At 41.5% G+C, this 288,358-nt stretch overlaps 2 protein-coding genes across 27 annotated transcripts; one reads left to right on the top strand and one right to left on the bottom strand.

The window, feature by feature from the left end:
- Positions 1-14,947: 14,947 nt before the first annotated feature.
- CD47 (CD47 molecule) lies at positions 14,948-35,637 on the top strand. 7 transcript variants are annotated; one of them, XM_056503832.1, is made up of 12 exons: positions 14,979-15,100; positions 18,166-18,516; positions 19,864-19,902; positions 22,029-22,118; positions 23,818-23,919; positions 24,299-24,391; positions 24,904-24,999; positions 26,523-26,615; positions 28,317-28,348; positions 30,618-30,642; positions 31,293-31,320; positions 33,264-33,327. In XM_056503832.1, exons 1-11 carry the CDS (start codon positions 15,055-15,057, stop codon positions 31,316-31,318), a joined length of 993 nt encoding a protein of 330 aa, XP_056359807.1. In that variant the 5' UTR covers positions 14,979-15,054; the 3' UTR covers positions 31,319-31,320; positions 33,264-33,327. The 7 variants fall into 7 exon arrangements, with proteins under 7 accessions (XP_056359837.1, XP_056359807.1, XP_056359796.1 ...); XM_056503821.1 differs by lacking the exon at positions 31,293-31,320 and having other exon boundaries at positions 33,264-35,637; XM_056503850.1 differs by lacking the exon at positions 30,618-30,642 and having other exon boundaries at positions 14,980-15,100; positions 33,264-33,334.
- Positions 35,638-62,355: 26,718 nt separating this feature from the next.
- On the bottom strand, positions 62,356-198,868 carry BBX (BBX high mobility group box domain containing). 20 transcript variants are annotated; one of them, XM_056503911.1, is made up of 17 exons: positions 198,733-198,868; positions 195,452-195,524; positions 123,897-124,067; positions 122,149-122,391; positions 115,650-115,848; positions 110,197-110,264; positions 104,163-104,243; positions 101,888-101,968; positions 96,703-96,783; positions 93,413-93,493; positions 90,275-91,190; positions 89,257-89,395; positions 85,961-86,109; positions 78,836-78,922; positions 71,666-71,863; positions 70,795-70,987; positions 62,356-68,563 (listed from the first exon to the last, which is right to left on the bottom strand). In XM_056503911.1, exons 3-17 carry the CDS (start codon positions 124,056-124,058, stop codon positions 68,476-68,478), a joined length of 2,766 nt encoding a protein of 921 aa, XP_056359886.1. In that variant the 5' UTR covers positions 124,059-124,067; positions 195,452-195,524; positions 198,733-198,868; the 3' UTR covers positions 62,356-68,475. The 20 variants fall into 20 exon arrangements, with proteins under 20 accessions (XP_056359886.1, XP_056359915.1, XP_056359904.1 ...); XM_056503940.1 differs by having other exon boundaries at positions 85,961-86,034; positions 198,733-198,849; XM_056503929.1 differs by lacking the exon at positions 198,733-198,868 and adding an exon at positions 198,457-198,526.
- Positions 198,869-288,358: the final 89,490 nt, after the last annotated feature.

Genomic DNA, 288,358 nt, shown 5'->3' on the forward strand with positions numbered 1-288,358 from the left:
ACGAAGATGTCCCTAAGTTAGTAGGGTGCACATAAAGCTGTTCTAAAAAAGAGTCTCTTCATCTGGAGAGAATTTAGGAAAGAAGGACTATTCACAAGAGTTAACTTTTGTATCCAGCTGTCCTCTTTCAGTTCTCTGGAACGTCAGCATGGAGGCAAAGTATCACTGTCAGATTTTACCTAGAAGCCAAGTAGAAGCCACTGTAGACAGACCTGGAAATCATGCAGAGAGAAAGAAGGAGCTTCCTTTGCTCACCTGGGTTAGAGAAGCCATGGGTTTTGTCCTTGCCGTGAGAACTGCAATAGTCCAGTGTTGTATGTGGCCCTTGTATGAGCTGACCCTTGGCTCTTGGAAACATTGTTGAGGAAGGCTCATCAGTAGCCAGCTCACTCTCTTGTGTGGACTCCTCAAAGTTCCAGGAAAGGAACACTTGCAGCATATTACTTCTTAGGGTTTCTTCAGCTCTGAAGTACCTCTGAGCCTCATAACATGACCCAATGTCTTATTTGCCTGTCTTTGTCAAGGCTAGGATGTAAGTGCCTGCTGGGAACTGGAAGTAGCCTTTAGTGCTAGGTATTCTAGTAGAGGTGCTGTTTATAGGTCATTTAGGATATTTGAGACTGATTACATGCATTACCCTTTAATAAATATAATACCCCGCTCCCCATTCTCTTCTAATGTCAGCAGAGGGCATGAATTGTGCTGATAAAATGTGCAAAGGACTGCTTTTTTTGCCTTTTAATCCATTTCTCTCACAGACTACCTCCTTTAGACTTGGTGACTTAACATTGAAATCTCAAGAGTTTAAATGTGGCTTTCAATCATAGGCCGAGAATTTATTGTTTCAGCACTGAGACACATTAATCATTTCAACTTGCATTGCTGAGTGCTGTGCAGGAAGCTGAGTTCACTTGAGTTTGAGAAATGACTGTTATAAACAACTCACAGATCTGGTCAAACTATTCTCACTCCTGTCTGCTGATGGCGTTAAAGACCTTCCCCTCTTCACCTACCCAAAAGAGGAACTTCAGGGAAAATTTTTTTCTTGAAAAAGGAAATTTTTTATTGAAAAACTTCGCCTTTTTTTTTTATTTTTTTATTTTGCAGTACAGCTCTACTGTGCACTACAGCATAAAAAAAAATCACTGTATTGCTAATTGTAAGTTACAATAAGAGCAAGTAAGTCATCTGTGCATGACCTATAAAAAAAACTACGCACAAATGAAGAGCCTGTGTGTGAACATTTCCAGCTTCTGCGCTCTTTGAATTTTGCATCCAAATTTTGCATGCTGGGCTCCTGTCCAAGTTTGACAAATGTTAATTGGAAAAAGAAGGAGTTGGTTGGTGCTGTGCTGGCTCGCTGCCCGCGCGGGGCTGTCAATGCTGCAGTGTACCCCACGGGGCAGCTGCACGTGCATGCGCGCAGGCCGGCCTCTCCCGGGGCTGGAACCAGCAGCACAACAACATGCCTGTGAAAACCCTGCCCTACTTCCTGCAGCTCCACTGCCTTCCATTGGCTTGTGGCTGGATTTGTGTTCTAGGAAGTAGTTGGGTGATACCTGGCATCAAATAAAGCTCAGGAAAGGTTAATCAGTACCTGTGACGTTAAAGTAAACAGAGAGTATGAGTACTGGCTTTTCTGCATGAATACTGCTCACAGGTAGGGACTTTCCACAGAAGGCATGGAGATAGCAAAGGTTCTTTTCATCTGCCATTTCCTCCTTTCAATATGTTTTTCATTCAGCAAATGCCATTACCAGGGCTTTCTCGTGTATTAGCTAATACTTAGCTGTTGCTCCAGGGCTTGGTGTTGCTGGAAATGTCTGTCTTTCAGCCTCCTAGTAACAGCCCTACCATTTCACAATTATTCCCACGCAACACTGGAATGAGCAGGGTTGAGAGCTTTTTATTGAGAGTCAGTAACGATTTGAATAATGCTAGTCTTTCACTTACTGCCTAGTTTTACTCCGTTCTTTTTTCACTCCTGGGCTTAGTAGTTAGGATTGCCTGTATTTCAGTACTCCATCCCAGAAGCAGCTGAGATGCTCACATGCATCTTGTTGTAAAAATCAACAAAGGTGAATATTCTAAGGTCAGAAGGACAGAATAATTATTTCTAATAATATTACTCTTGGTAACACACTAATTGAAATTGTTAATTCAAAAATTTTTTCCTGTTTCTGTGGTTTTCAAAGGATGACAATATTTCAAATGACACCTTAGTGTTATTCAGTAGTAACACAAAGAATTCAACTGTGTAGTGTAGACATACCCTGGACAAAAAGTTTCCCATTCCTTCTTTAGTTTTAGGTCAGAAGTTTCTTGTTGTATCTTGGCACAGGAGCCCTTGTAAGGTTTTAGAGTTCTCCCTATCCTTCAGTGAGGCATTTTGCCTCCATTTCCCTACATTTGGGAAAGGATACAAGTCAATAGTCAGACCAAAAGGGAGAGGCTGTTTGTAAAATTTTCCTGGAAACTAGTGTCAAAAAAATGGTGCAGAAGGTTTCAAAAGGTTTGACAGCATCTGTTGAATGTTATTTCCTTTGTTACAAGAGGTGCACAAGTTCCTGGTATGATGGCAGGAAGAATTTCTGCCAAGTTCATCACATGCTGTCTTGCAACAGTAATAACAATGAAAACTGATCTTAAAAGTGTCACTCATTAATTTTGTACTAATTTGTCCAGCAGCCATTTCATTACAGCCTTCTGTAGAGTGCCTGTAAACTCAAGTAAAACATTCCTGAAGATTTTCATCATCTTCAGTTGTATAATATTGACAACGAAGAATACAAAATACTTTTCTTAGATTTTCCTGGGACAGAAGAGTATCCTCTAGGTGTGGCAAGGTGTGGCAGGTATGGTTTCTTCTGTAAGTAGTCCAGAATGCTGACTTTTGTTTGAATAAGGACATACCTGTTAGTGTGTGGGGGTAATGAGAACTCTTATCGAAAAAAGGAATTGCAGGTAACTCTGTTAAAGAAGATAAACAACTAAAAGCCAGTTCAGTTTTCTCTCACTTGTGAACAGGATTGAAATACAGGTAACAAATTCATATGGGTAGAATGAAAGAGCTTCCTTTAAAAAGCTCTTCCATACTATCTTAGCTTCAATGTACAAAACATGCCTTCGCTTAGGTATATTCCATTTGTTGCTTCTAGTTAATCTGTATCTCTCTGAAGTGCGCAGAAGTTTGACAACATGACCTGAATATAACGGATGTGGTCAGTCCAACTGAGATCTGCTAAGCTGGGTGTAACTGATTTGGTTTGTCTCTGTATAGTGCCACCTCTGAGCAGCCACTGCTGACACCAATGCAGTGTGGGTGCCAGGAGATGAGAAGCAGGAAGCTGGTCCCATTTCCTGTCAGAGAAACCACAGTTTCTACGGTGCTTCTCTCCTGTAGGAGACTGTAGAAGGCTAGACACACTGAATTTGCTAGTACAGCTACATACAGAGGGAAGGTGAACACCATGGTGTTTGTCACCCTTCTAAAAGCAGCTAATCAAAACTCAGCATCCCATTGATTGTTCTAATCGGGGGGAGGAGGAAGTGGTGAAGAAGCCAAGTGGTAATTTTTGGCCTAGAATGAATCAAACAAACAGCAGAAAATAAAACACAGAACCTGCTCACAAATTCAAGTATTCTTCTTGAATTGATCTCTTGACTAGTTTTTGGGGTCAGGCTAAACATTCTGAGTAAGGATGGGTTTTCCTATCTCACCTGTGTTTTTCCAGATCTTCACCACCTCTCTCTTTTTGATATGCAATAACCTTTATGCCTGAAGCCACAGAATTAAGGCTGGATCATTTATCTTTGTCTGGTGGACAGACATTTTTATGTTGCACCTTTCAAAACCACCTGCTTCTGCAAAAAAACTTTCTTTTTATCTGCACCACAAAGAGTTGTATTGATACCCAGAGTTTCAAAGCAGTTTAACTTGACCTTTACCATCATAAGGTTTGGCTAGGAGGAGCAAAGCTTTCATTTGTGAAGAACAGTTGTTCTCTTCAGTGGTGGAAGAAAAGAAGAAACAGAAGATATGGCCAGACAATGTATGTTCTAGAAGGCTGTAATATTCACTGCAGGACCCAGATTTTTATCCTGTGCCAACATATTGTGTCCCTAAACACCCGAATTTGCCATTCCTGATTTTAGCAGAGTGACCCCAGCATAAATCTTGAAGAATATAGCAGTGAATAAGACACATGGCATACAGAAAGATCTTTCAGTGCTCAACAGTAACTAAGTCTGCATTTGCGATGAAACATGTCATTTATTTTTTAGAGACTCAGAATACAAAATACCAGTTTATCAGTGTGAGAGACCTCCTGACAAGCAGTGAATAAAGCTTGACTGTGATGCAGAAAACGCAATAGCAGTAAAGCATTATTAAGTTTTCTTATGACAATCCATCCTACATTTCATTCCAGAAAATGCTGATAGCTCCTTTTCACCGTGTCTTAAGTGTGCCAGCTCTATTATACAGATCCCAATCTTTAAACCATGCTTTGGCAAATGTATCCTTTGTGGCACTTGTGTGATCCATTATGCTTTACTCAGTGCCATGATTGTTTACAACACACCACAGTCTTCCACTTCGTGAAGACACATTTATTACAGACAATGGTGCCAGTGCTGATCTGTTCTTATTGGCCATTTCAAAACAAAAGCCAGACAAAAAGGCATCTGTTTTCAGTGGCTGGTCAGGTTAGTACTGGAAGTCTCTTCTTGGTGCTTTTCACCCTATGTTGGAATACAGCTGCCAGTGCTCAGGGGCTCCTTTCACTGAGGGCCACCTCCCTAGAAGAGCTGCTGTGGACTCAGGTTAATTCTAGTGCTGTCCTGCCTTTCACAAGCTGTTCGGGCAAATCTTCACACTGAGTCATTAGAGCCCTACAAATGGTATACAGTTAAAACATCCAAGAGTGTCAAAATGAGTCATATTTTCAAGTGACAATTGCTATTTTGAGTGACTGTTTTGCATTACACTTACCAGGACATGCAGGAAACAACAGTGTTTAAGTTTTCCTGTTGCTCGTGGTTCCTAGCACGTGACTAGCCAGGGCAGTTATATCACTGAGCCACACCTTGCTCTTATCCAGAAGTCATATTCCCAGGCATATATGTCACCTTATCAGAAGGAAGTGACTCTGGACTTCTACAAAAAGTTGTTTCAGGCAAAGCAGGGTGTTGCTTTCAGTGGCCAGCCTGACTTGCAGACTTTGTACCCTCTGCCTTGGAGAGAGCTGAAAATGGAACTGAGACCCTACAGGTATCTGCAACAGTACCAGCATGCAGAGGGAAGAAAGGCAAAATTCAGAACATGGTAGTACTCACCTTTCCCATGTACTACAGACTTGGAAGACAAAAGCTGGGGAACACAGAGAAACAATTGGACCTGCCCATGCAGAGAAACAATTCCAAAAAGGAAATGGTAAGGCTGAAACATCAGTAGGTGGAGGAGCATGTTTCTGTCATGCAGAGGGGCAGAAGGGATTTCTGCACTTGCAGAGAAAAGTCAGCAAGGAAGAAAATAGCACTGGAATGAGCATATTTGTTATGAGAGTGAAAAGTGAGAGAAAAGCACAAAATAAGAATAAGGTGCAGCTCATTTAAAGAGGTAAAAAAGAAGTATTGAGGGTGAGGAGAACAGACTGATAAGAAATGGAATTTCTCTACAGCTTTAATGTAATACAAGTCACTGGACATTCCCACCAGCTATGCACACACACAAACACCCCAAACAAACAAACCAACAAACAAACCCGTTTGCCACTGCTAACTTTGGTGTCCAAAAGCCACAAGAAGAAATTAAATAAGGAGAGGAAAAAAACCAGGAGGGAGTTAAAAGGTTAGGTGAGGACAAGAGCCTAAGCCACTTCAGAAACAGATACACAAGCAAAGGAAATTCTAAACGGAAGAAGATGAAGGGGGGAGGAGGAGGAAGACAGAAACCAGTGAGCTGAGTATGTGAGAATAGTGCTGGTTTCCACATAAACCTCCTTTGTTAGCAGCTCTTCCAGTTCTGGTCTCTGAATAGCTGGAGCAGTTCCCACTGTTCTGCAGGGAGATACTGCATTATTTGCTGCAGCCACAATGAAACAGTTAAGCATGGTGTAAACTCTTGCAGTAGTATAAGCAAGGCCCTACCCGTAACAGCTACAAGCCTTGTTTGGCTACAGCCTCAAGGAGAAGGGGGAAAATTTTTAAAGTAACCCTTTCCAGGGCACTGTTTTTGCTTTTGCTTTTTTGATTTTTTTTTCCCTTTCTCTATGGAGATAAGCTGCATTTAAGTGCTGCTAATTGGTAGATAAACAGGATTAATTATTTAATGTTTTATGCTTGGTATAATTTTCACAATTAATAGGGAAACTTGAAACAAAACTGAAGCTGTTTTACGGTTTTTGTCAGTTGACCAGTGGTACCTCCAGTGGAGTTCCTGTTGAACACTTCCCTTTTTTTCCTGTTTGCAAGTTCAAATTTGGTCAAAGGGCTGAACTCACAATTATCACTTCAGGCAGGTTTAAAGACAGTTACAGCTAAATAAAACCTAGCTCAAAGCATCTGTTGGAGGCCAGCTCCTTGAGGAAAGCTGTAAGCTAAATTTAAAGTTGCTTCATGTAACTCAGAAAATTAGTTTAATCCTTGTTTCTTCTTTGTCCCTACTCCAAACTCAAGAATTGTGATGACAAGTTGGTTGAAAATAGTCAAGCATACCTAAATTCAGGTGGAAAAATGTCCACATGAGGAGGTCAGAATGCTGTAGAAACCAGTAGCAGAGTTCCAGCTAGGGTTTCGCTGGAGCGCTGCCTGTCCCTGGCATCCTGCCCCAGAGCCACAGACCAACCATATGTCTGTGTGCCCTGGGCTTGGGCCAGTCTGCCTGGGAAGACTCCTGGCCCCACAGGGTCCACCAAACTGGAGATGGCAGTGCCTTGTGGTCTGCCTACACTGGCTCTGAAAGGCTTGGCAGCCCGGCTGTACAGGGATGTTGGGATGAAGCCTGTCCAGAGATGGAGCACTCTGCCGGACAGCTGCAGTGGGAAAAACCAAACATGGCCCTGGGACTCCAGCTTCCATGCTGGGAGAAGCTGAGCTAATGAGAAGCTGCTGTGGGTGTGTTGAGCTGCCCTTTTGTTTCCTCATCTGCACGTTTCTGTCACTTCCCTGCAGGAGTTGCCAATGCACAGCGGTGTGGTGAGCAGGAACAGCTCACAGATCAGGCTGAAAACTAATCTGGTAGGAGCTCCCTCTGCCCACCCACCCCATGCAGTCAGCTCAGCAGCCCCTTGAGAAGACAAAGAATGGAAACAGGAGAAAGGAAGGCATTGGGGAATTTTCTGTTGGCAATGCACAATCAGCTTGCACTGATGGTCTAGCTGCCACCTGCAGTGCCAGTCTGTGATTCTCTATTAGCTATTACTGGGTCCCACCAGTACTAAGAGTTTCACCCTGCAGACAGGCAAACATTACATAATAACTAAAAGTAAAATACTCTGCTAATTATTCCAGTACTTAATTTTTCTTACATTTGACCTCATTCTTGAGAGGTTCTGTCAGAGAAATGATTAAATGATCCTACTTCCACCTTTCAAAAGCTTTTACTTTCAAGGCAGAATAGATTCCTTGCTGGTCACTCCCCTCTGGACTCTCATGAATATAGTTTTGAAAGACCTTCATGGCTAAATTAAATATTGGGGAAAAGAATGGCAGAATGCCAGCCACTTATCTCATACTATTATAATAATAAAGATCTTGTATAATATTATTACCCTTTTATACTCATTTTGGCCTTTTTCCTGTTGTCTTGGAGTATCTCCTTTGTCATGCATTTATTTTACTCTTAATAATAGCATCACTGAAGCACAGGGTAGGCTGAGGCTCATAACCATACAAGAAGTCAGAGCAATCACATTCAGCCACAGTACTTTTTGGTGTAATATCTGTTGTCTTCAGTGGAAGATGCATCTCTTATCTTTCTCCATTGTGGGCTCTAATATATGCAGAAAATGGGAGCTCAGGGAGTCTGAGCTAAAATAGACTGGAGGCTGGGGACCCAAGAAAGTAAGGACTATTGCATTGTCCCCAGGTACCCACATCTGGGTGCTGTCATTACAAAACATGGGGCCAAACTGCTTTTAGGGGACATCCAGCACAGACGTTCATATATTGTACAGCACCTGAATTTGGCCCAAATCTCAGGGTGTTCTTGCCATCAGCTGAAACTTTGTGGAAAACTACACATTGTCACAAATCATGTTGCACACTCACTGGGGAAACATTCCTCAATCAGTTCAGTCTCCTTTTTCAAACAGCTTCATGTGCTACTCAAAATGCTCTATAGGAGTAGCATACGTGACATTACATGCACAAAAAAGTCTCTAAAAAAATTAAACACTTGTTAATCTTGTGGCGACATTGTGCTGAAAGGGGTGTATCCATCAAAAGAAAACCAATTCCATTTCATGCAAGCTTATCAAGAAAACATACACAGTATGCAACCATTTCACAGCTGCCAAAAGAAATCAGTCTAATTTCTTTTTTTAGCTGGAAGGGGAAATTTAACCAGCAAAGCTGTTGGAAGCCAAGAAGACTATTTAAAAAAAAAAAAAAAAAAAAAAAAAGGTAGAAACCATCCACAATTTCATCCAAAAACAGAAGTTTGTGAAATCAAGCACTTGGCCAAGTGACATAGTTGTGGCATTAATGTGGCTGAATGTGAGGCCTGTCAATTTGTGAATTTGTTGGTGGACTGTCTGTAATCCTGAGAACTAAACCTAGAGAAAACATTTTATGCAGTTTCATTTCTGATATTTCTCTGTCCTTATCTCTCCCATCCTCCCTCGTCTCTATTCCTGTCTCATCCCTCTCCAATACAACAACTGGTTGCATGCTAACAATATTTTTCTTTGTGTTTCTGCAAATGCCATTAGATCCAAGCATGTCTCATGGAATCTGAGGCTATCATCTGTTCACATGTACTGGGTAGTCAGCAACTTCCACAAGACAACCATTCTCCTCACTCAGATTTCATTTGCTTAAAAACATCTCAGGAATTCTTATGAATTGTTTAATTGTTTTAAATTAGCAACGAGAGAAGCCCTCCCACTTGCCTCCTCAGTTGCACCCAATCTAAATTTGGATGCATTAAGAAGAAAATCAGTGAATGCCAACCTGCATGCTCTTAGAAACCATCCAGGCCAAAGAGGGGCCAGATGTTAAAATAATTTGCAAAAAAATGACTACTGAATAAAAAGAGACTATGTATAGGGTGGCTGGATTATTCTGCCCAGTTGGAGACTGAGAGCTGATAGATAGAGGGAGGACACGGCTGAGAGTGTTGAGGCTGTCCAGCCTAGATGAAAGAAGGCTCCAGGGAGCCTTTAAAGCAGCCTCCCTGTACCTAAAGGGACCTGCAAGAGAGCTGGAGAGGGGCTACTGACAAGGGCAGGTAGTGATAGGACTAGGAGCAATGGCTTTAAACTGAAAGAGAGATTTACATTAGAGGTTAGGAAGAAATTATTAACTGTGAGGGTGGTGAGACACTGGAACAGGCTGCCCAGAGAAGCTGTGGATGTGCCATTCCTGTTGAAGGCCAGGTCGGATGGGATTTTGAGCAACATGGTTTAGTGGAAGCTGTCCCTGTGTGTGGCAGGGGTGTGGTGGGAATTGGAACTAGATGATCTCTAAGGCCCCTTCCAAACCAAATCATTCTATGATTCTAAAGGCTGCACAGTCCTTGTTTGGGTTCCACTAGGAAGCTGAGAAGATGGCATGGACTCCTCCTGGGGATGGCATGTGAGCCATCCAGGAGATTGTGCTGTGGAGATATACCTAGGAATCAAAATGTTTCTGTTCTCTGGGAGAGGGCAGTTAATGACTTACTCCAGGGATAAGTGATCCATGTCCAGCAGTGGATCCCCATGCAATAGCCCTTACAGATGCTATGTGAATATGCTTACATTTTTCTGTTTGTGGTGCAGTCACTCTTCAGGTCCTTGTAGCTTAATTATCCTCTTGGGACCTCAGTTACTGCCTCTGAGAGGGGTGATATGTCCCCATCTAGGTATTCCACAGATGAAAGCAGTGACATTATAATTACTACAGTACCATCATGCTGCAAATGGACTGCTTGTGCTTGGTTACCTACCACAGACTTAATTCATGGGCATAACAGTCTTCTCTTTGTGTTTTCACAGCCTGGCTCTTCAAAGGAAGACCTTTTGTTTCCATCCAGGATGATAAATGGGTTTTAGCTTTATTTTCTCAGAGGGAAGCTTATGTGATTGTACTGCCTGTCATCTGTCTACACCGATAAGTTTTTAACTGCCACAGCCAATTATAATTATTTCCAAAGGAAAAAAACTGCCAGAGGCAGACATCTCTATGATAATTATATTTCTATGGATTTTGTGAAAGACAGCAGCAGACTGGTTGAGGCTAGGGAGGAGGAGGAGGGAGAGGACAAAGCACAAGACCACACTGAGAGTGTGCCATGTCAAGGAGTCTGGGAGGCCTCAGCTGATCCTCAGCCCATCCTGGCTGAAGGCAGGCAGGCAGCCAGTCTGCAGCCCTGGAGAGTCAGTGGGCATGGCTGTCTCTGCAGACACCTCACAAAACATACTGTTCTTGTCCATGGGTGTGATTTCAGAGGGGACATCACTGTGTCTGTGGCTGCTGCAGTGGAGAGGGAGCAGGCACAGCCCTTCTTTCTGCTGGCTAGGATCTCACTGTGTTGATGCAAGCAGTGGCACTGTGTTGCCCTGGGCCTGTATTTGCAGGCTCAGAACCTGGGTGGTGGCTGGGCTGGGCTGGGCTGGGCTGGTAGGTGCCCCCAGGCTGGACAGACAGGCAAAGTGCAAGGCACGGTCAGCATACGCTCCATGCTGAGACTAATTGAACATAATGGGTGCACTGCTAACAAAGACTCCTAGTGTGGGGGACAGTGTGTTCTCTGTTCTCAGAGACCTGCCAGCCACTAATGAAAGCTGCTAATGCCAGCTTTGTAAATGCATTTAGGTGACTGAGCCAGATATTTGAAGACAGGTAGAGCCTAATTCTCTGTGACATCAAAAAGGACTCTGACTTGCACTGCATGGGAAGTCATGTCTTTAAACAGCTTCAAAGCTATGACCATTTCTCCTTAAATATTTTAGAAGAATTGACCCTCTCTCTGAGTGAATCTTGCCTGAAATGAGAGGTTTCTAGAACCCTTGAGAACAAAGTAACTTAGCTGAACCTTTCCCTGGAATGATGCATACAGCTTCAGCATTACAGGATGTTCTTGGAAGGAGCAAAATACCTAAGGTGAATGCAGATCACCATCTTCCATGACATGTAATTCCCCTTGGCTTGTCAATAACCTGATCCAGGTTTTCTGTAAGTGGAGGGCAGCTGTAGGTAACCCCCAGGTTGCTCTACCCGGCTGTCTCAGCTGTGGCCTGCAGCAGGGGTTCAGTGACCTGGAACACAAATCTGCATTCAGAAGCTCTCATGGCAGGAGAGTTTCACAGGCTGGAGTTTCACCCCTCCCCCTTATCTGGCTGTTAGCTGAACCTTCCCCAGAGTGCTTTCTGTTGAGCAAGAGTGAACAGGATTTCTTGTCTCCCATATGCCCTCACTAAGTCACTAATGCCACTAACTTGCCTGATGAATCCAGCTACTATAGCAGCTGCTGAAAAAAGGAAAATGCAAAAAAATGCATTCAAGTACACAAGAGTAGAAAGAGAGTAAGCGAAGAAGGGGAGAGTTGGGAACATGAAAGAAGCACTAAAACTATTTTCCTTATAAATAGTTTAGAAATGGAGGACAAATGACTGCATTTTTGCCCTACCAAACATCTGTGAAAGGTTAACATTTCTTCACAACATTGCTTTATTTTTGCCTAGGTCTTCAGCAACTATTACTCAAAGTTAATTCAGGCTTTGGCCCTTGGGAACTTATTTAATGTGCTAGTGCTTAGAATTCCATTAATATTTATAAATGTCACTTGAATTCCATTTTTACCTTCTTACCCAGGCAGGAACACTCTTAAAAAGAAAATACTGTTGCTTTTCATTTTTAATTTTTTTTCCCGTGTTTTTGTTGGGTTTCATTTTGTTTTCTTTTTTTTTTTTTTTTTTAACTGTAGTAAGTTCAGGGTTGAGCCTGTTCTAAAAATGTCATATTCTATACAGTTGTGATTTACAGTTTTGCTAGCCTTGCCTATGCCCCCAAGAAGGGCCTGAGAGTTGGATGTTAGGCCTGGAAAAACAGAGTTGGTGTCTATTCTCAGCTCTGCCACTGGCTAATTATGCAACCTTAGTCAGTTCATTTAACCTCAGCACGCTTAGGTTTCCAGATCAGAAGTGAGAGGGATAAAAGGCTCCTCTGTGAATCCTTTGTGGTGCCTGAGGGAGAACAAGGTATTACCCATCACTGCTTTGTTGCTGCCTTGTGAGCTCTGGGTGTGGGTGGTTTCTGTGTTAGGGTAGGGTACCTGTGGTGAGTGAGTCCAGGAACACAGATGGAGGCCTGGCCACTCCATTTCTTGCCAAGGGAGACAGCCCTCACAGTCGGTTTGAGAAATCACAGCTACTGACACCCTTTGCTTTAGGCATTCAGGCTTTTATGTCACTCTGCAGCAGTTTCCTGCCAGCCACAGCAGTTGCTGCCTCCTGTTCATTGGCTTTTGTATGTGACTCGTGCCTGTCACAGCTTGCTGACCCCAGAGAGAGATCAATGGCACTCTAAAGAGCTGTAAACCAGTATAAAATGGCAGATCTATGCCTAGTAGTGATAATAAAATAAGTTGCCTAATTTAAAGACCAGAAGTGTGCCTTGGAAGTCATAGATGAGAGACTCAGGCAGTTTCCAAAATATATGACCTCTCACTTTTGGAGCATTTGGACTTAAAGACAATTCAGCATTGGGGATGTGCTTTTCACAGCTGCTGAGATGTGTTTCTCTGTGAGCTTCTACAGCACACACTGCTGGGCAAGACAAGAATGATGTTAAAAAGTGCTTAAAAACATGCAGCTCTTGTATTATAGTAGTGTTCCTGGTTCAGAACTGAAAGCAGAGCTGCCCACCCTTTGTTTCAGTGGGCATCTAATTGCCTTGTGCTGCACAGTCCTGCTGCCTGAAACCATCAGCAAGCAGAGGCATTACAGACATTGCTCAGCAGCAGGAGGCAGAGCATTACAAGACAAAGTGTTTCAGGTGCACACCTAGCTGGATGGCACAGCAACCTCCAACACCATCAGGGAAACTGCATGTGAAGAGTTAGAGCGAGGGATTTGTGAGACCCAGCCCAGTAGTACAGGAGGCAGCAGCACCTGGAGAGCAGTGCTCTCCCACGCGAGGCTCCTGGCCCTCCGAAATTTCCCATGCGCGCTGTTTTGCTTCTAGGCCAGCGTGGGTGTGATATGTGTTACCTTAGCAACAGAGAAAAGTGCGTGCTGCAGCTGTAGCCTTCTCCTCTCTGCAGCAGGAGAGCATCCCTGGTTTTCTCACAGAAAATGCTGCTCCCCACAAAGGGGACCCCAGAGCCCATGGCTACCCACGTGCTGGCACGCAGGGCACAGACACAGATACGAGCTATGGCTGACGCAGACATGTCTCCCCGCTACCCTCTGCTCCAGCTCATCTCTTCTGGCCTCCAGAGAACATCATCTGAGTCAGTCTGGCAGCAGCAGGATCAGCAGCTTTGTGCCAGCCCCCTCCATCGTTTCTCGAGTCAGATGGTTCCCACAGCTCAAGGCTTTTTACTAAACTTGAATGCCGGAGGATGTCTGAGTGCTTTATGAATATCTGGAGGAAACAAACGCAGCAGTCAAGGCCTCAGTGCTCATTAATCACTTAGGGAGGGCTGGGGAAAATTTAAGAGAATAGAGACTCAGGCAGCAGGGAGATGTTTGTGGAGTAGACCCACCCAATATAAGCCAATATACATGTTGCAAACCCTCAAAAATGCAGTAAATTCATAGGGAACATAAAACCTGTGGAAATTCAGTTTCTCACAGATTTTGATTCTGCCCTGGCTTTCGTCCTCTGTTGAACTTTGGGACTCGTAACAACATTGTAAATATATTCATGTCTATAAACATACATAGAGGTGTGTTCCCCAAATATATTTAAGAGATATTTTTCTTTAATGTCTCACCAACACATATGTTTGAGAAAGAAGTATGCAGATTCAAAATTTTAAGACGACTCTACGTTAAAAGTTCTAATAAGAGCTAGTCCTGGAAAAAAAACAAACAAAACAAGTAATTGAAACACATGCTGAAATAGCCAAATATATGTATTACTGCAAACACAGGAAAAAGGAGCATTTATCCTCGCTTTCAAATGAAGTGCAACAACTGATCATCTACAAGTTCTCCCGTGTTTTTGAACCCCTTGTGTTTCCCTTGCACTTAGTGCGTATGACTGCGGCCAGGAGCAAACATCCCCGTGGCAAGGCCGGTCCCGCACAGGCTTTTAGCGACACGGAGGATGCCCTGAGGCCCCGGTCAGCTGACGGCGGGGCAGGGACGGGGCAAACCAAAGCGCTCCCTCCGTCCCCTCCCGCCCCCGCCGGACCGCGGCCCTGCCCACCCCAGCGGGGTCTCTACCCTTTAAAAAAATCAAGCTCTTTCGTAATCAATAAAGCGCTGGAGGAGTAACCCCGTGAACGCTTCCCCTTTTATTGGAGCCGGCGCTTTCCCATGGCAGCCATTTTACCCGGCCCCGACCGCGACCCTCCGCGCTGTGCGCGCGGGGAAACGCGAACCACAGCACCGCGGCCTCGGAGCTGGGGCAGGCGTGGGATACACGTCCCGCTAATCACTTTAAAAAGACACAAAACGCCACCAAAAACAAGCCTTATCGCAGCTCATCCCGCGGGCTGAGGAGTCCCGCGGAGGAGGGGGGCAGCGGGGCCGTCCGTGAGGGCGAGCCCGCCCCGCGCCGCTGCCCCCGCGCCAGCGCCGCAGCCAATCAGCGGCGGGAGCGGCCCCGCCTCCGCCGCCCGCCCGCTGCGGCGCCGCGAGCTGTCGTTGCGCCGGGCCGCGCCGCCGCCGCCGCTCCGCCATGTGGCTGCTGGCCGCCTCCGTGCTGCTCGGCGCCCTGCGCGCAGGTGAGTGCCCGCCGCGCCCGCCCTGCCGCCTTCTCTCCTTCTCTCCCTTTCCCTAGTCGCGCTGACTCCTCCGGCTGCGGCCGCAGCGATCGCCCCCCGGCGCATCCCGTGCGATGCCGGCGCGGGTACCCCGGCGGTGTCTCCGGCGGGGCCCCCGCGGTGCGCGGGAAGCGCTGAGCCGCCCCCCGAGCCGCGGGAAGGGGAGGTGGGGTGGCGGCGGGCGGGGGCCGGTCCCGGGGCCAGCGGGGCGGAGCGGCCGCCGCCCGTTCTGCCGCCTCTCCCGGCGCCTCTCCCGGCGCTCGGTGAGGGGACCCGCGGCGCTCCTCCCGGCTCTTGTGGTGGCAGCCACCGTGTGTGGGACTGCGTAGCGGTAGATCGCCATCCTTGGGGAAGGAGCGGGGACATGCACACACACACACAAACAACACACGCTCTCGTCCAGCCCCCGCCGCCGCTGCCCGCATGCTCCCCGGGGCCGGCGGTGCGCTGCTCCCCACAGAAGTCGCGGGGAGAGGGGACAGCGTGCCCGGAGCTTTGCTCCTCACCTCCGTGTGCTTTAGGGCGGCTCAGCTCCGTGTGCCTTCCCGGAACAGGCACGCTGCTCTAGGGCTGACGGCGTTTCTTCATCTTTAATATTAGGTTTGTGTGCCATCGAAATGCAGTTGACATCACCCAGTTTTAAATTCTTATTACTCTGCCTTGAGAAGAAACGCGGTGGGGGTTTCAATTTCAGCGAGGTGCAGGTGCTGTAGTGTTGTTCTGTCAGTAAGCGGCACATCGAAACTGGAGTGTTTAAACCTCGTGCCGAAATTGCAGTCTGGGTTCCGGGCTTAGCAGTAGACTGGCTTAAATGTCAAGTGCCCAGTGTGGTTTGCGTGAGAGGATGAGAAGGGCCGGCTCCCCTCGGATGCAGTGACCAACTTTAACAGTTCTGCCGGCTGTGTGCGGCAATTTTGAATTTGCAGTGTATGTACAGCGACCTTTCTGTGGCTGTTTCGCAATTGCAAGTTCTTCGGAAGCCCCCACGCTGCTTAGTGTAAGGCTGTAAAATTGTCACCTTCATGTGACACCTCTAACATGATAATCTACGAGAAAGTTGGAGGCTGAGAGCCCACCCAGTAATCTGTTGCCTGCAGGATTTGGTAGCTATTGGAAGAGGGTTTTCTTGGCTTTCTCTTACCATCAGAATTGTTGGGAAGTTGGTAGTAGAAGTACTATCTGTAGGGCTCCCTTCAGTGGGAGAGCAGCCACACAACCTCTTCCGTAAAATGTAAATGTGCTGGCTCTGAAAAAGAAGAAAAATCCCCACAGTTATTATCATGATTTAGTGAGGAAACAGATGTGAAATTTATTTCACAAAGAACCATTGAAGCTTCTAATAGCGTGCGTTTGTTTTTTATTAGGGCATAGGTTGAGGTTTGTGTATAGTTTCCTTTTGCTGTGTTTATTAGTTAAAAAATGCAACACAATGAGTAAACCAGAGAATGCTTCTTCCTTCATTGTGAAGTGCCATCATGCATATTATATACAGAGACAGTTTATTTTAAGCTTTTGATATTCAGTAGTAATCCAGGAAACGGTGTTAGACTGTTAAGGCGATATTTAAAGCAGGAGTGTTTTTTAAATGTGATGTGAGACTCTTGATTTGAGGAAGAAAATAAAAGAGCTACTGCAAATAGTGACAGAAGTTTTTGGGTTTTTTTCCCTTTCCTTTTTTTCTTTCCTTCTTCCCTTGTCCTCATTAAATTTAGTCATTAAATACATATCATCACTCTGAACTGCTTTTATGCATGTGAGTATCAGCAGTTTCCAAGAAGTCCCTGGAGCTATTCCAGTTAGTGTCAGTGCTTACACTATTAGGGGAGTGTCACATCCTTTCCCATATTTGGTTTTATCAGATGGGTGTAGTAAAACATTTTGAATTATTAATGTCTTTGGGACTTTGGGGGAGCAATTACTATGGAGAAAGCTATTAAACTTTATTATGATTTCATACAAGCAAGGAAAAATAGAGAAAATAAAATATTTAAAGCCTCATGGCTTACAGACAAGCTAGTTTAATTAACCTCTTTTTTTTTCTGGTTCCTGATGTAATTTATATACTGCTTTTACAATTTTTTATATTCTTAAGAACTGATGAATGGATCTTTATTTCTGAGAAAATCTTGGTATAAGGTTTAGGTCTTTCTTCAAACAGTGGTCAGTCAGTGCTACTATTTTAGAACTGTGATGCAGTGTGGGAGAGAGATGGGAAAACCCAGCAGTGGTAACACAATCCTGTGGGGTGTTTATTTTTCCTTACCTGTATTGAATGTGATTGTTGGAGACATTAGTCACAGTGATTTGTAATACAGGTTGGTCATTTTTACAAATTCTCCATTTTCGATTCTAATGTGTATGCAGTTAAATACTAAATAGTAATCTCATTTAATATATAGTTTTGTGTGTGCATCTTCTCCACTGGAAAGGAGAAAGAATTTGCAAGAAATGATCTAAACCTATGGGCATTTGGCTCCACCTTCAGAGATAAGAAGGAACAATTGACAAGCTTTCTTAACTAAGCTGCCCTGCCTGCCTTCTCTCACAAGTGTAATAGTAAGACTTTATTCCCTGTGTCCTTAACGAACTAAAAAGGAAGCTTGTGTGGAGCTGATGCCTGGACCTCAGTTTCTAGATGTGATCAGCAGGAAAAAAACTGAACATCAATTCAGTGGCTAATGTTACCTGTATGCTTTGCAGAAGCCAGGCAGTATTTCCACATGTGAAATAGGAGAAGTGTCCAAGTAAATAAATGGCAACCCAAAATTTTTTAAAAAATAAATTATAGGTTATGGTATCTATACACTAGATGAGTGAGAATGGCCGAGTCTGTGTAGAGGAGTAAGTAGAATTAAAATTATACCTTTTTTTTATGTTCTGTTGATCCCTTAAAGCATGATTCCCTTTTGTGGTTTCATGGAAGAGTTTGTTTTGTTTTCCCAATTTGCTTGTTGTAATTATTTATTCTTTGTTCTCGAGTATTAAGAAGTAATTCTGAATGTGTCAATTCTCATTTTTCTTTATAGGTTCTGCTCAGTTGATACTTACTGGGACAAGTGTTATAGAAAAAACTGGCTGTAATAAAACTGTAGTTTTCCCTTGTCACGTGACTAATCTAAGGCAGAAAAATGAAAATGCCATGTTTGTTATATGGAAAAAGGAAGGAGTTACATTTTTTTCTTATCGTGGAGGAAACAAGAAGTATAATATTGATCGCTCGTTTTCATCTGCAACATTTTTACACCCCGAGAATTTAACCGATGGTGATGCCTCACTGGTGCTCAACAGTAAACAAGCAGTTGTTGGAAATTACAGCTGTGAAGTAACAGAATCAAACAGAGAAGGAGAATTCAGAATGGAACTTAAAAACGGCTCAGGTGAGTTGTCTGCTATTGTTTCAGAGCCTGTTGGGAGGGAAAGCAAGCAAAATCTTAAGGGAAGGAGAAAAATAATGAACTTGGCAATGTATTCCTTTAAAGTGAAATACAGGAAATGTAGTACCCAGATCTTCTAACCTGTAAGCTAATATGGCTTATTTTGGTTTAAGTTAGAGGGGAGTGCTTCCATGGGAGAGATCTGAACATATTTTTTTATTCTGTAATAATGTCTGAGTGTGATTTAGGACAATCTATGCTTTCCCACATCTTTTTGATTATATAGATGCTGATATATTCAGCAGTCTCATGTTATTGCATGACATATTTCTGATCATCTTCATAATACTGAAATGTATACATCCATCACAGTGGCTGCAGAGATGTTTTCTTGGAAGAATTGCTTCTTGCAACCTTTAACTCTACTGGAAAACTACAGGTAGAACTAATAGAAATTCTGGTTTAAGAGCTCTAGAACTCAATCTGAAGGTAGGCAGTTTTCTAGTGAGGTTGAAAATGCTACTGCTAGATGGTGACTTGTAGTTTCCTAGCATTAAGCATCATCTTCAAAAGGTGGTGTTTAAAGTGATGTTAAAATGAATGAGATTCACTAAATGAATTTTTCATCTAGAGAGCTATTTCACTTTATCTTGTCAGTCCCAGCCCACGCTCTCCAGCACCTCAGCTGTTGAATAATGATTTCTGCTGTACAGGGGTTATCTCTTAAGTGCTAAGCAGGTGTGACAATTTCACTGGACATAGGTGTGCCCTGTTCATCTGTTTTGCGTGGGAGACTTGCCTCTGGAGAGCTGCTCAGAAGCACTGAATGTGTTGCATATGTGTAGCACACAGAACCTTACCCACGCACTCTAGAATTTTGTTTGCTTTTGTCATTAATTTTCTCATTTCACAGTAAAATATTTGTGAAGCTCAAGCAAAAGTTGCCTGTGTCCTGCTGTGGACATTTGTGTAATTCTCAGTTAGGTCTAGTTTGTTGGGTTAACCATATACCCTGCAAAGCAAACTGATCCTGAAATTGAGAAGGGCACAGCCATTAGAAGTGAAAATACTAGAAAAACATTAATTTCGTAGAAAATCATTCATTTCTTCATTTCTGCAAAAACAGGGGAAATGCACAGTCTCTGTTTCCTTCATTCTCTTACAGCTTACTCACACTTTTGTGACTGTTCATGCAATTCAGCATTACGCTCCAGAATAGGAAGCAAGGCTTGAGAGTGCAGGAGAATCAAGTACCATTTGCAAGTTTTTTCTCTGTGTTTATAGTTATGAAATCACTGTAAAGACAACAGAGCAGGAAACTGATACAATTTTTCTAATTTCATTTTCTAGTTGCCAGTTGCGGCGACGAAACACCAGAGGAAAAATGTGGTTGGTGAAAAATTCATAGTTTTGAGGTTGCATTAGGCTTGAGATGATGTGCTAGAAAATGTAAAACCTAGGTTTAAGGGTGAAGGAAACACGGTTGCTTGCTCTCTCTCTCAGTTCTTCTGCACAACTTTTTGTTGCTTGCTTCTCCTCGGTGCTCTAGAGAAACTCTTGGGACAATAAGCTAATAGAAGAAAGTGTAGTGAGTTTTGGAAAGGGTTAGTGAATAATGGAAATCCTGTACCAGTCTTCACTCAGTCATTTCTGAGGTAAGAATTCTTGCTGTCACTGCTAGCATGTTCCAAATGATGCTTTTACAAAGATAGTCATACAAAGAGTCAGCTATCCTGCATCTCTCTTTAGAGAATTCCTGGATTCACCTAGGCAGTGGGTACCAGTGTGAGCAAGATTGCTGTGCCTAGTGCCTTCATCTCTGTGCACAGAACACTCTTTCCTGATCAGGAGAGTGACAGTCAAGTTTCCCTGTTTTCTTTATCATTCTTTTCTTGCTGCTTTTTCTCTTCTTTTTTCATCCTTTTAGTTTCTTCTTGATTTCTTCCCCTTTTACGTCTTCTCTTCACTCATCCTTCCCCCCAGTCTGGAAGTCTCTCTTCTTAGCTTGGAACTATCTGCCCTACATTGGCTCTCAAAACACTACTTTATGCCAGGAGTTTAGTTGATTACTATGAAGCATGAGAGTAAGGGAAGTGTATTTCCAGGAAAATGCATTCAGCACTTTCTCTTCCTTGCATGTTGCATGTGTCTGCAGTATTGCAGCTTCTGTACAGAAAGTTCTTTGACTCCAGGACCGGACCACACGTGGTCCATGTTGCATGCTGAAGCCCCAGCATACCAAGCTTCTTGGCTGCTTTCTTTTTTGTGATAGTGTCAGCTGGAAATGCTAAAGAGGGAGTGAAGTGGTTCTCAGAGTCTCTGCTTGCAGTTACTTTCTTTGATTATTCTCAGTTGCATTGAACAGCGTTGCTGGGATGTGGCCTGTTAGGGAGTGGCTGCTGTGCACTGAAGTTACTGTTCAATATTAGTTGCTTTTTCCTTATTGTGGATGAAGCAAAAAGTCTTGCTTTAAACAAATCAATAAATTAACCTTGTTTTGGTGAGTTGGAAATTAGCAGCTATTTCTCCATTTTCTTCAGCCTTCAGCTTAGTGCCTTGTATTTCAGTTGTATGCACTGTATCTACTTCTGTCACTTCTCATGGGAGGAGGGGAGGGAGGGGAAAGAGAGAAACTTCTGAACTTAAAAGCTGCCCTCAGGGTATTTAATTGTCATTGAAAATTGTGAGGCATTGCTGCTTAATTACATGTTTCTGGAGCAACAGATGCAACTTTTATGTATGGAGAAAAATGCAACAAATATGCATCTTAATGGAGATTAGAAATTTCTATGGAAGCAAATATGCAGGCAGAGGAATGGTGGCAAGTATACTGTAAGAAATTGAGACTTTGTATTCCACTGAGTGAGCCTAAATGAATATATGAGCAGAGATGCAAGAATTAACTGCATTTTCTAGTTCAGTGGAGATATTTTCAGAATTTTATGTTGGAAGGTGGCTTACAGTCTTAAAGCATGACTGACTGAACAGCCTAAGGCATCTAAAATGCAGGGGAAAAATGTCTAGATGGATGATGTTGGGAAGACCTACAATTAACTAGGCTATGTTTCCCTCTCACTTAGGCTGGGATTTCTTCCAGAGTTACCACCATTGAAAGTAGAAGAGAATGGCTGAGAAGGCATCAAATTGGACTTCTCATATCTTCTCTGCTTAGCCTAAATACTGTTTTTCTGATTTACAGAGATTTTCATAGTTCCACAAGTTCAGTAGCTTGTAGTGTCCCAAGTTAGCACTAGCATATTCTCTGCTCCAGTGGAAGTTAATATTTCCAGTTTGGAAAATACTGGGATAACCAGAAGTACTGAAAAAGTAGGTTGTCACCCAGAAGATCAGGGAGAAAAATACATAGGTAGAGGACATAGGTTTCTTAGCCAATTATAGTTCTTAATGCTAAATTGCAGATAGTATTGGGCATAGCCTAAGAGGAATGATAAATATAAAGCAAATAGCCTCAGTTTCTGTTCTCTTCCTATTATTTATCTTCGTTTATTCTCTAGGATCATGGTTCCTTCTAGTGGAAAGGGCTGTCATCGTATCATTGGTGATCTTACTTGTTATTTTGTGTGCAGCTCAGTTAACTTTTATTGGTAAGTATTTATTCTTTAATTCTTTGCAGTTACTGATTTATCCTGAAATCACTTCCATGCATAAAGACATCCATGTAAAATGAAGGGTGGTGCTCACATCTAAAAGATGTGTGGGAATTGATCCAGATAATACACAGAGACGTGGCGTGTGTGAAGCTTTTCTTCACTTGATTCACCATGACAATATTGAATAATTCAAAAATGTTTCATTATATGGCCATAAAATCAATATGAGAGAAGGATGGTGTTCTCTCTTAATGTGAAACTTTTCATTAGTCTTTTAGCACTGGCTTAGTTATAATTTAACACTGACATTGGTGATTTTCTTAAATGTTTTTAGAAGCAATACATTAATTCACCAGTGTCAGACATCCTTAGATGTTCTTTATACACTGTTTTCCAACATCAGTGCAATGCAGAGCATGCTTTATGTCCTGGTCTTTCAGATGGTGCAATTTGTTACATCAGTCTTTGAGGTTTCTCAGCCTTTTTCAATTTATAGACTTCTGAAAAATAGATTAAAAAAGAGAAACATTTCAGTTAAGAATCAAGTCCATAAGAAATGGAAAGTAATTGCACTCAGAGAGATTTTTAATAATAACATATGTATTCAGCCATCTATATATAGCTTCCTTTATTATTGTTTTATGAATCTCTGGAAGTGTTATGTGACTTTTCAAAGGTCCATCCATGGTCCAAGGTTGAAAACTAATACATTCTTTTAAAAATTATTTTATCTCTGTATTGTTGTATTCCTGATTTTCGTATCTTATAATGATACAGGAAGCTCTGATCTATTCAGGACTTCCCATTGCCCTGCATTCATAGCAGAACTTCAACATTTTTAGGAAAGTAATAATTTCATGGAGAAGCATTGCCAGTTTATAAGAATAATTTTAGCTTGCTTGGATGTTTTTGCACCTGGGCAATTAATTGAAAGGTCTTGGCCTCTGGGGAAATGAGGTGTTCTATCTCTAACTTAATAAATTATAAGTGTACTTGCTGTTTGTTGGGATTTTTTTGTGTTGATGCTTGCTTTTTTTTTTTTTTTTTCTTTAATTTGTACTCTTTTAGATAACCTGGGAATTCACCAGTGATACTTTATGCCTTTAAATAGGTTGTTATATTGGGGTATGATTTTTCTGTGTAATATTTGGGAATGTATGTTTTCTTGGTTTTGTGCACTGGGGGGTATTGTATTAATTTGTTTGAAATAAGGGTTTTGGGACTTTTGTTTACAGGATTGGCTTTTAGGATTTAAGTTCCTTTGGGAACAGAGGTGATGTGACGTGTCCAAACTCACCCAGTGTCATGAGGAAGAGAATGAAACCTGAAATTTCTGAATCCTTCTCTGACACTCACCTGAGTAACAAATTCCCCATAACATTTAAATGCCAGCAGTGCATCTACCCAAATTAACCTGTACCATGTCTCAAAGTTATTCTGATAACTTATCAGCTGAATTGTATGGAAGAAGAAAGTAAGAATTTGACCAGAGCACTGATGCCAGCTGTCATTTTTCTGAATAAGCCATATTAACCATATCAAACAATGAAAACAAATTAAATCTTGGGAGTGTATATAGTTTTAATTTTTAGAAGATTGAGTTTCTTTATTTAGGAACAGTCCAAATCATAAATCGGTGTATTTTAGTAAGATAATCTGTATGTCTGATTGTTTCCCTCTCTGTCTCTTTAAGGATTAAAATACGAAATTGAGTCTCAGAGGAAAGTGTGCATTATTGTAGCACTTGTCATCTTTGCAGTTGTAGCTGCTGTAGGTGCTGCTCTTTTTATCCAAGGTAAGTGATTAAAATTGTTCTTTTAATTTAAGGGAATAAGAGCAGACAACAATCTATTCCATTCTGTAGTATGGAAGTTAGTACTGCCTATTAATTGCCATCTACTAACTTTTAAATAAAAATATACAAACTACAGCAGAAACAGCATTGGAGTTGTCAGGCCCTCAAGTGATCATAGGAAGATGCAGACTCCAAATCATGTTTATTTTCTATCCTACTGCCTTGGGTGAATATTAGAGACCAGAGAGTGACTTCTGGTCCTTCAGTGGGATTTCTTTCTGGACTCAGGAAATTTGGTGATTTGATTTATGTTTGTTGCTTTGTGCTGTACTCCAGTTAACAATTTTGGTTTTATTGATTCCCACATAAATGTTTGCAGATGGCTATACTGTACAGAATCAGGCTGGCCTTGGCCTAATGGTAATCCCTGCTGTGATTTTGGTACCACTTCAGTATGTCATGTTTGGAATTGGTGAGTATTTCTTTACACACTCACATGTGGATAGAAAAAACTGAGCTCCTCCCATGATCTACAAAATATTCTCATTTTTATAAACAGGTGCTACAGTAGCATCCTGGGTTCATCACATCTATAATGTCGTGAAACAAAATGTTTAGCCTGTGTTTGTTGGGCTGAGTTGCTTCATGGAAGTAGGACTTAGCTGCTTGAACAGTGAGATTTAGGGTAGCACATCTGAGTGATTTCTGCTCTCCCTTCCTGGGTTTAGGGACTGGGTTCAATAACTAGCTCTGAGAATGTTCCATTTTTTTCTAATTGTGGTTTGTTTATAATGTTATTTTTATATACATAACTTTATGTATGTATACATACAAGAGCCTTGGCTTGCAGTGACTTGTGAGTTTGTTATCATGCTGACTGGCTGAGTTTAGAATTTAGGAGAATCTGTTTTCTAGCTTTATGCAATTATTTGTCTTTTATGTCTCTGTAGTTAAATTTTACAATTTTGTTTCTTTTTTTGCCAGTTTTTGACAGTCAACTTCAGGCAACCTTGGCTCTGATAGGTTTGAAACTTCTTGGTTTTATAATTGCTGTGGTTGGTTTTGCACTGTGTGTCCCAGGTAAGCAGTTAAGTCTTCTGGGAAAGTGTGCTTTTTACTCCTGTCTACACCTGATAACTGTTTCTTTCTAACACTATAACTTTGTGAAAATGGCTTCACTACATGGAATGTTAGCTAGTAACTTCTGGAAATGTAGTTTAGGACTACTGAGCTAATGTTATTTTATCTGGTGAAAGAAGAATAGCCTAAAGGAAGTATTGCATACATCAGTTTCATGACTGCATTCTGTGAGCAGCTGCTTTTAAAAAAAGAGTTAATTGTTTTAATTTTGCATGTTAGTGTTGATTTTGGGTGACTATTATTGTTATTCTTGCTGAGGCCTAGGGTAATTAGAAATTAAATAATAATAATTTTCTCATGTTCAGTGATTAAATCAGAAATTCCTTGCTAATCTCCGCTTGTATGCAATAATACATGTGAGCATAAATAAAACAATTAAAAACACATTAAGAAGGTAAATGTAGAAACAGTAAACTTGGAAGTCTTCTCAGGCTGCTGTCAGTGTGGTTGTGGCTGACACTCTGTTTCATTGCTGAGAAGCTGTCAGGGTAAAGGAACACCAGCAAACCACCACACACAGTGATGTCCCTTATCCCTACCCCTGGCCTCCCTTTGTCCCCTCCCTGCCCTCCCCTGTGCCAGCAGAGAACCCTGCAGCAGAGAAAAGGGTCAGTTTAGGACTACTTGGCAATATATTTAGTAGGAGAATACATATTTGTGTTCCTTGTAGGCACTTTATGCTCCTGATTTATTGTTTTGTACAGATACACTTCATTTTAGGAATTGATTAGATTGGAGATTTAAGACCTATTTCTCCTTGAAGTGGTTTTTAAAGATTTGTCTAATCTGGGTGAAATTATAGCCCTTTCAGTGGAGCTGTGATTTGACTTTTATGCTTATTGTTCAGTATTTACAGAAGTATTTGTGAGTTCTGTAAGTTATAATAGTAAAATAAACTGATGAGAGATTTCTGGTAAAGCATTAATACAGGGATTTTTTGGAGGATGTTTTTACAAAGCTTGTAAATGAAAAATGTCCCTAGTTTTTTCAGGGTGTTCTCCTCCCAGGTACTCCATGGTAGTGTTAGCTGTATCTCTGGGAGTTCAGCTCAGTGGCCTTGAACTGTCAGAAGAAACAGCTCATCCTGGGTTGAGCTGACAGATAGCTGTAATAACAGTAGCAGTATTGTATTCTGTCACCTACAGTCCAAAACAGTTGGGATTGAGGATGTAAATTTAAACTGAAAATACTGTTAATGAAAGAACATTATCAATTGCAGTGAATGACAGTGGAGTACCTAAACTAGTAGAATAGTTGAGGTAAGCAGGATAATGCCTCTGTATCACTAAAGGATGTATACAAAAAAAGAGGCAGGGGTATTTGTAGGATAGCTTTGAAAGTGAAATTACTCATGCCTGTCTTTATCAGGTTTATTTATTTTACTGAGTAGTCATATCTCAAAATAAGAGTTTGTACTTTTTTGTATCAGTTGATACAGTTTTCTTTTATTGTGTTTTTCCCAGCCTGTCCTCCATTACATGGGTCTGTTCTGATTGCTGGCATAGCTATTATGGCTATTGCAAGTTTGCTCAGTCTGGCTTACGTGTTTATTATGGGTAAGTAGCACCTAATATTCTGCATTATTTTCCTTTCAAGTAGACATAATTTATTTGAGCACAAGGTGTGATTTCACAGTTACATAGTTTTAAAAATTACTGAAAAGTTGTCTGTATGTGTTGGCTTTGTTTGGTAGAGCATGTGGGAAATCTTGAGTTAAGAAACCCACAGTCTATCATCATAAACTGTTTTGAGATCAACATAGCCAGGTTTCTTAAGTAAGAGTTTCAGTTGTAGGAGGGATGTTGCTGTTCAAGTTCTGCATTTACACAGTTGGCCAGCTGAATCTTAGAATGAAGAGAGCAAAAAGGTCTCAAGGATTCTGTAGAGTGGATTGTGGGATAGTGGTGCCAAAAGCTTATCAAAACATGAATTTAAAGAAGCAGAAATCTGCCTACTGATTTGCACTGGTTAGAGGTAGGTTAAAAGAAGAGCAATTTGAATGCACACCTTTCATTTTAGTGAACCCTGATTTTCTTCCTGCTTAATTTTGAGGCCCAGGAGAAAAGAAACTGTTTCAGAAACTGATCTGTTCATCAGACATCAAAAATATGAGAGATTTAAAAATGTGCTAATTAAGCAAAATCCAGCAATGCTGTGTGACTGGAATGCTGGCACACCACAGCATAACATTGTTTGGGCTCTACAGCTTGAGTCAGAGTGACACTTGTTCAAGCTGTGCACAAAGGCTCTTCAAACACCTTGTTGTCCACCTTCTGTGGACACAGAATTGTGCAGCTGAGGATGTGTTGTTTCCAGACTCAAGCTGAAGTGTTCACAGTGAGTGCAGTCACAAGTCTGCTCTGAACCATGCAGTCTCCCAGGTTTAATGTGTGCACACCGTGTGTGGGCATGGCCAGAAATAATAGACCCTGAGACAGGGAGAATTTCCAGTAGAGAAGAAATTAAGGCAGAATGCATAATATTTGATATCCAAGATAAATGAAAGTGAATCAAAAATATGGCAGATGTGAATCAAGCCTTTTAATAACAACAATAGATTTATATTTTTATTGACTTTGGTTTACTTGTATATACTTGTATTGACTTCAATGCTATGTCCTCATGGTCTGCATAAATGTTGCATTTCTGGTTTGGTTGTGCTGGCTGAAGAATATGACTGTTGGGGCAGATTCTAGCATGCCAAAATCAGCATATGAATAATGAGCAGCCTAACTCACCTTTAGAGCTGAGTGCATGAGTGACACACTGTACGTGATAAGATCATTTGGTTCCTAAACAGAAGAGTGCTTAGAAGTTCTAAGAATTTCCAGATCATAGAATTAAGTAGCTTTGGATAGGGAAAGCTTCAATTATGAGTATTACAACTCTGTTGCAAGTTTTATCAGTAGACAATACCTTTTGCAAGGTTGCAAGTGACAAGGTAAGAGGAAATGGCCTCAAGTTGTGACAAGGGAGGTTTAGATTGGATATTAGGAAAAATTTCTTCTCAGAAAAGGAGGTCAGGCATTGAAACAGGCTGCCCAGGACATGGTGAAATCATGATCACTGGAAGTGATATTTAGGTGTGGCTCTTGGGGACATGATTTAGTGGTGAAAGGTGGTGATGCTGCTGTGGTTGGGCTTGATGTTCTGGGAGGTCTTCTCCAACCTTAACAATTCTGTGGTTCTGTGTTTTTATTTGGTTGATTGTGTGGCATTTATTCATCTGCTTGGTCACTTTTTTGTAATTATTTTAGGTTCCAGAATGAAAGATCATCCTCGTCCGGGGGTAAGCTTAAAATTAATAAATTTGGGGTGACTAGATGGCTCAGGGGATTGTAGTGAGATACTGAACCTTTCTTCACTAGTTCGAATTCAGACCAGGTTGGTAGCAAGCAACAGTTCTGGCTGTGTAACAGATGTCTAATGTTGAGTGAGTTGGTGGTCTCCATTGTCCCTACTGAGTGTGTCTGTGGTACTGTAATTGCCACCCTGACATAGGGCTGCTCTGACTGTTGTGCCCAAATGGAGTTTCCATTGCTGTCACTGAAAGGTGGTGGAGGCTTGGCATTTTTTTACTCTTCCACCTGAATATTTAAAAGCCATTTTGCTCACCTTATTAGAAAGCTTTTTCATTAACGTGAGTGTAAAATGTCCAGGTGGCCTGTAACAAAGAACTAAAAGGTTTTTCCCTATGGTTTTGTACACCAGAACCCTTTGGTATCCTCTTCAGTTCCTGGCTATACAGATGGCATAGCCTTGACCTTTTTTCTGATTTTTCTATAATGCCCCCTAATTTGATGAGACCTTCTGAAAAGAAAGTGCCTGTCTTTAGGTAACACAGAACAAATTGAAAAATACCTTGCTTTTTTAAATAAGGTTTTCCAGTTGGTAGTTTTGAATTGTAGAATAATAGTTCCCAAAACAGTAATTTTCAGACTTACACAGTGCTTTTGAGTGATCCATGAATGTGAACTGCCTAATTTCTGGTGTTTTCCAGAAGCAAGGAAAGAGGCACAGCTGTCGAATATCAGTAAAATTTCCTTGTAGCAGGGGAATCTGGCAAATAGTAACTCATCCCACGTCTTGGATGCCAGCCATCATTTGAGACACATTTTCAGGTCTCCAGTCTAGAGCCTGAGACCCAGCTGTTGAAGGAAGATGGTTTCTAACAGAGTTGACTGCAGTTAGGACAGGAGATTTTTAGGTTTTTTTACTTCCTTTGCTTTTACTCATCCATTTTCATTGTAAGGAAGAGTATATCAGAGGATTAGTCCTTCTTTATGGAAGGAATACAAGTGTACAGAGATAAAAAAACGGGAAGGAAAAGAGGTTGAGAGCTAATTATGTATTAAAAATGAGCTGAGAAATGAATTGAAGCTATGCTTTATTCAAAATGAAATCTTGCCTTTATCTAACATCCTTGTGCTTAGTTGTAGAATGGAAGTAATCAGGGCAAGAGGAGGGTGGGTTTTTTTCCCTTAACTTAGTTTTGGTTGTAAATAAGCTTTGAACTAGAAACCAGCATGCAAAACAGCATCCTTTGATGAGAAATCTGTTCTCTTTATGAGCTGCTCTCCTCACAAGATGGTCTTCCATGGCAGCAAGGAATTGAGAAATAAATAACCACAGCAACACAGGAGTGAATGTGATGTTCTCTGAATTGGGAACAGGAATGAAAGCAAAAGAAGTTTTTAAAACTTCGAGGTCATTGGAAACCTCAGCAAGTACAAATATGTTCTTTGTAGCTGCAGGGCTGCTATCTAGCTGAGGGATAGATACAGAGGAACTCAAGTGATACAGTTTGTGACCTGGTGGAAATTGGAGTGTGTTAATATGCTGCTTGATTCCATCAAGGGCTGTTCAGCCTATATTGCTGTGCTTTGAGGCATTAAATAGGTGTGAAGCAATTTTAAGAATACAGTTTGACTCTGTGTCATCTAAAGACTATGGAAAACTTAATATTGGTGAAGGGCATCATTTTGACACTGGGGCACACTTAAAAAATTATTCTTGAGATTTTCCTGAGTCGGAGGGCAAAAAGATGTGTTTTTGAAATTTGCCATCTTATCCAAGTACTGATATGTTTTTTTAAGCATTTCTGTAGGTTGCATGTGTTGTTTCTGATGATTGTCTACCAGACTAAATGCACAACTGTCATGTTTCTCTTTGAGGAGATTCCACTTGATTTGCTTGGCTACTAATTTTCTTTTATTTTTTAGTCCTGCTGCTTTGTTACTAACCATTGATCAAATAACAGAAATAATCAGTTAGGTTTTAGAGCTTAAAAGTAATATCTGCATGGCTTCCGCTGCCACCTAGGGGTATTTCATCTGGGTAAAGATCACAGTTAAGGCAAAACACCTGGAGAATGCAGCTGTTGATTGATACATTTTTTTTTCAGACCTTTAGTCATTAATTTGATTAACATTAAGCTTTCTTCATTTTTGTAGAATCACTACTTACTGTATATGTCAATTAGAGTAATTTAACTGTGGCCAGCCAGAAGTAAACATGAAGGCTTTTTATACATATATATATTTTTAAATGTTTTGCAGAAAGCTGTAGAAGAACCACTAAATGGTAGGTGATATTCAAGGTTTATCTTCTCATTAAGGGATTAATTATGGATAAAGATGGTTCTGATTCCCAATACCACAGCACTAAGATGACAGATCAGTGTGGCAACTTATGTGGCTCTGTGAATCAGTAAGAGTTTGATTTCTCATTGAAATGTTGCCTGCAGCTCCAGACTCCCTGTTTTATGCCACTGTGCTTGCTAGCCAGAGGCACTGTTTGACTGTTTTAGGACAAATCTAGTATCTCACAATATTGTCTCCACCCTCTTTGCTTTGCAAAATGTCCAGTTTTTAATGGAAAAAGAGGGAGTAGTATTGAAAATTGATGTTAATTCTTCAGAAAGATTTATTTAGGTGAAATACTTAATGATCACAACAAAATCTATTCTTCCCACTCTATTCTTTTCATATTTCCTTGGGTTGGGGAAACTCATAGTGTTGGGAGATTCTGATAGCTCTTAAATGAAAAAGGGATGATTTTGTTTCGGTTTTTCTTGGTTTTTTTTTTTTTTTTTTTTTATTTGCTATTATGTTCACTAATTGGCATGCTGAGTAGTAGCATTCTAACCTAACTTTAGAATTAACCTGAGTATTAACTATGAAGCATTAATTTCTGTTTAACACATTACTAATCCTTTCTTTTGACTTTTAAAGATGCAAAAGGAGTGATGTTAGAATGATGGTAAGTCTAGCAGATATTTGATTTAATGGCTAAGCATTTGAGGGTTTTGATGTTTAAAGTTACCCAGTGCTAATTCAATGAAACTTGGAGGACTGGTTTCAGGACAGGTCCTGTTCTTATTCAAATTATATTTACTTGAAAAGGAAGAATACATGTATCCTATATCAAACATAGGGGAAGAATGTGTATTCCTAAACAGTGAAGAGGATGAGTCAGTGGGAGAACTTCAATAGTATGTTTCTGATCAAATGAGGAAAGTCAAATAGCTTTGTTTCCTTTATGCTCATATAGTATTTAAGATGCATGATATGTTTCCTTGGTGGTGTGGGTTGTTTTGTTTGGGTTGGTTTTTTTGTTTTGTTTTATTGCTGTTAATATAACTAAGCTTTCTCTCTGCATTAAATTGGTGATCTCCAATGGAAATTCACAGGAAAGTGGTTTAAAATTAACTTTCTCTCCCTCTCTTTAGTTGTTACTTGAATTCTCTAGGTTTTGTTGGATTGTATTCCAGTCAGATTTCATGCCATTTATTATTTTTCAGATTGCTCTCATTGAAGAGCTTAAATTTTAGGCTAGATGATAAGGTTTGAAAATAAAAACAGTATTATTGAGTCTTTTCTATTCAGCAGCTGTACTTTTCATGGGAATAGGATAAAAAAAGCACTTGTTGATGCTATTGGTACTTATGTTTCTCCCTGAATACTGAGCAAGCTTGTCATGAGGCATCACTAGACTTTTAGCTTAGTACTCCTGCATTCAATTACAATTACAACGTTTTTCTGCTTGGGATAAAGAGTAAACTACTCCAAATCTGTTAGCTCACTTGAAATACTTTTATATCATGCCATTTCTAGGAGGCATTAATTGACAGTGAGCAAATGAATGAGGTACTAGTTAGCTCTAATTGGGAAAAGGTATATGAGTTTTTAAAACAGGCTTCCTTACAAATGCCATGTGCTGTTCAGTGTGTGTTACTTATGACTACTACATTTGGTTCATCCAAATATCCCACAGAGTTATTTTCTAAACCAATAGGAATACAAGCACTCCTACAGTACAAAGGACAAGTGCATTGGTGTCTCATGAACACATTGATAAATGTGTACCAGTTAGTGTAATCTGAGCTGGATGGAGTGGAAGGCAGGGCCTGCTCCAGAATTGGCTTCTGCTTGTTCTTGGGAGAGTTGAGACCAGGAAATAAATTTGCCAGTCCATTGCATTCAAGCAGACCAGAAGGGAGATCAGGATGGGCTCTCTGCAGTTACCTCATACTGCTGAAGAATGAGGCAGAGTTCTGCTTGGAGATCCATTTTTAAATAAGTTGCCTGTTTTTTCTTGGGTCTTATTTAGGTTATGAAAACCTACCTTCTAGTGCTGAGGTGGGGCTTGCAAAAGCACAGAAATTGTCAATTACCCGTTTAATTTTAGGGTAGAGCTAGAAGTCTGTCTGCTTTTTCTGCTCTGAAAGATGGCTTCTAACCAGTGACAGAAGGTTTTACAGATGGAAGGCAAATGCTCTGACTCACATGCTGGAGGCAGTAACCTCTTGAGCTCTACCTGCTTCTCTGTTAACCTTCCCTGGAAAATTCACACACACTGAAGCAGGGATGAATCAGATGCTGAAGCTGACTAGCTTACAAAATAGTATGTGAAAGTAAACTAGCATCAGAGATATGGACTGGGTGGGTCAGACAGCTGAGCCTGAGCCACTTCAGCTTATTCAAATTCATGAGTGAAAGCTCCAAGACAGTGTCCACCTTTCTTTTGTGGAGAGGCTGAAACATCACTTGCCGTTAGTAACGCATTTTTCTACTATTTGAATGTGCCTGCAATTTTGAAATGAAAAAAAAAAGAAATCTGTAATCTGTGACTTGCATAGACAACTCAAAACATTGCTGTACTTCCCAAACAATATTTCTTTTTCTTTCTTTTTAAATTCCCAGAACTGCAGAGTTATGTGATGCGTATATAAAAAGTACACCGTTGTTGATACACCGTGGCCTTGAAGATGCACTACTCAACGAGAAGAAATTCAGGAATCTAGTTGTTTTGCATGTGTGGCAAAAGTGCTTTTGATATAAATGACATAATTTTATAGTCACAGCAGCTGTAGCAAGGAACACGTGTGTTTGCCCACATGTGATCTTTATTTTCTTTTGTTATGGTGTATATGGGATGGTTGAGGGTGAGGATATAAAAAGCACTATTTGCCCAGTACAGAGTCTCCCTGCAGTAATCCTTAGTGGTATTATTTTCAAAAACTATCATTAATCACTGCTTTGGTAATGGGCCTGCTGAGCCCAGAGATTGCAATACCATTTAGACTATTGTTTTCTTTATTTGTGTGCATGGACAAAGTATGGTTTATGTGTATGATACAAGCAGGAGGTAGAGATTGTACAAATACATCTTTTCTGACATTCAGCAAATTTTTATTTAAAAAAAAAAAAGAAATAAAAAATTACACACAAAGTTGCATAAGTACAAAGTATAATCCCAGCTCTCCTGAAATTATTAACAGAGTTCTAATTCCATGAGACTTTAGTATTCCTCTCTGTGGACAGTAGTCACATGTGCTCTGGTGGCTGATATTTTTGTCCAGTGAGAGGGCTCTCCGTGCCTCTTCTGTATCCTTTGATGAGAAACTGCTCAGCTGTTGGAGCCTAATTCAGCACTGGAATTACAGAGCACAGGAGCTGGTAATCTTAATGCTGAATGTGGTTCTTGTGTGTGTTCATGTTGTGCAGTGTGTGGAACTGGAAGCAATTTCAGGCTTTCTTAACTCAGTGAATTTGTGAAAGTCGTGGATGCTTCATAAAAATAGGAGTTGTCCTATTTAGTATATTTTTGACAGAGTTTAAAACCTTGTTTTGTGGAATGGAAAAGAGCTATATAATTTCTGGCCCAGGTTTGTGTTGCTGCCATTACATCACAATTACATAAAATAAAAAGTACAAGGAGCTGATGAGTGAGGAATCTCAGTTTCTGTATATATCTAATGGTATGGTTAAAAATAAGTTTACTAGAACTTGCACATTCCATGAGATTCTGCTATGTTTTACAGTTGTTTTGAGAGTTGTTCCAATATAGTTGGCTGCTCTTGGACTTTGTGTATGCTTTGTAGAAATCTTGACACTGTTTCCTGTTTGTACTAAGGTACTGTATTTCAAAGGCACACACGGTTTTCTCCTAACAATTTAAAACTTGGTTTGGAAAGCTGTTGCCAAGCAGTCATGTAATAAAATCCATGTTTTTAAAGATACTGAGTAATTTGGCACTTCTCAGAGTTGAATGTTACAAACCAAGGTTCATATCCATGTTGTGGGTGCATGTTGCAGGGATTTGGGTCTCTGCACGTTGAGCTCCGAGTTGCATTAAGAATTCAACAAAGCAAAATTAGGTGTCTGCTTTTACAGTAGGTGCTGTTGTAATCATCCCTCTTGCCAAGGCTGCAGGATTGAGCCATTTAAAGCAAGACATGGGCCAGCCCTCACTGGGATCAATGGAACTGGACACAGGGAAGAGGGTTACCCATACAATAAAATACGGGAGAAGCACGCATGGCTCACACTTACTGTCCTGCTTTACCAGTGGGAGTATTCATGTAAGGTTTGAGCTCTTACGTATGAATCTTCTGGTGCAGGTTTTTCCATAATCTCAGTGATATCTAACTAATGATGGGAGATGGTTCTCCATTACAATTCAAAATAAATTTTTTTCTGATTTAGTACTGTGCAGTGCTCCCTGTTTATAACTAGTGATTCCCTCTGGCAAGTTGAAAGTCTTAGCAGCCGAGGAATAAAAAACCAAATCAACTGGAATTCTGTTGATGTATTCTGCCTTATAAAAACAATTATGTATAATAGCTTTATGTTAATTTTTGTAAAGCAAACTGCAGCAGAACCCCGCTGTGTCACCGTGGGATCAGGCCAAGCCGTTCCTAGGAATTGTCAAAACATAAGAAGCTCAGTGGCTGTCTATGGGCTGCAGAATTGTGGCCCCAGAAATGGGAGAACCCCACCATGCTATTGTGTTAAGGGCTGGATTTCTTCTAGGTGGGCATTTAAAAGTGAGAGTTTAAAAAGTCATTGGTACACCCAGCCAGCCCTTTCCCACCAGTAGTTTAAACCAAAGTTGTTCATAACTGTATGCTTTCATTTGTGTGTGTACATATGTGGGTATATATAAATATATAGACATTTTAAATATCTATAGATCTATAGTCTTTACCCAAGAAACTTTTTATTTATGAAACATGAAATGATTTTGTAAATACTGTGCTAATATACTTAAAAAATAAAGTCATTTTAAGTTGTTTTTGCGGGAGATTTTCTTGTTACTAGTACATTGAATGTCTGAATTCATAGTCATAGCTGCTCTTCTCCCTGTCTTTATGTATTGCTGGATCTGCAGGAATGCTCTCAGTGCTACATTGGCTGCTGCAGATGATTTTGGGTGGGTTTATCCTTAAAAAGGTCATCCAGATGGTGAAACGAGTCTGTAGGCTGCCTTGTGATAACTTCAATTGAGCTCTCCAACATCAGCCATCAGATGTTGTCACCCGAGTGTGCTGTGGGAGGAAATGAGGAGTAACAAGCTGCTGCTGCCCCTGTAACTTCAGAAACAGCAGAGCAGCACCTCTGTCCAGTCTGTCTTTGCAACTTTGGAATGGTATTTCTGTGAGAAGAGGATCCCTTGTGGTACTGCTAAAGCACTGCTGGATAAGTTCTGGATTTCCTGAAGGTGATTTTAATGATCATTTGACTGTGGAGAGAGGAGCTGCAAGTCCTGCCTGGTGGGCTTTCCACTCACACATCCTCTTCAGTGGAGCTGAGCTGATGGGAGCAGTGGAAATCATTGGCAATTCCTTTGCTTGTTCAAGATGACTTTAACTGTGATTGCTAAACTTCAATGTCTCTTCAGAACTGTTTTGTGACTTCACCTAGACACACGCTTTCCTCTCTAAAGGAGCCATGAACCACAGTTTGAGCTATTTAAACAGAATTTTAACACTTTTAGAATTTTCTATCCAGGGACCCAACTGCAGAGAGAACTGCAAGCTCAGGAAGACTGCATGCTTGAACTTTGGAGAGACATGGTGCTAATCTAAATGCTTGTGACTGGTGAATATCTCATCACAGTACCATCAGTGATGCCCAGTACCTGTGATCCAGACTGCTCCAGTCAGTTTGACCAGGAAAACCCACCCAAGCCTGAACTTGCAGACCAGAAGCCTTCTGAAAGGACTTGATCAGAGCTCTGTAACTCAGCAGTTGTTACCAAGTTACCTGCCTAAGACTAGAAGCAGACAGCATCTGGTTCATCTCCACTTTGCAGAAGAATTTATATTTCTTTCCTATGGGAACTAATTCTTTTTTCCTCTACCACTGTGGTTTTGTCAGAGATGCAGCCAGTACTGTCTTGGACTTCAGTACCTCTTGCTTCCTGTATCCTTGAGGATTCTTGCAAAGCTTTCACAATGAAAAAGTGTGAGCTGGACTTTATCTAGTTTCCTTGTTGGTTCCCTACTGTGCCTGTGGCAGAAATGCAGCAGGGGTAGGGCATGGGCTGGGAGCTGCACCCCAAACCCTTCACACTGCAGCTGGGCTGTGGGAAAAGGGCAGGGAGTACTCATAAAGTACAAGAAAAGGGCAGAACAAGACTATTTTTCAATGAAATAATGAATTCCCAAGAAACTTAAATACACAAATGTAAATAGCACAGAGACAAGGATCATCTGCTTTGGGGGAGGAAAGCTGCAGTGTTGAAACAAATTTTGCCTTCCTTCTGTTATTTTGCTTGCTTGTTTTTAAAGACTACAGAATGGGGGCTTTTGAAATTATTGGGCTGGAGAGTGGGTGCTGTGAAGGGAAGAGAAGTCTGCCATGAATACAAGTTTGGTGGGAGAGCTAAAGAGCATAGGAACTGCAAGTTTGCTGGAGGAGTGTGAAAAGTTTCTCCTAACATCACTATAATTGGTACTTTTGGACCCTCCACATTTATGGGACTATTTCGGTTTCTTCACTGAAAGGGTTGTCAAGCATTGGAGCAGGCTCCCCAGGGAAGTGGTGGAGTCAGTGGATTTGATGGTGATAAGAGTTTTGTTGACAGCATGGTGTTCAGTTAAAAGTTGGCATTAATGATCTTGGAGGTCTTTTCTGACCTTAATAATTCCATGATTCTATAAAGTGCTGCTGTCTGCATGTGACCAAGCAGCTGAGCACGTGGAGGTCCTTGGGGATGTGCAGTTGTCACATCAAGTCAGACTCTACCTCCACACCTCAGTGATGTCCCCTGGGCACAGCACGGTGAAGAGTAAGGTCTGGCACACCTTCAGCTTGAATTAAAGTACTGAATTTTAGTGTCATTCACAGTTTATGTACCTGAAGACAGTGAAAGATTTTGAAACTGCTCTAGTAATTAATCTTCCCCCTTTCTTACCCCATCCCACACCCCCTCTGCCTTTTAAGGCTGCACAATAGATGGGTGCAGGTTAAACTTGGAATGGTTACCAGATCTGTGGAAAAACAGAGACAGCATTTTTCAGAAATTGGTTTGAGGGTACTTGTATTTGGTTGCATTCATTTAACTTTCCTTTTTGTCTTTCAGAAGTGCTGCAGGATAGAGCAAGAGCATTTGGTTGTATTTTTAGGCAGTTGGGTTTTTTGTTGGTTTTTTTTTGTTTGTTTGTTTGTTTTGTCCTTTTGTTGGTTTTTTTTTTTTTTTTTTCCTGTGTAAGAAAGAAGTATGCTTTAATAAACTAGATACATGGGAAAGAGGGAAAAAAAAACAAAACAGGTCAGTTGAAATCCACAGTGCTGTTAGCCAGCAGGTTCATCCAAAGACAAAGAGAAGTTCAGACAGCAGTAAGGAGAAAAGGGGTCTTTAAGATCTATTCATTGCAATTAATTTCATCTAAGTTTAAGCACAGCCAGTTAAGATAGTTTCACTGAAGAAAAAGTTGATCAGGGTTCTCTGACATTTCTTACTAGTTCAAATCAGTGAAAAAGCAAATTCAGCTATTGAAGTAGAAGTAAAGGGACTGTGTCATGTGCACAGCTCTGCAGGTATGGGAGTTAGCCTAGGTAGAACTTGGAAGCTTTGATTTGTCCTGCTTCAAGAAACGCTGAGAATTTAAGGATTGTAATAAAGTGTTAAAAATTGTAATTTAAGGAGCCCAGCATGGCAATGGATTTCTTTGTATTCTGCACTGTAATTATAAAACAGGTTTCCAGAAACAATCCCTCTGTAACTAGAGTCACAGTTAAGAATGAAAATGCTGCTGCACCAGGCTTTGATGGGGCCAGGCACTTACTGTTCTAGGAAGTTTGTGAGGTTTTGGCTGGCACAGACAAACAGGTACCACTGTAAGAACCTAAAACATCCTCCCTTACCTGGTCTGTAGGTAGGAAAAAACTTCCTTTTTGATAGACTGAGCAATTCAGCTTTCAGCTACTGTGATGTTATTTAATGTGACAGTGTAAAGATATATGGGTTTAAAAGGTGGTTACAGAGAGGAGGGCAATTGTTTTTTCTTTGCAGTACCCCTTACCTGCCCTGTCCTCTGATGCTGTGGCCACTGGAGGAACTCATCCCAGCAGAAGGTTGGGCAGGGGGCACTGGGGCCTTTGCCTCCTGTTGGACCCTGGGTGCCTCCTCCACTGCTCCCACAGGATGCAGGGAGAGAGGGACTCAGCTCCTCCCCTGCCTGCAGCATAGAGGGGAGAGGCTTCCACAGAGAGGATGAGTGGGGATGATGCTCAGTAGAGCCTTGGAGCAGGGTATTAAATGTGGCACCCTACCACCCTTACAGCTCTGTTTATTTAACAAAGGTGATGCCTTGATACTACCTTAGCCCTGTTAGGTTGTCCTTTGTCCTTTTTTCCTCATACCAGTTCTCTGGGAATGATATAAACCAGATAGGAATGGGCAATTGGCCAATAAAATCACCATACCCTGAACCATGAGATGGGTGTTGGTGTTTGCAGTGGTGGTACACCAGAACACCAAAGCAGAAACAGCTTTAAATATCTTACTGAACAGGAAATGAAGCTGATCACAGCAGCAATGAGGAAGTGCAATTAACCTGGGATAAAACACGTCATGACTCTGGCAGCCACAGGGAAGGTGACAGAGGAGAAGGTGGCTCCTGTCCCCAAAGACCAGCTAAAGGAGCTACATCTATTTCATTGGTGACACTGTGAGCTCTTGACATGCTCTGAGGGTGAATTAATAGCACAGTGCATGTCAAAGGCAAGGAGGGAAAAGGTGCTAAAACAAAACAAATGGCACAAGAGGAAAGCCTGTGCTGAAAGGTGCAAGTCACTACTTGTTTATTTACCCACCACAGAAAACAGCCTGTTTACCACGGGCACTTGGTGACAGACTGAGCCTGTGACATGCCCTGAGCCTGCTCTTAATCCAGATTACAGCCTCGAGCTGGGAAACCTGAACAAAACCTCAGTGCACAGCAGGAGCTGCCAGGCCAAGGGCTGGGGAGCAGCCAAGGGGAAGGACTGGGAGCTCACAGGCTGCAGAGAAGAGCAGGGACTGGCAGAAGGGATGAGGAGGGAGAGGCTCCAGCAGTATTTCCTCCATGCTGAACTGGTTGTGGAGGGGTCACAGCAGCAGCTGTAGCTGGTGCAGTTCACCAAACTATGGCAAGACCTTCATTCTGCTCCTTTAACTTCCTCAGCGACACGCCCTTGGCAGGTGAGAGAAACCTGTCTTACTTTGATGCTTAACCCTGTTGTGTGCCATCACCAGTTCAGCTCAGGTTGGTTTCAGCCTCCCTGAAGAGAAGTGAGACCAGGATTTTTGTTGAGTTGCTTCTTAGCATAAATAGCTTCCTTTGGAAAGTGTCCCCCTGTTCCCAAGGAGTGGCAGCCCAAGGGAGGCAGGGCCCATTGCAAGGCTTGTGCTTCACTTGGATCCCATGGAACTGGAGAGATGTTAAACCCACAGGACAAAAGGGGAATGTCCAAACTGCAAGCTCTGAAAGCATTGCCCTACAATGGACATACAAGTGTGAAGACCTGGAATAGTTCCTTAAGGGAGCTACTTTCTGGATTTATAGGTAACTTTGCCAGCCCTGTCAATCTGTGGGTAAATTTTATTTTTTATTAAAGCAAATGTACATGAATTTGCTGTTGTAAGCATGTCTTTAGCATAACATTCCTCAACATGGTGATCCCACAGGTCTGAAAATAAACCAAATGAAAGAGCTTTGCCAAGGGAAGTATTTTTAAAACCATACACATAGGTGACAGTCACATCTCAATGGACTCCAAGCATCTCTAGGTGCCAAAGTTCCCTGAGTGCCAAAGAGGAGCTGATGACATCTGAGGTCTGCATCACCTGGTATCTGCATGTCTGGAGAGAACATCAGCACCCTGAGACCACCAGTTACTGTCTGGATTCCTGAAGGTGTCCTGGTGACCCCAAAAGAAGCAAAACCCAATTTTGCCAGCGAGGGACTAAAGATGAGAAGAGGGCTGAGTGTTGTCATTGCAGAGGCACAAGGGGGATGGCAGGGAGCAGAGCTCCACATCCTTCACCTTATTCACAGCTCAGCCACAATAGGGGTCTTAACAAAGTGTAATAATGGCCTACCTGACACAGTAAAAAGCAGCTTTCTGGTGCATGGTCAGGTCACCCAAAATAAACAAGAGCAGTGGGAGGGGTGGGGGAAACTGCTGCTTTGAAGGTACTGCCTACTGGGTGGTTCAAGGCCAGTGCTCATTCCAGGCTTCTCAGTCCAAGAGAGCACCTGGCAAAAAGAGGCAGTGCCTCTTGCTGGTTCTGCAGGGTTAATCATTAGTATTTCTCTGTATTCTAGCCTAAAATAGCTAGAGTGGGGGAGTGCTCTCCCCACTTCCCTTGGGTGCCCCTGCACACAGTCATGGGACTCAGAGGGTGGCTGGTGGATCAGGTTCTTGGTTTAGGTTTTGTCCATCACTTCTAACCCTCACCCATGGCAGCTCAGCCTGGATTCTGCCAGGTGCAGCCTCTGAGACAGCCCTTAAGCACCCAGGCTCCCTCAGGACAGCACAAATGCAAGGTTTCATTTGGGCTGGATTTAATAGCACCACAGGAGTGAACTGAAACTGCTCACACAGCCTGTGCCAATAGAAGCAAAAGGTTATTTGACCTTTGGTGTAAAAGCAAATAAAAGTAAAAACCCAAAACTGCTTTTAATGAAAGATGTTTGACAGCTTTAACAAATATAGGTAAGAAATGTTGAATCTGTAGTCCCTTCCAGTGGTATAGTCCCACACATGTTGTGATTTTGAGACCAGTTAGTGCTTTTGAGTCTGAAATTAATCTCTCTGAGGCATGGGAAGAGAAAGTCACAAGTCACTTGTAGGAAAAGAAGAAAAAAGGGGCAGTGGAGGCTCCAGGCCACAGCTGGGTTTTTGGAGCTATGGCTTTGTTTCAGGGCATCCAGGGAGCCCAGGATAAAAATGACCCCAAGTCCAGGGAAACATGGCCTTGGCAGAAGGACTGGAACTAACAGAGTAATATAAAAAAACAAAAGTCCGTGGCAGGGCATGACAACACAAGGAATGTAAGGTGCAAGAATCACTTCTCCAGGCCTGCAGGAGCAGACAAAAATCTGATTCTGCACAGGGATGGAGAGACAGACCAGTTTTAAAACTCCTTTTGCTGATGCTCATGTTAATGTTTTAACAATGCAAAAAGAACTGCCAAGGAAAAATTTTCCACCTTCACATTCTGCACAGGGAGCTACTGCCATGAGCAGTGCTGGGAACACACAGAAATGGACCAAAGCAGAAGGTTGGGATGGACTGAACTCCTCAAACAAAGATCAGTGCAGCAGAAGGGCCCCACACAGGCACAGCTCTGGTGACAGCACTTGGGGCTGCACGGATGCACCTCTCCATTTTGCAGTGCCATGTGTGAGATTGCCATGGGTCCAGGTCTTCTAGACACCCACGGGTTTATCTCAGCCCACAGGAGGTCAGAGACTGCCAGGATGGATGTTGCTGTTCTGGGAGCTAGACTACAGGAACAAGCTCCTGTCAAGGTGGGACAGACATGACTACAGGTGGGGAGGTGTGTGAGAAGGGATACAGTGATGGTCTGAAATGAAGTCTCATGCAAAGGGAAAAAAACCCAACCCCTTGTGATTGCTGGGATGGGCAAGGTGTGCTTTTGGCTGGAAGAAGACTGGGGACTTGAGGAGCCATGCATGAGGCCAGATAGGGTTCTGGGCCATGAGAGATCATGGTGACAGTGGTTTGTGGCTCCTTTTCGTGGGTACAGCCCTCAGTTCACAAAAGCACTGTTGTTTCCTGGGAAGCACTGAAATTGTGTATGTCCTGTGCCAAAAAGGCTGACAGCCTCCCTGTGAGGGGATGGTCAGCATTATATTTTAATGAACAGTCCATGCATTTGGGAGAGCAGAGCCCATCTTGCCTCCAGAGGCTGTTTGTCTTGAATGCTCTTCCAACTGGCATGAATTCTCTTATGCAGAGGATTGTGTCTACTAAAAGAGAGCAACTGGGGGAAAATGTCATGATTATTCATAAAGACCCGTTAAAAACTGTCTTTAGTGGTTTAATTCTTCCTTAGTGAGTATGGTTGTTGGGTTCATGCTTTGTTTTGATTCAGATGGTATCTGCATCAAAGTGAATAATTTGAACAGGTGCCCTGAGCTTTTGAAATACTACCACTTCTTTAGGGATGGAGAAAAATAGAGCCAAATTTTAAACTCAGATGATTAAAATAAACAGTTTAAAAGCACGTGTTTAAAAGTTCTCATTTATTTTAACTTATTAAAGCAAAAAATGCTGAGTAACAAACCAATCCCTGATCTGTCCCACACCCATCCTGGCTCATAGGCAACTACCAAGCTGGTGCTAGACTGGAGAAGTGATCCAGATAAACCTTTTTAATTTTTAAATGGGACATGTGAGTGTTTTTTTCCCCTCCACATTTCCTAGATAGGCTCTGCCCCACGCTGTGTCATTTTTCCTAAATGGCATACCATGGTTCTTTTACAGCTGCCTTGCAGCAGGAGGAGTGTTTTGTCTGAGTCACCAGAGCCATCTGGTCTAGGCAAATATTTTAGTGAATGATATCTCTTTCTTACTTAGACTGCTTTTATTCTTCTGTTTATGTGAAGACAAAGGCAGGGTGGTCTCTCACTGACTTGCTCACTCTCCCTCCACAAGCTGGCATTAAACCATGGCCTCACCCAGCTTCAGCACCACCCATTACAATGTGTGTGGGCAGATTGTCAAGCTGTGTTTGAACTATGAATTAAAGTTTTAAAAGAAGTAGTTTTTTGCTTCCTGGTCAGTTGCAAACATTTCTCTTCAGTTCCCTGCAGATTGCTCATGGTGTAATTACATCATGTGGATTCCTCAAAACATTGGCCTGTGTGTGCTTCCTGAGCACTTGGGTATCACCCCAGCATCACAACTAGTGTTTCCTTGAAACAGCAAGTTCCTTCTCTCCCTGCAAGGGGGTTTGGGTGGCTTCAGCTTTATCTCCCTCCTTTGGCTCTCAAATGACATTTGCTGGGTTCTGGTGGTGTTAGACACGGAGTCTTCACCACCAGCCCTGCCACTATCCCACAACAAATACTTGATGTGATATAAATATTTGTTCTGATAAAAACCTTCCACAGAGGCAGCATAAGAAAAGCATAGAGCTGTTAGTTAGGAAGAACATTTCTGCTGGACAGGGATAGACTGGCTGCTGGAAAAGCAGCTGTTGCAGAGGCTGCTGCATTTATTGAGTTAGCAGTGCTGGAGACCCCACGTGTGCCAATGCTGTGTGATGCAGCAGGACAGGACTTGCAGCTCAAGACCCCACAGTGCCATGGTCCCAGTGGAGACACCACTGCTGTGGGATTTTGGGTTTTGCTCAGCTGTTGTGACCTGAGCACACAGACCCAGCCAGGAGCTCTCTCCCTGCCTGCACACCAGACCCCAGCACATGGAGATGGGAGGGCCCTGGGAAGGGGCCAGAGAAAATGCTGCTTTGATTCTCATGGATTGGGGTCTGCCCCCAGCTTTAGCCCTGCTCAAAGCCAGCTCTGCACACAGGGCTTTGGCTTCCCCTTTCTGCAGCACAGTCTGCACTTAAGCTGAGATGTGTGCATGTGTGCACCTGCTGAGGTGGGGGAAGGCTGGACTTTCACCTGCTCTTGTGCTCCTTTGCACCCATGGATGACACTGCCCTGGTGGCCCTCCTGGACAGGCTCTGAGCCCAGGGTGGCTCTCCCTAAGCTCCCTCTTCCTCCCCTTCAGCCAGCAAGGCAAAGCAGTGTGACAAGGGCAGTCATGGGTGATTTTTCAAATGACTCATTAGCAAGTAATTTCCTGCAATGGACTAAAACAAGACAGCTGAGTCACTGGCTCTGTATCAAGGTTTCAAGGGTTTTACACAGCACTGGGTGTAGTCTGTCTGTCTGTCTGCCCCATGCATGGAAGGTCCTTGGCAGATGCAAGGCTGGAACCTTCCCAAAGGAGGATCCTGTACATCCTCCTTGGAGCTGGCTTGTGTTTGCTGCATGGAGCTGCCAGCTCATTACATGCCAGGAAAAAAATTAATGCACATGCATCACCATCCCTCTGCCAGCATGAGCCAAAGCATTACTGAGTGCACCAGTTTTGCAGCAAATCTGGCACAATTTGGTGGTTGCAAGGGGTGCCTTGGGTTTGAAAGGGATTTGCCCCCCTGACTGGGTATTTTGGGCCAGATCCACTGTGCTCGCCTATCATACAACCTGAATAATATCTGGGGTGAACATCAGGATAGAGCTTGTTGTGGCTTAGCTTGCAACAGTGCCCAGTCAGTGTAAACTGTGGATACAGGCAGCTCTGACACCATGAAGGGAGTGTACTCACACAAGGATGTTCTGTGCTACAAGAAAAGCATCACTGGCTTGCCTGGGTCTGCAGGAGACTGATAACCTATGGGCACACAGCTTGAGAACCACTGAATTTCCCAAATAACTAAAAATGAAGAGAAAGCTTTGGATTGTGCTGCATTATTTTTCATGATTCTGCACTGATTTTAGTCCTTCTGGACTCGATAGAAACGCCAGGGTGTCTCCAGGAGTGTCACACCTGATGTTTGATGCTGCTCTCAGAAGCATAACCCCTACATCTGTGTGTCAAAAAGTGATGAAACGACAGGTGAGCCTCAGAGCTTGGGTTTTTTATGCTGCATGTGCACTTGAAGCTTTTCACTGGGGAGAAGCTGCCCTTGCACCTCCACTTCCTCCACAGGGCTTAAATATTTGCACTGCCACCAAATGCTGTAGCTGAACTTTGCCCATACCAGCCAGCCAAAATATTTTCATGTTCAGGCAGGGGCTCAGCCTGGATCACCCCACTGTCTGAAACAAGTCTGAGGACCAGGGATGAGGGTGAAGTAAACTGGTTTACAGGAATACGAGTGGTGCCAGTTTAACAACTCTTGAGAGCTGGAGCAACACCAGTGAGATATATCCAGCATCTCCCCAGGCTTATGGCAATTTAAACTGACTCTGATAAAAGTTTGATGAGCCAGGTGGGAAGGGGGTGTCATTGTCCCTCTCCCTCCAGTGCTCTGAGTAATGGAAGGTGGTTTACCTTTGGTGACTAGTTATAAAAAGGAAAAATATAAGAAAAATCTGCCTCAAAATTAGATATATTTTGGGAAATGCTTTGCTTGGCAAAGGTAGCCAAATGGAGGCACTTCTTAAGTCAGACATTTTGGGGACTGAGAGTCCTCTGCAGGAACTGGGTTAAACCTCTGCAATAAGATATATCACCAGGCAGGCAGTAGCAAAGCATGGAAAGGGTAAAATAATAAAAAGTTAGCCATAATTAGTTAATTTGGATTATGCCTTTCAGTACAGTTACTGAATTAATAGAACCTGTTGGGTTTCATGTTGCTAGACCATGAATATAGTCCCTGCTCCAGGCAGAGGATGTTGTTCCTCAGCTGACATCAATGGAACTAAACTTGCACAGCACAGAAAAGCAGGAGAGCTTTCCAGAAAAGTACTCACAGACCCTTTTTGGATCTGACCTGGGAGAAAACTGTGGGGCCAGAGCATGAGCCAGGGAGCAGGGAAAAGCAAGCAGCTCCTCCATCCTAAGTGGCTCAGTCAGGAGATCAGTCCTGCTCTACAGGATGCCAAACCTTGCCAGTGCTCACACAGACACTGGAAAACAGGGAGAAGGCTTGGAGCAGGGGTGGGGAACACCCACTGCAGCTCTGCAGTCCCAGCCTTTGAAGGTATAAACCTTCATCAGGATTACTGAACTCCCACCAGGGATTTTTGCCCCTTTCCCCTTCCCTATTCCTGTTTTTTCCTCTCAGGCAGACACCTCCACTGTGCTGCAGGGGATCTCCCCTCCCTTCAGGTTTCATCTTCTTCACTGGTGTTTTCCCAGAGCTGCTGTACCCAGCCCTGGTGCTCTGGGAAGAAGAAAGCAAAGCACATTGGCAATGGGTGGCAGCCCAGGCTGTGAGCCCTGGGGAACAGTGGGATGGCTGCTGGCTTCAGCCTTTACATCCCTGTGCTCTTCATGCTTCCCTAAGGAAAACTCTGAGATTTTTCAAACTTTCAGAGGAATTAGCAGGTCCAACTCCTATGAAAATCAACAGGAACTAGACACGAAGACAGCTGGGGGAAGAAGAAAAGGAAAAGGAGATTAAACACCCAGCTAAAGCTGTAGTGATGAATCAGCCATACTCCAGCCCCCAAAGGATGAATCAAGTAAATCACTAATCCACACTTTTCAGACAACTAAAATTTGCCTTAAAAGTCTGTGAGTTATGAATACACTGGGGTTTTTTTCAGTAACATGTAAAGTAAGGGAATCATTCTATTACACATAAATACATAGGAATATTTTCCACTGGCCTTTAAAGGACCTCCTTGTCCTTTTCTGACTGTTATTTACTTACACCAATGATCTGGGGATTAAGAAAGCAGGGGCCAGGCCAGCCCAATTTCTCACCTGCTGAAACTCATTTCACATTTAGGGTAGGGCAGTGAAAGCATCCCTCCCAGGAAGAGCAGGAGTAAGAAATGCCTGGTAGAATTAAATCCCTCTGAGGGCTGCCTGGCTTGCTGCCTTCTGCCCTGTGGCTGGGGCTTTTCCATCAACCCTCCCATCTCCTTTATGGTGCCTGTTGAAAAGACCCCACAGCCAATGAAGGACCAGCAGCTGGTCCAGCACAGTAAGACACTGCAAACTCCCCATCCCTCCTGCTGCACACAACTGCTGCAGATCCTGGGACAAAAACCTTCCTCCCAGGCTTCTTCTAGATTTCCCTTCCAAGGGAAGGCTAGCACTGAAAATACTTGCATTTGGTTTTCCTTTCCCCAACTCTATTTGAATAAAAAAGAATTGCTGAAAGTTTGCAGGCAAATGTCCTCTCACATGGTATTTTAAATCTCATGGTGTGCCATCAGAACAGGCTTTGTATCAGTCATTTATAGCATAGAAAGCTCAAGAAAGTACAATGAGTGAGACATATCTGTGACAAAACCCCTTCTAGTTAGCTAGGGAGAAATTAGGACTAGAAAAGGTGGAGCACTTTGGTTAAGGTTTTACATCTATGAGCATCACTGACACTGAGGATTCCTCTCTGTGCCTTGCAGTATCAGGCTTCTAATTAATTTGTCCTCATGATGAGCAGTCAGTGCCAGCCCAAGTGTGTCCTCAAATCTATCTAAATGAAGAGGAAGCTGATGATACACAGTAAGGGGGAGTAGGAGGATGATGATTCCTGCCCCCAGTGGGCCATGGTGCCCAGCTCTATTTATGGCTGGTCAGGAAGGAGCCCCTGCCCCTGTGCAGCAGATGGGAACCCAGAAGCTGTGAGGATGCTCACACAGCTGAGCCCCAGGACTTGCAGGCTGAAACAGAGCCCATTCTTTGCCCTAAACCAGCTGGTTTAACTGAAGGACCTCTCCATAACCTGCCAGTCACATGCCTGAGGCTGCTGAGCTGATAACCAAGGCTGTTTCCTGAATCCACTGGGGCATCCTGACTCTCTCTGCTTTCACCCAAACCAAGAAGCTCCTCACACCATTTGCCAGACTTCACTCAGCCTGAAAGCATTTCTTAGCTCAGACTTTGAGTTTGGGAGGCTGGCTCAAACCATTCACCAAATAGTGCAAGCAATGACAGAAAAGCTCTGGTCTGTGGCTGGAGCTGTGGGGTTTACCAAAGCACAGCTCTGGAGGAGCCTGGAGCACACCTGAGCCTTCCCTCCACAAACCTGGGAGCACCCAGGGCTTCCTCTGGGGACCCAGCACAAACACAGGGCTCATTCTGTTTGCACAAACAATCCCTGGGATTACCAGCAGGACTGATGTGGAGAGGAAGGCATTTACCTCCCCAGGTACCTGCAGCAACCCTTCTTTTTACACATCTCATTTGTGCTGGCATAAAAAGCCTCTGAGGATTCAATTTGCCCTGTGGGAAAAAAAAAATAAAACAACACCCAAACTGTCAATCATAAATATGCCATAATAAGCAATTTTAAAAAGGAAAAAATATACAATATAGACACACATGCATATAAAATATGCTTCATAATTGAGACTTCTCCAGTTCTCATTAGTTGCTGAATATAGATGTTGTGGGCTGCTGTACCCACTCAGAGCCACCAGCTTTGCTGCTGCCTACTTCACCAACTGATTTCTCCAGGTGGGATGTGCAAATAAGGCCAATTCCTGGCACAGGCATCTGAGGACACAAGATTATTTGAGGGGTCAAGGTCCAAGGGAGGAGTCCCACTGCTTAGAAATGGGAGTGATCTTTTTCCCTCATCATGCAGCAATCACAAGAAGATGGAGCCAGGCATTTCCTGGATACAAGTCTCTGGTTCATCTTCTCTGTTGATTAAAAAAAAAAAATTAAAAAACCCCTAGATACTTACATTAACACAAAATTTAAAACACTTTTTTTTTTTTTTTCCCCAGCAGGAGAGATGCAGATGGTCAGGGACCAAACTGGAGGTTTGTACTTTCCAAGGAGTCATGTGCAGCAGCCTGTGCCTGTCCACTCTCTCCAAGAAACCCAGCTTGTGGTGCAGGGACCAGAGAGGCAGAGGCAGGAGCTTGAGCAGGGCTGCACAAATGCAAAACTGTAAAAATAATGTCATGTGCACAACTGCCACCATCTAGAGCATCAGCACCCAGGGAACAATTCCATTATTTTGAATTACTAGTAAGGATGGACACTAAGGTGTTCTTACATGTAGAATGCACACACAGAGCCATGCAAAAAGCAGTAAATTATGTGAAGATCAGAACTAAAACAAAAATTCTGTTTTCACTTACAAATGAGAGGGCTTTATTTTTTTGGGAAGCTTTTCTGCACAGGCAGTGCCACTGTTTTGACTTCAGAGTGGAATAGGGCAAAACAAACACCAGAAAATGCTGCTGGCTGATAGAGGCTGAGTTTTTAAGCAGGTTCATTTCCCAGATGCCAAAGCTGTTTGTTTCTCAGGATCTTTAGTGGGAGGTGGGTCTCCCCCCTGTCCCCTGAGCCACTGCACAGGAGCAGGGCTGTGCACCCACATCCTGGCCCCTGGAGAAGAGCTGGCTTTGGGAGCTATTGAGGGGAGGGCAAAGCACAGGGCAATGCTCTGTGTCCCCTTGGGAGGGCACAGGTGGCCTCTGAGCAGCCCCAGCTGAAGAAGGGAATGCAGTAGAGGAGGATATGCTCCTCCTGCAAACACAGCCAAGGGTGCACTCCCACAGTGACACCTGACTGAAATCTCTGAACCACAGAAAAAAATCTGCCAGATGTCAGGAGGGAGGAACTGCTGTGCAGAACTTGGCATCCTGTTCAAAGCAAAGCAAAGCAAAGCAAAGCAAAGCAAAGCAAAGCAAAGCAGAGCAGAGCAAAGCAGAGCAAAGCAGTGCAGCCCCAAAGAAGCAGGCCAGTGTGTGTGAGTGTTTGCCTGGCTGTGTGGCTGCTGGGCATGGAGGATGCTTTGTCCTGAGTGTAGGCAAGCACAGAGTGCCCCTGCTGGTACAGGACCTGAGCCTGGCAGGAGCACTGAGCTCTGCCCATGTCCATTCCCCAGGGTGAAAAACCAGCAGCACCAGGCTGTCAGGAGAGCCAGAAGCTGCCAGTGCCAGTGCCAGTGCCAGTGCCAGTGCCAGTGCCAGTGCCAGTGCCAGTGCCAGTGCTGTCCATGCCAGAGAAGTAAAAGGGTGCTCATGAGTTCAGAAGAGATGCAGTGACTCCTCTGTGCCCTCATGTCCTTAGGGAGGGCCAAGGAAGCAAGGCTCTGAAGGCTGCTGGCTGCAGCTCCCACTCTGGAGCAGAACTGCCAGGCTGCTGTCCTGGTGCCCACCTGGGCTTCTCCACCAGGAGAGGTGCCAGCTGTGGCTGGGAGGCACCTCCTGCCCACGGTGCACGAGTAAGGAGCACACCACTTGGCTTCAAAACATACAATATACTTTATTGCCTGCTAGATAATCAAAGTGAGGAGTAAACACCATAGCTGGAAAAAGCAGAAAAGGACCAGGAGAAGGAAAAGAATATCCAGTCACCAAACAAGTTATCAGGCAATAAACCATACACAATATAAATAATCTGTTTCCCAAACAACTAAATCTTTATTTTGCTAATGGCCATTATATGGTTAATTATCAGTAGTAAAATCTCTGGATTTCCTTTTCTACACAGCATTAGTAGTAAGAAATATATAAGGGACTCTGCAGAAAGCAATACAAAGGAGTTATATACACAGGCACCTTCTGTGGAGCAAGAACAGAACCTCATCTAATAAGGAAGGGCTATCTACAAACCAGAAGACCATGGTAATACAATATTAGCTCAGACTTAGTTTAGCTGCAGCCTTTCCACAAGGTAGGCTAGCCAACTTATGTATACATATATATTTTAATATAGATATATATAGAGATTTATTATTTTAAAAATAATGTGAACTACCTGTAGTTCCTAGACTAATTTTAAAGAGGCAGTGTACCTTTCTGAAGCTTCATTTCAGGAAGTATATTAAAAATGGTATATAAAAGACTAGCAGACCCAAGCTCACATATCGAGTCCTGATATCTTCCCTCCAACTTTTTCTAATGCTATAGCTGCCACCTGCATTGACAGCAATGCCTTTAGTCATCTGGATTGCTATTTATGTTGCTGTAATTGCTACCACTAAGTTTACTGGATTATAGTGTTAGTAATTGTTGATTATAAATAGCAATAATGCTGCAGTACACTGTCAAAGCCTGCTGTGTTATGAAGATCTAGTCTGTATGTGCATGCAGAATTTTGTTGTTTAATCTAAAAGAACATTTCTCAGTCAAAGTGCTTCCCTTGGCAACCCCACCACATTTTTCAACCACATGGCAAGGGCTCCTCTCTCTTAAAGGAAGATGTGATGCCTCTCACCCCACACCAAACTCTCAGCAGCCCTTCACACAGCACCCATTCATTCAACTTTGTTTTCAGGACATGACCCTTTCCTCTCACACAGCCAGTGTCCTTAAGGCTACTAAATATGACTTACCAAAATTAAAACTGACTATTTGAGAAAATGCTTTTGACACATTTTGGTCAAATCTCCAACTGGGCCATTTGAGCCTCGTGCTCCCCCCAGCAGGCAGGGAGCAAAGCCTGCTGCTGCTGCTGCCCAAGAGCCAAGCCCAAGCTGCCAGCAGGGGATGAGGAAGGGAGAGACACTTGCAGGGAGCACCATAAAGGCCTAGCAGGCCCAGGGTGCCTTTTGTGCCACCCTTTTCCAGTCTGCTCCCTGTTTGTCACTCCCAAAGGCAAAGTGGGAGCACGCCCACGCAGACAGGCAGCACCCCTTCCAATGGATTTCCTCCTAAAAACAGGGATGGAGGGATGAGGCCACTCCTGTCAGCAGTGTCCCTCTGCTCTCAGCCCAGCCCTTGCTGCTCATAAGAGATGTCACATCACTTTTATTCATGACACAGATGTCACTCAGCACATTCCCTGCCTGGGGGTTTCTAGAAGCCTCTTCCCAGATCAGTGGTCACACCCTGATCTGCAGCTGCTCTGCCTCAGGTACCACAGCAGTGTTGAGGGCATCTCCCACAGCCTGCCACATTTCCTGCCAATCCAGGGTCCATGTGGCTCAGCATGGTCCCACCTGCACGAGTGACCACGCTGCTCCCCTGCACTCCCAGCCAGAAACAACCAGTGCAAGCTCCAACATCTGGCCACGAGCACACAGCACACACTCCAGAAAACCATCCTTGATAGACATGTATCAAGAAAAGTGAGGCAATAAACAGTTTCCCCCAATAATTCTGACATTGTGATATATGGGAGCTTAAAAATAGATATTTGAAAGGATGCCCTGATGGGACAGGATGTATTTGCAGTGCTAGAGAAGGAAAGATGGGCTGTACCCAAGAGCATCCTACATATCCTTGCTGAATTGTGCCCTCTGCATCTTTGATTACAAAACAGTAAAGACAGAAAGGTCCTGACTGGTATGTCAAGTGAAATCAGAAGCAATCTTAGCTATCCAAGCAGCAGGTCTCCTTCTTTGTCTCATCCAGGTACCACTGGGAGCAGGCAGCAAAGTACCACAAGAAGAGAGGTGCACACAAAAGCTGGAAGCTGAGCTTTATGGTGCATGATGCAAATACTTCTGCCCATATCAGGAAAGCCAACGTGTAGGAACACTGCTTAAAACTCAGTCACTTCAGTCCCTGTATCACCACAGAGCATCACTTCACCTAATTTATGCCCTTAGACTTTGCTTTGCCATTGACATAGACTGTGCAAGCACAACACAGGAGAAATGTCCTTTTCTTTTTGTATTTTGCTAAGAATTTTGTGCATGCAAGGGTAAGGGGATCAGAGCTATTTTTCAGTTCTGTTAGTAACTCCTCTCCAGCTCTACAGGACTCAAAGCACATGCTGATACTCAAGAGCAGGGAAAAGGCAGGAAACACCTTGCTATGCTGGGAGGAAGGGAAAAAAAAAGGCAAATTTTAAGTGAGAAGCAATTACACTGTAAAATCAGCTAAATATTCATCCACACTGGCTGCTCTTGTGGTTTTATTGACTACTGAGTAACAGGGTTTGTAATTTGGAAGTAATACTCTGACTGAACTCCTGGTAAAGTGCAACTTTTTTTGTCACTTTTGTCTCCACTTTAACTTGTTTTTGCTTATTCCAGGTAGCGTTCCCAGGGTCTAGCAGCACTGAGAAAATCAGGGGGTGCATGAAGGATTAAGAGTCTAGGAGAGCAGGGGAAAAACTGTGAAACATTGGGGAAAACACTCTTCCTTCCCCAGGCATCACTAAAGTCTACACTGATGGTGAAAGCCAAGGACTACTGAACATACTGGTTAGTTTGCAACTGAAGTGCAGCCTGATAGGCATGCACCATAATTCACAGGCTGTGTGTGGCAACAGGAGGAAAAACTCCTAACACTAAGCCAGGGTGATTATTGGGCTTGGAGAAAATAATGCCATCCCTCCCACAAGCTTGGTTTCCCCTTTTATAGTGCCAGTTCTTCCAATCACAAAGTTGCTGAGGAAACTGCATTTTCTAAACTGCTCTGTTGCCCCCTTTTCCTTTTTAAGCCAATAAATATTTTCTCTCTCCATGCTTGGAGAATGGCAGCTTCTGCAGGGGGGTGTCTGTGGAGATACTGCCCTTCAAAGTCAGTCTTTGGTCAGTACAGGGATTTCATCAAAGGCTCATACTGGAACTAAACACCTGGGTTCCCCATGAATCCAAACTCCTTGCCATATCCATGCTCATAACTGGGGCCACATGTCACCTGGAGCAAGCATCTTTAGGAAGCCTCTGCTGTGCCCTGCCAGTGCTACCACCTGTCTCAGCTCAAACACAGCACACACCCCTGTGCTGCTTTGCTGGGACTCCCTGGGTGCCAGTGCCCAGCTCTGTGCCACCCCACGGAGCAGCTGCCCCATGGCAAACCAGGGGCACTGAACACCTCTGGCAGGGCCACCTCTGCCACTGCCTGCAGCTGCTCCCACGGAGCCATGGCTGTGCAGGGCTGCTGCTCAGGGCCTTAGCAGCCCTGGGAAGAGTTTCTGGCCAGGACCCTGGCAGTGTGGGGCTACAAGGGGCTGCCATGTACTGCAGGAGGCACTAGTGCTGCCTGCCTCCCGTGCCATGGGGCTTTGCCATTGCCTTCCCCACCTGGAGCTCTGTGTGCCATGCCAAAGAGCAGGGCTGCTGGGTCTGGGGCAGGGTCCCAGCACGTGCCAGAGTGCCTGGGGCAATCTCTGTCTGGGCCAGCAGAGTGTAAGAGATTTGCTGACCCACTTCTGGTGAGGGTGGCAAAGCCCTGCCCTACCCAGGGCACCAGGCACAGCGACCAGGAGTCCAGGCTGAGAGCCTCCTGCTGAACCACAACAGGCAGAAAGTGAAGGCACCTGCCCAGCTTGAGGGATGTGCTCTCCCCTTTGCTCCCCCACTGGATGCCTGTTCCCAGCAATGGCTCTCTGTCCCCCAGAGACTCCTCAATAACCTGTGTCACTGCCCCAGGTAAACTGGTGCAAGGGCAACAGGGGAGTGCACAGCTCTTGGAACACACTGGCCCTGCTCCATAGTCTCCTAAGTGTTTCAAAATCATTCCACTAGTCCTGGATTGGAGCTGGAGAGAGTATTGCAGGCACAACCACGGGTCCCTGTCTCAAAGCAGAGGCTCAGGGATGTCCTGGTCCCTGCACTGCCAACACCATTGCATGCAGCTTTTCCCACATCTCACAGGGAGAGGATGCAGGGACTGCTGCAAGTACAGGTTATGCCTTGCCAGCAGCATCCCACCAGAGGATGGTCAGGAAGAAGGCTATTTCCAAGGCAGGAGGCAGCAGAGAGAGAAAAGCTGTAGCCAAGGGCTGGCTCTGGCCCCCTTGGCTCTCCAGCCTCTTACTGTGGCTGGCACAAGCACTGCCAGCCATGGATGCTGTTCTCCTTTGGTTTCCTCCTCATAATATGGCTTTACTGATGGCCTTGTAGTATCTGAAAAGGGTACCAAGGAAAAAGGCTGGCAAGCTGGGTTGGTTTGGGGCTGGGGATATTTTTTGGTTTGGCTTTTGGTTTTTTCACTGTCTGAACTCTGTAAAAAAAATAAAAATTGAAGGCAACTACTGGATTGAAAACACAGCATGAGGAGAAAGGTCTCTTTGAACCTCTCTGATATGGCTATAAACCAACAACCTGACACACTATTCAAAGAAAGAGGTTTTCCAAGGCATGGAGGAGTCCTGTGGTGAGCAAAGTTGGGCTGCTGCTCCTTGAAAATCTCATCTCAGATTTTATCTGACCATTAGTTCTAAGGTTAAATTTATAAAAACAGCTAAAATGTTTCTCCATTTAAGGTCATTTGAGGACACTGTCTTTTTTTCTTATATCCTAAAATTTTGTACTTAGGCACTGGGAGAATAAACCACCCTCAAATAGACAGTCAAACACTGGAAAAAACAGCATAGGAAGTGGCTGATTCTCCACTATTAAGAGGCTTTTAAGGACAAGTTCAACACCCATCAGGTCTGTGCTAAGTATAGCTTAACCTGCCTTGGAAATTCTCTAGCTGATGTCTCCAAGTCCCTTTGGCCCTGTGACTCTGCACCAAGTAAATACTGGCAAGATCTCATCCTGCCACAACCCAGGATGTGTTTAATATCCTGTCTGGCTGATTTGTTTTCTGCCTTAGCTTGCTGTTTGTCGAGAAATACACACAAACACTTCAGACATCCTATTAAATCAGCTTAACTTTCCTCATGCACCACCAAGACCCTGTCTACTTATACAGCCACCATAATAAAAGATGAAAATAGGGATCAGCAAATCAAAAAGAACACACAGAAATGTCCACCCTGGCATTCAAAAGCTGTCACAGAAAGCTTTCCTTCAGCCTTTTTCCATCTTGAAAAATGTTGATGGATCTTCTGACAAGTTGATAACAAACAAGAAAACCCCACACTGACAAGAACCACTGCCAACACTGCTGTGACAATGATGTGATGCTGCATTTCACATGATTGTCCAAAGCTGACCTCCCACCCCCAGCCCCTCTCTGCAGGCTTATGGTGCTCAATTAATGCAGCAACATAAGAACAGTCAACCTGCAAGGAATGGAAGGAAGTGAACAAACAGCAGCAGCCACACTGGTCTGCCACACTCACCTATGGATGGCAGTGGGAATCCATCTGCTCACCATTTCTGCAGTAAGAATTACTTTAGCAACTCAGAAACACAAACAGAAAATGCAGAATTTGATTTATGCAGGTGCTGGTCTTTCCTTACAGGCTTGTCTGCACCCTGAGTTAATCCCCTTACCCCTATTTATAAATTTCACATGGGTGAAAAAAGACCATCTAGGGACAGATTTAATTGTAAAAGTCTGTGGCATCCTGCCCCAATTCCTGTTTCTTGATGAAAGCAGTGCTCAGTAACAATAGCAAGAAGATAAAAAATATTTTTACATCAGCAATTACGCCAAGTGCACAGAGCCTTGAGACAAGCACCATCACAACAGGATTTCAAGGAGACAGATGAAGATAACAACAGCAAGTATCTGGTGCTTCCACCAGCAATCTCTGACTGCAACAACTCAAACCTGCAGGGAACTGCTCTCCCAACACAATCTCTGTCATGCAAAGTGCCTACAACAGCCTTCAAACACAAGCAGGTGAAAGACACAGAAATTAAAAGTGACATTTTACAAACTGACAGGACATGCAGGGCACGAGCCCTTGGCTATGTGAATCCTGCAGGTGCAACTGGAACTGCAGCACTGCCAGCTGCCATCCCTGTCCCATCCCTCTGGATGCTGTGGGGCTGCTGCACAGCTTCCCAACAGCCAGGGTTCCTTCTCTGCTGGGAATACCATAATCCTGCATGTCTGATCCCACAGGCTGCCCCATGTGTGCCTGCTGCCTTATGGGCAAGGTAACTGGAAAAGCCAATGTTATGTTTATTTGAAGATTTCTTCTGTAATTATGGAGAAAAAAAGTGTAATTGTCTGGGGATTGTCTTTCCCTCCTTTAATAAAGAAATTTAGAAATGTGTGGAGTTTTATTTTGCAAGTTAAGGCTTAGCATGAGTTCATGTGAATGTTATAGATCTAACATGCAGTCCTGAAGGGGGTTTGGTTTGGCTTTAAAAAAATAAAATAATTTAAGCCGTGAACTAAAAAATTAACCAGGCCAAATTCCCATAAACTGTGAATCTATTCTCACAATGAAGTGTTAGGAAGAGGAAATAATTTATCAGATTTCAAAAAATGGTTTGCCTGGCTCTGGTGCTGGTGGGCTTTGCTGCTCTCTCCACTTGCCAGCAGGATCCCACCCCCTGTGCCTATCTTTTTGCAGAAGCTGTGTTTGACATACAGCCATAGCTCAGGAAAACTGTTGTTAAAACACTAATTAAAAACACTGCAGGTTTTTCAAACTTATGCAGTAGCTTGGGAAGGTGTGGGATACTGTCCATCCTACTTAAAATCTGTGGTATATTTTGCTCCTGATGTCTGCCAAGTGTTCAGCCTCTCAAAGAGAGAGGAGAGAAAAGCAAGATGACTGGAAAGCAAGGTGAAAGATTTGCAAGTGAAGCTTGATGTTCCCAACTTCCTGCAACATAAACAAAACCATCCAAGGAAGAGACCTGTCTCTACCAAATATAGAGCATTTTCAGAGGGACAAAAACACCCAATCAGCTCTTTTAAAACAGCTTTTATGATGTTCATGTCCCTTGCATCTTGCTGGAAATGGATTTCCAGCAGCTGAGATTTGTGGAATGGTGGTTTGATGCTGTATGGTGGAAAATGCAGAATACAGATGCATATTCCAGGAATGCCATCACATTCTCCCACAAGCACTGTCAGGTGTGACAGGCCAGCACTGCTAAGGGACTGTCATCTACATCTGAGGCAACTCACAGCATCTAAAAAATTCCATTTGTCCCCTTCTATTTAGACTGCTTTTCTGTAATTTCTATTATAAGACAGTTGAAATAGCTGTATTTGTGGTTTTATTTATCAAAAGTACTAAAAAATTTCTCATCTTGCAAAGCACACCGAGTATTTTCTGAGTGGTCTAAAAGCACAGAAATTTATATTTAAGAACACATTTTTATATCATCATGAAAGATGCTTTTAAATCCGGGCTGGCAACCTTTGGCCTTTAACTAGAGAACCATTGTGTCAAGGTGGAATAGAAAAGAGATATTTTTTTGTCTAGGTTCTTTAAACTAGTTAGAGATTAACAGAGTCCATGAAAATGAAGCTACTGCTTTTATATTGACTCCTGTATATTATGGTGTTTTCAAGTTTCTCACCCATGAAACACATCATGAATAAAATCCTCATAAATTAGTTACTTCAAAATGCAACTCTTCATCCCTAAGATATTTCCTTGCTGGCATGGATTTCTGCATGAGAAGTAAGTATTTACCTTCACTTTGAAAGATGCCAGAGCTCAATTAACTATGTCTTAAATGTGGTGCACTACAGACAGTTACTAGAAAATATGTTTGGAAAAAATTACGTACCAAGAATTAACAGTCACACAGCAATTGCTTCCCTCCATTACTTTCCAGTGTAAAACTATGCCTTGTGCCAGGCAAGCATGGTATATTTTCTTAAGACAGCAAGAAGAATTTTCTTAAATACTGATTCAAATAACCATGAGCACTTGATATTATTTATGATGTTCTTGCAGGGAAGCACTCATTAGCAACACTTACACCACGTGCCAAATACATCTGTCATCTGGGAGTGAATGGGATAGCTTAGAACTGCATCACCCCTCAAGCAGCTCACACTTTACTCCTAAGTGAAAAGTTATTACTACAGTCACCGAAGCAAAACACAGCATCCATTCCAACCCACAGACTTGAACTGCAATTTCTGCTCTTTTTTTAGACCGCTTGGCAAACCTTGCTCTTGAAATTGGAACCTCTTGAAGACAATGAATTGTCCATCTGCTGTGATGGTAATTTCCCTGCCACCTTACTTCCCTTGGAAAACATTGCTCTTCAAAACAAAAGCAAACACAGCCTTGTTGCCACAACCTGTCAATCCCTCTACCGCCTACTGACATCTGGAAGCTCATGAAGGTCCAACTTCACCATCGTGTTCCCAGCTGGGTTAGTCTCACTTTGTGTTACAAAAATCTATCTAAGCAGCTGCAGGCAAGCACACAAAGATCCCACACAAAGTTGTCGAGGCATTGACAAACTTTTTGTCATCCTGAAGTGGAGAGGCTTGTAGCTGACAGCACAGCTGGGAGTCCCAAACCAGATGAATCATCTCAGAATGTAACAGGGACTGTAACAGGGAATGTCTGTGTGTCAAGAGAGAGATGTGCAGTGAATTTCCTTCAAATGACATCGTTCTGACCAATGCCAATGGTGTGCTGCAGGCTGCCTGAATCAGTGACATTGGTTTTGCAAGACTGAACACATGAACTTCAAAGCCATTACAAAAGCCATTATTATTGGATATCGAAACCAAAACTAAGCATCCTAAACTACTGACAGATTGGGACTATCTGATTTCCAAACTCTCCTTAACTCCTAAAAACAGTAGAGTGTTTTAATAACCCAGCAGTTATTAAAGGAAACCGGTTGGAAAGGGTTCATCCTTTCCTTGGAAGGAAGGGAATTGATGCTCAGATTTGCTTGACTGAAGCCTGATGGTCTGCTCTAATTGGGAAGTGTTTGGCAGGCCATATACAGAACTTGTACTCCGAAGATGTGTTCCCAAAAACTTCTTTTGGATTGCAAGGATGCCTCCCAGGACCTCAGGTTTTCTCTTTCCCATCCTTTTTGTTTTCTTAAATTGGATGCTGTTTGATGGTGACACTTGCCTTGTCTTATTGTGCTGCAATGCTAAGCCTGTAATTTTGACTCAACTGGCTTATCTTTGAGTCTATTTCAATTAGCTACTCTTGTTTCACAGGCTGACAAATAAGCTGAAGTGCTGCTCTATAGGGAATACATGCTTTGTATTTTGTACTTCATATAGGCTGGATTTTAAACTGCAGCTTCAGTTGGGCTAGCAGCAGTGACACTGTGGGCCAGTGCACTTCTGCTGAACATCTAATGATTCTCCAATCAGAAAACAACCAATAAAGCCTTGATGAAATTTCAAGTACATTTTAAATAAAACTGTATCAGAGCTCAAATTCTTACTGTTGCTGTGCCAAGAACAGTCCACAAAAAAGAATTTGACACCAGATAGAAAGCAGATGTTGTATCTTACAGGTTTTATTTCAGAAAACAAAACAAAACAGAACTTTGCAGCAGAGATAGGAACGCATCTCGAATTTTGTTACAAAGTGCTAGTGTCCTACTGGAGAATGGACAGCCCCATGAGCTGGTGTACAGCATGGCTACTGTATGCCCAGGTATACTGTGTGTCTCACTCCATGTTGTCACACTGTAGGAAAAAAAAGTCTCTCTGAAAGCAGGATTAGTTTGTACATTAAAAAAACTCTGGGATGAACAATGAAAGGAACCCAACCAATGGTATCAAGGGGAGAACAGCAGTGTCTATCAAAGCGTGGTGCTGGAGTCGGATGATGCCTTTGCACCCTGTGTTCTTCCAGAAGTATTAGTGGAAATTTACCTTACCTGACAGTTAAGAGTTAGTGTAATGCCATGCAGCTGCAAAAAGCAACCTGAGTGAGAGCTGGGTAACAAACCAGCAATCTAGATGCACTGAGAATTAGCTGAATTCAGCGGGTCTTTAGTTGGAAGTACCAAATGAGAGCAGAGGAGAAAAGATGGGACTTCAAGGAATGAAGATAACTGTTTTAAGGAAATTTAGTAATAAAAAAAAGTGAACAGTGACTTCAAGGTCCCTGACTGGGCATCCAATACTGACAGAACATGCATTTCTTAAAATTTCTTCCAGTTTTTTGCTCACTGAATCAGAACTTTCCTTCCCCTTCCCCATGACCTTTACATGGCCTTTAAGGCTGAAGCTTTTCCATTCCTGGTGTTTCTTTGCAGAGATACTGACGCATACCCAGTAAAGGCAGTGCAAGATTGCATACATTTCTTCTTTCCTGAGTAAATAGCACATGGATAAAAAAAGCCACAAACCTAAAGGTTTCCCTTCTGCTGCTTTTGACTCAGAGACAGGAGATCTGCTCCCATGTGAACACCCAGTGTCTACTGGCTTCATGAAGTCTGTTCTGGAGTCTTCTGTGATCAAAAATACATTGCAATCAAGGAAGTTTCAGGCATCCAAGGAGAGAAAAAGAGAAGATCCAAACAGTCTAATTTTCAAGCCTCAAGAGGGTAAAATATATGAGCAGAGCAGAATCCTGGTTTTAACAAGTTTCCAAAGTAGTGGGAACCTACAATCCTTAAGTTTAAGCATTGATGTCACTTGCTATTATTTCTAAAAGAGAAACTGTTTCTGAATAAATTCTCTCATGTGCAAAGGCTGAAATCATAGCAAAGGCTTCTTCTGTGGGATGACTTTTATCTCTGTTGACTGTCAACAAGCTTCCCAACTGTGCAAAGAAGACAAAATCCACCAACAAGAACTAGAAAGCTCAGAAGAAAAGGCAAACTTTTCTTCCAAAGCCGAACTACACAGAGTCCTGGCTCCCTTTGTCCCACAATCTCCAGCTTCATGTGATGCAAGTCCACAGAATTCTGGGGCAGCTGAATGGATCTGTGGATCATCTAAACAATATCAACAGTGCTGAGCCAGGCTCAGAAGTTTTAAAAAATAAAGTGGAAGCTCCCAGTATAGACACATGTAAGGAAGAACAACTGGGCAGAAGTTCTATGCAAAGTAAATGACATCTTCACAATCACTGTGTAGAAGCTGAGTGGATGATCTGACAGGAAACTACAGCTTACAGTTCTGAGGATTTATCTCTGGGTTTTGGCATCTTCCAATGAAAATAAGCTTGTTTAAATATAAATAACCCAACAAGTTCACACGGCAGCTAAAAACAAATTCTGCAAATACTGCTAACTCAACCATATGTTAAAGTAAACAACCATTTGATGGTAAAGCAGTTGAAGTATCAAAGAAGCTCCATTTGAATAGTATTTATTTGCAATCATTAGTTTTAAACGGGAAACTGTTTACAGGCACACGCTAGATAACCAAAATAGAATGAACATAAAGAAATCTATTTAAAGGTCCTTATCAAATATTTCAAATATTTTATTAAATATTTTATTCAGTTTCATTATCACAGTTTAATGTACTTTAGCATGTTATACACATGACTTAACATGTGCACTTAAAAGTATCAAATTAGAGGTTTTTGAATAAAGTATGACATTCTATAAATGTGCTTATTGACTTAACTACACACGACTGAGAAGGCAGTAGCTCTGTTATACTATTGATGGAGACGAACTATTGTAAGGCATGTTTACACCAAACTTTGGAGAGAATAAAACCATATACTAGGTCCAAATTCAGTGAAGATACATGTGAGAATAGAAGTTGAAGGATTGGGCTCCAAGAAGAAAGACCATAGCAAATCAGTTGTGTTGAAACTGTCAACAGATACTGGTTATTAAAAGCAAGCACTGCTGAGAAAGAAGGTTTTTGTAGCATCCAGGTCAGCAGGATCTGTGGTTTTTTCAGGTGTGATTTTTGAACCTCACACCTTATGGTGTGTAATGTGAAGAAAAGATATCAAAATGTAGTGAGGAAGTTGAAAAACTACCATCTGAGAAAGTTCAAGTTGTTTCATGAGCACTTCAGTACAGAGTACGTGCTGGAAGTCACTGCACTCCCATGTGTGTATGTGTACACATGTGCAGACACATACACATATGTGCCTCTCCTGCTTTTGTCACCCTCAAAGACCCAACCACTGACTGGAGCAGAGCAGAACTGAGGGGCAAACAAGGTTTCAGCTGTGGAGCTGAGAAGAGCAGACTAGACCATCACACTCGGGAGCCCAGTCAGTTTTCCTGAATAGGTGTGGTTTTTCCAGTGGAGTATAGTGAGGGCCTGCTGGTATATGCTAACAGTCAAGACCCAGAAATTACAATGCAATTCTTTGGAAGAACTCCACAAATGTTAAGCTACTTGCAGTCCTTTTTAAAATTCCACCTCAATGAAGACCCTAAGTCGTGACGATGTGCTTCCCCCAGGAACATCACACAAGCCCAAGCTAAAATCCAAGAGCATAGTGGTCCGTGATTGGGGCTCCCACACTGTCACAATGCCAACAACAATGCTGCCCCTTAAGGAAGGAGGGTTTCCAGCCTAAGCTTGGGTGTGTTGCTGAGTGGAGATCTCATGTCAAGTCTTCCTAGATTTCTGCCATCAAAGAATTAGTGGGGGGACATAACATAGACATCAATCTCATAAGCTTCTTAAAGTTGTCAGTTCAGTACAGAATACTGAGTATATAAATGACTATGGTAGTACTTCGGTGAGAGCATAAACCTCACTGTGCCTTTTTCTTGGAGAGTTCAGGGGAGGAGGCATGTAACCCTTTCACAGCCTAAACATGTACTTGTTCATGGCACTCAGTGTCCTGAAGTGCCTCAGCATCCTGGCAGCTGTAGTTGACAATTCAAAAATATGTACAAGGTAAGGAGAATGCCATGAGTATTGCAAAACATGGCAAAGGAGCTCTACAACCTATTAAACAAGCACAGCAAACAAACAGCATCTAATGGATAATGTAGGGTATACAACACACAAGTTGCACAGTTATGTTTCCTTGCAAAGTCAAGACTGTGAACATAAACTCCAGAAGTTTCAAGAGCAGCACGTGGCCTACTCCACACCTCTGGAAATATCACAAGTGCACCACCCCACGAGCACTGCATCTTCTGCTGTTACAGCAACTGATCTCACTGAACCAAGCAGAGCTAGTGGGCCCAGGTCCTGCAAACTATATGACTGTGGCAGAGGTTAAACAAAAATGCTCCAGCAACACAGTTTGGCTACCACTGTATATTCAGCCTCTATGGTGTCTGCACTATATAAACATCACTCTTGGAAAATAAAGCACACAGCGATATACATATGTTATCAATGGCCAAAAAGATTACATGATCAAGCCTGAAAGCAAATGGAAGTTAACAAAAGTAGTCTTTTAGGAGAGGTAGCCATATTAGACTCAGCATTCAAAAAAAAGGGAGTGCACTCAAAAGGCTGACATACATTATAGTGTCTCGTAGACCCATCATGTTTCTGGTTTCCTACATCATTTTTTGCAGAATGTACACACCCAGGCACACACACGTGCACACACACACACACACACCACCCCCTATATATACATCTAAATTATTCTCTAATTCCCCTTTGTTGCCATAATGTTGCCATATTTAGAATAAAGGACAGCTTTCCTTACATGCTCTTAGCTGTCCCATGTCTATAACTTGCTTTCAGTTGGTTCAGTATCTGTACAGTAGCTAAACAGGCAGTGGAAATTAAAACTGGTTCAATTAATATCCTGTTGCAAAAGACAGCATCCAAACTATAAGGCATTCCCTTGTACTGACATGACTTACAACTCTCTACTTGATCCAAACTGCAGAATGCTCTTCTGCCTTGTGCTACAAAGGCAGCTTTCACCCAAATAATAAAGACAAAAGCTGGAATTTAAACACCACAAATTCACACACTTCTACCAGTCCCTTGTTCTTGTGCCCCTTTCCAACAACGCTTATCACTTTAATTTCAAAAGTCATGCACCAATGCTATAAAATAGAAACCCAAACTACCAAGTCTCTTGCTCCTGACTTTGGAATACTGTATTAGTATAAAAAAGCATTCAGAGAGCTTAAATAAATATATTCTTTTCTGAAATCCCAGCACATTCAAGGGGTAATTACTGCCAAAAGCAGAGCATTAAGTAATCTCCATAGATGTTTTCAGAATAATTTAGTCAGAAAAGACCTGTAAGATATGGAGTTTTGATTAATTTGGTCTAATACCTGGAAAATAGCCTACTGTGGGGATAAGAATCTGCATCTCAAATGTTCTGCAGAACATATTTCCCATATTTGTATACAGTACTAGAACAATTAAGAAGACATTACAGTAATTTTCTCCCAGCTACTTAGATCTGTAGCTTTGGCTAAGACAATGCATTTTGTATGCCTCAGAACTGCAAAATATCGAAGGTGACTAAATAAATAAAAGTCAAGGAAAACTGGGACAGTACTGCATTTTACACTTGAGACAAGATTCCCCCCCTCCCATGGATAAGTCACAGAGGACAACTACAGTAAATGGTTGTCTTTTTTTTTTTCAAAGAAAGATTTATACACAGGTTCAGATCCAGAAAATAATGTGAAATGCATAAATATTGATAGCTTTAGCTAAGCTAAGATGGGTTCAGTAAAGTATGATACAACATATTCAGAATAAACAAAGCAGAAAAGCATCATATTTTGGTTTGCTTGAGATATACATAAGGTGCAACAATTTTTTCTCTAGAGGCATTTGTGGACAACGTGTTAACAGGTAACAGTGTTTGCTGGTATACTGAAGTACACACAATAGCAGTAAGATTTTCCAAAATGAAAGCAGCTGAAATTAATAAAAATTAAAACAAAACAAACAAGAAAAAAAACCCAACCCCAATACAGTAAGATATTGGTCTGAAGTTTTTGTTGTGCTAACAGACTTTGTTACCTGAAAATACTGATACCCCTTCTAGTAGATTCAGGGAAAATTCTAGCTACTCAAATCAAGACATCACTCAGAGAACCAACAAAGGCAAATGCCTAGTGAACTATAAAGCTTTGCAGGATTTCTGCTACTCTCAGTGCCTAATCGCTTAAAAATTAAGCATATCTACAAAAAGGTTTATAAGTATCTGAAAACAGTCATATCCAGTAAACTGACCCAACCCTACCCCCTCTCTAAGGGAAAGTCAAGGAAAAGCAGATCAAGTAAGATATTAATTCATATAGAAAAAAGTAATTTTCTGTTTCTTTTAAAAAAGGTACCATTAATATACAGAAATATCTCCAGGAACAATATTGAAATTTAAATCGAGGAAGGATGGGGTGCTTTGACAAAAATATATCTACTCTAAAGGTTTCTAGAGAAATAAGTTAGTACCATTGTCAACGTGAACGGCCTGCACTGTAACATATTTGGATTTCAGCTAATTATAAAGTGGTCCAAAACTCCAACAGCCACCCTGCTGTGACCCACAAGTTTTAAGTCTTTTAAGTTTCTTCTTTCTTGTTAAAATAACTTATAAAAATTTAATAAAATCTTATTTAAAATACCACCATAGGCTGCAATGGCATTCTAGGGGCTCTTAGACATTTATTCACCTGAATTTTTAAAAAAGCCTTTTCACTGACTCATTGGTTTGTAAATTTTGTTGTTCTTCTGTTGTTCCCTTCTTTCAACACATGCATCCTCGATGTTGCTGTTTCAGTGACACTTCCCCAGCTATGTGCCTTTTGTCAGACCTTTAATCCTTTCTTAAAACTCTTGTGGTACATTGTATATTATTTCCTGACACTGAACCAGAGACTTTCACTTAACTACAACAATGAAAGGCTAAACCTAGCAAGCATTAATAGTTACTGTCCATATGGCTATTACATCAAATTAGTTACAAAATAACCTTAAAACACATTATCAATTCAGTCAAGTATAAATAAGAATGCCTGATAGAATGATGTAAACTCGCATCATTTAAAGACTTAATTCAAAGAACTTCAAACTCAATCTAATACTATCAAAAGTTCAGCCGGTATGACGAAGACTAATAGAAAATTATTGCTGGAGTCCAATTTGGTAAATTGTTGTGCTACAATGCAAAAAGTAGGGAAACATCTTGTGCTATATAAGAAGTACCCTGTTGAATTTGTAGCTTTAGATCAATTACTAGTGATCATTTTGCATCTACTGGTAGGAATCAATGCTTGGTTATACAATAGTGTAAGCCAGAATAGTGAAGGTAACAGGTCAAGTGATACACTTGGCCTGCTTTTGGGATGTATTTATGAGAGCAAAACACAAAAATTCAACAAAAGCAGAGACAGAAACTGGCAGATGGATCTGTTTGGTAGTCTGAATTGAGTCAAACACTACTTTTCAGTTGTAGTTTAACTGTATACAGCTTTCCACTTTACCAACAGAAACTGTAATTGGCCCTTTATGCAAACTCTGAAGCTGATTTGGACTGTGCATAGTAACTACAACAATGCCAGTGTCTGTAAAATGTAAAAGGTATGTGTATTGGTATACACCATATTGGAAAGTCATGGTTTTAAGTTATTCAGAACTGTGAAATAATACTAAGGTCACTTTTGAAAAACGCATTTGCAGTACTTTTTGTTTGCAGGAAAGTTTCACCAAGTCGCTCAGGTATCTATGCAAAAATAAAGGAACCCTCCAAGGCATGAAACACAAGTCAATTATCTGCAGTATTTTCTTTTCCATACACCACTCCTTTTTCTAATGCACATCATCCTGGTTATTCAAAGCTAAATTAAAAAGAAACAAACCCAAACATAGCCTGTCAGAACTTTTCCCAGTAAACTCTACCACTCTGGTGGCAAATATAAAAGTGCAGAACATCTGGACCACGTGGCTGCCCAAACACCGCTAACAATGGTACATCTGTCCAGGCTGCCTTGAGTTCTCTGGAACAGGTTTTAAATTCATTCTACAATATAAACGTAGGCATAACCTATTAATATAAACCATCTTAGAACTTAAATCTTCATGTACAAAAATGACTAAGAATATCTAATAGTAACTAGTGCAGTGCGTCAGTGTTTTTGTTTGTTTTTTTTTTTTTTTTTCTTTTTCATTTAGAATAACTAGGTATTATATGAAACTAGTTGTCGTACTCTCTGGTTGGTAAAAGAGATGCTGTGTGAGCTAACAGTAAAGGCAGCCTTTTTCACACCAACCATCTGTTTACTGTTTAAAAGCCTTCAATAGAAAGCAAGCTCTGGGATCATTCCACTCCATTTCAGTTCATTACTAGACAATATCACCCTCCTACATACTGGGTTCCAATTTGAGGACCTGGCCCAAGTTGCTAACGTCTGGCTTCCAGTGAATTCTGGGCCACTCAGAGCAATAAGCACTTTATTGCAGTCTCTAGTTCCATCATATGGACTGACTAGCTTCCCTTGGTAAAGACAAGGCTAGGATATTAGGTAAAGCACAATGTTTTACAATAAAGTGGAGCTTCACTGGTCAGCGCAGGAAATAAGCACTGGAGCCTGAGACATTTCATTTGGCTGTCCATCATGTGGGAGAGGTGTGGCCCTCTGACTTCTGCAAAAGAAGAAAAGAAAAGCCACCCATCAATACTTGGAGCACAGGAGGTGCTGTTACCAGACCAGAAAGGACGGGAAGCAGCAGTTGTTCGGTTTTAGCACCCGGCACCACAGCACTGTAACTCCTCACTGCTGCAGGTGCTCACATGCTCTGGTTACTTGTGCTTCCAGAGGTGCCCCTGCAACAGTAACACAATATCCTGAGGACAACCTACATCACTAGGCAAAGGCAGGAAAAAACAAGATGTGATGGTATGTGACTACACAACGCAAAATCCACAGTGTAAGAGTAAGCTAAGAGCGCACAAGTGCTGTGGCTCCTTTTGCAAAGGAGCTGCTGCAGCCCTCTGAAGCAGAGCATAACACCACATGTGACAAAAGAAGAAAATGCACAGAGGCACAGATTGTGTTAGTGCAGGTCAGCAGACAGCTTTTAAGCAATATGGAAATACACTCATCAGCAGAGTTGCACTGGGATTCCTCCACATTACGTGACTACAGTCTAGCATATCTCTTTCATTACTACAGCAGTGTTAATTTACAAATGATCCCTTGGCACAAGGTATCATTAAAAGTAAACTGTGCCAGAATTATGTGCTGGAAATCAACATCAGTCATGGTATAAAATGGACTTGGGAGAACTCCTTTGTAGCTTGCCTTTTAAAATACATACACCATGCACATCACTGCCTGATATTTATTCTCACAGGTGAGGTCCTATTTTTGTTACAGTATTTGCCACTGGTAGAAATGAAAAACTGGGGCCTGCTTCTTATTTACACCCGGGCCACTTTACCTCACTCTTCACCTCACTACCAGCTAAGACCTCCAGCAGAAACCTGCACACAACCAGAGTGCAATGAAGTGGCCTTGGCACAAAATGCAGCTCAGACTCAGTGCTTAACCAGGGCATGCACAAGGTGAATAAAGCTAAGCAGAAGACTTCAAATGAAAACCACGCTGCCAGAAGGATTCCATGTCCCAAGGCTCTATGAAACTATTTAATAAATTAAATTCAGACACTGAAGAAGCACATCAAGCAAACCTTCAATTCTTTTCTTCACATTTCTGGCCATTTGCAAATAAAGTGAGTTACAAAAGGTAACAACAGTTGACAGAGCAGAAAACAGAGAAGCATCTAGCCAGTAAGGTTTACATTTCAGTTTTGGCTACCATTTGCCAAGTCTGTGAGAGATATGGCTAACTTTCTACTGGAAGAGTCCTCCCCTGTTATCATTTCACCTCCCTTAGGGTGATTACAAACTGGCATTTCCAAGAGCTGCAGGACATTTGCCTATTTCGTGTTTTCAGGTCTTATGAAAGGTGTTGCATTGCTTGAGCTACATGACATCATGGCAGATGGGATTCAAAGAGCAAGACCCAAGCACAAAGCTCTGCAAAACATTGGCTTGCTTCAACAAGGACAAGAGGAGGACAAGAACTCTTAAGAGGCACAAGGAAATAAAAAACCAGCAGAGCAAACCCTGTTGCTTTTGTGCATTTCTGGTCAGTGTTAATAGCAGTCAATGAAACCACAATGGTGTGAATGAGAGCAGAGCTTAGCACAGCACCTCCACAAGTCCCATTTTATAGTTTATGATGACAGACAGGCTGACTGCAGTATGAAATCACTTCTCACCCAAAACAATACTGCTTAAGCAAGACAACAGCAGAGAGGAACCACCAAATCTGTTTCTTGTAGGGTCCCTGAGCTTCTAAAAAGCCTTTTGATGTGCAGCCCAAACACAAAGGACTGGGTTCATCAATGGGGCCCATAAGAGAACAGTTGAGGCTGTGAATGGTTTCATGAACTGCTGCCTTGAGGAGGTGTTTAGGCAGCCAGCAATCTGTCAAATGGCATCTGCAGAGGCTGTGATGGCTTCAAACTACCCCAATGCTCCCTCAATGAGTTTCCATATCTTCTATTGTCTGACAAATAGCATCTGATAATTCCCAATCATTAGGATCTCAAGGAGCATAGGAACCTGTTCATATACAAGAATTGGTAGGTAAGCTTACTGGGAAGGATAATTTTACTGCTCAACAGATTATACTGTCATTTAGGTAAAGACTTAACACTACTAAGCACGTGGGATGAAGCAGACAATCATAGAAAGCTGTGGAAGAGGAAATGCAGGCCAAATTAAACAGTCTGCTATTCTCATGCTTTCTGAACAAGCTATCAGTCACATACTATTTACTTAAGACAAGAAGAAAAGAAAACCATACCTGTGTACATTTTCCATGGCTGCTACTTCTGCCAGAGCAGCTAAGCTAAAAAATGCAGACACCGCTGGCATATCTGACGTAATACTATGATTTTCTTCTGTCTCTGTGTTTCTGGAGCATTCATTGCTGCAATCTGTTTCTGCACTTGATGATTTTTGAAGAGTACTTTGTGGCAGCTCTTTTGGCTTGTCCTCTGCAAAGAAAGTAAGTTAAGCCTGCAGATGTGGTCCATAAATTCACTGCAGCCTATGGATATACTGACTAGCCTGGCATTAACAGAACCTTTACCTTCAGGATTTAGATTCTGCCACTGTCATCTGATTCATGCTGTAATCTCTTCTGACCCAAGCTACTGGGTCAGAAGAACAGTACTAAGGTTTAAGAAGCAGTTTACTGATTTTGCATTCAACTGATTTGATCTTTTAGGTCAGGCAAGAGAGCTTTTTTGTATGTTTTAGATACAGTAGTCCTGAAAGATTATCTTACTGGAGAACTCCCAACAAGAATTCTGGCATTAACTGTCACACTATGAAATTCAGTTTTACAGCCTATAACCAGGAGCAGTATAATTTCTTTGCTGGACTGAAACAAACTGTGAAAGGTTACCTTTCACCGTTTTCCATTTCTCTCTCTATCAGTTCTTAAGAGTGAAATATTCAGGGAGAAAAGACAAATTTGGTCATTCAAACAAAACAAGTTGGCCATTATGGACTCAGTGATTTCCCAGTTGGTTGATACCTGTATTTTAAATAATGACCATTCTAAGCAGGTATGAAAACAAGCTAATTAAAAAACACTGCCCTGATTGCTTGTACCTCAAATTTTCTTGAACCATTCAGTTTTAATAAAATCTTAACTCCAATTTCCTTACCCAGTGTCCCTGCTGCTGGTGACACTCGCCCATCTGCTGTTCGGACAAGATGTGTGATCTTAGTTTTTCTTGCTTTCCTTTTCTGGCTGCCAACTAAAGGCTCATGCATCATTGCTGGCTCTGGAGTGTTTAGGGCAGATATTGAAATTTTATTCTTCCAGGCAGACTCACTGGAATTTCTGTCTTCTAATAGTATGGCTGGAAGAGAATAAAAATGCAACTTTAGATGCAGTATAATTCAGCCACTAGCTATGCTCATTTACTATTGGCATAAAACCATTCCTCACAGGTACTCAGAGCATAACCCATGACAAGATATGATCTGAATGCCACAGATGCTTGCAGGGAATTAACAGAATCCACCTTAAAGATATATTGAAGGTTTAAGTTTCTAATATTTGCAAAGAAAACTGTGAGATCAGCAGTGACACTTGAGTGGGAGCAGGGCACCAGTCTGTATAAAACATTCTGTAACAGAAGATGTCAGCAAGTGGCTAAGAGACAAAATGTATTTAAGGAACAACAAGGGTCCTCATGTAAGCTTATCTTAGTTCACAGATGGACTGACAAGAAGAATTAAACAATTCCTAACTAAAACCCAGTCTTACCTCTTGAGTCACTCTACATCAACTCCTTTAAGAAAAGGAAATACTGCCTTTTCCAAAATAACAAACCTTACAAAACACCCCAAAGGCTGCACATACAAAACCAAAACTGGATCAGAGCTGAAGACAAGCATGCTAAAAAAAAGGAATTAAGCATGGGATAGAATACCACGACAGAAATAATGCCCACATAAAGTCAGAGAATGAGAAAGGAACAGTTTAATCTTCCTCAGCAGCTCCAGTGTTGGTGTTCTGAAGTATCCTTTTACCCCCAACTAGAACATGATCCCAAATTTTCACTTAAGAGTTTACTTTAATCTCATTCACAAAGAAACTGGCCAGAGAGCAATTACAAATCATATTCAAACTTCCAAAGTCTGAGCTCAGTGCCTAGTAGTCAATTGTTTGCAATTTGCATTGATTCAATAAACCATTCTGCTGCTCCCACTGGGTATCACTAGTCCATAAAGGCAATCTGTGACACCTTTTTCCCTCCTCTGATAAAACTGTTAAGAAGCCTGCCCCATCTGTGATCACTGTCAGCTAGGGTTAGAAAGAGGCAACAGGTAGCAAATGGAATGCCCAAGTAATTTTTTACAAATGCCTGTCTAACCTGTTTTGAAATTGGGAACACTCATGATACTTGCACCAAATTCCTGAGGTATTTTTCCCAGTACACTGCCATCCTGAATGATTACACATTTTTTCCAAATGCCTGCACCTCATCTTCCAGCTGCATTTTCAACACATTACTTTCTTTACTACCTATCAGGTTATATACCCCATCCCTTTGCAACAGTCCTTGATGTATTTTCCACAGCTGTTACTATGTCTACAGTTAGCTTACTCTTCTCTCCAGTTTCTTTTAACCTTTCTCCCCATTTTAATGACTTAAGACACTTTTTGGTTGGTTTGACCAGCAAAAATAACACACACGTAACTGAAGCTGGAGTGCAAACAACTGCTCTTTCAGAAGGGCTAAGAGCTGAACAATTCCAATCTCCTGCCACTGAGACTGGTGGTATCACACAGGAGCACCCAGCTCCACAAATGTGCACAACAGCCAAACAGCCTGCATGGCCTTTGCCTTTTTCATGTTAGTGGCATTTCTGTTTATTGTTATTTTCACAGATTTAATGAATTTTCTATTCAAAGATACAGCAAATAAAACCTTTAGCTTTTGCTGGCTGCCTTAACTGTTCATTCTGTGAGGATGTGGACTAGATGAAGAGAACAGCAGTAACACATTTCATCTTGTTAGCAGTTGCCCTTTGCTCTTCTGTCTAAATGGGAAGGACCTTTTAATATTTTATTGTCTAAGAAATCAGATCTAATACATACATGCAAAAACATATGAAACATTCCAAACTTTAATTTGTCTATGATCTTAATTCACCGATGTTCCCTTGCAAAACATTTTTGAACTTGTGCATGTTCTTTATTCAGAAAAAAAGCACACAGCTTCAATTAACATTTTGAAGTGCTTAGCTCTAGCTCTAGTTGCCAATCTTTCCAGAGCAGAGCTTTGCTGTAAAACTGATTTTTTTGTAAAGAGCACTCCAGAGAAAGCACAGGAAAAGATCCACTCTGTAACAGTCCAATTAAGTAGAAGCACCAATCACTGCAAATGTGTCTTTCAAGTAACTCAACTGGGCCAACAGTGAGATGTTCAGATAAGCTTTGTGCATCAAGACCAGGATCTTAATTGGAATGTATAATTAAATAGGCAGCTTTCTCTCCAGATTTCTTATTTGGGAATTCATAAGCAGTGATTGTATTTTAATGTAATGGTCTGGTTGCAGTCCAACACTATCTGTTAAATCTGATTTGCTGTAATTAGCACTTTGACACTGCTGTCTACTTCTATCTTGATTGAGTTTGTAATGCTTTTAATCTCAGTACAACTCACTTTTTTTTTTTTTTTTACATTTAATAAAAAATTAAGACATGATTTCAAACAATGAACAGCATACGATTAAAAGAGACTTGATTTGATATGCATTTAATTAGATGTGTTGTATGCCAGGTCGCTAGAAATTAACTTGATTGATCACTACAGCTGGGGGTTCCCTTTTATATTTTTCCTTCTCATATTGTATGTGTCAAAAAAATAAAGAGAAAAAAAGCCTTGAAAGGTAAAACAGGCAACAGTGGAAGACATAAGGAGTATATAATGTTGGCATGTTTGACTAAGAAACAGCAGAAGGTGGCTGTAAAAAGTCAGATGCAGTAAGTATATTCCCCCCATGTTTTTATATTGTTTTATATTCCCTCTCCAAGTTATTTTTTTAATCCTTGAAACGAGCCTTGAAAGTTGTCTACTTTCCTTTTCTCCTCTGGCTCTAAAAGAAGCTCTTATCACTTCAATATAAGATTGCTGCCATACAGTCTTGAAGAAGGATTGAAGGTGAACAATGACTACTTTGTGTGTGTGGGTGCAGGGTGAATGTTAAAGGGAAGAGCATCTTTTTCTCTTCTCTAACAGTCTTACTGGACACTGGGTTTAGAAATTATTTCACTGACTTCTTCACAGAGTATTATTCAAGTAGACATAAAAGTTGGAAATCACACAAAGGCTTCACTCACAAGACCCTCTGCACTGACTGCTAGAGGATAAAGGAGTCCATGTTTCAACAACTCTACATCTAAACTGTGCTCCTGCATCTCCTCCAAGGGAACAGCATCCCACTGCTTCAAGTGACAAAGGTATATCCATGAAGATGCTCCAAATCAGGACCTGATTTTGTTCTGCAGGAAGGCTAGGGCTAGCCAGGTTTCATTTCCTTTATTCCATCTCATGTCCATTCTGATTCCACGTCACCCTGCATTCAAGAGCTGTCCCATGAGGAGCTCAGCTAATTTCCAGGGGAATCTTGTCTAGACATGAAATGAGGTTCTGCAGTTACAGGCAGCATGCTCAGGTCTCCATGACAGTGCCATGGGCAGAACTACTGGGCTATTTTTGCAAACAGAGTTGAGAATATGGCCACCAGAGTGGCAGAAATTACTTTGAGAAAAACATTTCCAGAGGTCTATGCCAGATGGTTTCCTCAGCTAGGTTTGTTAAAGGTTTGCAGCTTATCCTGTTCTGCACCATGCAGAGTGCACACAATCTTATGTCCCCCCAATCTTTGTGAGCAAGAAAAAATGAAGTCAATTGAACTGACTTAGCACATCATAGCTTTTCAGGCAAGCTTTTCAGACCAAACCCCAACAAAACACAGACTTCAAAGAATTTCTTTAGTGATGCCTTTTATGAGAAACAGCTGCAGTCTAACCACACCTAGTGGAGAATAAATGCTCTGTGGGTCTAAGCATGCTGGTATCAAGGAAGAAAGTTGGGCTGTAATGATTTTATTGTCTTTATGAAGTTAAACAGTGAAAATCTAGCCAGATAGAGCACAGCTTCAAGTCACCAGTGTCTACAGAACTACTTCACCAAGGAAGTGATGCCAAACAGACTGACCTGGCAGAAATTCCAGCTCCTGCTACAACAGGACACTGCTACAGTACAGCTTTGGGGCCAGGCAGCACACAGGTGCAGCAAGGACTGGGGACTAAGAGAGCTGTTCTCTGCTCTGAGGAGATCCAAAGCAGCAGCTGGTCAAACCAGATGTAGGAGACAGCTGCCTAGGGGGGAATCTCTGCTGCAGGAGCCTGTGCTGATCCTCCTCCAGCCAGGATGGTTGCCAAAGGCACAGAGCTAGTGGCTCCCTCTGGGCTGCAAGCCCCACAAAACAGGGCTGTGATGTGCGTGGGAGAGTGTGAGCTGGTGCTGAGACCAGTGCATGTGCTCATCCTCTCTTCTCCCCTCCCCATGCAAAGACCAGGGTTACAGCTGGCTGCTACACAGACCGTGCAAGAGCCTCAGCACAGCTCACCAAGTGTACCTGCAAAGAGGCAATCACTGGCACTTGCAATTTTAAGCACTGCTTCCCACTGGAAAGCCTTGTTATTGTGGCAGAAAAATAAAACTCCCAGATGAGTGTTAACTTCCCCAAACATGCATGGGTGCAGCTGTGCTTCTGTCAGCCTTCCCTCCTGACATACTCAACTGCATTACTGTGTGCTCTCTGTAGCATTTCACTGGTGTTTGATTGGGCTGCACCCTGCCCTATGAATAGCTGCAAACTCTTATTATGGTGACGTGCACTGGTGCTGCCATGTATGATGTGGCCAAAATTCATTCACATTTTCATACTAGAGACACACAGACAATGTAATACAATCACACTAAATCTGCCTTTACTGCACTTACTTTCCTTCACTTCTAACAGATGCACACAGACACACACATTTTTCAAGATGAAAAAACATGAAGCCAGTATGACCTCTGCTGACAGCAATCCTTCCAAGTGTCTCCTCTGCAGCTAAACAAACATTCAAGCTCCTTCTTTCTGCAAAATTAACTTCATAAAAACCAAAACCGCATATTACATAGACTTGTGACTCCTCACAAGTATAGACTAACCACAAAAAGGAGTTGAAATTTTCATTTATTGTTTGACTCACAAGATGCTCCAATAAATATTATCTGAATTGAAATGAAGATTCTGGGATTCCCATCTTGAATGCTGCAGAATATGGGACAGCTCAGCCACATGGTTTAGGGCCTGTTGCCTAGGAACTCCTGGATGGAGGATGAAGATCTGTAGGCAGCAGATGAGGGAGAGGCTGTCCAGCACCTGCTGAGGCCATGCCCACACTGCACTTTGCTGATCAACACTTTGCTTTCAGTCACTAAGAGTACACTTCAGAGAAGGAACGACTTCAAATTTTCTCCCCTCTGTAATTCAGGGGAAAATGCAGTTCCCCATCTATATGCAGACACCCATTGCCTTTCCTCTGATGATTATATGTGAGCTGTGTAAGGCTCCTAAGTTCCTCATGTCTTTGCTTTAGTCTTGGGAGGAACTTAGCAAGCTGGCTCTGCCCCAACAAATGCACAGACACATCTTTAATGTTTACATACTATGACATTATTCACATGCTTAACTTCCAAGGACATGCCTCGGTGTTGTGCTGGAATGAGGCCAGGATACTCAACACTTGCCAGGGTTGAATCTTTGATCATAGTGCATACTTCACTTTGTATCAAAACAGGCTGGCTTCTTTTAAACAAATGCAGGGTTTGACATTTTGCTTACCCACATTTTTATCTGCAGATTTTAGGGTATTTATATTTTTCACTCTTTACTTAATCATCTATTAAACACTTTCTGTTTCTTTTCCCCAGAATTTGAACATCCATTTTTCTTAATAATTTGTCTACACGGTCTATTAATAATTCAGGAACAAAATCTCAATGACACCAAATAAAAACTATCCTAATCTGTGATGCCTTTTTTACACCAACATAGGAGCAAGATAGTTGCTTCTCATAAGCAACTCCCACAACATATTCATTGTACAAATACAAAAAGACAGAGCATGTAATTTCAAATTATTTGCACCACAGAATGCAGAAGAGCAGGCAAAGCCTATGTGGGAAAATAGTGCATGTGCAACACAGATGAGAGAAAACACAGCACCAAGAAAGGAGAGGACATTATATGGCCAAATCTTAGGAAAATATATGAACCATAAAGCTAGCTGGGGAAACTGGAGATGGGAACAACAATTTTATCATCTTAGAGATGAACATGGGTGGCAAAGAAACCAGACAAAATTAATGGAGTTAAGAAGGCAGAACCAGAGAGGCTTTTCTACAGTACAGGAACAGTGCAGGAGAGAACACTGTGGAACAGCTAAGGAACAGTCTGGGCATGACCTGAATAGTGTGGGCAACATGATGACAAAACAAAAAGGGCCCAGGGAAGCAGGCCAGGCTATAATCCTGTACATACTGTACACTTGAAAATGCCCCTCAGAGTCATGAGTTCCGAGGGGTGCAGGATTATGCTACTGGAACACGAAAAAGACTTCAGAGAGCTAACAGCAGATAGTGGGCAGACAAGGTCCAGAACATAACTTAAAAAACTGCAGAAGGTATTTTCAATATGAAGCAAACAGAAAGTTGGTTTAAGATTCCTACAGAGGCAAGGTTGGAGGTTGGTACTTCTGAGATCTGATGCAGAAACAAGTTCTTACATCCTGACCAGGCTCTTACACCTTGACCAGCTGCAGTCTGCAAAGTTCCAGACAGCAAGAAGTCACAGGAATGGAGGATAGGGACATCATAAATGCTCTGGCAAAATATGGTCACTGATACAGAAAGATGCAGGTAAGAGCAATCTAAGGACTACAGAGCTGTGAGCTACAGAAGTTAAAGTTTTCAGGGGCAAAATGCAGAACTGCCTTTGCTATGTCAGCTCTGCTGCATGGCATCTGGAGCAGGGAAACTGTAATTCAAGAGAGATGCCAAATGAAAACAAAACAGCATCATACTGGAGTAAGGTAGCATCAGCTGGAGCCAGGAGGCAATGGAATCATAGCAGACAGGGAAAATAAGGAACCAAAGAGATCAAAGACTAGAGAGCTGAGGGTCTCTGCCTAGAAGCATTTGCCCAAGACTGAATTGAGAAAGAAGGCAGCTGAAAACCTTAATTAAGCAATGCACCAGTACCTGTGTCCGGAACATTAAGCTTCTTTCTGTGCTTAAATTTGCTGACAATTTTGTGGAATAAGTTCTTTTTCTGAGACTGGAATGAACCTACAGACAACATCAATAACACATACTTTTAATTAGAATCTTGAAAAAGAGTACAACAGTCACAGTATGTACTGTACAACCTCCCCTTCCTATAATCCAAGTTGCCATTTGATGGGGAAGCACAAAACCTGACCTTCTGCCTGAAGGGACTCTGGAAGCTTTCAGCAAACTGCAGCCAACCCATCACCTCCCAGTGTTTAAGTGCATAGAATGCATTTTGGGGAATGAAGCCCTTAGGAAAGCTTAGCCATACAATAAAACAGGGGGTTTTCTTGCTTGTTTAAAATATGCTCTCTTTTGCAAGTATACTGGGCTTGGCTGGCAGGGAGTAAACTTAACATTGCTGGAAACACACCAGTGGTTTAATTCCTGCTGAGAAGTGTTCACAGAACATCAAGATCTCTCTCACTCTGGCACTCCAGCAAGTAGGCTGAGGGTGTTCAAGAGGTTGGGAGGGGACATAGCTGGGACAGCTGACCCAACACTGGCCAAGAGGCATTTGACACCATACTCAGCACAAAACTGTAGGGAATGTTTGTTTGAAGTTGTCCATTGCCCAGGTACTGGTTGAGCATCAGTTTGTTAGTGGTAAGTGCTGGCTTTTGCATTACTTTTTTCCTCTCTCCAACTTATGAAACTGTTTTCTTGACCCAGCAAGTATTTTTCCTTGTTTTTGCCCTTCGCATTCTCTTCCACATCCCACTGGGGAGCAAGCAACATGGTGACCACCCAGGGCCAGTCCACCACAGGATGCAAGAGCTGTCACTGCCTCTCTGGTGACCAGAAATGATATATACTAAATGAAAAGTAAAAGCTCCCAGAGGAGGAAGGTGAGGTTGTGTCCAGCTCATGGTATCATTCTTACTTTGCCAGTAGAGTATTTACTAGGAGCAGTCAGAAGACACCTTGTGTGACACTGGACCACCAAATATGCCACTATCAGAGGGCATCAGGAAGTTAGCCTTTGTCTCATTAGGGGAGTAATCAGTGATATAATAGCAACATAGGCATAAGAGATTCATAATGTCCACAATGCAAAGCCATTTTTAGGGAGTTTCTATAAACTCAACTCTAAACTTATTTCCAATGACAAAGTGGATAAGCAAGGCTTCAGGCTAGGTCAGAACAGACCAGCCCTAACAGAAATGAGATGCTGTGCACATGACAAGATGATTTACAGCCTAACAAGCAGGTGTCCCTCCCACCTCTAGCCCACCTGGAACAGGATTGTACCCACCAGAAATACCTTTTCCTGGAAAGTGAAAAGTGGCCTTTTCCACTCATCCTTAAAAGGAACCAGATACACACATTGGCTACTGGGACACACCTCCAACCATACAGGAATGTGCAATCAGGGTAATCTACATTATATATCTGCAATTTGCCATCTCAGACTCCATATGCAAGGAAAGAAAGAGTAAAAAGTGTGCAGCACATGGAGGAAGTATTTAGTCTTATGAAGTGAAAGCCATTCACAGACACTAGGCTGTCTGATAAACACCAAAATTACTGAGAGAAAGCTGAAATCCAGCCAGAGTCAGGCATAGAAACTTTTAACATTTTGCATATGTTGGCTTTGTGGCTGCTACTTCTTTTTTAATAAGGAAGAAATCAAAACCTTGGAGAAAGATTAACACATTTCCAAAAATCTAGAAATCAAACAACAGATCAAATAAAGTCCAAGCAAGAGATCATCTTAGGTAACATCATCTTGAATTTGAACAGCTGCACTAGAACCTGTACAGAAAATAGCAGAAAGTACAATAGAAGAGGCCATATTCACTCAAACTTACTGAAGTGCTGTTCTGCAAATTTTACAACAGCTTCCTGAGTAGAACAGAGGACTAGTCTAATGTCAGTGCAACAAAAATGTAAAACTAGGAATGAAAAAACTCAAAGCTTGAGCAAAAGCCTAAGTGAAAGAACTAAGCTTTTCTTGATACCAAGCTCAAATACTTCATCTACATCTAAAGAAAAAAAGTCTTCCCACCAGTTCCACAAGACAGAGGTACATAACTACATGATTCTTGTGACATTTTTACAATTATTTTTTTAGTTAGCTGATTAGTGATTTTTGCAGATGCTTGGAAAAAGCAACATGTTACATATCACCTGTGTCTCAATTTCTACAGCTCAACCTGCACCATTACAAACCATTTCAATCATCACAGACAGCCAGCATCAACAACTCTAAGCAGAATAACTGAGATGAAAAACTCAGAAAAAGATGACAAGCATCGCACAAAGGGGGAAACCTGTGTTTTTCATCTCTCTCTTCCCCACTGAAGGCACCTTTGTTATCAGCCTGTATCTACAAAATGCCACTTTCTCCTGTGGAAAATCCAAGGACTTTAGCAGGACTGAAAGAAAAGCTGCCTTTCAAGTAAGGCAATTCTCTATTTCCTTCTCTTTTAGCTGTTACTCCTGTGAGACAGTGCCCAGTGACACTCAGAATACCCTTTGGCCATAAATGCATTGAAAGTGAAGATTGGCTAATAACTAAGTCAACAGTTCATACTTGGACCTGACAATGTAACTCCTGACTCCATGACAAACCTCATCCACGCTCTCTGCCTTAACAGTGTAGGCACAGTCACCATGCAGGAGCTGACAGGATGCCTGCCTGGGCTGCACCTGTTTCACGGGGACAACAGGCAAGTATTCCACGACTTTGAATAAATACCACTTGTGAACATTCAATCCAGAGAAAATCCTTGACTGAAAAAACTAACCTAAAACTCTTGCTGTTAGGCAATGGACCCTAGCTGTGATTTCCTACAGAAAGCTGAAAAACAAAAAGTCTTTTAATGTTAGTTTATTGACATTGCTATACAGCCATCTACTCATCTTGCTCTGCTGGAAATATTCTACACAGCTATTCCTCTCCCTAGCACTTCAGCAATTGCCACAGGACTTATTTAATCCTTGGCTTGTCCATTGTGCTCACTGAGGACAGTAGGGATTCCTCCTGGGAATACTTGCTACAACCAGTAGCAGCTGCTCAAGGAAGCAGCAGGCAAGAAAATGAACCGTAACTGCATTTCCTCCAAATTTCTGGGCACAGGCCTCCTTTGCTGTCAAAAAGTTCCCTGTTTTAAAGGATCTGATCAAATAGAGGATGTTTCAACAAGATCTTAACAAGATCAGGACAAACAGTCTGCACATTTGTGCATCTCTTGGAGGAAGGCGTTATATTTTTAGGTCATGATCCTTGGAATGTTACAGCATGAAATCTCCAAGCATCTGAATGCTCTGAACCCAGCTAAAAAAACCCCACAGCTAAGACCAAGAGGAATGCCACAAACCAGCATCCATTTTAAGCTGATGCTTTATTTCTAGTCCTAGAGGCTACAGACAAAAAAAAAAAAAAAAAAAAAAAAAAAAAAAAAAAAAAAAAAGAGTAGACAATCTTTTCCCCAAATAAAAGCACATTGTGCATTTCCCTCTTCGCCTTCCCAAAACGAAAGCTTTAGTGCAGTGCTTGGTGTATAAGTGAGCATTTCTTCCTAGCAGAAAGCAGGAATAATGACTCTGCCTGTTGCTCACTTCTGCATACAAGCAGATTAGTGACTCACTGCAGACAGCTGACTTCTGCCTGGTGGGATGTTTTGGCACATATGCCATTGGAAAGAAGGAAAAAAAAAGGAAACAGTCACAGCTCCAGTAAATGTCGGAGCAGGCCATCTGCACAGATTCAGCATAGCTGTATTCTTCAGCCATTTTGTGGCATTATTATTGTATATGCACATTCCCAGCTCAAAACAGTTGATGTGGATTTTGACAAAGCTTTATGGCTTATTCAGTCCTGCTCCCATTGAAGAAAGACCCTCAATTGTTTGAGTGGGAGCAGAATTTAGACAATTTGGAAGTTGGGGGAAAAATGCCTGTCATTTAAGAAAATGTTCAAATTTTCCTTCATACATGTGGATGTGAAACAAGTTTCATGTTAAGGGGTTCTTCAGGTGTTTTTATGTGAAAGAGCTGGCTGAAGTGTGGCCTGGACATGACAAGAACAACAGAAGTGCCAGTGGGCAGTGCCCGACTGATTTTCCACTTCAGAGCAGGAAAACATCCTGACAAACAAGTGTGGTCAGGTAGCAGATCAAGCCCATTGTAGGTAGAGGCTAATGACATCTGACAGAAAATCAATCCAGCACTGTTTACTCCAAAATAAAACTTATTAAAGCATACAGTTACAGTTGGGGGTGGGGTGCAGAAAAACACCTCAAACCCCAAGAAATAAAAACATTTCTCCATTTTTATTCACCCAACATCCTGGGGAAGGTTTAGAGTGCAGCACTCCAACATATTTTCTGAATTTTATATGTTTAGTAGACATTGTAGACTTCAAAAATTAAGTAGTTATCTGTGCTGAGTGAAAATGAATTGTTAAAAAAAAAAAAAAAAGCAGCACACTATTTCAAGGAGTGTTTACTTAAACATATCCCTACTGATTTTTATCTGTTATTTGGAAACACCCAGAGCCCCAAACACTTGTAGACACTACTTGTGCTGGGCAACTCTTGTAATTACCTGACAGAGACCCATCCAAGTAAAAGCCACACAGCAGAAACAACTCCACAAAACACAGTAATGCAGAGCAGTGTAAAGTTAAGATCTCCCACATCCCAACACAGTCACATTCATTATATTGACCCTTCATGGCTCATGGTCATTGCATAAAAATAAGATGCTACTTTTGTTTAATTCTAATGGTGCAAAAAAGCAGGACAATTCAAAAAACCCATAACCACACCACACCAAGCTCTATTATTTTGCATGATATACCAGTTTCATTTACTGCAGTATTTGCAGTAGCCTAGCACACAGAACTGCTTGTACTACACTTTTGGGGCCCAAGGTTCTCTAAGAATCAGAACTTTATATTCATCACACTTCACCAGACAGCAGCACAATGAGGCTCAACAGCCTGTCAGTACATCACAAATTAAATTGAGGATTCAGCTTAATAAATGTTTGACTCAACTGGAACAAACCTTACTAAGCTAGTAAGCTTGCTTGTATGCAGTTTGGGTCAGGTCATTTCAAATCCACAACTCACATCCTAGTTTTACACATCCTAAGAAAATAAAACACATTTAAAATTCACCTACTGCCATGAAATATTTACTTTTTAGCAGTCCTTCTTTTCCAGAAGAAAAATGGGTTTGTTGGAAAGTTTTTCAACTCCTTTTTGAGAACTGACTGAACCCTGCTCTTCAGAGAGTTGGAATGACTGCCACAAAACTGTCAGCTTGCCCAGCTAGAGTGTGTGAGTTCAACAATCTCTGGAATTAGGAGCAGGTATCACTAGCTCTGTCTGGATTAGTTTGGGGCTGTGGTTAGATGTTCACTACAGAAAGCAGTGTTACTATCCAATATTCCTGCCCTGGGGCTGCTTGTTGCAACCCCACAGCTCAGTTGGTGGAAAAGTTCATGTGACTGTTTACCATCTGTTCAGTGCAAAGTCAGCTGGCTTAGTTTAAAGAACCCTTACTGTCAGCCAGAGGCAAATGCTCCATGACTGTCTCAGCAGGGCTGTGACAAAGCTACTCATATCAGGCTTGTAACCAGCCTGCAGTTATGTTTCTGACCTTCCCTTGAGACAAGGCCAAATATATTCCAAAGCTCTTTAAGTGATGCTAAAGAAGATAAAAACTAAACTCTCCTATATGATCCTGCCCAAAAGCAGCATGTTCTGGGCTACCTGACTTAAGGCAGAATTCTAGCCCACCATTCCCCCAAACACCACAGGGCCTGGAGAATTTTTAAACATACAAACACTTGAACAGGCAAATACTGTAGCAAGAAATCCAATGAGCTGCCACTACAACTTCAACTGCTAGATCACTGTAGTTGAGGAGATTTTCTTCCCAACAGATGTTGCTTAATTACCAGTGTGTTATCATACTGTAAAGCAATTCATTCATGCTCATTTAAGAAGTTCTGTCTAATACATACCATCAAACAAAATAAAAGGAAGCTGAATGCAGAACTAGCTTGGTATTAGCACAAGACTAATTTTGCAAAGTGGCTGTTCCACATCTAATTACAAAAATCAATACCAAAATTGGTGTGCACTAGAAAAGAACAGCTGCTCACTGTAATATGATTATTTGTGGAGCATTCAAAAGGCATAGATCTAATCCAGGGTCACCTGGCTAAAAAAGCCAGTATTAGATCTTAAAACCTGTCAGTCAGTGAAACTACCATTGTTGGAGAAAAGGAAACCAACTTCACATTGCAAAGTCTGCCTGATGAGGATCCTTTTGAGCATCCTTTTGAGCATCCTTTTGTCTTGTGGAATTACTGGCTAGAATTCCTTCATTTTGTGATGCTTCTACACTGTATATATGCCACAGTATAAAAGTAGTTCTACCTTACCACATTCTCTACTAGCTCTGGGTTACAGGTTGTCTGTATAAAAAACCAGACAAGTGTGTCAGACGTTTCTCCCTCCATGAGCCTCAGCAATGGAGCTGCCTATGTAATTTGTTTTCATGTCCTCTAACTTTTTTTTAATCACATCAGGACATTTTTGCTCAAAGCTTATGACTGAATTATAATCTTGATAGAAGAAAAATTCCAGACATTTCATTCAGACATCTCTGGTATCTTATGTTTTAATTTACAGACCCTAAAATTACAGTGAAATTAGAACTGGCACAAAACTAAGCTTAGAATAATGTTTAAATGTAACCTTTTATCATATACCCTTTTTTCCCCAGTTTCTCCTGGGAAAACTTGTCAAATTCACTTACCTCACAAATACCCATGTTTTTGAAAAACTTTCTCGTTACAAAAAATACATTTAGTGCATAAACTCTACCCAGTAGTACTTATAATGAAAATGAGGAATCAAGAGTGAAAACAATCAGCCAGAAAACTAAACCAAATAAGAACCAATTAACAACTTCAGTGCTAGGAAATTTCTCCTTTGACTTCAGACTTTCCATAGGTAACAGTAAAGTAAGGGTGTAAAAATTCCTTGTCACAGCACAGCTGTTGTTTAAAAACAACCCACAGTTGGAAATTTACCTTTGTTGGATTTTGGTAGTTCACATGAGCTGCTTCCAATCTTTCGCTTTTTCCTCGAAACAGCTGAATTTTTCCTGTCAAAGGTAATAGGACTGTATTGAGGGAGGCTGTTGAATTTCTTTGCAAATTCTTCTTCCAATTTTGCTATGCTAAATGGGAAACAAAACCATTCAAATTAAATGTAACTCTTTCTGGAGGAAAAAATATATTGTTTAAGAGCATGTGTGTGCATACACACACCCTTCTACACAGAGAGAGGGGAAAAACAGTAAGTGCACACACTGTAAACACCAAACCAGTACATATTAATCCAACTTTAGAATGAGAATGGACATTTCTGCTTCTGCATTTGTAACAGCGCAAATTGATTACTTTAGTAGCATATGTTAAAATTAGAAAAAAAAAAAAAAAATCAATGTCATACTGGTGACATTTAGCTCTGTTTGCTGCACAGATTTGTACAAGAGATTTGTCTGTTCTGTGAGGGGAATGAACAAAGACTGTAAAACCAATAAATAAACCAATAAAACTACTTCACATAAAAGTTCTTACACTAGAATGGAAACAGCATTTCAAACCAGAAGAAGAATGTCAAACTAATCAATCTTCTGTGGATATTCTGAAACATGAAGCTTTGGGGTGGGAATTAATTTTGTATTTGTTCTGGGTGATTAGATTTTCTTCCCTCGTATTTTATTTGCTGTGAGATGAAAAATGCAACTAGCTTATGCTTTCATGAAACCCAACATGCCTCATACTGCAGCCTAACCTGAATGACTGTTACCAGATTAACTACAACTCAAAAAATCCACAGACCAGGTATGATTGCTCCAAATAGCCAGAAGAAAACAAAGCACTCAAAAGAGAATGGCACAGCATTTCCAGCTATAATGACTACACTGGCTTGCATAAGCACTCTGTTCCTGCAAATTTTTGCAGTCAGGCAGAAGTAGAAATTGTGTTTTACTAAAAGGCAGTTTATAAATAGCACTGTCAATAATAAGGGAACAATGACATTTTCCACTTGTTTTTAATTCTCCTTGCTATGAAAAACCTCAACTTGACAGAAGTTGGCAAGAGTGCTGGAAGGAAGGCCCTTATACACTTGGAAATATCACAAGAAACATGGTACTTCTCTCTGCTTTCTGAAGCAGCACTTCAAACAAATTGCATTCTGAAAGCTTTGGTACACAGAATGATTCCTCGTTTTTTCTCTCTAATTATGATGTCTCTCAGTAAGCAATTTTCCATCTAAAAATACATCCTTGGCTGTTTGGAGACCAGGTGTGTGGTGGGGTTTGTTTGTTTGTGTATAGATGTTTTATTTTGGTTTTCAATCACAAAGGTATCTGACATCAGTACTGCTACCTTTTTCTCCTCTGTACGGATGCTCCCTGACAACCACAAAACCGTGGGATTTTCTGCTCTGACAGCTGTCATGCAGTGTCATCCTCCAACTCAGCTCCTCTCCCACTGTCTATTCCCACCTGCAGCTCCTGCCCCAGGGGCATGTGAGGGGCTGCAGCTCTAATTGGGAAGGCCAAACCTCATTTAACAGTGGATGAGCTGCCATCCTGGCTAGCAAATTGTAACTTATGTGACGTGCAGGCAATGGGGAGTGCTGCTATCTCTATGTCAGAGATTAATTATTTAAAGAAATAAAAATCACCCACACTGTTATGAATTTTAAGAGCCTCTCAGAAGCCTGATTAGACATGTGTAGCTGAGCTGAGGTGTTCATTCTGCACACTCTAGTCCTGCCAGGAGATATATGCAGGTAGAGCCCTGCTAGGCAAAGGAATGGGCTGTACATGGGGGAAGCACATCTGACCCAGACCATCAGGAAAATGAGGGAAGCTACTGATGGGAAAGGCAAGAGGACATGGAAAATGATGTAATTCTGAAGGGGTGAGGACCCTTTCACCAACACATGTAAAAGATGAGGCTGAAATGTGATGCTGAAGGAAGCAGAGTGAGTTAAGTGCAGCAGGTAGAGGTAAAACCAGCTCTTCAAGCAGCCAGAAGATCAGGTAATGCAATAAAAAGGGATATGGGATACCTTCTCCAGCACTTATGCTTCACAAATTCTTAATCCTGTCTTTACAGAATTCACTAAATACTATTGATCCATGATGAAACTGAATAAAGATGAGAGACTGGAAAATATGTATTTCCTCATCCAGCCAGCTAACGAGGATAGAACAGCATTGAATGAATGATTTAGATAATTTTCCTAGCTACTTTGAATAAATAATTTACAACTACTTTTTTTTATGCTACAAGATGTGATCAGTTTTCTCACCATTATCTGTGGAAAGTTCTCAATCTTTCAACTTAAACTTAAAAATATTTCCAAAACTTATACAAAGCTCTAAAAATACAAAGTGTTCCATTTGTTCTTGACTAATTTTTCTTGACTATTCCAATAAACAAGATTTGGGGATTCCCACTGATTTAACATCTTTGCTAAAAGTGAGCTGCAACTAGATGTCACATAGACTAGCTGGTAAAAAGGGTACTACAAACTTGCAAAACCAAACATATTATAATTTTAAGCATGAAATATGGAAAAACTCCCCCTTTTAAATTCATTTTCCCATCTGCAAGAATTTGCAAGTATGAATGGCTACCCAGATTTAACTACTGCACCTGCAGCTAATTAAATCTGTACTACTCTGAAAGAAATCATTACTTGTATACTAGAAACGTAATTCTCTGCACCCTTGGCAAATTTTAATGCATCTATACTCATTGTTTTTAAGATATATTTAATTTCATCATGGTGGACATAAACAGTTTAAATATTTTTTCTCTGCAATAGAAAAATGACATGTTTATGATAATCATTTGCCAATATAAGAACATTGCTTACTATTCCTCTGTCAGCAATCTCTCCAACTGGGCAGAGATCTATTCTTTCTAGTCTAATCTGGTTTATGATTGAACACATACACAGAACTTTAAATAGTGCTTGCAAAGTACTCTGAAAATATAAGTAACCCTCTTCACCACTTTTTGAGCAGGTAAGTACTGTGTGATTTGTTTAGAACTGAGCAAATAACATCATTCAAGTTCACTTATAGTGGTGTACACCAGGAAAGATCTCAAAGGAATTACTTTGCTATATAAATGACAGGTATTTAGAGCTTGACTCAGTCCAACAGGGTTTTTCAGTTTAGGAATAGTGATTATTTGTGTGTTAGATGCAGTTCACTTAGCTGCAGTGAGGAGGACTCACTCTTAAATTATTAGTTTGACCTAACTAAAACATCAAACAGTGTTAAACCACAACTTACCCAAAAACAAACTCTTCCTTTGGCTTAGTCTTTTTCAGTTTTTTGTTCCCACTTGTCCCACTTGGGGAAAAGGCCCAGATTTCTTCATTCCAGCATCCTTCATGATCTGAGGAGTTACCTTTTCCTGAGCTTCTTTTTCCTGTGATGAATGCAGAAAATCATTTCTTTAGAAAAATGTTCCAAAATAAAGTAGACTCAGAAGAAACTCGTGTACCAAGTCAGTACTGCAACTTATGAAGCCTGACCTTCTTGAAGGCAGTTATAAAACATTTTTCATTTTAAACTGGGCAATGTTGATATTGGCAACTATTCTACATCCCTTGTCCAGTCTTTTCCTGGACTACCTCAAAATCCTCCTCAGGATTCTTAAGGTATAAAGAAGAAAGAAATTAAGAGATATATAGTAATAAGCTTCCCTGAATTACAAACATCTTTTTTCTTTTCTGACTGTTCTAATTACACATATAAATCTACCAGTCGGAAAACACATTTCCAGACTGAAAGCTTCCAGAAACGATCTAAAATTTGTCCTTCCACAAGATAAAGGGTTCTCATTTACTGCCTACAGCAAAACTAACAACCAAAGCAAAACCAGAACACATTTGCTTCTTGCAGGATTGAGAATTATGCTCACAACCATAGGAGTTGTTTATATAGAAACAAGATAATTGTTCGGGGTAACATACATCACAAGTCCTGCACACATCTATCAGCAGGCTGACAAATTAAACAACAAAGCCTTCAGTGAAGCACCTAAAAATCAGATAACGAAAGATGAAGACAGAGCAGTTAGGAGTTTGTGAGGTAAGCAGGAACACAGATTGCAAGACTTCAAAAGACCTGCCCTGGAACATGGAGTCCAGCCACTCCACCTGTCCCTAGCATCTCAGGTGGTGAGACACAACATTCCCACTGCACACTGCTCAAACTCCAGCTTAAACACGGGCTTTTGCTTTTCCTCCCACTCCAGGCAGGTTTTGCAGTTCATGCTGTAAACAAAGCACTCAAAGCCACCCACCTCTGTCCACGTTAGCGCGCAGAGATGTGAGCATGCCCTCTGACACCAGAGTTTTATAAAGAGCACCTTTGCAAGATCTCTCTGATTTCCTGGAGCCACAGGTTTCTATCTTTTTAACACAGTCACTGTCCTCAGTTTTGACCTGTTCTGGTAAGCTTTGGGGTACCACCTCCTCCGTTGGGGTCAGTGGTTCCACTTTAATGTTATCAGAAGCCTCACACGGTACTTCCTTGCTGGCTTCAATACTAAGGAAATCGGGAGGCTTTGATTCTTTGGTGGTCTCCATCGGTTTCTCCTTTGATGTTTTCTTCTCTTTCGATTTCACTTTTTTCTTTGGTGATTTTGTATCCAACATGCTTCCCTTCACATTTGAGACAGGGCGGTTTTTTTTGCGGGGAGTGTCCGCGAGTCTCTCGGCACCCCAGTCCCCCTTGGCCACAGCTTCAATCGTGTACATTACACTTTCAATGTCCGACTCCGAGGACTGCCTCTTTTTACAAGATTTCTTGGGGGTGGATTTTTCATTTGTGTGCCGGTCCAGCTTATTTTTTTTCTTTTTCTTCTTTATCTTTTCCGGCTTTAGCCCAAGGATAGTCATGTCACTCATGAAAAGCTCTGGAGAACGGCACATGTGATCCTTTGTGCTATCCTTTCTCTCAAAAGGACTGTTTTCCATTGCAAGACTTGTGAAATCTCTGCATTTTGCAGTTTCTGATTCCTCAGCTTTTGTTTCATCTGGGTTTTGCATTTTCTCCATCCCCAAGTGTTCTACTTTTCCTTTACTGGAGTCTTTTACTGTTGTTTTCTCCAGTTCTACTTCCATGTCCTCTGAAACTTCCCCTTCCTCATCTTCCAGTGTTTCCACTTTTGTTTTCCCAGGTTCTTTCACTTTTACTCCTTCTGAAGCAAGGCACATCTAAAATAAGTTTAAAAACAGTCCCATGAAACAAACATCAACTGTTAATATTACTTACTTATACTAAGAGAGGCATTAAACAGGGAATCTTTCTTGCATTTTAGTTTAGGAAAGCAAACTGTACTTTTTATTAAATTTAATAACTTCTAAAAATTTAATTCATATTTTCATTACTACAGGACAGTACTGAAAACCAGGCTGAAGCCCTGCTGAAACTGATGCAATGGGATGAGAGCTAAGTGCTAGAATAAGGCTGGTGGGTTGTATTGCTCTAATAGAAAGAGACTCAAACTGGTCTCAGTGGTGCTTCCTTTAAGGCTCTTTATATAATCTGGAAACCCACTGGTAGACTGATTTTCAGAATATATGAAATGCAACAGAACAGAGTTGTCTCTTACTCTTGCCACAGACAAGCTACTTGAAATCTCACATCCATTCCCCCTTCAACTTTCAAATGTCCCTAATACAATTCCTTTTTCCATTTTCCAAATGGCCTTGAAGGAGGGAGGGAAACAATGTCTACTGAATCTCACTAACTGGGATTATTTTTTTTTACTTGAATGTAAGAAATAATTTGGAAGATAGTACAAAAGCCTTCCAAATCCTTCTTCTCACGTCACAGACTTATTTTGCAAAGAACTGCAAAGCAGCGTGGTTGCCATGGTTATCTCCTGGAGATAACACTAATGGAAACCAAAATCCTTATACTATCTGAGGAACATTGATATTCAAAAAAAGCTGTCAGAAGGTCCTCAAACTGCCATGTTCCTGCAGCACTGACTTGGGAGATCCTCTCTGTTTTGCATCACCTGTAAGCTATGTGGACACCTCTACAGAAGGTAGTCCTTCATGGCACCAACCAACTGCCCTTGAAAAGACATGGTTTGCTCTCACTGTCCCCTCTCAAAGCCCCCAGGCTGAATTCCCAGTGCACTTTTGTTTTTAGAATAAATGCCAACCAGTCACCTGGAGCCAAACCAGATGGAAGAGACTTGCTTTGAATCAGACATCAGAAGTTTCCCACAGCTCAGCCCAAGCCCTTGTGGTCAGTATGGATGTACGTCCCCCAGACCACTGGGTTCTCTTTAGGTCCATTTTAGGTTTCTCAAATTGGCAAGGCTTTTTTTCCATACAAACTAAAAAAAGTATCTCATACCAATTTATAACATAACACCAATGACTGGGATGTTTTTGTTTTCCAAAATTCTTGCTGCACAGGGTAGAAAGTACTGATCTGGTTCAGGACAAGCCAGGCTGAGCACTGCAAAGCACCAGAGCTCAGGCAACACACAGCATCTATTGGGAAGGTTGGACTATGCTAACAGGAACCCCACAACTACGCTGACATGGGTTCTTGGTACAAAGGTACTTCTGTGACTTTTTTACTACACTGCAATGTTAAGCACTGCCTGTGATTTTCAAAAGCTAAAGATCAATCTTTAATATGGAGCTCATTGGACTAAAAATATTTTGTCAATTCAACATGCATCCCCTAGTGAATCGATTTTTTTCCTTTTATACATTTGCTTCTTCTGCAGTAGCCAGTAGTACAGAGCTATACATGTGGCTACAAAAAAAGTGACTTCTGTCTTGGTAGCACTAGATAAATTTGGAATTAAACAATCTTCAAGACTGAGAAAGCTTAAAAAAAGTATTTAGAAACAAAATAAAGGCAAAATTTCAACAAAGTGACATTGGTTTTAACTGCTCCCAGAAGAAAGATCTGCTGAGAATATCGTAGCAGAACTTCTATAGGAAGTTACTGACCTGTTAGCTCACCTGAAAAATAAAATGGACGTGAAAAGCAAAATCAAATGAAAGCAGCTCATGACCATTAACATGAATTTGTAATGGCAATGTCCGAATTTGATAACACAGTCATCCAGTCCTCTCTCTCAACTACTTGTGTCCCTCAGCCAAATGCTGAAACCTCAAAGCCTAAACCAAGAAACTGAATCAAGTTCAATTGCAAAGTCCCTTTGCCACCAAAAACTGGTCGTACTTCTCAGCTGCACCACACTCTTAGAAATCTCTAAACTGATGGCTAATCTGGGGAAATCTAGACTTGTGGCATCTGAGCCATGATAATTTATGGTTTCCATAAGCAGTGGTGCAATTATAACTGTATCACTGTTCTGCCTTGCAGACTTCAGCAATAAATAGCTTTAAATTCTCCACCCCACTGCACCTGGGGCAATTAGTCAGCAATGTTTTAGTATTACCTCTGCCAGCTGAAATAATGCTGATGTTCCACACTGTTTCGTTAAATCAGAAGACCCTGAACGGGATGTACTTGAAGAAATCTATGGAGAGAAAATCCAACACAAATAAAACATTCTTTTACCACTACCAATTCTTTTATGTTTGACACACTTTTTGAAGGGATTGTTTCCCCCCTAAAATTCATTCATAAGATTATATACTGAAAAAGAAGAGCAGACCTGTGCATGCTGGTATGAATAAAAGCCCACTCCAACGCTGCCCTGGTGGATAATGCCACTGTATGCTAAACGATATTTGCAGATTTGGGGTTCATCTTGTCAGGACTCCCTCTGAGGAGCAGGATGAACTGAAACACATGCTCTCTCACACAGGAACAGACTCCAGCAGCTAGGCAACAATCTACACCAGCATGCAACTCAGCTTGTGGTGTTTTTAAAGGCTTAGCAGGACACTGGATACCAAAATTTTTAATTATTTCATTTCATTATCATAGGTTAAGGAGTCTCTTCCTTTCAGGCTATGGTACTGCCTTTTGGTGTCCTATAGGACACATATAAAAGATATGCTCTGAACCCAAAGCTGAGTAGGAGCCCTCAAGCCTTTGGTAATCTTTAGTGTTCCTCAGAGTAAAAGGAAGCTGTCATGTAATCATGTAGCTGATTATCCTCCAGAATTTTTTTCTTGTATCTGGCCATGACTCTCTTCAGTACTTTAGAGCATTTTGCATCAGTTTTGAGCTAGGTGCAAAGAAATCATCTTTTTCTAAACCATTTTAAAGTATCAGTATCAGGATTGGCCACTACTATGAAGAAAATGTTATCTTTTTAAGGACATATCATCTCTGATCAGACTTGTGGATCTCTTATACCTCCTTCTGTAGGCTGCATAAGAAAGTGAAGTTATAAGGGACTGCGAAAATAAAGTATTTACACCCTTTTGGTTCTCCCTATTCCCACAGACTCTGCTTTCATTGCTCTCAACCAACATATCCTACAAGGCCAATCACAGAATTTGGCCTGTCACTGCCATAAAGGAAATAAACAAAAAACAACACTTTTTCTACAGCTCCTGGAAGGTGCAGCTCTTCACAGCACCTCCCTAGCTCTGACCATTAGAGCTCAAGCCTCCACATCTGCTCACAGCCAAGTGCTGTTAGTGCTGTGAAGTGGCCTCCTTGCCTTGGTGAGGTGATGCTCCATTCCCACACTGCCTCCCTTCACTCTCGTGCCTCTGCACTGAAGGCTAAAGACAGAGCAAGGGACTCAGGGAACTGAACAGCAACAGCCTCCCAGGCTTCAGAATCCAGAGTGGCTGCTCCACCCATTGATAGAAATTTAGAAATCCTCAGAATTTTTAGAAAATAATTTAACCCCCTTCTGCATTTTATTTTAATCAGCATCTGTGAAATATTGTGACATATCAAAAAGGAAGGGATAGGAAAGAGGGGGGAAAAAAGAAGATAAAATTGTTTAATCTACATAGCAAAGAGATAAAGGAGGAACAGAGCAGTATGGTGAAGAAGACAGGCTCCCACAAACCAGACACTTGCCATGCCAACAGCATGCAAACAGTAATCCAGTCCCCTCCAGAGCACAGCATCTGCAGTTTTGAGTTACAGCAGCACAGCACAGCTGTCTGCCAAATCCACTTGCAAACCTAAGACACCCTCGAAGTGATTATTAACATAGTTTATTTGGGATGCTCCAACCAGGTCCTGAACTGAAAACTTAAGCTGAATCTCTCACATCTCATTTATCCAACTATGATCCAACATTAGAGATCTCAAAACTGGGGAAAAAAAGAAGAAAAACGAAATCAGTAGCACTGATGTCCTACAAGACCTAGAGACATGGAGGATGTGCCTAGCACATCTGCTGTGTTTTCCCCTGGTTGAATCAGAGCCTTTAACGTCCATTTTGTGTATTAAATTAGGTTGAATTAGGCTTGCAGGAATCCATCTGAGCAGTCACTGAGAGATCAGGGAAACCTGTCCAACATACAGCGTCATGCTGCCAGACTTAGCTTCACTTTTTCTGCCACCTGCAGTACAAACTGTGCACTCCTGTGGACAAGCATCTGTCCTACTAAATCAGAGCTTCACAAGCTTCACAGTCACATCACAACTTCTAATGCTGACTTCTAAAAATCAGGCTGTACTTGGCAATAAGCCTTACTCCAGAACAGCACTACTCATCCTGCTGTTCTCCTGTTAGAGGCCATATTAAAAACTCCTGGTGTCACTGAGTAAATACTACCAGCCCTTCTGCTGTCCCAGAGCTGCAACAGCCAAATACCCTTATGGATCACTGATCACAGTTAGGTGTAATCACCCTTGCACAGGCACTGCTGGCAGTAGAGCACATAGCCACAAACTCTGCCAGTGCCAGAGACTGCCTGTACAGTAAGGCAGATTTTCTTCCACTCATGTAAGTTCCTACAAAGTCAGTCTTGCAAGAGTATCCATAGAACAAGACATTAAATACTTTCATTTCAATGCTTCCAACCTCTGCCTTTTTCCTGAGCAAGCAAGAATTTTCACCAGCAAGAATATCGTGCCGGCTGCAACTAGATAGGATCCAGAACCATTTTCCCTACTGAAACAGTGAATTTGAAATAAAAAACTGAAGCACCACAACAAACAAAAACAACAAGTAATGTGCTAGCATACTCCCTTACTTGTCTGGAATATAGCATTTATCTTTGACTTTCAGTCATCACAAAGAATAGCATCTGCACATCAAACCTCAGAGATTTTTGAGTAAATCATCTGTATCAAAGAGGAGACCTTTACAAGGTTATACTTAAGACTCAGAGAATTTGAAGAAACCTGATCCAGCATTCTTGATTACTGCTGACAGCTGCCAATTTCAGATCTTAATACACTGCATCAACTTCCAACTCTTCATACAGATTCCTGATGACCTCAAAGTCTACTTTTCTTTTCCTGTTCTCAGTCTTCAATTAAGAAATGCACATTTCAATCATTATAACTTTAAGTTTTATTGTTTTAATCCTTGTATCCAGCTCCTCCTATCTCCTGTCTTTGCTGCTCTTCTGAGCATTGTTTTTATTTCAGTTATAAAGCTAATTTTCCTGAAATGAAGTGTAACTTTCTGTGCTGTCTCTAAGACCACAGCATTGCCTATTTCTCTTGATGCCATTATTTACTAATCTGTGTTTCTGGAAACACCAAATTTCACACTAGAGCAAATGCTAAACAATTCATACTTTTATTTGTGGAGAAGTTATACACATCCTCCCCTTCTGACACTACTGGGTGTAACTTTACCTCTGCCAACTGGAAGAGTGCCGACTTCCCACAGTGCTTTACTGGCTCGGGACTTGGCAACTGGGAAGTATTTGATGAGATCTAGGTTACAAATGAACAGAGGAGAAAATATTTCAGTGGCACGCAGGAAAGACAGAAAGGAAGGGAGAAAAAGAATGGAAAATAAGAGATTAGTTAAATCAGTTACTTTTAGTTCTTTCTAGCAAAAGGTCTTACTTCACACAGGCAACCCCACCCAAGAAACACTTAACAGGTAGAAAAAAGGAGAATACAAGCAAATAGAGCATTGCTTCCTTAGATCACACCCATGGATACTCTATGTTTGTACTGTCCACAGCTAATATTCTGTCATGCTGTGTGTTTTATGTCTGTTTTATGTGACCAAGTGAACAAATACTACCTGTTGCTTAAAAATATGCACTATCAGTTGTTAAGGTTAAATAAAATTCTCCCAGAAGGTCTGGGCAGTATTTCCCATTACTTAGACATAGATGAGGACCATCTGCCCTCACAGGCCATTCTTGTTTCACTTTCTTTAGTTATGAAAAACAAAGTAAGACCTATGTCTGGAGACGAAATCTAGCCTTCCAAAGAGCTGTTGGTGTGCCAGAACTTGTGATGAGTAAATGAAAACCATTACCACTTTAGGGAATTGCTTTTACCCCCAAATTTTTTCAGACCTGCTTTCCAGAGCAGCATTATGATTTCAGAAAAACAAGAATTATTATTTCTGATATGTGAGCTTTTTTGGCATAGCATTGCTTGGTACTATTTAACCTGGAAGTCTTTAAAGCCTTGGGACAAGATGACCTTTAAGGTCCCTTCCAAGTCAAACCATTCTATGGTTCTATGATCTTCCAGATGCAAAAATTATCATGTTTGCCTTTCTCCTTGTAATTAATTCTTTCTTTTGAACTAGGTTATTTGAAGAATTTATCTTTCATTTACTGGTCAAAGAATTTATTATTACACTCCCCACAGCATCCTCCTCTAACAATCTAGGACACACATTTAACTTAAACATATTTTAAATATACTCAACAGTATTTAAATGTGCACTAATAGTAATTTTTAATATTAAACTGAAATATTTCAACATCCTAGTTTTGCTTTGAGACAGTTCAGTGAACCTGCTCAGGACCCCACTTGACTAAGTGATCTTGTACACTGCACTTTGCAGGAACATGTTCTCAACTTTTTATCTTTCTATTATAACAAATACTCATTTCAATGTTTTTTTTTTTAGCACAATATGAATGACAGAAAAAGGATAGAACAACACCCACACACACTGAATTATAACTTGAGAACATACAGGCATATCTTGCCTCCTGATGCAGAAAGTGAGGAAAGAGTACATTCTGACAAGACAATAGGTGTTCCTAACAAAATGTGGGATCTTTATAGTACTAAAAGAAAGGGAGGAAGCAAACACTTCATATCAGAAAAAAAAAATCTTTCAAGAGTTAAGAAAACAAACAGCAAGCAACACAAGCGTGTAACTCATTCTGATGAAATTACTGGCCAAACATCAGAAGGAAAAGAATGGCTGATCAATCAGCTCTCAGTGAGATTACAGATCCTATTCCCTGTCTTATGAACATCTTCCAGCCTTAATTAGAATAATCAGAACCTCCAGTACTACACCCACAAGCAGTCCTTTATTTATGTAGATGGTTAACTGGAAGATCATTAGGATGAAGTTATTGTCTTTTATTACAATACAGGTGGGATTTTAGCTACTATATTACATTTTATTTGCAAAAGAAGCATGGTACTACATTTTCATCTTCCTCCTAGAACAGGCATTTCATTTCAACACAACCATTTAATAATTTCAGTATGTGGGCAAACAGCAAATATCTTTGTCTTTACCTGGGAAGATTACAGCTATACATATGGGAAAGCTGGAAGAGAAAACACTCACTAGACTTTGCACTCCCAATTTCAAGGCATTTTGACCAAAAGTTTTGGATTCAAACTTCCTGTTCTGCACAGAAATAAATCGAGAGCAAACCATCTCAAAGTGAGTACATAAGAATGCAGCAGGGACCAAAATCGTCCTCAGAGCATGCTTTTCTTCTTAGGTGATAGTAATATGCTGGACTAGCAAAAAAAATTCCACCTTGTTGCATGCTGCATGTGACTTTTTTTTTTTTTTTTAAATCACCTAGAGAAAAAAAAATTAGAAAAGCTGCTGAAAGCAAAGAGTTTTTGTTGGTTGTGGATTTGTTTTTCTTTTGAAGATGGCTGAACTAGCAATCCTTTTGTTTCCATACCCCAGAAGCCTTTCTTTAATAATGAATAAGAGTTTAGGAAAGTAAATCCAAGAGGTACTCATCTTCCCTCTCAAGGAAGCAATCACCATCTGCTCACATTTGCCAAACACAGATGCAGTAAGACCAAGAGAGCAAGGGGGTCCCATCTGTTCTGCTTCCCTCTCATGGCAAGGAAGGGGACAGCCACCAGCCCCCGTGAGCAGACAGCCACTGTCCTCAGGAACACAGCCCACTGCTCAGAAATCACAGCCTTTCCATAAGGGTTCAAATGAGAAGGACAAAAGTAGGGCCAACTACTTGCAAGGTCAGAGCAGCATGAGAAAGCCAAAAGTGGAACTTAACAACAGTCCAAGCTTCAGAAAGTCCTTATGAAGATGTCACATAATCTTTGAAGACCTCCAAGGCAATTGCACCCACAGGACCAAAGGAAGTCTTGCTCCCAGGATTTTCATCATCTGTTGTGGCAAGTCACTGGACAGGCCTCGTTAGCCATATCCTGAGCAGCTTTAACTGACAACTATAGCACTTGGGCTAGACAACCATATGAAAGACTAACTGAGGCTGTAAAGACAAAAAGAATCCCATGCTGCTCTACACATAATAAGTTGTTTCTGAGTGACAGGGCACTTGTACTCCTGGGGTAAAGGTGTCTGCTTTAAATGACAAACCTACTCAATGGGATCACTGTCTGCACAAAGAGGCACTCTTACTCACCCTGCTGCAAAGGCGGTGAAGAGAAAGGCAACATATGAGGAACACCCAGCCAGAACCAAAACTGAGCTGGGATGGCTGCCAGAAGTCTCCAGGCACAGCAGACCAAAGCACACTTCACATTTCTTCACAGGTCTACTTGGCTACTGGTTAAATAACTACTTTCTCTCCCTCTCTTTTCTCTTTTTTAGTACTGTACATTGCTGACAGCAGCCCACTGCAAATTGCTTGCCATAATTTAGCTCACTAAATGCAGTAATGCGTTCATATAGACAAGATGCAGTGAGAAGTGGCACAGTGAGGAATAGGACTTTTGCCAAACTTGACAAAGACAGCCTGTGCAAATGAAAGCCCTTATAGCTGAAAGAGCACAAGCAGCTTTAGTAGCAGGGGAGAAAGCTTAAAGAGGTTCTGTAATATGCTCAATACTTTCCCCAGGAGCACCCTAAATTAAATCATCAGGCTACAAGCTTAGAAAAACACCATTTCTCTACTGCTATAGATTAAAAAAATGATGTTCATCACTGTCATTAAGGTTTTACAGGAAGAATAACCATGGCTAACAAGGTGGGTTTTTAAAATATTGTTTTTCTTTTTTTTCTCTTTTCCAGATTTCTGTCTCCTATTTCCAGCCACAGGAAAAAAACAACTCCACCAGACTGCACACACATTCAAGTATTTATACAAGAAAAAGGGATTAACCCTGACTCTAAAACGGTCCTCAGTAAATCCTAATTAACTCTTCTACCTAACATTTGATGATTCATATGTGCACTCCAATGTGCCAAAGGAGCTCATTCAGCATAGTGGAATGCAACTCAATGCACTGTCACGTCCGTATGACAACTTTCAGGTTTGTCATTTTGTTTATTCAATTAAGAGAAGAAATCATTTTTGGCTCTGTGAAATTCTGAGAGTATGGATAAGCCAGGTTTTATGTGACAATTTAAGAATGTTGTACTAAATGCAATACATACTCTGTTCAACTCTGCAGATATACAAAATGACTGAGATTTTTGCAACTAAGTTAGCAGACTCACTTGCAGTATTATTCCAGTATTTTGACTAAAATTAACAAGAAATGTTCTCCAGCTTGTATCTTTTAACTTGGTTTAAAAGTCTGGCTTCAGCACACAGTTTCATCCTGCTCAATTATACTAATTTTCTCAAAAGAGCTTTGCAAATTGATTCCTAATTTTCAAAAATGTGGTACATATAAAAACACCTTCATGATTAGAGATATTAACTCTATTGTATCTTTTACAGGGGTGTTTGTAGCCAGATATTTCCTGGCACCTGAATCAGTAAATTGATTTGTCTTCCTAGGCCCTCCTAAGAAAAACATGAATGTCCATTCTAGCCAAGCTAAAAACACACAGTAGACAATTAGCTCAAAATTTCACAGAAGGAAGTGTGTGGTATGTAGCCAAACTTCTGTAAACACTAAGAATAGCAAATAGGGTATCTTTTAATCCCTTTATGCTCCTCTGCAATAGCACCAGCTCCTATCCCAGCCTTTTCAGACACATACAAAATGAACCAGTGGTTTAACTGATTCTGCAAGCAGTATCAGACTCCCCCAAATGGGCAAGAACAGTATATGTGTGGAAAGTCAATTCACAGAGGCACATTCAACACATGGGAGAAGAAATTCCTAAAAGCAGCAGTTCATGAACTCCAAACTTCAATATGTGGAGGAAGGCAGAATAGCTACATGCTTATGGGAAACTGATAGGTTTGATAAGTCACCACCTAAGGATGCTGTTAAATATCCTTGTGATAAGCTTCCCTTGCAAGGATTCTTCAAATGATTCCTGCCTCTAGGGCAGTCACCATTCTGCCCTGCTGCAGCCTCTTCCATAGGCAGGGCACAGTGTCATTTCAAAGTGTCTTTTAATTGCTGTTGTCCTAGAGGTAAAGTAAAAGGTCATTTGGAGAGTAGGTCTGCACTGATCCTTTGGATATGGAAGGCTAGGTGATGTTCACAAGCCTAGTATCTCTCAGCTGGTAGAAGTGGCCAACATCTCATCCAATCACTAGCTATTCACCCCATGGTTTTCTCAGCACAATGCTGTCAGGAAGATACACATCTCCTGAGGGGAATCCCTGATAAGACAGGGTGCTTAGCCATTCAGTGACAACTCTTACAGTTCCCTGCCTCCTCCATCCTCCCCCACCACATTCAGCCATTATACCTCAGCAAACTGGAACAATGCAGACTCCTCCGTTTGTTTTACTGCCCCCAGGACTCCAGGCTGTGATGTGTTGGAAGAGATCTGTCAGGAAAACAATCATGCTTGTATTACCCAACTCTTCAGTTTCAGCATCACACTTCAACATGCTATATTTATAATCTGTCATAAACAGACTCCTGGTACTCCAGAATATGCAAACACGTCCCAGCACACTCTTAGAACAAACAATATCTGCTTTCCAGGAAACACATAAACAGGTGATCTCTGAAATGGTAATCCTGAATTATTTTTCAGAAGGAAAATCTTTCCTAGGAACAACAAAACAGGCTTCTTTTAAAGGGTTTTTATTTGCCTACTGATATGTCAAAGAAGGGTTAGCAACAAATACTTAACACTGTATTGTATTTCACAGTTCAGTGGAAGACCTGACACTGCAGAATGGTGGTGATGACAGAGCACAAATTGCTACTTAGCACAGAAGATCAGTGTGGACAGGAACACAATGTGTGCAGGTATTTTGAGATACCACATCTATCCCACACACTAAGGTAACTGCATTTCATACTGTTTAACTTGTACCAATTAATTTTGTTGCAAATGACACCTCTGATTAATGTTAGACTTCACTACAAGTATCAATTATTTTGCCACTGACACACATACCTACCATGCACTGGTTAGGTGCACCCTCTCTACAAGGTGTTTAGCATTCTGGAAAAGTAAGACTATCTAATTTGCATTTCTAATTACTCATCACCAGTAAGCTACTTCTAAACCACGTTTTAGCAGTGCAGTTGAGCTTGTTTCCTGGCACCTATTGAAATTTTTCTTCAACAGGTGAGGAAAAGCCAGAGGTCAGAAGCCCTTAGCAAGAGAATATCTGGCAGCACACAATTCCTGCCTACTACCACATGGGTCTGGCACTTCCCTCCTTCAGCACTGTAAAATGAACTGAAACAATTAGGTGAGCTAGTATTTGTCTTACTCTTTAAAAGATTCAGCAGTGAAATTCAATATAAGACATGGTTCTTCTGACAGTATAAGCACACAGAAGCATCTCAGAAATATGGGAAGATGGATGTTGAATCATTACCACAGAAGTGTCATAAGTGATACTGGAATTAACCAATTCTAAGAAGCCCCTAAGTATTGCTTTTCATTGCTAGCACACCAGGCATTTCCTCTTCCTAACAAGAAAAGCCAGCAGGCTGTTTAAGAGTTTAATTACAGGTTATCTACTTCACTTTGGCCATTATCCTTAGTCAGAAATCAAGGATCAGTGCTCCAATTTATTTCTAATACGTTTGAAAGACTTGGACCTTAAGTTGGAACTCAAGGGCTTGTGCGCTAATGTTAAAATATCCAACTGAAAAAAAAGGTCCTACTGCAATGTATCTGCTCCAGAAGTGAGGATGTTTTGGGGAGGAGTATGAAGGTGCAAAAGCAATGGGTTATAAAGCCAAACAAGACAGATTCACAGCTGGTGTGAATACAGATAATAAAAAGCCCCAACTACGACAGAATTTCTTTCCATATATGCTTACTTAAAAACTACCCAGTGCCCCCTAAAATCAGTATCTATACAACTAAATATTTCTGTGTCATGTATTATGACTATTTCTAAAGTTAGAACAATACCAAGAAACAAGTGATGCTGGCAGAGGGCTAGAGCTCCTTGCAATCTTGTCAAGTTATTTCTACTAATGAAACCCATTAAGACTTGAATGAAACTGTTTTCTTTCTTCAAAGAAAAAGAACAACAACACACATACACACACACACCAGAGCTGCACTTCTAGCAATAACTGGAGTATGTTGACAAAAATATTGTACATTGCAAAATTAAAGCACACTTGCATAGAGTTTTGTGGTTCTAGAAGAAAATTTTGGAAATGTAAGAACTACAATTATTTTTGACGGAGCCAATGACTAAAGCAGCCACACTAGACATAACATCCAAATACACATTAAAACCTTAGTTAATAAGGCTCTAGTTTAAAAACTAAGTGCAGGAATGACATATCTCCAAATTACAGCTTAAACCACAGTTCCATTATTGCACTTGGGTTTCCACCATGGTCCTAAACACACTGTCTTGAACTTCAAGTCTGACCAACCTGATAAATGATTCAACAGCATAAAGCCAAGAATGAGGGAACAAATAAAAGCATCAATTTTAGTTAAAGACATTTGATTTTTCTTTCAATTGGACACTGGATGCTTCTTAAAAGGAAGCACTTAGAAAAAAAAAAAACCTTTTTTTAAAGAAACTCACCTCTGCAAACTGAAACAATGATGACTTCTGACAAGCTTCTGTAGAATCAGATGCATCAGACTGGCAAGTACTGGAGGAAACCTGAAACAAGGAGAGTGCAGAGTAAGACCTCAAAGGTGCTTCTCTCAAGCTAAAAACAACAGTGAGAAAAACAAACCATTTATGAGAAGAAGGATAAGCTAACATTTCACAGTTCTGGAAAGATTAAATCAAATTTATAGATGAAAACATAGTTTAGCACCCATTTTAATGCATTTGAAGACTGTCTTAGAAGAAAGACCACAAAAATACCAAGATTTTCTTCTCCTTTTATGATTCTGAACTTGTCAGAATAGTTTTATGCAATAGAATACTCAGTGGATTACATTGGACTACACATATAACTATCTTGTTTTAGTGATGCTATCAACACTGCTGTATCTGTAATTTGTGCTATAATTCCAAGTAAGATTACATAGAAGGTAAAAAATATTTTGAAGACACAGTTGATGACAGGAATACTAACTAGAAAAATAATCTCCAATCATAACAGCATGAAAATAAGTAGATAAAGGTAGCACAAACCTAAAATTTCTCAAATCATGTACCTAAACATAGATTTTAGGGATGTTTTTGAGAAAGAGTGTAAGAAAGTAATTGTATCTGAAAACAAGATATAAAGAAATGACTGTTCGAAACCAAAAGCCTTAATTGAATTAACACAGATCTTAGCCATGGTATTCTTATTAGCTAGAAATGTGTTAACCAAGCATAACTCTGTAAAGGAATTCTATCAAATATGATATATTCATTAAGTGTCACATTTGAGTGTAAAAGATTTACATGTGTAACTCCTAGGAGAATGAGGTAATGTTAGTATAAGATAAGGTATGTAACAAGGCTTATAAGAAACAGAAAAAAAAAGAAGGAGGCTTTTAAAGATTTTAGAGGATTGAAATTTTTTCCCTAACAACTTTTTTCCCCGTGAAATTTCAGTTTATCTAAAAGATTTAAAAATAAACGTGGGGCTTCTTCTTATTCACTACTTAAACAAGTAAATCAACAGCTTTTAATGGTGAAAGCACATGAGATTTAGCTACTGACTGCACCTGTTGTTAGTAAGCACAAAGCCCCACAGCACATGGAGGCCTGCAGCATGTGCAGCTTGCCCTGCTGCTGTTTGTCTGAGATCCTGAAGCACTGCAGCAGCAACAGCAGCATTGGCTTTCAGGAATCTGCTATCCATCCTCCCCTGAAAACACTAAATCCAAATGTAGCAACCCACAGGCCAAGGGGAAATGCACCAAGTGACAATTAGCTTACATATACAAACAAACTTGTTTCTTCCCTGCCATAAAACCCAGCAGCAACAGTGACTCCTGTGATCCATATTTCCACTGTATTTATTAATCGCTGAGCAAGATGTTTTATCAGAGTACTACGGGAGCACAGTAACCCAAAGGGCCACAAAGAATGTATTTTTAATGTCTATCTTCTGCCCTTTTAGTAGGTTGTGCTACTGTTTTCACTGATGCAATGTTTATTACTGACTTTTGTCATGTTTCTGTGCAGTCTGTTTAAAATGTCTGTGCTTCAACAGCAGTCTGGACTATACCAGGAAAGCATCTTGCTGCTTTTTGAGTGACCCATCTGTGAAGATCTGAGACTCTGCAGAGATGTAAATACGTAAGGGTGCTGCTTGCATGTCTGAGCACTCATTTGGTTACTTTAGGCCACTGCACTGGTGGGATTATTAAAGGAATAACCAAATTTTGGACTTGTTTCTCATATTTTCTGCCTCTGAGTTTGGAGGCATTGAGCCATGGACCCCAGGAGCACTGTGCTGGAGTGGCAGTGCTCTCCCAAGAGGGGCTATCCCAGCTCAGCCCCCACTACACAGATGCTGTCAGACACTCAGGATGAGCCTTCTCCCTGTCTTGGAGGCCACATGCTGGGGGCTGGGCACAGTTTGTACACCTGGTGGTACAAGAACCACTTGCTTTGGGAGGTGTGAAGCCCAGTTTTCTACAGTTTTGTGTGTAGACGAGAGATTGCTGGCACACAGTAACTCAGTGGAGATTCTGTGGTTGAAACCACTATGCTTTCCCTATCAATTAAAAAGTTTGAAAAGTTAATGCTGTTGCTTTTACTTGGCAGAGCACTAGTTTGAGCTTGTTTCTCCTACTCTGCTGCTACCCAAACATTCTTGACCCGTGGGAAACTTATTATCTCCAGGACTTCTAACCTTTGCCAGGTTGAACCTGATCAAAGCATTAAAATAATTACCAGAGAGAACAGATGCACAGATAGTGCCATTTTGTCTGTCTTATTTCCTGCTCTAATAAAATGTCCTCAACATCCCATTTCTTCTCCTGTTTCTTCCTCCCAGCCTTCCCTCAAGCTGCACTGATTTTTCACTTCTGATTCACTTTGCACAGACCCTGCACCACATGCAAGACAGCCTTTTGTTCTCAAAAAGAAGGAAACCCCAGGCCCTCCTTTCCCTGCAGGTTTCCATAACCTGCTCTGAAACGATCTCACTGAGCAAGGTCGGAGGCAAAGCCCCGGCACAGCCGCGCTCTGAGCTGAGTGAGGCGCTAGTGCTGGCAGACAGGCAGGCTTTGGAGGAGGCTCTGGGTTTGGGATTTCTGGGCAGTAACCTACAGAGAGTCCACTAGGTGCTGCTGTAAGGCAAGGAAAGGGCCTGACAGACGAGTAAGGGAGATGAGCAGGGAGTGCTGCTCGCACGGATTCAGCCTTGCTGCCAATAACTACAGCGAGGACCAGGCTCTGCTGGCACAACCACAGCAGCTGGAGCAGAGCTGAACAGCATCTCTGCTAAGGTATTCAATAAAACATGCTCATACACCACTGTTTTTGTAACTGATGAAAAATGCAAACGAAAAAACTGATCCAAAATGCAGGGGGAAACTCACTGCGTATCCATGTCCTCTGCCGACTACCTGTAAGGTCTGTAGCTTCTCTTGCCTATCTGCTTAGTAACTTAGTAATTCCAGCTGCTGCCAAGAAATCAATCACCTACCAACACTGAATTCCCTTATCAGAAGAGAAACTCTCTAGCCTGTTACAAAACTTTGCGAAAATGGGAACATACTGGCAACATACAGAGATGGCAACTGAAGCCCCAAAACGATTTTGTAAGTACCATTACTGTGCCTCTTCCCATCCTCCTGCTGGTAGGTCACTTGTTTACTTAACATCTTCTGATAACTTGAAGATTAAACACCTCATTTGAAAAACCCCTATTCATTCATTTAGCATATACTTGAAACAGAACATCAGCAGGTGTTGAATACTTTTCATTGGATCAGCAGACCTCAAAGTACAATGTCCTTCATCTTCTCTCAAGTGTTGAGCAAAACTGTGCCAGTGCTGCCCTCCCCTCCATTAACAACTAAAACTGGAAGAGTAGGTAAGACCTATGCTTAAAAGGCCACTCAAAAATGCATAATCATACATATGCACAGCAGCCAATATGCAGGTTGACAGGTAATCCTGTCTGGCAGATCCTCAGTTTAAGCACCATATATGTGTACATGTATCTTCAGTGTATATACACACTTTAATGATAATTTAGACTACATGTTATAATTTAGAGCACTCTGTAAAATATGACACTGTTTTTTAAATGTGACACTAATTTTTTAAAGAATAGAGATGCCAAAGATTTACATGTGTAATGTGTATTTATGTAATCGTGCACATAAAAACAATACATATGTTCTCTATAATAAATCAACTTCTGAACCTCTTTCACTAACCATACCTCTGTAGTAACATTCTTATTAGTGACATGCATTCTTAGTACACCATATTCTCTCCCACATGGATACCAACTCTAATACAACACAACTGACCCCTCTCCAGAGAAGAGCAAAGCAGCTTCCCAACTCTGCAATGAATTCTTGAGCTGCTTTCTGAGTCTGTCATACCAGCTCCTAGCATGTTCTGCTGACCTCCCAGATACTGGTTTAAGTGTGAGACCATAAGCATGGAAATCCAACCTTTAGATTATCCTAAAGGCATGCAAAAATGGCCATCTTACATCTCTCCTCTGTCTGCATGGCTGAGGGTGGGAAGACAGAAAAGCTGTTCAGTTATTCAAGTCTAAATAGATTAGTCTAAATAGTAAGATTTAGGATCTATTTGAGAAACACATACCTAAGAAATATTTACTCTGTACCTATACACCACTGAAACAAAAGAAAATAAAGGAAAAATGGAAGACACGTCAGGGCTGCCACACAACAGAAACTAAGAAAGTCTCACAGCACCTGGACATACAGCTGGAGATTTAATTCCTGGTAACAAGCAATGAGGAGCATTGAACTTTGTACATTTGGGTACCTTTAAGAATACCAATTACCCAAACTGATCTGGAGGAAGTATTTTACAAAGGGAACTCTCAAAAAGAATCAGAGATGTGTAGTTCCCTGGAAAAGTGCTCTGTCTCTTAACCATTTGTCAGATAGGTAGGACAATTAAAATACAGTAACTCATTGGTAAGTATGGGCTAAATTATGGCCCATCACAAATTCTAACAATCCCCCAACTAGTTTTGTCTGGGCTGTATTTATGACAATTATTTTGCTCCCCATTTTTGGGGAAAGCAGATCGAACAGCTTGCTTCTTTGATGTGAAGGGCCAGGTTTCTAAAGACTACAGGTCCAGAAAAGTAGAGCCTAGTTTATACATAAAGTGAATATTTCATCACAAGTTGTATTGTATGCTTCTATCAGGAAAAATGGGATTTATTGAGGCACGTGGGAAGTGTCTTTTGCTCAAAATAAGAAAGTTTTGATTAAAAGAACTTTCATGCACTAAAACAATCACACAACATGCTTTTTGATTTGACTCTAAATCTATATGTAGATTTTATTCCTACAGTGCCATCTGAAGTCATTCTACTGAGACTCTTGTAAAATCGAGATACCTCAGCTCTCAAGGTCATAGCAAAGTCCTTTTTTAAAGGAATGCAGTATCTGTGACTACAATATACCTTCCCTCACATTTAAATGTAACAGCCTAGTAAAAGCAGCTTCTATGCTCCAAACTGAGAGATTACAAGTTTGAGAAGTACAGGACAGTACAATTTTAGCACAAAATACTGTATTTTTTTTCACTTCTCTGTCAACTTGGCTCGAATGTTTCTTATTTTTCATGCTGCAGCACAGAAGGCCAGTACCCACACAGCACAAAATTCCATGGCTAAAACTGGTGTGCAAAGGGCATTGAGGAGTCCTGGCAGCACAGGAACAATGCATCTCAAATGCACTATACATACAGATTAAGTTAATTATTACTTTTCCTCCCAATAAAAGCAAGAACTACAAAAGAGAGCTCTTTCCTAGAGCTAGTAATTTATGACAGTGATTACTTATTACACCCAACAAAGAAGCCACCTTTTGAACAATTTTAAAAGTTAGCTCAGATTATATTAATAACCAGTCTAAAGAAAGACCAGAGATCTCTGCACCACTGCAGATATGCACAAATAATTATTATACTCCTTTGTAAAAATGTAAAACAAATTTGTGATGGCAACTACAAACTTTACAAACTTGTTTTTAGATATAAGGATTTAGTGAATAGGACCAGACTGTACCTCTTCAATTTCCTGTTAGTATTTGCATGGTTTCAGAATGCATATACAATGATGCTGACTTTTGTAGGAAATTATTTATTTATCTCTTAGTGGCAAGGCCACAGTTTGTATGATGCACTGCACAAGCACTTGCCCAGAAAAGCTTACAAACCACCTGTTTGTTAAGACAGTCACTGTTATTTCAACCCTTTTACCTCTGACAACATTCTTCATGGGACAGGCTTGACTGGTGTGCTCAAGTATCGGCAGAGTTAATACTTTACTGTGCTCAACCTCTGCATTTACAGCTGGGACACAAGACTCACACTTCATTCCCAGCTGTGGTTACCTGAGAGGTGTCCTACCTTTTATTCCCCACTGGTCAAATATTCCTCTTACAAGCTCTTTAAACTGAGAGCTTGTGGCTAGGGAGAGAAGAGAGTTCCTTACCTCCTGTGCAGTAAGGGCATGTTCCCCTGCGAGAAGCAGCATACTCAGGCCTCCCATTTGTGTAGGATCTGTTAAAAGAGTAAAACAAAGTCTTAAGCTGATTCATTTACTTGTTTAAAAAACCTACCACTTGCACCACTAAAGCCCCAGAAGACTACTTGTCACAGACACACTCAGCAAGCTGCCATAAAAGGCAGTTCAAGAGAATCACAAATAACCATTTCTGTACCCTCTGGGAAGGCTTTCAAAGCTGTTTGAAGGATTTAATTGGATTTGTGTGCTTAACACCCCATTGCATGGATTTACAATTCTACTGCCAAAGGTTTTATGTACTACAGAGATGAATATCTTTAAAACAGCAACTGTAATGATCTCATACACAAATATACACAAAGATGTTCTAATAATGCACAGGTTGGTAAGTCAGTGGATGCTCCTATCAAGGGAGCACTTCCTTCCTTGGCGACCGAACAAATAAAAGGATGGAACAAAACACCATGATCAAGCTCTGAAGCAAAATTTCTATTTTCATTTGTCTTCAATTTAGAGCTGTATTTAGTGGTGAAAAGTGCCAGCCTGACAGCTCTGAAGCAGGAAGCCAGAACAGCATAAGCACCGGCCAGACAAGCTGCCTGCCTACTTGTTGCCCCGCCAATACAATATATAATTGAGGAATGGAAGATATAAATGTTCTTTCTCCAAGTATTTGATACTGACAGCTTTTCCCCTCCAGCCTTCCTGCACCTCAGGAGCTCAGAAAATGACAAGAATTGAAAGCAATAAACTCTGACACTGCATTACTCATGGAGTAGCTTTTCCCCACAGAACAGTGGTTGCTCTTCATCACTATGAAGACTAATTGTCTGATTTTGGGAGAATGCCTTGGGAGCAATGCAGGCGCCTGATTTAACAGTGTCATGTAGAGACAGGGAGACAGACAGTGGCCAAATGTCTCCTACAACAGCCACAATGTGAGTGGAAATTTTTGATTTTTTCAGCTGACATGGGCCAAATCTGTACCTGTAAACCTCCAAATAGTTTAGTGCTACAGATGATCACAGTCCAATTCATGGGAATACTCACTGATGCTGTTTAATTCAATACCACAGATGCTGCCCAAAGTTTTCCTCCACACAGCATCTCTCACTGACATTCTCAAGGCAAGTTTTTTCAATAGCCTTTTAGAAGGGTATTAAATAGAAACAGAGGAAAACAATGGAAATAAACCAAATTCTTATACTACCTCATGGATAGAAGAGTGGTTTATTATTAAAAAGCATTAAACAGGCATCCTAAATAGCACCTAGCTTCAAACCCAATATTCAACTGGAATTAACTTTTTCCTTCACCATAATAAACACACAGAGCACAGGTAGGGGGTCTTGTTGCTTTTTTAAGTTTGCCTTTTTAACAAAAAAAGGAAAAAAAAAATCAGACTTCTGTGAAGAGACAAGGCATTACCAGAAGTGTAATATCTAGTAACAAAAGACACAGAAAATGTGAAGGGCCAGTAACTATTTAAGCACAATTCAAAAGTGAAGTGATCCTGTCAGCAACAGCACTTTTTAACCATCCAAGCAGTTGATCAGAAACCATTCAGTTCTTCAAACCAGAGGACATCAGAGCAATGAGGATATCTTGAAAGATAATGCCTAAGCAGGCAGTTAATTTGGAGAAAGGAGACACTGGAAGAGATCTCCAGGCCCACCATAAACTTACTGAGCCCCATATTAAACAGTAAAGCCTTGGCTGGTTGCTTCCTACTTTCTTTACTCCCTTTGGAAGGTATTTGCAGGATTCAAATCTTCTAAGCATGAAGGGCTTTCTTCCAGGTTTTAGCTTAAATATACTCAGGGCCAGGTAGTACATATTTTTTTTCTGGTACTCGCATCTCTAAGATTAGTAACTGTTTCCCTAAATACTATCTCCCTTTTCTGCATTTACAGGACTTGTCCTACTCCTCTTCCACTTGTTTTCCTGGTCTAAACAACTCAAGATCTCCCAATGTCATCAAGCCCATCCATCTCCCATCATTTCAACAATTCCTATAGCTCTCTTCTGCAGTCATCCCAGGTGTAGCTCATCTTTCTTGTACACAGATGACCAGCAGCACAACCACATCAGATGAGGGGGTTCCTGAAAACACTATGCCTGATGAACTGCAGTACAGCACTTTCTTGTGCTCACATCACCCTGATGACTCCCAGCTGCTCTTTTGTGCTTTATTTTTGTTACCTGTTGGTCCTCCTCCCTTTCCCCACTTTTGGCTCTCTTAAGAACACCCGGTTTATGACTGTAAAATTCTTGCTCCTCTTCTAAATATCCTTTTGGTAGTTTTAGCTTTCTGCCTTTCAATTAAGTAGCTTATCATAACAGAAGAAAGATAGAAGTGTGGTTTAGTGTTATTCTCCCCAAGTAAGCATATACTTTAAGTGTTTATTTAAATGTAAAAATTAAGAGGAAGGAAAAAATGACAGATGAACTGGAAATAAAAGTTTAATGTGATGCTTAAGCAATTTGAACACTTATGCTGCAGCTGTAAGAGGGCTGGTGCTTAGATGTCTGCTCACAATAAAATGAAAAATCCTTCCACTAAGGTTTCCAGTTACAAAATAACTTCACCTAAGGGAAGACAAAATGTACATATCCAAACACTGCCATATGCTTATAGTGCCTTCTCAGCACAATAATGTTTCTCTTCTGGCACTAGAAGCTTACTGGTATGAAGAAGAATTTTAAGGGGTATTTTACAGAATTTATTCTTAAATCAACAATACTGGTAAAATAGCACACATATGATTTGCAGAATGGCAGGCAACTCATGACTTTCTCAACATCTTTTAATACTGATGAAACTTAGAACCATCTCTCTGTTTGGGAATGACATACTTTGGTAGTGCTGATGGTTACAGACTCAGCAGGCTGGCTTGTTCATCACAGCCATTTCTCAGTCAGAGGAAACAACAAACTGAGGTACTAAGAATGAAGAAGGCCAGTAGGAACCACCTTCAACCAACTTTTACCTGGGTGCATAATTGAGCTTTTTTCTGAAAAACAGGAACTGTGTTTCTATAGGGATACTGCCTACTCTAGAAGTGTCTTTCTTCCAGCCTTTGCCTCACTAAAAAGCATTTTGGCATGGATGGTTTTCTTCTGAAGCAAAAATATCCAACTACTGGGAATCTCACACATTTGTATGGCAAAGCTGTTGCAAACAGCAGTGTTCTTTGCCCTGCACCCTACACAGGTGAGCCCCATCATGAGAAAAACATGCTCAATTACAGCTTCCAGGCTGGATGATCAAGGACACTGCTAGTGCATCTGCAGGTCAGAAGCTCAATGCTGGTGCCACACCTCAGCTTCTTGACATAATGGCAGGTCAGTATGACAGACTTAAATGTGGCATGGTTACTCTTGTAAAGCCAAAAAATGGACAGAAACAGCCTGCATGGGACTTAGAAAAACAAAGCAAGATTTTGCTCTCTACATATTAGATTTTCCAAAGTAAAATGTAATACACAAAAAGCAATTAAGACATGACTAGCAACGACCAGATTTCCTGGCATGATTCTAGACTTGTATAAACCCTGTCTTGAGGAAGTTACCTGCCTTGAAGATACAAGTGCATCAGTGGCATTTCAAAGGTAAACATGTTTTTGAGGTGGTTCAGCTACATTTCAGTTCATCAGCTAGTATGAAGTCTGGATTTTAAGGAGATTGTACTGGGTAGAAGAGTGTTGAATTGAACTATCATGTGAAGTCAAGCAGAGAGGAGCACAATAAACATATTTAACATGAACTGGTAGGTAGCTGACAAAGCAGTAATCCATCTGGCATGGCACACTTGTCATGATGTGGATGCAGCTAACATCTCTGTCAGAAGCTGCTTTTATTTAACAAGCTATTCTTATACCCAAGATATTGCCAGCCTTCACTGGCATGAGGACTGGGGCAAGATCCTTATGAATTACTATGCTCATTGACTCAGCCCACAGGAAAAAACCAACAGACTATCACAGGTAGCACTAAAGGACTTTCTTCAGGAATGAATGACTCTACAGATAAAACAATGGATTGGTTTCTAATTAATTCTTAATTTCCCTATCCCCTATTCTGATGGGTGTAGATTCAAGACCTCTGTACTCAAAAACTCAACATTAGGATAGCCCAGCAGGAACACTGAAGGATGGATGAGAGGTAGAAAAAGGATACTTGTTTATTGTGTTAAGTCAATAAATATTTAAGAAGCATAGAAATGACTCCTCTAAAAGCAAAAGCAGAATGGTCTGCAGGGCTTGAGATTTTTGAAACTTCTCTCCCATATACCAGAATGATGCAGCATGAAACACTTTTATTTTGATCACATTTCACAGTTCCTGAAGAGCCACAAGAAATTTCATTACAGGAATTTTCATACCAGTATTCATACCAGAGGTACACATGCCTCTTTCTCCCTGCTCATTCTTTTACACTTGTCCCATAAGACCATTTTCTACTCTCCAGCTCACAATCTCCCTGAGCAGAAAAGTCCTATCCTGCTATATACCTGTCATAAACCAGGTAGGATATAACAAAGTTTCTAATTTTATAAATAATCATGCATCTGAAACTTCAAACAAGGAAACCTCCCCACCCTCCCTCCCCCCTCCCCCCAAAAAAAAAAACAACAAAAAAACCCCAACCAAACAAAAGGGAAAAAAAAATGGCAGGGATTTTTTTTTTTTTTTAACCTTGACTGCTAGGTTCTTAAGCTGTCAGTACTTAACATTAATGTCCCTGTATTTCAAGGTCATGACTACAACAGTTCTGCTATTTATGGATATCAGTGAGAGATTATCTGCTGTTCACCAGTTCAGGCACTCCACCTACACTTCTTCATGTTTTTCTTTTTTTCCCAAATGTTTAGAAGTTTAGAATTTGCTCCTCCAAGGTATTACGGGTACATTAAGGTATTATGAGCACATTTAAGTGAAATTAAATTATGTTTCTCTTCATTTAAATACAAAAGTGTTAGCCCCACTGGTACATTAATCTACAAGAATATTAACATATTCAACTTGAGACACCATAAATTATTTTTGCAAATAGTAAATTAATTAAAAGAGTAGAGCATTCTATGACAGAGAAACAGAATGCACACAAATCAGCACTTTCTTTTTTGACCAGAGAATGGAAGTGTCTAACATCAGATCAGCTGGAATCAGAAATCAATCAAATCTGGGCCCTACAAGGGGGATGAGCTAGGATGCCCCATATCTGGATTTGGCTCTTGAAAATAAATCATGCACTACAGAAAATTTTAGAAAACTGTTACACAGAGGTTTAACTACAGTTTTGGCAACTTAATCTGGGACACTACACTACCATGTACAGGTATCCCCATTCAGTTTCAACACCACATCCCCAGACAAAATGAGGATGCTACAGCTCAGTACCATGGATGGAAATCTCACCTGCCATCCCAAAGTTAAGTTGTGGCATTTCTTCACTTTTGGTTACTTTCCTTGGGCTCGGTAAGTCTTTTGCAGAGTCTGATGCAATGGCCCACAGCTTTTTCCTGTTCGTAACACTGGATGCCTGGGTTTTCACAGGTTTGTTGGTTGTGGGGCACCACTTGTACCCTGGGTTTGCTTTCATAAATGCATCCTTGTACTGGAAAAGAAAACAGAAATTATCAGTCATGACATTATAGTCTACACAGGGCATGTAAGAGGATTTAATACATTAACTAACTCTTAAATATCTTGATTTTTAAAGTTTAATCACATGCTTAAGAGTCCAACCGCCAACACAATTTGCTAAGAAGAAATATTTGCTAAGAAGATAAGAAGAGTTGTATCTAAAAAGTGGGTTTTCTCTTTCCTCTCCTGAGGGTCTATTACCCAGAGCAAGCTGAAGTCCTGATCCTGCAAACTGCTCCCCAGTGCTTGTCTGCTCATGCTCTGAAAAACAGATACTTGAATTCTTTGCAGATTTACTTGCTAGTCTGAATTAAATAAAAACACACATTTAGCAATAAATGCAGCATGATGCCTGGCACTCATTCTTCTCTAATAGTTCTGTATTTTAGAATATTTAAGTATATGCCTTCCCAAACCAGGCACAGAAAATAAATTGCAACCAGCATAATGTCATATTCAGTATCTTGTGATACACCATCTCCTTCCAAAATGTAGAATGCTGTATGGCTGCAAAAAACAAACTCTGACCATTTTAAACATCCTTTGGCCTTGAGCACCCAGCACACATCTCAGTTGTTTGCCATGTTTTTGGTACGAGGCAGTAAAACTAAAGGACAGCAAACTACACATTGGGGTGGGGGAAAAATTCTGGATTGCCACAGTTTGGGGGGTGGGGGAAAGGACCAGGATCTATTTTATTCACACAACAAAACACCAACGTTTTCCAAGAATTTTACTGCCCACATTAAACTGAGATTTTTGAATGTTAACAGCAACAGAAAGACCGCACTTCAGTATTTTACATGTGTTGCTATGCAAGGTTGAGAACTGGCAAATCAGAGGAGCATGCCACACATTCCAGCTGCAGATGTTTGCCTAACAACTGATAGGGGTGTGCAGCACTTGCTGCTGTGGGAGCCTACCCAGCAAGTGCCAGTGCTCAGCACAGGCAGAAGGAACCCAACACCCCTGCACGACTGGGTAGCTCTCAGAGGCAGCAATCAACCAAAAGAGCAGCTTTGTGCTTGGAAGTACATGGCAGGGCAGATGCAGGAAGTTTGTTCTGTGATTACACGTTCCCACCCACACAGCTGTCACCAGTCCCAGCCATGGCACAGAGAAACACCTATGTTTCATGCACATGCATGAACAGAAACACAGACAGGGAATAAAAATCCCTTGGGCATCAAATGCAGAAATAGCACTGAAAGCCTTGTTCTCTGCTAGAGCCACTACAGTGTTTTCCCAGTTCCACAGTCTGCCTTGTGGCAGGGTCACCACTGCACGTGCACTGCTTTCTTTCATTTCTATCTTCACCTCTGAGCTGGCACTTGCTACCTCCAGACCGTAGCACAGATAAAAACGTTTTGGTTTACAAGCAACACAGCACTGTGTGAACCCTGCTGTGTGAAGTCCTGTATTTATAGAAATGGCTATAAATAATAAAAATCTGCAGGGATCACTGACCCACATACACGTTGTATTTTCTGAATAGAGAGTATGTATTAAATCTGCAAAGTAAGGACCTCACTCCTTTTCCCTTTCCCTCAGTTTGCTTTGAGAGCTCAGTACACCACAAAAATAGCCTGGTAGAGGGAAGGGATAGGAAGGGGAGGGTAAGGGAAGAGGAGGAAAGGAAATACACGATGAAGCAGCTTTGCCTTCCATTGTTAAAGCCACAGCCCACTCACAAATCATGTTTCCAGCCTGCAGAGTGAAAAGCACAGAGTCACTAGCAATGAGCTACATAAGCTCTTCATATCAGCAATGCTGCTTTGAGTAATTGAATTATTCTATTGAGTAATTTGACAAGCCGACAGGCTGCCCATCAAATGAGAACGAGAATGCATGCCATTTGTGAGACGAGGCTGCAATAAGCTTTTAATCAGTTTTCAACAAGAGCAATTCAAGTGAGCTGGTCTATTAATGTCTTTTTTTTCCTCTGCAGAGCCAAAAAGGGAACATTAACCGCAGCTTCTGAAAGGAAGGGAGCAAGTTGAGAGAGGACAACTCATTGGAACTGTTCAGTTTCATAAAATTAAAAAGGAGAAAATTTAAAAAGTTAAACAATAGCCAAGAAGTACTTTTTCTAAATGTATACAGGGGCCTGATTCAAATCTTAAAAACCCTTTCAGTATTGACTTCTGTGACTACTAGATCAAGGCCTAAAACAAACAGACTTTTGCTTACATGGTCAGGAGAAGATAACTAAAATGAGCTACACAGTAACAAGAAAAGGTCAACAGCAGAGTCTACTGCTTTCCTCCCTTTCACCAACTGTGCAAGTAAAGTAACTTAACACAGCCAATCAAAGTAGATGACTAAAATTGATAAAAAACCACCAAAACACAAGCAAGCCAAACTAATCAAAGAAAACCACAAAAACCCAACCCAAACATAAATACCTAACCTGGAATGCAAAGACACCACCTTGTTTTCCACAACAAATGGCAGGGACTGCCCAGCAGGGTCATGTTCTCAAGTTTCAGGTAAGAAACAGAACAAGGTGTGTTTGTGGGATTGGTCTGATGCTTTATTTCTGTTTTGTGAAAGCCTGGAGAATGTTGTGTTATGCAGCAGGACTGGTGCCACTTCAGAACTGAGGTTAAAACTCCCCAAGTTGCTTTCATCACCAAATAAAAAAAAATATTTGCTTCCTCTAGTTGTGGTAGGAACAGGAGCTCACAAGGGTATTCCAGCTACACCTCAGGCTAGCTGCTAGCACGTGCTTAATTTGAAATGTATGCTATTAAATGTCACATGAATCCCAGAGACCTAACATTAAAAAAAATTCCCCAGAAAATGCAGCACTCTATTTTTCATTTCTGAAAGATGCAGGGTTTGCATTACACACGTTACAGTCCACACAGTCAGCCAGTGGACTTGCCAGACTCCAGCCAGCAAGCCAGCACATTTCTCCCCTTCTAGCTTGAGGCAGCTGCCAAAGCAGTGGCACCACAATCCCAGCAAGCTCCAGTCTGGGCTGACTGGACCTGGGACACCACTGGCCACGGACAAGCAGGGAGAAGTGTTCAGCTCAGCCACTGAATGGCAGCAGAATCACACAGTCAGTGAGGTTGGAAAAGACCTCTGAGATCACTGAGTTCAGCCTACAGACCAACACAGCTTGCCAGCTACACCATGGCACTCAGAGCCATGGCCAGTCTTTCCTAAAATGCCTTCAGGGATGGTGACTCCACCACCTTCTGGGACAGTCCACTCCCACGTCAAATCACATTTACCAGTCTGCTCCCTACAGGAAACAATCCTGACTGCCTGGATCTTGCTGATGCAAAGACATATTTAAAAATGAAGTGTCTTCTAGCAAGGGAATAGGGCTTGAACAATTTCACCAGATACTTTCTAAGGCAGCTGAACACTCCCAGGAAGTCCTGTAAGAGCTAACAGAAGAACACTACCCTTATTACCGAAGTGAATTAAAAATGCTGGTGCATATTTATGAGTGGCCAGATTAATTTCCCTCAGTGAAGTAAAATGCTAAAAACTATAGCAACACTTCTGGTTCCTTTTTGAGTATGTATCAACTACTGGGCTTATATCCTAGACAGTGAAACTTTAAAATTTATGATGATCTAGGAAGTCTGGAGGATAGAAATAAAAAATCTACTCATAAAGGTAACACCAGCAAAAGCAGACATCAAGCTCTGCACGTGCAGCACCAGGTCTCCAGGGCAGTTGGTGCTACAAGAGACCATAACCCACAAGATGGAAAATAGAGGGAGTGTGGGGCCAGTTTTTCCAGATAATTAAGGCATCTCAAGGTCCAGACAGGTACATAATGGGATTTTCCACAGTGCCTGAATGATGTCCAGTCTACTAGGAAACTTCTTATAATTCCAGCTGGTAAAAAGTTTGGGTGCCTCACTATCTTCCAAAATGCTAGATCTTGCATACAGCTAGACATATGTAAATAAATGCACAAGTGCCTTGACTTGCATACTGCTGAGGTGGTATCACTACTAGTAGTAAGCAGGTAAGAAACTGAAAGCATCTTGCATGGCATGTGATCTAACATAAATGATTTTAGGAGCTACAGCAACAAGTAGTAAAAAAACATTCTAGAGACTGTAGAAGAGCAGGGACTTTAGCCACTGCAGAAGGGACCACTTCTCTAAGGCTTATCTGTATCTCTGAAAGAGGGTTCAGATGCTCAGGGTATACAAGATACATTGTGTGTCCTGCCAGGACAGTGGCTAAAGGCTGCTCAGTGACATATGGAAGTCAAAGGACACTGAAAAGTTACATTTAAGCAACAAAAATTACTCACTGTACCTTAAATCTCAGTAAGCTTATATAAGGACTTAAACAGAAGACCATTGGTACAATGGGTATTTTTATCTTCTTCCAAAGACCTTCTTGATTTTTAAATAAATTCTCTTTAGGAAAAAGGAAAGTTCCAACAGGTGGCTCTCACTAGAGTTGACATTAACCTCTTTTTGACAGTCTCAGCAATAAGCCTATCTACAGGTGAACCTGTGCAACCTGCTCCATGTGAACCTGATGGAGCAGTGTGTTGGACAAGATCATCTCCAGAGGCCCCTTCCAACCCCAACCATTCTGTGGTTCTGTGAAAAGCAAGTGTTACAATAAAATGACCAGCCCATGCACACATAATAGGCTTGTAGGTGAGGAAGACCCAAATATATTCAACAGCACATTATAGCTGCAGCATACACTGTTTAAAGAAAAAAAAATGATATGCTATCTCTCTTTTACACATTCTTAGAGCTACTTATAATGATGTAAACTACTTAGATTTATTGTTCCACTTTGACATTGAATATCTAATTTGTTCTTCATGCCAAAAAAAAAAAAATCACTACAAGAACAATGATTTCTATAACAATATGATTAACAGTTTCAGATCTGTCACTTCATACAAAAGTTCTGCAATTATTTTCCTTCTTAATGAACAAGTTTCCTTCAGCAAGACAAAAGGCTAAGAAAAACAGTCACATTGGGTTTGTTTCTTCCAAAAATTATTTCTTTATTCTCATCTTTCCTTTCTTTGCATCTGTACTGAATCTTTTAATTGCCCTTTCTCCAGACATTTACAGGAATACTGATAATTCATAAATGGGAATGCAGAATGAAACTGGAATGGTTGGACAAAGCTGAGATTCAAATGTTTCACTACAGTGCCACAGGTGAGGAACTACAGACATCCTACAGACCGTGCTTAAAAAAAGGACCTGCCATGCTAAACAGTTGGATTTTCCTGTGGACCTTTCCATACTCACATGGGCTACTGAACAGACAGACCTTACATCCTGTTAACAGTAGGAGACACCTTCAGATCCCAGGACAGGTATGGATAATAGTTTTCCCAATCGTTTCACAGCTATCTGCACTTCTCACAGTGTGCCAGCATGCTCAGCAAAGGAGGGGTATGTTTTCCCTTCTCACTGGTGTTCCTTTATTTTTATTAAGATTGAATTCAAAGGTTACCTGTGATCTGTATCATAGGTAATCACAGGGATCTGTTCTGGGGTCAGATTATCAGCCTAGGTAATTGGCTGCATCTTTCTCACACTGCTATCAATAACCACACAGCCTTCTTGGCAACAGGTTATCATGAAAGCTGTTTCTTAAAAAGGTTCATTTAAATTTTAAGTTGACACAAAGATACTTTGCAATAGCGGGATAAATCTCCTTTTCTTGCTCCTCATTAATGGGCTCTGATTACACACTGCTCTCTGATTTAGTATTGAGCTCACCAAATCTTACTGTATCAGAAACTGGTTAATGGGGAATGTACTTCAAGACACACTAGTAACTTTTTAACCATTAGCATCACGGGTAAAAAGGGACTACATTTCTTGACTGTGCCTTTGGTTTTGTCCACCTGCATTACAGTAGCTGGCAACACTGCTATCAAATGCACAGCTAAGTATCACTAGTCAGCTGACAAGGAACTGTATGTTATTGTTTACAATAGCCACTATCCTTGTGCTAATAAATGAAAGGAACTGCAGAAATTATCAGGCCATACAATCACAAAGTGCATTATTTATACCAATGACAACCACAACCAGGTTAGTGTATGTACAAAGACCAATTGCTTTCCACTCTGGTCCAAAGGATCAAGTGAATTAAAGCAAGAACAGCAGCTGCTCTGGGCACCATAATCTCACGGTGAAGCTGAGGAACAGAGGGAAGAGAAAGATCCCACAGAAAACATTTAACACACAGAGAAGATGACAAATATGTAATGAACTCCCTTTACATCCAGCACTCAGACAGAACATACCTCCTTGGCCATGTCAGTGTATTTCTGTTTTTCTTTTGGATCTAGAACAGACCACCAATCTGCCAAGATCTTGGTCGCGCCACGATTATCGAGGCGAGGGTGTTCTTTGCGCACAAGAGAGCGGTGGCGTTTGCAGAACAAGAGAAACGCGTTCATTGGCCGGCGAGCTCGTTGCTCTGACGACTCGTCATCTTCAGTCTCATCAGCATCCTGCTCTAAACCATCAGGGCCAAGGAGGGGCACCTGGCAGAACCAAAGGGAAGGGTGTGAGCTCAGTTATCTGCATCCTGCACAGACTGAGACCGTGTGCACCACGTGGGAGTGAGGCAGAGGCACGTGGATGCACACAGCTGTCTCCAAAGACCATCCATGCCATCCAGTCAGTGCAGAGTTCTACATCAAACCTCCTCACCTGATGGTCCACAGTTCCCTCAATGCTCTCTGCAAGACTTAACTCTGACTTCCAAGTGGAAAAATTTCTAAGCTGTAGACCATTCTCTAGTAACAGTCCTAAAGGGGCTGGCAGGAGGAGATCCATCCTACCCCCTTCTGACAATCTAGGAATCATCTTAGTGGGATGAGGCAAGCAGAGCTACCTCAGACTTTGATTATCTGTGTTTGCAACTACAGAGCACACAAGGAGGAACAGGTAACAGTTTGTTTGTCAGTTGTTTCCCCATCTCCTGCTGGTCTCTGCTCAGCCTGTGAGCAGCACAGCAGCGCAGCCACCACAAAGCTGCCCAGCAGACGGAGAGGGCAAATCTCAATAGCATACACTGCCAAAATGTGCCTTCTCCACTAACAGGCAAGCGTATCATTGCTACAAGGGACGAGCCACAGAACTTACTCCATGAGACAGAGAACCATCTCCTACCTAACTGCAACACTGCTATTTTATACCATGTTGTGAAAAGACCTGTAAGGTTGACAGAAAGCACCCTCAGAGAATCAGGCTCCTGCACGTCCTTGCCAAGGCCACCCTCTGTTATCAGTGTATAGCTCAAGGCAGTCTCCTCAGCACTGACCTTTCCATTCCTGCCTTAGCAAGACACCAAGGAGATACAGATATGAATGCCATCCACCTGATGGAATCATCACATCTGCATAAACAATTCCTGCTTGTTTTTACAGAGAATGAGTCCAAGTGTAGAAGTGTGAGGTGCCACATGGCATGAAAAAAGGGTAAGGTCAGCGTCACTGAACAATATCAAAATACCAAGTGTCAAACCAGAGACAGATTACTTTAGCTGTGCACTCTGGAGAAGAAGTTGAATTTCACATGCAAAGAGAGGAAAAATTGTAGAAGCTTTTTCCTTCTTTTTCCCTTGTAATCTTTGTAGTTTTTTAATCTTTAAAAAAGAAGAATGAAAACTTTAGTTTGGTATGCCCTTCAGAGCCACTAGAAGCACATACCAAGCACAAGCCAACTTAATATCTAAAATTAGCAATTAAAAAAAAAGCCCATCAAAAATCCACTTTGAGCAATGAAGATTAGGATGTGCAACACATTATTAAAATATAGCAGATAAAACTATTGCAATGTAAAAAAAAATGTGTGCACTATTTTAAACACAATTGACAATTCACTTTCTTGTGTCACTATCTGCCTTTACAGCCTTACAGGCACCGCATCACATCACTTTTTATTGGCTGTGTTTCTTCACAAAAGAGAACAAGATGACATAAAATAAAAAACACAGCTGATCCCCCATTAACCATCTATGGTCAAAGAATCCAATTAAATCTACCTTATCAATATCTTCCTCTTCTTCTTCCTCTTCTTCCTCTTCAGAGAAGTCAAGGAGTTTCTTGGCAAGCAGGGGATGCCACTGAAGACACTTCCTTTTTGGTCGCTTCCCAGTTCCTTCACCTTCTGTTGAGTGATCCTTATTCCTACTACTGCCTTTCATTACTGTGACCTGTCATGCAAAAATATTGATAAATTCACAACAAACCAGTGACAAATATATGAGGCACCAATGTAAGACTCTCAGAAATTTCTGGCAAGATATTAGATAGATATTTATTCCAATTATCAGCATAAACATGGATGTACTTTATGCAATTTTAACACTTCCATGTAATGCCTAGAATAACTAGCAATACACAATTTAAGAGCATGAAGTAAGGATGCCAGCTAGTTCAGCTCTGAAATGTGCCCCTGTCTGAAGGATGGCAGAGAAGCCCTTCACTAGCCAAGTGAGTGAGAGACTCCACAGCTCTCTCACACCTATATCCACTGCAGCTTTTCATACTGTGCACTGCAAATGTCAGTGCCAGGACATCCCTCTTTCTCGCAGTGGAACGTATCACCAGCCATTCATATGTTAATCATGCACTTATATATACATATATACACGTATATATACACCAGTGTTGATACAGAGCCTCATGATACTATGAGCTAGGATTTGTCCAGTGCCATTAAAAGGTGCAATAGGCAAATTTGAGTCCTAAGAGAAGTGAATCTTAAGACACACAAATTTGAAGCAAACAACCAGAGACAGTTATGCTGACATTTCCAAAGTACTGCACAGGAAACAAAAACCATGTACTGAGCCAAGTGCATGCAGAAGACAAATCATATTTAGTTGTGTGTGTGTTGTTAAAATACCTCAGAACTACCTCTTAATAAAAATACATGCTTAACACATCCAAGGTATCAGTTTAAGGGTTGACTTCAGATAAGTACACAACTAAGGGACAAATGAATATATATATACATATATATATATATATATATATGTAAACAAATAAAACCAGCACATCACATCCAAGTACTGAAGCACACAGCAAGCAAGTGCTGCTGGCACACAGTCTGCTCCCTTGCAGCATTCTGTTAGCATAGTGTAGTATCAGTGGCAATCCTGACAGGAGCATGGCTAGCTTTCCAAGAAAACAACACAAACATCAAAACAAACTGAACTTCAGAGTGGTTAGCCAGCTACATCTTTATAGAGCCAATAAATTTGATGAAGTCTCACAGGAGTTTCTCACCAGCACTCAGCCCTGGTTCCATAGGCAAAGCCAGAAGAAGCTATGTTGCTGACTTTCAGGAAAAGGGCACAGAAAGAGTCAAACCTTGTAACTGCAAGACCACAGTCCATTTTAGGATGCTGCTTTCTGGAAGATGTCTGGTGCAACACTAATGTTTCAGCCTACAGTGGCAAAAGAGAAAGCTGCCACACTTGCACTTGAGTGTGATGCAACTTAGACCAGCTGCTTGAACCATTGTGCCACCCCCTGAGGCAAATGTCCAACAAGAACCATCTTGCACAGCTCCAGCCAGGCTCCCATATTTAGTGATCACTACTTCTGGTTTTGGATGATCTCTTCCAGGTGTTTCTTGTTGGTTAATTTACTGGCATTTTGGCAATGTGCCCTTCTTGGCACCAGAAAAGTTCTTGCCTAAGCAGCTGCTTCCCCTGCAGATCTTAGTGCAGAAAGCTGCAGGACTTTGAGACACTGCTTGCTGGAGGAACAATTGAAGCCTGTGAACTGAAGGAGGTTCACAAATTTTAAGCTACATTTTAAAATGGCATTTTCCAGGATACATATTGAAGTTTGTTAGACCTTCCCCACTTGTCAGCAGTACCTGCCCCCCCCAGTAATTAATGCTGCAACTTTGTAGTAACTGTATCCCATTAAGTAACATACTTTATCCACATAATGCCACTTCCACCTGGAAAACATTTAAACTTTGATTTCATATCACCCCCTCCTCTGTTCATGTTCTGTAACCAACTCCTGTAGGTTACAGGGAGTTTTATACAGTACATAACCATGCACCATTTCACCTAAATTTCCATCCATGACTTGCAAAGCAGATCCAAATACACGAACCACTTTGGCTCAAAAAAAAATTAAGGTGTGTGGAAAATTAAGCTACAATCCAGTATCATGAAATGTATGTTTGAAATTGTTTTTATCCCACTGTGACCTCTGCCATGTACCACACTGCACTGTGCTCTCCATCTGTTTCTCTTCCTAAAGTGCTGAACCACCATTTGCTTTTGTTTGGGGTATTTTCAGACACAAATCAACAAAGCTTAGTTAATGTTCAAGCAGAAGCTTCAGTTCCTGTGGGCAGCAGAGACTCGTTCAGAGATTGCTAAATGATACAGATCTGCCTATTACTGCAGTCAATAAAGCATGTGGCCTATTTCTGAGCAGGATTAATACACTACAAGTACAACAGGGAGAGCTATTCCAGCCCTCACCACTCACTCTGTACATGAGCTAATCATATGGCTTCTGTCTACAGTAAGTCCTAAGTATGACAAGTACTACTAGTAGCCTTCCACCTTGTTAGTGTGAAACTCAATCAACATTTGAGAAGTGCTCCATGATCCTCCTTTACAAAGCTCAGATGAAGTCTCAGGGCTATTCCAACAACAGCACTACCTTTAGAGCTGGCACCTCCCTGCCTGCTGCCCTGAAAAGGACGAGCAAGGGAAGAACTCACAGGACTTGGGTGTATTTTACATGTGTTCTCCATCACCCCTGAGGCCCTGCCTATGCTCTGTGCTGAGTCTGGCAAGGCAGCACAGAGCCAGCACCAGTCACCTTGCAAAACCCAAAGGGGCTCTCAGTACCTTACACCTCTTCACCACAGCTGAGCTCACAAATAATTCTTGTTTTTCATGCATGAGGGCTAGGTATTAAAACATTCACTTACCACTAAAATAATCAAAGCTCATCACACATTATTGCAAAAATAAAAATGTACACTCAGCTCCAGGAATTCAAGAGATGTTCATCAGGTTGCTTTATGAAACTGTGAACCATTTTACAACAAAGAGTAAGTCAGATCCTGTCTGTCATACAGCACTATTTACCATAGAAAACACAGTCATTCTTTGCTTCTGCTTTGAGGAGAATCTCTGCAATGGCAAACAACAAAAACCCTCCTGATTTTGACCCCACTGATGGAAGGACTGAGGCCACAAGCAGACTTCAAACTATGTTTACATCATTGCCTGGAAATCCCTCACTTCTTAAGTCAAGCTATGTATTCTACCCTCTAAGCCTGCTTTTCTTTTCTCTAAAATTGGGGGTAATTCATAATACAAACACAAAATTATTTCCTTCCCCCTAAGGGAGGGTCATATTCTATTTTCACGTACTTTTGTGTTTCCAATTCCTCTTTCCCCATTTTTATTTATTCAGGTCCCCATAATTTTTGAAATACATTTCAGAGACTTTTTTCTGGTGTGCACTTTTTGCTGATGCAGTCAAATATAGGACTGGCATAGTGAAAAATGTACTAATTCTTTATTACATCACATGTGACTTTTCCTGTTAAAAATGGATGCCAACATAGTGTAGTAACCTTGCTTCCTTTGGATTGCTTAATTTTTTATTTAACTACACCCCCACTTCATGGGTATTTGTGTCCTTATTGTTGACATATTCACATAATTATGAAAATAAAAAAATCCAGGCAAATGCAAAATACAGCTAACATGGACATGGACATTTTTCTTTTGGCAAGATGTAGCACAATGCATGTATGATTGTGATTAAACAGTGGAAGCTTTACTGGCATTATTTACTTCTTGAATGGCAAAACATCAATGGAATCCAGTTACCTGACTCTTACGATTCTATTTATTTATCTGATTTTTTTTTTCCCCTTGACACATAGTCAATAGCACGTTAGCTGCTTGTTTTAAATGAGACATTGGAAGCTGGCAGACAGAAGCAAGCAGAAATACTACCTGTTTCTCTTTCAGAGATTCCCAAGCACTGGCAATCATCTCTATCAGCATGCTTTTAAAAGAAAGAGCTGGACTTGGACCCTACAAGCACACATTTAAGTCTGGCAATTGAGAAGTTACATAGAAAGTCACAGAACAAGCCATGTGCAGTCTTTGAGAGATTTGGGCTTAAAAGTAGAGAATATACACAACACCTGAAGTGTACAGTTTGTAATAACTGGAATTTATTAATCAGAACACACAAAAAAGGTATTTTCTTCTACAGGTATCAGTAAAAATATTATGTATCTTTTAAGGCAGATGGAACGGCTTTTAGAAGTTTGCCAGTGTAAAAATTACTAAAACCAGACAACAAGATTTTACAAGTCACTTCTCAGCTTAAGGATGACAAAAATGAAGTGACAGACACTACAGAGAAAATAGGAATATTTCAACAAGATAAGGTATGGACAGCTTTTCTTAAAATAAGACACATATGCTTTATAATGTCACTCGAAGATACCTGTCAAGGCTGACATTCATGATCCATTGACAGCAAGATACCTTCAGGGTGACATTCTACATCTACTTTTAGTGCATATACAGATCAAACATTACAGAAATATTACATCAGAAAGAAAATTTAAGAATTTTGTTGTGTGTGCTGGCTGCCCTTCTGGTCCTAGAAACATTAAGCAAAGAATCATAGTCTTCTTGGAAGTCTTATAAATATGTATAGCTAATACAGCTTCAGAAGAAAAAAAAAAAAAATTCCTTAAGAAAAGAGGTGGATGGAAGGAAAGCAGGAGAGAAGTTGTTAAGCTTTTTACTGCCTATGTTTCTACTTTAAATACATAACTGTTTACAATATTTCGTTTTTTAAGTGTTCCTTAACAACAAGCATTTAATTACATTTGGTAATGTTTTTTCTTCTATCTTTCTCTCTTATTTATAAGACCTTATACACAGAGGTGACCAACTTCAGCAGTACTAATTTTGGAACTATCTCATCCCAGTGTTGATCTGCCACTGAGAATGCTGCTTTTGCTAAATAAGCTACACTCAAACTACGTCCAAAAACACCAAAATCCTTAAAGAGGTCTTAAAAAGGTCTTCAAAAGCAGCCAAGTGCTCTAAGGCACGTTGTAATACATGTTAGAAAGAAATGCAAGACCTGCAAAAGCAGAGCCCCACAGACATGGGTTGTGACTATGGTGCACTCCCCTATGGATTATTCTCCACAGACCAACATCTGAGCTTCAGCAACTCTCATTTCCCTGAGGACAGTGGAAATGAATTTCAGATTTTCTGTTACCTTAGAAATACCCCTGCATTTCCTGCAGCCCAGCTGGGCCCTTGGTTGACTCAATGAAGATTACTGGTACAAAGGAGCAAAGGCAGAGTTTCAAGTGGATTTTCCACACTTCTGCTCTGTTTTGTACTATCTAAGTTCTCTACTACATGATAAAAACAAATGCTAATAAGAAAAGAGGGAACTGAACTATGACACTAATAGCTTGTTGTTTTGGGTACTACTGAGCTGTTTCAATGAAGAAGTAGGAGACTGGGAAATGAGTTCATGTTTTCAGCAGTCTAGTGGGCTGAAGAGGTATTTGAATTTTCACATGAAAGTAAAAGTCGATTGCTGGCTGTAAAATACATCTACACAAATACAAAAAGTGTTGGTTTTTTTTTTTTACATAAATTTCTTTTACCTCTGAAATAAATGAACCAGAGTATTTCTATAATGTATGACAAAAACTAGTTGGCACTAATTGCTGACCAGTCAGTGAATATACTCTTTATTGCTTCACAGCAGAAAGCCATTAATGAGCTTTCTAATTTTCAGAGATGTGATGGTTTAATGGGGGACATGCTGAGACTCAATGGGGTCCTGTTTGCCAGCGGAGGTTTGGGAGAGACTGTCACCACATGAAACACTTAGCAACACAGCTACAAGTGTTAGTTAATTTTTAATGACACACTTTTCCATCTTCAGAAATTATTTTAAACTGTTCCTTATTCACAAACTCCGATACCAGTTGCTTGCTTTCTTTGTTCTCTAATATATAAAATTAAACCCCAAGATCATAGAAAAATGTCAACAGCATCTTTTTTAAATTTTGGGGGGGCTTTTATATTCCATTCATACCTGCTGAAGAGGAAGAAAAGCAACATATATCACAAGTCAACAGAGTTTAAACTTCAACTCTACTCTTTCTCTTTTCATTCAGACATGCAAAATGAGAAACATTTGTATCACATTAAAAAATTACAAAGAAATCAACCAAGCTCTGTCTGGTATGAAAAACACTATGTTGAACAACTGTACTCACTGCAGCACCTTCTGCCTCTGTGAAGTGGCTCACTGGTGCACATGAAGGGAAGGAACTGATGGAAGAGTCTGCCTTGTAGAAAAAGGTCTGGGGCTGCAAGTCACTAACATCTTTACTCAAACAGAAGCATATGAAGAGGAGCCTGGAGTCACACAGGTAAAAGCAGTTGTCTGAAGGCTCAGGTCTTAACCTTAACAAGATTTTTATTGTCTTGAATTTAAGTTACAGCAGGACATTTGCTATTGTAGGACTTGTTTTAGACTTCAGTAGCTGCAGAGGCAGAAACCCAAAAACCAGTAAATCACAGCTACAGCTATAGTTATATTTACTTCACCAAGCAAGACTCCAGTGACACACTCTGCTAGCCAAAATTTCTGGGTCACAAAGTGCAGAAGACAAGCATTTGTCAGGGTGACATCCACCCCTCTGGACACCAGGTGCTAAGCACCCTGCATGCCAAAAGATCACCAGCAGGTCTGCCTACAACCCTGTGCATCTGCTGCAATAATGCACCTGGATTATTAGCCTAGCAACTTCCTTAGCCTGGAGCTCCTGGAGAACAGGCAGGGGGTTCTCTCACAGAAAGGAACCATGCACTGGGGAGCAGGGAAAGGCCTCCTGCACATGTAGGTGAGGTCACTCACCCAGGGGAGGGACACACTGGGACACCTGCACTACCAAACCTGGCTCTGCTCCTAGCTGAAGGAGATGTAACCCAGAAAGCCTGGAAATTCTGGCAATCCTTTTGCTCCACAGCAGCATTTCTTTTTGTTTCTACATTTGCTGACACAACAGGAGAGAGCACCAAGAAACCTGGGAAGGTGAGCAAAATAAATGCCTGAAATTCAAAACACAGAGGCAGCAGAGCACAACCTACTTTGCAATACTTCCTCCTACAGAGGGGAGATAATAACAACAACTGCTTCAAAGCCCTCTACTGACACCAGAGTAATTTATCAGCAGAGCACTTTTCCTCCAGGAACACAGAATAGACTGTAAAATGCAACCACCTCTCAGACAGGAGATGAGTGTTTGTCTGCAGAGCATCACAGACCATAGCAACAGCACAATCCAAAAAACCACTGACTTTCAGCAAGTTAGAGCTGAGAGAACCACCATGAAATATTTGCTTTGTGTTCCTGTGTGAGCAGGACTACCTGAGCCTGATGGGTAGCAGCTTTTCTAGAAAGTTGTCATTTCTGCATTTTCCTTTATATCAATGTTGCAAAATGAAAATCTTTGTGATCTGTCAACTGGATCACCAGGAGTTCTTGCTCTCTAGCTTTTGCAAGTTACTAAATGCTTAATCTCAGCATAAAGAAATTTAGAGCCAGTGAGCTCACAGGTAAGATGGCCACAGAAAAAACTAATTGAATTTCAGTGCATGGACATTCTCATCAGATCATTCCCAGGGGGGCACCTGCAATTTAGCAACAGCTTCCTCACTGAAGGGCCTATCAGGTAAGAAATCAAAGTCAAATTGGAATTTTATGTGAACATGGCCTGGAGTTCTGCTCACAGCCTTCAGAGGATAAGACCATATTAATGAAAGGAAAAAAAAAAGTTTAAAAGTACATGTTCTAGACTTGCCACTCCCAAAGCTCTGTTTTTATCTGTGATTAGCAGGCATACAAATTGCTGTAGGGTGCAGTCATGGCAGAAACACAGCCAAGTGCTTTTGTGCAGAGCAGAGCTGCACAAAGAGGAGACGTTCCTGCAGCACACATCGCAGGGGGAGCACAGCTGAATGGTAAAATTGTTCAACTCTCCTTTTCACCTCTTGTTGATTGTGTCCCAGTGTCTTCTGCAAAAGCAGGACAGTGCAGCTGTGTCCATCACTACTGTAACCCATTCTAAGGTTTACCATGTGCGTAACAGAACTTTCATAATAAAATTCACTCATAATTACCACCAGTGTCAGGGGAACCATATACAGCTGTATGAGCAAATGAAAGAATTACTCCCTTAATACATATTTAATAGGCCATAAAATATCCCTGCACAACCCCATATTATACTTTGTTTGCTTCTGTTCTCTTCAAGTGCAATAGGCTAAGGCAGTTGTCTAAACATTCTCTTGTACAGCTACTACACTCTACTCCTATGGAAGAAGAATCAAACTAATGACTACAGAAAATATTTACTCAGCTTTATACATCTTCAATATAAAGCCCATAAATCATGGTAATGTAACTCTTATGCATCTCAGAAACAATCATAAAGAGGCTTCACAAGAATTTCAAACAAAAGGGGCTTGTGCCACGTTCACTAACAGAAATACCGCAAGGCTGACTTGATAATAAAATTCCAGGCTACTAAAATATTTTGTTCAGAATCAAATTGTCACAATCACCTTCCATCCTCTTCCTCTACCAAGAGAGGTAACTGTGTAAATCCAAAAATGAGAAGTGAACCCTCATGAGTCTGTTTCCTATACAAACCCCTCCCTACCAAACTCTTTAATTTCTAAGCTTTTGACCATATTAAAGTAGCAACACTTTGCCAAAATACATTGTATCTCATATTATGTATAACCCAAGTAGGTAAGCAGAATGCCAAGAAAGAGCAGAATTTTGCTAAATGGCTACAAATCTCCTCTAACAAACAAGAAGAAGAAATAAGTTAGATGGGATATAAGGAAAAACTTCCCCACCAAAAGGGTTGTCAAGCACTGAACAGGCTGCTCAGGGCTCTGGTTAAGTCACTATCCCAGGAGGTCTTTTAAAAGATATGTGGCATTTAGGGACATGGCTGAGTGGTGGACTTCAAATAATCTTCAAGGTTTTTTCCTACCTAAACAACTCTGTAATTCCATTAAAAGTAAGTGGAAACCAAATTAATTTTCACACATTTATCAGTTATATTTGTATTTATCATTTTGCTAAAGGCAGCATTTTAAGATTCAGGAATGAGTTTTAAATTGAGACTAGATTCCTTAATGCAGTGTTTTAGTCTGATCACAGAAAAAGATACTAAACCTAAAGGAACTTGAATTCTGGTTTGGAAGTATCATTGCAGATCCACTTAAAAACTTTTTGGCTCTGTGAACATTTGTAATTATTTCAAAAGCAGATGTATTATCTTAATACACAATTTTCAAGTGCCATCTAGTGGTTTTCTTTTTTATTTCAATTTGGAATTTAAAAACAAACTTTCCCTTTTCCTTGTCTTTAAACTTTTTAAAAAGTTTGTTATTTCTATCACTTCCTGTTATTTCATGATATGACTCTGGACGGTGCAATGGTAAATAGATGTTTGAATTAAGCCTAAGTTTGAGCATTCTGATGAACTGAATTTGGGCCAGAAAACAGCTGATTTCAAAACTAAAGAATTTAAAGAAAGAGGGGAAAAAACCGCTCCAACCTTATCCATCTTATCCACAGAAACAAGGCACAAATGTCAGTTCATTATATAGAGATTTTTCAGTACAACTTAATGACTTCTTATCATGATGAAATTCTCACTTGTTAGAAGTCTGTAAATAACTAGGGTGTCAAATAAACACACAAGAAAATCATGGAGAAAGAAGCATTCCTCACACTGGATAAAGCCAAAAATCCACAGTGCCATATCAAAAGGTTTCTGTTTTACACTCAACCTATGATATTACACAGGCTAAAAACTTAAAATACTCAGCAAAATCTGGCCACTTAACATATTACTCTCATAATGGGAACAATTACTTCATGTCTTCTGTGTCCCATCTCAAATATCCTCTTATTCTCCAAGTGAAAGGAATTTGGCTCACCAGGCACCCCAGAAAATTGCTAAATATACACATGCAGCAGTGTGCCCAAGACAGCATCAAACCTGCAGGGTGTACCATGCAGACAGCCTGTGTGAAACATGCAGAGCATGTCAGATCCTGAATTAATATGTATGGAAAGACATGTTATGTACTTCCATTCCAACTGGAAATTTATGGAAGACTGTGTCAGGCAGCCAACCAATCAAGGAAAGTATCTGGGCTTCTTGACAATGAACCTCAGAGCCTAAAAGAAAAAACAGTTCTATTTCTGTAATATACTTTTGCAGAACTACAGTAACATACAAATAATTTTCTGTCCACCTATGGCTACAGAAGAAGCATTAGAACTCAGAGTCTGAGATGGAGCCAAAGTTAAAAATACACCATTATCAAACATCACCTTTGTTATCATTCTACTGAAAGACTTGTTAGCTGTGGCAGAAACAAATTCTCTGGGGAAAAAAAAAAAAGCACAAATCTTATTAATTCTGTCTTGAATTTAAAGCACTTTAATAAACGGTGGGAACATTGCTACCTTCCTAACTTTTGCAGGTTGAAAAGAGACTAAGATGAAAAATCTTGGACAAAAGGTCAGAAACAAATACACAGTCAAACTTGGAAGAAGAGTTTTAACTCTGATCCCAGTCCCTGCTTCCTTTTGCTGTCTCTCCCTTCCAGAAAATGAAGAAACTGAAAAGAAAACTTTCTCACTCAGCAATCTTTTTGTGTGCTTGTTCCATGGGTAAGCACAGAGATGTTACACATGCCCAGCAAGGCACACTTTGGATGCAGCTCCAGGTGGGCATCCCTGGAGCTCAGAGAATGCAGAGGAAGCATCAGGCAGCACAAAGATCTGGAGGTGTAGGAAATCACAAAGCTGCCCCTGAATACAAGAACATGGCACACATACACAGTGCCTGAAAGAATAAAAAAAAAATTACATGACACGCAGATAAAACGAAAGAAATAAACAATGTTACTTAAAAAACCCTCAAGTAGAATGGTATCTCATTCCATGTATAATCTCAATAAAGCAGCCTCAGCTATTCAGCACATTAAACACCCCTTTAAAATCATCTCCCTATCAAAATAATCTAAAGTTCTATAGTTCCATTATCCCGTTGCCTAAATTGTTGTACTTGGCTAGTTCAGTTAAACCATTAAAAAGGCATGAAAATTTTGGTCTACACTGCTTCAAGTTCTTTCTAGGATGAGAGCATTTTGTGAATTCCCTCTAAAAGCCCATGTGATACCAGCCAAGTTAGAAAACAGTTCCCCCAGGATGCCACACAACACCAGTAAGTCTACTGCTCTTTTTGCAGGAGAAATGTGAGCTAAAATTCTGCATGGAGATTTACATTACTTCACTTAATGGAAAAAGTGTAAAGATCAAACCCACACTGTTAATAAAATTTTTAAAAAAGTAATTTTACTTTCATACCCCAATTTTTAAAATTGCTTTAATTGAGAGCTACATATATACAGTGTGAGCTAGAAAGCACTGTATAATGGCAAACAATGTATGTGTAGCTTAGCAGGCCCATATTTCATTCATGGCAATTCACTATAGCATTATGACCATATTCTCCTGTAGCTCTGTGGATGTTGAGTATAAATGCTTTCGAATTCCTAGAAAAAAACAAGCTACCAAGAAAATGTGTTCTTTGCCAGGGAGGTAGCTTGATGCTAGAAGACTTTTCAGAGTTTTTCCCTAACAATTTGTCTCAAGCTTTGAACTAAACTATCAAAAGTAAGCAGGGATGTAGACAATGCTCCCATTCTCAAGCCATATGCATGCTCATATGCAAAAATGCATTACCACCTCGAGTTCTGCTGAACATAACAGTCTCTTTTAAGGAGAAAGAGACTTGGCTTATTTTTAATTCATAGAAAGACAATCACAGGATTCAGCAATGACCACTTCAAAGGATCTAAAGCTAGAAGTGTGACATGAGCTGCATGTGAAAGATTTAGGAAAACTTCTGCATTGTTCCTCTTAAAATGCCATAACATAGTTATTAATTTTCATGCATTAACAAACCATTATTTCAAGAAAAGGGAAATATTAAATACCAAATTCAGCAGCTGGGGGTCTCTAGTCCTGCTCAAGGCAGACCTAGCTTCAATGCTGAACCATGTTGCTCAGGACCCCATCCAGGGATAGAGAATCCATCACTCTCCCAGTATTTTTCCTTATGCTCAATCCAAATTTCTCCACCTGAAACTTCTGACAATCACCTCATGCCTGTCCTTTCACTATGCACCTCTAAAAGGAGTCTAGGTTCCTCCTCTTCATAATGATCCTACAGATAGCTGGAGTCAACTGGAGCATCTCCTCAGCTTTCTCAGGTGAAACACAAGGAGCTCTCACTCAGCCTCTCCTGGTATGTCATGTGCTCTGACCCAACACCCTGAGTGGTCCTTGACTGTGCTCCCTACAGTGCCCTCTGTACAGGTATTCAGTCTCAGGAGCTCAGAGCAGGAAAACCCTTCCCTCAGCCTGCTGCCTACATTCCTGCTCACACACCCCAGCCTAGCTTGCTTTAGTGGCTACAAGGTCTTGCTGCTGAATTCTACTCAATGTACTGCTTGTTACAATCATCAGGCCTGTCTCTGCAAAGCTGTTTTCTGCCTTTCTTTTTGTTAAACTTCTTGGGTTCCTGCTAGCCCATGTCAACTTTCTCAAGTTCCTTTGAAAGGCAGCTCCTGCAATCCACTACTTCCACCAATTCAGTGTCACCTTTGAATCTGCTGAAGGTGCCCTCCAATCCATCATTTGTATCACCAACGAAAATATTCAACACTGACACCAATATCAGTCCCTAGGGAACACCACCAATAACTCTCTGCCAGTTCAATACTGGCTCAGCCAATTTTTCACACACTGCAGCCTATCCAGCAATCCATCTAGGGGGAATTCAGTTTGGCTCCAGGGATGCTAATGAAAGTGTCAAAAAACTTGGTACCATCAAAGTAAACAAAGTCCTCTGCTCTCCTTTTGCCAACAGCTTTTTTTCTCCATCATTTCTTCACACTCAGGTAGAATTTTCCCCATGGTAAATTAATGTTTGGCTGTTTCCTGTCCTCTTCTTGTTCTTCATGTGCCCAGAAGTGACTTCCAGGAGGACCAGTGGTGCAGTCCTCTCAGTGACCAAGCTGAGGTCAGTCAGCCTGCTGTTTCCCAGATGTTTCTTAGTACCTTAAAGCACAATTAAACACCTCAGGGTCTGATTTCTTCTGCCTGCATGATCCACAAGAATGATGACCCTGTTTCATTTGACCTGTGGTGACCTGAGATTACAACCACACTACCTGTCTGCCAGCAACTCCAAATGCTGAAGAGCTGGAAATACTGGTATGTGGAGAACAAGCAGCACAGCTAGTTTGCCTCAACCCTTCCTGTTTCTTTCAAGAAGCTACTACAAACTGAAGTTTACAAACAGCTCTGCCCCACTTAAAAAAAAAAATAAATTAATAACCAATGAAATCTGAACACTGCAAGGTGTTTTAATTGTGCTTGAAAGTATGAGTCCAATTTAGTCCAAGTTTTCCTTCACATTCTAAATTTTTAAAAAGCTTGGGGAAAGAGCAAGAAGTTACTGTGATTCTGAGGAAAGTTCTAAAAAAACCTCAGCAAGCAAGAGAGCAAGAGGAAGCAAGTGAGCTTCCTCATCAAATAATGTGTAGCGCCTAATGAACAAAATCTAAAATCCAGATGTTTGCCATCCTGGGAAGTGGACAGGTTATTCACAAGACTGTTGTTCTAGGCTCAAAGGTCTAAACACAAATAAGTCTTCCCTGAAAGTCTAAGTCCCTGACAAGCGGGTAAGCAGCTGGACAAACAACCACACATAACTTGCTCCCAAAAACTGATCAGAAAGTGAAGACTCCAAAGGACATCAATGAGCTTGAACAGGACTTTCCGATGTAATTTTGAAAATAACTTTCTCTGTTTGCCACAGTTTGCGGTTTGGGAGAAAACAGGTGGAAGGCCTTTGCAATACTCTAGAACTGCCATAGGATACATTAATTTGGCAGCAATCTCTGGGGTGCCCAAGTCCTTCACAAGCCTTAAATGTGACACAAAGAATCTCATTGCAAGGGACTTGTCAGCCCACTCAAGACTCAAACACTTGAAATCATCTGAGACAGTTCCTTCTATGAGTGGTCCAGGTTTGCACTGAAACCTCTGCAGGAAGCAGGGAAAGATTTTTCTTTTTTTTTAAAAAGATTTTAACTGGAGGAGCACTTTGGAACACAAAAAGCTCTCAAACATGGCTGTGGATTCTTGCTTATTAAAGGCTGGGTCCTTAATGAAGCCCTCTCAGAATGGGTGGATTTCATGCCTATGTGAACGTGAACACATACCCGTCATTAAGCAGCAACCAAGAAACACTGAGTGGTCCTTTGTCTTCATCTCCTGATGCCTGTTCACAATGCAATGCTAGTCACAATGCTGGACCTTTTTTGTCATTTAATAAACAAATTTAAAAAAAAAACCAAACAAAACAAACTCCATTAATAAAAAGTTTTTAAAATATGAGCCAACAAACCACAACTCATTTAGGCTCTCATCACTCTCAAAAAATTCTCCATGTGTATCCAACATTTTCAAAAGACTGGAGAAACAGATGGGTTTCTCCTGAATACTCTGGGTATCAGTGATGGCAGGCTTCTGAACACAAGCAAATACTTGTTATGCAGTTTACAATTCTTTGTGCTTCTGGAATGAGTACATCCTACCACCTATGGTCATTATCTACGACTCGAGTTCCTCTGATGACGTAAACTGCAACACTGTGGTGAAGGAAAGAAGCAGACTTAACTGTGGATTTGACCAACCCTACCTTCTTCATACTACTATATGAACTCAGAAGAGAGACTTCTTTAGTTCAGTGGGCTCTAAGGACCTACTTTTCCATGATCAGTATTAACACTGTCCTGAATTCTTGCTGTTTGGGATGTTAATGAAGTTACAAGTTACACTGCAGACAGCTTAGAAATTTCTTCCAGATAGGAAAATTCTTCCTCTGGAACATGAAAAGTAGAAGATGAACTCACATGTCTGTGCTTCAACATCTTTTCTGTTTTCATTGCATCAGATTAAGTGACTCATCCCAGACCACAACTAAAACTGGATTTGTGAAAACTGGCTCTTGGTAATGCTTTCTGATGTTGGCATTAAATACCTCAGTTTGCTTTATATCACAGTTAAATTATGACAAGTCAAACATTTGGCTAAAGCTTAGGAAGTGCAAATGAGTTCTCATCATTGTAAACATTCTCAGTACAAGGGCAAAGTCAGCTCACAGGAAAAAGTACACCACTTCCACAGTCAATTATCTTTAATTCACACTTACTTGTGCACAGGCCTATCCCTGCAGGAGAAATCCAGAGACATAAGAGAGCAAAGGCAGATTCCCAAAATGTAAGGCAAAGTATTCAATATAAAACATTTACAAACTGAGTATTTTCTTCAAAAGAAGGATGCCTCAGGACCACCCATGGCAGCAACAGTAACTCCCAGTACAACACAACCAGCCAGAGGGATGATTTAAGGAAAAAAAGCAAAATAAAAAGAAGAACTGTAGGAAAACATTTGATGTAGGCATTCTTAAGAAATGCTGAGGTCTGGAAAGAAAGCACTAACACATAAAACACAGGTTCCCTCTGCTGCCAAGTCCCATGGTCTCTGATTCTCTTTGAGCGTGTATGAAAATGTGTGAGTGAATATGAAGTGTGGAAAACATCTGCCTTTTAATTTGGGGTTTTGTTGTTGTCAGCTATTCTTTTTTAATAATGCCTTGTAGACCTCAAAAATACTAAGTATAATTGTAAACTGGAAGAGCTGTAGTCAAAAACAATGTTCCACAAGTAGAGGATATTGCCCTGAACTGTTTCATTAGATCTCCTTTTGGCAAGATTTTCTGGAGAACCACCAAGAAAGTACCAGAGACCCATAAAAACTGAAAGGAGAAGTTCTCTTTGTAAAGCGGATTATTTAAACTTTGGGTTCTCATTTTGTTTATATTGCCACCTATTTAAAACTCACATTTCTTAACCAACAGTCAAAGAAGAAGTGGCTTCATGAAAAAAAAACTCCAACAGTCTGGCTCCAGCTGGGTGGTGAAAACTGCTCCTGTAGTTCTCCAGCACAGAAAAACCAAAACAATAAATCTCCAGCCAACATAAAAAAGCCACTTCACAAGTCAGCCACACCTCAAACAAGATTGGATAGTTAAGATTACAGGTAGGCTTTATGGGTTTTATCTTCTCATCTTTATAACTACAGAAAAACAAAGGTGGAAATATTGTTTTTCTTAGTTCTTTTGATCACTACTGGGAATCTTTGCTGATTATTTAACACGTATAGAATTGAGTACTTGTGAATGCCTCCCAACTTTTAACGAGCTTTACAAACTGTATTATTATGCTTATGCAGATATTCCTAGATGGAAATACAGATACAGGTTTAGACAAGATATATCTACATCTCACTATGTATACATGTCAAGTTATAAACTCAAGGTTTTACATCCAGCTGCTCTGCTACAAGAGAAGTGGCAGCTGTGCCCGCAGACAAGTCAAAATATAGTTTACTGAAATGAAACTATCAATACAAAACTACTCATGTAAAGAGAATAACTGCAGATGAAATCCCTTCCTCTACATTTAAGGAATTAATCTCTTTGAGTAGAGGAGAATTTTCCATTTTTTTCTGTTGAGGGTACAGCAATGTCATTGAGGTTTATCTTTTTAATAATGATTTGCTGCACAGTCAGTTTTCAATTAAGGAATTGATCATGTCCAAGTAATTGTAAATGATACAATGAAGTCACAGATCACAGGATAGTTCGTATTTGTTGTAAATTTGGTTTACTCAAATGTGGCAAATCTGCTTTTACTTTTCCTTGAAAGCTGATCAGACTCTCTTCTGTTTGTTAGGAACCACAGCAGAGAGATTTAAACTACAGAGTAGAACAGTAACAGCCACCTTCCACATTTTTACTTTTCTGCAGTGAACTCACCTGCAGAAGGAAAACTATTTGCCCATCAACCCTCCCTCAAACTTTGCCTTCCTCAGAACATTCACCCATCACCTGGAACAGAGGGAAGCAAAAGCCAGATGGACAGGACCACCCAGTGCTGATGAATAAAGAATAATGAACACCCCACAATGCACCCAACAGTAACTGCCAAGTCTCCTCATTCCTACTGTATCCTTATGAACACAGCTTTCTTTGAAAACACCCCAGCAAATACAGCAGCTGCCATCTCAGCATTCCTTCAATCACACTACCCCACGGCAGGTGAGTGGCTTTGTCACCCAGATCCCTGCCTGCAGCTACCACTGGGCAAAACTCAGCTAGAGACACCAGGAACAGCATCTTGGGCCCTTCCCTTCCCTGCATGAGGGACTGCAGGAAGGGGAGTGTGGGCAAACCTCCAGTGTCCAAGAGGGACATCTGTGCAGCAGGGCTGACAAGTGCTTCCAGCTACAGCATCAGCCTCGAGGCACTTTTTATGCTGCAGATTCTTTCCTCACTACATAACTCAGTGCTCTTCCTACGTCACAGAAGTCAGCAGAGATTTCACTTGAAACAGCTTCAGCTGCCTGCACAGCAGTGCCAAGCTTGGGGCCATACACAGCCCTGTTTGCTCACAAAGCCCACTCAGGACACTGCCAGCCTTCTCTCCAAGGGCTGAAAGCCAGGGCTTCTGCACACCTTCCCACTGCAAGACTCACACCTGCAGCAGTGAACTGACTCCAAAGCAACCCAAAATCATCAGGAGAGAGGAAGCTGCATAGTAAATAAGGAAAAAAAAAAAAAAAGAAGCCAAAAAACACAAACCAAACACAAGCCAAAACAAACAAACAAAAAAAAAACACACAAAAAAACCCCAACAAATCGAAACAAAAAAGGCCCTAAAGATTAACTCCTTCCAGATATTATTTAGATGTTTGCTCTGAGATTGGTACAAGAGTGTCTGCAGAGAGGGGTGATGTGACAGCAGGTATATTGGACAGCACACCTTGGAGAACACCTTTTTCTTGTAATAAAAGCTGCCATCAATTATTGCTATGCAGTAACATTACATCAAGCATACTCATATCTGCAAGTATCGGGACAACTCCAGGCATAACACCAGAGGCTGTTCCCTACAGTCCCAAGATCTTATTAGGTCTCTGTGCAACAGAGAATTGTAGACTTGAATTTAATGTGTTCAACTTCAGAGACATCTTTAGAAAGCACTGTGATGCATAAGAAAATATTCCCTTATTAAAAAGGGTGTGCTTTAAAGTAATTAGGTTTTTTCCTAGACATTCATTAAAAGACAACAGTATCCTCACAGAAAAGATTATAAACAAGCTGAGTGCAGTAATCATCACATCGAAAAACCCAGACCCAGACAAAGCCATCTCTCTGGAGAACAGAAGCAATCAAACCAAACAAAAATCCCAGGTTCCTTTCTTTTCCACCTTCCTGTCTTGGGCTAAGAAAGCCTAAAAGTCTCTATTATGATGCCAGAGAAACCATATACAAATATATAAGGTTACACCAAGCTTAGACTTAAAGCTAATTCAAATCAGCATGCATGAGAGGCAGGAATACAGACCATTACTGAACTACTGACACAATTGTATTCAAAAGATATTTTATTCAACCTCAGACAATTTGAGATTGTGCCTTCCCTGCTTCATGGAAAAGCACCCCTCACAATGCAGATAATGACCTACAATACCTATAGCAGGTTATGGAAATAAAATCTTATAGAAGGAGAAAGATCCAGAAACAGTGAAAGCAAACTGACAGCTTATGTAATGCTTGAACACCTCTACTGAATCACTCTATGACTTTATTCTGGAGCAGCTCTTCATCACAAAGAGTCCCCAGCAAAGCCAAAGATACCTAAAATAGAGAAGTCAGGATAAATAAAATAAATACATTCAGATTTGTAATTTCATATTCTGTAGACTCTAACTGAGCATCCTATATGCATTGTTATCACTTTGAATGGGTGTTTAGTGAAGAAAGACTGACTTTTTAACTGCTATCTAAAAAGGTTCTAATGCAGTTCTTGTTGCTTTGCACAATAAAAGCATTCTGAAATGCAGAGTGTTTTAAAATGGTCTCACTGGAGAAAGTATAAAGTAAGTAATTTGCCAGAAACCATACTTTCTACTCTGTTGTATTATACATACAGTGAAATTACTAAATTGAAACAGCTGGGATTCAGTTTAATATGTACAACTTTTGCATTTTGTACCTTTATCAAACTTGTTTATTTTACTGTATATACATATTTACAAGAAGCAGGAGAGGGGAATTTTATCTTTGGAGAGAGAGAGAGAGAGAGTCTCTTCTGAATTATGAATTGCTTTATGACATTAAATCCTAACAAGATGCATCTCAGAAGACCATTTATGATGGAGCCTGCTAGAGCTCACTGTTAAGATGCACTATATGCAAGCTCTGTATCAGATGAGAAAGCAATTACATCACACAGTGAGTGTTTGGTATTTGACATTTTGCTTTCTCTGGATTACCTGTGTCACATAACTTCACAGGCTGTTACAGAAATTCACATCAGCAAAGAAAATTTAAAATTTCCTACTTTTTAGGCTATGGAAATTATCTTATATATACAACAAGCACTTATTTACACAGGAACATTTCACTAAAATTAACTTGGATATTTTCAGTTCTTATTTCAGGCAGACTTGTTTACTCTCAGATAGCTTAGGCTTGTTCCTCAGCACCACTTAGCTCAGAGGATGCCAGGGGAATACAGCTGTACCAAATGTTGGAATTTACATCCATGACATGTGACTGTCAATGTGTCACAAAAACCAGGCAGATTTCTGATGAAAGAATCCTAAAAGACACATCATTTAGAGAGTTCACTACTTTGATTCAGGTTAAATGGATTTATGAGCTTAGAAACAGGACTAAGTTACTGTAATTTGAGCAGCTGAGCTGTGTAGCTGACTATACATGTGCACTTTGGCCTACAGAAAAAGCCAGGTCAAGCACATTTTTGCCTCATTAAAGTCAAATGATAGGAGATTTGAAAGGAGAAAATTTAGAGAAAGGGGATTTATGGAGTCTACTCACTTTACCTCACCACTGGGACAACAGTGCTTCCAGCAGAAGCCCCAGATACCCAACCAACAAAACATCCTTATCCAGTGATCTGCTGCAAGGTCCATCTGATGGGAGCATCAGACTGGTGTTCACACCATAACATCCACCAGCACTGACCATCAGGAATTCTCCACCTGTGAAAACTCTGCATGGTGTGTCCCACCACATGCCTGGCCATGTACCTAACACAACAGCCAGCTCCTAATGCATCTCTCATGACACAAAGGGGGACACAGCAGCACCTGCTAAGTGACTGCAGTGGGCTGCCCACTGCCACAGAAACACACAGCTCTCCTACTACAGCTGAAGCCTGCCATACAGGGCTGCAGATCAGCAACACATTACACAACCCATTTGTTCATGACTGAACACACTGTTAAAAGGCTCAGACACATCATCAGATGGTGGCCAGATACTGCTGATCCAATTCATCCTAACTCAACAAAGTTGTTGCCCAGAGTCAAAAGCAAACAAGGATTATCTGGAGCTCTGTGTATGCCCTGCACACCTCAATTTATGCTTAAAGGAGAATGGCACAAGACTGCATTGGCTGAGGCTTAATTTTAGACAATATCAAGATGTAAGTTAAAAGCCTGAGTTGGAGGAAAATGGAGAAGCAGGCATCTTCCTGAACAGAGAGACAGTATTAGATGCCATAACTAACCAGCACACTTTTGAATCTTGTTACCTATTTTAAAGTCACTGGTCACAAGCCCAGCAACTTTCTCCAGCTGACTACACTGACTCACAGTACCCAGAGGATCTGACCCATGTTACTGACGAACTCTTTGTGCACCCTGAGCTCTCTAAAAGCAATATTACCTCTGGCTTGACAGCATGAATTTACCCACCTTCTTCCCCCATCAGGAATCTCAGATGAATGGCAACTGCTGCTAAATCCAGTGTTAATGAGAGAGAAGCAGTATTTCAAGATATTGAGGTATCCATCCATCTCTAGCAAAGAGATTATTCCTGGTGAAGACATTATAGTCTGGAAGTGCTGCAAGCCAGACATGCCTGCTCAACCCTCTCCAGGGGAAACAGAAGTGCCACAGAGACACAGGCAACTGTGAACTGACTGACCACTCCCAAGGCTCATCAGGATGCTCCTCACCTGCCTGCTTAGCCTGAAAGCAATGACCAAGCCTGCTAGTGTAGGCTAGAGAGGCCAAGTTTGAGAAATGCAACCCAACATGTGGGAATTGCAAGCAGACCTGCAGGTGTATCCCTGTAGCTCACAACAGTCACACCAGAGACTTGGGTTCATTTACTGGATCACTAGGAGCTACTGGTGCATCAAGCATAATCCCCCAGGAAATACCTCTTTTCAGGAGAGAGTTGTACAATACCAAAACTTTCTACATTTCACATATGGTCTTCTCCAAATACTCAAGCAAGAAAATCCCTGACCTAAGCATCTCACAGCTTAAAAAGAGTATCTGACACAGAAACCAACCTCCAACCAGAAATGGTTCTCAAAGTAGCCAGAGATCTGAGAACTATCCCAACTCAGCACAGTATATTTTATGATAATGGCTATAGCACAGAATTACACAAACCAGAAAATGTAGTTCCCCTCAAAGTCTTAGGGGCTTATCCACATGGACTGTCTGAAAATCAAACAGGAAGTATATCAGTGAGGAAAGTGAAATGCTTTTCAACACCACCTCCCTCTCCCTCAATGGATCCCAAATCTTACCTGGTAACTCCTAAGATACTTTAAAACTAAGAGGGTGAGGGGAAAAAAAGGAAAAAAAAGACAAAAAAGGAAAGTAACAGAGGCATAGCAACACATCTGAACACCCACTGACTTGCTCACGGATCTGCTGGAATTAGGACGGGTTGTTGCTACCTGCTTTACACTGCATCAAGAAAGAGTGAGAAAGGACTGAGAAGAAAGAGGGTTTATCCTGAGTTTCAAAAGAAATCTTCCTCCTTTCTCCACAGCTTTTCCCTTTGGGGGGAACACGATCAGTAATAAAAAAGCTGCTCAGATATCTAATTGATAATGAATTTTAAAAGAAAAACCTTGAATTTCATAGTTTGATTCTCTCATGAAACAGAATTTCCCTTTAAGACAAAGCCTGGCATAAGGCATACTAATTCCTAATATTATCCATATAAGAAGTTACTTTCACTTGCAGGTTGATATAGCTTGGACATGTTTACAAACACAGCTGTGAAAAAGAAGTCGAAAAACCACTCATATTTCCCTAGTGTATTCCTGGGCTCTTTCAGGAATTCCTGGGCCCAGTCTCTTTGCCTTGCCAAACCTCCCCCAGCCCAAGAGCTGCTGCCAGAGATGCAGGACTCTTGTGCTTGACACTGCACAAGTCTGCCTGTACACTGGGCTAACAGAGCACAGAATTGAGCATTCCCTTAGGTGTTTCACTTATTGATCCTTGTGGGTCCCCTCCAGCTCAGAACACTCTGGCCAAAGTCTGACAGTATCATGAAGATACAAAGAGAAAAACATTGGAAAGGGCTCAGATTTTACTTAGAGAAGTAAAGCTCAGCATATGGAGGGGAAATTCTCAAGCCTCCTATTTAATACACAAAATGAAAAATACATATTGTAAAAATCTTCATATATATATTATCTTTTAGAGATGTATACATATATGTGTATATATATATATAAAAAAATAACTTGAACAAACAAGAGACCACAAAATGTAAGCTTTCTGTGAAATTTTTTATACTGCTACTTTATACTTCAAAAGACACATTTTCTTGTTAAATTTTCCAGTCTCATCTGCAACAGCAACCTATATGTTATTAAAAAAATATATAAATAGATCAATACACTGATGTCTCAAATTTTGCACACAGTAGTACTGAAAAGCATTTTCAACTCCCACATGGATGCACATATACCCTTTTATTATTCTGAACCATTTAAAAAATCTCACCTGGATTTTTTTAACTACATACACTAAGCAGATTGTTCCAAATTAGAAATTCTGCACTGCCAACCTGCTGTTTACTAATAAACATGGATAAAGTGTATGTACACAAAATTGCATTAGGAGTAAATATGCTTTCCCTCAATAGGCACTCCTGGAAGTAGAGATGCAAACCTGCCATTTCCTGACTCAGCAGACTGGCTCCCTGTCAGTGCTGTGTTTAAGGACAGAGTCCCAGTATTAGCTGCCAGCCCTACTGCCAGGCCGAGCCAGCAGGACAACAAGCGGATAAACAGATCGCAGCCTCAGCTCTGCGTCACCAAAGCTGCCCACCAGGTTTTGTCTGCAGGACCAGTTTCTGTGCATGTGACCCATTTCCCCTTCTCCCACACTCAGCCCAACAGGATAGCAGAGCTGCCAGACAAGGCAGGATCAGGCCTAAAATTAACTTTATCAAGCACAGTAAAACCGTAGGAAGAGCCCAATTAACTCTGCTCTCCCAGCTGAATTGTGCAGGACAAACAATGCACATTCTTATCATTCTTCCAGCTTTTGCATTCAGCAGATTTGTCACAGAAACCCTATAACCAGCCTGCAGCCAAACCTGTCTTTTTTTTTTTTTTAACCTGGTTTTTGCCAGGAACTCCTGAACATCCACCTCCCTCTCACCAATGTGCTTTTGTAGTTGCTCCACACACCAGCCACACTCAAGACACATTTCTAGTTTTGCAGAAGCATTTTGGTGGAATGGACAGACAGGTGTCCAAAACCACAGCAGCATTCCTATGTCTGGAACTGTAAGCACAGCATTTAATAGCTAAAGTAACTGTGAATCTGTAAAGTGTTTGGGAGTACAATATATTTTTCGAGGTCTGCTATGCTCAGCTCAATGGGATCCTTATCTTGATCCGATTTTCTTTTAATGCCAAAAATAAATTGGAAATGAATACGCTCTCATAACAGAAAGAAATGATAAAGTATTCTCCATTGTTTTGTATTTACATCACCTGACAGATTTCAGTATTAAAAAATTAAAGCTCTTTTACAAGAGACTGGAAAACAGTACACAGTGAAGAGAAAAATTATGACTACTAATTCTTCTTAATCCTACAGAACACTATTAGATACTGAATGATGATGCATGAGGGGAAGAAGGAAAAAAACATACAATGTTAAAATCTCTCTGAACAAAATATTGAAGCAAAAACCAAACAACATCCAGAACACTAAACCAGAAAACCACCACCTCAAAAACCATAGCACAGCAAAATATTCAACACTAAAATAGTTTTTCTTTTGCCCCTGTCAGTTTCTAAAATCAACTAGAGTGGCTACATTTATTTTCACAGCTTGTGATTAACCAAATTATGAAAGGTAGTATAAATAATGGGCACCAGATATTAAAAAATATCTATGTAGACACACCTTCAATTTAGCATTAAGAAATTATTTTGCCTCCAAACATGCTGTTCCAGTATCAGTCAACAGCTCTGCAGTCTCTTCTTTATTGTACAAAAATAAATAAAATCTCAGAACTGTTTTTCTAACAAGTTGTCTTCAACTTTTTTGGATTGACTCCCAACAGAAGTCCTAAAGTAGGAAAAAAAAAAGGTGAAAAACTTACACTTTAGGCAGTCTGAGAATCTTGAAAAGCACAGAAATATGAACAAATAAAAGGCAGAAAAATATTTTTCTAGTTAGTGCAGACAAGACTTGTTTTTCAGAAGGTCTACATTTACCCACATTATTGTTGTATTTTACAAGACTATATGCACACCTTCTATCAGGCTTTCCATCAAAGCCATTCATATTGAGAGCAGCAGGATTAACCCATATACAGAAAAATTACAATCAACATAAATAACAAGAAAAGAAATCCATCCTTCTCCAAATGTATTTGTGTCTGTATACATTTTCAGTGTATTAGCTCTGGTAGAGTCAATGATCTTACTGAAAAATCACCTGAGCAAGATTTCTCTTTCAAACTAATTGGAAGGAACTCTCACAGTGAGGCCTGCTTTCTTCTCAACCCCTTATCCAGGTCCAATTTTGTTTCAAAATGGGAAGCATTCATTTAAATTCAAGAAATTAAAGATGTACTAGGTATGACTGTAACTCCACAAAGATGTATTTAAAACTAGACATAAAAGAGTTGATTTCAGGTAAAAATAATTCTAGTTGGTTTTGTTGCTTCACCTCGGGAATACAGCACTAAAATTATATTATGGTACCAAGTTCCACAAAATTACATAAACTTGCTATAGATGTGTAGATTTGTATTGCTTTGGGATATTTGACAATTTTGATCAGAGTGTGCCTTCAGTACATTTACATTTCTATCCTTCCTCTTCAGGTTCATGGAAATTAGGCTTAAGAGGTAAAAGCTCAACTTTCAAGGCAGCCCTCACATAAATTTGGGTGCAACAACAAGGGAACATGCTGGGATGGGAGCATCATCTTACTGTGGATCAAGTACGAGTCCACTGGCAAGAAGACAGGTAGTCGTTTTGCCTACATAGGTCCTCATGGCTTTCCCAAAAAAATTTTCCCATTTAAATCTATAAAAACAGATCTGCTTGGATGCTGGTTAGTGATAATATCCATTCTTTTGCAAAGGCAGCTGTATAAGGAAAATCTTCCTGACACAGGAATCTGTAAGGAAGTGTACCTGTCAACAGGCACCACTTTACAGTCTTCCCCAATTCTGGATCTTAAATAAGGAGGTTTGTTATGTTTGGTGCTACAGGTCACATTGACTTTTCCTGTAAAAACAGAGGCCATGGAAGACTGAACACAGCACTGGAGGTGTTCAAAGGGTTCTACTCCATTATTGACCTAGTTGGCAACTCAGGACATACATCCTATTCCAGCTTTTTGAAAAACAGGAAACACCACCTATTAACTACCCTGTGAGGAGGCACAGTAATGCAGTACAGTAAGGAGCATTAGGTGTCAGGTAGGGATTATTATTCCCCACTGCCAAGTCATATATTTGTTTCTGTACTATACAGCAGAAATCAGCTTTAAATTCACTGAAGAAGTAGTTGTTTATGATGTAAAAAATTAATTCCTTAGGTACTCAAAATTAGTTGCATGATAATAAGCAAGTGGCCAGCTAGAAACCACTTGAAAACAAATCAAAGGGTAAAAAGGGTAAAAATTATAAAGGGTAAAAAAATCTCAATTTTTTTCTAGAAGTGTTGATGTCTTAGGTACATACTTGCTTTGTGCACTGACTCAGAGGTGCAAGTATTTAATATGTGGTAACTGAAAGCATCTTCTGTAAGGGTATGTAAGTACTTTCTCCCCACCTCATAGAAGGCATTTACAGATATCACAGAGCTGTTTTTTAAACAACATTATTAACTGGAATGCTGACAGAAAACTGAAGCCACCTGAAACGGCTGAAGCACAGCATTGTTTCCTCCTCCATCAATATCACACACAGACCAACTCAAGCACTCTCATCCATCAGCCCTGCATCTATTCCTCAGCATGAGTTCCAACACCATGAGCATCCCCAGTATAATAAAGAAAACAGGACAATCATGTCTGCCTTGAGAGACTAATGCAGCAGCTGGTCATGACCCTGACAATAATTTCAATAATAATTGTTTTTTTATTAAGAGCTTCAGAAAAGTTGCTTTTATTCTGAAATAGAGTCAAGCTACTTAGAAACATGCTGTTTCCCAAAATCTGTCCTTCAGTACCTTATATGTGAGCATGTAAGCAGGACTGGAGTACCTGTGATGTCTTCATGGGCTGGCAAATATGCCAGTGGAGCCCCAGAAAATGCCCATCCCTCTGGAGCAGTACCTGGACAGCAGTCAGACCACCGGGATGGGCAGTCAATAGCCTGGGGGAAGGAAAGTGAATGCCACCCTTCACAGCAATGCATTTACACCCTGCCTCCCTGCTTCCTGCTGTCACCAAACACTCCAGTGTTAATATTTGGGCTTCAATTCAAATACACAAGTCAGCCCTGAGGTCAACAGGAGGGAGCTTTGGTGGAGAAGTTATGCCTACATGTAAATATTCTCAAGATCAAGACTTAAGAGCTGTGGCCTTTGAGCTCCCACTTGCTGCAGCACTCCTGCAGATCTTATTAAACTTTGATGAGATGGGTTGCACACAGAAGTCCCTTGTCGTAAAAGCTGACTTTTTCTTTTAAAATTTGACTTTCAGCAAAAGGTGCAAGCCAAAAATAATAAGTATTATTAGTAGTAATACTATAAAAAGGATAAAGACCACAGGATGAAGAACAGATTAATTTTGTCTTGGAAAAAAAAAACCTGGAAAGCAAACTTTTTTTTTTTCCTGACACAGCTGATTAAAGGCAGAAAGTAAGGGAAAACTGGCTATAAAAATCTTGACTTCACAGAGGCTACTCCAGAGGAGTAGAGTCAGAGGGGAGCAGAGCACACTCTTAAATATCACAGCTTGGTGTGCAGCCAGAAGATAGATATGCAGAAGCCAAAACATAGCTAGGAGTTGCCCAGAGGCAACTCTAACAGGGACAAGTTTCAAAGTGGTTCTAAAAATCCATCAGGAGAAACTACCTTTGTTCTACGGGGCCAACCACAGGTAGCAAACTGCACAGCTGGGCAAGTTGTTATCACTGCAGCTCAAATGGAAATTGATTAACTTTTCTGCAGAGGTGCACACTAAAGAATACAAGCCTGCACGTTAAGACCAGGCAGGGTCATGAAGGTTCTTTGGTGATTTTTGTATTTCTGTCCTAAAATGAAGTGGTAATACCCAAATCCTTTCCCTAAAACACACTCTGAGTTACAGTGTGTTCTGAGCACATTGCACAACAATGTATCATCTCACAATTAACTGTAATTAATATACAATAATCTCCAAACTTAAATGTAGTTAACCATTAACCTGCATTTGTAGACTGTATTTGCTGAACAGCATGATATTTTCCTTCATTCCTCAATGCTATGTAATCATGGAGTCACAGAACTTATCAGAATGCTTAACTAAAACAACTTTTGTAGGGGTGGGAAGAAAAGCCACAAATATCTTGTTATTATTTAAAATTTTTAAAATAAAAATGACTATTTTTAACAAAATTTTATCAGGAAATGAAATAAATGAATGTGGGATTGCTCCTTTACTCCAAACCCCAGTTTCAGTCCTTGTGCCTACACCTGCATAGGAAAAAGTGGAATCAAGACAATTCTTCAAATTTCCACTTGTACTTCCTTACTATGCCTGATCTGTGTATGTACATGTCTATTAGACAAAATAAGAGTATACTTTGAGTCTCTAACTTAGCATAAATATAACTTAGTTGGTTCTTTCATAATAAATGTATTGTTACCATTTTTTAAAGCATTGCAGTAAGATTCAGTTGTGAAAAATAATAATACAAAAACAATACAATGTAAAGGACACTATTCAGCATTTTTTACCCATTATAGCAGTACAGATAGCAGCATAACATCAAGGATGACTGGAAAACCACTGTATACACAAAATTATGCATATTCAATTGTTGGTTGTTTGGGGGGATTTTTTTGCAGGAGGGGCTGGTTTTGTAGTGCTAGGTTTTTTTAGGTTTAGGTTAGGGTTTTTTTAAAAATTTGCAATGAATAGCACCTAACAGATTTCTACAATCACATCTATGGATGTTGCTCTGTAGTCTACCACAAACTGAAGTGCTACAGATCTCTACCAAATTAAAGGAAGTGCTTGATGCAGAAATATACCACAAGATAAACAGAGACAACCCATCAATCACCTAGATGTAATGGCTATTATAAACAAATAAACATCTAGCAGTGTACTGAAGCGTGGTTTGCTGCTTCTTTGCAACTGGGAGGGAAAAACAGTAACACTTCAGAAATCCAAAGTAAGTTTCAACTAGTTCCTGCCCATCTCAGGCTGTAAAAGCTCTGCCACATCTCTGAGACTTGATCTACAACTTTCAGCAGTTCTAGAAGGGCTTGGCCAGTGTGAGGTGTTACTTTTGTGTCTCTAGTACCACCTCTTGTAGAGTTTCTGCCACAACAAGACATATTAAATAAATACAGATTCTTTATCTCTTCCTTAATTCATATGCAAAAAATGATGTGTCATCTTATCCAGCACGATGCATTGGCACAAGCCATAAATAGACTGTTTAGTTGCACATTACCTGGAAATACAATGCTGGAAAGCAGATAGACTGAAATTATGACTAATGTCAGAGGATTCCCAAAAAAACAGTAAAATTAGCACTGTTATCATCCTAAAACGAAGTGTTAGAACTAACAACTGCAATTTAAGCATTTCAGCAGTCCTTTTTCTATAGGTTTCCTGTTCCAAGAGCTAGGAGGGGTAAAGAAGATGGCAGGAGTTTGTCACCAGGGCTGGGAGGACACTTGTGCACTACACAGCTGGTACACAATGCACTGGAACAGGCTTTGACGCCAAATCCAATTCTCAGCAGTACAAAAAGCATTCTTCTCAAAGCAGCTTTGGGAGGATGAGGAAATCTAATCCTAGAGGGAACCCTGGTGCCCATGTACAATAGAAATCCTACCCACAACAAAACAATTTTCTGGATGCACATCAAAGAATATACCCTCTTCAGAGTGAACACTAAATACACCCCAATCACAACTGTGTCAATATTGGCACTAGGAAATGAAACCTGACTTCTAAAACTGATGCTGGGAAAGACTCCAGGTGACAGAAACTTCATGAGAGCACTAGTGCAATGTTCCCTGTGCTTCAGATGATGGCAATGCAGGTATAAACCTTTGCAAAATACCATGTTAAGGTATGAAGATATCCCAAGGTTTTGAAGGACAAATTAAACGTTTTAGGAGCTCTTGTTTTAAGACACATTCAGTTTACAGTTATGTAATTCAATGCATGAATGAAAAAGAAAAACTTTCTGCAAACAGTCGTCAGAAGTATTTCAAGTTCCCAGTTAAATCTTGCTTCATAATCAAATGCTTGCATTTGAGGTGAAAATAGGAGTGGGTAAGAAATACCTGAAGCTTTCCTTCATAACCCTAAATGCATTAACTTGCTTAAGTAAAATTGCCTCAAACAAAATTCTCTTCATTCAGAAGTTTCTCAGACTGAGACATTTTGAATTTAGGTTTGGGGGTTTTTTCCCTTCCCTTAGTAAACGCAGTGCAATGCTCATTATCTGCCTCTGCCTGACCATTCTCAGTACTCACTTTCCAGGTGTTTCTACAACAAGACATAACATTATGAAGTATGCCTATTAACCCTTCTGAGCATTGACTATGCTAAGGGCTGGGACAAAGGGACTGGCTATTCCATCACTAGATCACAGTCAGTGAACAGGACAGGCAGGCAGGCAGGCACACCAGCAGCCTGCAGTGAAACATCAGTGCCTTGCTCAGCCTTTTCCCTGCTGCCTGACTCAGCTCAGCCACTTCAGAGAGGAAGCTGAACATAAAATATGCCACCATCCCTTGAGCTCCCAACTGCTGCAGCAGCCCAGCTAACTCCTGAAATGCCAGATGCATTATTATCAGACCTGATAACCTGTACGTCCCAGCACGTCACTGGGGCCCAGGAGAACGAGCAGAGGGACAAGGCAGAGGCTGGGGAGATAGGAGCCACACACATGCACACACATGAACGCCTCTCCCTTTCCACAGCTCTAAATAAAACTAAGCTGCTCATGTCATTTCCACTGCCAGCTTAGCTCAAGCACGGTAAATTTCCAATTCAGCTCATTCACCTCACTTTGATCCACGCTACACATGCTGCCTTCTATTCATATCTACAACCAACACTGACAGCAGCAGAAAAAGCATAAATCCAACAATAAAACACTTTTCAGAGTGATAAGCTAATAGGAACTACAGGATTAGGTACCTTTTCCTTTAATTTTTTTCTTTACATTTTATTAGCCTGATCTTAACATGGTGCAGCACAGTTTTATTTCTCTTGTAGCACACAGGAGATCAATGCACTGAACACAGCCAAACCAAGTAAGTTTAAATAGACAGCCATTAGCTTTGCTCCTGGTCTTGCCCTTCAATCTTCCTTCTTGGCCTTTCAATTAAATCATGCAAGGCATCTCCTTAGAACTACAGCTTTTAAGCAAACAGATAAAAACATGGAAATCTCAGACAGCAAGTTAAACAGAATGCTTAGAGTAACAAAATAATGATACAGCAACAAGACAGATGGAAATTATTTAAGCAAAAGCTAAAATCCAGTTTCTTTTTTCATTATTTCTCCTCATCAATCCTGTCATGGTTTATTTACAAATGATTAATCTAAATTACAGGTTATGCAGTCTCTCTTTAGACCAGTACAAAATTGCTGTATCACAGCTTGTAAACACTCTCAAAAACAGGGTCTTGGGGCAGAAAACAAGGAAGGAAGGGAAGGATGCCTGTGTAAGGTATGCATATTTGGAAAGCAAGAGACAAGGCATGTTTGTATATATTCATACAAAGAACTGTATTACATTCATATCCTACATGCACAAATACAAAGTAACTAAAAATCTCATAGAATAGCTGCTTTTCTATCATGTCTTTGTGACACATCCAAAGAACTAAACCCCAATATGCCACTGGGTAAAAAAAAAAAAACCTCAAAAGAAACATGGTTTGGGTCAAGAAAATTCTAGTCCTGGTTTGCAAAGACTGAATCCAGAATTGCATTTTTGGAAGCTAATTCAGAAGTTGCTTTGGACTTACCAACAAGCCTTATGCATTTAAGAGAGAAAAAACTTCAGCTGAAGAAAACTTCCAAACATGACACTCTTACTGTGCATTAAGTTTAAAAAAAAGTTTAGTAGTATGCTTACCACAAACACTGAAGCACTCAGACTTCACAGCTTCAAAGAATAATGTAAAATCGTTACAGATCAAGCCACAGATCAGGGCCAAGTCTTATTGCTGTAAGATTCTTGGCTTACAAAAACAGTTTTGAATTAAAAAAATTCAAGAATAGTGCCACGGGCACTATTGTTTTATCCAGCACATACTTTCCACCAGGAACTGGTCATGTTTAATGGCAACTACTGATTCATTATTACATCTCAGAAATAAAAACAGATGTGAGGAAACACATGGAAGAACATCAGAACCACCTCATCACCTAACTACCTCGACAAAGGGACTACACACTTGGTACAGATATTGACAGATACATGTTTATGAAACTAAAGCATTATCTGCTCTCTCTCTAAATGACAGGAAAACTATTTAATCCTGAGCATCATAAGGCGAATGGATCCTCTACAAATGCAATAAAATTTGTAATGAGTTTGTGGGAATTCTTTGTAGGCCTTAACTTCAGTAGAGTCTGCTTACATTTTTCCCAGTCTGACAGGATTTGTCTTGCCCACCTACAAGATACAAAGAAGAGGCAAAGATAAGCATTATGTTGCTGCTGGTTTGGGTGGAGTGTTCAGTGAGTTTTCTTTTCATGAAAGTTTGCAAAGTAAGAGCCAGAGTGCCCCACAAACCCAGGGGTCCCCTGCAGTCTAGTCAACAAGTAGCACAACCTGTAAAATTAGCTTCTTCACATGCTCACTGCCTCCGTGAATCCAGCCTGACCTTACAGAGGTTAGGACCTTTGTTTTGAAAATGCAAACTTATTAACAAACATCCCAAATTAGTGATCTGTAGTTTTATTAACCTGACCTACTCAACTCAAACTAAAAACCACATTAACACTTCCACCAGCTGGGCGATACATAACCCGTTAATTTTGGTGCAGAACAGTCCCTCCTTCCTGTACCAGTTCTTCAGACTTTTTCAGCTCTGAGTTTATCCACCAGCAGGCTGAAGGAGTCATCTAGTGGCCACAAACAATTCCTGCAGCCTCACCAGCTTCTGTAGTCCAGCTGTCAGGGCAAGACAAGGCTTTTTACCCCTTACAGCACAGAAGCACTGACAAGAGTCCATGCAGGTCCAGTACCTGAACACAGCCCTTGCAGCCTTGCTCATGACGTTCCCTATTGATGTTCCTTAGGGTTCCTACATACCAGTTTCACACTTCCAGCCCATGTCAAGACCAAAATCAAGTTCTCTCCTTAAACATGCTTGGGAGGACACATGGCTGTGTTATTTCTAACCCTTGTGCAGGTGCCTGTTCCTCTGCAGGGGTGGGCAAACCCTGAGTAATGTTGCTACCCTGGGAAAGCACCAGCTCAGGTGACATGGATTAAACTGCTAAGCACAGCAGGGATCTTCCTTGGCCCACATCTCTCCCCTGCCACAAACCCACTGTGTAGGCTTGGACAAAGCACATGGGTACTTAGGTATGGCCTCTCAGCTGTGGGAATACCATCTACCTAAACATGCAAAAGAAAGAACCATAATAGATTAAACAGGTGTCTGAAGTATGAGTTAAAACAACACTTTGAGAAACAGAATTAACATCTATAAATATCTTACTAAGCTTCACAAATATCTGTAAGGTGTTATCAGTTCTCTGTACAACCCCTCTAGTCAGGTATGCTCCAGAAATTCAAGCACATGATTTTATATGAAAACATCAAATATTCACTCTTCAAATGAATGGCCATTTCAGCTATGTAAGAAGTGAAAAACTGGTACTGATTTTTCATATCAACACCTTAGTTTTAAAACAAACTCAGATCCATTCTTTTTACTCTGTGTTAATCTGTGTTACCTGTTGAATGACTGTACTACAAGGCAATTAGGCAAGATTGTCTGAAGCTTTTTTTTTGTTCCTAGAAATCACTTTGCTGCCACACTAACGCCAGACTCTGGAAAAACATGTTGCTACTCCTCCTTCACAGACTAGAGATTGCTATTTGCATATTTTCTCTTTGAATGTTTGCACTGTTGATCAGAGGTGAGTCTAATACAGTGAGCATCAGGTGTAAATCATCACACACACACACAACTTCCACACCATTTTATAACATGCCCCCTGACACCCTGTCATGCAGTCTAACATCCTCTAATTTAATCCCAGCAGCAGCAGCTTCCCCTCCCCACCCCCAAAATAAGGAACCAGAGGTTCTCCAAACCTTTCAAGGAAACCAAAGGACTTTCTTAAATTCATACTTAACCTCCCTGTGATTCAGAGCTTCTACCTGCCTCAGTCACAAAGGTATCACCTAGCTTTTTCCATCAATCCTATACATCACTCAGGTAAAGCAAGTGAAATATTTATTTTTACTATAAAATGCAAATTATCATTTTGGTATGGTCAAGAAGCTCCAACCTATTTCATGACGCAGTTGAAGGGGGAAAACAGAGGTATCACAACTATACAAGGAAGGAAGGAAGGAAGGAAGGAAGGAAGGAAGGAAGGAAGGAAGGAAGGAAGGAAAAATGATCCTTGCAAACCCTAATGTCAGAATTAAACAGAGAAGATTCCTTCAAAATGCTGAGGGCATGAGCACCAGCTAAGTGATGTTTAAAGCTCTGGTCTCAGCAGGCAACACCTCCACCTTGCTTCACATCTCTAACAAATTAAGTGTTGCTCAGATTTGCTCCTACGTGGAGGACCTGCAGAAAGACTGACTCTAAATAACATTTATTTCTCCAATATGGGGGACACCTTATCCTTTTAGGTCAGTAAATCACCAAGAGCTATTTCTTGCTACTCACTGCTCAGCAGTCCAGTCACAGAGGTATCTGGAAGTGAGAAAACAGTTCTGCAACTTGGAGGTTTGTACAGGCACTACCCTATTTCTCCAGTTCTTAAGCAGGCCTAATTTGTATTGCCAATAAAAACAGCATCAATATTTTGCAGTCTTAACTGGCCAGAATCATATGAAAGATAAGGCCACTCTTAAGACTTTATTTAACACTGACTTTATTTGAATTTTTATTTATACACAAATTTAACTCACTCTAACTTTATTTCTTTAACTATGTATTTTAAAAAGAAGATGCTCTTTGGTAACAGCCATGACAGAGTGGGTTCACTAGTGGTTTAAAACAGAATGCCAAAAAAAAAGTCACTGATGAAATGAGTAGCAGACAGTACCAGAGGTCTACTCTTGTCTACTGTTAGGCCAGGTCTCATTGCCTTGTCTCATGTTTTCAGTGAGCTGCAAGAGTGAATGGGGATCAGGAATAGCCACAAAAGCTCATTCTGTCCTGTTATTACAGCAAAGATGCACATACCTTTTCTATTACACATACACATACATATGTGTTTACATGTGTAGGTATCTATACATACTATTCTGCAGGTACATGCAAGATAAAAGTGAACACCACACAGAAGGCCTGTTTTGCAAAGGAGATGTGCAATGAACAAAATTAGTAGCAGACTTGAAAACACAAGAAATTGCAAAATACCACAGCCACTCTTTAAGTCCCTCCCTCTGTGCATTAAAATTAAAATGGGAAGCTCCTTCTGAACCTTCTACTACTTCTTAATACGTTTTGGTACAGAACATGTACTTTGTCAGTGCTGCAAATACCTAGGTTGGCATAATTTGTTCTGCTAAATGGTTTATGATATTGACCAAGCTTCTACCACCCCAAAAGACAGCCATAATATGCCTTTTCTAGAGGTCTTACCACAGACTACCCCAGAAATTTGGTTAGCTGGGTAGCTGCCTGCCTCCTTGCTCCCCACCAGATTTGACAAAGGAAGCATATTATGCTCCTTAATCATCTTCAATAGGTGGCACAATGTTCAAGAATTAATTATTTCTAGGTATAAATCAAGGTGGCTGACCATCTTGAAACAAACACATTACTGACTAAAGCCTAAGCATCTCTACAGCCCCTATTTGCACTTTAATCAATAAACAGAAATGTGCTAAAGAGTTATCAATCAACTGAAGATGTCTTTCCCTAAGGACCTGCAGGACAAGCTGGAATCCCTCTTAGAACTGCCAAGAGCAAAGGATTCATCTGTTCTCACGTGTATTTGTCAACTCATACTGCAGAAAATTTAGTCATAAGCAACAGTGCAAATTGATGATAATATTTGGAGTATCTTCACTTCTCATGAAAGCTCACCAGGAAAGTACCTGTTTTTCCTCTGCCTAACCACCACTCCAACACATCTAGTTGGATTCCTTGTCTCACTAGAGGTCCACCAGAAAGCAGATGCTGGTACCTGCAGCAAACATTTCCAGGTGCAGATTCAGAATGCACAGAGCAGTGACTCAAGTCAGACATTCAGTGAAAGCTCAGCATCTATTTCAGAAAACCACTACCAGAGGCTTATTCCTGTGATCATTCTGAATAAACCATGAGCACCACTACAGATGGGAAGGCCTCAGTTGTGTTGTTAGAATATACCATTGTTTTGTTTTTTTTTTCACATGGGGCCTGGCTAGTTGCCTGCCTTATTGGAGCCTTGAAGGGAGAAGGAAATACCTGAAATCTAATAACTCTTTACTGCTCCTGACTAGCAAGAACCTGCTTCTTGAATGAGTTCCACCAAAATTCTGCTTATTGAGATTTCATCAATGCACAATAGGCCCATGTAGAATTTGCCAAAAAACTTCCAGGTGTTTACACACCTGATTGCTACTTCCAAGTTACTCCATACATTAACAAGATTTGAGGGGCAGCATCAGTTACAACAAGAAAGTAATTTAGTAAAGTTTGGAACAGTCACAGCTACATTACTACAATTTTAAACACCCTTATAGATTTTCGTAGCTAGCTGGGAACAGGAAAACTCAAATTATTTTCATTTCTACAGACAGTTTAATTTTTAAATTAGTTTGGGAAAAAGATTTTGTTTGAACATCTGCATAAAGATATCCCTTTAATCTGAAAGTACTTTAACCTTCTGATCTCACAAAAAGCACTCTACTGTACAGTCATGAACTAACAGATAAAAAGGGGTGGATACATATTGAGTAGCTTTCCCCTGCAGCAGATCCTGCTCATCTTCAGCTGAAATGCACAGGTTTTTCTGGCAGCACCTTCTGTGGCTGCTTTTGGAAAAAGAAGTAATCTGTGAAGTATTACAAAAGCCATGCCCTTCCATACTCAAGTTTCTCATTTAAAGAATCTCAGATGCTGCTGGGGTTTCAACTCATGCTAGCTGGCCATCAGGGAAGACTGTCCCAAAGCAGCACACGACCCCAGCTCCCTGCAGAGTCCCTCCACTGCTGTGACCCTGCTTCCCAGCATCATCCCAGACAGAGCCCAAGGAGAATGGTCCAAGCTGCTACACCATGGCCATGAGGAGGGTGGACACTGCAGTTTTAGAAGGTGCTGCAACAGGGGCAGCACCCAAGTCCCCACCAGCAGAGCTGGTGTGTTCTTACAGAGCCATGGTCTTGGCCCAGATGCATCAATTCTCCAGGATTTCAGGTCCCCTGGATTGTGCCATAACTTGGCTACCAAAGAAAGCATTATTTTTGTGGTTTACTCTTAACTCTATTTACAGCAAAAAGAGACAATCTTATTTTTCCCTCTGGAAGAAAGATACAATCAAATCAAGTTGCCAATTCTATAATTTGTCGTATTTGTGTTTCTACGTTTTCTTGTTTCAGTCCTTTTGGCTTTAAAAAAAGCCGTGCAACCTTGACAGGGATATTAAAGGAAGTTTTCTTTCTCATACTGAAACTATCATTCCTCTTGTTATTTTCCACAAATAAAATTTTTGGTTTGTATAAAATTTTCATTAAACAGTACAATTTTGCACCTTAAAGTACCCTAAAATATTACACAAAAATCTGAAGACTCAATATGCCACATTTTTCTGTGGTTTTCAGTTCACTTTCATAGGGCAAGGGAAAGAGCAGAGATTTCCAACTCCAAACTCTACCATCTCAGCAATTTCCAAGCAAAGTAAACATTGATCCTTTTATCCCTGTAAAAATCTACTAGCATGGATTTCTGTACTTGCATGAAGTCTCACAGAAAGTAACAAGGCCCCAAACAAAATGCACAGGTCTACATTAGCAAATCCCAGAACAGGAACTTTACCTTGGGATGCAACATTCAACTTCCCTAGCCAAAACACAGCCCCAGTGAATGCATGTTGAACACCTTTTGTTGGTTCTGCCAGCACCTGATACAAGACAAAAGCTTGAAAACAAAAACTTCCTGAACTACACAAATCACACTCTAACAACTAATATCACCCTGCCATTTAAAAAACAAACAAAAAATATTAGAATATTATGCAGAGAAATGTATTATTTTTACAGGCCACTTGAGGAGAAGCTATGCTCTTTTTCAGGGAGTCTACCACTAGTGAAAACCTCAAGAGTAAGTGATGAAATTAACACTTTACAACATCAACATCAGAAAGGATCACAGGAGAAAGATAAAAAACAACATCACAATTAAAGATGTTATCTTCAGCATCAGCAACTAACTGATGCTATCTGCTCTGGAAACTATCCAGACTGCAAAATCATGTTTAAAAAATATATGCAAGTCCCTAGCAGAAGAAATAGACAGTACAGCTCTATTTCTGGAGATACATCCTCCTCCTCCTGCACTTTACTTAGCCTGCCCTTAAGGCTCTAGCCTGACAAGCAGCAAGCATAGGCCAGCTCTGAAACCAAAATGAGTTGTATCCCCTGTCCTGCTCTCTACTATGCATCCCTGGACCCCTTTTTAAGGGGCAACATTGCTGTCCAGTTCTTCAGTCTGATTCACAACACATTAGGTGATCCACCAAGTAGTGGTCAGCTCTATCTTTAGCCAGAAAGAGTTAAGCTAATCAAAACGATTAATTTTTAGCTATGATCATTCCTTCATCATGCAACAAAATTTCATTTATACAACAAAAACACTAGCATGGCCCCATGAGGTAAGATGCAAGTGTCTGAGGCTTGGACTTTCAGTAATAGTGCTGCCATTTAAATATAGTGATTCACTATTACTTCTGTCAAATATGTCTTATTCCACTTCTTTGTCAAGGAGCTGTAATTCAAATAATGTCTGTATCTTCCATCTATGATGAAAATGGGGTCAATATTAAACATGTTGAAGGTGAAAAAAAAATACTTTGGGAGCCATTCTTGTCATTCTTCTCTTCATGCCTATAAAGACAGAGCACTTAGTACCCTTGTGATCTCTCCAAAGAGAAAGTATCTACCTTTCAGACAACTTCTCATCCCCCTTTGGCGGATTCCAAGATACATTAACCAATTTCTACAAGCTAAGAGAAAACTAGGTTGCCAAAGTATGACAGAGAAGCAGCAAATGCTTTGACTCTAGCTGTCAGTGAAACAAGAAAATCAGTTACATGAACCAAATGTAGAGCCATTGGTAGAAAGCCTTTATTGATACAGGTTGGATTTTTTACAGCAGCCTATCAGCTATAACTGAAATATTAAAAATAGGTACAAACTGAATAAAACAGCACAAAGGTCCAATGGCTGTTGTGCTTGATGCTTCACATTATGCTGAGGTACTCAGTGCTACAGAGTTTCTTTATTGGCACAATACAAGTAAAAACACAGCAACTTTGGCAAATAAGGGCTGATGCTTGGGCCCACATAGGAAATACATTTGCATCTATAGTATAAGCATATTTACCACACATTTTTTGTGAAAACATTAGCACGTAGAATTATCTTTAGATTCAACACACTGAAGCAAACACGCTTGTGTTGTCTTTTTAACACACTGATAAAATGTGCATAGCACATGAAATGTCTTTAGCTACTGTTTTATCCCTCAGAGTAATGACATAACATAGGGTTAACTTCTTGAGCACAAGTCTATACCAAGAAGTAGATTTAGCAGCAATGAATTTAGAGATTGCATAGAGGCAAAACCATGCAGTGTAGTATACACAGCACATGAAAACAAATACAAAAGATTCAAGGCCACACATGACTGGAAGTTTTATTATTACTTCCTATATAATGCTCCTCCAGCAATACTCAAGTGGATGCCACAGACTGGGCTATAAAAGTGGTTTGTTGCTTTTATTTTGGTCTTACACCTTTACCTGCAAGGCTGTTCAACTGCAAGCAGTAAGTGTGAGCCAGTAATATCCTTATGACTTCTACTTGCCCTGAGACTTGAAGAATCACAGAAGCATAAAATGACAGAATGGTTGGGGTTGGAAGGGACCTTGAAGATCATCTGGCTCTGACCCCTCTGCCACAGGTAGGGACACCTTGAACTAGACCATATTCCTGAGGTCCATTCCACCTGCTCTTGAACACCTCCAGTGATGGGTCAACATCTCAGGGCAACCTGTTCCAGTGCCTCACCACCATTACAGTAAAGAATTTCTTCCTAGTATCTAATCTAAACCTACCCTTCTTCAGCTTAAGGCCATGCTCCCTTGTTTTTTCACTACATACCCTTTTAGAAGTCTCCAGCCTCCTTGAAAGCCCCCTTAAAGTATAAGGCTGCTGGAAAGAAGCAGAGCTACCTTCCACCAAGGAAAAATGGCAAGTCAATCATAACCAAAAATACTACCAGAAATCAACCCCCAATTTCTAATTCACTGTATCTCTTTCATTTTTCACCAAAACACATCAAAATTTAAAATGTGTTTTTCCAGAATGGCCTTCAGCAAAGCTACTGGAGAACTTTACTGTAAGATCTAATAAAAGGTTCCATGTTTCATTCTATAGAACAATCAATGAATTAAAACTCGTCAGAACAGAAAACAGCCACTCAAATCACACACTCTTGTCTGGATCAAGAGCACAAGCAATTCTGGTAAGGCCTCAGAGGACTCTGATCAAGATCTTTGATTAGTTACTGCTGTCCCTGTCACCTGGGGAGCAGCTCACACCTGTGGCAGTGCCCTGTAGCTGTGGTGGCAGCATCCAGAACCAGGCTGGCCCACCACAGCTGTGTGTTTGAATGGCTTCTCATGTAGGGTCCTCTGCAAAATCAGAGCATCATGGCCAGGGCAAACCAAGCCATCCCATTAATCTGACTGTTATCAGGCAGTAATAGAAACACAGCTAAAGCAGAATATGACAAAGTATTTGTGCAACCTACCATCACTTACAGATTAGTAATTTCAGAACTTTATAGGAGTGAATGCAGAGAATGGTGCTCATCTGTTAAAAATGCTGAAAATTGATTAATGAACCTGTTCTGTAAAGAAAAATAATTTTAAAAAACAATGCAACAATGTAACAAAACATCTTTCCGTAAAGTTGCCCATCTATTGCAACTGACATTATTCCAAACACTGTTTTCTCTTAACCAACCTGGCTTCCTTTTTGAGGGATGCAAATAACTATAAAAAGTATTTTCTCTTTTGCTTTCCATGTCTATAATTTTATTTCCGTTTTATAACATCACATCACTCCCTCAAATACATCACGCTGTTCTAGATCCATGGTTACTAAACCACTGTAAAGTCTCTTCTCTTACACTTACTCAATCCATGCAGAAGTTCTGAAAGAACCCAAGTGAGGTTTTGAAGTTGTTTAGCGCAAACTTTACCTTTATCATGTGTCCTTTATGGCGGTATTTGTGTCGTAGCGAGAAAACAACTAGATATTTACAAACTATCAACTTTCATTGACTACAGATCTTTGCTACAGCAAAACACATCATTTCCTGAGCGTACTCCATTACAGTGTTAGTAGGAGCACAACCACCTAATCAGAGGCGGTAAGAGCACAGCTGCTCGCGGGCTGCTGCCGAGCCCGGCCAGGCTGTGACTCCGGCCCCGCAGGAGCTGCCCGGAGCGGGCAGGTCCGCGGCGCTCACTCACCTCCGGCCGGCGGTCACAGCGCTGGCACGGCGGCGGCCGGGGCGCCGCGCTCCGCCATCCTCCACAGCCCCGCACCGCGCCGACACAGCCCGCAGCCACAGCACCGATCCACTCCGCACCGATGGAAATAACTCTTTCGGGGGAGGAGTAACAGCGCTGCTCCGAGGGAAACGAAAAGCAGGAAGCTGATCTCAGCAGCGCGGGGAGCGCGGACGGGGCGGAGCAGAGGCACGGAGCGAGCAAAAGTGGAGCAATACTCGCCGCTTATAGCCTGGCTCTGGCAGCACGAGCGGCCGGCCCCGCATTGCTGGAATACCAGCGGCGGGGCTGACACGGCCGCCGGCACCCCCGGCCCGGGGCGCAGGCCCGCGGCAGCCCCGCGCAGGTACCGGCCCTGCGCCAGCGGCCCCGGCCGCCGCCCGCCGCACGGCCCGGCCCCGCCGCGGCCCCGGCCGCTCCCCGCTCGCCCCGGGCCGCCTGAGCGCTGCCCGGCCGCCGTCACGCGTGAGCCGCTTTCAAAGGGCACGTCCTGCGGGACGGGCTCAACGCTCCTGCCCGCAACTGCGGGGGCTCCGCTGGCATGCTAACAGCAACAGATGATGGCATCTTCGCCGAGACTGAGCTGCCGTGGCCAGCGCAGAAGTAAATAACTTCTTCTGATGAACTTGAAAAGAAAAACGGGGGGATTCTTTAGGAAAACAGCTTCAAGAACGGAGAGGCTTATCACGCTAAAACTCAACCTGACTCCGAGTAGGCTTAACCTCGACAGCAGCATCTCGCAGCCCGTAGGAATTCGCTCCACCTCCACGGAGCTCCCTGCCGGAGCTGGCTCCCCAGGAAGGCTGGCTCTGCCCCTGCAGCAAGGCACTCGCTGCCACCCTGGCCCTGCACGAGTCGGGCTGCTTCTGCTGCTCGCCTGTCCCCCACATCCCCCTGTGTCACCAGGACAGCGTTACAAAACCCACAGAAAACAGCGGTATGTAACATTCTGAACAAACGTGAGCTAGGAAAACAAAAGCAAAAGATATACAAGGGAGGGTGGACTGACTACCATGAGAGCCATCAGCCAGTGTTTCAAAGTGGTAATTAAAATTCGTAACAGGAAACAGCATGGCAGTGGAACTTCGTAACACTCGCACAGCCAGGCTCTGATCTACACCTTTAAACCAAAAGGAGACAATCTCCATGCATTTAAGGCTTTTCTAAATGCGGCTGTGAAATTAAGTAGGAACACTGCATGGTTTTTACACTTGTCTGGTCCTCTTTCAGGTCTCAGTGTTTTGCCCCATTAGCTCTGTACGGCAAGATGCAGAGTGTTTTGTACTGGTGGGTACAGAGCAGGGCCAAAATTAAGCAGTATAAGCAAAGTTCTTACACTTTCAAAAATCCCATCTGATGTCCTCTGCATTATACTGACAGGAGTATACAGGGGAAAGGTAGCCAACCCATTTTATTTTTACCACTTCTTTCATGTATTTTCTCAGTACAGGAATCTGTAGCACATTTAACTCACATTTGGAAGATTCCATACCAGATTAGAAAGCTCAACAACTTCTAAGAAAACATTTTAAAATTCTCTGTGGCTTGTTCACTTTTTTACACTGTTTCAAAGTATGTCCTATAGTCAGTGTGCAGACAAATCCAGACTGCGCTAGAAACAATCACACCTCTCTCCTGGCCTCTCTCCAAAGCCTGTGGCCGTCATTTCCAAGAGTGGACACACAGGACCCATGCCTTTGTCCCAAGGCTTCCCAGTCCACAGCTTGCCCGTGGTGACTGCAGTTACACTGAATCCTCAGGCTGCAAGCTGAAGGTCATTGATGCAGACACACATCCCCATCCACAGCTCCTCCGATGGAGCAGTCAGCTCTGAACGAGCACATGCAAAGCCTCATTGCAGCAGGATCTCCAGGTGCTGCAGCAACATCACAATAGCCACAAGGAGACCAAAGGCAGCCCAAATCTCAGCGTGCAGCCTAGGCCAGCCAGTGTATGAGCAGCAACACACCACATCCTAGCTTCCTTAACATCAATGCCACTTCTGCACTAGTGTCCCTGTAGTTTGGCAGCTTTAACCCTTTTCAATCATAAACTGAGACACTAGTTTCACTCCCACGAGTACTTAGTAATTATTTTGGGGGGAAACTATTAGTAGTGGAGAGATATACAGCTGCTTCCTTACTAAGGAAACATACAGCTTAGAGCCAGAACTGTATCAAAGCTGCAGGGTGATTTACACACTCAGCTGAACAGATTTAATGAGCATTTAAACCAAGAAACCACAAAACCTGCATGGAATATTGTGTTGCAGTGGTATGTGGAGCAACAGCAGACAAGGTGAAAATACAGGTAAGAGCACTTAATAGTAAACAACTTAAGAGAAACAGCAAAGATACTCACAAAGCTTTTCTGACACAATTATTGTTACATAAATACCTGGGCTTCTCTTCAAATCAAAACCAACACTTGTATAGCATAACTCACAGCTCTGGGAGTCCACACAATATCTGAGATAAATGAGGTCACAAGCCCACCACCAATCTCAGTGTTACTCTGTATTTCAAAGAAGCTGTTTCCTACCTGCTGTACAGAGGAGATTCTACAGCAATGAGTGCTGTTTTCCCCCTGCTTCTCAATTTGACACTCAGTTTTGAAAGGGCACTTCTTAGTCCTCACCAACACTGGACAGGAATATGTTGCTACAGCCTCCTTCCTCCCCTCTACTTCTTCACTTCAAGTACACAGGTACACATGAGAGTATTTCACTAGATAAAGAAGAGGAGGCTCTAGCACTCCTGACATGACAGACAAGGACAATTTGTTCCAGCAACCTCAAAAGCAACAGAAGCAACTTTTTTTCCCCTAAAAGTACTTCTAGTAGTAAATAAATATCATTGACCATTGTTATGAGGTCAACTAACAAATCACTTAAGGAACATCTTTAACAACTAAGGCACATCTTCAGTCTGTGTCGACTTGATAACAAAATAAAACTTTCTTACATCTTTTTAAATAACTGCTACTATTTATTCTGCAAATGACTTTAAACTATTCCAAAAGACCCTCCTCTACCAGCCCACTTCAATCTTTTATTATTAAAGGCACTTCATCCTTAAGATGACAGGTCATACAAAGAAAAAGCTGGAAAGACAAGCTAAAGTATTGCATTGTTTTCAGTACAAAAAGCTCCATTTCTTTAACCCTGCCTTTCTACGCAAGAAACTTCCTTGAGAAACTAGAGTAGCATCTGCTTATACTTCAAATAATTACTCTCTGCTCCTTTGTCTCTCAAGTCTCCTTGACTGAGGCCAAGAAAAGAACAAGAACATTTTAAAATCAAAGTTGACCATTTCAGTAGGATTTCACAGCTAGGACTGTTAAAGTCATGCTATGCCACCATTCCTCTCAAAGCAAAACAGTTTGTGCTTAACACTACCAAACAGTCAGACTTCTGTCATTATCTTTGCTGACTAGTGTTATTACCCTGTCCAGAGGTCTCCAGCTGCAGTACAGATACAGCAAGCTGTACATGAGCAGTTTTTAACACTGCACTCATTGCTTCCTTCAGGTCTGCAAAAGGAACTCAGAAGATTAGTCTATTGGTAGGCTTATATTCATTTTTCAGGCATCCATATCATCTACAGAAAAATGTTTTAATGTCTTTAAAGTAATTTTGGAGAAGTTGAAGACCCACTACTTTAAATTGTGTCAGCTCTTTTCTTGCAGTGAGACAGACTTTTTTTAGAGCTTGAACGTGATCAAAAGGGATCATCCTTTAGCTACTAGATTAAAAAACTACCTCAGAAGAAGGCATAAGGAAGGAAGTAGCAAGCACTTCAAGTGTGGGTATGAACACACTTTCAGCCAAGCAGTTACTGCTTTAAAACTAACTTGATGTTTTGTATTGCTTAAACTACAGTTGTCAAAATCAATTTCTATATGACAATGTCTCACCTCTCATTCCCTACATTAATGGCAGGTAGAGATTAGGCACCAAACTGTCACTATATTTATTTAAAACAAGCCAAGCCAGAAGTAGTTTGATCACACATTTACTCACTCCATCAGTTTGTCTATCTTGTCCTGAACTGACATGACAGCATGACTTCTCCTGGCTTGTTGCTCTGGTACTTTATGAGCATTAGAATTACTTACTAAGTAACCAGGATGGAGAAGATCTGGTCAAAGAAGATAGGAAAAGAGTAACACTGATTAATCTTACCTGGGTGAAGGTTTTCTCCTGCTATATAGCAAGGAAATACAGCAGCAAACAAAGATATCCATGAAATAAACATCTTGAGAGTATGCTTGAAATACACCAAAACTTAACCTGAAAGTGACTGTCAGTGAAGACATCCAAACAATTCTCCAATCAAATCTTCAATTTCAGGCTACTATTGTAACCCCACCTCCTGTAAAATTCAGGCCAGAACTGTGCTCACATGTACATAGAGAGTATTGCAGAAATACTAATGAAGTAGCATCTCCATTGAAGCTCCACATTTTATTCCAATTCCATGAAGAAATACAATTTTAATTACTAAATCTAAACAAAGTCACTATTGACCTCAAAACAGATGCAATCTCCCAATCCAATGCTTATATAACACTGCAATATAACACAATTAATATAACACTAAACAGATACATTAATTCATAAAGCATTCCAGAAAACACTGACAATCTGTGTGTTTAGAAATAGCAGAATCACCATTTTTATGATTCCTGGATCTCAGCACTTCTTAGAAGCTGTATCAAATATTTTCATACATGCACATCCCCAGCAGTGCTTTCTAAGCTATGCTGTACATAACAGCACATTTCCATCACAGAAAGCCACTGCCCTGTTACCTACTCCACACTCCCACACATCTCAAACGTCAGAAAAACTTCAGCTACAAACGTCATACCTAAATAATGCAGAAAATACCCAAGCCAAAAATCCTACCAACTAGCAGCATGCTGTCTCTTCTTATCCCTCCCCCACACTGTTATCCCTGAGAAGTTAAATCCCAGTTCTTCTCTGCTATAGGTGCAAGGTACTCAGATACTACATACAATGAATAAAACCTTACCACTGTTGCCCTTTTTAAAATTATGAGAATGAGTAACTGGCGAATTTACAGACGCAGAAATTTACTTCTCACAATGTAAAATCACATATTACTTAAAACATCAACACATTTCCAGCATCAGTTTCTTAGAATTAGAAGGGTTTGTCTAGTTTTTACTTTAAGAATAATGACAGCTGTTCTCCATGAGGTTAAAATGCAATCCAAAGTCTTTAAAAGAAACTTCCATTAGTACAATCTTCTCAATTTTCTAGTTCTATCAGAAACAATTTATCAGGATATACACTTCTGATTTCCAAAACAACCCAGTGTTCTTCCTAGATGTACCACTGAAATATTTTCTAAACATACTCTTAAAAGTGCAAAAATTCAAAGAACAGTTGAAAAGAAAACTATTTCATTCTGCTAATTTGCATTAAGTTTTATAGTTCCTATCCTCTCTCCTAAATGGAAAACTAATTGCAATAAAACATCAAGCTCAATTAGAAACAGCCACTACACACAACCATTTATTTGAATATTTCCTTTAGAGTATGTGCAATTATTTTTACAGAATTCTCTAGTGTTTGGGGCCAAATATTGTCATCTTTTCAATGGGGAAAAAAACCCCACACTCCTTCCAGTTTCACATCTCATTCACTAACTACTTCATTGAATTCAAACCCTTATATATATAAAAATATGTATCTTTCAAATTTAACTTATTTTAAGGAAATGCTGAAAAACCATTATGGCAGCTTGAGTTCTGCTTTCAGGATACATTTGCAATTTTCATCAGGTTTCAGTATTAGCTTGCACATTAGAAAGCCCAAGTTGGGCAACTATTTGTATATTAAGACAGTGATCAAGTGCCATGTGAGACTTGAGCACCTGAACTAGAGCTCAGATTTTTGGAGCTTGATCCCACTGGTGTCATTTTTGCCAGAATTCTGAAGTTTAGCTTTATTTGGGGATGTAATCTGTGACCTTTAGATTTCCTTTCACATTTAAGGTCCAAAAATCTGACAGACCTCTGCAGGCACTAGAAAAAGTTGGAGAATAAAGTGGGCAAGATTCAGAAAACAGGGAAGTGACTTAAAGAAATATATTCTGTCTGCATTTGTGGACAGCTGGCAGCTGTGCCAGCCACGGCAGGAGATGAGATCAGTCTCTGTGGCAGCACTGAGTGAGAGGGAGCAAGCATGGAGGAGAGGTCAGGTCCCTGCAGGTGGGTTGCCATCCCATTCCTGGCATATTCAGGTTATATTTTCCTCCATAAACATGCTTGCTGGAAAAGCAAGCAGGGCAGCAAAAGCAGCAGAGAAATAATTTTCATTCAGTTTTACTTAAGAGCAAACCCTGCCTGACCTTTAGCTGTCCTTATGCTGCTTTAACCCACGGCTGCTCTCCCACCTCCACAGCCCCCCCTGCCCTCTGGCAGAGGGGACCCAGGCAGAGGCTCTCACCCTGCCCCAGGGTTCCTGCAGGGGTACATCAGCACACATCATGGTTTTGGAAACAGTTGGCCTGGCACAGCCATCCCTGAGAAGCAGAGCTGCAGCAGGATGGCTGGTCTCAGCCAAGGCCACCACAGCTGTGAGCAAGGACAGAGGACTCCTCCCTGGAAACAAGAAGGGAGGGGGTATGCCAGCATGAAAGCTCCATATAAATGCAGTAGCCAACACAAAAATCCAGCAAAAAAAGAAAAATGTTCAACTATTCCTATGGATTTCTGAGATGTCACCCAATCTTTAGCTGTTCTTTTGTTTTAGCAGCAACTAATTCCTCTAAATAACTTCAAACCAACTGAACTCAAGGTGCTTCTGGCAAAAGCAAAATTTGCTCACTTAAAAAAACAGTCATTTCATCTCCAGTAGTAAGTGTTGCTTACTTTTTCTTACACCAGAGCAAAACATCTGTTGTAACATCCCTTGTGATGATGCCTGCTCATCTAAAGACCTGACACCAAAGCAAGAAGTGAATCAGTGGCTATTACATGGTCTCCTCTAAAAGTTTCTCTATGTTTTGTATGCATACTAACTAAATGAGAAATTTTTAAATTTTTCACATTCAATTTTAAAAAAGGGTGTTATTTTATCCTCTGGTCTGTGTTTTTCTCCACAGTGTTTGCATGGGACTCAGGGTTAAAAGAAGTTTTTACTACACAACACTTCACTTTACTGTAAGAGAACACAAAACAGATTACCAAAAGTCAAAATTTGTATTTTACTTCAAAAATGCAACTCTCCCCCCAAAATAAAAAATCTCCCAAGCCAATCTTTTTTCTACATTCTAGGTTCACTCACCAGAAGTTGATGAAGTATGTAAAGTGATACTGCACATACAATACAGCAGATCTCTTCATCAAGAAAAATCATACAGGTTCCTTGCATTCAAGTCTAAAATACATGTGTAGGACACCAGAGAAGAGGGTGGGTCTTTTCCTGCCACTCCAGCATGAATGCAAGGAACACAGATTCTAATCTACATGTTAGATAGCTGCCTGTATAAATACAACACAGCAACAGCATTAATATATGCAAATACTTTTGATTTTTTTTTTTTTTGCTTGTTTTTAACTGACAGGAAGAATAGGTTTAAGATAGGCTTAAGATAAGCTTAAGAGGAGGCTTTACAGATCCCAACTGTGTCCTTGCTCCATGTGCAGAAGAGCCACTATACTTGTTAGGGTACAACACTGGCTTGCCAGTCATACAAACTCTCCTATTCCAGCACTTGTCCTGCACTCCTAAAGTCAAACACAAGTTAGCAGTAAGAGATATTTGCACAAAAACAGGGCATTGTGAAATGCAGAGCTGATCCACTGCTACTTTTCCACCACTTCATTTTGAACTGCAACAGGGAGGTACAGTGGCCCACAGGAGACCAAAAATCTCCTAGATGCTGCTGTTAAACTCTAGAGAAGTCATCAGCTGCATCCCTGCATCTCTCAACTAGCTGACCACCATTGTTGCTCTTTGGGACCCTGCCTGGTACAGCCCAGGAAAAGGCAGGAGAACAAAAGCAGTGCTTTTGTGTTCTCAGTATTCTCAGACCTGAGCAAGGGTAAGTGTGCTCCTCTAGAAGCAAGAGTCTGTTCTAACAGGTGCTTTGGTGTAGTTCAACATCTTCTCCAACATTTACATTTATATCAAAGTGATTCCAGTATTACAATTTCATCTTCTGCTTGGGTGAACATGTGGCCTGTGAATTTAACAGCATCATTTGTAAGCCAATGCATTATATAAACCACAAAGACACATTAACTCCTGTCAACAGATGCCTATGTAAATCTTCAGCAACTAATTGTTCTATTAGGTTTTTCTAATGTTACTTTTTTTACCAGAGTGGAGGGAGGGTTGGGGAGAATGTTCAACACAGCCTTGATACTAAAACAGCTGGCAAACACTGGATACTTCAGAGAAACACAGGTAACTTGGTCTCAGGCTGAGACCTTAGTGCTTAGTTCTGCATTTCCCACACATTCCCAAGGACTCCAAATGACAGCTTCTTTAAGGAAGAGCAGAAAAACAGGGCTAAAAATTCTACCCCAAGCACCAAAGGCAGTAAACTCATCTTTCCCTGCCTCCCCCACTCCTATAAAACCCAAGAACAAGCCCTCTAATAAGCAGATCTTATCCCCAACTAGTTTTCACTTTCAACAACAAAACTTATTATCAAAATAAATACTCAGTTAATTAAATAATCATTTCCCAAGAGAAAGTACTGTTTTCAACATCCAGTGCTCTGAAAGAAATCCATAAACAGAATTTGCAACCTCCTAGCACTGAGAGAGTTGTTATTGCAGCCTAACCAGAACTTGCCTCTTGAAGGAATGTCCAGGCCACGTCCTTGTCTCATCAGCACCATCAGTGACTGGCCCCAGAGACTCGATAGTTTTGGCAGCTCCTAGACACAGCAACCTGATTTAAACCAACTAATGAAGTACCAGGAACTCCAAGTGCAGCAGCTCAGCCTTGCTCTGCATGATCTAACCTCCCCTTACTCAATGCAAGTTAAACTAGCACACTCAGAACTCTATGCTGTCACTGCCAAACCCATTCTGATACATCTTCTGCCTTACTGAAAGAACCCTTGGGTAACCCCAAAACCATGTAGAGACATACTCTTAAGATTTGAGATAATGCCAGGTTTTATCAGGATGTATTTTTAAATGCTACATTTTAGCAAGGTGTTTCCAAAAAGTTTATAATACAGAATCTCTCCAGCTTTTCTTTAAAAACCCTGCATGCTGCACAGCCAACTCTCTAAACCTCAAAATCCCTCAAATCAGACTTGGGAGGGATGCACAGAACTCTTAGCCTAGTTACTAATCAGGCAGTATATATTTACCCATTTATCTGCCTGGACTCTTTCTTGACTTGGGCATTTACCAGAGGCCAGTGGTGCCTTGCGTTCCCAAGTTGGTCACGGAGAAGAAAAAGCACTCAGCACCTCAGCAGGGAATTTGGTGGATGGGGCAACTCCAATTGTCCCTGAATTAACCAAAGTCAGCAAACAGCTGAGGCATTTAAGACAGGGTTTGGCAGTTAGGGAAGACCCTGGGTTTCCTGGAAGAAGATACCTATGTTGGAGGGGCACATGCCCCTGGTGCAGTCCTCTTCACCTCCCACCTGTTTCCTCTAGTAATACTGTCATTAATTTGGAGTTATACAGCAATTGCCACCAATTGCCAAACTATCCAATAATCATTACTAAGCCTCTCACTTCAGTATAACCATCTTAAATACATCATGAAGCTGGTATCTCTCATGATCATTTATCTGCCACTGCTGAGGAACACCATCCCCCAGCATCCATCTCTGGAAAGCTACTCCTCTGCCCAAAAGGACATATGTAACCATACACTCCAGAGCCTTTTTCTGTATTGACTGTGTGGTCAAATTGAAATGAGTTGCTTGCACTCTCTTTCTAACCCTGCTATTATCATGATCACTGACTTGCTGTGCATAAAGAAACATAAGAATCAAACTTTACAAAGTGACAACCTGCAACTTTACAAACTGACATAGTGCTCTGAACAGGCATCAGTAGCAAACACTCTGCAAGCCACATCACTGCTTCTAAGCTCCAGTGGAAGTGAGAACTCTATCTCACTTGTGTGACTGAAAATTTCAAACAGAAGAAATGACAGATATAGCCAGCCTTGTTTCAATAAGCAACAATTACTTAATAATCCAGAGCTGAGTCCTGATCCTACTGGTATATTACTCTGTAAATCATGCACCTTTTTAACTACATTGAAAAAATTTCACTAGAATATTCATAAACCGCTGAATCCTTGATAAATATTTACTTTCTAATAATTATTTTAAGGTGTTTATGTAAGAACTAGAATTTCTTTCACATTAGAGGCAAACGAAAGGTGTAACCATTGAAAATCACAGAATTTTTGCTTGAAATTATAAGTATAATCTTATTGCAGCCACTAAAATTACTTAAGTCAGCTCTAAAGAAAAAGATTTTTCTGAATTTCAAGCATTCCTGCAAATAGTGGCATAAAAGTAAATGCTTGTGAAGCTCACCTTTTTTGGCAGGACAATAGTTCATGGTACTTCTTCATAGCAGCTGCTGAGAATGCTCATCTCTATAGCATTGCTCACCCCTGTCACTAGTGAGGTACAGGTATTTTACTGGACAACACACACTAGTGTAACAGGTCTGCAAGTCAACATTTAAAATCAAGTGTGTAGCAAGTTCCTTCCATCAATACTACTTCTGATCAGGCATGGAAGGATCTTCAGTTCATTCACTTTACACGGCTTTTACAGATATCCCCCTGACACAGGCTTAGAAACTTTTTCTACATCATAATGACAAGCAATTGACACCAAGTGGCAAGGAAGAAAGTTATATTTCTTATGAGAGTTGAATTATTTTTACTCCTAGTATGTTTACTGATTAAGAAAGCTACTTAATCTGTTTCACCTTAGTCCTACTGAATTGCACTGTCTGTCCACCTAAGCAGCACTGTTCACATTCCCAAAGATACCTGGTTAATATATGTATTTATCCTCTCATTCAAAAAAACAAAAATGAACATTAGCTGATTTAAAATAAATTCTCTAAACACAAATCAAGAGATTCACAAGTCTCAAACCAACACTTTGTGGCCCACCGAATCAGAGAAAATCACTTCATCTTATTACTGTTCCTTTGAGTGTTACTTATGCCAACTAAAACCCTCAAGTCCCTGGATTTCTAAGGCAGGGCAGAGATATTTTTTAAATGAGACTTGGAACTCCAAGTGCAAGGTTAAGCAAGCATGGGGATATAACCACAAGTCTCAAATCATGCTTTTGATGAGACATACTTGATTAACCCCCTTGCTCTTTTGCTGTGCTTTATATCCTGATCACAGAATGTGTCAGGAAAGTGCTGACCCAACAGCAGGTACATAGAAACAAAAGCAAGAAAAGAAGAATTCCAGCAACCTAAATAAAGACTGGGGCACTGGGAAAAGAAAAGAAAAAAAAAAAAAATCTTAGTCTTATGTTCTATATACTAGCCAACACTGTCTCACTAGTAAGGATAAGCTATTTCAATTATTACAAATAATCCCCCGACTCTGACACTTTTCACAATGTTTTGATTCTTTAGTTTCCAAAGCAAAATATCTCTGCAGCTTCACTGAAGCAGCAGAGAATTCCTGTTCTTCTGCAGTTCCTCAGCCCTGTGTCCCATCTCATGATGAGCATTGCCACAGTGCCAATGTGAGTTTGCAAGTTAGAGATGCTCACTGCCAATTAGTTAAACTGTGAACCTCATTCATCACCAAGTTGGATGGATTCATCCCTGTTCTCCACTTACAGGGACAATGCACGTTATAAGCAAATTAGCACCACCTACTGAAAATAAAGGTCCTGTTTTGATGACAAAGTAAGAATCCTTGAATTGTCTGTCAGGAAGCAAGATTCTTGAGGATAGAATCTTGTTAATTTGCCAAAATTATTCAGAAGTCTAAGAAACACAAAGGTGGGGTTTTGAAATTTTGGCCTAACAGGCTTATGATCCAAATGCACGCCACTAGCAAAATGAGTTTATTACCTTTATTTTCCTTCAGATCACATAATGGTCTAGTATAGAACAGTTAGCTCCTGCCACCTTGTGGGACTTCATGGGTTTCCCTGAAAGCTTGGATCATCAGTAAACCAGTGAGTTAGAACAAATAAACATTTGGGAGTCACTTTTCTTGTGATTCACCCTGGTGAATGTTGAAATAAGAGAGAAATATTTATGGAGAGGGTATGCCATTTTGAATATTTTCTGGTTCATTATCCCTAGCATTGTTTATATAGTTGAACTGCTGGATTTAGTAATCTTATAGAGGGTGTTTTAAATATTTAAATATCTGTCAAGAATCCTAAGTTTTGGAAGCTGATGCGTCCAAGTTTAAAATAACATTATGATCAAATACTTGTCACCACTAGCAAATTTCACATATTCAAAATAGATTCCACAGAGAAATAATACAAATTTAGACTGAAAAATCTTTGCATTCAGAAACCAAATAATAACTCAGTCTCATAAAGAATTACATATATGCTTATATGGTGATAACATGTTTAGTTCTCCCAAAAGACCCTATTCCATGTATTTACTTTTTTAACTGCAACTTTAACTTCCTGGTTTATGTTTTTCCTTTCCTCATCCAGTGCCACCTCTATCATCCATGGCCAACTTAATGAATGAGTCAAGTTCTCCAAAGAATCAGATAGCTGGAAATAGAAAGACTTTTGCACCACAGTAACAAGAAGGTGAAGATGTCTGGATCCTCATCCTCATGTCTAACATGTTGTCTGCTGTCCCTCTGACAGGTAATTTGTCACTCCATCTTTGTGGAGGTGCAAAAGACAACAGCAGCTGCAATGACTGAGAAAGGATGAGGTTCTCTTTTTATTTAAGCCAAACCTCTGCTGCTCCAAATATCAAAATTGAAAGAGCACAGAGGATTGCAGATGATGTAACTCCATAAACCTGATCAACAACCTCAACAAACCTGCTCCTGGTCTATTCTTGGAGTCAAGTGATTTGTTACAGATGCACAAAAAATGCAAGACCAGTTTAGGGAGCACTTCTTTCCCCCACACCATCCCACAACTGCTTCAGTGAACTTGGGAGATCTATGATGCTGTGTACTTGATGCCAACTGTAGCAAACTTAACTCCTTGGAACTTCCTTCTGATAGAGAAAAAACTGTAGACAGACTTGAAACAGGAACAGTTTTTCCCAATGTCAAAAGGAAATCATCTCCAATAAAGGCTTTTATTAGTTCATAAATGGACTTAAGAACAATAATTACAGATCCACAGCAAAAGGAAATACAGCTGGAGAGTCTTTTTAAATAAACTACTGAATTTTTGCTCAAGACTGAAACAATAAGAAAACTTCAGGCTATGAATCAATTGGCACAGCATACCTAAGGAACATGAATTATATGTTCTTACATGGAAAGTTTCAGTTTCTCTGGTAACTTCAAAAGTGAGGCTGTCTTTGACAGCCATTATATTCCCCCACAAACAACCTCTGATCTCTTCTCATATATATATTTTTAAGGTCCTAGTAGCCACACAATTAACTTAAACAGCAAAGCTCAGAGGTGTTCACAACAATCTCTGACCACAGCTCTGGCTCCAACACTGAGAATCATTCCCAGACTGAGGTATGCCAGTGTCCTGATGGTCTGGAAGGCACCAGAACGCTCCTCTCACAGCTGTCCCTACCCATCCTAATCTCCTCTACAGGAAATCCAGACAATGTGCTAGGGAGCTCTACAAGTCATCAGGCTGGATAATGAGTGTATCAGAAGTGCAGGGCATTTGCCCCACCACAGCCAGCACCTTGCAGAGACAGGACAGGCACCACTATTCTCTACCTAACTGCAGGTGTTAGGGACACAAACACCTCCTTACCCAGAGCTTATTTTCTTCAGATTTTTCCCTGCTCTGGAGTGCCCTGATGTTATGTCAGCCTCACTGTAACTGCAGATGTGCATCCAAGAGCCACTTCCAGTCCTTGGCTACACAGGAAAAAAAAAATAGCACACTCTAGCAACAGAAGGGATTGGATCCAACACCCACTGCAGGTCTCAGTAACACCATAAAGCTTAAGAAGTAAATACTAGGACTTTATAACAAATTCCATTTTGATGCAAGTAAATGATATCCTGCCATATCATTTTATTTTCATTTTATTTCTCTACTAGTCCTGTATTCTGCTACATTACTAATCTGGCAGGAAGATCCCTGAGCTAACTTTCTGCATGTCTGCATGCCCACTTCAGTCTAACTGCAGTACCAGAGTTGAGCTAGTACCTTATTCTTCAGGATGCTCTGAAAACAGTGGAAGCCTAAACACACTTCTCATACCCTGACACTAGACATGCTCTCCTTGGTAACTCAGTTGGACCTGACAATACAGGACTCCCAAGCAGCAGCAGACTGAAAAGTGCCTGATGATTTTTCAATTCTTCCTGAAAGTATTGCACAGTATTCTGAACACCAGCAGCAAAAACTGACCAGCATTAACTTTGCTTAAAGTTGTGAGTTCTCAAAGAAAAAAACATCTGGTCCAGGTCAAGGAAGAATCACGACATGGCTTGAGACTGGCTCCCATCTGAAACACTACTGCCTAGCTGTCAGGTTAAGATTTGTTTTACATTTTCTCAGAATATTTATTTTTCTACAAAAACATTCTTTGACTTTTGCAAACTTTTGTTGAGGGAACTTTCCAAGAAGTTACATAAATTAATTACTTTATTCATGTACTTACTGGAGAAAGAAGTCTTTAAAAACAAACAAAAACCCACAAAACAAACCAAACACTACTAGGCCACTTGCTCCTTCTGTTTCTTATTTTATCTATATTCTTATTGATCTACTTTCACTGTCAACTGTCTAACCTTACATTTCAAGGAGAAAAGAGGAAAGTTCTGAATCTAATTGTCTTATTTCTTAAGAAACACCTCTAAAAACCACCCAGGTTACAGACTTTACAAACTTCTGTACATAGCCTGCTTTGTGAGATTTCCAAGAGGAGCCTCACAGCTTCATAAACTGGAATACACAATCAGATCCATCTTCACCATTGTTTCATTGATGCCAAGCCACAAGAGCTTACCCAGAACTGTGCACGTGCCCAAGGATCTGTGCCAAAATGTCTCAGAGCAGGATCAGGCCCCTGTAAGATTAGCTGCATGTACAGCTTCAACCCTGCAATTGCAAGAGCTCAAGGAAACTGCTATGACAGAGGCATTGCAGGACTGAGCCCTAAAATAATCAAGTATATAAAGATCTTTGTGCTCTCCACAACTGAAGCACAATTCTTAAAAATGAATGGAACAAAAAACTTTTGTATTTGTGAAATAAAAATCAATTCTTTGGACAGCAAGCAGGACCAACATTTTACAGGACAAGCTCCTTAAAATCTATAGGCCATTTCCCCATTTTTCGTTTTGTTGGGGGTTTTTTCAGAATTTTTTTCCAGTTTTTAGAGGTTTTTTCTTGCAGACAGAATTACTAGAATTACCCTGCAAGGTCCCTGTCCTAAGAATAAGCCCAAAAGAGGAAAAAATTCAGTCCAAAAGATGAAAATTTGTTCACATTTAATAAAAGGTCAGCAGTTAAAATACCTGATAGTGCTGGCTGGAACTGTAGAGCAAGACTGGGAGATAACTCCCTTGGGATCTAGAGATTCATAGTACAGCATACAGATAACTGGATTTGAAATCAGAAGGTGAACAAGATATTAAGAGTTTTCTGTAAATAAGATGCTGGTATGATGAAGACTGTGTATCAACTGAGAAAACTGAAGTAATTTAAAACCCTAGGTACACTCAAGCCCACAGGTCTAAACTGTACTGGCCTAAGAAACGAAAGCACAAGATCCATGGATTCTCAGTCTTAATCTGCTTTGAAAGACAATCACTAGGCTTGTTATTGACCCAATACAAAACTACAAGTTCAAACTTGGCATCTGAACTACAAAGTACCATGCAAAACCCCAGACTGACACAATGCTGACTTCCTTCCAGGCCACTTGTGCAAACCTTAGAGCAAGCAGGTCTGGCTGAAGGGCTGAACTGAGCACACTGAAATATGTAGGCAGAGACAAAGCCTGACTTTATGAAGGGCATCTGAGCACCAGGACATTTTAGCTCGTTCTTAGAGCCAGCACAAATATGTTTCTATCACCTTTACATATCCTGTACAACAAACAAAACATGCTTATGCATCCTTGCAAAAGTCATTTTCAGAGAATTAGGAAGAACAGAGGGTAATATTCACACAGCACTACATTAAGAAGAGACCTTGGCTTGGAAGAACAAAAGATCAGTCCCAAAAGCTCTGACTTGCAAGGATATTTTCCTATCAGGCAGCACAGGCTCTTAGATGTGGAGGAAGAATCCTAAAGTGAACTTGGATGCCAAGAGATTTCTCAAGTCTCTAAATTCACAAGTACTCAAGCAGTAAGCTAGAAATCAACAGGTAACAGTTCCCCACCATTTTTTCCCCAAGTAATGTGCATAGGGCAGATATTTTAGTAACAAACAGGCAGTTGGTGTAGTAAGTTTAACAGTCATGTAAGAACTTCCAGGAAGTTTAGGAATTCTGTACTTGATTCTGCCACCAATCATGTGGTCTTACCTGAATATCCCTGAGTCTACTCTGCAATCTGCAAAATGGGGATGGGTAGCACTGGTTCTGAAATGTTTGTAAAATGTAGTTAGTTGATGCCTGCAAAAGCATACAACAGAAGAGTAAAATGTTGTTACACCCTAGAAACATGCTGTTTAACAAAATACATAATATATAATTGACAACACTACCAGTGTTCTACAGTACACACACTTAAAAGATTTTATTATATACCTGTTTAGAACATGAATTATTTTGATTCCCTGATAGGATGGACCTGAAGTCCTTCTCTCCAGTGAAACAAGCAGAGAAAAATATTTTTCTAGATCTTCACAATCAAACAAAACTGAGCCTCAGTGCAAAATTTTCCCCAAGTACTAATCACACAACTACAATTAATGCAACTGCCATTTTAACCTGACAGAGCTAACAAAAAAAAAAAAAAAAAAAATAAAAGGAGCAAACAAACAACAGATGTGGACAACTCTTCTCAACTTTCTGCCCTGCTACTCACTAACAAGTTTTTCTTTCAGAAACTGCACAACACTTTACATGGGAAGAAGCTATCACCAGTCCAAGTTTGTAAACAGTGAAACTGCTCTTTTTGGTCTCTGTAGCTGAAAAGGCTCTAGTGGCATACTCTACCTTTATTCTAAGGCTACTGCTTACTTTTAACCAGATTTGTTAAAACTGGAAAATTCACACCAATCATCAGTGTCATTATACTGGTAAAGTACAGATGATCCTTCAAGAAACCTCAATGAGATCCATAAGTTCTGACTTGTAAGAAAAATCTTTACTTCCACTAAAGTCTGTAACAAAGTTCTCCTGGAACTCAGTATGACAATGATTACACCTAATGGGGTGCAGCTCCTGGGCAACAGCACAGCTCTTTTTTGGATAGAGGCTGAGGGAAATCACACATATGGTAAGCTGCCCCCATCACTTTTGGTGTGTGGGAGAAGTACTTGGGGAAGCAACAGAATCTGTTTTGCAGACAGTGCACAACACATATGATACTTTGCAGAGGACATTCCTCTGCAGTTTACCTTACACAAACTTGGAGTGCTCAGGCTAAGACAGTGCACCTGCTTTTCCACTCCCTCTGTGCTTGGCTAGAGCCACCACAAAAGCAGACTGCTTGGCAGAGACACTACTGTGGTTCAGCACTAACACAAATGCCTCTGGCTCCCCAGTTTAAAATTGCTTCAAAAAACAGACTGGCCCATCATCTAAATATGGACTGACGATGATTATTTCACTAAGTTCATCCATTTGACTACCTCTCCAAAGAATGAGAAAAAAGGGAGTTTTAACTGCAGTGATGAGACACCACCACCACCACTACCCACTGCCACCTCTTCCCCTGCCCCCAATAAAAAATAAAAAGGTCTAAGAGTGTCTCGTTTTTCTGATCAAGTGCTAGTGATGTAGTTTCAGCAATGTTTTAAATACACACTTCTAACTGGTTTTGCCACAATCTCTCACACTAACACAACAAAATTCTGTTCAGCAGCCTCAGTGGAATTGCACAAGCTCACATCAACTCTGATTTGAGAACAAATTTATATCCAGATTTTTCAGCCTGACCAGTAGTCCATTTCAATGTAACCTAGCAGGAGAACACTGCTAAGCACATGTAGATTAATAGGTTTCTCTGAGAGATTTCAGACAGAACACTGTCAAAGATACTGATTCTCCTGATAAAATCTTGGCTCCAATACTTATTCTGAAAGGAAGGAAAGCCTCAACATTTCATATGTGTAAGGGGGGTGTGGGGAGGAAGAAGCAAGTTATGACAAGAATAATTCAATCCTATGAAAATACAGTAACTATAAAATCAGCCACATTGTAGAATCACAGAATGGTCTGGGTTGGAAGGGACTCTAAAGGTCATTTAATTCTAGCTCCCCAGCCATGGGCAGGAACACCTTCAACTAGACCAAGCTGCTCAAACCTTGTGCAGCCTGGCCTTGAACACTTCCAGGGATGGGGCAACCATAACTTCTCTGGGCAGCCTGTGCTGTCATGCCATCACAGTAGAGAATTTCTTCTCTTTTTCAATTTGAAGCTACTCCCTTGTGCCCTGTCACTACATGCTGTCATGAGAAGTCCCTCTCCATCTCTCTCATAGGCCACATGAGGTACTGGAAAGCTGCTACAAGGTCTTCCTGGAGCCATATCTTCTCCAGGTTGAAAAATCTCTGCCTTTTCTCACAGGAAAGGTGCTGCAGCCCTATGATGAACTGCATACCCCTCCTCTGGACTTGCTCCAACAGGTCTTTATTATACTGGGGATCCCAGAGCTGGATTCAGTTCTTCAGGTGGAATGTCACAAGAGCAGCACAGTGGCTGAGAAGTAAAGCATTCTGCTTATGTTTAAAAAAAGCTAATTGATTTAAAGCAGTTGAAAACATGAATGCTTCAGCAATAAACAGCTCCCATCAAAAAAGTTACCTAAATATGTGACTACGCTATTTTCTAACTGATCTTGAATCAAATGTATGTGAAAATGAAAACAATGACCCTTTCAGGATGAGTGATTCATCTCACTTTGGCTTGTTCTTTTAAGAGTAAGAAATACCCAGTGATTTTCCTGTTCCCATTTTTAAGGAAGGTTTTCTTTTTATTTCTTTATAAAAATTGACCACTTTAAACATTTGCAACCTGTAATAGTATTTTGACCTTTGCTTCAATTTTCCTCTGATTTCTATTCAGCTTTCTAATCTTATCATATTTAGTTCTACTAGACCACAGTAACTGCTGAGACTTGAATACCTTATACATTGATATAAAAGAATACAGAAAAACAGGACAAAGGATCATGAAACCTATGTCTGCACCAGGGAGTGAAGGCCATAAAACCACTTCTTGAAGTGTGTAACTCCTCCTTTTTGTGTGGCAGGGGCAAAACTGCATTTGCATTACAGTTTGTGTAACAGTATTACCAGGCCTCAGGCACACTCTGCATTTCTGAGCACAACTCTTCTCCTACCTGAGATCTAACTCTGCATTCCTTAATGGTCACAAATACTGCTACACAGTTCCCCTACTGCAGAAAAAAAATGAGTGGAGCTGCAGAGTCAATACATGTTATCAAGCTCTTTGACTGCTCAGATGCTATTAATATTTTGGTAGGGTGGGGGTTAGAATTTGTGACAGCCACAGAGTTGCCATGGTATATATATCAAATTTTTTTCCTTACTTCTTTTCCCTGTAATACATTAGCAATACATGCAGCATCTAGTAATAACTTGGTTTCATGTTTTGCTTTCTCTCATCAGCAGTACTAGATTCCTTCCTGAATGTTGTAAAGTACCCCCTCAACCATTAAAGTCACAATCACATACCATATAGCCAAAAGGGAAACTTGTAACAGCAATTTAAAAAGAATTAGTTTTTTAATGTTAAGTATATATTTGTGTGAACAGAAATCTGTTGATGTCTACCTTTTAGAAGCTGCAGAGGGGTCTAGAACCCACACAAAAAAAAAAAATGAATATGGTTACAGTATTACCTAGTGAGCTACTCTGCATTCCTTAATGGCAGAAGATACTGCCCAAGGCATCTGCTATTACAAACAGGAATTGGATAATAGATGCTAAAGACATCTAAAAAATATATTCTGCTTAACAGAAACAGCTGCCGTTACAAATGAACTCTTTTTGAACAAAGAAATCATATCCACATTTCAGATGTTATTGTTGCTAGATGTATTCTAACAAAAAATACCTAATTGCAATTTGCCTTTAAATTATTACAAGCCAATATTAAATTCCACTGTAATATTATGTAATTTGATTTATATTAAATTACAATAAATTGCAAATATTTGATGTCAAAACTGTAAACAAAGCTCAAAGACTCAACAGGTAAGTCTTCCTAAGTTTAGAACTAAGTTACCTGAAACTAATACCTTCCATTGCCTCCGCAGTCTTTGCTCCGTAAGTCACTCAATGGCACTTCCTGTAAGGCCGGGAAACTAACTGGGAATTGAAAGAGTAAGATTATTTGTCTTCCTTCTCTTCTGAGAAAACAAAGCAGTTTGTGTTCTGTTAGTTCTAAAAGCTTGCATTTGGTTAAGCAGAATCAGTTACCTTACTAGGGATAAAAACTTACTTTTAATTTAGGTGCAAAATCTATTTGCATTTACTTGTGGGTTTGTGCATGAGTGTAATTTTATTAAGTAGGACATTTTTAAAGGCCACAATCAAAAAAAGGCATAATTTGCCATGTCCTAAACAAAAACTTTAACAGTTGCAATCTAGATAAATGCACATAGGCCATGAAATCACTTAGGAAGTGTACAGTGCATGCTCTGAAATAACAAAAAAAGTAGTGCCTAATTTAGTGTAAAGGCTAAATTTAGCAACATATTTTAATGGTTGTCTACCAATAGAGACTGCTCCTGAAAAAACAAAACTATCAAAGCAAAATGAGATTACAAGCACCGATTTAAACCAAGTGTTTATTGAGTGAAATTCTGATTTAAATCAATTCTATAAGTATAGCTGGAATGTCAAAGCAGCAGACACATGAGTGTACATACAGAGGAACTCACAAGGAATAGCAGGCATAAAACCCTTCCCTGCTTTCAGTGTGCCTGCCCCTACTCTCTCCTTCAGCCCTACTCAATCTCTGCAAAGCCTGTTAGAACTCCACAAAACACCATCCCCCACTCAAAGATTGGGTTTTTTTCCCCCCTTTAGGATCATTGAATAAGAGAACACAAACTGTCCCCACTGTAGACCTGAACTGTGCCCTTCTCTCATGTACCCCATTGCATGGAGATGTCTGTGATGACAGCCTCACCTCCCATTTTGATTTCCTTCTTTCTGCAAAGAGTAACAGTAAACGTCAAATGCAGCCCTGTGGGTCCATCCAGGAAAGCAAGACTGCATACAGAAACCACATCAGCTGTGGCAGAGAAATCAGCAGAACACTTCTTAGACAAAACAGAGCATCTGGTCAGTTTTGTCAGGTGCTTCCCTCCATGCACTCCAGCATCCTCTAACTCACTTTGGCCCCATCAGCACATGGCGCAGTGAAACAGAAAGCTCGACAGGGACATCCTCAAGAGTCCTCTTCTCTACAAAAATAAATAAATAATCCATTTCCTCTAGACATCTCTCAGGAGGGCAGGATCTTCCTCTGCTGATTAAAAACCAGGAAGAAGTCACAGGCACACAGACCCAAAGCTTGGTTTGGAGCTCCCACCTGAGCAGTAGCAAACTAAAGGATTTCAAAACCAGCAACTGAGTATCCAGATCCCTTCAAGAGCTTCCTCCAAAGGACTCTGAAGGACCAAACCATGGCCAGGGCACTCAGTGTGAGATTCTGTCTGGGTCACTTTTAAATATGGACATTATTTACCTTCTGCTGCTTTGGGACACAGTGCTGAGGTGAGACAGATGAGCACAAGCACATACAAGAGAATGCAAGGAAAAAAACACTCAAAAATTGTTTTACACACATACACACACAGAGGCAATTATCTCATGTTAATGGAAATCTCATTAAATGAGAAATGGAAAAACTCAGCCATTACACTTAGTTATCTGTCATTTATTTCCCTTATTTAAGGTCTTCCATACTAAGAAATAAAGTTAAAAACTTCCTTCCCTTGCTCTACTTCTGACACTCGTGCTTTTTATTTAATCTAACCATTTTAAAAGAATGGCACTGGAGCTTCTGCTTACAATTTCAGCACTAAAACACATTTCTAATCAATAGAACAGAGGAAGTAAATTGTGAATAATTGCCTGCATTAATATATTTGCTACCAACTTTGTCATTCTTTAATTTGCACACAGCAAACTTCCTCTTATAAACACCTCTGTTTCTCCAAAAACAGCTGGAAATTAATTATGCTGGTTTTATTTTCTTATTAATTCATATAGTATAGTTCTGTAATCAGTGAAGGATCATGCTGCAATTTTGAATACTTGTTTCAAAATACATTACGAGCACTTAATGATCGATGTTTAACACAATGTATGAAAGAACATCTCAAACAAATTAAAGGGAATACAAATAAAGAAACTTAAATAAGAAAAAGAATTACATGTATATTCAAACAAGAGCTAAACCCTGGAACTCACAAGTTTGTGGCACGGAACACTGATTACAACTAAGCTAGGCAGGAAGTTTGCACTACTCAACATGAAATTTGGATATAAAGAAACCTTTTGCAAAGAGAAAGAACAGCTGAAGACAGATTTACCAATGAAGTGGAGGTGAAAATGGTACTTCTTTCCAAATCTATCGTCTCTGACCACTGATTTGCAGTACATCAGAATGCTTTCCTTCCCTAGACAGCCAGCCAACTTGTGAAGCAAACATACTTGAACAAAATGGCTTACGTGCCAGAAGACTTATCATCTACCAAATGGCATTCTCACACTTCATGCTCGTCCACCCTCTTCTCATTCACAAGAACTCAGCATGTTTCAGCAATGTCTCTCTCTATCCCAGCACTTCCTACATGGCACCATCAGGGCAGGACGGCCTGCAAGCTTGTGAGCTGATCACTGAGTACAACAGGTGCATGACCCTGCACATCACTAACTAAGAATAATGTGACATCTACAGCTTTCCTGAGCAATTACAGGCCACCAGGAACTTCAGCCAGCAAACCTGCAAAGGGGTGCACATTGCTGACACAGGTCTGGTTCTGGCTTTTTGTTCAGGAATTCACCTGCACAGCTGTAACTGCAGGATCAGGCTCTTCAGCCATAAGGTCAAAAGAAACTGATGTTCCTGTACTTCACCCTGTAAGTCAGCATGATGCTGCTTACTGCAGTCCACTGTAGGCAGGATGTGGCTCAAAGACCACCACTTAGGGAAAGCAAACCCAAACACAGCCAGCCACAAAAATGTAATTAAGTAAGAAATCAAGTCCTCCCTCACTCCTTCCATTCTCACCTAATGTTTTCTTTATCCAGCTTCACCTTCAAATTCCTCATGAAGTCTCTCTCAAATATGGCTTTGGCAACCATGAAACAATGCATTCTCTGACATACACAAACAAGAAGTTAGAATTATTTGTTTCACAGAAGAGTACACAGGCTGCAGAGGGAAGATGTACTATTCTACTGCAAGACTATTACTGGGTGACATACTTTCCCCACTGCCATTGCTGGGTACCTCTTGACTGTGCAGGGCATGAGTCTAAATCAAAAACATACTCAAAACAAAAAGACAGACAACTTCTAACAAGGTTTAAGATCAAAAGTCCTTATGTAGCCAGCAGAAAAAACATACTGGAGAACAAACTGACAGGTATTGGTTGAAAGCCATCAAGAACTGAAACACTGCCTGACACTCAGCAGCATGGTACAGTCACCAACCCTCCACTCAGCTCAGCAGTGGCACAGGACCAGGCTTAAGACCTGCCCATGTGAATCCTGCAATGGGACAGCTCACTTCTCACCAACAGAACCAAGGAGCAGGCCTGTCATGTCTGTGCCTAACCCTGCCACAGGTACCTCGGGGCTGCAGAAGCACAGGAGTGCCTCTCCCAGGGGTGAGGGTGGCAGAAATCCTGCTGCTGCTATACCTGTGTAAGAGGAGAGTGATCCCACAGCCAGGAACACAGTTAGGGGCATTCCACAATGTCTCAAAGCAGACAATTTGCTACACACATAATGCCTTTGAGAAAGAAAACATCATAAACCCCCAAACAAAACATTGCACAGGCAGAGGGAAGACACCTTCCCACTTTCCCTCAGAAAGGAAAGGTGTAGACAGAACTTGATAAGCTTCTTGTCAAGAGAGCTTCCACTTGCATTAAGTTCCACAGATCCCATGTTGTGCAAGTCCACTGAATTATTTTTATCTTTGCTGAATGAAGCTCTGTGACATTAAGGGTCAATAAAATGCTGCTTCTTACTTTCAGCATTTGCTACATTTTATAAAATCTCTTCTATAGAGACACCCACGTGGAAGATTTCTGACAATAAAAATTCCATGCTTCCTAAGCAACTGATTTTCTTAGTGTAGCCTCATAAAATCCTGTTAACTTTCCTTCCCCCTGCTAAAAATTGAAATGTTGTTGTACTAGGTTTCTTTGTACTCAGATATGCCTGAAGGTAGTTTATTTTCACATACTGAATTGTCCACGCTCATAACGACTTGCTATTACATTATGCATTTCTGTGCTAGAAAGCAAAAAGAAGGAACATTGGAAAGTGTCAAAACCATGCTTTTCCTCTTTGTTGATTCATTTTTTAGGCAATTAAATTTAAAAATATCAGAAATAATAAAATGCTGCTACCATTGTGAAAATACTACAAATAGGTCTACACTCAGGCATTAAGTAAAGTGTGCTGTACTCCTCAAATACAACTCCAATTTTTACATCAAATTTTTAAGTAACAAAACAGCAGTAAACAGCAAATCTGAAAACCTTACATGTTTACTGTCTGTAGAAATAAAAGTTCAGTAAGCAAGTTACCCTATTCATCACAATACTGCCAGAGTGCCAAAGCAGTTGCTTCTGCCAATTCCACGTTTTATAAGAAAATCAGTTGTCATTTTGCATTAGATTATGAATATGAAAAAAATAATTTAATTGTGAAGAACTATTTCACATGAATCACATTTTAAAAACCTCATTATGAAGAATCATTTTCTTCTTAACTTTACAAAGTTGGCATTAAATAAATAGGGGTAATAAATACTGCAATAAACAGCAGTTTAAATACCATGTTTACTGGCAAAAGCTCTTAAGTAAGCTCTCCTTCTACTTTACACTGTCTTGTCAATAAATATAACCAAATTGTAAGTCAGTAATTTCACAGCATTCTGAAGGTGGGATTTTTTTTTTAAGCAGCATTATGAATGAAAGTGGGGAATTGGCAGATGATGTCCAAGTGGCACAGAATTCAGGGAGACTATTCACATCTCAAGACAGGTGCTTACCAGGAAAGCTTCAGAGCAGTAGCATACACCAAGGGAATGGACACCAAACTAAGGAGTCAGATGCAGATTTTATTCCATTCCCTGCTAATGCTAACCTGCTAACTGACTGTGGGCAAGCCTACGCTCCTTCACAGCTTTTCATCTCAGATGCCTAAAACTGGGAAAAAAATTATTGTTCCTGATCTTGAGGTGTGTGTTTACAGTATGGCTTGTGTATTTCACCAGACAAGACAGGAGTACATAAATAAGGTAAGGCCTACAACTGCCAATTATTAATAATATCCCTATTACTGAGCAAATAGTACGTGCTTTTTTCTTTTTCAAGCAATGCAAAACAGCAGCCCATCAAGCCATTCTTAAATTCAGAGTAATCCTTAGGCTGGTTCAGATCTTATCCCTTCTGAAACTATCAAAAAAGGTGACAGCTGTAAGAGTCTTTTGTGAAATTCCCATGTCCACCAGGACCACACTCACTCCACTACTCTCAGACACACTGTATCATTACTGATCTCAAAATAAAAACCTCACAACAAAATAATAAAAAAGGAAGTAAGTCCTAATAATCTTTTGACATGCAATAGAACAAAAAAGCTTCTGGCAATAATACCCCAGAAAAGGGAGAAATTCGGTAAAAGGAAAAAAAAAATAAACTTAATACTATAGAAGGTAGAAAGATGACTTTAACCTACTTCTTCTCAAGAATACTTTGAAATACATATGATTATAAACTCAATCCAGCTTTGTTGACTCCTAAATAATAATGAAAACATAAATTATTAAGTTTACAGTAAGCTACAACTATCAAGACTGCTTTAGAAAAATTAAATCACTCATGAAAACTGTCCCAATATACAGGTGTCATATGATTTAATGATATAGGGAAGTGCTGTCACTCTCCATTTCGAAGTGGCCAAGGGATATATGGCTATGTTTCTAAAAGTAAAGACCCTGGAAGCCACCAGGGCCAAAGCTCTGCTGCTGATTCCACTGGTGGACATCCACAGCAGGCCATCCCCACGACAGGGCACAGGAAGTCCGACTCGGGTCCAAAATTTGGAAAGCAACTTCTGATTTTGACCACATCACTTGCCAGAGCTCACAGAGACAGCCTGCAACACACTCAAACATTAAAATGAGAGTTTCAGTTAATTTATACTACCTTCCTCCACCAAAGAACTGCCTTCAGATAAGATGGGGACCTGAACATTGCACAAGCCATGCACTATTGAAAGAGAAGCAGTGTCACCTCCCAGATGCTCAATTCCACTGTAGGCACATTTACAAACTTCACACCACAGCAGAGCCTTGAACACCTCAGGTCTCATGGATTTTACCTGCACCTTTCCCACTAGCACACGTGGTGGAAGAGTACCTCGTCCCAGCTCTCTCAGCCAAGATCTCCTCTCCTCACACCACTCCTTCCCCAGCTCTGTGCCAGAAGACTGCCCTGCCTAGCGCCATGTTCATGAGCTCCAGAGACACTGCGCATCCTCAGCCCACAGACCACGAGCAGCAGCAACCTGGAAGAACTTTGAGCTCTGAATGCAAGCAATCATACCAGTGAATTTAACAAGACTTGTCATCTGCTTCAAGATATTCACATGCTTACAGGATCGCCAGCTACAGAACCGCTAATTTATCAACAAAGTGTATTAAGAGCATTCCGGATGAACAGGAAAAACATTAGTTATAAAATAATGGCATGATTACCTCTGATATTTTATGTGGAAAACTGACATTTAATATCTTTAATTATTCACACAACAGCTATGAAAGAGAAAGGTTTTCTTCCTTGAAGAGAAAAATAAATATGGAGAAATTCCTCTCACCATCACTCCTACACTCCTTTCCTAAATAAGCCTCCTGCTGAAGCCAATGGAAGTTCTGCAGGCAATGAGCTTACAGCAAGCAGCCCCCAAAAGAACTCCAGTGTCAAGGGCAAGCTTCTTAAATATTCTGAGTTTACCTTCATACAGAAACCAGCTACGTTTCTGTTCAATTACACGCCTGCTTGACATGGTTTATCAGCTTGCTGTGCCACGAGGGACAGTAGTGTGCAACAAACTTTTGAGAGCTTGGGCCAATTTTTGAAGCATCCAAAAGGCCTCTTCTATCTTGTGACACACCAGCCCTGCACTGGCACTTGCCAAGCAAACCAGAACTCCTGCACATCAAGACTGAATGACTAAAACCCATTCATGAACAGTTACTTTAGTGAGAACTGTATAATAAACGAAATCTTCCCTTTACCAAAATAAAAGCTCCCTAAAGTAACTGGAGATTTCTAGTCATGGACAAATCTAACAAAATCTCTATTCTCACCTTAACCAGGTGCATTACTTTCATTGCCTGTTTTTTAAGCTAGAAGGAAATTTATTTCTTCTCTTCTCTAAAGCTCCTATTACACCTTTTTCAAAAAAAAATACCCTAGCTCTTCCTTTGTCCAAGCCAGTTCAACATCAGGTGTGACATACATTTAGCACTATGCACAAAACCAAGGTCCACTCCTCTCCAAGTGTTGGAAGATTATGATCACCACTTCACTGCCAGATCAACATTCCATGCATCCAAAAGACTTCATAACGAAACTAAAACCAGATAATGACTCAAGACCTGAGTCAAGGTCTCTGAACTATTCTTGTTCAGTATCCTTTACTACTACTTGAAATAAAGATGATGTCCTTAGCATTTAGAGCACTCTCATGTGAGTCTTAACTGAAAACACAGAAAATTAAGTTTAGAAATCAGTACATTCATATTCAGCCCTGATCAACATTTTCAAGCCTATCTGCCAGTTTTGAATTTCCAGATGCATTTTTACTTGGAAAAAACTGTTGCACCAATTACTCTTCAAAGAACACAATCCTTGTCATAATGCTAAATGATAATGCTATAAAACCAAAAGCAGTATTCTCCTAAGCAACTAGTCTGTCATAAAAAAATTCCATTAACTGAACTTGGTGTTTATACTCTTAAGACCTGCACATACCAACCACACTGCACACAAAATCCAAAAACCTGAAATTTGAGTGCAAATCTGCAGGAACTGGAGAACAGCCGAATTCTCCCTTCAAACCAACTGCCCATAGTGGTTATTCCAGCCTTAACACTAGCTTTGTGGTCATAATATCACACCAGAACAGGTGCTCTCAACAACCCCCTTCAAGTCAGCATGTTTGGGACCATCACTTACCCTATGTCTGCTACACACTGCCTGCAAAAGGTCAAGAGTATGTTATTAATCATTCCCATTTATGAGTACTAAGCTTACCCCAAATACACATCTTGCCTTGTTTTTAATTATGTGCAGAATAGTACCAAGAAGAAATACTGCCTCCCATTTCTAATTTTGGGCCAAATGCAGGTCAGTGGCACCACAGGCAATTGCATGAGAAGTGCTCCAAGTGCCACTCATTTTATGTCATCTATAAATGTGACCCCAAAAATTTAAAACCTCTTCTTTAAAATACCACTTCCACTTCAGCTTAAAAGGTGTCAAACCCTTCAAAAGTTATTATAACTTTTCCCAGCATGCAGATTAAAAAAAAAAACAAACACATTGTTGTGCACCTGAAAGCTTAGGAATACTAATATATTAGTCACTAAGATACATATTTCAAATTGATTGGTATCTGCATTCATCAATGCCAAAAGAAAAAACAGTAACACAGAATGAGCATGAATGGAATTCTAATTAGCTCTCAGTTTACATGTTAAAACTGAATGAACTCCTGTTGCAGCAGCATTACAGTTCTGCTAAACTTCTCACTGATTCTTGACCTCCAGAGTTTTCTAATTACCTATTCAGTTTACACTCTCATACTTTTCTACCACTGAATTTTAAAAGGACTTTACACGCTCATTAAGTTTTCGACCTGTGTTGCACTTAGCGTATTCTAATGTTACTTTGGTTTAAAACTTTTGCCCTTAGTCAATCAGCTGATTATCTTTACAAAGTTGAACGGGAAAGAAATAAAAAATAAGTTAAAATAAAAAAATAAGTTAAGAGAGCTCTGAATATGCATTACCTTTTAATTCAAAGCTACTTGGAGGCACCTCTACATACAAACTTTGTATTCTAGCAGTAGCCATTAGCACCTGGAGAATGCATGTTTTCTGAGGTGCTAAAACTAGAACAAGCACCTTCCTCATAAAAAGTAGCAGCACGTGGACCTCTATCTTACCAATAACAATCAAGTTCTTTTTTCATGTGTACATACTTACCCAGGAAGGCAAATGGAAATTACAGACAGACGAAGATGAAGCTGTCTCAAAGCCTTTGTCATGTGATAGTGACCTATAAAGTATCAAATAAAGGCACATTATCAGCATACCATGATTTTACAGTATTGCAACTCACCACATCGCCAACAAGAGGAGAGATCCCAAAATTTGAAACTTGCTTCCTCCTCACCCCCATCCCAGCTAAGTTGTCATTAAAACAAGATGACAGTCACAGGAAATTGTAAGGAGCAAACAAAAGATGCACCGTGTCTTCAGAGGGCATTAGGAGTGGGCAAATGGAGCACATCATCTGAGTGTGCATCAGCAGGGTGGGTTATTTTTCCTCTCTCTCTCTCACGCGGATGCATGTTTATGAGTGCACACAGATACATACACACACACAGGGATGCATCACGTAATTATTTACACGCACACACAGCAATACTCGCATGCATTACCAAAATAGATGACAGAAAGTTGCCCACCATCTGCAAGGAGGCATACATAACAATAACCCCTGGGAACTTACACAAGTGAGCGACCAATCCCCGCGCGTGGATAAGCCAAACAACGCAGAAATTAACAACAAGAATAAGCCGCCAGACCGCAGGTACGAGATCCACCCGGGGAAAGAGACAGAGGGACGGACAGAGGAGCAGTGCTGGAGCACAGTTCAGGTACTGCCCGCTGCCCCCGGAGCCGCGGCCGCCCCTCCGCCACCGCAGCCCGCGGGGAGCGACCCCCGGCGCCGCGGGGGCAGCGCCGCTCGCAGCCGCCGCCCGCCCTCCGCCCACCCCCGCCCGTGCAAAGTGTAGGGCCACCGGAATCCGGGCTCCGGGGTGCGGTGGAAAGAAAAGGTATTAAATATGGAGAAAGACCGCCGCGACCCAGGGTTTTCCCCGTCTCCCCCCCCCGCGCCCCCCGCCCCCGGTCACCATCAAGTTTGCATCCTAGTTACAAAATGTCGATCTTGAAGGCTGACAAGACACAGGGAGAGGGGGAGAGAACGAGAGAGAGGGAGAGAGTGAGTGAGAGAGAGAGACGAGAGAGTCCATCTTGCTTTGAGGGGGGAGGAGAGGAGCAATAATGCAGCGCATAAATCTCACCCTCCCGGGGGAAAAGTCTGCACAACACCTTTGGGGGCGGGCGGGCGCGCAGGGAAGGGGCGGCGGCGCGGGGGGCTCCCCGGCCCTCCCAGCTGCCCTCCCCGGCGGGCTCCGGCGAGGCAGGCTGGCAGCAAACACCTCCCTGCTGCTCCCCTCCTCCTCCCCGCGGGCCCGGGCGATGATCCCGCTGCTGCCGCCGCCGCTGCCACCGGGGAGGAGGTGCCGCCGCCGGGAGAGCCCACATGGAGACCGGCACCCCGTCCCTGCCCCGGCGGCCGAGCCGGGCCCCCTCCGCCGCCCCGCCGGGCTGCGGGACTTGGACGTGTCACCAGCAGGACAGGCAATGGTTTCGGCGCCCCAGGCCCGAGTGACCACCGCCGGCCTGGCGGCGCCCCGGCCTCCCCGCACACACTCACCTCCGCAGAAAACTTTTAACCGCGGGCCTCCCCCGGAAAAAGTGGCGAATCCGCCCCGCACACGGTTAAAGCCCCGCGGCCCCCCGGCTCGGCTGGCGGCGAGCGGGGGAGACCCGGGCACGGTCCTTCCCCGCCCCGGCGGGGAGGGAGGGAGGAGGCAGCAGGCAGGGAGGGAGGGGGCGGGCAGCCGCCTGCCGGTGCCTCTCGCCCCGCCGCCGTGCATGTCGCCTCGGCGGCTCTCGCATCGCTTCGTTTTACCTTCCTCATTCAGCGGCGGCAGCGGGCTGCCACCGATATTCCTAACGCAAACCTGCTGCCGTGCGGCGCCCGGGATTAACGCGACTGCCTCCTTCTCCCCTGCCTCCAACCCTTCCTTCCCCGTCCTCCTCCTCCTCCTCCTCCTCGCAAACCCACACTGGATCGGCTCTCCTCACAGCCATGCAAGTTTCATACATTGCAAATAAACCCGAGAGGAGGAAGAGCGAAGCGCCTGGCGGGGAGCGGGGGGAGGAGGAGGAGGAGGAGGAGGGCTGCTTTCTGTAATTTACCAGCGACCCGATCTCGCAGCAGCAAATAACAGCCGAGCACCCATCCGGCTCCCGGCGGCCGGGAGAGACCCTCCCGAGGCGGCCGCCCCCTCCCCAAGGCGCCCCTCGCCAAGTTTTCTGTCATCGCGACCACCCAATGTCACAACTTACCTTCAGAAATAGGACTTCGCGCGGCCGAGGCCTGCCGCCACCTCCCCCCGGCCCCCGCCCGCCTTCCTCCCTCCCTTTTCTCCCTCTCCACCTTAAACTTATTGACACAACATAATCCCGCATCCACGCGAAACTCCGGCAGGGCCGCCCGCCCGCCCCCCCGCTGCCCACCGGGGCCGCCGCCGCCCCGGGTGCATCGCCGATGACTACCGGAAAACGCACAGCCCAACTCTCCGGCCGAGCCCGGCCGCCGCTGTTGTTGTCGGGGTCGGCGCCGGGGTTTTTCCTCCCGCTCCCCGTGCGGCCGCTGGATCGGCTGCTTCCCCCTCTCCGGTTTTATATCCCCCCCCGCCCTTTCTCCCGGCGGCGGCGGCGCGGAGCCCCCCAGGCCGGCGGCAGCCGATACCGATCCGCGCACTCTCCCCCGCGCCTCGCCGCCCCTCGGGATGAAGTTTCGTTTCTGTCTGCCGCGATTTCCCTGTCAAGTCCCCCCGGAGGCACGCACCGAGCGGCGGCCGGTGGCCATCCCTCCTCCTCCTCGCCCTCCTTCCCCTTCCTCTCTCTCTCCGCCGCTGCTCTTGCCTCTCTCTGTGGCGGCGAGAGGTGCCTGGTTTCAAACGCAGCCTGGCACTGGCTGGCCTACCCCCGCCGCCTCTCGGGCTCGGCTCGCTGGTGTTTTAAATGCCCTGCGCTGTACCGCGATCCGCTTGGCCCCCTCCCCGTCAAACGCCCCCCGGTCACCCCTGCCCTCCCGGCCGGGCGGAGGGCTGGCGGCACCAACCCACCCGTCCTCCACTGCCCAAACTTTCAAAACGAAGGCAGGGCTGGCAAGAGGGAGGAAAAGTGACTGGGAGCCGCGGCAGCCGCCGCGCCGGGCAGGAGAAGCTCCGCGCCTGCCTCCCGTCCGCCAGCGCCGCAGGAGGGGCGCGGGGGGCTGCTCCGCCGCTGGGGCGCGGAGCGCGGGGCGAGGGCACCCCTCTCCCTGTTTCGCTCTCTCCCTCCCTGGCTGCCGCTGCCCATCTCCGCCCGCCCGGCGCGGCTCGGCGGGCGGGGGCACTCACCTCGGCGGGGTGCGCACCGCGCCGCTGGGCCGGACGCGGCTCGCAGCGCAGCCCCTCCGCCTCGGCGCCCGCGGAACGCGGCTCCACACAGAGCCATGCAACCCGGGCAGCGCCACAACACTCCCCGCGATATAAGGCGGCCCGCCATTGGCCGGCGCGCTGAGCGACGGGCCCGCCGGCCACTCAGCGCTGCCGTTACACCCGCGGCCCGCGAGGGAGCCGCCGGCTCACACTCCCCGCACACACTCACACAAAGATCGCCGCGCTGCCCCTCGCAGGCTGCGCGGAGCCCCCGGCGGCGGTGCCCGAGAGGGGCAGGGAGCGGGGGCCGCCCGGGGCAGCGCGGAGCCGTGCCGGCCACAGCGCCGGCAGCCACTGTCCATTGGCGAGAGTAAACTACGCCTGCCCCGGGCAGCGCCGCGGGGTAGCGGGGTGCGGGCTCGGCCCGGCCCCGCGCACCCCGAGCAGCCCCCCGGTAACTTCCTCAGCCGAGTTGGGCGAGTTTCATTCAGAGGCCGGAGCGCGGCGAGGCAGGAGTCGCGGGAGGCAGCGCGCATCGCGCAGCCCCGCCGGGGCAGTAAACACGGGCAGGCAGCCCCGCGGGCGGACGGGCCGGGCCGGCGCTGCCCCCTCAGCCGGCCGGGGCTGCGGGCGGCCGCAACGCGCGGGATGCGGCGGGGCTCCGGGCGGTGCCCCTGCCGCAGGAATCCTCGCCCAGGCGTGGCGGAGAGGCCCTCACCGGGCCGGCATCGACAGCACGGCCGGCTTCACAGCGGATTCCCATAGAGACCGCTCTGCTGGCAGAACCGGCCGAGTGTAACGCCGGGGTCCGCGCCACGCTCCGTGCCCTGCCCCGTCCTCTGCCCTGCACCTCGTACACGCATCGTACCGAGCGCACGGATGTGAAATTGATCTGAGAATTTCTGTGGCTGATATGCACAAAGCGACAGTGTGAGGCCAGCGGCTTTTGCGTGGCTGCATGGCGATTGTGCTGACGGCTGTTGGAAATGTAGTCTAACTTTTTGGGAGAAGCTTCCCTCCCTTCAAACACAGTGTGGAAGCACACTGACCCCGTGTATTAATGTTCACGAGGGCTTGAATACATACAACATGAGACACTCATGGTTTTTAAGCAGAAAACACGTCACATTTATTCTTGGAGTTAGGAAGAACTAATTTTTTGTGTCTCTAGGTGGGATGCTGACTGCAAGTCATATTAAAAAAAAAAAATAGTTATAATAACAATGGGAATGTACTAATTTTTCTTTTCCAATAAGACAGTAATGTTTGTGTTTCATGATGGCTTTACACATCCAAGGATGTTGCAGTTTATTCCATATGTTCTCAGTCCTGAGCTTTTTTGTGACGTAATTTGGTTAATTTCAGCATCTTCCCATGGCTTGTCTCTTCTTTCACTTCCCAACCCCTTTTCTCAGTATGGCAGAATTGTGTTAAATAACCGTGAAATAATATTTCTTATGTCTGAATAATACAGTGCAGTAAACTACAAGCTCACATTAGAAAACTAAATTATATCCATGTTTCTGAGAAAGCATTTAAAATTAGCCTGCAAATTTTTTCTTAAGATGTGACAAAAGTGTTGTAAATGCCCCACCCTCTTGTTTGTTGTAAGCAGGGGTGGGTTTTTCACTGCCTGAATAATATAAAAATAACAGCATAAATGTGTTCTTGTAATTAACACATTCTGCTTCAGTATTTAATTTTCATTGCTAAGAAAGCAGAGCTGACCATCTCTCCACTGGAAGTCAGGTGCATGTCAGGTGTCAGAGGCTGGGACACTGGCAAGTGAAGGCACACACATTTCATTAGTCACATATGAGAAGGTTGGCCTAATTTTTTGGCAGAGCTTCCTCCTATCGTTTCCAGATTGTGAAATGCTTTGCAGTAGTGGGTAAGCAGCATCTTTTCAGTATGCATAGACAGTTGCTGGTAAGTGTAAGAGGTCTAATCCAGACAGTTAAAACTTACATGGTATAGTTTCTTACATGTCAGTATTAGTGCTATTAGTGCCTTGTTTCCTGGATTCTTTCACCTGTATTAATAACACCATACCATGGATCCTCTCATACTTCTTCATTGCTAAAATCCTGTCAAAACAGGTAATTACTGAGCAATATAAGTGATGTAGGCACTTGATAGTATACACGAACTTCATTTTAAAGGTTGTTTCATTTTGTTGTTAACAGATCTTTCTATTACACTTGATACTTTTGCTGTCCATCTCAGGAAAGAGGCCAAGATAAGGCCACCTTGCATGTAATGTAGGTTTTTACAGCTGTACAAAATGGATATGCAGTGCTCCTAAGTAGAACAATTGTGTTTTGTGTCTGCTTCGTACAGTTACAAGTGGCTTATGAGTTAGTAGCAAGGCAGGCCACCTATTAGGTCTGTGGAAGCACAAGGATTTTTTCACCCTTTAAGAGAGATGAGTAAGCTGAGGTATGCTGGTATGTTCAGAAAGTAGAATGCTTGCATTCCCACTGCTTTTGATTTATTCTGTTGTAGTGAAAGAGAGAACTGTATTTTCCTGGGTTGTCAATCCAGGACCTTTTGCAAACACTGAGGTCATGAGGAGGAGAGAGAGGATAGTATATTTCTGGGTTTCTGTTTTTCTGTATATGATTTCAAGCAAATTAATCTCTTTTTATGCCCACTTGGAGATATTTCTGGCTTTCATCAGCCATTGTTTTCAAGAGTTTTAAGATGTTAGCAAGTGCCTGCGAGAATTTTTCAAGGGACAGCAAGACAGCAAGTGCTGAAATTTTTTAAGTTGCTTGCTCATTTATATTTTAGAACTCCACACAAGTTGCATTTCTGGATTTTTCTGCAAAAACTTGTATCATCAGATGGGACCTTTCTGTTACTTGTGTGTAACTTGTGTTAGTTTTTGAGAGTGATGCCCTGAGCCTACCTTGTGGCAGGCTCACGTGGGGCTGCTGTGCACAGGCAGCCTGGCTGAAGTCAGTGCAGTTCAGCTCAGATAAAGCTGAGCTCAGTTGTGTGTGCAGCAGGATTTGGGGCTTCCAAGTTGCATGTCTGTGGCATTTGTGTGAGTTCATCTGGGTTTGCCTGCTTTGTGCTCAACTGGCAGCAGAGTATCTCCCTCCCAACTGCATATCCCCTCCTAATTAATCCATGGCACAACATAAAAGACATAAGCAGCCATGTGTCTGTGCTCTGTCAAGAGAGAAAAAATATTTCCATTCACTTTGTTCTTATTTAATAATAACAGGAAAATAGTAGCATTGATATAAATAATAGTAATGGGGATTATTTTTTTAAAAAAAACACCCTTTCTTTGGGGCCTGCCATGGAGCTCAGTAGTGTTGGGGAGGGGATTGAGTTGTATCCTTAATAACCATCTTCTCTTCTCCTCCTGCCCAGGGCAGAAGCTACTTGCTGCCTGTGGAACTGACCTGGTAGCTCTCCTGGGCTGAGGTAGAGGCGTGTTCCATGGCCACTGTAAATGTATTCAGCTAACAAAAAAGGAGCTTGGAGTAGCCAGCTGCAGCCTGAGCCTGCAGGCCCTGGATCCCTTTGAGCTGCTACCATGGCTGACTCCAAGTGACGGTTGTCATGTGAGCAGGGAAGGAAGGCCATAAGGCAACTCTGGAGCATATGCTTTATCTGCGTTAAGCTTTGCACACAGCCTGGGGAGAGGCATGGGGGAGAAAGGGTGAGGCAGATGCAGCCTCATGAAGCATGTCCCACCTCTGCTGCTTTTTTCCTGTGGCCTGTGCCCACCCACAGTCCATGGAACAGCGTGGCATCCTCCAGGTTAAAAAACACTGGAGCAGGACAATGCATTAGTGGGCCTATTTTCCTCCCCAATGCACTTGTATAACATGGTAACATTAATAGCAATTTATGTGCAAGCAGTGAAGGGAGGAGGCATTTTAGCTGAACTAAAGCTGCAGAATATTCACTGCAGAGTAGGAACAGGGCCACAGGATCAGTGCAGGACAGCCATTCTTCAAGAAGCACACTTCTAGGAAGTTATTGTTCCCACCTCAGCTCCACTTTCAGTTTCTTGAAAACTCAACAGAAGTTTGTAAAAGTCAAAGAAAGGGCCAACTTGTCCTGTTTGTTTCTCTGTAGGAGGGCACAGTTATACTCTGACTGTATTTCTTTGTTCATATTCCTTACTCCTGTTCTTTCACAACATTAAAATAATCAGGATATAATGCTGAGATTCTGCTTGTGAGTGTTCTTTTTCTATACTAGTGCATCTAATAATCTAATTCCTACTGTCTCCTATCAACTGTTTGTTCTTTTGTTCAATGCCTCTTTTTACTAGAGGAGCATTAGTAACTGCAACCCTCAACAGAACCAGACATTAAGAGCATTAGATCCTACAAGCAACCTGTGGCCTAAGCTGCTACCACTTTTCATTTGACAAGTTAGACACGAGAGTAGGAAGGGGAACAGACAGGTGAAATGACCTGCCAGGAGTCTCACAGTATGGAAGCAGCAAAGTCAAAAAGCAAATCTGAGCTTCTAACTTCCTGTGCATTGCTCCATCCATTTATTTCTCTGCTGCTCTGAGATTTCTCTTTCATAGTGCCTCCCTTTTTCAGAAAAATATAACTACACCTTGAGGAATTATTTGCCATTTTTTCCTGTTTCAGAAGGAATGAGTGATAGGTTAGCCAGAAAATCCACATCCATTTGAGTCTATCCATAAAAAAAAAACTCCATCTGACCCTGCAAGACATTTAGGTATATTTTAAACTAATATATATTAAGTAGCCATACTATTGTACATGAAATATACAACGTCAAGAATAGTGAAGCAAACTGTCTGCTAATCTCTAAACTCTGTGGATTTTCCTTGTCTTTATACAAGTGTACTATAGTACACAAAGTATGTAAATCAGGTCACACCTGCTTGCCTGATGTTGTGTAGCCCTTTGAGCTAGTCTAGTGCAAGCAAGTCAGTTTCCACAGTCAATGACACATGAAAGCAGTGTCATTCACATCCAGTAACTTGGGATTGCTTCCCTTACTGACAGAGTCCCTGTTAAAAGCTGGGCCAAAGCATAGCAACTTTCCCTCAATGCCACACTTCCAATTTTTACAATTCTGCTTTAATTCTCAAGTAAACTGCAATAATATTTAACTGCTTTGAGCATAAAATGTAATTGGAACTCATATTTCAATTTTAGATTGTTTGCTCCTTATTACATTTTAGTGCTATCAAGTAGGTTTCTTCCTCTTCCACCCAAGGGTCTCTTTTTCCTATCTCTGTTTTTGGTATTATTCAAGCATTTATTTTTTTTTTTTCTTGCTATTCCTTTTCTATAAATGTTCCTGGTGCTTTAAAGAAGCTGCAGCTCTGTTCTAGTGTCATTCTTCAACCTCCAGAGTACCACCAGAGACTACAAAGCTACCTCACAAATATGTATTTACTTCTATCTAGAAGAATGAGGACAATCAAGGAGCAAAAAGTTCTCAGCCTGGTATGGCCACTGCTTAGCTGATATTGGGTCTGTGCTTGAAAAGTGGCAAGTTCCTGCAGTGACTCAAGTGGAAGATCAGCACCCATTAGGTCTGAGCATGAATGCTTGCAGCTTGGTAAGCTTTCAGATGGTCTCACTGCCCCACTGCCATGCCTGGAGTTATGTTCATCCTGAGAACCACAGCACACTTTTTTGGCCACACAATGTTGCTACCATTTGTAAAGTAAGCAAAGCAAGTGGCCATTTGACCCTGAATAACAGGAGCATGCAGTAGTTATTGTACTACTCAAAGAAAAGGTATTTGACTCTTAACTTGTTTTATCTAGGAAAATATAGATCACTGCAGATGTAGCATTGGAGATCTTGTTCATCTCTACAAGGCAGAGGCTTCAAAGGAGAAGAGATCAGAAATTTATTCTTTCAGGTGGTGACTATGTGACACATTGAAGACAGTGGACACTATGAAGAAGTCCTGGCTCAGCACCTGTCTAAGAGAAAAAAACACCCAATCCATTGGAATACAAAAACAGGGAACCTCATCTAGCATTTCCTTTTAGAAGCATTGATTTTGGAATTAAAATTTTCAGCTTTAAAGAAAGATGTGGGGAGCAAAACTGGATGGATCTTGAGGCCTTCTAGGAGAAAAAAAAAGGAAGGAATAAAAATTCATGTCTTGGACTAGTGACACCTACTGTAAATATTCTTGCAGGAGCAAGGCTGTGCACTGCTTCAGTGCATCCAGGTGAGAGGCCTCGTGAGAGGAAATTAAATCAGAGCATTGCATTGTTTCTGTCCCACTAGGTTCAAATGGAGAAGAAGGTGAAACTTAAGAAGGGCACTTTCTCCTGCACCTCCCTGTTCCAACATGAGAATGGTTGGCAGGGCAGCCTGCAAGAACTAGCTCTGTTGGAAATATATGGTGTGCCTTCTTAATGGGGCTTTTCCCTGAAGTCAGCAGGTTCTCGTGGCTTTCCCCAGTACCAAGTGCTGCAGCAAGAAGGGTACTTTACTCTAGAAAGCAGGGAAATTCCATACTCTCTGTCTGCCAGCCCTACTTGGTTTAGCCCTCAAACACCCATGGTGGGTGTGCGTTTCCCTTATTCTGATTGCATGCAGCTCCAGCTTAAGCCCTTGTTTGTGTTGAAATCTCTGTGTCACTGGAAGTTACATCCTTCACTGGTTGTAATGCTGTCTCCTTATAATTTTGTAAAAGGTAAGTGGTGGAGCTCCTCCATATTTCAAGGTTTAAATACATCAGCAGAAAATCAGTTTGATAATACTAGGCCATTTCTTTACAAATTATGAATTTTGTCAATTGCTAGTTTGGGGGTTTATCTTTGTGTCCGTGAAGGGAAAGGGAGGTAGGGGTACCTATTATTTCCATGCAAAAGTTTAAATTTTCAAATTCTTTTGAAATTAGGCATTTTCATGTTTCAAATGGAAAAAAAAACAAAAAACATTAAAAATGCTCCAGCCTGAAACATAACATTTTTAGTGTACTTTCCTGGCCTTCAATGTCAATTTTCTTCAACAAAAAATTTTGAAAAATAATGAGTCCAGGTTAATGCAAGTGATCTGTTGTCCTTTTTTTAATTTCTTTTTTATTTTTAAACTTTCAGTTTGAAAAATCAGTAGTTTACATAGCCATGTTTGCATTTTTTTTCAAATTGAAAATTTGCCTTGTGGAAGGCATGCAGAGATCTATGGTGAGATTTATGGTCTGTGATGAACTGGGTGTTCATAAAGAAACCTTAAATCTGTGACTCTGTTGAAGTCCTACTGAGAATAACTCAAGTCATGCATGCTCAGCAGTGCTCAGATTAATAATTTTTTTCCCCTTCATTCTTAAATTTCCAAATGACTGTGGCTTCCACTCCACTTTTTCTGCACATATTAAAGCTTTATTTTGAAAAGTACTTGAGCTCCTTACATCCAAATCTGTGTTCTGGGTAAAGGGAGGTTTATATTTATTCTGTTGACTTTGAGGAAACTGTTCATGGATATGAGCTTAAGCCTGTTCATGATCTTGGTTCTTCCCTAAAGACCTGTCCAGAAACAAGTGACTTTGGCTTCAAAGGTCTGTCACTTCTTCATCTTTCTTGTGAATCTGGAGCTTTGTGTTGTGACACACTTCTTGCTTCAAAACTTTACAGCTGGTGAGCAAAATCCTGACAGCAGGAAAAGCAGTGATAGAGCTTGTTCATTACCACAGAATCTTCTCCTGTTATCATGAGTTTATAAATACTTGCCAGAATCTCTTGTTTTGCAATACAGCTAGACAGAAGACCTGGTCTGAGATTTCTCTTTCAGTCAATGCAGTGCTACATACCAAATTTTTGTTAATGGAAAGAACTGAGGGATTTAGTTTGTGTAACATTTGATTATATAGCTTTAAGTTTATGATAATTTTCATTTAAATTTTTCTCATTGTGCTTCTGAGTGTGTGTATGTAATGCTCTGTTTGCTTTCACTGCTTCACAAATAAGCCTGAACTAAGATGCTGAATTGTCCAAGAAGGTGAATCCTCTCTCTGGCTGCCCCCACAAACTCAAACACAAAGCAGCAGTGCTTTGTGAACACATTGTAAGAAGGGTGCTCTACTAAACCCTGACAAAGTTATTGGAAAGGATCACATTCATGTCAACCAGTGCAGGGTCCTCGAGCTCTGCCCTTCTGCTGGCATTGGTATAATTTACATCTCAGTATCCACAGTATCTCTTGTATCCACACACACAGGTGTAACAGGCGAGTGTGGATGAGTGGAGCAGAAGCTGTGACCATGCACCCTCTTCTGTTTCCTTTCCTTACCACACAGAGTGCTAACTGCAGTGGGAAGTGTTATTTCCTTAAGGAAAAATCCTCCTAGTATTTTACATCAGACTTGACAGGAACCCCTTCACCTTACAATTTCAAATGAATACATTTCATTAGAAATTTTTCATATTTGTTATGCAACATGTACCAAGCAGAACATTTATCTTCATTGTATTGTTTGAATTTACTATCAAAACAAGTAAATAAAAACATTAAGTGTAAATGACATTTCCCTATGGACAGTCTCATAAAAACAAACAAACAAACAAACAAACATGCTAACAAACCAAAAGCAAATAAAACCCAAGCAGCTGTCTGGCAAGAGGAAAATTGTATGGGTAAAAATATCTGCTTGCTTGATTCCACATGCAGCTGTTTTTCAGGGAATGGAAATGCTTCATCGTGGAGGCCTCTAACCTCATACAGGCAGAACCTGATTACATGAGGCTGGATTGTGGAGCTGTAACATGTGTTGGGAAGCACTTTCTCAGCAGGTACATTGGCCTAAGTAAATGCCCACCAACACAAAAAGGGTCCTCACAGTTCCACCTGCCTGTTGATATACTTACAGAGTGAATACTGGACTCCATTTTACACACAAGTTAACAAGCAGAAAGAGCTAAATACATGGAAATGGGGTAAGCATGCAGGCCTGAATACAGATTATTGCCAGGGCTAAATTCAGTTACACAGGACATACATTCATCCAGCATGTTTGTGGGGTTCATCCCTTGCACACAGGGCTGAACATGACCAAAATACAACAGTTTTTCCTTATTTTGTGCCCTTCAACACAGGAAAGTGCATGATTAAAACCAAATATATCCCTAAGGATTCAAACATTTAATTAGCAAACCCATTTCCAGAATGTTTTATCATGTTTCTGAAATGGGGCAGAGAAAACAAAGACACCATTAAGATATGGTGTACACAAACAGAAGTGTGGACTGCAACTATTGGACATCAGTTATGATTGCAAAAAACTTCCTGGGAGCTAAGACAAGAATCACTTCAGCTATCTGCTAGTTTAGTAATTTGAGATGTTTTACAATAATTCAGTTGGAATATCACCAACCTAAATGAACTGGCAGCAATGGCCCCAAACCAGTGCCTGGTGGAAGAGCTTCATTGCACAGGTGCCTCTCTGGGCTGCTTTGAACATCACTGCCTCTAAATGTTTCAGCATCTGGATACAACACATACCTGTGGGCTGTGGGCTTGCATGGCCCTTGCTAGCAGAATGGAAAGAGAATAAGACCTCTTCTTCAACATTCAGGTTAGGCCAAGTCTGTCTGTGGTCCTATAAGAAAGTACCTTTAGGAAAATGAGAGTGCAAGGGCCACCATGTGTCAAAATTCTGTTATTGAAATAGGTAGTTCTGTGCTAGGGGGTTTTTTTAGTTTTTATTTTGCAAGTGTTACCTCTGTATTAACTTGGTTTGATTTCTGATCATAAGCATTTCCCCCTGAGGGAAAAAGTCTTGCTGACTGTTGATATGTTGTGTTTTCTGCTGAGTTGTTCTGTCACAGTAGGAAGGGCTGGAACGCTCCTTGTCCTCCAAGACACATTCAAGTAGGGATATGGGGCAAACTCTGCTCCATGTATTTTCACCACCTTCACTTCCTATCTTTTCTCTGCACTGGTTTTTTACCCTGCTCACGCTTGGGTGGAAACTGTCCATTGTTGTTCCCACTTATTTATTTTATTGCTTTTCTTATTTCAGAATCTCTCTTTATGCTGAACACAGCCTCTGCAGCCTCCTTTTAATCAAATAAAAATGAGTTTGTTCACATTTATACTCTTTTATGATTTAGGGCCACAATAGGTAGAGAATCCTTCTTCAAAAGTAGTTTTTATATAATCAACTGCAATGGTTTAATGTAAAGGCCAAAAAACTTTTTAGACATTTTTCTGTTATCATGAATAATGATGCACTTTCTGTAAGGGTAGTATTAGATTTTGGCTAGAAAATTGCATGGTTGCTACCTTCCCTGTTAATGTTCATCACCTTCCCAAGAAAAGGCCTAGCTGGTGAAATCTTGTTGTTTTTTTTTGTTAGAATACAGCCTCTCATTTAAAATATTGCTTTGACCTCTTGTTCTCCAGTTTTATTCAGAGCTTTCACAATGACACTGAAGAAAGTCCAGAGTGTGGTTTAGTCAGATTATTTCCCTGCACAGAGATTTGTAGGGGTAGCCTGCTTTCCTTGTGGCAGTAACCAAATACATATGTTGACAATGGAACTAATTTCTTTCTTTTGCAAAACTTCTGTGTGCTTTGAGAAATTTTGTGTATCACTTGCTAATCAATTTTATGCTGAACAGGCATGTATGTATGTGTGAAAAAAAAGAGGGGAATAATATCCTACAATATTCAAAAGTTTCAATGTAGTAACTGTCCTAGACCACTTTTGGACTCCTTTATGTATGATGTAGTATTTTAGCATAATAATAAGATGAAGGTCAATTTCCTTAGGTGCTCTTTTAGAAGCCCTCATTTTCTCACTATCCATGGATTCAGAGATAATACAACAAGGATACTAGCACAGACTGTTTCAGCATTTAGCCTTTCACAGCACATGGTGCTTGATAATAGCATCCTGTTGATCTTTGTCCTCTGTATTAGGCTCTGTAAAAAGCTGTTAGGAAACAGTTTTAGTGCTGGGTACTGATGAAGGCATAGGATGCTGCTATGTCTTTGTTTCAACCAGAGATTTTATGGAAGTATTAAAGGATTATTTCTTATCTCAGGCTAAATCTAAGGTTTCATTCCCCAATGCTATCAAACTAACACCTTTCTTTAGTATAATACATTTGCAAATATTTTATAAACAGTCATCCATCATGTGTTGTAACTGAAAACTAATCACCAAGAAGCAAACTTCCTACCTTATTCTCCAAGGGTGGAATTCAATTATGCAGAAGAACAAAACAAGGTTTATGTACCATCCAAGTCCCTCATAGTCCTGTTTGTGCTGACTTTTTACACATGGGTAAACTCTACCCAAAGAATCAATTTTTGGTGGTGTCTGAGTGCCACAGTCAATTCAATTTTGTCTGGAGGACCCCTGTCAGTATTGTGTGTAGAAGACAGAAGAGATGCTGAGTGGAGTTTTATGCTCAGTGGGCCTGGCTGATGCCCAGCTGAAATCAGGGGAACTTTTGCAACTCCTTCCAAAATCAACAGAATGGCTCCTTCACTCACTCCCTATTTCTCTTGCTAAGCCTCAGTTTTCTGATATTTTCAGACACTTGTGCTCTCCTGCTTGGAATCCCCACAAGGTTGGGTTTCATAACAACAGGCATCCCTCATTCTTTTAAATTTGAGTAGAAAGAAGAGATCAAGGTGAGTAGTATTTTTTCCTTGCTAATCTTGTTGGGATGTTGAAGGTTTGCCAAAGATTGCTTGAGGTTTCCGTGGATAAGGTGTGACTGAAGACTGCAGCAATTTGAATTGGTGTGAAGCAAAGCGGTGTGTTGGTTTTTTCTTCTTAATTCACTGGAAAGTAGCACTATCCTAGTACCACTCCCTCAGCTGTTTACATTTTAGCAGTGACTGTCACCAGCTTAAAAATACTTTATATTATCCTCAGTAAACAACCTCTTGTAGCCCAAAGCACTTTGTTGTTCCAGAAAGGTTCCTGTCTCCTTGTAGAGAGCTTACAGCACCTTGCAGACCTGACACAGAGCCCTTGAAGTAAACAGAAAGTCTCTGAGTGACTGCATGGGTTTAGATAGGGAGCCCCTGTGGACTGCACAAGACAGGTGACACCATCAAAAGCACCTAATAACTACTGACAGTCAGTAGGTCATCATCTCCAAATCACTTGGATGACTTGGAAAATATTTATCCTAGGGCTGGCTGTACATTCTCAGCAGTACAGAGCACATAAATGGTACTCAATGAATGACATAAATATTCTTCTAAGTACAAAAATATTTCTGTTCAGGAAAATTACAATTTTATGCTTTTTTTTTTTTTTTTTTTTTTTTTTTTTTTTTGTTAATATCTTTGTAAGCATCCCTTTGCCTATAGTATTTTCTTAAAATGAAAATATGTACTATGTGTCAAAATAAAATATTTATTGAATACATTTACTTTGTGTCTGTTGAGTTTTGAGAGGATTTTGAAGTGCTTCTTTGTTGCACCTGTTGAGCCCATTTTACATTCTCTTTTGGCTGGAGACAGTGAAAATTTGAAGCCTCACAGTTCTGCAAAAAGAAATTGTTGAAGAGAACTTGTTCTGAAATTGAACACAAGCATTCACTGTTGCTGTCACTCCAGGAACAAACACACCACCACTTAAATCCTCAAGGTGTGGATAGTTGTCTCCACCAGACCCAGTCCTCATTTGTGTGTGGGTTGATATGAAACAGTTCTGCAGACTGATGGGTGCAACTTGTCCAAGGATGCCTGAGGTGCACTATGGCTTTTCTGATGTCCCCAGAGGAGGCAAAGCCCAGGGATTGGTTTATTTGCTTCTCTCTTTCTTGCAATAACCCAAGGAGAAGGGTATGAGACAGTGGAGGGTGGAGACTCTCACACCATGTCCTGCATCCCCCAGACACTAGAATGGTTTTGTAGATGACTGTGACTTTACTGAAAGTATGGACTCCTATCACCTCTGAGAAGAAAAGGGAATGTACCTTTCCCCAAACTCCAGGCAGTCTGCATGGTAGCTAAGAAATTGTAGAAAATTCAGGAGTTGGCAGAAGTTCAAAAAACCAGCCTTCAGTCCCCACAGCTGGTCCTTCCTGCCAGAGAAATTCCTCCAAGGCAAGGAGCAAGCTGGCATGCAGACATGGACAGCAGATACTCATACTGAGTTTATCTCATAGAAGGTGATAAGTTGGTGACAGCTCATCAGGAAGCAGGAAAGGCACCCTCCCAGAGCCCCAATGCCCATGTAAGCACCAGCAGAGTGGATGTGGGCATTGGAACAGACCTTGGTTTCATGTGCAGCTCCCCTGTGAGATGCCTGGAGCTGCAGCTATTGCCATCTTCTGGGGCTGCTTCACAAGGTTCCTTCAGTCCTCACTCCATGGCTTTCCCTGAGTATCTGTTAAAAGAGGCAGCCATGAGGCATCTTAAGGCTTGCAAGAGGTGAAGGACAAGCAAAAGCATCCAGTTGTGTACTGTAATTTGGATTAAAAATGTAGAACTTTGGGCACGGTTTTTTAAGGAGAATCTACAAATGACTAACTGGGCCTGTGTGCAGACTCATAACCAAAGGGTTTGTGAATGGGGAGATTAAGTTGCATTGTTGCTCTCTTTGTTGAGTGATTGGGTCCTTTGAGTAGGCCTAGAACAAGTAAAACTAGGTGGTGGTTCAGTTTAGGCTGGATGTCCTTCAGCTCCTGCTGTAAGTGGTAAAGAGACCTACAGGCTCATCTTGGATCTGGACCTACTCTGGATTTTTTTTTGGTGGTTGCTCAGCTCCCCTTACTGTCTTCATACAGAATCTGATGAGAGTGTCTATTGTCAGAGTTATGTATGTGCCTGAAGTGAGTGGTGTCACAGTTCCATTTAGCTTTCCTGTATGGAGATTTAGAAGAACAGAGAACCTAGAAAATGCTAATTTCCTGCCTACCATATTTAAATTTCCTATCTACTGGATTTAAATTAAGCATACAGGGATGACTGCCTCAAATAATCTAGTTTATACAGTTCAAACACATTCTTCAACCCAACTCCCAAATCAACAACTATTTTGTTTCCTCATCCTGTTACAATCATTGCAAGCATCAATACAATGCAATTATGCTTAATCTAACACAGGACACCAATTATTTTTACTGATACAGTGGGATATTGACTACCAGAGAATGGGAGTGAAGGTCTATCAAACTAAAGAGAGCAAATAACGACTGGTCCTTCAAACCATAACTCTAATTTCTGAGAAAGCAAAGAAATACCAACCCTTTCTTTTATCTTTTTGTATCATATCATACAGAAAGAGGTCTTGACATTCTTTGAAAGTTGCTCAGAAGCTTCCACATGAGTTATGCATAAAGAGCTGCAGCTGACACATAAAAAGTCTTTAAAAACAATTCTGCAACTGTGGCTAGATCCACTGGGATTGAATAAGGCAGTATTTAATTATAGATCCCCTGAAAACTATGGATGGGCAGAATGTTTCCAGGGTTTGGCTAGACCTTGAGAGCTGTTTGTGAAGACAACCCTTTAGTGTGTTGCAAATGGGATTTAGCCAGTTACAGGGATGAGTTTATGCAGTTGCCTGTATGATCAGAACCAAAGTCCCTGTGTGGTTGATTTTTAAAAGATTTAACATACGTGCACACTTTGCAGGCAGAAACCTAATATTGAAATAAATACACCTCTCTGAGGTGTAACATGAAGTTAAACATGTCCACAAGCTTTTGCAAGAAGGTTCTGATGCTGTGAATATATGCAGGAAATCTGTTTAGTACCTCCTCAGTTTGCTTCAATCAGAAACCATGTTAAAAAGTCTATCTGTATTGCTGTAGAATTATAGTGTTAGCTGTATAAAAAATAACATTTTCTTGCAGAAAAAATCCTGTTGTTTTAGCAGATTTTTTTTTTTTGACAGAAAATGTATTGATCTGATCCTGGGAAAGTGAATGTAGTGCTCAACAGAACAGTTCCTGCCATATAATTTTGATGCTCATAAGGTTGTGTCATATTTCATATGAAAAGACTCTGTCAACTTCCACTGACTGTTGAATCTTAAAATGATTCATCCACACAAATATATTTTTCAGGGAAGCTTCTGAAGCAGAAAACTGATTTCATAGCAAAATAACAATTTAATTAAACATATGTTTATTTTGTATGCACACCTCTATATTTTTTTTTATTTTTATGGCTCCTATGGAAATACAATGTGCAACATAATATAGAAAAGGAAATTCATTGGAAATAATATATTTTGAAGAATAAACTTGTAAAAGCTTGTGTATCTGTATTGTAACTTTACTGTTTACTTATAACTAAAGAAATACTGAAAGTTAATGTGTGAAATAGTCACAATTGTCAACATTTCTTACTTCTGAATCATTGAAACTTTATATTTCCAGTAATCTCAGTCCAAGTTTATCTTCAGGTTTTCATTTCAGTATAACTGAATGTTTTTGCCAGCCAGATTTCCCATGTACCAATGTAAAATTTGATTTCTATCCTTGCCTTTTACAATTTCTCTTGCTTTTCATGGGAGGAGCCATCCATGATAAACTAGAAGGGGAGAGACTGGTTCCACTGGCAGCAAATTAAGATTTTCCAGTAGGTTCCCTGAAGTTGAAGGTTTCAGCCTCAAGGCATAATTACAGGTAAGGATGGTTATGTTGAGGTGGGTGTTAAGCCACTGGCTTCAGTGGGGACACAGTTCCTCCTGAAATGTTTAAATTCAGTAATGCTTTAAAGTGTTTGTGTGATTAGATGTATATTGGCATGCACACACACGAGGTTCCTCTCACTCATGTTCAATATGGAAGAACCCATGATACACCCAAAGTAAAAGTGCATGAAGATAGTGTTCTTTGGTTGTTTTTGTGTTTCTAAATACAGATATAACTTGCAAGGAAATTTTCACCTTTTTTTTTAGATCTCAGTCAGATTAAAAAAAAGACAAACAGAACTTTTTTCATAAAGAAAAAGACTTTCCCTGACTATGTTGTCAGGACCACCTCTCATTCAGGTGTGATGTTATATTTTCCCATGAAGCTTTGATAGGAGATAAACATAGAAACTTTAATTCATTTCTTAGTCCCACACCAGTCAGTATTTTAGAAACTTTCAGCCAAATTTACTATTCAGTGTTACAAAGGTCATTGTTGCATAAAGCCACAATTTCTCTAGAACAGATATATTGCTACTTTAAAATCTTCTAGCCTTTAAGCTAAGCTTACAATTTTGTGACCTGCTGCATGTTCACATGTTGTAGTATTCAATTTGAAAACTGGGCAGACTGGAGGTGAGTGCAATTCAAATGTGCCAATCCAAGTGAAACCAATTTGGAAAACTGTACCTAGAAAAAAACAAAATCATAGAATAACCCAGTTTGGGAGTGACTTCAAAAATGTAGGCATGTTTTTATATCTGCTCTTAAAGAACAAAAAAAGGCCCTGCACAAGTACTGCACATCACTAAAATATCTTGACATCATTACATTGGATTTAAAGTGGTGTAAAGACCTTGGAACACTCTGATTGACTTCACCTTTGCTGACACTGACACTGAGCTATGGATTTTCAAACTGAAGCACCATAAACCTCTGCAAAGAATGAAGACCTGAAAGAATTGGCAGACATTTTCCATGAAATGTCTGCAGATGGAGACAAAAAAAATACCCTGTAGGTATTGGTGCACAGACAGTCTGATGCTGCTGCAGTAGCTGGATGAAACCAGACCCACCACATTGATACAGATTCTAATCAATAATAAGATGGAGCAGAGACATATATCCCAATATTGACTGAGCCCTTCACTGGATAATTTTGGTTGCCATTTAGAGTCCATGATAAAGAATTTCTGTTCACAGATGCAAAAACCTTTCAAAAACACCTCAGAAGCATTGACCTAAAAAGAAGCTATTCCTCCCCTAGATGTAACTTTTGAGGTTTCTTCCTTATTTAAGGGCTATTTCTCCCTGTCATCATTCTAATTAGTGCTGAGGGAAAGTGCTGTGCTGCCCAAGAGGAAGGCTGTAGCTTTTTGCTGAGTGCAGTTGTTTTAAGCAGCTTGGACATCTTCTCTCCTGTTGAGTAGTTATATGTTGTCTCCACAGACCTGCTAGGTCATGGATGCTTTTTGACTGTTTTCTTTTATTTTCAGTTGCTAAATTAGTTAAAAGAAGGAATGATATAACACTGTCCTAAGATCACTATTCCAAGTGAGCAATTGCTGCTGTAGTTGCCATAGGGATACTGAATGAATGCAGATGAGGTAGGAGACATCCAGAAAACTCTGTGAACATGAGCTTCCCTTCAGCAGCCCAGGGTGGCCAAAAGATGGGAGATTTCTGCAGTTCCATGATGCTGGGCTGAAATGGCCATGTGGCTGTCAATGTGCTGCTTTGGCCAGAGACGTGGTCACCTTGCTCACCACTAAAAGTGGAACTTGGCCTCTTAGGTGATTTTGAAAATATTACCACAAGTTTTCTAGGAGCAATACTTAGAAACAGCTACTTGCTGTGAAGACTAAAATACCAGCAATACTGCATTTGTAATACATCCACCGTGGAGAAGTGTGGAAGCTGCATACATATGAGACCAAGTGGTGAATTTGGGGACCAATATAATCTAATTTTAATAAACTAATATTTGGAGAGGAGTAGGTCTTCAACAGAGGAAGGAGCTATTATATAGAAGGTGTTCAACACTGTGACAGAGACAAACAATCTTTCCATGGATAAGGACTGATAAGTGAGCAGCCTCTCAGGTCAACTTATTGATGACAAGGGATGAAAGAGGTCAGCTGCATGGACAATGGTGATCATTTTTAGTGTAGCTGTGTATTTGTTTCTATTCCAAACAGGACTTAATCAAGGCACTAGTCATTATGAAAATAGACTGTAAATGCAATGACTTACTTGCCTAGACATCCTCAGAAAGCACTGGTGAACTTACAGGATGACTTGGTGACACGCAGTGGCACTCACAAACTCTACCTTTGGAGCACCATTTGCTCCCCACCTGCTTGTAGAATGAGATGGATCTTTTAGCCTTAGACTCCTCAGATTTATGCTTTCCACTGGAAGCTGCAGAGAAAGACCAATGACATTTATGATGACAAGAATCAACTCTGCCCTCAGGTGCATATTCACAGTTGTATGTAAGGTCTGAGTTTAGCACTAAATTATTTGGTTAAAAATACACAAATAAGTACAGTCCCAGATTGTACATTTTTTTAACATGGACACAGCTCTTAATTATTGGCATGATTAAAGCCTTGGCTATTCTGAATGGATGTATTTCAGTTGTCTCCAGAGAAATTGCAGTGATTTGCTTCAGGTCACTTAGACAATCAGCTCAGGCTTTCAGCCCCCAAAATGCAAATTTGTGCTGGGAAAAAAAACCCATGCTGGCTGGGTGTAGGCTGCAAATCCACTGCTATTTCAAAGTGGTGTTATCCCAAGCACTGTTCATTGGAAATATTAACAGAATAAGATACTTCTGAAAGGATTAACTCTAGATGGTATACTCAAATTAGAGCCAGGATAATTAATTTGAAATAGTGAAAGGTATGAATTAGCAGCCAAGGGGTAATCAGAAGACACTTAGTTCACTGATAAAGAAATACACAAAATCTAGCATGTCTTGCTCAAGAGTGGATTAGGTGGCAGTAGCTTCTATATTCCCACTCACCAGAATACTGTCTGTCCTTCCTATTCACAGTACCTCTAAGCTTAAAGCTCTGCAACTTCTAAAATGTCCTCCCTCTCCTCATTTTTAGGCATTTTATGGTATTATTAACACTGTGAATTAGTACCTTTCAAAGTTGTCTGATGGAGGTTAATTAATACCTTTTAAACCACTCAAGACTTAATTGAAATAAACAAACATTCTCATATCTATCTTCCAGCTGAAGGAGATGAATCACAGAAAAGTTAAGTTGCTTGTAAAGTTATAAAACAAGCCAGTAGACAGAGGTAAGCAGCCCTGGACTTCTAGACTCTCACTGTAATGATTACATTAGCCTGACTTCCTAGAACCAGTATGTCTGAATGAGATAATTTTATTCAAAAGAGTTCTCAATTATATTCACACTTAGGCTTGATTCCAGTATTGCTGTAGCCAGTGGTGAAACAGCAGCAGAAGATTTTGGTGCTAATGTATCCTTTTCAGTGTGGGTGAAATAATTTTCCTAATGGGGTATTTTTTTTTAATATTAGCAGGTGTTAATATTAAAAATTTGCAAGGAAGGCCAGGTGCTGTCTTCCAGTATGATCTCACCTTCCTTGTAAATGAGCCTTTAACATCCCTGTGATTTCTGTGGTCAGCACAGCTCCCTGGCTGTCCAGAGCTGTCTCTGGACTCTCCAGCCTCACCATATCCACAGACATGGATAACAGACAGATCCTTGTCTGGGTATGGTAACACCAGATGCAAGGAGGGTCACTTGGCCATTCCTTGCTGCTGCTGTGGACCCTGCCCTGCTCTCCAGAGCTTGGTGACAGTGAAGGAAGCCAGGCAGGCCATGGAGGAGAGCTGCTGTCACGCCTGGCTGGTGATGCAGCTCCTGCCTGGGGGCTGATGGAGGGGGAAGGCTCCTGAGATCTGGTGCTTCTTGCAAGTGACCCAGACAGCAGCAAGCAGGGCATGCTGCAGGTTCTCCAGGGGCTGTAGTCTCTGCAGGATCCATGCAGAGTACCTAGCCTCCAACCAAGCCTGGGGGCTGCACAATGGGCTGGAGTAACACGGGCAGCAGCTTTCTGAGGGATGCTGAACACAGCCTCCATCACCCCAAGGAGAAAAACCATACTGGGACAGGTCTACCAGGCCTTCCTCCTGCTCTGCCCCTGAGGCAATGGGATCTCCATCTGTGTAGCACTCTGATATGTCAGCACTAAACACCCAGCTTGTACATGACACGCTTTATCTGCCATTCTGTACACAGCCCATTGACACATGACAGTGGCAGCAGCACCTCCGTGATTTTCCTGATTTCTCCTGCTTATTCCTGGTTTCCACTGGCACAAGAGAAATGAATCATTGCTAGGCAGCTTTTTACAGAGTGACTGGACCAGCAGTGGAAGGAGAAAGAGCTCACATTTAATTTCTGCTTGAAAAATACCAGTGATGAAAAGGCTGTGTGCTAAACTTCTGTGATGCTAGACTTTCACCCTGCTGGGATTAGTTTAGACCAGACAATTGAATAACCCTTACTATTAAGGGCAGATTTAAAATATCTTAATCAATGTAATCATACACACAAAAATTTCAGTGTAGCTGTAATCCTCATTAGCACATGACACCATGCCTAATTTCACCTGCAATTACCTGGATAGACTGTGTAATTATGCCATATAATTGCTTGTGCATTTTGTGAGTGAAGTTGTGTGTCTGCAGCTCAGGATGATGTAGCTCCTTCATGTCAACCAAAGTCTTCTGGTGCATTTTCCACCATACACATGGTCTTGTTATCTAAAAGCAAGTGTCAATAGTTGAAAAAAAGCCAGCCAAGAGCACAAGAAAAAACAAATTAAACATCTTGGTTTAGGCAGTGAATTTTGCTTTAAGAAGTTAAGATCAATTGGTGGAATTTATTGGCAGAAGCTTGTTTAGAATCTGTAAACTATTATAAATTATGACTCTTATGGTTGGTATCTATCAAAACCCTTAATATGCTCTAGATTCTCTTTGAAGGCATAAAGAGATGGACAAATAGGAAATTCCCAGGCAGAAAATAATGCCAGGCCGTGTTCTCAACTGTATCTAAATCTACTCAGCACAGTAAATAGCAGGAATTAGACTGGTGTCAGTTATAATTCCCAAATACATTGTGATAATGTTTCAGTTTCCACATAGGCTTACAATATAGACCTTATCATAGTTTACACTATGGAAAAGCAAGACTACCTCTAGAGGCCAGCTGTGTCAACTCTGGCTGCTGGACTCCTGCCCAAATTGTATAGGCAGTGCACAGATATCACCCATAAAGAAAAAAGACCTGATAGGCCATTGCCTTGGATCTTACCCTGCCCTCTAATTGTATTTGTTCAAACAGAAACAGGTATAAAATGCCACAGCTCTGATTGCAGTCCCATGTAGGGAGTGGGAGGAGAGTCTTACAACTGACTGATGCTGCATTAATTTGGTATTTAAAAAAAAAAAGACCTCAAAGAGAACTATATTAAAAATATATTTCATAGATCCTCACTCGAAACATTTTATTCTGGGTTAGCATCTTTTAATCATTTTATTGTGTCTTCAACAAGAAGAAAGCAGTTTTATAACAAAAGCAGCTGGAGAAAAGAATTCAGTTGGAATAAAACCTGCCAAGAAAAAAACGCAGTAACATAGTGAAACAAAGTCAAATTCACACTATGTTTTCCCAAACACAAGGTATGTGCCAAAACAAATTTAGGTGATTAATATTTGGACAAGATAAAGAGAGAAAATATACAAAGGAAATGCCCAGAGACAGAAATTGCAATACCTTGTCTGTATAGCATATCAGTTAATGTCAGTCTAGAAATCTTAACATTTAGCTTTGTGTATGGGCCCTTGGTAGCCCATTAAAGAAGAATGAAGTAAGGTGAACCACCATCATTAGTTTTCCCTTGGGTGCTAAATCAGACCAGTCAGCTGAACCAAAAGTTCCTTTATTAAGAGGACATTGTGGGAGTCTTAACCCCAGTGCTAGTCAGTACATTCTCAAAAATATTGTTAATATATTTTTAGAGACATAAAAATCTAAGGCAAATTATTTTGCAATTTTTTTGGTGAATGTCTATTTATACTTATGCTTCAGGATTCCTGAGCAATTTTTCTTATAATTTAGATTACAATCTGTTTTTTGGTTTTTTTTTAATAGCAAAGGCTGATATTTAAAAAGGCATTTTAAGTGTTTACTTCTTAAAAATTTTTAAAAACATATCCAAAGTTCTGTTTTTCATGTAGAAATAAGAGTTTACAGTATCATACTGGATAAAGTTTACAATGAAATCTCCTGTCACTAAATCTGTGGCAAATCCACAAGATATATTTCATGCAGTAATTTGAATTTGTACATCTCAAAGCCCTTGAGGAAAGGGGATGTAATCATCAGCAGTGATGATCACAGCTGATGGGGAACCTCAGGAGATAAAGGGACTCAGTGAAGGTCATCCAGCACACCAAGACCTGGACTGCACCCTGCTCTCCTTGGAGCTGCATCCCATGGGTGCTGCTGTGCTCTGCTGTGCACTTTCACAAGTTGATAAATATATTTTTTTGCTTCAGGTAGTTTGGAACTAGGATTCCAGCATTCAGTAGAGTGCATGCACATCCTCCCCACCCTGTCCCATGCTGTCTTTTTTTCCTCTCCTCCCACATTTACTGTGTCTGTGATAATATTTTTTTTTTTTTTACAAGGATTTGCTGGAAGCAGTGATTGATAATGGGTGAGTACTCTGAAGGCTGTGATAAACAAAAGCCATCATTTGGGTTTAACTGATGTATTCATCACCTTGCTTTGCATAAAAATCCTTGTGTTCAGCTCTCTTCTATCATGGGCAAACAGGTTATGCCATCTCTTTTATAAATATATCACTTTACCAGGTAGTTTTCCTTCCCTCATCTTCCTCCTGGAAGGTTGCTCCAGAGCCTTTCTGATGCAGGAGGTAGAAGCTGTCTGTTGTCAATTTGCTCACAGCTGAAAAAAACCAAAACTAGACCGTGAATTTCCATGCCAGCATTGTCCTTTGGGTTAAACACCCTCCCAAATTTTATGTATCTCTGAGTGTAAACCCCCCACAAGCCTAAGTTTGCTATACTGAGCAAGAGAAGATAGATAATGCATTTGTCTAATGAATGCAGAGCAAAAAACCAACTTTCTTCTGCTCCCCTTATCTCTAGCTAAATACTATTTAGGTGGCTTAAGTAAGATATAAACTGTGTAGTGATTCTTGGCTCTGTTGTGCTGTGCATGGACTGCTCAGATCTCCGTGGGAGATGGCAAAAAAAAAAAAAAAAAAAAATCTTGCACGAGTTTGGGATTACCAAGATTGTCATCCTACTCTCTGATTAGGACTTTTCCAGGCTGAATCAGTGTCCAGCCTGACACATGGACCCCTGTCTCCCCTGGCCTGTCCTCTGTGGGTCCTCACAGCAATTAAATGACAGTCCCCTTAACATGGTGCTCAGGGGAGGCTTTCTGAGCTGACTTGGACATCCTGCTGCCTTGAGACGTGCTCCAGATTAATTCTGAGAATACTCTCCAGTCATTTCTCTCTCCTTTTCCTCTGGATGACCTAAGAGCCTCTCTGCTATGGCATTTCTTACAAATTCAGTATATCTAATACAAAGTATTTTCTTTGAGAAATTTGCTTTTGAAGTTATTTGTTTTCTGTCTATGCCTTTGATGGATTTCTAGGTCTCAGTGTCATGAGCTGAGATGGAGGTAACTTTTGCACTGAGTATCTGCAGTTCTGCACTGGAGATTTGTATACTTTTTCCTGACCAAATTCTATGTAAGCTGGTGAATATATCTCCCTTATTTCTTATTCCACTGGACATTTCTTTGACATTGCAATGCTGATGATTTGATTTGCTTCTTGTATTCCTTCTGCCTTCTAATGGCATGTCTGAGTTGCAAGGGAAGGAGTTTCCAATTTGCTCTTTCAAACAACTGGCTCTTCACCTCATTGTGTTGCTGAGCTTTCCTCCTGTCTTCTTTGTAGGCTCTTTGGATTCCACCATCAATTCTGTTTGGATACTGCAAAACATAAGTATTGAACTGAGAGTCCATGACTATATGAGCTCTGCCCCAGGAAACTGTTAAGAAGCTACAGAAAAAAATTAAAATTTTGCTAAGTTAGGATTTGCCTAAAGAGAAATTCAGGATTCACAAAGTGGTGAATCACAGGAAAACATAGACAGGCCTGTCTTCTTGTTCTAAAGAGGCTGGGAATTATTAAAGTGCAATTGTAATTTAGAATGGAACACCAACTTTCCAGCATAAATTCCTTGCACCTAGTATACAAATGCAAGCCAGCATTTGTCTGACTAACCCATCATCAGATCCTTGGTAGAAAACAGAGATTTGCTTTTGCTCTTTCTTTTCAATTTATTATTCAGCAGCATTGCTAAGAGGAAGAATGAAAAAGGAAAAAAGGGGGAAAGGAAAAACACGTGTGAGAAGCAATTTCAAAAATACCTCAAACCATCAAAAGATACATATTCCTTTTAAGAGTAAAAAAAAAATTTGGGAATGAATAAAAAAAAATTCTGGAAAGTCACACTGCTGTTATGACATGACTATCAATCCAAGGTAGGACCTGTTTAATATTATATAGATACCTGTGGCTGTAGGTATCTCAGCTGCAGGTATCCACAGCTTAACAAGTCATTCCAGGCTTCCTCTGAGTCTACAGAAGGCAAAACAAGCACACTGAGGCTGTGATTCATTGCATCTCCTGTAGGTCTACGATAGGTGATATAAATCACATCTTCCAAGTATCTGATTCCTTCCACAGACTAAAGAAAAACTAGTCTAGATGTTGGTATCTGTACCTTGTAGGCCTTTGAAGTGGAGTGTCAATGGGTGTCAGCTCAGACTCGCTGTGTGTTTAAGGAGATTCAAAAAGAAAATCTGTGTGCAAGAAAAGCAATCAAATATAGGCAAGAAACATTAGGACAGGTAACTGAAGACATTATCAGGTTGATCACAGATTAGTCAGAAAAAACACAAATTGCAAGGCATTGCAGCTTGCACCATCTGATTGTACAAAATGAGTATGATGGACATAGCAGAGAGACAGAAGAACAGTGTTAGTAAAAGCCTGCAAAACAAGTATCTCCCTAATTTAGTCCATGTCCATACATTCCTTCATACCTGCAGCCATACAACATTTAACTAAAGTCTGAATTTAATCCTTTAGGACAAAATTTTGCCTCTCCATTGAATCCACAGAGTGTCTTCAGCTGATCCAATGCAAGTCAAACCACCTCACATCTAGATGGATTTAAAATGTTCTGATGCCAGTGAAGGTACAGTTTTTGATCTGTGTAAATCCCCCATGGTAAATTTTTGCCTTGACATTGGTTCTATTCTCATTTATTCTCCAAAAGTGGTTCTGCTTCTCTTAGAGTGGTGGCACCAGAGAGGACCCTTTGGAAGGGAGAATCTGTTGAGGTAGATGTCACATGGTCATAGAATCCACCACTGAATTTAGCCCTGAGTCTGAAAAAATAAATGGGTTATTAATTAGGGAACTGTCCTGCAATTTACTATCTCACAAATAATAACCTTAGCAGCATTCTGGAAATATTAAGGCAAACTACCAGAATGTTTTTAAATGTCTTCAGATCATCTGCACAGATGTCATGTAACACACAAGTACAAGGAAGCATGAATTTATCTTAAGAGATTTAACGTTTTTTCCCAAAAAGTAAAAGTAGTCACAATAGATTTTCTTCCAGAAAATAATTAACTCAGTCTTAATTTGTGTTTCAGTTTGGACTGATGGCTGTTTCCTGTGTGTTCTTTTCTATAAAATTTCTCAAGGAATTTCATAATTCCAGAATGGCTGTTTTTTTTATTGACACCCATTTTCCCAGAGTACTCTTTTCTTCATGATTTGGCTACAGTTCTAGATCATTGATTGTTATGGACAGTGAGACTACTCCATTTGTATGATTTTTTCAAACACTAGCTGCTATATATGTTGTTTAAACTGTCCAGGTTTCCTCAGAGCCTCATTCACCTCTTTAGGAAAAGGCAAGTCAGACCTGGCATTTGTTGCTCTCAGGGAGAAAAAGGAGAAATGTCTCATTGCAATTCCTCTTTCTGACTTACAGCTGTCACTAGTGAGGACTCAGGGGAGGTGAGCAAGGGCATCCACCCTCCATGTTATTGTCCCAAGGCTTCTTGCACAAAAATTATGATGCAACCTTTAATCAAAAATTATTTCTTACCAGTCTTTTCCACAATTCACCACTGAACTATACAGAACACTGTCAAGCTTTGGGCATCTTCTAGAGCATTTGTGAATCAAGGATTTCCATGGAAAAGCAAGGCATACTGAGGATGTGGGATCAGCCTGTGAATGGAATGTGAAGCTGTGAAGGGCAGGGCTGCCTGTGATTTCAGTGGATGGGATTTGGTGTCTACAATGGCTTCTCTGTTTCTCAGACTCAAACCTCCAGCTGGAATCCAGAAAATTGGATCTGGCTCTTCAGGGAAGAAGAAGAACAGCTTTAGAAAACAGACTAGATTTATCAGATGTAGATAAGTGAGTTTTTTATTATATTTTTCAACATCCTTGTTCATGAGGCCACCACAAGCTCTTATTAGGCACAGACCAATGGGCATGGGACAATTAATTAAGAGTCTCAGAAAGTTCACCTCGTCTCATTTAACAACCACTCTGATCACCACACATAGCTTTCTACTGGGGAAAGGCTGTAAATTATTAACAATGAAGAAAACAGTTGAGTTTTGAGGTTTTATCACTAGAAATTAGATTGCATTTTTCTTTAGTTAAAAGTTACTGAAAATAATAATTGGTTTTGTGTTGCTCAGATACTTACTATCAAGAGAATTTTCTTGCAGATAAGGCATCAATTATTTGGTGGCTTTTGCTCTTTTTAAATCAGCAACTGATAAAAATTATTAGATGCAGAATCAGAGTAAGCTTTAAAGATATGATCTACATCCTATGCACCTGTGCCTAAGCCAAATCGAGAAAATAAAAAAAAAAATCCCAAGGAAAGAATATACACAATGAGAAATAAGATCCATATTTTACTCTCTGTTTTATGTCTCTGTAATCTTGATTAGTACTCAGTTTAAAGGACTAGAGCTACTATGATTCCTCTTATGTTTTCTATATTTTTTTCTGTTCTCCATCTGAGAAGGATGCTCTGGGAATGCAGTCCTGGACCTACATTTCATGCAAATTGATATAGCTCACTGAAATCCACAGAGCTACAATGCTCTAAGCTGCTAAGGATCTTTTCCTACATCTTATTTATATATTTTCAGGATGGACACAATATCTTAGTTCATATTAAAGTGTAGAGTTCATCACAGCATTAATCTCTAGGACACAGGCCTGCCTATCTTCTGTGATAAAGGAATTACATTTCTTCTGTTGTGATGATAAAAATCTACTATTCCCAGGAAGATGACTTGCTGGAACCTAAATAAATCGATCATGCCCTACTCTGTGGTAGGAATTGGAGAGATGTGGCTGCTGACCTAACCAGCAAAAGAGATCTCTGGTGTTATTGCAGTTAAGATAGCAAGACTCTGCTGGTGCCACTCACAGGTAGTGTTGGTTTTATTGTGTGTGTGTGGGATTGACCCTGGCTGGATGCCCACCAAAGCTCTATCACTCCCCTCCTGCTCAGGGAAGAGAAAATAAAAGGAGAGCTCATGGGTGGAGATAAGGACAGGGGGAGATCACTCACCTCTTACCATCATGGGCAAAGCAGACTTAGGGGAAATCTAAGATACCTTCCCCCTTGCCCTCCCTTCTTCCCAGCCTCAACCTCACTCTTGATTTTCTATACCTGTAGCTACCCTTCTACCAAAACACTGCCCCACAAACCTAATACAATGCTCTGATGAAAAAAAAAAATAAAAATTACAAGTTTGTTACTGTTGTTGCCATGAAAAATGTGTGGATCAAGTATGAGGTACCAAAAAATTGCCACAATATGTATTGTAAAAAAAAATGTAATAATTTCCAGTAGGCAGAGTTCAGCCCTGTCACAAGATTTAACCCAGTTCATTGTTTGCTCCTGATTTTTCCTGAAACCTGTCAAACATGGAGAGGGAGCAAACAATATTCCCAGCTCAGAGGTTTGGTATCTGTCATCTTTCTTCCTTCTACCCTCTTTCTCAGGGACCTCAAACTGTACTAACAAGACACAGATATGTTAAGTGACCAGAGCAGTCAGTTCCCTTATTCAAGTGGTTACTGTGGAGCTATGCCCAGTTGCTTGTTGGGGGCTGTATGACACACTCCTCAAGTGTTGGGAAAGCACAGGATCAGGAACACTGGACAGAAATTTCTGCTTATTTGATGGAAGAGGGAGGTCTGGTCTGCTGTGGTCAAAAAGCTGAATAATGTTAGTGGAAAGAAGTGGGTCTCAGGCATCATTGTGCCTTAAAACTGGGGCTAAGAGCAAAGTATAAATTGCCTGCAGCACATCACCTACTCAGCAGTTTTACCCACAGCCAAGTCACAGGTCTCTGGCTAAACCAGTAAATATTCAGCCTCTTTTGAAGAGACTGTGAACAAATTCATGAAATTATCACTTTTCAAATAAATATTTATTTATTTTTAGGCTCCTGAGTGCACTTTCTCTTTTTACTGATATTACTTCACACTTCTAATGCCTGAAATATTTCCAGCTGTAATTACGAAGTGGAACATTTCTTTGTTGCTTCTGTTTGAGTTTTATGGTCTGGATAGCATTTAGCTGTAGTGAGTGTCTGCCATTTCTATTCATTATTTACTGTTTATGTTACAACAGCAGAGTGTGAGAACTGGACAGCTCATCCATCAGGTGGATTTGCCAGAAGTGCACGTAAAGAGCTTGTTGAGGACTCCTCCAAGTCATCACTGCCAGGAGCAGAGTCAGGATCCCTGAGCACACAGTGCACAAGCTGCTTGGATGGAGCCACCTTGGGTGGGATCAACAGCATCACTGAGCAGGAGGTGAAAGTACCAGCCACAGGGTGGCTGCTGGAAAGGTGGAGGAAGAAGGAGTTTAAAACAATTTAGGGTTTTCTTGCTAAACCATACTTTGAGAAATGCAGTGAGAAATATTGCTTTGCCCTGCAGGGCAATCCCAAGGGACAGCCATGGAAAAGGGACTTGGAGAAGGCAGGTAAGTTATCTTCCCTGGCATAAACCTGCATTTACCACTAGAAGTGGGAATAAAAGGTAGCTCCTCACATTCCTAGCTCAGCACATTACTCAATGACACTGTCCTATTTGCTCAGCTTTCCAAAATGGCTGTGCTCACCCTGCTGTCCCCAGCCCCCAATGAAGTAACAAGCCACCTACAATATTTTTTCTGCCCTAGTTTCTTTTAAAAAAAAAATCACAACACCGCCAACCACTTTTGCACAGCAGTCTCGGTCGTCTTTCACTACTCTGGTCCATCCAGCCTGTTATTTAAGTTCTCCCTGAAAAAAATCCCACCACTTTCTTCCACAGTGCCCACACAAAGTGAGTCAATGTTCTTTTCCATTCATCTCGGAGAGACCAGGATTGCATCCAACATATTTTCTCCAAAAAAAAAGACAAAAAGGAAGAAGCATGGGTAAAACCACCAGGACATTCATATAAATCAGCTGAATAGTTGCACAACTGTGTTTCTACAACCCTTAATCTTCCTCATTCACACCCCTCTTACTATCAAACACACCATGTGGACCTAGGTGGTAACTATTCACTTTGTGCATAACAGAATACTAGAAAAACTCAAACATTGTAGCAACATTTTCCCCCATGTGTTATGCTTTTCTTCCCCAGATGGGTGATCCAGTTAGAGTAAGAAAGTTCCCCTCTCCACTCCTATAGAAGTCTATGTCCCTCCCCACTCCTGTAGTCTATAGAAGATGATGGTTCCATCTCTGCACAGCTGTCAGAGTCACAGACCTCACAGCCTCAGACAGCAGCACAAAAGCTTAATTTCTGTGATACAGCTTCATTTGTTTCTGTACTGTGCTTTCTGGATGTTTCATGTCAGCAAGTTTCAGACCTCAGCCAGACTTTAGCAGCCCTGGTGTGTCTTCATGGGGTTTCTGATAGGTAGAAGCAGCAGCTATCTCTATTTCACACTTAGGATGTTCTCTGTTCCTCTTCCTTCAGAAAACCAGAAGAAAAAGCAGGACCATCTTTGAATTATGGCACAGAAAGACTGAGGGGGAGCTTCTGTGAGCCCCAGGGCCAGTGCTCCATGGTGGGCAGCAGGATGCTGGCTGGGGGAGCATCTCTGTGGAGTGTGACCTGCCTGGTGCCACAGCTCCAGGTCCTGCTGGGGGAAAGGCATCTGTGCCATGCCCAGCACAAGCAGGGAGCCTGGCAGGTACTGTTTGGCACACTACAGCTCTCTAACCTCCCCAGCTCATAGCTGCTGGCAGAACACCCTTTCTGAAAAAAAAAAAAAAACCCCAAAACAAAACAAATCACACCCAAACACCCAACAAACTGTTTGTTTACAAGTTTCTAAAATGTATGAATTTTAGGTACCCAACTTTTCTTAAAAAATACATTCAGATAAAAAAGGATATAGTGTAAACATGGAGATGTCAAAGCAGGCTGTTTCCCATCAGACTATTCAGAAAACTTACATTCTGTTAAATTCTACAAAATCCTTTCTGTAGAAAGCCCTGTGAAGATAGGGCTTCTTCCAGTTTCTGAGTAATTATGGTTGGTAATAATTTTTCAACTTCTCTGAAATTAAGTTGAATTGTACAAGTGATTTCAGTGAGACTGGGATTTGGACTCATGGGCTGGATAGCACTGGTTTTGACAGACACAGTTTTCCTGGTATTTCAAGAACAGTGTTGTTGTTGAGGTTTTCACAATTCAGAATAATATAATGCCAATTGTTTAAAAAAAAAGCTTAAAGCTGAAAATAATTTGCTATTTTTAAAACAAATACTCTGACCCCTTGCTTTTGTATTAAGTCACAAAGACAAAATAAATGTGAACCATTCTTCTGCTGTCAACAATTAGAGCAACTGTATGTGAATATGCTCAAAGTTATACCAAGGTACAAGATATGGTCATGAAAACACAGAATGCAAAAATATTGTGCTAACTGATCAATTCTGCAGTTAAGAACATATTGCTGGATTTTCAGAGACAACATGCATGTATTAAAGGAACTGATGTGCCACTGCTCTGTAAAATTCACCTGTGCAGAGAGCCCCATGCAACACTTCTGAAGTGTGTTTAAAGGATGAGGTTTTGCAGATGTCTCCAACTGAGAAGGAAGATTTTATCCTGTCCCAGAAGAGACTTTAGGAGTGATAACCAATAAAAGAGTGAGAAAGCTGGCTTTACATAGTCTCTAGCCCTACAGCAAGCCAAGGAAGAAATGGTTTCAGAGTAAACAGGTCAGGTTTTATTTTCTCTGAACTGCCAGCTGGCTTCACCCAGTGGAGTACTCTGAGCTTTGCACTGGGTCTGTACATTGGGTTAGCTCTGTAGTGTGAGTGAATCACAGGGAAATGATAAGCCACAACTTAAAAACAGAAGGAAGGAGTCCTGCCAAACAGGAATAATTGGCTGCAGGCATGAGCTTTCCCCAGTCTCCAGCTCATTCATTTCTGCAGAATGGCTCTACAAAAGCGTCAACATAAATTTGACATTCTTATGGAAAACCACCTCTAGGTGGAAGTGTTGACCCTGCAGACAGAGATGAGATCATAAATATCTATCTGACAGGAGTGATGGCAACGTTTTTTGTAAAACTACTTCCTCTGATATTTTGCTTGAAATTGTAATTAGATGAGGAGCCTTGAGATTTATACACCTGTGAGCAGGTTGCAGAGCTCACTGGAGCCAGGAATTTGTTTCTCTCTGGGCCCAGATCCAGTGACTATGGTTCAAAGAAGCACTTCAAAGGACATTAGCCTGGGTGAATGCAGCAGCAAAGGTGCATTTTTGGTTTTAAACATGTGCTTCTGTGCAGTCCCCAGCCTCTGTGCTTGCCATCTTGACCATGTTTTGATTGACATTCCAGTCCAAATCTGTGCTTCTCAGCTTGTTCAGTGCCACAGAAAGTTTTGATTTTAACTGGACAAAACAAGAATATAGTTGCTACTTTCTCTTTCCCTTTTCAGAGAACAAATTGTGAACTTCTGACTGCATATTTGAGTAAATCATCCAAAGGATTAGTCCTGTACTTCAACTGCTGCAGATTTTAAGTTCTAGGTTAAGACTAGACATTGTTTCTATTACTGGTTTGTAGAGTGAAGGCGTGATTCAGAAGGGAACAGAAACCATGCTTCTCAGACTGATTTCTGCACAGACCTGAGAGTAAGATGGACTGTTCACTGTCTCAGGTGATTGTGACACTTCTTCCCTTCTTTCCAGATACTCCACCTGCCCCTTGCCTTCTTAATGCTTTAATAATGGTGAACAATTTCAGAAAGGTTTCATTTTCTTTATTTGTCTTTCTGTTTCTGTTTTATACTGAAACCTGATAAGAGCTTCTTTTGGGTTGGGCCAATATTTTCATACACAGCTTTATAACTGGAGTACAGCTAAGCACAATTTTTCACAGGCATGTTTTATTTACTGTCAAACCAATTCTTTATATCAACTGAACCTGTCTCACTGACCATTTGTCATGCAGCAGAGAGTCTGGAAGGGAGGTGAGACTATTGCTGGTACACCTTAGAGCTCTGTGGTCACAGCTTGTACCTACCTACAGGGACAGTGGTTAAACTCCACTTTCCACCTGAGTGACTTTGCTTGTGTCTCTCCCACCCATCTGAGGAGTGCCATAAATGCTGTGCTAGCAGATACCCTAAGTGCACCCTCAGGGATCACTGCTGGTAGCTCTGCTCCTCACTGTCTGAAAGAATCCTTCAGATTGGAGAGCAGGGTTCAGCTGAGAGTGAAATTCTGATAGAATAACTTTGGGTGTGAACTCATGGCCAGGTAGTAAAGCTTGTGCTGAATGCTTTGAGACTGCCTGAGCCTCTAGGAAGGGCTGTGCCATTAATGCAGCACCCAGGCAGTGCTTCCTCCAGCACAGTCACTCCTCACTGGCTTCCACTGAGGCACTGTGTAGTTTTCTCATCATCACCACCAGGTCATGCCTTAAAACAAGTTTCCCAGATGCCATTGAATTGTGTCCTGTAAAGGTGTTTGTGTGCATGTGAACAACAATGAGAGAACTGACTTCCATCCACACTGGAATGAGACCTTAATTAACTCAGGCATAAACCAGTATAAGTAATTTGTTCTTTGGAGGGAAGTGGCCAAAAGAGGAAGAGAGAGAGCTAAGCCAGAAAGCAGATGTTCCCAGAGACTGGTCAGCTCTCCAAAGACAGATGGGAGTTGCTGGACCCAAAATAAATATTTTGTAGCCCACTTGTAAAGAAGGATATATCCTGTTTATGTATTTTCTATCTTTATATCTATCCTTATATATGATAGATAACTGTGTGTTCACTATGTGTATCTCTCTCTCTCTAGATTTGAACAAACATGAAGCTTATTTCCTTAGTCAATATAAGCCCAGATCTATTACAAAGCCTTAACCATTTAATGAACACCTTTATGCTTTCCATGGTGATGCACCCAGCTGTGATGGGTTGTGGGACAGGGAGATGTGTTACTTGGCTGAGCTCAGCTCTCTCTGCCAGAAGGTTCACAGCTTGTCCCAGTGCATTTCTCACTGAGATTGCTCACTGGTCCTGTTAGAGACAAATGTGGATGCCTTGTGCAAGAATGGAGCTGGGAAAGAATTTTTATCACCTCCACTATACAGAAAACTAACAATGTTTAACAGATGCTCTTATTTTGAAATTAAGAACTAGATGACCAGCAGAAAAATAAGGTTCTTCTTAATAATGGGTTGTAACCTTTCCTTCCAGGCACAAGCCTTTGCACTCTGTTTTATACAAAACATATCATTTTCTCATAATCTCCCCAAGTATCATGTACAAGAAAATGGCTTTTTGTTCATAGGGTAGCTCACTGATTGATTAGATGTTCACACAGGGTCAAAGACTCATCTCCTTTATACCACTGTACACTGCATGAATTGCCACAATCTTTACAGAGGAATTTCACTTTACTGTTAATCTTTGTTATCATTAAAATATTTGGGCTAGTCACAACAGATTTCTTGTAGTTAGTCTGGAAATATTTTGTTTTTAATCTAGTTAGCTAAATGGTCAAGCAAGAGGCTCAAAGATGCAGCTGCACACTTGGGTTTGTGCTTTGGATTCCGGCGCCTTTTTGCACCCTCTCTTTATTAGGGAAAAAAAAAAATTCTAAATGGCAGAGCACTGTATCCTGCAAGCATTTCATTCCACCCACACAGTTCTTTTTCTTTAAAACAGTGGCTTATTCCCAACTGGAAAGGCAGCAGTCTAGCTAGAAGACAGGTTATGTTCAAGAGAGAAAGGAAGGAGGTAGCTGAATCATAGCAATTTAACTCTGGCTGGGTGGATGTAAATCCAGCCACTGGTTGCTGCTATCACGAGTAGCATGATTTTGGATACAGGGAATAGCATATTGTTCTGGGTAATGAAGGCTAGAGGTCAGAGCAAGCTATGCATTTGCCTTTATTGCTTGCACTCCAGCAGGTGCAATATTCATTGCCTCTGCTCTGTGCACAGCCATCTCTAGCATTACTAATGAAATGTCAAATCATATTTTTATTTACTTCCTTTCTTCATCACCTGCAAATAGCCACATTGACAACCCCCAAACCAATCATTTGTGGGTTTCTAAGGATGCCATCAGTAAAAGTCAGTCATCAGTAAGGAGCAACGCTTTCTGGAAATAAAATAAATAGGTTCATTTAAGGCTTTTCATAAAACAAATGTCGCAACAAAATTAATTTGTCCAGCATTAGTCATCACCCTTTCAGCATGTTAATAGTGCTTCTTCTAGAAGAAACCAGATTTCTGAGGGGTTGAAAATATCCTCTCTTACACTCAGCACTCACAAAGGGCAGAAAAGGCACACTTCTGAATGTGTCACATTAACATGCTTCACTGTCCTGCATGTCCAAGTCATGCAGGCTGATTTTGGTCATAGATCAGTTGTTATTATTTTCCCATGAGTAGCTACTTGTACCTGCTGTCTTGTCAAAATCTTGGCTGCAATGGGCAGGAGGATGACTTTTTTTTGTGGTGATTTGCTCCAGAACCAGGCAGCTTCTAAGGAATATAAATATCTAAGAAGAATGGTCTCTTCAAGAATGTGCTAGGGCCCCCACCACTGGAGTTTTTCATGATGTGATGGCTCAAGGTGCTAGATAATCCTATTTATGCTCCCTTTCCCTCAAGAGATTGGGCCAGATGACCTTTCAAGACCCCTTCCAGCTTGGGCTGTTCCATGATTCTGTGATTTGGTCTGAGTGTACCATTCCAAGAGAAGCAGTATTTATTCATACCCAGACTAAGTTTCTCTGTGATGCAGACTGTGCCAACACAGGTGTGGAAATGGATGAATGGAGGAGTCTCCTCCAGGCTCATCCCCTCAGACTCCTTCCCTCTGTTCCTTTCCTCTCGAGTTTGGCTTTTGCTTTTCATGTTGAGAGGTTTTTAGGGAAGAGAGTGTTTTGGTTGCAGAGAGTTGCTTGGGAGGCAGAAATGGCTGGTTTAGGGCTCTTGGTTACTCCATGGGAGCACAAGGTTTGTGCTGTGTTTGGGCAGCAGTGAACTCACCAGGAGATACCTCCAGTAGCTGGGACATGGTCTTCTTGACACTGCATGGCCTCGTGTGTACTCATGGGGATGGAAGTTTACTTGGAGCTCTTGGGCTCTCTTTTTTCCCATCATTTTGCCTCTAATTGTAAATTTTCCAACAGACTGATGACAATGGGTGGTTTTTGGGGCTCTTCTTTCCTTTGCAGATATGAGACGTGAGAAAGGCAATGTTTTCTCCCAGGATGAAAGCAATCTGTCTGTGCCTACAGGTCTCTCTTTGATTACAATTAATTAATCACAAGTATGTGTTAGAATTGTGCCAAGAATGCTCTGATCAGAGAAGCACCCAGTCAAAGGACAGACACAGAGAGAGAATTTAGAGGAAAGCCAGGCATTATGTTACATTTTGTGAAGGAGCTGTTGCAAGAGCAAATAATATTTTGATCTTCTCAAGGGGCATATTTTTGGAAGCCTACAGAGAATGTCCACCAGGATTAGAAAAGTGCTTCATAGTTTCTACTAAAGAGTATGTTCATCCTCCCAGCTTTTTCTTCAACACCTGTTGTTTTTCCAGCCTATGCCAATCTAGCTCCTGCTCAGAATTATTGTGGTAGGAAGGAGAGAAACAACTTTTTGTCAAGGTGTACTGAAGTTCACCTCAGTTATATTTCAAAGCATCTCAAACTTTTGAGTGAAATACCAATTCCTGAAAGGTGACACATCTCTGTTGTTGTGGCTTTGGTGTTTGTTTTTTGGTTTGTTTTTTTTTTCATTTTTATTTTTACTATTATTATTATTCTGTTCAAGAACACGTAGAACATGGATAATGCTGGATCCTTGTATTCTTCTGGTCTTTCAGTTTCTCTGTCCCAGAAATAGAGTTTTGCTAGGTGGACACTTGAGGAAAGAGAAGCAAAACTTTGGTTAATAACCCACTTATTTGGAAAAAAGATGGTTTGAGGCTTGCCTGGAACTCATGTTCAGAGGCAGTTCTCTTCTTTGAGATCAAAGCATTAGTCTCATTGTTGACAAATTTAAATTTAATCCTATGAGGGCTTTAAAGATATAGATTATCTGTATGTCCTGTTGGGTGCAGAATTTCAGGATAATTAACCTAAACTGCCTTCAAAATCACTATGCCCTTCCTCATGGTTGCAGAGACATTTCATGAGCTCTGGCACATCACAGGTTTGCTTAGGAAGAGACTTAACTACAGTGGAGATTTAAGCACTTATGGCCAAGTGCAGACCCATAACTGGCCACATTGCTCTGAGCACCTGTCCTGGAAAGTTACCAGCAATAACAAACTTTCTCACAAAATCCCAGAGATTCTTCCTGTATCTGTGTGCTCAAATTCATCCAAAATCTGGATCCTCTTTGTGCTTTATTGATGGACTGCAGCTGACCTGTTGTCTACAAAGCCCTTGCTCCCTTTTGAGAGGTGTCTACTCTAAAGCTTAAAAAACTGAACAAGTGACTCCAGCTGACCCCAACTTTCTCCAAGTCAGAAGTTTCATGTCCTATGTGTCCCATGGATGGAAAATGAAATAGAATAAAACATTTGAGTGATGACCTTTTTGTGACAGAAATACTAAAGTTTAAAGCTGGTCTTTCTCTATAATCAGGGGACCAGAATGAATTTCAAAACTTCAGCTGCTAAAATTAATAATCCACCGACTGACTGCTCATATGATTTCCCAGAGACTGGTTATTATCCATGTGCAATGTGTTCTTGCTTTCTTTGCCCATGCTCTGGGTGCACATCTGACATCAGTACTGCAGCTGTATTACACTGAATGCTTTATATTTTAAGGCCTCACTTCTAATTGCTGAAATAAAAGAGATCTCTCTCACATATGTTGGAAAGGGAGAAAGGCTGTAGCTCTACATTAGCTCTGATGAGGTTTTACCTGTTGTTCAGGCTCCCTGTGCTCTCGTCAGCAATGCTTGCACATTCTAGGCTGTATTTTTGTTGTCTGTCAGATTAGTACAAGATCTTTGTTAGCATGAGATCTTTACTCCTAAGACCCAAAAATTTCAAGGTGTTCCACAGACTAGCTGTGGTTGGGCACATCCACTCTCTGGCTGCCTGTCTTGAATGGACCTGAGATGTTCATGTCTCCAGTATCTTGAGATAGAGAGATTCTATAGCAGTGGTCAGGGTAAAACGTTCTGGATGTGTGGTGTCTGGAGATGGCTGCACTTCTTCCTTGGGGGTCATGAGCACAGAAGTGCTGAGTCTGACAGGAGGGGTGAGGAAGGCAATATTAACCACCCCAACAAGAGGGGCAGGCAGCTTTCCAGAGCACCAAGGGGAGATAGGAGCACATTACATTGATAGTGCAATCTTTGCACAAAGATTTCAGATAGGACTTCTGGGAAGTTTCAGAAGCAGGTTTGGTCTGTGCTTATGTACAAATCTGGATAGTACAGAGAGGAGAAAGATTGATATTTGCTTGTAGCATTTATATTCTGGTCATTACAGGGCTCAATAATCCTCTTCCTCGACGTGAGTGACAGGGGCAGCCAGGAATGCAGAGCTTGTTCTGTGCTATAGTACTGAGCACCTGAGAGGCTGAAATGAGGGGGAATGTCTGCTCTGTCCTCAGAGCACATGGCAGGGGCCACTGTGGGAGGTATGTGCAGGGCTGGATGCATCACCAGGCTGTTCTACATGGGCAGCTGTAGTGTCCCTCTGAAAGGCAGCATTCTGCACTCTGCATCCTGCACTCTGCCATTCACTGTCCCCTCCTTCTTTCCTCTGGGAACATCTTCACAGCCTGTCACAAGGAAAACCAAAGGAATCACTAAAGGGCCCTCTGAGTTCTCAAAAAAGAAATGGGTTTTAAAAATACTGATCTATTAAGTAGCAGAGCTCTATGCATTTAAAGCAAAGTTCAGCTTTTAACCATTCCAAGACAGCCCTGCAAGGCAAACACAACACTATTTCCTCCATATTTTACAAGGAAGGAAATTACAGCACAAGTGACATAGCTGAAGTTTCAAGCTAGGTGAATATCAGAGGAGGGATTAGTATTTATGCTCCTAACTACCAAAACTGGTGTTTTGCTCTTCAAGGCAACAATGCCTCCAAGGCTTTGTGTTGCAGAATGAACAAAGCTAATGCAACTTTAATAAAGTGTATGTATATTTTATGCCTTTGCCATAAGGACATGGGATCTTTAGGCTATATGATTTTGACATATTGTTGAAAGTGGTGCAGATGTAATGCAATGAGATGGTCATGTCATAAAATCTGTAACAGAAGAGTTTTTCCCTCACCGTGCATCTGATTCCTTTCTTAGCATTTAGTACCTGGATTTGGGGTGGGGATATTCTTATTTACCTGGATCTGAATTCCTTGAGCTTAAACAAATGTTGATTTTGCTGCCAGGCTAGTTTGTTCCCATTTTTTATATCCAAGGTCCTCACTTCTGAACAGATTATACATACTGAAATTTGCCAGTCCTTCCTGCTCTGTAACTGTAAGTAAATATGTTTACAATCAGCTGTTTTTTTTCCCTAGCCTGATTGGGGCACAAAGAGGAACTTACATATGTTATTTTTATCTTCTGAGAAAAATGTAGATTTTTTGGGAGCACGTAGTTTTTTCCTTTTCAATGCACGGAGGGAGTTAGGTATGGAAGAGTGTGTGTGCATGGATATAAAAGGGGATATATCCTACTTTTTCTTGGCAGTGTCAGACCTGCTTAACACTGGGTAAATGCCTCTGTGTAATGGCAGAGAAATATCAACGTGTGGTGAAATATCTGTGTGCAGCAAAACCAGGGGAGTCGCCTTTAAATTCAGGATCCGAGTTTCCAAATACAGTTTGCTGGGAAAACAGCACCAGATTTGGCACTGGCTCCCCAGTGGAGGGTTGTACGTGAAATGGAATGTGCAGGAGGGCTCGGGAGCCATCCTGGAGACAGAGAATGAGGTTTGTGCTCGGGGATGCTGGGGTAGGGCAGGAGGTTTGCCGGCTGCAGAGCCGCTCTGTGGCTCTGAGCATCCCTCGCAGGGATGGAGCCTTCCTTCCCTTCCCTTCCCTGCTCACGGGTAGGGATAGGGGCCATCTAGTGGGGAGAGGAATTCATCTCCCACTGCAGCTCCCGCTCTCGCTGCCTCTCTGGAGCTGAAGAATTCTCCTCTGCTTCAGGAGGGAGCAGCGAAAGTCAAGTCAGCGCAGAATAACCAGCGATACTCTAATGGCATTCAGACCGCACTGTTATCAGGAGACCTGTGCAGAAATCATGGACTGTTTTTGTTCCTTTGCTTCAGACAAAGTGCCTTATTTGCCCTGTTGATGTGAAAATAAAGCCAGACTATTATGTGTGCCCCCTCGATATTTCTGTGTCACATCACTTCAGTAAACTACTTGCATTGACCTAAAGAGTCAGCTTAGTTTATAAAAGCTGCTTCCTAAGTTCACACTTAGTTTATGCTGAGCTGTCTTTAAGGGGCACAGGGAACTGACATACATCACATAAAGATAGGCATTTGTTTTTTATTAAAGCCTAAGTCTTCTATTTCTTTTTGGTTTTAAGTCTGAAGGTACTTATAAGGCTGCTCTATGCTAAATATGAGTTCATTTTCAATTTCTAAAATATCTTGCCCTCACCCAGCACTCTCTACCCCTCCATTTGATGAGTGGTCCTATAATAAACTCACTGAAACTTGTTCCAAAAGACAGTGCTTTCATAGGAACAGTACTCAGTCTTATGTAACAAAGATCTCTAATAAGAACCATAGATTGAATTTAGATAAAATGCAGTCTCTGTAACTGCTGACAGCAAGAAGATCTCCCCTGCTTGCTGTGGTGAGACACCCATTGCAGGTGAATCCACGTCCCAGGTGCTTTGCCTCGAATACAGTTGTATGGAAAAAATAGCTGCTGGGAGGGAGGGAAGGAAGGCACTTCTGTTTCAGGTGCCAGACAGAAAGAACAAAAAATCTACCAAAATCTATTTGCATGAATAGTTATTGTCTCCCATCCAGATTCAATGATCAATAGGCTACATTATCAGCTTTCAGGACTGGGTCCTGCTGCTGGAGCACAGGGCTGACACTGGCCACAGCCTGAGGCTGTTCCCTTAGAAGGGGGCAGTGGCAGCTTTGCTGCCAGTGTAAATCTAGTCCCACAATAAGCATTCCTCCATCACCCTTCTTCCTCCCTGCTCCTAGGTGAGAGGCTGAGAAGCACCTCTGGACTGGCTCCTTCAGGTACAGGAGCCAGGGGCCAAAAGATGCTGTTTCCTGGAGCTGGAGAGAGCTCATCATCCAGAGGAGGCAAAGCCCTGGCAGTCTGGAGCTTGGGCCTGCTTGGGTCATGAAGGAACTGCTAGGAGAATAAAGATACTCACAGAGGGTGGTAGGAGATACCAGAGTTAGTGTTATCCCTGGAAAGGTAAAATAATTTTGGGTGGTGCTGCTGAGACTCTGGTAGGGTGTGAAGGAGGAGCAAAATTTAACATGAGCCATCGGGTGAGCAGTTTTGATAAGACTTGATTAAGCCTATCAAATCCCCCCAAAAGGAATTACTGATAGAAAAATTTTTCTCCCACAGTACTTGATTCTTATGGCAATTAATGCAGTTGATTACATGGCAATTGTATGATGTAAATACATGCTTCAAAGTACCAGCCTGTAAGGTAATATTTCCATATTCATTTTGCTATTCATGAGGGGGGATGGAATGCAGTGAGAACCAAGGAAGCTGGTATTTGATGCTCTGCTGTTATCACAGCCTTTCACAGTTTCAGAGACAGTGTCAGACCATTTAGATCAGTGAGCTCTGCTGCATGGGAATTCCCCTGTGAACTGGCTCCCCCACGGCCTCTCTCACAGTCGTGGCTCACTGTGATCCTAGCAAACATAAGCCTTGTCTAACAGGGTCATATATTCAGAAACTTTCCAAGTGGATTCCTGGAAAGTATCTAGTAGATGTGCTATGCTTGTCTGTATATTAGCTTGACCTTATTGCTTGTTCCTGACTTCACAGTATATTCAGGAAATCAGATTACGCATAATGCTGGAAACGAAAGCAAATCGGAATGAACTCCAATCCCTGGTTTCAAAAATCCATAAATTCCTTAAGAACTTGTGTAATACAAAATATGTGTGCCATCCCATAGGCTATGATACATTTGCCTACACTTTGGTACATTTATGCTTCTGGAAGTGGAGAATTCCACCAAGTATCTGACACGGTGATTTTCTGCCATTTAAATGTCTTTAAATGCATCACTTGCATCTTTGCTGCTGCCACATCACACTCTGATGGACTAACACCTCTTTTAGAAGCCAAACTGAAAGTCCAAGTTACTCATGCTGGAGTTGTAGCTCCTGTGAGAAACTAACACCTTTTCCCTCCTGACTGCATCAGCATCAACAGCCTGGCCCTCGGGAGGCTTCAACAAAGTGTCCCCCAGAACAGCAGAAAGGGAGCAGGAGATGCTCTTCCACCTTCAGCTGTTCCCAAAGCTGTGGCACAGCAGCAGCCAGTGCAGCATGATTGCCCAGGATGGAGGCAGAGGGAGCTGTGGCTGCAGAGATGGTGACCAGGCACCTCAGGTGTGCCCCCCTGGATGGAGCTGGGCAGCCCATGCCCCTGACCTGCTCCATGCCCAGCCTGTGGCTCCACTGCCTCCTGTGCTGCAGGGCTTGGATGCTGCCATTGCTCCCACCTCGCAAAGGCAGCCTGGAAAACAAGGAATTTACAGGAAAGGCCTGGCCCAAGTGTAGCTGTTATAACTCCAGTTCAATTTTTTATTTTTACTAAAATGCTCACAGGGCCAGGAAAGCCATCTCTGGGCTTTGCATAAAACCTGACCACCTCCCTTGTCAGGGTTTGATTAAGACACTCATTGCTTTTCTCAATCTCTCTGCCTGCATGCTTTAGTTGGTGCAAAAGTGAAATTGTCATTGTTTTTACCATGGCACGTTAAAAAACAGCCCAATAAACTGGTGAGGGGAATCCTAATTATGCTGGCATGAGCATAATTTAATTCAGATTGCTATAACAACAACCAGTGTCCATGCTCTCTGTAATCATGTTAAGGCCTATACACAAAATAATTAGCATCTTTATGTTTGGTAAATAGAGGTCTGCTCCAGGTCAGCCTCAATGAGGACATGGCATTGTTAGAAGGCTCCCCTTTTACAGCTTGTGCAGAATGGGCATTTGCAAATAAAATGCTGCTGGAAAGGACAAAAAGAGGGCTTGATTATCCAGGAAGCACCTCCACTTGCCTCTCACCCCGTTTTTATTCCTCCTTCAGAAGAAAAATAATAATTCCTTTATTCAAGCTCAAGAAATCAAAAGAAACAGCATATAATAGACACACTCCCTGCTCAGTTTCCTTTTCACAGCCAAGCACAATCCAATACTAGAAAGCCAAGGCTGTATTCCTGCAGCCCTGAATCTGACACAAGGCAGGGCCATTTGTTTGTTTATTTATTAAAAGATTCTATGGTTGTTTAGCCTGGAACAGACCTGCCAGAATTTCAAGTGGTTCAGAAAAGTCAGAGGATGATTCCACAAGTAAGCAAGAGCTTTAGTCCAAAGCACCCCAGCCATTTCTGTATTTATGTTTCTAGAGGGTTTGCATGGACAGGTTTGGTAGTGTGGGGCTACAGGGGTGGTTTCTGCCAGAGGCTGCCAGGAGCTTCTTCCATGTTCAGCAGAGCCAATTCCTGATGGATCTGAGACAGATGTGCCACTGGCCAGGGCTGGGTCAGTTAGAGATGGTGGTAACACCTCTGTGAGAACAGATTTGAGAGGAAGAAAGAAAAAGTTATTGCACACAAGATCCAGGCCAGAGCAGGTGGATGCCTGGAGGAGGCTGTGACCCCATGGGAGACCCAGGCTGGAACAGGGTCCTGGCAGGGACCTGCAGGCCTGTGAAGAGAGGAACCCACTCTGGAGCAGGTTTCCTGGTAGGAATTGTGACCCAGTGTGGGACCCAAGCTGGAGCAGCTGTGCCTGAAGGGTTGCACCCCATGGAAGAGTGACCCAGGCAGCAGCAGTCTGGGGAGAACTCTTTCCCTTGGGATGTAATCACATTGGAGAAGTTCATGGAGAACTGTCTCCCCTGGGAGGGACCCCACAGTGGAGCAGGGGAAGGGCTCTGAGCAGCAGCAGAAACCTGTGATGGACTCACCATAACCCCATTCCCATGTCCTGTGCTGCTGGGGGCAGGAGGTAGAGCTGGGAAGGAAGGAGGGTGGAGGGAAAGTGTTTTTAAGATTTATTTCACTTCTAATTACCCTACTCTCATTTTGTTAGTAATAAATTCAATTAATATCCCCAAGCTGAGTTTGTTTTGCCTAGATTGATTTGGTGAGTGATCTCTCTCTGTCCTTATCTCAACCCATGAACTCTGTGTTATATTTGCTCTTCCCTGTCCAGTTGCAGAGCAGAGTGACAGAGAGACTTTGGTCGGTGTCTGGTGTCCATTGTTGTTACTTACATCTATTTATTTAGAAGCAATTGATGCTTTCCAGTGAAAAATGACCCTACTTTATATTTGTGGAAAAAGAAGTTACTGCTCTTCACTTTTCCAGTATTTTCTAACAGTGCCACAAACATCCTTATCCTTCTAGATTGATTCTAAAACTGAGATAGCATCTCAAACATTTTACCTTGCAGTTTTTATAAGCAGAAAATGTTAGCTGATAATGTTAAGAAAGTGTAATCAATTAAATTGCTTGAAGTTCTCTGGAAGCTCTCACAGAACCCTATACTGAGGTCCATTAGGCACACCATTGAAATTTTGGGTGTATCTAATCAGTCTGCTATGCATGTGCAATAAAGTTGGTCTGTTTCATCAAATTAGGAGACCACTCCTTTAGTCAGATGGAATTGTATGTATGAACATTAACAACCTGTAAACCAGCCTGGCATGTGGATACTGTTAAGTGCACAGCTCAGGATATTTTAACAGCATTTGCTATGTGTTTCTCTGGATCATGGAAAAAGCTCTTTTCCTTTAGGAAGGACAAGTGCACTTCACCCCACACAGGTCCTCTCTCTCTCCTGTGCCATGTTCCCAAAGCAGCAAAGTTTCTTGGGAAATTTCAAGCATAGTCCTCTTATTCTTAGGTCTTATACCTCTCTATTTTTAAAATATTTTATTTTTAAAAATTATTACTTTTTTTTTTGGGGGGGGTGGTAGTTAAACTCTAATCTCCTATGGTTGGTAATTTCACCCCAAATATAGCACTGAATGCAGTCAGAGACATCATGATGACGAGGCAGAGCTTACCTCCTCTAGGGACACTCCTCCTATAGAGCAGCCTAAGAAACCTCCCTATGAAACTCTGCCTGCCCAACCAACACTTTGTTCATTTGCTGCTTTCTGAAAGTTGGTGAAAGCCAGCAGGTCAAGGGAGGTGACCCTGCCCCTCCACTCAGCCCTAGTGGGGCCACTGATGGAGTTCTGTGGCCAGTTCTGAGCTCCTCAGGACAAGGGAGACAAGGAGCTCCTGGAGAGAGCCCAGCAGAGGCCACAGAGATGATTTGGGGTCTGGAGCATCTCCTATGAGGACAGACTGCAGCAGCTGGGCCTGCTTAGCCAAGGGAAGGCTGAGCTGGGATCTCCATAACATGTAAATATCTCAAGGGCAGGTAAGGAGGATGGTGACAGAGTCCTTTGTGCCAAATGGCAGGACAAGGAGCAATGGCCATACACTAAAACACAAGAAGCTTCACCTCAACATGAGGAAGAACTTTGTGCTGGGAGTGGCAGAGCACTGGAATGGGCTGCCCAGGGAGGGCATTGAGTCTGCCTCTCTGGAGACATTCCAAACTCACCTGCACAAGCTCCTCTGGAACCTGCTCTATGGGGGACATGGACTGGATTATTTCTAGATGTCCCTTCCAACACTAAAAATTCTGCGATTCTGTGAAAGTTTATGTACAAATATGTAATAGAATCATTTGGGACGTTTCCAGGTAAGATGGGACAACACATCCTCAACCAAACTAGAAAAAGCTCAAATTACAACTTTCAGGTTGCACCGCATAAAAAAGCCCACAAACTCAACCACAAAAAAACCCACAACAAAAAACTTGAACAGACTTTTTAAAAGTGACCTGCTGTTTTCTTTCGGTTCTTTTTCTTTTTTTTTTATATTTTTTTTTAAGTAAATTTGTTATTGATATTTGTTATTTGTCCCTAAACCAGGACATGATCCCAATTTGTTTAGAAGGCAAAAGGAAAGCCTTTTGAGCTCGCAGAGAAAAAAATATTATTTTCTGATTTTTTCTTTGCTGTAAATAAATATATATAAAATATTAAAAATATATAAAATGAAAAATATATAAATATATTAAGATATATAGAAATATACGAATATATAAAATATAAATATATATAAATACATTAATATATATTAAATATATGAATATAGTGAAAATAGAAATAGATGTAAATATATAAATATGTAAAAATATATAAATAAAGATAAACAAATAAATATATACAAAGATATAAATATAAATTAAAAATATATAAATAAATATAAATAAATAAATATTTACATGCACACATATATACACACAGATATACATGTATATGCATACATATACACACACACATATATGTATATATAAGTGTATATACATGTGTGTCTATATATATGTATATATATATGTATATATATATGTACATGTGTGTGTGTATATATATATGTATATATGTATGTATATATGTGTGTATATATATATATATATGTATATGTGTATATATATATACATATATATATATGTGTGTGTGTGTGTATATATATATATATGTATGTATGTATATATATATATATACGTATGTATGTATATCCCTAGTAGTTCAGGCAGTTTGTCCCCGCGCTGCCCCGTGCGCGCTCCCGGCGGGGCGCTGTGTGAGCGCGCAGCGCTGCAGGTGCCGCGGCGGCCGCCAGAGGGCAGAGCGGGCGCGGCGCTGGGCCGTGCCTCGCAGAATTCCCGAATTCCCGCTTTGAATTCCCGAATTCCCGCTTTGAATTCCCGTCCAGGAATTCTGTACCATTTAAACTGCCAAACTAAAGAAGAGGTAGATCTTTTCCCTTTATTTGGCTCTTTCTTCTAGTTATATGTAATTTCAGAGTCCACATCTCTTCTTGACCTCCCACCCTGCAGAGATGTCCTTGACTCCTTGGGGCTGCTGACAGCAGGGACAAAAGTGCTGTGCCAAGACCTGGGGGTTTTCCCAGACCTGCTTTCATGCCTGTAGGGTTTTGCAGATCAAATCAATTCAGAAGAGTGAAGTTAGAATGAAAGTCACCCCTACACAAACCATTGCTTACTGCTTGCTTCAAAAATCTCATTCTGCATATTTGGTGATTACACACATCATTCAGAGGTGAGGGATGAGCCAGACTCTAAGGCAGATGCTGTGGAAGAGGCACTATCCCAGGGGAATTACTATAAGCTTCCTATAGGCATTGCTTTGTAATTTTTTAGGCATGTGGTCAAGTGTCCTTGTTCAGCACTCTGTGGTGTGGTCAGGATTCATATTTCTAACAACTACACTCTTGCTGTCTTTTCCACTCTGCTATATAGCAACCAGGCATGCTGCTGTTCTTGTAATTTGTATTGTACTGGGCCTGATAGTCACACCTCTGTTTGGGGTTACAGAGCCAGCTACAACTCTTTAGTCAAAATGCAAATGTGCCACAGTTTAGTGAAGGCTTAGTGAAGCTGAGGTTTTTTGTCCATGCAGCATGCTGCAGTGTCTTCCAGGTTTCAGCAGGAAGGGGTTTATCACATGTGGGACTCTCCAGGCAGGACTGCCTGAGGCAGGATGGTGATGCATGAGAGATGGCATCCAGCACTTCAGCTGAAAACCAGAGATGCTCCACTGAAAACAACCACTGAAAAATGTCCATTTCACAAAGGAATACTTGAGAGGCTCGGTTTGGCTACAATGAGAATGAGCACAAACCTGGAGAGTTATCATGTCCTTACCCTGTGCCCATGGCTCTCTGGAGACTGTGGCATGACAAAAGGGTGGGAGAGCAGCACTGCTATCCCCACTGAGCACTGAACAGCTCCTCTCTGCCTGGCAAAGTGGCAGGATTTCTGCTGATCATTTGCTCTGTGTGTCACCATGAAAATCTATTTGCAGCTCTCCTTATACTTGGTTCATCTTCCAACAGAATAAACATTCTTCTGCCTTCCTGCAATGCTCAAAACTGCAGGCACCAATGGCTGAAGTAGTTCACCACTACCCTGCAAAAGGCAGGAATGCAAATTACATGTACATGTCTGGTCAGAAAACAAAAGAGCCCATCAGCCTGGCTTAGACCTCAGAGATCATTTTTGTACCATTTACTGATAATCTGCTCCCAGAAATGTCTGGAATAGTGCTATTATCATACTGACTCTTACTCCTCCTCTGTTTATCATCTTTTCCCCTGAATGACTGAAAGAAATACTTCAGAAAAAGATGTAAAAAAAAATCTATTGTGGAGAATTATTTCTTTTGCTTAAGTTGCCATTTGAAGAACTTTCTTTACAATGACTGAAAGTTACAGGAATATATATGACTTCAGAAGGGCTTTACCTCTTTTTATGTATATTTTTTCTTTTCTTATGCAGTAAAAGTTTCTTGAAGCACTACTGAAATTCTTCATTTCATCCTATCTCCAGCTCTCACCGTGTCCCATAGGCAAATCAAGAAAAAAACAGGAAAAAAGCTTTGCCAGGCACATTTCCCATTTTTCTGTTGCAAGAATTAAAGACAAAACTGCTCACTCTCCTCCTAACCATTTGCTGTTCTCCACAGCTGTCACACTGCCTCCAGCTCAACGGTCCTACTGCCAAGATCCCCATGCAGGAAATCCAGGGCAATCCTCCAGCCAGTCTTGAGGTGTCTCCTGTGCAATTAGGTTAAGTAGCTCTTGCAGAATGAGTTAAGAGCAGATACAGAGCTGGAGCATGGAGACACCTAGGGTCTGTTAAGGTCACTAGGCTCCAGCAGCATTGCTGCAGGAGGAAGTCTTCTCTCACATTTTTTTTCCAGCAAATCCTTGTGGATTGCCTTTAATGACAGAAAATATTGTGTTAGAGGAGCGAGAAAGCTGCTTTCAGGAATCAGCAGACTCTCTTTGTTACTCAAATGTGAGAGAGATGTTTCCCTGCAGGTTTCTATTCTGGCTCTCCTGCCTAATATAGCTCATTGTCTTTAATTTATGTGTTGGCAAATGTGCCTTACTGCAGTTTCAAAACAAAAATCTCTTTGCAGTGTGTTCGTGTATGTGCACAAACATTCATGCACTTCGGTGGCACATTGCCTGCTTCTAGTGCATGTGCATGGAAAAGCTCCAAAAGACAGGCATTCCTCTCTTCAGAAAAGGCCTCCTGAAAAGCCTTGTTTTAGATGGTACTGATCTCAGGTTTTTAATTGTGGAGGTGAGGGGGAGCTCTGAGCAGAAAGTGCTGCTGATGTGGCACTCGCAGAGTTTCCAGGGTGCAGATTCCTCAGCATCATGGTGCTTGCTCACAGCTGGACAGGGCAACTCTAAAGCACAGCACTGGGCAGATCAGGCTCCAGAGGCAAGGTCCCTGGTGATTTCCTCCACTTGGAGTGGAATGAACACTTTACCTTTCTGCAGCAGGCCCTTCAGGCTCTGTCTCACATGTCTGAGTGAGAAGGTGATTCCCAGCAGCAGCCAGTGCAGAGTGAGAGAAAGCACAGCAGAACTGCACACCCAGAACACACCTGTGTCCAACAACTTCAACCCCTTCCTCATCCCATTCAAACAGTCTTGCAGCTGTCTGAAGGGGGGAACATGTTTCCTTTGGGTTGAAATGTATTCTTCAAGAAATCATGTGGCTAAAGATGTTCCTGCCAGATGTTAATCTGAGATGTTACTCAGATATTGGTGCCTATAACCAATAGGGGTACAATAAAGCCTGTGGAAAGACCCAGTCTGTACTGGGAGCAGTCTCTCTGCTTAGTCAGGGCACAGTCCTGGGGCAGAAGAGGCTGGTATACCTTAGAGGCACCTCAAAAAAATACCCTGATGCTCTCTGCAACTGAGCAATGAGCTGCAATAACATTTTACCAGGACTTGAGAATTTCCACGCTGGCACCTCTGTGCTCCCGTTTTGACAACCAAATGAGATTAAAAGTTCACTCATGAATTTCAATGATGAACCCAACCACCTCATTTCAAAGAGGTTACAGTGAATTAGATTAGCAGAGGGACAAGGTAAAGAGAGGCTTACAGCTGTAATTAAGTGAACAAGGAACTTAAAAAAGGAAGGTTATGGGAGGTCTGTGTTTGACTGCTGCTGCAGCACCACACTTAAACTGTACATTCAGGAGAGTCAACCCCAGCTGGCACCTTTTGTGCCACCACACTGAGCCTACTCACTTGTCCAAAACTTAAAACTGGCCAGTCAAGGGCTTTTTATAGTGGACATGCAATGGAGTTGGCAAGGGGAAATAGTGAGCTGTGGGAAAGGGTGGAAGTGGTGGCTTTGGAAAGTCTGGCAGTGTTTAAGAAGAAGTGGCAGTGGGAAGGTATTTTCTGGACTGGGGATACTGAGCAACACTTCCTGCTGGTTGCAGCTCAGTATCTGAGTAAACAGATTAATTTCATTTTCTTTCTGTATGAGCAAATGGTTATCAGTAAAGCATGGGGAGGAGGGAATGCAAACTCTCCCATGGCAAGTGAATGCATTGGTTGCTTTCATATTCAAAGTGTTTAAAAAACAGTATCCTTAAGCTCTCTGAATATCTAGGAAATCAACATAACATGAAAAATGTATGCATACTTTGATTAAAAATCATAAAGGTGAAAGTGTGTGGACAAGAAAGAAGATAAACAATGAGAAGTGGGGAATGAAAGCAAAAGAATGACAGGATGGAGCAAAGGGTAAAAGGTCAAGTGTTGGAGCAGGTTCTGTAACAAAACTCCAGTTTCTGAAATAATGAACTAATACTTAGGTCTTTTCTGTTTGGGAGCTTCTGTTTCTCTTTGTTTGGGAACATTCAAATAGCTGTGGCATAATCATGAAAATGTTTATAAATCCAAAGCTTCATAAACCTTCAGGAGATGTAAGTCATTTGTCATCTGCTATTTGCTAATCTCTTATAAAAATGTCAGTCATCCAAGCAGGGTTTGGCTAGGATAGCCAAATTCAGATAGGAAATACTTAATAGAGACTAATTCAGGAAGCCAAGACAATCTGCTTTCTCTGAACACATGCTTTTTCTTAAGAGAGGCCAGGGTGACCTAATGTCTGGGCATTATGGATCTCAGGGACCTGGCAAGAGGCCTCTCTTGACTTAAAGAGGGTTTGCTATACCTGCAGTGTGTGTGCAGCTCCCATTTTGTCTTGCTGCTGCTTTGGTCCTTTTCTTCAAAGTGCACCTGGGCAATGACAAAATATTCCTCAGGGAGAAAAAGGCAAAACAGCAATTCCCTGATCTCATGAGAGGAAATAGTGATACAACACTCTCCCCTCTCCCTGCTGCCTTCATCTCTCATGTGATGCTTTTTGCAGCAAAATCTCCTTCAAAAGAAGTATGAAGAGCATTTTCTTCCTTGATGGTGTGTTTGAAGCCAAAGGCAAAGCTCCTTCTTTGGAGCACATGGAGCTTTGCCAGCATCATTCCAGCACAGGACAGGTGCCAGCCTGCTACCTCTGCTGGGCCATGGGGCTTGGCTGTGCCTTGTGCCTGTCTCCCCACATCCACAGCAGTGACACACAGCACTGTGGTGCCCCAGACCTGGCCAGAGTGCTCCTGTTCACACCCCATACCCTGCAGTGCCAGGACAGGACACAGGGAATCCATCAGGATGGGAGAAGAAAAGGTTGTGAGCTGTAGCAGCACCAAGATGCAGTTTTTTCAGAGCTGCTGCTGGGCTTTGCTGGTCTGTAAATCACTTAAAGCAGCAGGAGCTCAGCATGGCAGTTGCTGGGCTCCAGTGCTTCCTCTCTGCTTTACACATGGGATCTTTATGACACAAATGCAGGTGCTACCCCCAGTGGTTGCCACTGCTTTCCAGCACTAATCCCACTCCTGACTGATTGAGTTACATGCTGTGGCTTACCCAGGTGTTACAAGGCTGGGCATGGATGGAGGATAAGGTGGAAGGTTCCAGGAGCCCTTTTGCTCTATTATAGACAAAGTGTAGGATCTTCCTTTCACAGCTCAGTGTGGGTTCCCACAGCCACACTTTCAATAACACTTGCAAATCCCTGTGTCCTCATGTAGTCAAGCAATATTTAGATTCTAATATTTTGCCATGGAAGTATACTAGCAGCAATTGCTGTTAAATGAGGTGGGAATATTTTAAAATAATTATTTTTGTGGGGTGAAGAACCCAAGCAAAAAAAATTTTTTGTGGCCTAAGACCTTGCACAGTCTGGAGAAATGCTCATAATAATAAGCTGACAGAGAGGTTCATCTGTGACAGAGCAATTCTCCTTTCCCCAGCTGCAAACCCATGTGAAAGACTCTGAGGAGCAGCATGGGTTACCAATGCCTGGCTGATGCTGTCTGTGCAAGGATGGAATTGAAATATTGTGATAGAAAACACTGTAGACCAGATAAATTACAGAACACTTCTTATCCTCCTACCTTCTCCAGTGAGTATTTTTGAGAATTTCTTGCTGACTGTAGAAAAATACAAAGAAAGTAATTTTCATTTTGTACTAATTTTCTTTGCACTGCTTATTTGGAAAAAGATAACCAGTTTTTTTTTTCTTTAAAGATCACTTTAGTGGCTTTTAGCACCACACAATTACACTTGTACATCAGAAGCACAGCACACTAGGTCTGGGGTGACTTCATTCCAATGGTGTGGTCCAGGCTATTAATGAGCAACAGGGAGGCCACATGGTATGAGTTTTGTAGAAACTGAATTTCCTCATCCACACTAACCTGGAGTAAAATTAGGTAATATTCTGGCTAGACAACATGGGAAGAAAAATAACTAACAGTTGTCTTCTCTTGAATGGCCAATTTGCTGCCTTTAGGAATGACAAACAAACAAACAAACAAACAAACACACACAATTGTAGTTCCCTTTCCTCAGTACCATCCTTGGACTTCTGCCTGAATCCTCCTAGTGTGGATAACTCCTGCTGGCACTCCAGGAAGCACTTGCCCACGTGGTGTGTCTGAATTGCTGCTGATGGGGTGGTAAGATAAAATATGCAGCAATATTCCCAAGAGCTTAGAAATAACTTTGCTCCACTGCTACTTAATCATCCTTGAATTCTTCTTCTGTGAGGCATAATGAAATAAACTAATTTTTGAAGGAGATTATGCATTATATAAAAGCAAAATTATCCATTTGTGTGTGTTTGTAAACATGAAGGTAGATCACTTTCATTTGCCATTTTTCAGTGATCAGATCTGTGGTAGTTGGAGCCTTAAAGCACCACAGGTTCTATGATCATAGGAAATTCATCTGTTCCCTACCCACCCAGGTTAGAATGTCATTCCTAGCAGACAGCTCACAGACACGTAAAAACTTGATTTTGAGACTTCAAAGCTGTTTTAAGCAGCCTCTTTGCATCTTTTATAATCCCCACCATTTATTCCACCAGTCAAAGAGGACAAGAAATGTTTTTCTCATGCCACAAATATTTGGGAGATGTGGTGGGTTGACCTCAGCCAAACAAATCAGCAGCCACTTGCTCACCCTCCCCAGAGGGAAGGGGAGAGAACAGGAAGAATGAGAGTGATAAGATGTGTGGGTTGAGGTAAAGACAGGTAGATCACTCATTGTTGCCTGCAATTACTGTTACAGACAAAAAAAGCAGGACGTGGGAAATTAATTTATTGCCAATTAACATACATATTTAATTTCTTATCCAGGTACTGTGAAACAAAGCAGTCAAACATTTCAGTACTTAGGGGAAAGGCTTTTCCTTTGTTTTCCCATTCTCACCTTCCCTCCAGACACCTCTTTCATTTCTTGTCTTCATTCCCCTTGCTATTGCTGCAGGTTGCACTCCCTCCCTTTCATGCAGGAGCTTGGGGTTTGGGCACAGCAGTTTCTTTCTGCCATTCATTGTTTTGCACTTTTTCTTCTCCTGCTCCTTCCTTCTTAAGCTTTTTGTATCCTCCAGCAGGGTCCTTCATGGGCTTCAGCACCTGCTCTGGCATGGATTATCCTCGGGCTACAGTCACTTTTGGGCTCTGTAACACAGTGCCTGAGACTCCTCTGTTTGTTCTTCCTCAGCTTTTGGCCCCCTTGATTAAGCATGTTTCACAGAAGTGCCCTTGGTCAGTTCAGAGGAGTGGTACCACAGCCAGACCTCACTGGGGCAGCCCCTCAAGCTGCAAAGCACACCCAAGAGAGAAGAGTGTTGAGAAGGATAAGGAGCTGACAGAAAGGTTTCACAAATATGTATGTATAACTAAAAGATTTTTGAATGCAGAATTTGAAGAAGGCATAGAAATGATAGCAAGTTTTGATGTAAAAGAAAAAAATTGCTGAGCCAGTTTTACTGGGTAACTCAAAAAAGCAAAGAGCAAGTGAGTTGGAAGGGGCTTTTATGACTTAGAGCAAAAGACAAATCCACCTCAAACAAAAGATGTTTTCACCAAGCAAAAAGATTTTTACAAACAAAAATGCCATGTTGCAAGTAGAAAAAGAAAAAAAATCTAAGAATTTTCCACTGCAAAAAAACTGAAAAACAACTTTTAGCTTAAACTGTAACATACTAACTTTTTGTGATTAGAAAATTCTAACACCAATATGGTAATGTTAGTAAGTATGATAGGCTACAGGTAATAGTAAAGGTGTTGATTGGTTGCCATGTTTTAAAATGCTCTGTAATAAAAAGTATATAATGCATTGTAACCAGAACTAAAAGAAGCTTTCAGACAAACCCACAGCTGTGGCTGAAAAAGCCACCCGTGAACTGTTGCATCATTTAAATACAATAAACAGCATTTTAAAGAGCCTGCCTGGAGCTCTGCATCCCTCATTTTAGGCTCTTACAGAGGACTCCAACCCTTTTCCACTCCATGACTGAATGAGGTAGACTTCATATTTTGGTGCACAGGACAGCAGAAAGTGAGACCCACTCATGCTGAAGCAGCCAAGAGCAGCTTGGCTGCTGTTACAGAGCAGAGATGCCCACTTGAGTGTCTCAGTTCTCAAACACCTTAACCTGCAAGCTACCTAAGCTTGGGATATTGGGGTGGAAAATGGTGCTGGAGACAGGAGTGATTTTTATCTCCTGATCATGGGTCACCACTGAAAATAGGTCAACATTTTCCAAAGGAAAGCATCTTTGTTGAAAATCTTGGTCCATTTTCTAAGCATGTTTTGAAGGAATCACCATAGCAATTCCCACAGGACAAAGCTGCTGATCTATGTCCACTGCTGAAGGATAGGACAAGTGAATCATGAAACAAGAGTGCCACTTCAGTCCCAAGGCCTGCTTACCAGCAGTAGGGATGATGGCAGAATTTTGTTAAGGCTTCTCAGGGTGATTGAAGGATTTTGATTTGCATTGCCTTATTGGAATGGTGAACAGTCCTCACCCCATGAAAGGATATTCCTGATGACATACTCCTCTCAAGGGCTTTTTGACAGTTTTAAACACACATATTCTGGCCCTTAGCTAGTGTACATTGGTGTAGGTCCACTGCAGCCAGCACATATCTAAGTTGAAGTGTGTTTAAAGCAAAGAGTGGAAACAATACTAAAATAAAATTGCTTTAATGGCTCTGATATTCATCTAAAGGCATGCAGATTTTTTTGACATAAGTACACTAATTCCACTGTAGTTTTTAAAGTAAGAGGACCTCAGTCTTACATCTTGTACTTGTGGGTAGAAGTTGCAGTAGATTACATGCATTTTAATGATGGATGAAGCAAATACATGCCCATTTCAATTCCCAGGGTAATATATTTCTCTTGGGAAAGCAATGCAATATTAGAAAAGTATGATTTTTATAAGCCTATAATTACATTTTTGCACAGCTCTATTTCCCCAGGGTCGAATTCACATTTATTGGATTACTGAAGTAATTCAGAGCTATGTCACAAAGTTATGGGATAAATTCCAGGTGGCCAAGGCTACTTCAGCAGAGGGAACTACTTGATTGCCTGCTTTGAATCCCCAGAAACTTTAGAAAGACTCCAAAGTTGAAGTACCAACTTTTCTATTCCCCTTTACTTGAATGTGTCCTCACTGTGACACTGTAAGCAGACTGTACAAAAAAGTTTGCCATTTCATGAAAAGAAATCTTCAAAGTGTCAGAAGTTTGACAGCGAGTCCTTTATGGCTTAAAAATCTTTACAGATTCATCACAAAGTTCTAGGAAATAGAGGATTGGTATTTTTTCTCCCTCTAAGTCTTATAAGGTTTGTATGAATTGGCCTCAACTTCTGATATGCTTTACCTTATTTTTCTTACTTCAAATCTCTTTCTTATCTAGGTCTGTGGCTCGATATCAATACAGAATTAAATCCAAAGGAAACATTTTCCAAACTCCCAAAATGTTAAATCACCACAATATTCAAACATCATATCTGTGAAAGTGTATCTTTATCTTAGGAGCCAGAAAGCTGCATCACTCAGCAGCACACCCTGAGATACTCAGGATGCTGTAAAGAAATAAATCTGCATCTCTAGAGTGTGTAAAACACAACTCTGTCCTTACTGCCATACATTTCTTTGAAATTTAAGTTGTAGTCATCCACAGAATACCACACTGATCCAAATTATTTTCTCTATAGATCACTGGGAAAGAGACACCAGTGCTTGATGCAGTTCAGCACACAAAATGAGATGCCTCAAAGAACCAGCAGTCTGAAATACAAAGGAAGTAGCTGAGAAGCTGGAAGGACTGATTGTCTTGTTGTTTATTTGGTTTTTTTTTTTTTTTTTTTTTTTTTTTTTTTTTTTTTTTTTTTTAATTGATGGTATTAGCTTGCTTCTCAAAGGAATCACAGTAAGGATGAGTCATTGGCAAAAGGAGGGAATGGCACAGTGGAGAAATGGGTCTGCCTTTCCAGCAGAGTACTGCAGGCTAGACTAAACGATGGGGAAGGTAAATCACTGGTTAAGGGGCTTTCCACAGAAAGGACATGCAACAGGGTACTGACATTGGGAAGAACACAGGCTGTGCTACAGCTCCCAGGCTTTCCTGCTGCCCCCTGCAAGCACAGGTGGAGAGCCAGGGATGCAGTCTGCAGCTGGGACGTTGGTGAGTGCTGGGATGGACATACTGCACTGGGATCACTAGAGAGCATGAGCCTGTGCCCAGCAACCCAGAGGGGAAAACAGGGAATGTCTGGAGGGGCAGGAGCCTGTGGGAGTTTAAAGCAGCCATCAGCCCACGGTGGAAGGCAGGGTGTGTGAGTGTAGTGAGGGTAGAAGAGAAAAAAGCACAGGTGGCACCAGCCAGTGCTAAATATTCACACATTCATGAGAAGCAACATCTTGTAAGGTTCTGCAAGTTTCTGCTCCATGCAAAGCCCAGCCTATTACATAAATCTCTTTAGAATTTATCAGGCACAGAGATTGTGAGCAATATGCACAATTTGACCTTGAAACTGCTACAACATTCTCTAACTAAAGCATACTCCTGGCAGTCATGTGCAGTGGGACCTGAAGTTAGATGAAGTGGAATCAACGCCTTGAGGATGGTGCAGATGCTCACACAACACACTGACAAGGTGCATCTCATTATCATTGAAGTGCCAACAGTAAATGCTTGTGTTCCTGGTGCTAAAAGGATGCCCTCCTGCATCTCTTATCACTTATTTGAGTGACTGTAGTTATATTCTAAGATGCCATCCCAGTGTCAGGTTGTAAAAAGTCAGCTGCCTTTGGAATAAAAGGAGAGTGACAGTTTGCATTACTGTCATTATTAGAGCAGGGATACAAGCAAAACAGCAGGCTGGAAGGGTAGTTAAGGCCTCTCCCACTGCAGCAGTAAATGGCTTTGGAGACAGATAAAGAAGCTTTAAAAGAGGTCCCTGGGAGACTGTGCTTGTACACAGCAGAAAAGGAAAACCAGCCTCCTGATGAAATACCGCAAGGTTGCCATGAAAGAGTCATCTCAATTTCTCCAGTTCAGTTCATGCAAAGCTGTGTGTGAAAAGCTCCACAATGCAAACTATTACTGTGTTTTGTGAGATCTTCCCTTTTCAGCCAGGGAAGTCAAAGCTGAATGAATCATGAACAAAACCTGGAAATTCCCCAAGTATATGCATCATCACCAAGCCCAGTCACAAACCATCTGGATACTGTTGATGATTAACCCTCTCTGGTCAGAAAGCACTGTCCTCTAGTCAGCTGCCAGTGCACCTTTGGTAAGACTTTATGGGTCTGAAACCTCAAATCTCAGGAAAGGTGGATCCAAAATATCATTTGCAGCCACTATCTCAGAGAAGAGCAATGGTATTTGTCCTGCAGGTATGAAGAGACATGGAAGGATTTGGACACTTTAGTAAAGTGATGGACATGAGCTTGATTGCTGTAGAGAAAGGAAAAAGGAAAAGAGCCTTTTAAGCTGAAGAGCAACGCTGAGATGAGGACAAATAGATACCTGTGATCCAGCTGTGCCTAGAACAGGAACTGGAAAATATCTACCTTTGCTCTCTGTTGCTAGTTACTGTGAATGTATAATCTGATACTCTGGGAAGGGCTTTACTGCAAGGGACTACTCTGCCCTTTGCTACTAATCCAATCTGGTGTGTCAAAATACTACAGCATCTACTTTTGAAAAAGATAATGATTGAAAAAATGATGCAGACTTTTGAGTTCCTACAAGAAACCTGGGACTTTCTGGGGTATGCCCAGGTTCTTGTAACACAGAGAAGCAAGCTGGTGAGCAAAGGAGAGAAGTGCTAGCTTGAAGCACTGCACTGAATTTATTTGACTTATGAAATTATTTTTATTTTGACAATGTACTGTTGAGGTCTTACCTTACTGCCAGGACAGAAGCAAAATTATTATCTTCTGTTCCTGGGAATCTGCACTTAGAGGATCAGGACAGTGATTAAAGAAAGTGAAGTTTAGCAATGACACCCCTAACTTATGGTCAGCATATTGGTTTGGATAACCTCTCAGGATAGTTGGACAAATGTCTCTGTCTGACTGCAGTTGCTGGATCTTCCTCCAGTGTGTGTTTTGAGCAAGGACAAGCAGTAGCTCAAAATCTCACTTTGACAGGTAAAGGGCAGCCCATGAATTTAAGCCTGGAAAATGTGAATAAAATTGCTTCTGGTCTGCAACTTTGACAGAAAATGAGGTGTTGTTTCAGCTACTGTTTCTTGATCTGAAAATGTCTGCAATCTATGGGGGATTCCACAGCTATAATGAGGCTACAAAAACATCCTGGCAACAAGCCCTGTCCATTTTAGAGGAAAGCATTTTAATGAGACAGATCTGAACAATTTTGTTCAGGGAACACTTGCTGACTGGCCAGCAGAAATCATGCAACAATGGGCATCAGCATCATGACCACAACCTTCTCCCCCACTGCTGAAACACAGAGCTATAAATGTCACCCCTGTGGAGTTGTCCTTACCAGTCTGTGTGAGAAATGGGTCCCTAGGGAGCAGCATTGCTGTTCACCTATGTAAATTCTCACAAAAGTGAGGGAGGCTGGCTGTGTGACACTGCACCACAGCCACTGGCAGGCTCAGAAGGCTTTGGAATCACTGTGTTTTCACAGGAAACTCTATTATGCTTTCCACAGGCTGCTTGAACAGAAATAGAATTGACTTATGGCCTCCCACATCTAGGGATTTTTTCCCACATCCAGGAAAGGCAGCAGCAGAGGAGCTTCCTAGAGGAGCATGTGCAGCCTGCAAATGTCACAACTCCTAGCATGAAACAGGGAGGCTGCTTTCCTGTCTTCCCATATGTCTCTATTAATGCAAAGAGGAGATGCATTCAGCAAGTTAGGCTGGAAAAGAGGAGTCACTATCCCAGACTACTGTAGTGTGTGGAATTGCTTTTTAAAAGCCTATGCAGCCATAGAGTTTGATTCAAAGAACACTGCTGACTTCGAAGACCATTGAACAGGGACCATAAAGGTAGAATTATAGAAGTTATTTAAAGAAAAATATCCAGTTGTCCTCTTTGAGTATTGAATGCTGCCTAAGTATTTTTCCTCCTTTCTCTCCTCAGTCATTTTAATGAATCTACCAAAAATAGATTTGTTCATTGGTGTGCAGAAGGCAAAACCAACTTCCCAGTAACATAAATCCAAATCCAAATGGATGACAAAGTTGTGGCTGTAAAAATTTAACAGAGTTTATAAAAGTGCCATAACAGGAAGGCATAATTTCTGCTCTCAGTCTTTCATTGGGGAAGCCAAACTGGATGCAGGTGTTGGATTGTGAATTGCCTTCAGGCCTTGCTAAGAGCAGTGTTGGCTGAAGGGGAAGAGCCTGGTTGTCAGGATTAGGAGATGTGGGTGTCCAGACCAAGGTGGGCAAAGCATGCAGCTGGCTAAACCCAGCTGCAGAAACACCTCCAGTAAGCTGCAGCAACTGGAGAGCTCCCACTTTCCACTGCAGTGGTACTCCACACAAGTTACACCACCAGCAGCTGTGACATTGCAGCTTTAATGGTGTGGAAAGCAAACTCCTTTAAAAAGCATGTGGTCCATATGTGACAGCCCTCATAGTAAAAGCAAAGATATGCTTATAGATTCTCTGTGTGGAATCAAAATACCTGTGAGCTCCAAAAGCTGATGTGTTTTGTGAGTTAATATTTTATTACCAACCTTGCCTTTTTTGCATCCATTTATCACTGCTAACACAAAATGTCTACCAGCAATAGCAGGTTACCTTGAAGGAACATAGGCATATAATGGTTTAGGGTCTTCCTGTGAAGTTTGTTCTTTTTCTGTGTTACCAGTAGCACATGCCATTCAGCACAGCTGAATTTCCTGTTTTGATTATCCAGTCAGGAAATAAGTACAATAACAAACAATGTATATGTTGAACTAAAGAAATCATAAACATCTAATTAATGGGGAATTATTCTCTACAGCAATACCGAAGTCAGAAAGAGCCAGGGTAATGTCCTCCCTCTTGCAATTATTTTCTTAACCTTCTCCTGAAATTCTGTGCATATTAGTATCCTAAAGGAAGGTGTATGAGAAAATGGGACATTTGTGAAAAATTCCAGTTTACAAATCCCTCAAAAGAGCAAGATTCTGCCTTGCCTCAGGCAAACCAAAATTTTTCATTCTGTTTCCCTTCCCAGATTTCCTCCACTTAAGAGGTGTTTTCAATGATTAAAAAAAAAAAAATAAAAAAAAAAAAAAGGAAAAATTAAGGAGAATTTGTTGCTGAAGAGTCTGGCTGAAAAAAGATGTTAGAGGCATTTCAAACTGAACCACAAATAGGTAGCTAGGAAAAAGCAGAGGCAACATTCCAGCAATTCACAGAGAGATGGCCAATGCTCTTTTGGAAGGAGTATTGCAGTAACTGCATTTAAAAATATGCTCCATAACAAACACAGGAAGACTTATTAATGTGATCTCTACTGCCCACCTAATTCTACAAGCAAACAACTTGAGAATAAATACTTTAATTAAGGGTTGACTTCTCTGCCTTCGGAAGGGAATGGGATTATCTACAGTCTTAAAATGATGTATGTGCAGAAGGACTTCCCCACACACAGTGGGGACGCCACCACTCATGGCACCTGGAATTATAAACACTTCCAACAGCTTTGCTTTGGCAAGTACAGCTCCAGAAAGCCTGAATAACAGCATGGTCACAGGGAGAGCCAGGAGGCTGAGAAGAAGGTTGTGTTGGGTTGATGTGGCCAGAAGTGTGTATTCTATCACCATCTGTAGGGGCCGGGTGGTAGTGATTTCCTTATGTCCGTGGCACATATTATCTGCTAATGGGCCATCTTTGGGACAGGGTAAGGCAATCACCTTTATCTTTTCCACAACCCATCCTCCCTCCAGGAAGATATCATCTGCTGCTGGGCCATTCAGTCCCACTGTGTGACTGATAAAATTACATCATCCCACTGGGAGGATGCTCCAGCCAGGGGGAGGAGCCTTTCCTACCTAGATAAAAAACTGAGATTTTGAGCAGCAAGTTATCCATCTGTCCACTGGATTCCAGAGGAACACCAGACCTCTCCACATCATCCCTGGACCTTCAGAGAAAACTGCACCTTCTACAGGAGCACTGCTTCAGCTGAACCACATCTGCCACTGCAGGAGGATGCAGCCACCATTTAATGGGACTGCTGCCAACACCCTGACTGACTGACAGGGTGTCAGGTTGTATTCTGACTCTGTCAGTGTTTTTGGGGTTGTTCTTTGTAATACTGTATTTCTATTTTAACTTTCCTAGTAAATAACTGTTATTCCTAATTCCCATATGTTTGCCTGAGAGCCCCTTAATTTCAAAATTATAATAATTTGGAGGGAGGGGCTTTACATTCTCCATTTCAAAGAGAAGCTCCTGCCTTTATTGGCAGACACCTGTCCTTCAAACCAGGACATAGGGACAAATGAAGGGGGAGACATCAGCATCCTCCAGGCCGCTGTTCCAACAGAATTCACAGAATCACAGAATCATCAGGTTGGAAATGACCTTCAAGATCATCGAGTCCAGCCCATGCTCTAACACCTCAACTGAACCATGGCACCGAGTGCCACATCCAGTTTTTTCTTAAACACATCCAGGGATGTTGACTCCACCACCTCCCCAGGCAGACAATTCCAGTACTTTACCACTCTTTCCATGAAAAACTTTTCCCTAATATCCAACCTAATTTTCCCTTGATGCAGCCTAAGACTGTGTCCTCTCCTGTCAGTTGCTGCCTGGAGAAAGAGACTGACCCCCACTTGACTACAGCCACCTTTCAGGGAGTTGTAGAGAGTGACAAGGTCACCCCTGCTTTCCTCTAGGGGTGATGTGTTCAGCCCGCTGCAAAGCATAATGTGATGTCCTTCAGGAGCTGAGGTTTCTGTAGCAGAAATCTACCACATTTAAAAGAAAAGTTTTCCAGATTTAATGGCTTGTTGGGAATAAGTGGTATCAGTATTATGACTTACTATTAGGAGGAAGTTGTGTAACTCTGCAAACACCTTGTAAAGGGGACAGTTATGCTCCTCTCACGTGTCAAAAAAAATTAATCAAAGTCAGGAAAAGTAAAGTAAAAATCTGCTGACGTCTTAATTTCATTCTTATTATACATGGAAACATATTTATACATTGGATAACAGATGTTCAGAACTTAATTCACTGCTTCATTCACCTTTGCCTTTGCTAATACAACTGCCTTTGGCTGTATTTCCCTGTGTTCTGCCAGCCCCCTCAGGTGGCACAGCAAGCTCACACTGGGACCAGCACTGTTGCTGTTGCAAGACACAACATCAAGCCCCAGTTGTGCCAGGGTTTTTATTGAAATCTAGCAGGGGACAAACTGTGAGACAGCTTTGCTTTTCTAGCTGAATTTGATATTTTTTTTAAAGTGATGTGCCTGGTTGACATGTTTTTCCCTATGAAGTTCCCCAGAAGCCAAACTTTAGTTCCTCCAGATTGCTCACCAGATTGCTCACCAGTCTTTCAAACCTTATATTTCTGCATGACCTTGACAGGAAAATTTTACACCACACTTCTAGAAAAAAAACATTTGATCTTTAAGAGATTTAAGGTACCTGCCTCTTTTCTGCTCATCTTTCTACATCTTTTCTGCCATCATCAAGTTGTTAACTAATTACCCTGAATTTTAAAGGTGTTTCATCCTACTTCTTGGGTGGTTTCAGCTGCTCTATAAATTAGTTCGTCCTTGCAGACTTTGCCTCTGTTGCCTAAAACCTTAGTGCTTTGTACAGCCTTGCCTTGCTGAATGGGCATCCCTTGGTTTGTGTTTGCCCCATTGCTACAAACATCCCCTCAGTGGCCTGGGAAGGGACATGTGCCATTGATTCACTAGGAATTCATCCCAAAGCAAAACAGAATTTACCCACCACTCACCTGACATCAAACCAGCTCTTTCCAGGCAAGGGTTTTCCTGAGACTCTCCTGGGAATGAGGAGGAGGAGTGGCCATGGGGTGCAGCATTCCAGCCAGAGGCTGAGCCTGCCACCCCTCCTGCCTTTTGGGAGCCCTGACCCAAAATGAACTAAACCCAAAATTCCCCCAGCATGCAGACAGAGGCTTTGCTGCTCAGGGTCTGAGTTGTAGGTGCCTGGGACGATTTGGGTTGGGTGGGGGAAGAGTTGGAGCTGTTGAAAAATAAATAAATGTCAAAGCCAGGAAGAATGAAGTGATCCAGAAGGGAAATGGGAAGCTGTTACTGATGGGCTGAAGGTGTTGAACAGCAGTGAGATGATTCAGGATGGTATGTGGGGTATGTGAGATGGCTGTGTGGCAGCAGTCCCGAGTTCAGGGTGACAGTGCTTTGCCAGCTAAACCACAGGCACTGTGCAGCTCATCTAATTACCCAGCATTAATTGCCCCTGCCTGTAAAATAAGAGTGGTATTGTATGAAATGACTACATTGAAAAAAAATGAAAGAGAAGACATGCAGACTTCTGTTGCCTGGAATAGAGCAAATGTGGGAGAAAATAACCTTAGAGAAATACGAGGGAGGGCTGCCTGCCTCAGTGGGAGCTGAAAGAGGGACAGCAGCAAAGCAGAAAATGCTCTCCCTGGTGTCCTTACATCTGCCATCTGATTTTTTAAAGTGCAGGAATTTTTAAAGGAAGGAGAGGAGAGGAGAGGAGAGGAGAGGAGAGGAGAGGAGAGGAGAGGAGAGGAGAGGAGAGGAGAGGAGAGGAGAGGAGAGGAGAGGAGAGGAGAGGAGAGGAGAGGAGAGGAGAGGAGAGGAGAGGAGAGGAGAAAGCTTTAGACTCCAGTGAAACACTGTTAAGAACTTTAGCTGTCTACAAAGAATGAATTCCATGTAAAAACAAGTAAAATTGACTTTTTTTGGTTGTTGACAGACTTTACTGCAGCTTTACTGTAAGGCTGAAAAAACATTGCTCTGAAGAACTCCGGCTTTATGCTTATTTTATACAACTGCATATGTTTAACAGACTCTTTGGCCATTTTACAACTGATCTGTGTGGATACTGAAAGATGAACATGTAAAGCATTAAAAGAGTTTGGAGTTCAAACCTGGTTTAGAGTTCATGGTCTGAGCTTTCAGAAAATAAGTGCACAAGCACAAAGAGGGTGAGCACAAAATTGTGCTGAATTACCTTTGAATAGGCTGATCTTGTGCTCCCCTGAAGCTGATTCCCTGATGCTGGATGCACTGCATACCATGTGGCCTGAATACACAACATATCACTCTTGGGATCCTCATGATCTGTGGATAATTTTGGGTGTCTCATGGCTTTGACTTTAGTGAAAAATGCACAAAGAAACTACTGTGGAGACAAACCAAGGAAGGAAGGGACAATTGTGTGCATGGAACAAGGGAGCAGTTACATACCGAGTGTGATTGGCTTCACAGGGAGGACTGGAGAGATATAAAATTTGCATTTGAGAAAAATCCTATGGGGTTTTTACATGCACAAGGAAGGAAAATGGTAGCAGTATAAATGCTGGTGTTAGGAAATGAAAAGATGTGTACAATGCTATATCTCATAATGGTATCTTTTTATTAATATGGTCCCAAATAATAGTAAAGAGGTTATTCCACTGGAGAGTGCAATAAGATCAGAAAGACCCTATCAAAGGGGAGATGTAATGGGAAAAATGAGACTCTAGTCATTGAACACACCATTAACTGTGGCAAACACTGAAGAAAAGCCAAAAGGTAACATCTATTAAAAACAGGAAAAAATAAAAATAACTCAGGCACAGAATATGCAGAAAGCAAGAGACATTACCAAATCATCTGACAAGAAGCACTAAGAATGAGACTTGTTTGCTCTGGAAACTAGGACAAATTGGAAACATGGACCCAGGGGTCAGATGATACTGCTGCTGCCAAAGATGAACGGATGAGCAAAGGCTGTATCTCAGATGCTTCAGATGCTTTCATCTCAAATCATGGTCACCAAACCTGGGTAAAAAGTAGAGAGCAGGACACACCAGCTCAGCCTCCTGACAGGCTCAGCATGCATTGGAAACCAGGGGTGTGGAAAGTATTTGCTGCATAGTACCAAGAACTAATGGCAGGGTTATACAGTGAATTGCAAATTTCTCTTTGATAATTGCAAGCATTGCTGAATAAATAAATGGAAAACAATGCTATGGAGGCATAGGCATGAGTTGTTCTTGATTTATTTTTCCGGCTTTGTAACAAATGGTCTTTTGATTTACATGACAATCCTTTTCATCTTGCATCCTGTTTTTGATGGTGGTCAAAAACTAAAAGTGAGAGTAAAGCCTGAGAGTCAAATCCTCTTCTGGTGAGAGGATATGACTTCTAGTTCTGAGAAATGGGATATGACATCTAGTTCTAAGAAAGGAAACCTCACTACAGAGTTTATAATCAGCCTGTTGGAAAAATGCACTGCAGCACCAGAAACTGACATCAGTAGGTAGAGTCTTCAGATGCATGATGGTGACAGAGAGGGTGGTCTTCCTTCCCTCCTTCTCTTAGTTGCTTATTTCTTCCGAGGAAGCTGAGTCAGCCCATCCAGAAACATGACAGAGACTGATCACATCAAACCACTCTTAGCAAAGACAGACTGAAATAGGTGACAAGGAAAACCTCAGTTCAAAAATCAAAAAGCTTTTTGAGAAGATTAATGGGCTGTATGTAAAATCCATCAAATGAAAAAACAGTTTATCTTCCAACTTCCCTGTCCCCTAAACAGGTGGTGTTCTGTTAACTTCCTTCAGTAGCAGGGATGAATGATGAAAGGAGCAGGAAAACCCATGTAATCAGTAAGTTCCTTAAGGATTGTGCCATCAGCACAATTTTGGTGTTTTTGAACCTGGGACAACTTTTATGGTACCATACCTGTTAGAGTCTCTTCATCTCTTTAGCAAGGGCAAAAGGATTCTCACCCCTGAGTTGGCAGGGCTGGTTGAGAGGGCTGTAAACTAGGTTTGAAAGGGGGAAAGGGATGCAGAGATGAGCCCAAGGGTGGTAAATCAGGGGTGAAATCAGCAGCCCAGCTCAGTGGTACACTGATGCACACAGCATGGGTCACAAACAAGAGGAGCTGGAAGCCATGGTACAGCAGGAAAGCTGTGATGTAGTCACCATCACAGAAACGTGGTGGGATGACTCACACAGCTGGAATGCTGCAATGGATGGCTACAAGCTCTTCAGAAGAGAAGGGAGAGGGAGAAGAGGTGGAGGGGTCAGTCTGTATATTAGGGAGGCTCTCAGTGCCATGGAAATTGAGATTAATGATGATAAATTTGATGCCTATGGGTAAGAATTGGGGGCAGTCCAACAAGGCTGACATCCTGGTGGGAGTCTGTCACAAACCCCCTAACCAGGAAAAAAGAGGTGGATGATTTATTCCATAAGAGCTGGAGAATGTTTCAATATCACAAGCCCTTGTTATTGTAGGTGACTTTAACCTGCCAGACATCTGATGGGATCTCAACACAGCAGAGGAGGCAGTCCAGGAAGTTCTTAGAGTGTATGGAGGGCAACTTGTGACAGCTGGTGAGTGAGCCTGCCAGGGAAGGGACTGTGCTAGACCTGCTGTTTGCAAACAGAGATGGGCTGGTGGGAGATGTGGTGGTTGGAGGCTGTCTGGAGCACAGTGACCATGAAATGATAGAGTTTTCAACATTTGGTGAAACAAGGAGTAGCATCAACAAAACTTCCACACTGGACTTCTGGAGGGCAGACTTTGGCCTATTCAAGAGACTTATCCAGAGAGTACATTGGGAAGCCCCCCTTAAAAACAAAGGAGTCTGGGAAGGATGGATGTGCTTCAAAACAGAAATCTTGAAGCTGCAGGAACAGACTGTTCCTCTGTGCCCAAAGATGAACTGGTGGGGATGATGACCAGGCTGTAGAAACTCAGAGCAAAATAAAGGATGTATGACCTTTGGAAAATGGGGCAGGCAAGTCAGGAAGTGTTTAAGGATGTCACTAGGTTATGCAGAAAGAAAATTAGAAAGTTGAAAGCTTAATTAGAACTTGACCTAGCAACTTCTGTAAAGGAGAATAAAAAATGTTTTTATAAATACATTAAGGGCAAAAGCAGGGCCAAATAAAACCTCCATTCTTTATTGGACAAGGGGGAAAATGTAATTACTAGAGATAAGGAAAAGGCAGAGATTCTTAATACCTTCTTTCTCTCAGTTTTCAACATTAAGACAGGTTATCCTCAGGACAACTGTCCTCCTGGGATGGTAGATGGTGTCAGGGAGCAGAAGGTCTCCCTGTTATCCAGGAGGGGGCAGTCAGAAAACTGCTGAGCTGCTTGGGTATTCATAAATCTATGGGACTGGATGGGATCCACCCTAAGGTGATGAGGGAGCTGGCAGATGAGCTTGTGAAGCTGCTCTCCATCATTTACCAACAGTCCTGGCTCACTGGGAGGTCCCAGGTGACTGGAACTGGACAGTGTGACACCCATCCACAAGAAGGGCCAGAAGGAGCATCTGGGAAACTGCAGGTCTGTTAGCCTGACCGCAGTGCCTGGCAGGATTATGGAACACTCATCTTGAGTGCCATCACATGACACCTGCAGGGCTCAGACCAGCCAGCATGGATCTGGGGGCAGGTCCTGTGGCACAGGTAAATAGCTGTGACCTGTGCTGTCTCTGTGGCCTTGGCTTGGCAGTGGGACTGCTAATTCTGCAACATATTCATTTGTATGGTTCATACAAGGTACCTTATATCCTTCCTTGCTTTTTACTAGGAAACCTTTTACTGTTTCATAGCCTGGCAAAAAATCTCTTCAACTTTTCATCTTAAAAAGGGGAAAAATTTTCCAAAGCAGACTCCCTTTCATAAGCTTCATGACCAAAGAAACAAAACTCCAGCCTCAGTTTTCCAGTGTCTTGTCTTTTCACTCAGAACATCTGTTTCTAGGTTGCAAATTGCCCCTTCTAAACTATGCAATAGACAGCAGGGAAAGAGTCTGCAGCCCTGGCCTCTCCAGTGCAGAGAACTGTAAGTGAGCAGTGGTTTATTCTTTTATGTTATCTTTTATGCTTGCTTTTCATTAAGCTGAACAATACTTTCCCTTTATTGGGATAGCTCATATGACACATCTACTTTCATGCACATACTTACATTTCTAGGTGTAAAATGTCAAGTAGGAACTTGTATGCTCTCAAAATTTCTGGAAGAAATCCTTTACTGAGTATTTTTGATAAAGAGCATGTTTCTCTCACTGGAGATAGGACCAGTAAAGAGCAACCCCCTCTACTTTCCCACTCTTCAATGCCTTCAAAGTCTTTTGCCCCTCATCTTTATTGCTAAAAGCTTTCCTTTTCTGAGGGATCATTAAACCAACTGAAGCCATTAAGACAGTTCTGCACACATATGAGACTTTTGAGATGGCAGCAAGGTTTGCAGAGGCCCAGTGGGTTATCTTGATACATCAAAAGCCATTGGTATAGGCAAGTAATTTTCTTTATATCCTGCAACAACTTTCCTGTAGTGGTGTGAGAAGTCAGTGCCAGGTGGCTGATATAATTACTGAAGGCTGCTGTGGGTTGCTGAGGCTATGTTTTCCTCCCATGTAGTTAAAAGACACTTTCCCCCTCCTTCCCTGCAAAAGGGGGAGCTCTCCTTCAGAAAATGGGATGCTGGATGTCTTGAGGGGAGATACATCTCCCATCTCTTGTGTAGCATTAGGCCTGGCAAACAGATCAGGGTGCTGAAATAAGGGAAGCACGTGCTGTTCTTAATTTCTGAGTTTCAAGAGAGCATGCAGGGATACAGAAGATAAACCTATAAACAGCACTTGACACCACAAAGGGAAAAATAATCAAGATCTTTCATTCTTCTTTAAGATGCCACTGTGCACATTCAGAAGGGACCAAGCATGTACTTTTAATGATACAGAAGACCATCAGGGGTTACATTGTTGTAGAATTCGGCTAGCTCAGTAGATAGCAATAAACAAGATGAAAAAAAGATAGTCTTAATTGTTTTTGAAGCGAAAAATCACCATTTATAAGCAGTTTTGTAATTCACAGAAACAAGAGAGTGGTGGTGTGCAATGAGCTGTGTGAGCTGGAGGTTTCAGTTTGACAGGTAGAGTGGCTACTTAAATTAAAGGAAGAGAGAAATTCTCTAGACTTGGGAACCCAGTGGTAATGCTCCTGTGTGGGCCATTTTTTAAGCAACAGATATGACCTCAAGTACAGAATAGTGACTGCAGTCAGCTCCTTCCCACCTCCAGCTAGTCCTGTGTGTCACTATGCTGTTTGCTAATAACCTCAAACCTTTTCTGTTTAAGGATCCCTTTCCCCACTTCATTACTTCTGTTCTCAAGTTATATTCCCTAAACACTTAACTATTACACAATCTCTAGCTCCCTGAAACACCTTACTTTAACTACCTGAGAGCATTCAAGGAGAAAAGAAAGGAAAAACTTATATTCTTTTTGGCTGTATTTTAACATATCCTTAGGTAGGTTTTATCCCATCCTAGATATCACTCATGGCCATCATCACTTATTTTATACTAAATTCCCTTTTATCACTGCTACCTGGGGAAACCCAGTTTGGTTTCTGCCTTGATTGGGTGGAGTGACTGCAGGGTTAACCAAGATTAGTAGACCAGATCCTACCCTTGAACCTCTTCCTTGAAAGACCAGACAGTTAAATTAAAATAAAAGGTCAGTATGTGAGTTTGGGGGCATCAGGTCAAAGGCAGCTGGGAAGACATGGGATTTACTCACCTCCTTTCAACTGGTTGTGTGAAGACAGTAGTGGAAGGATATGTGGGGGTCCAACCCTCCTGGGAAATTGTGCAATCAGAAAAAAAGAAGCAGCTTTTTTATTTATTCAATACTTATGTAAACTACAGACATAGTGTAGGGAGCAAAACCATGCAGGCAGCCCTCTCCTTTCTCATACAAATATCCTAACTGATAGGTTGGAAAGTTACATTTCCCTTTGTGCTGCTTTTTTTCAGGCTCCACTCAGGATTCTCTGGGGTACAGACAGGATCCTATTTAACATCGCTGTGAAACAACAGCCTATTTCACATCATTTTTGCATCAGCATAATAACCAGAAAAAGACTCCTGTGAGTTCTAAAGAACCCTAAAAGCATGTTTAAAAAAAGAAAAAAAGGTATCTCAGCATCTGATGATGGAGATCATCAGATCTGCACTCCACTTAGCTACATTTTCATACCTTGATTGCTCCTCCTGCAGTAGGTACCATTCAATATGGGAAAAAATGGTGCAGTGGAAAAACTAAGGACCAGGTTCAGGCTGCATTTGAGAGGCATTACAACCTTCTTCCCCAAAATCATATTGCCTGTGTGTGCACAGTGGTGCCCTGCTCATAGGAACCTGTGACATGGCTGTGTTTGTGGCTGTACTTGCAGGTAATGGGTCTGACCTTGAAGACACATCCTTCAAGGCTCCACAGAGCTGTTGCACAGCTGGTTGGATTTTCAGGCCACCTGAGTGCCTAATGGGCCAGGTGCCCAGCTCCTATGGATCTCTTTGGATCCATATACATTAGAGACTGTGAATACATGCAGCAGTGAGGGTGCACAGCAAAATATGAGGTAAAATAGGAGAAAAGGAGATGGGATTTCTGAGGTGATGTCATGGCATTCAGAAAAGCAGAGCAGCTCAGAGGAAAAAAATGTCCCCAAAACCTAGTACTTGATGAGTTGGCCCCACTAGTGAACCTAACTAGTATGCTGTTTTCCTCCACAGAGATTTGCTGTCATCTATACCAGTAGGAAGCATAATTTTCATAAATTTTTCATCCTCAAAGACTGCCAAGTACATTGAAAAAAGAAGTCCTGGCAGCTGGAAAAAGGTTTCCAAAAACCAGAACCTTTTCTTCTAAATATCCCCATTTTAAATGGTTCTGTCAAAGTAACCAACTTCTATCACCCTCCAGTAATATTTTGCAGCTGCTAAGTGCCACCAAGGCCACCAAGGCACGGGCCAGGAGGGGAGAGACAAGAAGATGAGGACCAAAGGCAAGGGTAGCTGTCTGTCCCCAAGGCCCCCCAGAATACAGGGACAATTGAAGCTGCCTCCTCACAGACTGCTGAAACTGCTCTGAGGTCTTCGTGCCCTGCCTCGTGCTGCTGGTGTGGTGGAATGGGTGGCAATAAGTCTCAGATGGGTTTACACTGTGATTGTAGATTTGGACAGAGGGGAAGAATTCATCTCCATATACGGGAAATTTGTTTTATTTTTCCCTTTTGCATCCCAGTTTTCTTTCTCCCCCTGCACTGCCACAAGTCTCCAGTGCTGAACTGGCAACATCTCCTGCCTTCCCCTGCAGTGAATCATCATCTCTCAAACCCAACAATGGATGCTGACTCCTCTGCCTGGTTGTTTAGAAAAGATACTGCACTTGGAGACAGAAAGTTCATCTCCACCTGGAGAGGTGCAAAAGCCCCTCTGAAGGGATGATGAAGAGCAGTGCCTGGGATCTATGGCTCAGTGCCATAGGGCTCTGTCACAAACAAGCATGTTACCTTCAAGAGCATGCTGTAAAAAATAGCCCCAAACTGAGCATCTGTTTGAGCTGATGAATCAGCTTTGCACTTGGATCACAGATGTGGTTACTGGGGGCCCTTGTCCTCTTTTCTTCTCTCCTGAATTTGCAGCCAGTCCCACTGATGTGGTAGAGTGGTAAGTGATAGAAATAAAAATGTTCCTTCAAATGTCTTGTGCCAGCTTGAGGTGGTGGTTTGGGGCCATGCTGGTTACAGGTCACAATTTTAACATCCTTTGCAGATGCCTGTATTTGCATGTACTGATCTGATGCAGCACATCAGAAGCTTAGCCAAAAAGCTGAACAGTGTGGCCATGACTCACACCTGAGGTAAAAACAGGATAGGCATGTAAAGTATCTGCATAAATTTACCTTTGAAAACTCATGCAACTGTCTTTTGAAGCATTTACAGGAGCTGACTGTCTCAAAGTGTGTTTGTAATTGGTTTTTTCAGGACATAGATACCTCTTAACCTCAATGCCCTGAAAACACAGCAGCACAAGTGATTTCTGGGGCTGTTGTTTTTCCTTGATGGTCCCCAGGGTACATGAAAGAACCTGTGTGTTATTTTCCCCCAAGCTAGTGGCAGACATTAGAAAATTGAATTTAACAATGCAATATGCCAGGCATAAATATGCTTTGCATATCTCACACCAAACCTAAATGAAAGGAAGTTCTGAGTAGGCAGATAGCTATTTTTCAATTATATGGGACAAATGTGCCATTTCTGATAGCCTTGTCAGTAAAAAGCAAGAGCTGGAAATGCCAAGCTGTTTAGCGAAGCAGGATCAACATTCCTAACACTTCATGGGATCACTAATAGCTTTTGCATCTTTTAAGACAATCAGCCTTGATTGTTCCTCTGGATGCATTCCTTCAAAATTCATCCTACTAATTGCAGTTTTTCAGAGCCGATATGTGTAAATAATAGCAAAGACTGTAAGCCTAGGGACTTTGAAAAGAACGTCCTGTTACCTTAGTGTCGTCAGATTTTTTGTGGCAAAGCTGTTTACAAAATATACAAGTTACAAATCAAAGGAATGTGATGTACTCTTATTTTATTCAGGAAACTTAGCATGAAAAAGATGAAAATATGTTTGTGAAGTTTACTATCCAAGGTGACGAGTTAATGTGTAGGTGATGTGAATTTTCTGGAGACAATTTTTTGCATCTGTGAAACATAGTTTTTCAGAGGCCCAAGAGTAATATTCCACCTTCAGAAATTTACAGGCAGATGAAAAAAAGCAGAGGGCAGATATGCCTTAGAATGCTGCGCACAGACATTTTTCTTTCTGTATTTAACTTTCCCTTCAGTGATGTAACATTGCAAATAAAACCAGTTAAAGATCTTCTGCAAGCACAGTGTTCTCACAGAAAAGGACCAGCACTATAATGAAAGTCATCTCTCCAAGGAGTTAAACAGCAAGAATACTAAGTTAATTTTTCAAGAAATTCTTCTGTTTGCATGTGCTTCATTTAAGACAGCTGGAAAGTGTGTCAAATTCAGTACCTGGGACTTGGGACATAAAAAGACATTGGCACATTTTAAACTTGTTTTCAAATTATTCTAGATAATTTTTGTTTTATTCTTATTAGGCAGAGTTTTAAAAAATCTCAGTTGCTCTTTATTTAGCAGCACAAGTAATAAAATTTAGAAATTATAAGAGCAAAAAGCATAAAGTTATATTTCTGCCTCAGTTTTCCCAGCACCTTCAAGCAGTGTTGATGCTGCAGCTTAGTTATTTTGGGAGAGTCCAGGATCCTTCTGGGAGATCCAGGGTCTGTTCCTGAACTCTGGAGGCCTTCTAGCCCAGCCATGGCTTGGCTTGAGGCTGGCCAGTGGCACCTCTACTGCCCTAGCATGGGAAAGTCTGAGAGCATCCCTGATGATGCCTTCTTCCTCTCACGTCCCCTAGTTCTTTGTGTAAAGCTACATATCACCACCTCAATACCTTTGTTTGCTGCCAGCTCTCTAATCCATAGACAGAAAAGAAAAAAAGATTTGTGCCACAATTCTGCTGTTGGAATACTGTTGCAAAGACAAATGTTGTTGTATCTGGGACAGACAAGACATAGCTTTGTTAGCAACTACATGAAGAAAATACAGCTACTTCCTAATTTACCAGCCTAATTCACCAGCCAGTATCTGTGCTTTGTCCTTGCACAGATTTGCAGACTCCCAGCAGATTCCTTCTGCTGAAAGGCTCTAATCCAAGCAAGTTAAACATGGATCCAGTTTTACACTATCTGACTAAGGTATTACAAGGAATAGTGTAGTGTTTACAGTGTGAGTTTTGATGGCTTCACCAAATAAAAAAAAGCACCCTGCACAATATCTTTGAGGTTTTGAGCAACAAAACCCTTGCCCGCAGGAAGCGTCTTTGCATGTGGATCTCAGGTGTCTTACAAATAACAAGTTTCACCACTTTTTGTACAACTTTTCCTTGTAGAAAGAAAGCAGAGAGGTAAGATAGTGGTGTGCCAAACTAGTGAGTGAAGGACAAGCCTGGGGGCCAGGAGTCTTGGCAATCAGTTCTACGCAGCAACCACCAGACAATGTCCTGATCATACAGAAAACTAATACTGTGACAGTTATTGTCCCAGTGTCATTGTCCCTGGAGAGACATCACTGTAGGGTGCACTGGTCGAAAGCTGCAGCAAGGCTCCTGTTGCAGACAAATCTTTGTAAAGTTTGCAGGGGAAATCTCACGAAGACATGGCCCCCTGGCAACCATTCCCAGCACCACCCACCACTCTTCCTGCCTCCCTAACTTACCACTTAAAACCACTAAATTGGCCCACCAGAGCTCCCCATTGCCTTCTGGCTCACTGAAATTTGTTAGGACTTGGTCTTGGTGTAGTTTGATTACTTAGTGCAACAATATGGACCCCCAAAAGCCATAAGGTTAACCTAAAAAAGAGTTATTTTTCCAGTTATAAAGTTAATCTTCACAGTCTTTTGGAAAATAAAGCCATGACTGAAATAGGCATTGCTCCATGCCAGATTTCTTTATGGCAAGCTGCAATTACTTCATATTCCTCCTTGGTATCTGAACAGCAGCTAGAAACACTGGCTCTCCTCAACTTACTCCCACAGAAAATGTCAGCAGGATCTAATTACCAGAATGAAATGGATTTGCACTGATGCCTACTTTCTTATCTGCATAATAGTTGAGCTAGGAATTCTTATTATCTCAGTTATGAGTTAGCACATTTTGTTATCTCTCTGCAAAAGGTGTTCAGATGTATGTACCCCATGTTTGACTAAGCTGAAAGAAATCAAGCCTTAGGTGAAAACACAGAGAGACACGGTGGTACGGAGGTGGTACGAAAGGACTTCTTGTGATTCCTCAGTTTGTTTTAAGGATTTCTCCTTCATCTGAAACATCATGGGTTCTGGTTCTGCAACACTTGGAGCAGACACCCAGCATCCCTATGAACTGCAGCTTTGTCTTACATGTCTCTGTGGGAATGGCCTAATGTTCTCTATCTGAAAGAATGTGATTGTCTGACTGTGCTGTGCATGTGGAACACAAAGTACCACCAACCCAAGGTGCACACGCTCAGTTTCCTACCCTTGGGCAGGCTCAGCTCTCTACTGGGAAGGTCCAGAACATATGAAGTAACTTTTATATGTCTTATTAATGCTGAGCAAGGAGTCTGAATGCGAGACTGTGGGCAAAGATATCTACAAAGAGCTTAAAGCAGCTGCTGAGTCAAAGACCAACAGAAAACCAAAAAGTGCACAGGAAAGAAAATGTCAGAATAGTCTTAAGGGGATGGAGAGTTCCTCCATGCCTAAAACAATTGCAACAGGATTGATCAGGCACTTATTTCAAAGTAGCAGGATGGTCTGAGCTGAGCTCGACCTGTTTTGAATGTCCTGCTCATACTAATGTGCATAGTTTTTAGCCCTCTGGCCTGCACCCTATTCAGAGATTTTAAACTGGGGATAGATGACACTGTGACCATTTATTCTTTATAACTCCTACCAGGAAGCCTCTCCCCTCCCAACACACTCCTGCCAGCCCCCAAGAGCAGCAATATTAACAAGCTTGGATAGAACTCTGTTGATCCAGACTAAGAATTGGGATGTGAAAGGCTCCTTTCCACCATTTATCTGGCCCTCTTAGAGTTCAGAGCTCTCCTTTTCCAGTGCTGAGGTTAGGGAGTATCCATAACTTCTTCCTTGTCAGGGTCAGACAGCTCCCTGTCTCAGGACAGAAGGAATAACAGCCTCATGCTCCTGGCATTGACTGGGTAACATTTCAGAATGAGAACTGGGTTCATGCCACCAACCCCAGTTTTTCACCAGTGCCATGCATTCCCCTCTCTGTCTATGTCCTGGCACAGCCTGGAGAACAAGACTTGAGTCTTCCAAATACCCATGTGAGTTTTCAACTCCCTTTGGTTCACAGATGTAACTGCTGAGGGTGAGGGTTTGTGATCTATCTGTATCTCAGACCTAGGCAAAAGTGAGGAACAAAAAGGCATGTTTAGAGTAAGAAAAGATCTGAGGAAAAAAATGCCAGCTCAATAGCATTTGGAAAACAGCAAAATATATAGATAACTTGACAATTCAGGTGTCGGTTTCCTCTAAATAAATCTGTATCTGTCATGAAAACATACCTCATGCTAAGCCAACAAACTGATGAAAACACAAATCTTGCAGGGCTCAAGTAAGATAGAAGCACTGAAGATCACAATCAATTTTAGCATTCATAACAAATGCACAGAAGATGCTGATTTTGAATATTGTGTCTTCATTCTGCAGCTTCACTTTGAATGGATTATCAGGAGTTGTATAAGCACATGTAAGTGCCTGGAGTTCAAATATTAGCCAATAGCTGTATTGTGGAGTGTAGCTGCATTATTTTATTGGAGTTTTCCTCTAGCATTTCATTTAGCCAGAGAATTACCGACTGATCCCTTCTACCTAACATTCCTTTGGTTGCAAAAGGATGCTTCAGAAAATCTGGCAATTTATGTGGTACTCCAAATATCAAAGATCAAGGACTTATATATTATATCAAGTGATTAAATACTACAGATGAGAAAGTTAAATATTAAATTCTCCCCGACTCAATTGCCCATGACTTCCCTCAGCTGGTATAACTCTTGAAATAAGCTGCAATTTTTTTTTTCCTCAGCACCAGCACCACTGCTTTATATCCAATATTGAACTACTTAACATAATATACAGTCCTTGAGCTTTGATACTTGTTCTGAGAAGTACCAACAGAAGTGTTAGTGAGTTTGATGAGGCGAGATGTGCTGCAGTCAGTTCCTAAGAAGCATTGTTTGTCAGAGCCATTTTGGTGTACGGGGGTATAAGCCAGACAACTGAAATGTAACCACTTGCTGAGCACAGAGCTCTACCCATCAGCCTAAAGTACCTTTTAAATTCTTTCTGCCAGCTGTAAAAGTGTTGTGCAGTGTGGTATTACTTCTCCTCCTCCAAGAACTTGGAGAGATTACAAAGTTATTATTTGTTCCGGCTAGCAATTACTCTCTGTCACTGCTTAATTCCGAATGGAAACAGGAAATGTGTTAAATGCTTATCTCAATTTTTCCTAAGTGTAGAAGATCCCAAGCAAAAAACCCAGCTCCTGCTGTGGACACTAGACCTTATAGGGATAGGCATAACATTTTTGGATACTAGGAGTGTGTTGGGAATTCCACGTGGCTGAGGAAGGTGGGCACTCACTGACCTCAGATGTCCATGATCCTGTCCCTGTGTACAGGTGGCTGGAGATGGAGCCAGGGGCTTAGGGGCGGATAAGGAGATGAACAGATTGGGTTTTCTGTTTATTATTAAAGTGGCATCACAGCATTTCCTTTGCACATGGACAAAGCTGGGCAGCCTCCTAGGACCTGAATGGAGGTTACAAGGCAGCTGGAGAAGGGCAGGCAGTGATAGGACAAGGGGTATGGCTTCAAATGGAAAGAGAGTAGGTTTAGATTAGATATCAGGAAGAAAGTCTATACTGCGAGGGTGGTGAGACACCAGAAAGGCTGTGGCTGTGCCATCCTTGGAAGTGTTCAAGGCCAAGCTGGAGGTGACTATGAACGACCTGGTCTAGTGCAGGTGCTCCTGCCCGTGGCAGGGGGTTGGAAGTAGATGATCCTTAATATCCCTTTCTATCCAAATCATTCTGCGATTCAACAGCGACATCCCACTCTGTTGGATGCAGGCTTAGCTCTTTTCCCTCTCAGGATTGCCCCCAGAAGGGACTCCCCGAAATCCTGACTCCTTGAAATCCTGAAACCTTGGTCCCTGAAATCTGTGCTGCCGAGTAACCCTTCAGCAAGAAAACGCCTCCTGGCGTTCAGTGCCGGCTCTGAGCCCCAGCCCCCGAGAGGGCCCGGACTCTGCTGCACTGTGCCATGTGCCAGGGCGCGGGTCCCTCACGGCGGGGCTGCGCTGTGCCTGTGCCGGGCCCGGGTCCCTCACGGCGGGGCTGCGCTGTGCCGTGTGCCGGGCCCGGGTCCCTCACGGCGGGGCTGCGCTGTTCCCGTGTCCCGGGGCTGCGCTGTGCCTGTGCCGGGCCCGGGTCCCTCACGGCGGGGCTGCGCTGTGCCTGTGCCGGGCCCGGGTCCCTCACGGCGGGGCTGCGCTGTGCCTGTGCCGGGCCCGGGTCCCTCACGGCGGGGCTGCGCTGTGCCTGTGCCAGGGCGCGGGTCCCTCACGGCGGGGCTGCGCTGTTCCCGTGTCCCGGGGCCCGGGTCCCTCACGGCGGGGCTGCGCTGTTCCCGTGTCCCGGGGCCCGGGTCCCTCACGGCGGGGCTGCGCTGTTCCCGTGTCCCGGGGCCCGGGTCCCTCACGGCTCGCCGCGATCCCGGCCGTGCCCGGCAGGTGGCAGCGTCCGCCCGCGCACGGCGCTGCGGCCCGGCCCGGCTGGAGCGCGGCCTGCTCGCCATCGCCGCCGGCTGAGGGGAGCGGCTCCTTTTCCTTCTGAAGTGCCGGGCCCGAGGGCAGCGGCTGTGCAGCTATTAGCCGCCCAGAATACAAGTTTAGTTTTCAACCAAAGCTTCTGCTACTATATCAGGATCACAATAATTTTAAGCCGCGTGATTCCCATTCTCACGAACGACAGCCAGTGGAGGAGGCAGGACAGGAAAGGCGTTTGGGGGGAAGTGTTTCTTTACTCCCTTACCCCCTTACTCCCCTTCATTTTCTCCTCCAGAATTTCTGAAACTGCCTTCTCGCCTCAAACATTTTTATGTATTTATTTATTTATTATCGTCTTTAAATTTCAGGGTGTTTTGGTGGGTTCAGAGTTTTCTGCTGAGAACTAGTCCTTAGCAGAATGAATGATAGGGAATCAGAAAAATCATTACAAAACAAGGAGGGAAACCTGACACTTCTTCTTACCTGCTTTTGCTCTCCCTCATTTCATCCTTTTAGAGCAGAGCAGGGAGAGCCCCTTGGGCAGAGAATGCCAGCATGCTAAATGGGGGGGGCCATGGCTGTGGGGGACAGACAAATTTTACCTCAAAACTGTTTTCTAAATTGAGATTAGTAGCAAAAAAGCACTGCACAGACACCGAGTCTTTAATTTCAAAGGAAAATTCTGAAGCAAGTAATAGCACAGCACAAAGGTGAGGGTGAACCAGCAGCAAATCAGCACTCGAGGCAGTGTAAGGCAGAGCATGGAAAAAGTGGCCAGGCTATGGTGGAAAATCCAAGAACAGCCTGAGACAGCAGCAGGACTCTCAGGGCAGTGAAAGAGCTGGAGGCAGAGTGTTCCAGCAGACTCCCAGGAGAGGGCTGAGGCTCATAGGATGGCCACACGGTGCCAAAATGTGAGAGGCCACTTGAGGTGTGGCCCAGATTGCCAGAAGGCTCTTGGGTGCCTGCCTGGATTTGCCTGAAGCAGGCAACCATTGGGTATGTGACTCGAAAGCATTAGCAGCACAACTGTAGCATGTGTACGTGCTTTTAATATAAGGTTTATTTACTAGGTGCTGAGCAGTGTCTCAGCCAAAGCTGTTTCCTGGGTAGTGCAAAGCTGTGACTGCCTCACATGCAAAAAGTGGTGCAAAGTGATCCACCATTTTAGTTCTGGTAGTGCATCTGCTGTGTACCAAGGAGATAATTTTGGTTTAATTGCAATTTTGTTCCTAGTAGAAATGAATTAACAAGTTTGATTATTTGTACTTGATAAAATTTTAAACTGTGCATGTTAATTCCCAGGATTTAATTCTATTAGTATAATGTAACCCTCTTTTTTTTTTTTTTTTTTAATTTCACTTTCCATAGCTTCTTATCTTTCAATGTAATTTATTTAATAAGGCTTATAAGTTCAGCAGTAATATCAACTTTGTCTTCAGCTAAATAAGAAGGAATCCAGCAGAACTATGGTAAATTTGATATGATTCATTTTTAGCCTCATTTTTGCTGTTTCTTTTTGTCTTTTGAAAATTAGGGCTGTGTAGTAGAGTATGTTTAATTTTGTTTTATAACACCACACATAATACAGCTTGCCCTGCAACCTTTAAGGATGGCAAGTCCACTTCAACCTTTGAATAAAAGTAGATGGTTTTTAGTCCCTTGGGATTTCCCAGCCTGCCACAACAGGTCTGCAGTTGGCTGTGGACGGTGTTTTGGACGTGGGCTCCCATCTGGGTTCCTCAGGGTGCATTGGCTGAGGTTCCCAGTGGGTGCACACTGCCAAGTCCACTGTTTTTTCATAACTTTGCTACTCAGAAAAATTTAAAACGAGTGAAGCAAATACCAATGAATGCAACAGTACCATACTCATATCTTAATAACAAAAATTTGAAATATGTTCCAAGTGCTGGCAGAGAAGATGAAAGCAAACTTCATTTAGGTGTGTGAAAGAGCTGCAAGTGTTGATTGCTGGCCCAAATAAAGCAGTCCTATATAAACGTTTGATCCTGCAGGCTTTTATATTGCTGTGAACAAATCTTTCCTGATGAATGATGACTCAGAACAGAGCTTTTCACTTGGCATTTGATAATTCATTTCAATTGCAGCAGAAAATAATTGTTCTATTCAAGCATACTAGGATGTACTTACTCTGTCCCTAATGAGCACATTAGAGCAGGCAACTCATCCCTGTCTGATTTTAGCACAGGCCACAAACTTTATGACTGACTCATTATTCAGTCAACTCTCAGTCCTAGAGAATAAAACTCCAATGAGTTGCAATGGTCTTAAAACTGTATTTTCCCTTTTCATAAGTCACTCAGGTATTCACTGATTTGTTGGAAGGATCTGTGGGTCTTTGGGAATACTACTGGTAAGCCTTATGTACTCTCTATATTTTGCTTGAAAAGCTTAAAAATGGAGCAATATGATTTTGATTATGGAACAGACTGACTAAAGAAAAATAAATCAGTTCATATTTTGTCTAAAGCCAGAACATGTCTTAAATAAATAGTTCAAATATAGGCAGAGTTTAAAAAAAAAAAAAGTGGATGACTCAGAAAAACATGTCTTACTAGCACTTGGTACGCTGGTATTGCCTATGAGACTGCAGGGACCATTTAGCATTGATTTTAGGGAGGCCTGAGTCATCAACAATGTCAAAAGACATGTATCACTTGGGTAAGAAACTGCTCTGCTGCATTGGTGACCCTTATCTCACTCAGATATTTGCTTTCCACAGTATCCTTTTTGGGTTTGCTTCCACTAGGAAAGAGAACTGGACCTCTGGGTCACCCAGCTTGTTGGGGGCAGGAAGGTGTAGTGAAGGAGAGTGTCAGCCCTTGCCAAAACTGTCAGGTTTCAGAAAATTATTTTTTTCAGAAAGTGGTTTCTAAATCCTACGAAATAGCAGCAGAAAAATTGGTAGGTGTATCATACAGTGTGGAAAATTTGTGTACTTAATTCTCACTGGGGCACTCTGGCTGTCTTCAGGGAAGGTGAATGAACGCACTGAAATGTCTCTATAGTAATGAAAGAAAACTCATTGTGCCACTGGAGATTGAAGCTGCATGGCCCCGTGGGTAATAAATTGCTGCTATTCAGGCTCATGAGCGCATCAAGCTGATGCAGAGCACTCTAATGACCATTATAACTGACTGCAGTGAAAAAGACTGTTATTTAAGTACATTTCAAAATGTACTGTAAATTGGGCAAAGGTACAGCTGCACTTATGCATTGAGACAGCCTCCGGTTTTATTCGGTCTGACAGACTGTGCTCTTTGAATTTAGGTTTCATCTGTGTGAGCTGAATGCTCTTATGGCCTCTGTCAGTAAGGGAAGCAGCAAAGCCAGGGAGAAGGGGTCCTGGTCACAGAAGTTCCAGCTGGAGTATGCAGGTTTGGGTGAAGGGAAGGCAGGGGAGGGGAGGGTCCAACCACCATTCATATCACAATGCTACCCTTCCCTAAAAACTCCTACCTGTACCTCACACCACGTGACCCCTCTGAAGACAGTGTTTCTGAGTGAACCTAAGCAGGATCTTTGAGACCAAGGATCAGTGCTTCACAGACCTTTACATAGCCAGAGGGAGCCAGTTTTTTTACATGACCTGAACCTCACAGCCCAGACTCCCCTCCACACTGTTCCTGTGTCAACTTTGTTTGATTGGTGTCTGCTTCTGCCCCACTTCATAAGTTACTTGGTTTACAGAACATGAAGTTTCTTTGCTATGCCATATGGACAGTGGAATTTATGGCATATTGTCAATGAGTGTGATACAGCCTTTAGTTGGGATTTCCTGCTCAAGGTACATCAGTATCTCTCATCTTACGCTTTCTGTGGCTGAGACCTTCATAGTCAACTTTGCTTTTTGTCTGTTTGGCTCTTTTGGGTCTAGTTGTGTCTTTTTTTGGAGGATAAGTGGTGGTGTGCGATGTGTTCTTTTTTTTTGTAATCTGAAGAGATCTTGTGGACGCTGTGGAGTAATGCAGTATGGCCATTTAAATCAGTTTATCACCTCACAGGTACATTGTGCTCAAGGAATTAAGACAAGCAGCAATTAAGGAAGCTACCAATAACATTTGGGCAGCCAAAACTGCAACAAATCATCTGTGTGAGCCTCATGTTCAGCACATGGGGTCAGACCTGCGCTTCCCAGGAACCAACTAATCCCACAACTGTGTAGTAAATAAAGGTGGACATCTTAGCTAATGAATTAGCCATGGAGAAAATAAAGCACACAAATTACAGTCAACTGCTTATAATTGTGACCTTACTAGAGAATGACTGAGTCAGGATTAAAGAATTATTGCAGGGGTGTTTGCTGACACAATTTGGCTGCTGAATAAATTTCCAGTAATTGGTGGCAATCACTCCAGTCTTTGTCAGGGGAAATGAAGACTTTTCTTTGAGTGAAGTCCATGAAAACTAGCAGAAAGACAGATGTCCAAAACACAGAGCAGTTTTCAAAGGAGGGGCTCTATGGTCTGCATGAAGCTCAAGGTGAGGACATCATCCAAACCTTGAGCATCAATGAGTAATTCTAAAGAGAAAGGAATTAACTAAAAGGTTTTTCTCCCAATAACTTCTGCATTTCCAAAGATTATCAAGAAATTGCACAGAAATAGCTCTTTAATTCTCAACTTCTTGTTTTTTCTTTTTCATAGCTGAATAACAAGATTATTTAAGTCACTGGTCATATGATTACAGTTAATTGGCATTTATTAATAGGTCAATGTCTTTATTAATTTTGAAGTTGTTATAAACAATTCTTAAATTTTTTTTTCAAATGCCACGAATCTTTCTTAGCTTTTTACTTCTCTTGTTATAATCTCTGCACCATTCCTGATTCTAGGAAAAATTCAAGGGAGCAGCTGAAATTATGCTGGACATGTAGTGTGAAAAAAAGGGATCTGATCACGCATTTTTCTAAGTTAACTGAACAAAAAATATCTTTTGTCTTTACTCATTTCCATCTTGCAAATGCAAAAAAACCCCTCCCAAAATCCCATAAAAGCCAAAACAACAACATCAACAACAGCAATAATAGAGATTACTCCATTACCATGTAATCGAATTCCAGTCAGTTGAAGCCTTTTCCTTTATGTACTTGGAATGTTTGGTACATATGTTTCCCACCTGGCCCAATGGTCACTGATTCTTCTCGAGATGTTTTATTGTTCCATTGCCTCAAAATGCCTAGTGTTTCTATATTGTCCATTTTAGCTGGGCTAAAATCATTTTGTACCATGTTTTGACACTACATTTGAACACCTGCCAGCTAGTGACTGTGCTGATGGGGTGAGAACATGATTAGGCAAAAAGAAAGTCACAAGACAAGGATTAAATATAGTTAAAATTATTGTTAATATTCTGTGGCATTAGGATTTCAGAGCTGTCTAAGAGAAGTCTAAGTCAGTGGATACCATTTTATAAGTTGTGTTCTTTTTACTCACTTTATGACCTGATTCTGAAGGAAATTTCTTAATTAACATTCTACATATTTGACAATAAAGTTCAAAGGAATCAAGAAGTACTTAAAGTATAGAATTAAAAATAACTCCATTTCTGAAATATCTGATACTGGTTAAATATACATCTTCTATCTACATTTAATTAAATTTCTTTTTAAAAATATCCCCTGGTTTCAAGAATTAGGTCAGTTACTACAAATACCTTGGCTCATTTAAACAGTTCTGAATATTACCATTATGAAAACTGACTTGTACAGTATTTATAATTTTACCTCTTTTTGGTTTTCAGAGAACTAAAAAATTCCTTATGCTTCTAAAACAGTTATAATAAAATAAACAACCTTATTTGTGGTGTCAAGTCAGCCAGAAACTTGCAGTTGCCTGTAACAGTAGGGCAGAAAGTTGGTCATTGACTTCAGCGTGATCTCCATCAGGCTGTTGTGCATTCCTTTCTGTGAAAACAGTTTCCTACGACTCTCAGGAGCATGAAGGACTGAGAATTTCAATAGACCAAAATTAGTTGTGCTTTTTTTTAAAAGAAAGGACTCAGCCTTTGCATTACACAGTCAAATAATTCTGCTGAAACCAATGAGACTCTCTAAGGGTTTTAGCTTGCTGCTGCTGAAAATTGGATCTGAGTCTGCAGGATTAGAGACTCGGGCACCATGAGCACTGAGTGAAAGCTAGAGCTGTAAGTGTGGAAATCATGTACCAAAGGGCACTTTGGGCAATTTCCCTTGATGCTCCACGTTGGAAGTGCACACCTCCCTCCTCCAATTATGGAGAGAACTGGGCTACCAGCACTTGGGCTAAATATCCAAACATCCTTAATGCCAGCAGTGCTAGTAAGCTTGCACTTCTTGTGCAATCCTCTAGTCTTTTCCATGTTTGTCCTAGGAGAAGGCAGCTGGGAGAAGCACACCTTTTTGAAAAGGCACAGGAACTGAGTGGGTCCCTAGCTGGGACAAGTGACAAGTGATGCTCCCATCCACAGCTGCCTGTGAAAGAGGGTGGTCTCCTCAGACATGCAGAAGCAGTTGGCACAAGACTGACTTGCAGGTCAGGATATAGGATATAAACACAGCTGCCACGGACTTCAAATGCTTATGGATTGAAAGGTGCAGAAGATTAAGGCAAAAGTCAGGCAGAGGTCATTCAGTTCAGGCAGGGCCACACACTGCTGGATCAAAACAAGTAAGTTACACACTGAAACCACTCATCTAATTTTTCCAAGAACAGATAGCAAGGCATCAGTGAAGACCATAAAAATCTGAAAAGTAAAATACTGGTTGGCAGCTGCTAGACATGAAAGTGAGACACAGTTTGGGATGAGATAGCATATTCCTGAAATTGTCACTGCTCATGTTTTGACAGCATTACAAAGGAAATAATTTTCCCAGTTTTGAAATATGCATTTGAGCGTCTGTTCCATTAAACACACATCAGTATGTTGCCACCTGTTCCAGTCATGCTTGATAATGAATGGTATGCAGAGATAATACACCTGCCTGGCCTTGTAAATGTTCTGCAGGGAAAAATCAAAATTAGGTAATGTAAGTCGAATTTGGATGGATAGTCCTGTTACAGTCAATGTTAAATCCAGTGCCCTTAATTACTTTGTTGCCTGAATTGGAAACCCTTCAAATAATGAGAGGGGGAAATAAAGCTTCTTGACAGTTAAGAGTCAAGGGATATAATTTTGATGCAAGGCCCATCAGCTACCCACAGATAACAGCAAATCCCCATGCAGATCAATCAGAGAGGTGATAGAAAATGGAAACAAGTCTTGGCACACACACTATTCAAAGATATTAAAGCTAATGTTGACATGGCTAAAGATAAAGCAAGTAGAGCTGCCATTGAGATCCCACAGAAATCAGTACAAATCTTCCATTTACACTTCAGGAATGTGATACAGCTGTTAAAAATATAGGAAAGAAAAGATACCAATTGAGGACAAGAAAGGGGTTAACTTTAAGCATATACTAATGCCTTTGACGTATCTGCTAAAGTACTTTGAACAGCAGCTTATTTGCTGTCTGAAAACTGGGACTCTTATAATAGCTTGCAAAAACCATTGTCTGAGGGAACCTCACTCTTGCATCCATGCAGAGCAGATACAGGCTTGTGGTGTGTTTTAAACCTCAGGGTAGAAATTTCTGCCTGGGAAGTTTTCCTGCATAAATATAAAAGACATTGAAGCTGTGGGTGTCTCTGCTAGAATGACTGTGAAGTGCTGTAAATCAGCAAGAGATGAGAGGATAATATGCGCATCTCACACACTCATTTCTGCCTGTTGGGCTCTTATATGGTTTTGACTTGCAAAGAATCACTGCCAAATGAGTCTGCTCCAAACAGGCTCTTGGACTGTTGTCCCACCATGGCATTTCATTACCCATGACTGACTGCAAGGACTCACTGTGCAGTTTATCAAGCTTGCATGGGGCTTTTCGAGGTATGAGCTGTGTGAAACTCAGAAACACTTCTTTGATTTTTTTCTTTTGAGAAACAATGGTTTACAGCCCTGCAGCCAGCAAGTCAGTTGCCCACTTGTAAATCTCTAATAAACTTGCAGTTGCAAAGACTGTCTGTCACAAACCAGGTGCACACTACGTGGCAGGTAGCTCAAATACTTTTTATGTCATGTATATGTATGTATATGTGTATGTGTATGTGTATGTGTATGTGTATGTGTATGTGTATGTGTATGTTTATGTATATGTATATATCTGTATCTCCCATGTAAGTGAGTCAAGACTGGGAAGAAAGTCAGGCTTTATAACTGGTTAGTATTCCTTTTGCAAGCTTCTCCCCTGAGCAAGCTGTCACTGGACTACAAGAAGCCAAGTTCACTCTCTAGATATTTTAGCGAGGAGCCTCACTGATCTGACCAGAAACTGGCTATGAGCCATGTCACTGAAATCCAGCTACTGCTGCAACTTTGTCTGAATTTAAGGATCACCAGTTCTGGATCCAGTAAATTACTGCTCACAAGTTAGGATGTTAAACATAGTGTTGCAGACAAATACCAGGATAATTACACAGGGTGTTTCTCATACTATATAACTTAGGAGCTAATTTAGGCTCCCAAGTCACTTAGAGAGTCTGCAAAGAAACACTGATCCCCTCAAAGGAGAATTCAAACCTTCAAAATTAAACATCTATGAGATTTTAAAGTAACTGATGTTTGTAATTCCTCTTGTACTTTAACTGGTCAGGAAATTTCTCACAACCTCCTTGTATAAAGCTGTTGTGTGATCTTGCAGAAGGCTGACAGACCTCTCTTGAACACCACAGTATAGTACAGTACAGAACAGTAAAGAAGGCTGCTTGTGCCTGGTGCCCCAATGGCCATCCTTTGGTAGCAGGGGAACTTTACTGTTAGATATGGTTGCACATTGATTCCTGATATTCCCAACTGAAAATATGGTACTGGCTTTATATAAAATGCTCCTGACAGCAAGTTCTTGAATTGTCCCATAATTCTGAGATGCCCAACACATTATTAATATGCTTTCTTATCCCAGGCTCTTGTACATGATGTGTGTATCATGTATCACTCACTCACTCACTCACTCACTCACTCACTCACTCACTCACTCACAATATTATCCTATGAGTTTACACTGAAGCAAGACCTGACACATATGATGAATTAAAAAAAGTTCACCGATGTTAATCCCTGCATTGTACTCAGTTCTTGAAGGGCCTGATCAGCTTGATACTTTTCTGACAGATGCCAATGACAGAATATTCAGTTAAGTGTGATATGGTGTGACAAGCTTTCTGTCAGACAAATAATCATCATAAATACATATAACCTGTAGAATCACAGGAAAGAGAGCTGGAAAGGACCTTAAAACGTCTCCCAGAGTAGGCCAGATAGCCTGATGGGTGTTTCTCTAACCTCCTCTTTAGGAACCCCACAGATGGACCTTCCCCAAGTGGGCTATTTGCTGCCTTTACTGCCCTTAACTGAGTCAATGTGCTACCTAATGTCTTGCCAGAATAATTTTTTTTTAATGCAGATAAAGCCTGCTGGTTTCTGTAGTGTTCATAATGGATGCAGAAAACGTAAGCCTCCTTTCTTTGCAGCAGCCTTTTCTGTATTTGAAAACCATTATCATGTCTCTGCTTCATTTTCTCTTCCATAGATTGCACAGTACCAATTAGTTCAATCTTTCCTTGTAGGTCGTGTTTTCTAGTTCTCTGATCATTTTCTAGTTCTCTGATCATTCTCACACTGCATAATAAGAGCTTTGTGAAAGAAGAAAAGAAATCAGGATTACTTTGCTTATTATTACTTCAATTAATTATTCAATCACAATGCATTTTATTTGGGTTATTTCTAGTCTAACTTTACCTTTGATGCTTAATAACATGTACACAGATATATCCTTATGAATATTACTTCTGGGTTATGTTGGCTCACAGTCTTTGTGAGTTGTATGTCAGGAAATAACAGAAGTCTACAAGCCAAACAGACATGCTCTCAGGGCTAAGAAATAGAGACATCTTCTCTTTCTTGCTATGTGGTAGCTAATGCTCCCCTGGTAAGACTAGATGCTTGTCTGAAATTGTGTATCTGCTACCAATGTACAAGTCCACTGCAGAGGTGTGAACAGCTTCAGTCTGGCTGTGCTTCCTCATCCTGTTGGGCACAGCTCCAATCTCTGGGGCTTCAGCTTCTGCTGCATGTACCTGACAGCCTGGTTACCCCTGTGGGCCTTGCTTGTTCCCACAGACCCGTGGGAACTGACCACGGACTCAGTGACTGCAGCTTAATGAGTGAGATGGGCTGAATTCAGATTACACAGCTGGCCTTTGTGCCAGCCTGCCTTCCCTAACAAAGCTGCCATCCAAACAGGCTTCCCCTGGACAGGGATGGAAGGAGGGAATTTCCATGTACTGCCAATGATATGCAGGTCCATGCTGAACAACACTTCTGAAGTGTTTCTGTATGTTTTTGACCTAGCAGAAGTTTGCTTTCAATGGAGGCTTAAGTGACAGTCTTAGCACAGTTTGCCAAATCAAAATAATAGGGCAGTCCCAAGCAGCTGTTACCAGAAAGAAGCTTCAGTTCTTGACTCTTCCAGTTGAGTAGCATATAAAAATAAAGCTACTGAAGACCATATAATACTGAAATAGTGCTATTATGATATATGATATATGATCTGTGTGTGAAGATAGTGCAATGCGTCCATGGATGTGTTTTTGGGAAAATACTCTGTCTGCAGTGAAGGCAAGAATAAACTTTGAGTCATATCTACCAAAGCCAACAGATCTGAGTAAAGGAAATCATGATTCTCATTAGTCTGATTGCTTTACAGACGGATATCT

This window comes from Oenanthe melanoleuca, chromosome 1 (genome assembly GCF_029582105.1).
Source record: "Oenanthe melanoleuca isolate GR-GAL-2019-014 chromosome 1, OMel1.0, whole genome shotgun sequence".
NCBI classification, from domain to species: domain Eukaryota; kingdom Metazoa; phylum Chordata; class Aves; order Passeriformes; family Muscicapidae; genus Oenanthe; species Oenanthe melanoleuca.

Bases quoted from the DNA above. Each gene is read 5' to 3' on its own strand.
- CD47 (XM_056503821.1), top strand. From the start codon at position 15,055: ATGTGGCTGCTGGCCGCCTCCGTGCTGCTCGGCGCCCTGCGCGCAG. The intron at 19,903-22,028 runs GTTGGTGAAAAA...TTTATTCTCTAG, and splicing joins AACACCAGAGGAAAAATGTG to GATCATGGTTCCTTCTAGTG. The intron at 22,119-23,817 runs GTAAGTATTTAT...TGTCTCTTTAAG, and splicing joins AGCTCAGTTAACTTTTATTG to GATTAAAATACGAAATTGAG.
- BBX (XM_056503911.1), bottom strand. From the start codon at position 124,058: ATGAAAGGCAGTAGTAGGAATAAGGATCACTCAACAGAAGGTGAAGGA. The intron at 71,864-78,835 runs GTACTGGTGCAT...ATTCTCTTCCAG, and splicing joins GCTTAATGTTCCGGACACAG to CCATACTATTAGAAGACAGA. The intron at 70,988-71,665 runs GTAAGGAAATTG...CTTTCTTTGCAG, and splicing joins ACCAGCAGCAGGGACACTGG to AGGACAAGCCAAAAGAGCTG.